The 288,358-nt window shown below is 44.6% G+C and overlaps 2 protein-coding genes across 3 annotated transcripts; one reads left to right on the forward strand and one right to left on the reverse strand.

The window, feature by feature from the left end:
• Positions 1–37,514: 37,514 nt before the first annotated feature.
• mrps18a (mitochondrial ribosomal protein S18A) lies at positions 37,515–120,332 on the forward strand. The gene is made up of 6 exons (XM_041188465.1): positions 37,515–37,691; positions 39,737–39,768; positions 42,985–43,092; positions 51,565–51,688; positions 77,545–77,617; positions 119,987–120,332. The coding sequence occupies exons 1-6, from the start codon at positions 37,538–37,540 to the stop codon at positions 120,129–120,131; spliced, it is 636 nt and encodes a 211-aa protein (XP_041044399.1). The 5' UTR covers positions 37,515–37,537; the 3' UTR covers positions 120,132–120,332.
• A 47-nt stretch (positions 120,333–120,379) lies between these two features.
• rsph9 (radial spoke head component 9) lies at positions 120,380–213,917 on the reverse strand. Of its 2 annotated transcripts, none has more exons than XM_041188765.1 (5): positions 213,691–213,917; positions 201,793–201,943; positions 200,369–200,498; positions 189,536–189,682; positions 120,380–120,540 (listed from the first exon to the last, which is right to left on the reverse strand). In XM_041188765.1, the coding sequence occupies exons 1-5, from the start codon at positions 213,915–213,917 to the stop codon at positions 120,380–120,382; spliced, it is 816 nt and encodes a 271-aa protein (XP_041044699.1). The 2 variants fall into 2 exon arrangements, with proteins under 2 accessions (XP_041044699.1, XP_041044700.1); XM_041188766.1 differs by having other exon boundaries at positions 201,787–201,943.
• Between the last annotated feature and the right edge of the window lie 74,441 nt (positions 213,918–288,358).

The following is a 288,358-nucleotide window of genomic DNA, read 5'->3' on the forward strand; positions in this document are numbered from 1 at the left end:
AGATTTCCTTCCCTAAGGGGGTATTAGTGAACCAGATGGGTTTTTATAACAATCAACAATGGTTTCATGGTCATCATTAGACTTTTAATTCCAGATTTTTATTGGATTCAAATTCCACCATCTGCCGTGGCAGGATTCAAACTCAGGCCTCCAGAGCGTTACGCTGGGTCTCTGCATTACTAGTCCAGTAACAGTGTCACTATACCATCACCTCCCTCTAGATCCACAGCTCTATGGGTGACTCTTTAACTGCCCTCTGAAATGGCCTAACAGGGCAATCAGGGAGGGGCAACAAATGCTCGCAATGCCTGCAACCTATGAAAGAATATTAAAAAAAAAGTATTTTCTTCCTTTCCTTTGTGGATTTTCCCTAAATGTGGTGACTCCAGCCTGGCATGCGGTACTGCGTACCCAGCATGAGCCAGGAAGAGCACTGGGAACGTCGAGGGAAAGAAGGGAAATTTTGAGTTGGTGATCAAAGGGCCTGACATATGGGAGGCAGCCACATGGGTCAAACCTCCCCAGTCAGAGAATGGAGCTCCAGAGTTGAAAAAAACTGTTTCCAAGAGCTGGAGGGTGAATAAACAGGCACAGGTTTAAGATAATCGACAAAAAGAATCAGAGGCAACTTGAGGAAAGACTTTTTGATGCAACAGATGGTTTGGATTTGGAATGCACTGCTTGGCGGGGTGGTGAATACAGATTCAGTCGTAGGTTTCCAAAGGGAATTAGATAAATAAATTACAGAGATATAAGGCAAGAGGGAGGGGATGGTACCAACTCGATTGCTCTTCGAAAGAGCTGGCCATGGACTCGATGGCCTGAAAGGCCTTCTTCTGTGCTACACTTTTCAATAATAAACAAAATGGTAAAATGGTCAAAGTGGACGAGATCTTCAATTTAAAGAAACATATTTGAGATAACAACACCTCTCAGAAATATCTCAAAACGCTTTGCAAATTCTTTTTGTAGTCTAGAAGTTTGTGTAGGAATGTTGGTCAGAACATTAAAGAGCTTAACCTGCTCATCCTGATCACTAACCCAGCTTACAGGTCATTTGAAAGTACAGCACCTTTGACAATGCTACACTCCCCACCCTCACCATTTTACTGGGGCGGGGCTTGAACCAACAACTGAGACATAGGGTGGTATTTTATGGGGCTGTCATGGTGGGGGCAGGGGCCGTAAAATGCAGCGATCCATTCAAAACTCCATCAACTCCTGCGGGACTATAAAATCCTGCCGGCGTAAAATTCCGCCCACAGGAGAGGGTCAGGGTACAAATTCAGCCCCTGACATTCTTTCAGCATCACAGAGCCAGGAAGTGGTGCTACTAGTCTAGATCATAACCAGAGAGTCCTGTTTTTGAATGGGCTGGTACCAACTCTCTCAACCACAAGAGTCTTTAAAATAGAAATCCATTCCCTGCTTCCCTCCACTCCCGCCCCTTCCCCACTACATTTTACTCCTGTATGTGTCTCAGGAGATGGAGGTATTATAGTTATTAAAGGTTTCAATGTCTTTCTGTACCGCTGTGGTTTTTCTCCTGGGTTTGCTTGCAGCAATGTCTATGAGATTACTCTTTAATTTCAGAAACTACAGGATAATCAGATGCTTTAAACCAACTTCCAAACTCAAGCTGTGATCTGCTCCTCCTGTTCTTGGGCTTGGGGAAGCAAGGCAACCTAAAAGGGTATTGGTTCTCCTTCTCACGCTGCATTGTGGGTAGGTTGCTATGGGCGTGGCCATCTTGTATTGTTTTTATTGCAAAGACGAGATGAAAGACCAATGCCTGCAAGACAGGGTGGGCAAGAGTGAAAGGAGCAGAGGAGACAAAACAAATCAAGGTAATGGGTATTAGATGATGCCAACTTTAAAAGATTGTAGGCCAAAGAGGAGGAAGGGACGTCTGATGGAGTCGTTCAAGAATGTATTTACTGCCCATCCCCTGTTATTTTTAAATATGCAATATTACAAATCGTGCTTGTCCACATAATGGGCACAGGGTGGGGGGAGAGCCGTAATTTGGGATTACTGCAATGCACCCTTGCATGTTCTGCACAACCCACTGTTGCTGACATAAAAGCAAAGCGCTGCAGATGCCGGAAATCTGAAATAAAAACAGAAAGTGCCGGAAAAACCCAACCGGTCTGGCAACAACTTTGGAGAGAGAAACAGAGTTAACATTTTTGAGACCAATATGACCCTTCTTCAGAGTTGAAGAAAAGTAGAAATATGATGGGTTTTATGCTATTGAAAAAGAGGAGGAGAACAAAAGAGAAGGTCGGGGATAGGTTGGAGGGTGGGGGAGATTAACTAACAAAGATGTCATGGAACAAAAAGCAAAGGGAATGGTAATAGATAGACAAGAGGGTCAAGTGTTATGGGGGGAAGACAAGAAAATGGAGTTGAGACCACAATCAGATCAGCCATTATCTTACTGAATGGCAGAGTAGGCTAGAAGGGCTGAATGGCCTATTCCTGCTCCTAAATTTTATTCCTGTGTTCCCAATGGTGGTGGAAAAAAACAAAGTATTGGCCCAGAGTGTAAGTTAATAGCAGAATAAAGGTCAGCTGTCTGAAACATGAGAACAAGATGCAGATTGGCACTTGGGTTGAGGGGGGGAATTCAAAATGGAGGACAGATACAGTGGTTGATAGGGCCCTCAACCATGTCCGATCCATTTCCCACACTTCTGCCCTCACCCCTTCCCTTCCCAGAATCACAATAGGGTTCCCCTTGTCCTTACTTTCCACACCACCAGCCTCTGAATTCAAAGGATTATCCTCTGGCATTTCTGCCACCTCCAGCATGATGCCTCCACTGACACATCTTCCCCTCCCTTCCTCTGTCAGCATTCTGAAGGGACTGTTCCCTCCACAACACCCTGATCCACTCCTCTATCACCTCCAACACTTCATCCCTTCCCACGGCACCTTCCCATGTAATCGCAGGAGGTGTACCATTTGCCCCTTTACCCCCTCCCTCCTCACTGTCCAAGACCACTAACACTCCTTCACTTGCACCTCCTTCACTTGCACCTCCTTCAATTTGGTCCACGCATTCGCTGCTCCCAATGCGGTCCCCTCTACACTTGGGGTCAAAACGCAGACTGCATGACCACGTTGCAGAATACATTCAGTCAGTCCACAAGCATGACCCCGACCTCCCTGTGATTTGCCATTTCAATTCACTATTCCTGTCATGCTTACATTTCTGTCCTTGGCAAATGTTTCAGTGAAGCCCAACGCAATCTGGGGGAACAGCACCTTTCCATCTGATTACGCACTTTACAGCCTTCTGGGCTCAACATTGAGTTCAACAACTTTAAACCGTGGACTCTGCTCCCCATTTTGATATTCTCACCCCACAAGTGCCAGTCTCCTGTTCTCATGTTTTTGCTTCCAGACTGAGCTAACTTATATTCTGCTGTTAACACGCGTTCTGGACCAACGCTTTGTTTCTTTACTACTACAATTACCAATCCCTTTGCCTTTTGATCCATGACATCTTTGGTTTTCAATCTCGCGGCCCCCTCTAACCTATCCCTGAAATTCCATTTTGTTCCACCTGAACCCCCTCCTCCCTTTTTCAACAGCGTAAAACTCATCACATTTTTCATCACATCCAAAGAGTCCCATTGGACTCAAACGTTTCCTTTCCAACAGATGCTGCCAAGCCTGCTGAGTTTTTCCAGTACTTTCTGTTTTTATTACTTCTGTTGCTGACCTTCTATTGAGTGGCACACTAGAGATGCAGGTCTTTCTTCTCTCCCAACCAGAGAAAGGAATCTAGGCTTGCGCCTAAAACTTAATATCCTGGACATGCTTTCAGGAAACCTGGGAGTGCCCACGGAATAGATCTGCAAGAGGAATTGGTGCGTTCAGGAAGAAAATAAAGAGAGTGAGGGAGAGCAAAAGAGAAAGAGCTCCCTGACTGCATACTTTCTAGGATTTGAGGCCCAGCGTTACCCTCGGTATGCCAACCCTCCATGTTAGCCCTGGAGTCTCCAAGAATTGAAAATTAATCTGGACTCTGCCACAAGCAAAACCCAGAGCGAAAAATCACCCGAGCATTCATAAAATTATGTGTTTTTTCTTTCATTTTCTTTGAGCAGTTTTATTTATTAGTCATTGGAGATGGCAAGAAAGGCTGTTTTACTGGGCAGGACAGTTAGATGCAGGAGGTCATGTGATGGAGGCTTCAAGGTTGTCAACCCTGCATTACAATGGTAACAAGGCCCGAATTCGCGACCTTTCAACCCCATTGGATGCTGCCATGAGTGGGGCTTATGCTAGGATCTCAGCAGCCGAAAAATCAGTGATGACCCCAGGGTGGGAGGTTAGGGGACAGTCTGATGATTTAAGAAGTCACTTTGGAAATTGCTTTTAAGCCAACTCTTTATTTATTCCCTTTAAATTTCCTTTGAAAGCTTTAATTTATTAGTTATGAAAATATGAAAGGTGGGGAAGAAAGAGAGCAATTAACTGGGCAGGATTGTTGGAGGACGTTTTGATGATATCTCCAAGAATACACAAAGACTAAATGGGCAGCCCGATTGGGGGCCTAGCTTCAATTGGCTCAGTCAGTACAAACGTGACAGAGGGAAAGGTTTCCTTGTCCTGCAGAGAGATTGCTGCCTGCTTCCCAGTGAGGGCCCTGTCTCCATCCACCTGCCATAAATTGCAGCTAATCTGCTAAAGGCGTCGGGACATAAACAGTCGTTGCTTTAACAAAGTACAACTTGACGGGGCGCCGTGAATAACTAGGTGTGGACAGCGTTGACAGTAAGTAAGTAAACAAGTTCAAATATTATCGCCACCCATGCAATGTTTCTGTCACAAGAGCTGGCAGGCAGGCTATGAAACTGAGCAGGTCACAGGGGGGCAGTGGGAGGGGGGTCGGTGGGAGGACACATTGGGGCTGCACAGTGTTAAACCTAAAACCAAGCATAACCTAAAAGCATGTCACCCTTTATCATTGTCTGGGAATGAACTGAGTCGGCACCAGAACGAGCTGGCGTTTCTCTTGTTTTTTGCTGACCTGCACCTGCTCTGGGGTGGGGGTTTGGGTGGGTGGGTGGGTGGGTGGTGGGGTGGGGGGGGGGAGGTGGTGCCACAGGACCTCTTAACTCCAACCCCCACCCCCCCCCATCCAGTCAAAGGATGCTTTCTTCCACCACCACCACCACCAACCCCCCCCACCACCCCCCCAAACCACCACCCCCCCCCCCCCCCCCCACCCACCCACCCACCCACCCACCCAACCATTTTCACTATTTCTATGACCAGTAAATGAAAGCATTCAAAGAAATTGAAACTTTTTTATGCCTCTATGATTTTTCTCCTGTGGTCTTTTTTACTTGCAAAAGTGGCCAGGGGATTAACCTTCAATTCAGGGAGATTACAGGCCAATCCTAAAGAGCTGGAAACCCCACCTGTTGAGAGGGTAACAGTCTTCCCTTGGCGCTTTCACCCATGTGGCCAGTGAGGCCTAGTCAGGGAGTGTGGGTTAGGGTTGCCAACTCTGATTAAATGTATTCCTGGAGGTTTCATCACCTCACTTGCCCCATGCTCCAGCTATTAGTCGGTCAACACATCCATCCTTGTGATGCACTGCCTTCCTACACCAGTTAGAAAGCAAAAACACTCATTATCCGATTGGGATGATGCCTGTCAGCCAAGCAGCCTTTTATCTCCCTCATTTTCAATATTTTTATATCTGGTAAAGAGAAATGTTCAAAGAAAATGACCAAAAAAAAACAATCTTTTTTCTTGTCCCCATGATTTGTCTCCAGGGTTGCACGCGGCAGTGTCCTGGAGATTGATCTTCAATTCCTGGAGACTCCAGACCAATCTGGAAGGTAGACTGTATGGGGTGATTTGCAGCTGAGCCCGGGCCCTGTTCTCATGTGAGGCTGTCGGGATTCCTACCCTTTCTTGTGGGGAGGGGGGTGTGGGGGTTGGGGTAGGGGTACAGGCTGTTTGCAGTTTCCGTCAGTTTTGCATTGGGACTATTTCATCTGGTGGCAGAATCAGGAACTAGAGGTCATAATCTTAAAATTAGAGCCAAGCTATTCAGGAAAGAAGTCAGAAGACACTTTTCAAACCAAGTGCAATAGAGGTGATGGAGTAGTGGTACTGTCGCTGGACTAGTAACAATAGTCGCTGGACTTGAGACCCAGGGTAATGCTCTAGGGACCTGGGTTTGAATACTGCCATGGCAGATGGTGGAATTTGAGTTCAATAAAAATCTGGAATTAAAAGTCTAATGGACATGACACCATTGTTGTAAAAAACCCATCTGGTTCACTAATGTCCTTTAGGGAAGGAAATCTGCTATCCTTACCTGGTCTGGCCTACATGTGACTCCAGACCCACAGCAATGTGGTTAACTCTTAAAATGCCCTCTGAACAAGGACAGTTAGGGATGGGCAATAAATGCTGGCCTGGCCAGCGACGCCTACATCCCATGAATGAGCAAAAAAAAAAATCTGGAACTCTCTCCCACAAAAGGCTGTGGATACTGGAAATGAACTGGAACTTTCAAGACTGAGATCGAATGACTTTTGTTGGATTAGGTGTCAAAGGAAATGGAGCTAAGACAGGGAATAAGAGTTGAGGTACAGATCAATCATGATCTGATTGAATGGCGGAGCAGGCTTAGCTCCTCAGTGATTGTTGGCAAGTCACTGCCCCGCTTCGTTTTAATTAAAAGAAAAATGATTGAATGGTCATTACTCCGAAGAAAGTGAGAGTAAGGAATGTTTTCTGTTTGCCTCTACCGAAGGCAACTGCTGGGCCAGTTGAAACGTTTTAACCGACAAACGGGAAGGATTAACATGTGTCAAAAATTGCTTTGGACAAATTGAATGAACCTTTAAAAAGGTTCAACTGTAAGCTGCTCCAGTGCATAACTGGACCTCCTGACAACACAATATACAAATTAACAGTGGAGGGTTACGCAATTAACCTTCTCAGTTGCCGGGAATTCAAGAGGTTCCCACCTGAAACAGCTCACCATTGACTCTGTAATGTTAAACTGTTTTCTCTTCAGACATTCCTGGTCTGCCCTCCCTTTCTCTTCTCCCCCTCCTCCCACCTCATATTAATCAGATAGTGCATGAAAGCAGCCACCTGTGCCCGACACACAGCCCTCGACATATCACCAAGCCGTATGCTGCGCTGCATTAGGGTAGGATCTCGGATTGCAGAAAGAAACCATTTTAAAGCCTGTTCCAGCTCCTTAATAGAGATGTCTGCTCATTCTCACTCTGTCTATGCCTTCCTTATAGTCTTCACATGTTCTTTTCTTTCTTGGAGTATTTGTCCACTATCCTTTTTAAAGGTTGTTCTGCTTCCAGCACTGTTTCTAGGCTGTGGTGCTCTGGTAGGACAGGGCTTTGCTGCTGGGCTGTCAGTGACAGCTAGCCATGGCATAAGAAGGGTTTCGTATAGGATTTATTAACTGTACCTCCTTCCAGGCAAGGCTGGGAAAATTTAACTTGCCAATGGAGCTCTTTTGCAACCTGATACGAGGGGCTTCACCTACTGGTTGGCACTGGGCAGTACTGTGACGTACCAAGCTTTTGTGGGGCAGACTGGGCACTACCATGCTGTAACAGGCTGCACCGCGCTATACAGAGCAAGTGGTTCACTGTTGCATGCTGAGATAGCCAATTACATCAGAAGCAGGACTAGCGGGGCTACAATCAGCCTCAGTCCCTATGGTCCTGGTTTTCAGCTAACCTGCCTAGCGGGAAGGAGCCTGACACTGGTTTGCACTCTGCTGGGTTTTAATCTCCGATGACTCTGGGTAAGGTGACCGGATATTCTAAAGGCAAAACCGGGACATATTGAAAATTATTCATAAATGTCTCAACTTAGCTACAAGAGTCCACTGTTTGAGTTCTGATATCAACAAATTAAGTCAAGTTCTAGAGCGGAATCGCCCCAGATTTGCACTGTGTGGTAGTGGGCAGGAAAAAGGACATTTTACCTGCTGGCTGTGATGATGGGTGCTCGTGCCATATCGTCCCAACCCCGCCTCATTAATCATGCGCTTCCGGGAAACACGATGTTTTGCTGGCGGGCGGCTTCCAATTCGCCCGCCACGCTGTCACCTCGACGCTTCCTCACGCTGGGCGCCATATCTAAAGCATAGCCACGCACACACCATGCAGTGCTTCCAGCCCCGGACTGCTGCACAGAAGACATGACCCCAAAAGCCAAGACTACCGATTCAGCCCCCGATTCAGTGACGTGTCCCTTGAGCACCTTTTGGACGCTGTGATGGCCCGCCATGATGTCTTCTACCCCAGCTCTGGGCAAACGCCAGCAAGCAAGGTCAGCAATCCTGCATGGGAGGCAGTGGCAGCGCTGGTCAGCGCCAACGCCCTGCAAAAGAGGACAGCTGCCCAGTGCAGAAAGAGGATGAATGGTCTCATCCATTCCGCCAAGGTAAGTCACTCTTCCCATCACTCTCTGCTGACAAGGGGTCCACATCCACAGGGATCTCACACCACTAATTCTCTCACACACCCTCACATCACCATCAGACTCATATCCTCTGGAGCTCGTGCCTTTATCCCATCCATGGCTCCACTCACCACACAAACATTCCACACAGTGCCATGTGTCCTGCTCACACTCTCTCCATGTTTTCATGCAGGAGAAGCTGACTCACAGCAGCAGGGAGAGGTCCCAGACTGGGGGGCGGAGTGGCCCACACTAGGCCCCTCACTCACTTTGAGGAGGGTGCCATGCACTGACTCGTGAGGATATGGCGATGAACATCCACGTGAGGATCCTGTACCGCATCATCTGTCTCTCAACCCAACTGTGAGTGCTCTCTCTCCTGCTTTTGATTCTGCTGGCATATGCTAATTATCTTTACTTTGGTTCACAGGGAGCTTTGCTAAGTGACCAATACCCTCAGCCAGCCAGTCCCTCAGCTCCACCTAGGTCCTCACCTCCAACCAAGAGGATACCCCCTCCGTTGAAGAGCTGGAAGTAAGCAGCCTGTCACAGTGCTTTATCACACCCTCCAGCAGCGCAGCGATGCACATCTCAGTGGGATCTAGATGTAGGACAGGATCGGCTTCACAATCTGGTGATCGCCACACAGACACGTGTCCGCAGCTGGAGAAGGCAGGTTCAGCCGAGCTCCCCGGCACTCGGAGGACTGCTGGGGAAGAGGCATCTGTGAGGGCCAAGTCAGATGATAAACCTCTGGATTCGGCTTTCCAACTCATAGTGGAGAATCAGCAGAAGGTGGGGAATCATCACACGGAGCTGTTGGAACCCCTCAAGAGAGTGATATGTGAGTCGGAGCAGTGCGTCCTCCTGCTCTCTGATAAAGTGGTGCCCACGTGTGCGTGTATGGAGGTCTCCATGGGGAGGAAGGTGGACACCATGGAGACCCTGGTCTAGCAGAACAAAGAGGTGCATACAGACCTACACTCCATTGCAGTTGCCATGGGTGAGTTCCTGCAGTGGCAACGTGAGAGGGAAACGGGGCACCTTGACCAGGTGCTCCTTCCCCTCAAGGAGTCAGGCCTGGGCCCTCAGGCACCCGAGTTTGGAGGAGCAGCAGCTGAACACCCCTGGGCTATCCCCTCTCCCTCAAAGCCCCATTGCCTGTGACCATCTCATCGTTGACCTCTGTCGCTGCGTAGGGAGCACCTGGCCCACAGGAGGACAACCAGAGCAAGCCGTGGTGGGGGGGTGGGGGGGGGGGGGGGGGGGGGGGCCCAAGGCCTCAGCTCTCCAGAGGACCCATGCCAAAGTCATCAGAGAGAACAGGGCCAATAATTGCACAGGCTGTCTCCACCGCTGCCACAGATGTCAGGGCAGCACCTAAAAGGAGTGGCAGGCCTAGAAAATTAAGAATTTCTGATCACAAATGGTTGCATGGGTGAATGCATTTTGTCGCTCTATAATCTGAAAATATATTCGCTTTCACTGAATAACGTGTAATATTGTCTTTCGAGTCCTCTTCCTGCATCCCCCCTGCCCCCGGACAACTAGCAGTTCAGCTGCACACAGCTGGCCCACGAGTGATTCTGGAGGGAGAAGTATGTGTGGGGCAGGGCCTTTCGCAGCCTCATGCAAGCACTCTCCCACACACGTGGATCCTTCCTCCATCACACTCATCTCACTGCTTCAAGCATTATCAGAGATCCACACACACTGCCATGCACCGCCGTATTAACACACTCAACCTCTCCCTCCAGCAGTACCGACTCACCCTATCTCAAAGCTGTCCTTGTCCCCAGTTTCATTTTGTTCTTCATCTCATCTGACGCCTTAACAAGAAACTTTGTCTCTTTCTTTCAGGTGCTAAGGAACGCAAGTTCCAACAACTCATTGATACCAATGCTCATCCAGGACCCTCCACCCCTTCCCGACCCTCTGACCCCATCCTATCTTCTAATCACAGCTCCTGCCGTGTATTCACCATATCTTCTGATCTCCCCCTCTCTGATGCTGAATGTTCAGTGCTCAGCAAAGGGCTCAGTTTCATATCCTTACGCCCTCAACACAATGAATTCTGGGCTCGGTACGATGCTGAACTTTTCTTCTGCCGCCTTCGTCTCCGGGCTCACTTCTATGGGCAGGAGTCCTCCCCCTGTTCAACGAATCTTTTACCCACCTCCAATATTCTCCCTCCACCTGGACCCCTCCCTCTGGATTTTTACCTGCTCTCGATCTTTTCATTGAGAATTGTCAGCGTGACATCTGCCGTCTCAATTTCTCTGCTCCTCTCACCCACTCTAACCCGTCTCCTTCTGAACTTGCCGCACTCCATTCTCTTAGGTCTAACTCTGACTTTGTTATCAAACCTGCTGACAAGGGTAGTGCTGTTGTTGCCTGGCACACTGACCTCTACCTCGCAGAAGCTGAGCGCCAACTCGCAGACACTTTCTCCTACCTCTCCCTGCACCATGACCCCACCACTGAACATCAAGCCATTGTTTCCAGGACTGTTACTGACTTCATCTCCTCTGGAGGTCTTCCCTCCACAGCTTCCAACCTCAGTCTCCCAACCTCAGACAGTCCATTTCTAACCCCTCCCCAAAATCCACAAACAGGACTGTCCTGGTAGACCGATCATGTCAGCCTGTTCCTGCCCAAAAGAACTCATTTCTTTCTATCTTGACTCCATTCTCTCTCCCCTTGTCCAGTCTCTTCCCACTTGCATCGGCGATTCCTCTGATGCCCAACATCATATCAACAATCTCCAGTTCCCTGGCCCTAAACACCGTGGATGTCCAAACCCTCTCTATCTCCATCCCCCACCAGGATGGTCTGAGGGCTCTCCGCTTCTTCCTTGAACAGAGGCCCGAACAATCCCCATCCACCACCACTCTCCTCTGTCTGGCTGAACTTGTTCTCTCACTGAACAATTTCTCCTTAAACTTGTCTCACTTCCTCCAAATAAAAGGTGTGGCTACGGGTACCCGCATGGGTCCCAATTATGCCTGTCTCATCATGGGGTGTCCCAATTATGCCTGTCTCTTCATGGGGTATGTGGAACATTCCTTGTTCCAGTCCTAGTCAGGCCCCCTCCCACAATTTGTTTCTCGGTACATTGATGACTGTTTCGGTGCCACTTCATGTTCTCATCTGGACCTGGAAAAATTTATCAATTTTGCTTCCAATTTCCACCACTCTATCACCTTCACATGGTCCATCTCTGACACTTCCCTTCCCTTCCTTGACTTTTCTGTCTCCATTTCTGGTGATAGACTGTCCAGCAATATTCAGTACAAGCCAACCAACTCCCACAGCTTCATTGACTACAGCTCCTCACACCTTGCATCCTGTGACTCCATCCCATTCTCTCAGTTCCTTTGCCTCCGTCGCATCTGTTCCGATGATGCCACTTTCCAAAACAGTTCTTCTGACATGTTTTCCTTCTTTCTTAACCAAGAATTCACCCCGACTGTGATTGACAGGGCCCTCAGCCATGTCCGACCTATCTCCTGCGCCTCTGCCCTCACACCTTCCTCTCCCTCCCAGAACCATGATAGGGTCGCCCATGTCCTCACTTCTCACCCCGCCAGCCTCCACATTCAAAGGATCATCCGCAGCCATTTCTGTCAACTCCAGCATGGTGCCACCACTAAACATATCTTCCCCTCACTCCACCCTGTCAGCATTCCATAGGAACCATCCCCTCCAGGACACCCTGGTCTACTCCTCCATCGCCCCCAATACCTCATCCCCTTCCCATGCCACCTTGCAGAAGGTGCAACACCTGCTCCTTTACCTCCTCTCTCCACACCATCCAAGGGTCCAAACACTCCTTTCAGAAGCAATACTTCACTTGCACCTCCTTCAATTTGGTTGACTGCATCCACTGCTCCCAATGCGTCTCCTCTACATTGGAGAGGCCAAACGCAGACTGCGTGACTGCTTTGCAGAACACCTTCGGTCTTTCCGCAAGCATGACCCAGAGCTTCCTTCACTTGCCATTTCAACACTCCACCCTGCTCTCATGCCCACATGTCCGTCCTTGGCCTGCTGCATTGTGCCAGTGAAGCTCAACAGCACCTCATCTTCCAGTTAGGCACTTTATAACCTCCTTGACTTAACATTGTGTTCAACAACTTCAGACCATGAACTCTCTTCTCCATCCTCACCCCTTTTTTTGAACCCCTTTTTTCTACATTCATTTTTATCTTTTATCTATCTTTATTTTATTTTTATTCATTCATCTGTGGTTTTATCCCTTTTTTATCCCCTCTTCTATCCCATTTTCTATCCTTTTTTTTCCCCACTACCACCCCCTCCCCCCACCCCATTCCCTACAGGGCCACCTGTTACTTGTTCCATGTTGTTCTTTCACACAATGCTACCCTTGTCTCTGCTATTGTCACATTCTGCTTTCTTACCTTTATGCCACTATCAGCACCTTCTTTTTAGCACTAACCACGACCATTAACACTCCTTGTCCTTTAGCTCATGACAACTTTGTCAATCCCTCCTTTGTCCCCACCTATCGCTGGCCTTCTATCCAGATCTGCCTGCCCCACCCCCTCTTAAACAATATAAAGTTCATCACATTTCCACTTCTCTTCAGCTCTGAAGAAGGGTCGTACAGACTCGAAACGTTAACTCTGTTTCTGTCTCTGCAGATGCTGCCAGACCTGCTGAGTTTTTCCAGCATTTTCTGTTTTTGTTTCACTGCTGCCCGCTGAGTTCTCTTTCAGTTGTCCATCTGCACTGACCTGTATCTCCGTCCACCCACTGACCGCACTCGCGTGCAGCAGCTGTTCCCACCCAACACGAGGCTCCTTTCACCTTCGATTCTGCAAGATGGTACTGGCAAAGTATCTCTTTAGCTCCCCCATCCTCCCCCTCCCCCAGTCACCCATGTTCTTTCCCCCATCACTGCCACCCCTCCTGGTATCACCTTCCACCTTCCCACCATCACCTACCAGCCAGAACCCTTTTCTTCCCAGGATGTCCAGGTGAACGTGTACATTTCCTACTTCCTTGGAAATCCCACACATCCACACTGACCTCCCAAGCCTCCTCCTTCCCATCCCCAGGGCCTGTGTCTGCCTCCGATTCCCCACTAACCATCCTCACCGTCCCTTCTACCACTACCATTGCACCCTCACCCACCCAGCCTACCAGCTCACTCTGCCCTCTCTCATTCTCACCATTCCCGCCGAACACATCCGCCCTCATTTGCTCCCCAGAAGGCAGTCATCGACTCCACAGATCCTTCCCTTGCACTTTCATCTGGATATCCTCCCCCTCCCTTTACTGCTTCCTCCACCCTTACTTCTCCCCCCCCACCCACCCCCCAAACTCCGTCCTTCCCCTGAACTCCTTCCTTCACCTGGATTCCTTCTCCCCTGTGAACTCCTTCTATCCCCTGGACTCCTCCCTCCCCCCAAAGTCCTGCCCCCTCCAAACTCCTTCCCCCCTCTGAACTCCCTTACACCTTCCTTCCCCTTATACCTACCTCCCCAGTTGCTGCATTTTCCCCTGGTGCACCCTCCTCCACCTGTACTCACTCCCTAATCCCCACCTCATTCCCCCGCCCCGACAGCACTGTTGCCCTCTCCCAATCTCACCCTCCAACACCATCGTTTCCCCCAGCCCAACCTCACCCCCCGATACCATTGTTACGCCCCTCCCAACCTCACCCACCAACTCCCTCCCCCAACCCCGACACACCTTCCTCTCCCAGTCAAACCTAGACATTCCTCACCCACCCTGCCCCCACCCCCCAACCCTGGTACACCTTCCTCTCCCACTCACAGCTGGGCCTTCCTCTCCACCCCCTCGATGGTCACCTGTAGCAGAACAATGCCAAGATACTGATGTCCCGAAGCAGATCCTCAATGGTGACCTTCCAACTTCTATGAGCTGCTTCGCTGCAGAGCCATGTCCATCTAAATTCACCCAGCATGCAGTCCTCCAGGGTCTGGCTGCTGGTGGGCTCCAGCATCTTCTGCTCCTCTGATGTCCATGATGTCAGCGAGACCCTGACAGTCAGTCCTGACCTCTGCACGTCACACTTGTCAAGAGGTGTTCTGCACTGGCATGTTTTCCCGCCATCGTGGATGGTAAGCTTGATGTAGGGGGATGATTCCTGCGAGCAGGGCTTATAACGATACGCAGATGTATCACAATGAAGTTCCTGATGTCCGGCGGCAGGAAACACGGCCCGCCATTGATGGGCGGAGCGGACGATTGCAAACTGGTTTCACGACGGCCTGAAACCGATTTTTTGGCCTTCCCGCCATATTGTCTGCTCACGCCCGCCATGAAGACCAGCTCCAATAGGCATGGAAAATTCCGCCCCTAGATTTTCTTAGCACATATTAGAAGAAAGGCATTAACAACATGTTCAGAATTTAATCTCCAACACTTACCATCATGACCCCAAAGCCTGTGTTATAATTAAGTTTTAAAACAAACTGTGATTAATCAAAGTTCATATTTGAATCAAGTTTGTTCAAACAATGGAAATAAAAGTGAAAGAATTGTGCTGCTCGATACGATCTATGACTCTGGGGCCACGGGAGTCACCAGGTCACTGATGCCTGCGTAGAGGACAAAAAAATAAAACTTGTCCCACATAAACAGCAGCATTATCAGCAAATACAAAATCATGCGAACATTTAAAAGCTTTGTTTATTTTCATTTGCGCACAATGGGTTCTAACAATAGACGTTGTCAGCCAAGAGCTGGATTTTAAACTAGTGAATGTACCTCAAGTGTGGGAGATTTTGTCTGTAGCAATCTTTCAATGAAAAGTTTGGTTGAATGTGCTATGACTCAACCAAACTTGCCTGCCACCCACCTCAGTGCTGATTGGTGGTTTACCGAAGGCCGCCGTCCAACTGCCTCTTCAAGTGCGGCTTGCAGTTGGTGGACACGGCTATCAATCTTCTGTCATCACCCAGAGGCTGATTCCCTCCTGGCTCTTTGACTGGGTGGCTTGAAGGGGAAGGGGAGGGAAAGTGAAGAGATGCTGATGCTGTGCAAGGCGCTGTCAAACATCTCTAATGTGATTCACGTAAAGGAAAGACTAAAAACAGGGCATTTGAACAATTTTGAGGAACTAGTTGGGGCACCAGGACATTTAATGAAAATTTGGGAATTTTCCAAACTTTGGGATGAGGGGTTGAACCCAACCCATTTCAGCCAGGTAAGGTTAGACGTCAGGAAATGGGATGGTGGAGAGCAAAATCACCCAGGATTGTTCCTGCAAATTGTTATCCAGTGACCACCACTAGAAGTGTCGGGAAGAAGAGGTCTAGTCTTGGGAATGACTGTCTTGGCTGACACTCACCAGCTTGTTCTTTATGTGTCTTCACCCTAGCATTGGTGGCTGTGCCTTCAGTGCTATTCGTCTCAACCTAATTCCCACAACCTAAGAAAGAATTTTTAAAAATAAATTCCCTCCCTAAACCTCTCTCTCCTTGTTTCAGACACTCTTTAAAGCTTACCTTTTTGGTCATGCATTTTGTCCACCCATTCCAATGAAAGACTTACATTTCTATAGTGCCTGTCGTCATCTCAGGACACCCCAAAGTGCTTTACAGCCAATGAAGAACATTTGAAGTATAGTCACTGTTGTAAGGTGTCGTACCTTGGTTGTGATTGGCTAAGGAACGGTTGCAGAGACATAGGTATATCTGAACGATAACTAGTTAATTGGATGAACAAAACTGTATACAGATATACAATACTGCAGGTGTTACTCAGTCCTAGCCATGAGCTTTCTCCTGTCAGACTCCTAGTCATGTGACTCTCTCTTACATCATCATGTGGGCGGTACTGTTTCTCCAGTCCCATACTTTAACCATTTCAGTCCTGAACACCCTAATGTTGAAAATCCAGCAGATAATTTGTGAACTGCAAGCCCTCATAGGTAGTGAGATAATAACCAGATAATCTGTTTTTTGTGATGTTGACTGAGGGATAAATATTGTCCAGGACACCAGGGGTAAAGTCCCTGTTCTCCTTCAAAATGGTGCCGTTGGAACTTTTACAGCCACCTTAGACAGCAGACTGGGCCTCGGTTTAACATTTCATTTGAAAGTCAGCACCTCCGACAGTGCAGCACTCCCTCAGTACTGCACCACAGTGCCAGTCAGGATTAGGTGCTCAGGGCACAAACTTTTGTCTCGGAGGTGAGAACACTATCTACTGAGCCACAGATGTCCAACTAATGTGTTCATCTTTGCCTGTGTCAACATTTGTCAAGTTTCCACACCTGTGAAGTGCCTGGGGAGGGTTTTCCTATATTAAAAGGCGCTGTATAGCTGCAATTGTTGTTGGTGGTGTCCATCAGAAGAGAATAGGGGTTGGAAAGGTGAATTAAAGCCATAACAAAGATTCATTGCTCCTTTCTTTCCTCAAATAGTTCAAGCCACCCTTGACAAAACAGCTGGCAAAGTCAAGTGGCCCAGGGGCAAGCCCGCGGCCAGACAAAGGGCCTTTGACAACAACCATGTGCCTTCACCACCCCTTTATGATCAAGCCACCAACATCTTTGCAGCAGACGCTTACATTCTGGCTTAATTGCCATTAAATTAAGTAACAATAACAGATGTACAATAAAAAAGTCACTATAAGCAGTGTTTCCCTGCTAATTATCGATGGTTACTGTAGTTTCAAAGAATGGGGTGGAAAATAGAGTTCTTTATTATGACTGCACACATCCAACTCGGCTGACATCCACTTAACCCCTCATACACTAACTGAATTACTGTTCTCTAGCCTTAGTGAGCTTGAAAAGAATCTGGATAATTATTTACCTACCCCCCAGTCATCCCGCCACAGGTCTCGCCAAGAGCTGAGGATGTAGAATAGATTTTCAACAAAAGCTGCAACACTGGGTCAAGTGACTTTCCCAAATGTGATCTGGATAAATATCCAGGCAGAATCTTGTGCCTTCCCCCATGGTGAGATTGGTGGCAGGGGACATTCAATCGGGTGATACAGTGGGAATTCCACTACCACCTGCCTCTAGCCCAATTCAGTCCATGGCAGGAAGGTCTTGCAAGAGTTTTTTTTAGATATATAAAGGGTAAGAGAGAGGCAAAAGTGGACATTAGGCCACTGGAAAATGAAGCTGGAGAAGTAGTAGTGGGGAACAAAAAAATGGTGGAGGAACTGAATAGGTACTTTGCATCAATCTTCACAGTGGAAGACACGAGTAACTTCTCCAAAGTTCAAGAGATTCGGGGGGCAGAGGAGAGTATGGTGGCCATTACCAAGGAGAAGGTGCTAGGAAAACTGGAAGGTCTGAAGGTGGATAAATCACCTGGACCAGATGGATCACACCCCAGAGTTCTGAAGGAGCTAGCTGAAGAGATAGTGGAGGCATTAGTGGTGATCTTTCAGGAATCACTGGAGTCAGGGAGGGTCCCAGAGGACTGGAAAATCGCTGTTCAAGAAGGGAGTGAGGCAAAAGACAGGAAATTAAAGGCCGATTAGCCTGACCTCGGTCGTTGCTAAGATTTTAGAGTCCATTATTAAGGATGAGATTTCAGAATACTTGGAAGTGCATGGTAAAATAGGGCAAAGTCAGCATGGTTTCATCAAAGGGAGGTCATGCCTGACAAATCTGTTAGAATTCTTTGAGGAGGTAATAAGTAGGTTAAACAAAGGAGAGCCAATGGATGTTATCTACTTGGACTTCCAGAAGGCCTTTGACAAGGTGCCGCACAGGAGGCTGCTCAGTAAGATAAGAGCCCATGGTGTTAGAAGCAAGGTACTAGCATGGATGGAAGATTGGCTGTCTGGCAGGAGGCAGAGAGTGGGGATAAGGGAGTCCTTCTCAGGATGGCAGCCGGTGACTAGTGGAGTTCTGCAGGGGTCAGTGTTGGGACCACAACTTTTCACTTTATACATTAATGATCTAGATGAAGGAACTGAGGGCATTCTGGCTAAGTTTGCAGATGATACAAAGATAGGTGGAGGGACAGGTAGTATTGAGAAGGTGGGGAGGCTGCAGAAGGATTTGGACAGATTAGGAGAATGGGCAAAGAAGTGGCAGATGGAATACAACGTGGGGAAGTGTGAGGTCATGCACTTTGGTAGGAAGAATGGAGGCATAGACTATTTTCTAAATGGGGAGAGAATTCAGAAATCTGGAGTGCAAAGGGACTTGGGAGTCTTAGTCCAGAATTCTCTTAAGGTTAACTTGCAGGTTGAGTCGGTAGTTAGGAAGGCAAATGCAATGTTGGCATTTATTTCGAGAGGACTAGAATATAAAAGCAGGGATGTGCTGCTGAGGCTTTATAAGGCTCTGGTCAGACCACATTTAGAATATTGTGAGCAATTTTGGGCCCCATATCTCAGGAAGGATGTGCTGGCCCTGGAGAGGTTCCAGAGGAGGTTCACGAGAATGATCCCAGGAATGAAAGGCTTAACATATGAGGAACGTTTGAGGACTCTGGGTCTATACTCGATGGAGTTTAGAAGGATGAGGGGGGATCTGATTGAAACTTACAGAATACTGAAAGGCCTGGATAGAGTGGACGTGGGGAAGACATTTCCATTAGTAGGAGAGACTAGGACCCGAGGGCACAGCCTCAGAGTAAAGGGAAGACCTTTTAGAACAGAGTTGAGGAGAAACTTCTTTAGCCAGAGAGTGGTGAATCCATGGAATTCATTGCCACAGGAGGCTGTGGAGGCCAGCTCATTGAGTATATGAAACAGATAGGTTCTTGATTGGTAAGAGGATCAAAGGTTATGGGGAGAAAGCAGGAGAATGGGGTTGAGAAACTTATCAGCCATGATTGAATGGCAGAGCAGACTCGATGGGCCGAATGGCCTAATTTCTGCTCCTATGTCTTATGGTCTTATGGTCTGTGGGTGACCCTTGAAGGTCCACAAAACGGCCTCATCCCGCCACCACTGGTATTAACTCAGTGGCGGGTGGGGTGCTTGCCATTCTGGGAATATGAAAAGCAAACCCTGGCGTGTTTACTTGCGGCCTTCCAGGAGGGTGTGTGGGATGAATGGAAGGGGTTCTTGTTCAAAGGCACTCAGTGCTTGACCGAGAGACACAGCATCGAGAAGGGAGTACCCCACAGCAACGTGGCCGACTCTTAACTGCCCTCTGCAATGGCCTAGCAAGCCACTCAGTTCAAGGACAATTAGGGATGGGCAACAACTGCTGACCTTGCCAGCAACGTCCACATACTATGAAAGGATAAAGAAAAAAATATTGACCCAGTATCCATGGTCTTTTTCAGAGGACAGAGTACCCAGGTTTCCATTACTTTCAGTGAAGAAGTAGACAGGAACAGGCTTGACAATGGTTCAATGTTTATATTCTTAAAGGAACAAAAATAGCTTTGTTTCTTCATACAGGTTGAGTTTACTGAGATTATGAATATCCTTTAACTGGTCAACAATTGGTATCAAATTCTGTTTGATAGCGCCCCTGTGAAGTTCTTTGGGATATATTTGTGTGTTAGAGATACTATATAAATGTAAGTTGTTGTTGATAATATATAAATTCCAGTATTAATAATTTATGTTCACCCCTTTCCTTCCCCCATCCCTGAAGGCACTGATCCTCATTAGGGTACATTTTCACGGTACAGCCATGCTGTTAGTCACACGTGAGCCTGGAAGTTGAGTGCCACTTGGCTGCTCTTCTATGGGGGTCATCACAGCCAAACCTAATCCTGTCTAATCAGCTTGCATTTAGGCACAAGCTTTTTTCTCTGCAGTAAGCAGATGAGGGTCAACGGAGAGCGATCAGGATCTGATTCATCCTTCCCCCACTCCTGCTCTGGGGTCGAAAGTGGGGGTGTGCTAACATTGTTACTGTCAGTATGGCACACCGGGTTAAAATCAGCTAACTCAGCATGGGGACTGAACTTGGGATGTCGAATGGGTTTGTATTGGCAATGTGGTATGTATATTTTCACTATGTCTAGACTGAGCTTCTTTGCTGAGCCAGCCCAGAGACTGAGGAGTATTATTAGAACTACCGTTTGGCAATAATGATTTGAAATCTGCTGACACTTTATCACCAAAAAGTATGTTTTTGCTTGTCAGACACATATTGTCCAACACATGAATGCTGGCTAAGAAGTAAACAGGGCTGCAAATATATTTTTCTCTTTCCCTTGTTCTTTTCAATTATATTTGCGAGCTTGGTATGAGTCCTGGGGTTACAAGACCCATGATGTTGTTTGTGCTTACATTATACAGGGAAGCTCTGTTACACTGGCATAGAACACAATTTGAGTACTGCAAACAGTCTGGCCTCCCTATTACAAAAAAAAAGACATAGAGGCACTGGAGAAGGTGATAAAAAGATTTACAAGGATGATGCCAGAACTGAGAGGCTATAACTGATAGAAAATGCTGAACAGGCTATGCTCATTCCTTGAGGGAAGAGAAGGCTGAGAGTGACCTAATAGGAATCTTTCAAATGATGAAAGGGTTTGACATAGAGAAGATGTTTCCACTTGCAGAGAGTCCAAAATAGGGGCTATAAATATAAAGTTGTCATTCATAAATCCAAAAAGCAATTCAGGAGAATGGTTAGAACGTGGAATTTGCTACCACAGGGAGTATTGAGGCAAATAGTATAAAACCATTTTTGGAAAAGCTAGATAAGTATAAGAAGGAAAAAGGAATCCAAGGACCTGCTGATGGGTTTAGCTTAGAATAGGATGAGAGAAGGCTCATGTGGAGCATAAACACAACCATAGAAATGTTGGGCTAAATGCTTCTGTGCTGTAAATTCTGTGTAATTCTACATGAAAGTTAAGCTCCAACATCACTGTTTTATCTGCTGATTTAACTTGGTTCTGTGTACAATTACTTATTGTAACAAAACAACTTGGAGCTTAACCTAAAGGACACAGTCTGTCAGTATAGTGTACTTCTGCCTATCTGTCAGTCCAAGGGAGTACAGTAGATATCCCATGCTATTCCCAGGATGACTGAGTGTTAACTACACAGATTTTGATGCTGGCTCTTTTGCACCCAAATTTCCTTGGTGCCTGTGAGGTTCAGCACCTGAAATGCAGCAGATGATCCTGTTGTGTAAAGCTCACTGCCGCACAAGTGCAGAACTGTGAAGTTACTGAACAAGGTTGGGGTTTGGGTTCATAGAACGTGTGGGTCTGGTTATAGAAGCTGACTCTTGTCATGAGCATGAATAGTATCAGAAAGCGTGTGAATTCATGCACCAACACAGTTCTTGGCTGCCTAACGTTCAATCTTTAACATTAAAGATACTGAGCGCTAAAGAATAGTCAGCAACCACAATTGCCTCTCATCATGGGATCATACAGCACAGAAGGCCATCTGGTCCATTGTGCCTGTGCTGGCTCCCTGAATGAGTTATCCAATTAGTCCCATTTTTCTGGCAGTCCTACAATTTTTTCCCTTTGAAGGATTTATCTAATTCACTTTCAAAATTTACTGTTGGATCGGTTTCTCCACCTTTTCACGCATTTGCATTCCGGATCATTATAGCTCACTGCATAAAAAAATTCTCATCATCTCACTCCTGATTCTTTGGCCACTTCTTTAAATTGGTGTCCTCTCATTAGCATCACTGGAAAGAGGTTCTCCCTATCTGCTTGATCAAAATCTCTTATCATTTTGCAGAGAGTTTTTAATTCTCCTCTTAACCTTCTCTTTTTTTTATTCATTCATGGGATGTGGCTAGCATTTATTGCCCATCCCTAATTGCCCTTGTTCAGAAGGCATTTAAGAGTCAACTACATTGCTGTGGGTCTGGAGTCACATGTAGGCCAGACCAGGTAAGATTTCCTTCCCTAAAGGGCGGAAGTGATCCACATGGGTTTTTACAGCAATCATCATCAACACTCTTAATCCCAGATTTTTATTGAATTCAAATTTCACCATTTAAACCCAGGTCCCCAGAGCATTAACCTGGGTCTCTGGAATACTAGTCAGTGCCAATAACACCAAGCTACTGCCTCCCCATTGGTCTAAGGAGAACAACTCCAGCTTCTCCAATCCCTTCACATAACTGAAGTCCCTCATCCTTGGTACCATTACAGTAAATATAATGGATATGGAGCAGAAGTATTTAGGTCTGATGGTTCAATGAATAAAAGTACAACCCGTTGTAACGCTTACCTATACAGCTTAGTAGCGCCCCAGTTTTTATCCTCTTCGGGTGTTAAAATTCACTATTTTCAGCTGCAATAAGTTTGGGAATGCAGTAATTGCCCGCAGTGTGCCCAGAACTCAGAAGATTAAAAAACTATATCCACCATCCCACTTTAGAAACCAGAAAGGAGCTGGGTTCCATTCTCAGCCTGCACTGAATTAGTTAATTGAGCCAGGATGGTGGTGGGTCACTGTTTAAAAATAAGGGGTCGCCCATCTAAAACAGAGATGAGGTGAAATTTTTTTCGCTCAGAGGGTCGTGAGTCTTTGGAATTCTCTTCCTGAAAAGGGTGGTAGAAGCAGAGTCTTTGAATATTTTTAAGGCAGAGGTGGACAAATTTTTGGTAAGCAAGGGGGTAATAGGCTACCGGGGGTAGGTGGGATGCAGATTTCAGGTTACTATCAGATCAGTCATGATCTTATTAAATGGCGAAGCAGGCTCGAGGGGCTGAATGGCCTACCCCTGCTCCTTGTTCATACGTTCATATGACATTCATAATTGGCCTCAGCGCCAAAGTGGAGAAAGGAAGAATAAGCAATGCTTCCCATTCATGATCAGTGACTCCTATCAGAAAGTGCAATTTTAGATATTGGGTGATTTAAAAAAAAGAAAGAATGTACATTTCTCTGGTGCCTTTCACAACCTCAACATGTCCCAAAACACTTTACAGCCAATTAAGTACTTCTGAAGCGCAGTCATTGTTGTATTGTAGAAAACAGGACAGCCAATTTCCTCACAGCAAGCTCCCACCAGCAGCAATGTGATGGTGACCAAATCATTGGTTTAGTGATGTTAACTGAGAGATAAATATTGGCCTGGACACTGGGGATAACTTCCCGGCTCTTCTTTGAAATAGTGCCATGCACTATTGAAATAGCACTTTGAAATAGTGCTTTACAGACTCCTGAGAGGGCGGAGTGGGCCTTGGTTCACCAGGTCATCCAAAAAAAAAGCACCTCCAGTAGTGCAGCACTCCTTCAGTACTGCACTTGAATGCCAGCTTAGATTCTGTACTCGAATTTCTGGAGTGGGACTTAAAATCACAAGCTTCTGACGTGGAAGCATGAGTGCTACCATCTGAGCTATGGCTTGCCCTGAGGGTAGCAATAATAAACTGACCCAGATGGTCTCCATGAATAACTGTCAACACTCACAGATGAAGAACTGTCACTTGGATGAGGTTCCAGAAGGTAGCGGGCACCCTGTAACCCCACTGATATCTGCCTCTTACATGACTCCATGGGGAAGGGGAGGTGGAGTTTTTGGCGGAGAGGTGGTGATGGGAGGGAGGGAAGAACTGTTCTGTCATGATGCTCCAGCCATCAAGGTGTGCGACAAACCTGATGGAGCATCTGGCCTTTTCTTGCCAGGCAGTTTTGTTTGCTTGTATGTAACCCGAGCAGGAGTCAGTGCCTTTGGGAGAAGGAAAAAGAGGGAGAAAAAAAGTGGCAAATTAAATCAGCAATCTGTAAACACAGCTCTGTATAAAAAAAACCCTTAAAATTTTAATTGCAGGAGGATTTCTTGCCCTGAGAACTTACCACGCAGTGGCTGGTGAATCTCAATTAACCCTGGCCTCAAACAGAAATGGGACACTTCATTACTTAGACCTTCTTTTACAGGACAGACCACTCTGATCCCTCTCCTCAAGCCCCAATGCATTGCTTTTTGCTGGAGGTGGAGAGGGCAGAGAAGAAAGAGTCTAAGTTAAGTGATAAGGGGCTGAAATTGTGCTCTGTAACATTATAACTAACATGTTAAAATGGTGGACAATGTAATGGCATATAAACACACAACCCAGTGACCTGATAAAAATGTTCAGCAAACTAACAATGGTCTCCAATAAGGAGGGGAGGTATCACACGGTGAGTTGCAAGTTCAACTGAAAAGAGTAATAAAGCTCCTTTAGACACAAAAGCCTCAACAATAAGGTGAATGGTAGAGCTTTGCTCTATTATTCCTGTAAGCACATATATGTCCTGACACCTTGATATATTTCCCCCCACTGACTCCCCCATCACAGCCGCCCTGCAATTTGTTAAGTTGTCCAAGTGGGGTCTGGTTCTTACCAAGAAAAGCGACGTGAAGTACTTTCACAGGAATAAATGCTTCGTGTCTGTGGCTTAAGCCAACTTTGATTGCTGGGTAATCCTACACTTTTGTTTCGATCTGTCATCCTGGAAAAGAAGGAAGCCATTGTAGTTTAGGATAACCTTAGACATAAGGTTTAATCCAGCTAAACAGCGCAGTGTCACGGGAACCAAGTCTCTGTGTAATAAAGAACAAAGCTAGAGCCGAAATAGCCTTTTAAAGTTAAAATTTGTTTTCAGTGTCAAGAGAACCAGCCAAGGCAGATTTACTTTTGGCCCTTAACTATTTTTTTTAAAAATGTGACTTTCCCGATCTTGTACCTTTCCTCAGGCTCTCTGGCCCAAATCACTGTTTATCAGGTGCGACTGGACAATGTGTGTTGGCGGGCGGTTTAGTCATGACAAGGTTTTGGAGGGCACTTTACTCTCATGCCTCATTCATACCCCTCCCAATTTCCTGGCTGAACTTCCATCTGCCTGACCAGAGGAACAGGAACCCTCGTCCCTTCACCCATGCCCACATTTGCTGAGGGAAACCTAACGTTGCTGTCACTGCTTCTTTCAGTGGTTTACCTAGTGGAAACAACTGGCCTTTTTTTTGTCAAAATAACAGCGGCAGCAACTGTAAGCTCACTGAAATGTAGGTTGCTGAAACATATATGGTTCCCAAAATAAAACAGTGCCTGCGAGTGGGAGTACGACCCCACACCTGCAATTTTCATTGCTCCATCACGGGCAGTTGTGCCTTTAGGTGCCTAAGCCCAAAGCTCACGAATTAGTTCCCTGAAGCTCTCCACCTTTAAGATTCTCTGTTACATAGCATCTTCCTGGACCTCAGAACATCGCAAAACAATTTAGAGTCAATGTTTTAAGCATAGTCACTGTTGTAATGTAGGAATTAATAAAGCTAATTTGTGCACAGCAAGACGCCATAAAGCAGTAATGCAATAATGACATTTTTCTGAAAGATGATTATTGGCCAGGACACTGGAGATAACTCCCCTGCTCTTTTAAATAGTGCTGCATGATCTTTGACAATCACTCTGACAGAGCAGGCCAGGACCTTGGTTTAACATCCTAGCTGAAAGACAGCACCTTTGACTCACCTCAACACTGTATTAGCGCTTAAGTCCCCGGAATGGGACTTGAATTCACAACCTTCTGACTAAGCAGCTATCCGCTGAGCCGCTGCTGACACGTGGTTCACCTTCCACCATCTTGATAGTGGCATTCTACAACAATTATGGAATTGTTGAAGATTCACACCAACCAATCTTTATCTCCAGTGGTGGAATACGTGAGGTAGTGCCTGCTGCAGCAAAGGCTCTATAACTCTCCTACAGCATTACATACCAGAGAGGATAGAGGGATAGCCAAGTAATCCACACAGTTCAAGGACAGTTAAGTATGGGCAACAAGTGCCAGCCTTGCCAGTGGTGCCCACACCCCATCAAAGAATATTAAAAAATGCAAAGATAAAAGCAAAAATGCATAGTAGTTGTGCTGCATTATGGTCATTCCACAGTGTGAAACAATTTGAGACACAATATAAATGCAAATATTATGAAGCTTGGCATTGTCTTCAATTGGATGCAGCTTCCTTGCTGAGTCCTTTCAAATATTGAGAGATATCAATCATGACCAGGTTAAATAAGTGTTTCCTGCATTTAGGCAGTAGAGCAGCTGACAGATTTAGTAACTGTGAAAGAAAGATTGGTACACACATGGTCATCTTCCTAGTCAATCCTCATGATGACAAATTAATCAGAACAATAGCACTGTTTAACTACATGTGAACGTCATGAGGGCAGGTAATCACAGGCCATTTATTATGCAAAATATGCTAACATTTGGACATGTGGCACTAACATAGGCAACTGCTGTTATTAATTTCCATGAAAAGCATGCAAAACATTCCAGGCACTATTTATTCACATAGTTATCCATCAAGGGCATCCAGATGATTGATACATAAGCAGCTACATGACTAACTCTATTCATCTTCTGGTCATAAACAGAAAAATGGTACATTACATGGAAATAGTTGGCATTATAAAAATAACTTCGACATAGTTAAGGCAAGCTAACTAAAACCATGAGTTGTCAAGAATGCAGATTTGGTGGTGTCATGATTAAGCCACCAGAGAAATTCCACTATGGAATCTAAGAGTGGGCTGGGCGGGAGCAGGTGCAGGTGGGTGCGCAGCCGATCGCCGCCCGCAATCGGCTGCCCACCGCCATTTTACCCAGAAGTACTCAGCGCTCCCTGTGCAGGCAGTGGGAGGAGGGAGATTCGGGACCTGCGCTTTTTCGTACACGTGCGAAAGAGCGCAGGAATCCCCCTGAGGGTCGAAGCTGCCTCAAGGAGATTAATTTCAATCTCAAAAAGGAAAAAAATAATTTTAAAAATTGCTCAGACATATCCCCTCATGTGACAATGTCACATGAGCTGAGACATATTTATGTATTTCAATAAACATTTTTATTTAATTTATAAAGCCTTCTTGAAACCTCATCCTGCTCTTCGCCTGCCCGCCAACCTTAAGGTTGGATGGGCAGCCCTGTTAATGATTTGAATTGGTTTTTAAATGGCCTTAATAGGCCTTTGACAGTTCGGAGGACGCGCAGCCAACTCCAGTGTGTGCCCACCGAATGGAAGATTGGAATGACGCGCATCATTTTACGTGTCGGTGAGCGGGGCCCGCTCCTGCACGCTGACCAGAAGATTCAGGCCATAGATCTCTTAGCAATTTACAGCAAGGAAGGAAGCTATTTGGCCCACCATGCCCACAGCAGCAGATGAGTAGCCAAATCCAGCCTAATCCCACTTTCTGGCTCTTGGTTTGTAATCTTGTAGGTTATGGCACTTCAAGTGTTTAAAAGAAGAATTTTTTAGTGCACTTCAGCTTCTACTGCCCTTTCAGACACAGGAACATAGGAGCAGGAGTAGGCCATTCGGCCCCTCGAGCCTGCTCTGCCATTCAAATATACCATGGCTGATCATCAACCTCAATGCGACTTTCCTACACTACCCCTATATCCGTTGATGTCACTCGTCTCTAGAAATCTATCGATTTCTGTTTTGTACATGCTCAATGATTGAGCTTTCACAGTCCTCTGGGGTAGAGAATTCCAAAGATTCACCACCCTCTGAGTGAAGAAATTCCTCCTCATCTCAGTCTCAAATGGCCTGCCCCTTATTCTGACGCTATGTACCCTAGTTCTAGGCTCACCAGGCAGGGGAAACATCCTAACTACATAGTGAGTTCCACATCCCCATTCACCCTCAGGGTCAAAACATTTCCCCTTGAATCTGCTCTAAACCTCCTACCTCATTTCTTTTTATTCTTTGATGGAATGTGGGCATTGCTGGCAAGGCCAGCATTTGTTACTCATTCCTAATTGCCCTTGAACTGAGTACCTTTCTAAGGCATCTCAGAGGGCAGTTAAGAGTTAGTCACATTGTTGTAGGTCTGGAATCACATATAGGCCAGAGAAGGTAAGGATGGCAGATTTCCTTCCCTAAAGGACATTAGTGAACCAGATGGTTTCATACAATAATTATCTCATGGTCATCATTACTGAGACTAGCTTTCAATTCCAGGTTTTATTAATTGAATTTAAATTTCACCAGCTGCCTTCGTGGGATTTGAACCAATGCCCCCCAGGGTATTAGTCTGGGCCTCTGGGTTATTGGTCCAGTGACATTACCACTATGCCACTGTTTTCCTCACACCCTAAATCTATGGCCACTGGTTGCAGACCCCTCAACCAAGGGGAATAGGGCCTTTCCATCCAGTGTATATAGACCTTTCAATTTTATACACGTCAGTTAGTTCTCTCCTCAGTCTCCTCTTCTAAAGAAAACAACCCTGGTCTATCCAATCTTTCCTCATAACTGAAATTCTCCAGTCCAGGCAACATCCTTGTAAATCTCCCCCCTATCTAGTGCAATCACATCTTTTCTTAGTGTGATGACCAGAACTGCACAAGGTGTTTCAACTGTGGCCTAACTAGTATTTTATACAGTTCCAGCAAAATCTTCCAGTTCTTATATTCTATGCCTTGGTTGATGAAGGCAAATATCCCGTAAACCTTCTTGACCACTTTATACACCTGTCCAGCCACCCTCACGGATCTGTGGATATGCACTCCAAGTTTCCTCTGTTTTTCAATACTTCTCAGTATCCTACCATTTATTGTGTATTCATTTTACCTTGTTATCCTTCCCCAAACGCATGACCTCACACTTCTCCGGATTGTACTCCATTTGCCACATGCTGCCCACCTGACTAGTCCATTGATATCTCCATGCAGTTTACAGCTTTCTTCTTCATTAACAACCACATGGTCAATTTTTGTATCATCTGCGAACTTCTTAAATCATAACCGCTACAACAAATCATGAAATTTAATTCTAAATTTGATAAGCTGGGAATTAGAACAACTCAGATTGACCCGATAGCTGCAGATTAACCTAACTGCTTTATTAATGCCTTCCAGGGGAGGGAACCTGGCTCTCTGATTTCTACCCATCTGGCGCAGAGACCTGAGCATAAATTCTAGGCTAACACTCCAATGCAGTTTTGAGGCAGTGTTGCACAGTCAGAGGTGCTCTACCTCAGGTGAGATATTAAGAACATAAGAATATAGAAATAGGAGGAGGAGTAGATCATACAGCCTGTAGAGCATGCTCTACCATTCAATACGATCATAGCTGATCTTTGGCTTCAACTTCCTGCCCCTTAATTCCTAAAAGAACAAAAATTTGTTTATCCCAGCCTTAAATGTATTCAACAATAGAGCATCCACACCTTCTGAGGTAGAGAATTCCAAAAATTCGCAACCCTTTGAGCAAAGAAATTTCCCCATAACTCAGTCCTAATTGGCCCCTTAGTCTGAGACTGTGCTCCTGTGTTCTAGACTCATTAGACACTGGAAACAACCTTTGTGTTTAGCCAATCCAGCTCCTTCATAATCTTGAATGTTTCAATGAGATTACCTCTCATTTTTCTAAACCCCAGAGAAAATAAGCCCAATTTTGTCAGCCTCTCATCATAGGACAACCCAATCATTCTAGGGACTAATCTAATGAACCTTTGCTGTGCCGTTTCTAATGCTAGTATATCCTTCCTTATGGAGACCAAAACTGCACATATGTTAAACTAAAACCACATCTGCATTCTCAAATGGACGTGTAACATACCGGGGCAGTTCTCTACTGTATGCTGGCCAATATTTATTTTTGAATTACATAGCATTAAACATTCTTTACAGCACAGAAAAATGCCATTTGGTCTAAATGCCAATGTCAGTGTTTATGCTCCACGAGTCTTCTCCCACCTTTCAGCATCAACTCTATCAACATATCCTTTTATTCTTTTTTTTCTCATGTGTTTATCTAGCATCCCTTCTGGTGGCGGGTTCCACATTCTAACCATTTTCTGGGTAAAGATGTTTTTCTGGAATTCCCTATTGGATTTATTAGTGACTAGGTTATATTTATATCCCTTATTTCTGGGCTCCCCTTGCAGTGGAAGTATCTCCTTCACATCCACCCTTTCAAACATTTCCAGAATCTTAAAGAGCTATATCAGGTCACTCCTTGGTCTTCACTCTTCTCAAGAGAAGACCAGAATTTTTCAAAATGTCATAAATGACATCTTATGTGACTGTGACAAAGATAAACTTTCCTTCCTTGTCCTTCTCGACCTGTCTGCAGCTGTTGGCATGTAGCCTCGGTCAAGCAAAGTCTTTACTACAAAATTCTCATCCTTGGGCTGGATTTCATGTTCCCTTGCTGGGTGGCTTGAAGGCAGGGAGCAGATACAACTCTGCCACCTGCCGACATGCCCATCCCCTGCCCCCACCCCAATTCTACCAGTGGTAAGGGTGGCATCAGGTGGCCTGTTTGCCAGTAGGCCAATTGAGGTCCTTAGGTGGTTAGTTAATGTGCACTTAAGAGTCTCGTTCCTCAGCTGCTGGGATTTAACCAGCAGTGGACAAGGACAGAGTCAAGCGCCCAGCTCAGGTTTCCCTGCAAAGGCTGATGGCAGGCAGAGGGTGTCCCTTCTTAGCTCCCTGGGCCCATCGGAGGATCCCCCAAGTCATTACCCCTGTCCCAGGTTCCCCTCCACCCTTGGCCTCTCAAACCTTGCCCCCCACCTCCCCCCCCACCCCCAATCCCCTCCATAGGGCCTGCCAGCAGGGCACCTGACGAGACCCCCAAACACTTAAGTCACGATCCAGCGCTGGTTGCCACCTCAAACCCTGAGCACAGTACGGCATTGGCCACTGAACGCAGTGGCACTGCTGCTACTGGAGAGCTGCTGGCCTCTGGTTGGCTGGCAGCTCTGCAAGGTGATACTTCCTGACCCTGAGGAGCAGAAGTTTTGCCTCCAGTCTATTAACAAATTGGCTGTTAGATAGCTGCAGGGCAGTGTTCTTCATCTGGGTGGGCTCCCCACCCCTGACTTTTTAATCAGATTGGGGGGGGGGCGGTGGTGAAATAATGGGGACCACATTTCCTGATAAAATTCTGCTCCTTGTTTTCAAATCCCTTCATGGCCTATCCCTCACTATTATTGTAACCTCCTCCAACCTCTACCTCTGAGATATCTACACCTCTCTAATTCTGGCGCCTTGTGCACTCCCAATTATAATTGCTGCACCACTGGTGGCTGTGCCTTCAGTTGCCCAGGACCCAAGCTCTGGAATTCTCTCTCTACACTTTTCCACTTCTATATCTCACTTTCCTCCATTAAAACACTCCTTAAAACCTACTTGTTTGACCAAACTTTTGGTCATCTGACATACTATCTCCTTATGTGGCTCAATGTCATATTTTGTTTTATAATGCTCCTATGAAGGGCCTCGGGATGTCTCATTACATTAAAGGTGCTAGATAAATATAAGTTGCTGTTGTTTCCTGATAGGCATAATGACTCAGTTCTGGTACCAATCTAGTTATTCCCTTTCATCCCTTCTCCAGTGCCTCTATATCCTTTTCATAATATGAAGGCCAGAACTATTTAGTGTTCAGAATATGCTCTAACTGATGTTCTATACAAGTGTAACACAACTTCTCAGCTTTTCAATTCAATACCTCTTGAAATGAACCCCAGCACTTTGTTTTGCCTTTTTAATGGTTTTATTAACCCGCATCACTACTTTTAGTAATTTATCCCTCAACTAACATCACCAAACAGATTATCTGGTCATCATCACTATGTTGTTTGTGAGACCTTACTGTGCAAATTGCTGCCTTTCCTACATTACAGAAGTGACAACAATTCAGAAGTACTTCATTGGCTGCAAAAGACTTTGGGACATTTTTAATTTGTGAAAGGTGCAAGTTCTAAGTTTTTTTAATGGGACTCCATTCTCATAATGCTCTTTGAAGTGGTTGTACATTCTCACTCAGCTGCCAAGGGATGCGCGATATCACATCATTGCCAGAGCCACCCACATCCTGAGAATTAAGATAAAGCTGACAGTAACTCTTTGATTTGAAAACATTGCCTGTTTTGACATATGTTATTCTTTGAAAACAATACCATATTTATTACTAACCGTGAAGGAAGGTCAGCACATTTACCTTCTAGTTAATGTTCATGGCAGAAAATGAACACACTACTCAGAACAGTAGTGAAGTTTGACTATGAAATATCTTCCCTCCTCCAATTCTGGCCTTCTTGGTATCATAGATTTTACTCTCTTCACTTTTAGTGGCCATTCCTTCAGCTGCCTAGGCCCTAAGCTCTGGAATTCTCTCTGTAAACCTCTCCAGCTCCCTTTCCTAATTAAAACCTACCTCTTTGACCAAGCTTTCAACCATCTGTCCGAATATCTCATTATAAATCAGTATTAAATTTTGATTGATTACATTTATTTTTTAGAATTCCTTCATGGGGTGTGAGCGTCACTGGCTAGGCCAACATTTATTGTCCATCCCTAATTACCTTTGAGGTGGTGGTGAGCTGCCCCCTTGAATCGCTGCAGCCTGTGGTGTAGGTACACCCACAGTGCTGTTAGGAAGGGAGTTCCAGGATTTTGACCCAGCAACAGTGAAAGAACGGCTTGGATATATTTCCAAGTCAGGATGGTGAGTGGCTAGGAGAACTTGCAGTTGGTGGTGTTCCCATGCATCTGCTGCCCTTGTCCTTCGAGGTGGTAGAGGTCATGTGTTTAGAAGGTGCTGTTGAAGGTGCCTTTGTGAGTTGCTGCAGTGCATCTTGTAGATGGTACATACTGCTGGTGTCCAGCTTCTTGAGTGTCATTGGAGCTGCACTCATCCAGACAAAGTGACGAGTATTCCATCACACTCCTGACTTGTGCCTTGCAGATGGTGCACAGGCTTTGAGGGGTCAAGAGATGAGTTACTGTCCAGAGCATGCTCCTGTGAAGCATCTTAGAATGTTTTATTGTATGAAAGTTGCAGTTACACATACATAATATTCAGGGGAGATGTTGTTGTAGTGATATTGTCATTGGACTAGTGATCCAGAGACCCAGGATAATACTCTGGGGACCCGGGTTCAAACCCCAACACGGCATATGGTGGAATTTGAATTCAATAAAAATCTGGAATTAAAAGCTTAATGATGACCATGAAACCATTGTCAATTGTTGTAAAACTCATATGGTTCACTGATGCCATCCTTACCTGGCCTACAGGTGACTCCAGACCCACAGCAATGTGGTTGACTCTGAAATATGCTAGCGAGCCGCTCAGTTGTATCAACAAGAGTGAAAAACATACTTGAAGTTATCTTCACCAAACTGCCTGCTGCAGATGCATCTGTCCACAACAGCATCTGCAGCAATGACCACCGCATTGTCATTGTGGAGACGAAGGATGTCCTCACATTGAAGATACTCTCCAGTGTGTTGTGCAACCTGTGCTAAGTGGGGATAGATCTAGCAACTCAAAACTGGGTAACCATGAGGTGATGAGGCGCTTTGGGCCATCAGCAACATTGCAGTCAACCACAATCTGTAACCTCATGTTGTTCATCCCTAATTGATTGTTGAGGATGAGGTCAAGTATGTTTTTTCTTTTTGTTGGTGTAGCTGAGTGGTTCGTTAGGCCATTTCAAAGGGGGGCAGTTATGAGTCAACCACATTGTTATGGGGTGTGAAGTCAGACCAGGCTAAGAATGGCAGATTTCCTTCCTTCCCTAAAGGACATTAGTGAACCAGATGGGTTTTTACAATAAACACCATTGCAATGATCACAATTACCAAGAGTAGAACTTTAATTCAGCCAGCTGCCAAAGTGGGATTTGAGCCCATGTCCCAGAGCATTAGCCTGGGCGTCCAGATTATTACTACAGTGATATTATCACTACTCAAGTCTCCCCGGCCCTCAATGTCCTCCCTCCAGTGATGGATTAGGCAACAGGTGAATAAGCCTGTTGCAAACAAAAACAAAAATTGCTGGAAAAACTCAGCAGGTCTGACAGAATCTGTGGAAAGACAGTTAACATTTCGAGTCCATATGACTCTTCTTCAGGACTAAAGAGAAGTAAAAATGTGGTGAAATATATAACTGTTTAAGGGGGGTGGTACAGGTGAAGCTGGAAAGAAGGCCAGTGATAGGTGGAGGCAAAGGAGAGATTGCAAAAGATGTCATAAACAAAAAGTTGAAGGGCTGTTGATGGCGGTGATACTGGCTAAAGGAGGTGCTAATGGTGACATTAAGAGTAGAAAGCAGAATGAACAAGTGACAGATGGCCCTAGTGGGGGTGGGGTGGGGGGAGGGGACGGTGTGGGAGGAAAGATTGAAATAGGCTAAAAGGTGGGGATAAAACAATGAATGGAAATAAATTTTAATAATAATGGAAATAGATGGGAAAAAATTATATATAAAAATTAAAAAATAAATATTTGAAAAAAGGGCATCAAGAAGGGGTGAGGATAGAGGAGAGAGAGTTCATGATCTGAAGTTGTAGAACTCAGGGTTAAATCCGGAAGGCTGTAAAGTGCCTAATTGGAAGATGAGGTGCTGTTCCTCCAGTTTGTGTTGGGCTTCACTGGAACATTGCAGCAGGCCAAGGACAGACATGTGGGCATGAGAGCAGGGTGGTGTGTTGACATGGCAAGTGACAGGAAGGTCTGGGTTATGCTTGTGGACGGACCAAAGGTGTTCTTTTCTTGATCTTGTCATCGAGAACTGTCGGCAAGACATCAGCCGTCTCAATTTCTCTGCTCCTCTCACCCTCTATAACCTGTCCCCTTCTGAACTTGCCGCACTCCATTCTCTTAGGTCCAATCCTGACTTTGTCATCAAACCTGCTGACAAGGACGGTGCTGTTGTTGTCTGGTGTACTGACCTCTACCTCACAGAGACTGAGCGTCAACTCGCAGACACTTCCTCTTACCTCCCCCTGGACCATGACCCCACCACTGAACATCAAGCCATTGTTTCCAGGACTGTCACTGACCTCATCTCCTCTGGAGATCTTCCCTCCACAGCTTCCAACCTCTTAGTCTCTCAAACTCAGACGGCCCGCTTCTACCTCCTCCCCAAAATCCACAAACAGGTCTGTCCCGGTAGACTGATTGTATCAACCTGTTCCTGCCCCACAGAACTCATTTCTTCCTATTTTGATTCTGTTCTCTCTCTCCTTGTCCAGTCTCTTCCCACTTACATCAGCGAGTCCTCTGATGTCCATATCAACAATTTACAGTTCCCTGGCCCCAACTGCCTCCTCTTCACTATGGACGCCCAATCCCTCTAAACCTCCACCCCCACCAGGATGGTCTGAGGGCTCTCCGCTTCTTCCTTGAACAGAGACTCGAACAATCCCCATCCACCACTACTCGCCTGTCTAGCTGAACTTGTTCTGTCACTGAACAATTTCTCCTTAAGCTCGTCTCACTTCATCCAAATAAAAGGTGTGGCTATGGGGACCTGCATAGGCCCCAGTTTTGTCTGTCTCTTTACAGGGTATGTGGAACATTCCTTGTTCCACTGCTACTTAGGCCCTCTCCCACAACACTTTCTCCAGTACATCGATGACTGTTTCAGTTCCGCTTCATGCTCTCGTCAGGACCTGGAAAAATTTATTAATTTTGCTTCCAATTTCCACCCGTCACTTTCACACGGTCCATCTCTGACACTTCCCTTCTTTTCTTTGACCTCTTTGTCTCAATTTCTGGTGATAGACTGTCCACCAGTATTCATTACAAGCCCACCAACTCCCATAGCTACCTTGACTACAGCTCCTCACACCCTACTTCCTGTAAGGACTCCATCCTATTCTCTCAGTTCCTTCGCCTTCGTCGCATCTGTTCTGATGATGCCACTTTCCAAAACAGTGCTTCTGACATGTCTTCCTTCTTCCTTAACTGAGTTTTCCCACCCACATTGGTTGACAGGACCCTCAACTGTGTCCGACCCATCTACCGTGCCTCTTCCCTCACACCTTCCTCTCCCTTCCAGAACAATGAAAGGGTCATCCTTGTCTTCACTTTTCACCCCACCAGCCTCCGCATTCAAAGGAACATCCTCCTCCATTTCCGCCAACTCCAGCATGATGCCACCTTCAAACACATCTTCCCTTCACCTCCCTGTCAGCATTCCGCAGGAATCGTTCCCTCCGCGACACCCTGGTCCACTCCTCCATCAGCCCCTACACCTCAATCCCCTCCCACGGCACCTTCCCATGCAATCGCAGAAGGTGCACCCCTGCCTCTTTACGTCCGAGGGCCCAAACACTCCTTTCGAGTGAAGCAGCATTTCACTTGCACTTTCCTTAATTTAGTCTACTGCATTTGTTGCTCCCAATGTGGTTTCCTCTACACTGGAGAGACCAAACGCAGACTGGGTGACTGCTTTGCAGAACACCATTGGTCTGTACGTAAGCATGACCCAGACCTTCCTGTTGCTTGCCATTTCAACACACCACCCTGCTCTCATGCTCACATGTCCGTCCTTGGCCTGCTGCAATGTTCCAGTGAAGCTCAACACAAACTGGAGGAACAGCACCTCATCTTCCGATTAGGCACTTTACAGCCTTCTGGATTTAGCACTGAGTTCAACAATTTCAGATCATGAGCTCTCTCCTCCATCCTCACCCCTTTTTGATGCCCTTTTTGAAATATTTATATATATATATATTTCCCACCTATTTCTATAATTATTATTTTTAAAATTTATTTCCATTCGTTTTATTCCCACCTTTTAGCCTATTTCAATCTTTTCTCCCACACCGCCCCTCCCCTCACCCACTAGGGCCATCTGTCACTTGTTCATTCTGCTTTCTACTCTTGATGTCACCATTAGCACATCCTTTAGCCAGTATCACCACTATCAACACCCATTTGACCTTTCTTTTATGACATATTTTGCAATCTCTCCTTTGTCTCCACCTATCCCTTGTCCTCTATCCAACTTCATCTGTACCACCCCCCACCCCCCCCTCATACAGTATGTATTTCGCCACATTCCTCTTTAGCTCTGATGAAGACTCATATGGACTCGAAACGTTAACTGTGTTCCTCTCTGCAGATGCTGTCAGACCTGCTGAGTTTTCCCAGCAATTTTTGTTTTTGTTTCTGATTTCCAGCATCCGCAGTATTTTGCTCTTAAGCCTGTTACCAAAGTCTGTTTTATAATTAATATTAAAATTAAAACACAGACCAGTATTTGAAAATGGTACAAGTGTGAATCATGTGAAATTTGACTGCTGTGAACTCCTCTTCTGCTCCTGGGGGTGAGTCTGGGTTTGATTAACAGCCGGAACCGGAAATGGTCCATCATGAGGTCCCTCCCTCCCGCTGCTGGAAGATGGCGGCGATCAGGAGCCTGCGCTCTGTTTGCCGGGCGGCTAAAGCTACTTCCCTCTGGATCTCCGGCCAGCGATTTGCACCAGACGTCGTTAACGGAAAGTGGCGGCAGCTCGCTGCGGCAGGGCTGGTGCCAGCTCGAGGCCTGAGGGAAAGTGAGTGCGGGGGCCTGGCGAGGGCCGGCAGCGACTAGCGCCGGGCGTGAGGGGGCGGGGAGGCCGTCGGGAAGGGGGCGGGGCCAGCGAGAAGGGGGCGGGGTCCTCTTGGACAGCGGATTAGGGAGCATCTCTTGGCTGAGCCATAAGGTTGACAGGTCATGGGGACTCTATAATTGCTGGGTTTGAGAAAGCAGGGCTGCTCTTCCTGTTTTACCCACTCCTCAGACTGTCTGCTGGAAGCAAAATGTGTCATGTAGAATTTGCAGCTCAGAAACGACATTTGGCTCAGATGTTGCATGCAGGTGGTTATACACCGCAGGGACCTCCCCTCACCTTCCCTGTCACAGAATCACACAATTGGTACGGTGCAGAAGGAGGGCATTCGGCCTATCACCGGCTCTCCAAATGAGCAATTCACCTAGTTCCATGCTCTTGCCTTCTCCCCATAACCCTGCACGTTCTTCCTTTTCAGATTACAGTCTTCAATTCCCTTTTGAATGCTTTATGTGAACTTGCCTCCACCACGCTCTTAGGCAGTGCATTCCAAACCCTAACCACTTGCTGCATAAAGAAGTTTTTCCTCCTATCACTATTGCTTTTTAAACTGATTACTTTAAACCTGTGCCCCCTCATTCTCGATCATTTCATGTGTGGGAATGGTTTCTCCCTGTCTGCTCTGTCCAGACCGTCATGATTTTGCATATCTGTAGCAAATCTCCTCTTAGCCGCCTTTTCTTTGAAGGAAAACTGTTTCAATTTCTCCATAACTGAAGTTCCTCATCCCTGCAACCATTCTCATGAATCTTTTCTGCACTCTCCCCAATGCCTTCACATCCTTGTGCGGCGCGCAGAACTGGACACAATACTCTAGCTGAGGCTGAACTAGTGTCTTATACAAGTTCAGCCTAACCTCCTTGCTCTTGTTCTCCAAACTCCTATTAATAAAACCCAGGAAACTGTATGCTTTACTAACTGCGCTATCAGCCTTTCATGTGACCTTCAGTGCCTTACATACACATACGTATTAGTGTACCTTTCTTGAAGGCGAGAGTGCTACCAACTGAGCAATGGTTGGCATTGCTGTACTACTTGTTTGAATTAACCCCTGTAGCAGTAGATTCAACTTTCTAACCACTCCAGGTAAAGAAATTTACAAAACACTAAACTGTTGAAATGTGCCTTAATTCATGCCGCTTGATTGCCAGCCCATTCACCATCTTAAATATCCAACCCGAGGTTAAAGAAAATCCTCAGAAAATGATCAGTTAATGTTTTCACTCATTTTTGGTAAATTTGCGTCATTAGTAAGGTGTCTATTTGGTGTCCATCCTTTAAGAGGATGGATGGTGGTGATTCAACATTAGCATCTGTACCCCTTCAATCATTTTTATGATCAATGTCTTGATGAGGTTTGAACCCAGGATAAGATCATTTTGGTTGTTACAGATCTCGCGCTGGTAGAGAGAAAGGGCGAATAAGTTGAGAACTAGTGAAACAATTAAAAAGGCAAGGCAGGACCAGTTTATGCAGGTTACAACAAGCACATGCATGAGAAAGGAACAGAACAATGTGCTCATAGGGTTAGATGAAGAGGGGTGGGAGGAGGCTCGTGCAGTTGGGCTGAATGGCCTGTTTCAATGTTCGAGACCTACTGTTGGTTGGTTCAAGATTGACATAGCCACCTGAATGAGAGCAGGTTAGCACAAGACTTGAAGAAATGCAGAAAAGAATAGCTAATAAAATTAATCTGATAAATAGAGGGAACATGTCCTCACAGCAAACAATCTTTTGAAAGTTTTTCTTAATGTTGCAATCAATCTCTCGTTTGGACGAGCTTGATGGGTGTAATTGTGATTTCAGCTCATTTTAAAAGAAGTTTAACTGGCAAATATAAAAGCACTGAAGAGATGGTCTTTTGCCTTGGAATTGTATTTCTGATGTATTTTGCGATTAATAGTTCTGTAAAAAGCCTTGGACATATGTGGGTATATGTAGTATAGTAGATATTGGTTTTCAAACAGTGCCTTTTGTTTGCTTTACAGTTGTAAGGGTCCAGGATGGACAGACCATAATGGTGAGTACAGCTGCCTCAGTGCCTCATCCAATCTAAAAATGTGCTATGACTGACCTGTGGGACCAGCAGACTAACAATCGCCGTAGAACTGAACAACCATACGCTCACACACAAAAAAAAAATCATCATCTGAGTATAATGTCCAATTTTAGGAGAGGAGGCCAGCATGTTGTGTTTTTTTTCAATTGAGAAACTTAGGTGAAGGATCAGAGATTTATAACACAGATTGAAATGGGGTGGGGAAAACAAAGGAAGGCTAAAGGGTTGTACTGTTCTGATGTCCTGGATAAGATTGATGGAAACAGTCTTCACTTCAGATCATTAAAGATGCAGGGAACATAAAAATTTAAGAAATTGAAGCAGGAGTATGCCATACAATCTCTCGGGGGTGTTCTGCTATTCAGTAAGATCATCGCTGATCTTCTACCTAAACTCCGTTTTCCTGTCCTATCCCCATTTTGCTGATTCCCTTAGTGTCCAAAAATCCATCTGTCTTGAATTTACTCATTGACTGAGCCCCCACATCCCTCAGGATAAAGAACTCCATAAGTTCACAACCCTTTGAGTGAAGAAATTTCTCCTCCTCTCAGTTTTCTGACCGACCCCTGACCCTGAGATTATGACCCTCAGTCCTGACTGCCTAGCCAGCGGAAACAGCCTCTCAGCCCTGACAAACCCTCCAAGAATTTTATATGTTTCAAAGAGATCAGCTCTCATTCTTCTGAACTCTGGAGAGGAGAGGGCCATTGTACTCAATCGCTCGTCCCTTTCATCCCAGGAATGAATCTAAAGGACCTAAATGTGATCTATGTAAAACTTTGAAGCAATGAGATGGAGAAGCAGTGGCTGCAATGTTGGATTTGGAGAAAATTAAAGGAAAGTGGAAAGAATGTTAGGGTGGAGAAAGAGAGATTGAAGATGAGCACTGAGAGGAGGACTGTCTGACTAATGATCGAAATTTTCTTACATTCTGGCCAGGAGTCCGAGAGGACTGCATGAACCAAGCCTCAGCCACACCTGTCTTAGTATGTTTTTCCCAAGTCCCTCAACCCTTTTTTAAAATTAAGGTGAAAAAGCACTGTCGAGGGAGCGGAGGAGGAGAAACTTGCTCTCAGGCTTCTCCCCCGTCTTTTCCATAGACCCAGAAAGGTTAAGATGAGATTTAATGGAAGTCTTCAAAATTATGAGATGCTTTGATTGATTGTTTCAGCTGGTAGGAGGGGCACTAACCAGAGGACAGATTTAAGAGAATTGGCAAAAGAAGCAGACAGGAGGCGGATAATTTTTTTCTCGCTCTTCTAATCTGGAATGCACTGCCTGAAAGAGTGATGAAAGCAAATTCAGTCGTAGCTTTGAAAAGGAAGTTGGATATTTTCTTGACACCAAAACATTTGTAGGGCTGTGAGGAAAGGTCAGGGGAGTAGGACTCATTAGATAGCCAGCACAGGCACGATGGGCTAAATGGCCTGCTATGCTGCAGTATTTTTGGTGGGGCCTGACTTGCCAGAAGTATTAAAGCTCTGGTCTAAGAGATTAATTGAATTCCAGAAATGATCGGAGAAATGTAGAGGGCTTGTTTGAGGTCTTTCACAATATCCAGGCAGACAGGATTAGCAGCAGGCTGATCAGCACAGGAAGTACTGAAGTGATGCCAAAGGGAAAAGATACAACTGAAGTTACATAGATTTATATAGAATCTATGGTGCAGAAACAGACTATTCAGCCCAGTTGGCTAATATGGATTCTTGTTTCCATCACTTTCTGGCAGGGCACCCTGTGGATGTGGTCTACTTGGATTTCCAAAAGGCATTTGATAAGATACTGCATCAAAGGGTTATAACACAAGATAAGAGAAAATAGTGTAGGGGGTAACATATTCACATGGATAAAAGATTGGTTAAGTGACAAGAAGCACAGAGTAGGGATAAATGGGTCTTTCTGGGGTTGGAAAGCTGTAACTAGTGGAGTGCCACGGAGTGGGGTGGGAGAGTGGTCAATGCTGGGGCCTCAACTATTTACAGTCTATATCAATGATTTGGATGAAGGGAATGAAATGTACAGCAACTAAATTTGCCGATGACACCAAAGATAGGTAGAAAAATAAGTTGTCAAGAGGAGGTACAGAATCTGCAAAATAATATAGATAGATAGCGTGGGCAAAAAGTTGGCAGAGTATAATGTGGAAAAATGTGAACTTGTTCACTTTGACGGGAAAAATAGAGAAGCAGCATATTATTTAATTGAAAAGAGATTGCATAACTCGGTGGTACAGTGGGGTCTGGGTGTCCTGGTACATGAATCACAATAAGTTAGTATGCAGGTACAGCAAGTGATTAGGAAGGAATGTTGACCTTTATTGCAAAGGGAATGGAATATAAAAGTAGGGAAGTTTTACTATAGCTGTACAGGGGGTAGTGTACAGTTTTGGTCTCTTTACTTAAAAATGGGTATAATTGCGTTAGAAGCAGTTCAGAGAAAGTTCAATCGAATCATTCCTGGGATGAAGGGCTTATCCTATGAAAGGTTGAACAAGCCTATACCCATTGGAGTTTAAATGAATGAGATGTCATCTTATTAAAACAAACAAGATCCTGAGGGGAGGTGGTAGGATAGGTACTGGGACGATGTTTCCACTTGTTCCACTGGAGGATACAATTTAAGAATAAGAGGTCTCCATTTTAAGATGGAGATGAGAAGAATTTTTTTCTCTTAAGGGTCTTAGTATGTGGAATTCTCTTCCCCAGAGAGCAGTGGAGGCTGGGTCATTGAATTTATTCAAGGCAGGGTTGGACAGATTTTTGAAAAGCAAGGGAGTCAAAGGTTATGGGGGGGCAGACAGGAAAGTAGAATTGAGACCGCAACCAAATCAGCCATAATCTTGTTGGATGGTGGAGCAGACTCAAAGGGCCGAATGGTTTACTGCTACTCCTAAGTCCTATGTACCTATGTCTTATGTTCCTATACTGGTACGGTAAGTCGGAAGAACCAGCTGTAATTTTCGAGCCTCTTGGACACAAGAAATTGCTGTCAAGTCACATTCAGAACTTTAGGATTGCGGTGACAGACTGTCCTTGGTCCCTGTTGTCCCTCTGCTTTCTTTGCAGCTGGGCGAATTTCAGTTTTGTTGAGGAGGCCTTTGAACTCAGCATTATTGCAGACCAGTGAAGGGGTTATAGTCACCTTCTTAATGGTCACACTTGTTGCTTCTGCTTTCAGATTGAAGGAAAGAAAGTCGAGAATTCTCCAGTGGCATCTGAGCCTCCAAACCCTTCAGGACAGTGTCCAATCTGCAGATGGAACCTGAAGCATAAATATAACTATACAGTAAGTACATTGCATTTAGGAATTATCGGTTTGTGTAATAGGGTATTTTAATGAATGGCTTTCATTTTTACAACCATCCAGAGAGTGATTAGAAGGTAGAGTTCTCTGCATTTTGGAGTATTTGAGAAGAATAGCATAGATGCCTTTAAAGGAAAATTAGATAAGTACATGAGGCAAAAAATATGCACAAAAACATATGAATTAGCAGCAGGAGTAGGTCACTTAGCCCTTTGAGCCAGCTCCGCCATTCAATAAGATTATGGCTGATGGGGTTAGATGAAGTGGGTGGGAGTCTAAACGCCAGCTTAAGCTAGTTGCTGAATGGCCTGTTACTGTGCTGTGAATAATTGTGTGTATACAGTAGTAAGCTCTGATCTGAGGTGATTTTAGGCAGTCTCAAACTATTGAACATGAGCACAGAACAGAACTTCTACTTTGCTCCTAACTTTTTACCTTGGTGGTAAATGGGTGGTGAGAGAATTGGAACAATCAGTTGCTTGGTAGTATAGAACTTGAAAGTTGCTGAAAAGAGAGACACTTTGTGGAAGATTTTTGTCTTGAACTCAACAGGACAAACACAGAATGTCAAATTTCAAATAGTTACAACAACTTACATTACAGGAGAAAAGGGTTCTGATTGGCCAAGGCCTTTTTTTTTTAATTACTTTGGAGCTTGGGATGCCTATCGTTCCCAGCTGCTTTCTCCATGGCAATGCCTCAGCCAATGAGAATCGACTTGCCAACCAATTAGCATCCTTTCCTCCTGTAGTATAAATTGTTGTAATTGTTTTTGAAATTTGGCATTCTTGTGTTTGTCCTGATGAATGCAAGATGAAAAGCTTCAACAACATGGCTCTCTCCAGCAATAATTGGAACATTGTTATCCCAAGGTAAGTGCTCTTTGGAGATTGGGACTGAGGAACATTGTTGAGTCGTGTTGGGTGTGCTTGATCCTGACACTGGGTGCCCACTATAGAAAGCACTGCTATTTCCAAGCACTGACATGTCAGTGTGTGTGTCAGCTTATCTCTCACTTGTCCTTGGGTTTGTGATCCAGCCTACGACTTGAGCACTAGGCTTCCACTCCTTCTTGAATCACTTCGGCAACTTCACTATTATCACCATTTCTTTTCAACAGATTTCACTGTTAGCACCCCCGCCATATTTGCACCCAGAGGCACACCCGACCTCAGCCAAACTAATGATGCAGTTTGAACAAATGCAGAGCTTTTGGCCTACATGACTTATATGTGTAACGTAGCGGGAGGAATACCTTCATCGTGCAGCAACTGGTTAGGATCTAGACTGCAGTGCACGAGTGTGGTGGAGGCTTTCAAAAGGGAATTGGATAAACACTTGAAAAGAGAACTTGCAGGGCTACCGGGAAAGGGTAGGGGAATGAGACTAGCTGAGTTGCTCTTGCAAAGAGACAGGATGGGTGGAATAGCCTCATTCTGTGTTCCAATCCCTTTTATGATTCTGTGGTGCACCCAAATCCACATGATCTTTAACAGCTGATCCCGTCACCAAAAACCCACCTCTACCCTCAAAACTGGTTCCGCCAACCTATAACAGAAGCATGCCTTTTGCATGCTTGACCAGACCCAGCAGAAACTTTGCTGACCAATGGACTTGCAGCATGTCACTGCTGGCCAAGAATGCAGCGTTCACTCAGTGCTGTAGGCAGAAGGCTGCTGCAAATACAGTGAGCCAAAATATAAGTGCTGAATGAATTCTGAGTTAATCCGAGGCCTTGCCCACATGGATGCTGAAAAGTGCTGTGACAGTGGCAAGAGGAACAACAGCATGTTTGCCTGGTGTGCTGGTCAACACTTTTCTCTCAACTATTGACAATAGAAAAAAATAAATCACATTGACTACTCTTTTATCTTGTGTTTGCTTTAAGGAAGCTTAGCTGTTGCATTTGGCTCCATAATGGTCATGGCACTTCAACCATTTATCAACAGTATGAAAACTTTATAAATGCAAGTCAAAGTGCATTGAGCTGCCCTAAGCTCTGGAATTCTCTTCCTAAACCATTCTGCCTCTCCATTTACCTTTTTGCTTTCTATCTCTTTGTCCTTCCTAACAGTACTGTGGGTGTACCCACACCACATGGACTGCAGCGGTTCAAGAAGGCAGCTCACCGCCACCTTCTCAAGGGCAATTAGGGATGGGCAATAAATGCTGGCCCAGCCAGTGATGCCCAAATCCCGTGAATGAATTTAAAAAAAATACCAAGCCTTTGGTCATCTGTCTTAATAAATCCTTATGTGGCTTGCTGTCAAATTTCTCTTGTTAATATTCCTGTGAAGTATCTTGGAAAGCTTGATTTAGTTACTGTGGTTTAATACTTATTAAAAGCTCCCGCAAAAAGATGTGAGTGAGGAATTGGGGAATCTGTAACTTGTGTTTATCCTGCTGGACAGAATGTGAGATTATGTCATACGTATCATCTATATAGCGTTGAACAGAGACTGGAAACAACATTGGGCTGTCGACAGAGTGGCATACTTTAGTAATGGATGAATGAGGAGTGGAAATGACTGGATCTGGTTAATGTGTTCCACCCAGATACGTGCTGTCCTGCACTGCGTTGTCATACAACAGGAAGCTTTTTGTGCATTCCTTTTAGCAAGCACCTGGGTGTGTTGGAAAAGTACACTGAGTACTTTGGAGCAGAATGGTATAATTTGTTTCTCAACTCCAGTTCAGTGACTTATTAGCGGCTGATTTTTCCTATCCAGTGGGTCTACAGCTTTCACTTCGCTGTTGCCTGCTGCATAATGTATCCATCGGAGTATGAGACATGAGTACATAATCTAGGCTGACCTCCCACTGCAGTGCCAGGGGAGTGTGCTGTACTGTTGGAGGTGCCGCCTTTCAATGAGATGAAATTAAAGTGAGGCTGCGTCTGGCTTAGTGGGTGGATGTAAAAGATCCCCTGCCACTATTTGAAGAGCAGGGGAGTTCTCCAGGTGTCCTGACCAATATTTTTCCCTCAATCAAATCCTAAAACTGATGATCATGTCCTTATCATATTGCTGTTTTTTTTGGGACCTTGCCACCATGTTTTGCAAATTTGCGACCACATTTTGAATATTGCTCCTCTGACTACACTTCAAAAATACCTTGGTGGCTGTGAAGTGCTTCGGGTCATCCTGAGGTCACAAAAGTCACTATATAAATACAAGTCGTCTTTACCTTAATGCTAAGGGATAGCTTGAGATGAGCTTCCAGCCCCATATCCTTTCAATCACAAAACACTGGCTGCACCTGCCCCCTCCCCACTGTGTCCCTATTTCAACCTATCTGCCAAATTACCTTCATCTATGCTTTTACCACCTCATGGCCAGTTTGTCATTGAAAGTATTTCATATAGTGAATTATTCTTTAAAAAGCTGCAATTCCTGTTGTGCACAGCTCTACCAACCCACACATAGCCTTGAGAAGAACGGGCAGCCAATCATTTTTTTGTCCGCTTGCGGGTGATATTTTCTGAGGGTGCAGTGCTGACCATGTCATGACAGAGAACTTCCTGCTTAGGAAGCGACCAAGGTTAAAGAGTTTTCCATCTAGATGGTATTTAATATTGTAACCGGAGGGCTGTTGATCTTTGGTGAGGTGAAAAGCCTCTGTCAGGTAGATTGTAAATAGTATGAGGCTATCACACAGCTTTGCTTGAGCCTGGCCCAAACAGCAATGTGATAATGAATAGATATTTTTGTGTGATGTTGGTTGTGGGTTAAGTTTTGGCCAGTTCACCAGGAATAACTCCCCAGCTCCTTTTTTAAAAATAGTGTCATGGGATCTTTAAAATCCACCTGAGAAGGCAACCAGGGCCTTGTTTTTAACAGCACCTCTGACAATACAGTACTCCCTCAGTGTTGCCTCTGGAGTGGGACTTCAGCCCACAACCTTCTGGCTGAGATCTGTGTGCGCTACCAACTGAGCCATAGCTGAGCCAGAGAGTGACCCCCATTGTGACTTTGCCTCAGATCTCAGAGGGGAAGCAGATTAATCCCACTGTGTCTCTTTCGTAGACTTGAGTCAGAGAGCAAAGAGGATCCACTTTGTCTGTGTAATAGACCCTGGGGGAGGGGTGAAAGAACACTGGGCTGAATATTCTCCTGTGCTGTAGACTTCTATGGCCTTATGGTTGTGAGTAGCATAAGAACTTGGGTGTGTGACAGTGGGTGTGTTGAAATAAAGAGCACAGGCTTGGTGGGTCCTTCAAATATCTTTGCTGTTGTAACGGATGGTGGAAATCTTCAAAGGCCAGCTTGGAGGAAAACCATCTTAAACGTGAAACCATGATCAGGAGTTTGTTCAGCTGCTAGATAAAGACCAAAGCAGGATCAATTGTGAAAAGCTCTTTTGCTGACGTAATCAGTCATGTCAAAAAGTTTAAAATGTTTTGATATAAGGGCAAGTATTATTTGAACCTCATATACATTGACACTTGTACCAATTTTTCCCATTTGCCCCAGATCAAGTTCTGACTGGAAACTGGGCTGAGATGGCCCAGAGTCATTTCACTGACAGCCAACTTTCAACCTATGGGACTGGGAAGGAATGGATATCCCAGAGCTGACAGTGTAGCGTGCTAATCTTCTGAGGGGGCTTTTGCCCTATAATATTCACTTTAAGCAGTGGGTTACCTGGTCTCCCACCTGTCAGCTGCTCTGTGTAACAGAAACAAGTCCAGCTCACTTATCTCGACGGCATCATAAATCTGATCCTGCTGTCAGGATATGGCAACATTGGAATAGGAATTCAGTCCCTCTTTTGCTATTTAATTAGATCATGGCTGATCTACCTGCCTTGATTCCATAACCCTTAATACCCTTGCCTAACAAAAATATCAGTCAACTTCTCCTCAACCTCAGCAACCTTTTGGGATGGGGGAAAATATTCCAGAGTTTCACTACCCTCTGTGGGAAACAGTGGTTCCTGACACCAAGCTTGAACAGCCTAGCTCTGATGCTAAGATTTCCACCCCCCACCCCACCCCACCCCACCCCACCCCACCCCATACCCCATCCCATACCCCATCTGGTCCCCAGTCACCAGAAGAAATGGTTTCTCTCCCATCTACTCTATCAGTCTTATTAAACAACTTAATTAGATCACCTCTTAACCTTCTATGGTGAAGGGATTAGGAGCCTAATCTTAACAGTGTAAATAAAAGGAGCTGCCTTGATGTATTTGTGTAAAATCAGAGTGCAACTTGCCTTCAGAAACAGGCTGCCCGAAGTCAGTGCAACACTCATATGGTGTGGTCCTGAAATAAGAACCAGTTAAAGCACCTCGAGTAAGCCAATTGTTGCTTTATTTACAGATTACAGATTCCCCACCCCCCACAAAATTCCCTTCACCTGTTTAAGCTATCATTTCACTTTAAGAAAGGTTTAACTAGATAATCAATATTTACCTCAAATTCTGGAATTTTGGAGTCTTTAGAAATCTCTTGTCCAGCTGAGGTTGGCAAGTTCTCAAGAATGTGGCAGCACTGAGTGCAAAGTAACTGCAGTGAACAATGGGAGCTGTTTCCTCACTCAAATATTGGGTGCTGGACTTCCCTTGGCTTTTAAATTAAATTAGTATTTTACTCGCTGAGCTCTAAAATTGTCTAATTAAAAAAAAAAGAATTTCAGAGCTGGTCAGCTAGCTTGCAGAGTCAGGGTCTGTATATAGCATAAAGTGTGAGGAATTTACTTTGTCAGAAGTCTGCTGAAATTGCTGTGTCACTGAACTCAATGCAGTGGTGGTCTGTAATTGAAGTGGAGCCCAGAAGGTCTGGAATAATGAAGGGGGTCACTTAAGTATATCTAAAGAAAGAAAATTGGCTGGGTTCAAAAAATGTTGAGGGTGTGATTTGCTTATTAAGAATGTTGTGAGCCAGCCTTGGTGGGGAGAGGAAGGTGGTCAAGTGAGTGGGCGGAAGTGTAGTTGAAAAGACCTTGATGATTGTTGTCAAATAAACATTTATTTTAGCCACTGTAAATTAGCTGATTTGGCTAACCACCTTTTTCGGGTTAGCGACTGGTATTTTTCGCTGGGGAATGGAAGTGGCCGGTGCTCTTCTCCCATGCAGGAGGGGAGCTGCCAGTGAACGTACGAATTCGGATCAGGAGTAGGTCATTCAACTTCTCAAGCCTGCTCCACCATTTGGTAAGATCATGGCTGATGTGAATGTGGCCTCAACTCCATTTTCCTGCCTCCCTCCCTCCACCTGCTTCTCCCCCCCCCACCCCCCCCACGCACACACGCATAACATTTGACTCCCTCGTCAATCAAGAATCCAACTCTGCCTTGAATATATTCAGTGACCCAGCCTCCACTGCTGCCCGAGGAAGCAAAGTGACTGTACTCGGTATATGGCTCATATTTTCTACGTGAGCTAGAAAGGGAGTTCAGGCAAGCTATTTTCAATGGATCCAATCCTTTTCTTATCCCTTGTCCGTACACACTGATGCATTTCAGTGACGGTAAATGTTGGGGTGATCCTGAATGGGAAACATGGCTAATTCTTTCTCTTCTGATTTACTCACGTCCCATAGCTGCTGGATATTGATGCCAGTTTTAGTGCCCCTTCTGCTGCCTGGGCTGAGATTTGTTAACCCAATCAACCCGCTTGGTTCAGCTGGTAGCCTCTCCCATTCTGTCCAGTGATCTGGCGGACTATGGGTTGAAGCCACGCTCCAGACCTTGAGTGCATAAGTTAGGCAGACACCAAGATTCTGTACCAAAGGTGGAGGTGGATCCTCTGGCACCATAAGAGGAAGAACAGATTTATTTTGCCCTGAACAAATGGTGCCGGAGATGTGGGACTTCAGTTACCTCAGAGCCTAAAAACTCTTGGATTGCTTTCCTTGAAGTGGGCAGGGTTGAGGGGAGATTTAATCGAGGTGTTCAAATGAGAAGGTGCACGATAGTGTAAATAAGGAGAAGCTGTTTCCACTGGGGAGAGGATCAGTAACCAGAAGATACAAATTTAAGGTAATTGGCAAAAAAAAAAACCAGAAAGGGAGAAAAGAGGGGAATTTATTTTCGCGCAAGTTGTTATGGTCTGGAATGCTCTGCCTAAAAGAGTGGTGGAAGCAGATTCAATAACAACTTTCAAAAGGGAAATGGATAAATATTAAGTTGAAACATTTTCAGGGCCACGGGGAAAGGACAGGGAAGCGGAACTAACTGGATAACTGTCAAGAAGGTACAATGGGCTGAATAGTCTTCACTTGTGCTGTAACATTCTGTAATTCTACATCACTTGTCATTTAATGGATTTAAGTTGCTGGTCACCAAAAATGGTTAATCGAGTTTCAAGCTGAGGGAATTAATCTTAGTGAGGGTAGACTGTGCCTTTTAGATGTACACAGACTCCACAGTTGGAGAGAGCTATAAATCAGTGACAGAGTGCCAAGCTAGGAAGACAAAGTACATCCTGAGTTTGACTTGAGGTTGGATCAACTGAGGAGTCGTGCGCATATCTTTGAAGATTTTCACACACTGGATGAATCCTGTCTTTCGTCTAAAGGAGGGTAGTTGAGGGAAGGAGCTGGGAAAAGGTGGTTGTATCTATGTATCAACATTTTATGAAAATACATGCAAAACTTTCCATTTAAGTCACTCATTTAAATAAGATTTCACAAGGGCATTTTAATTCAAAGTTGCTTCCTCAATTTTCTTCTGCAGTGGAGTGGAACAGAACATTGCAGCACAGTTGTTGATTGCTGTAGAGTTAGATAAATGTTAATTCAATTCCTACTCCACTGAGCTCTAGGTCTAACTTGCAGCAAGGTGGAAAGAAGCAGGCAGAGCAGAGGCTGGGGGGAGTTGGAGAAGGTTTCTCAACAAGGCAGGGAAAGTCCGAAAAGGGAGCAGTGGTTGGCTGCTCCTGGCATGCAGCATTGTTCTGTGAGCAAATGTACGAAACCTGCTTCAAATGTAGGAGACAAGAGTGATTATTTCACAGGCTTCATGGTAAAAACACATGCTGCCTCCATCTTCCTCAAGTCATGTGCTTCAGTTGTGTAACTATAATGAATTGTACCTTGCTTTGAGGCTCAAATTAAATACCTGTTACCCCAGATAACTACCTCCCCAAAACAAGGGGCATAACCTGAAAATTAGAGCCCAGCCGTTCAGGCATGATGTCAGGAAGCACTCTTACCTGCAGTGGATTGTGAAAACCTGGAACGCTTTTCCCTTAAGAGCTGTTGAAAAGGCCAAAACAGATTATTAAATTTTTGTTTGGCAAGGGGTATTACGGGTTACGACACCAAGACAGGTTAAGATCCATGATCAAATTCCATGGTGGAATTGGCTCAAGGGGCTGAATGGCCTATTCTTGTTCCTACGTTAAGTGCCTGCAACCATCCTCCTCCCATCCCCCCAACCCCCTCCTCCTCCTCCACTTTGTGCTAACTGGTTAGGAGTCAGCTGTTTTCTCTTGTTGCTTCCCACTAGGATGTGCTGCTGCTCAATCAGTTCATCCGTTCAGATGGAGGGCTGTTACCACGTCGAATCACAGGACTCTGTTTCGAAGAGCATAAAAAGATTGAAGTCTGTGTGAAGATGGCTCACCGAGCAGGTAAATCCTTTTGAGTTGAATATTGAGTTTTGCCTTACTTTCTTGTTAGCAACTTAACTGTTCCTCCCTGTAGACAATAGGCAGGCCTCTAGTTCCTCTGTAGCTTCTGCTGGCTATTGCACATTATTCTCTGTGGACTGCTGCCTTTTAATTAATTCACTCCCCTCTCCATTGCAAATCCTGTTTTAAGGTTTTTTTCTCACCAGCTCATATGTATCCCAATGCCATGTGCAATTTTCTAATCGAAATGGCACGCTGCTAGCTTACCTTTAGGCCCATGCCAGTGGCATTGTTGCTCCATAAGATCATAAGAAATAGGCTCATCGAGGCTGCTCCGCCATTCGATATAATCATGGCTGATCTGATTGTGTCCTTAATTCCACTTTGCTGCCTGCCCACCATAACCCTTAACTCCATTGTCAATCAAATATCTATCCATTTCCATCTTAATTGGGAGACCCCCTTATTTTTAAACTCTGCCCCCTAGTTCTAGATTCCCCCACAAGGGGAAACATTCTCTCCACATCTATCTGTCATGCCCCTTCAGAATCTTATATGTTTCGATAAGATCACCTCTCATTCTTGTAAACTCCAATGAGTATAGTCCAGTTGCCAGCTCTTCCCCTGTCCCTTGCTCCCCACCCCCCTTCCCCCTCAAAAAAAAAGTGCAAAAACGGGCTGAGGAGAAGAAGCATTTTCTACTGACCTATCTCGATCTACCCCAAAGCTAATGGTTGTACTTTGTCTCATGACTTGACATTGAAAGAAAGGTGACTGCACTTGCTTGCTAGTCATGCTGTCATGGCTGTGAAATGGTTATAATGTGCCAGGGACTTAGCAGAAAGGAAGAAGAAATTACGAAATGCATTTTACAGGAAATAAGCCAATTTCTTTTCGATGGACTGGACAACATCACCCACCCCACCTGCCTTGGTTGTATAACCATTCCACATATCATGACACACTCTCTGTGCAGGACTGTAACAATAAAATTGGCAATGGGTTTAACACCTTCACGTACAGCAGTGCAGCAGCCAAGTTGAAAGCGAGGCAGATGTGTCCAACCAAATGGTAACCACATTGAGCCCTGGTTTTACAGGATAGGAGGTCAGTTCAGTGACAGTTGTTATCAACACCAAGACCATCATGTCTGAATGCTGAAGCTTGTTTATGGTATCATGAACTTATGGTCCTGAACTTGACTTTATTAAGGGCGTTGTAATGTTCATGTTAAATAAAGCAAAGAAAGTCAGTTGTTGAAACTTGTTGAAATGTCACAGGTAGTAAACAGCAGAGTTTCAGACTGTAGAGTGTGGAAGGCTGTTCCACTTTTGCTGCCAATTATTAGTGTCTAGCTTGCCTATGGGACTCTAGATGGATTAATACCAAAGAAGAACTGATATTGCTTAAGGATGTAAATGTGTTAGCTGGATGTATTCGCCAGGGAAACATGCTACCTGTCAAAGGGGGTTCAGCAGCCCACATTAATGACTGATGTAATTTGCGTGGATTTTCTAGACACATTGATAAAACTAAAATCTGTACTGAAGGGATTCTATTCCTGTAGATACCAAGTGAGACTAAAAGCAAATTCTATCAAGTGATAAAAGAAAAGAAAGAACTTACATTTATATAGCGCCTGTCACAACCCCAAGCAATCCCAGAGTGCTTTTCAGCCCATGAAGTATTTTAGAAGTGCAGTCACCGTTGTAATTGAGGAACATGGCAGCCAATCTGCACACAGCAAACTCTCACAAATTGCAATGTGAAAATCACCAGATTTTTTTAGGAGTGAAATTGAACTAAACAGTGATGATACACTTAGCCATTTCAGAGCTGCAATCAATTCATTAGAGTTCAAGTCTGAGTGTGTTGTGCTAAAACTTCAGAACGCTCTGGTCAGCCTTGCCTTAAACGCAGCATTTTGTTCTAGTCACTGAGGCATGAGAAAAATAGCCAAACCCTGGTGTCCGAGCTAGGAAATGGTAGAAAGGCTTGGATTGATCAAGAAAAGGTGAATGAGAGGGGACCTTACAGAGCTAATGCTACTAAATGAAGAAAGAAAATGTCTGTGCTGAGCACTGAAGCTAAACCAGAACCCCACAACCAGAGGTTTGTAAAACTGATAAAGTGTCAAGAAGCACTTTGTCATACGAAAAGTGATCTGTATCTGAATGGTCTTCAAGTAGGGTAGGTAAGGCCCGCTGAAGAGTGGATTGTAGTATCCATGAAAAACTAAACTAGAGTTTTGACTATATTTATCTTTGTGTCAGCTACAGGGTAATGTGCGCCAATAATGTGCCATAATCTCAGCTTGAGGACACTGCACAAATATAATTCCTCACACCAGCCTTTTTATTCCTTTCCTGAGCAAAACTGTCATGTGTTGACCAATACTGTAATAAACCAAAGGAGGGAAACATTCAGTCCATTACAGAGTTTGATTGTAGGTCCCAGAGGTGAATGCCCTCCATTTACCCATTGCACCACACTGCCACACAAAAGCTTGTGCAAGTGATTTAGGTGAATGCTGAAATTCCCCTGGCGCTATTTGTAAAAAAAAACCCCTGAAACTCTCCATCCCGCAGCCTCCTAGCCAACATTCCTCCCTCGACCAGGACTTCCAAAAAGAAAGGTCGGCATGTATGTCATCACTGTTTGTGGGATCTTGCTATGCACAAATGGCTGCTGCGTTAGCCACTGATGCCCTAAGGTATCGTGGTTTGCACAAATCCGAGCCTGCCGTTGTTTTTATATAGTTTCACCTCGATTTGAAATGTACCTTATGAAAAATCTTTCAGTTCAAATCTCTCCCTCCCGCCCAATTTTAGCACAGCATCCCCCTAATCCCTTTAAGCAATTTAACTCGAGACTCATGATCTAGCTGTGCATGGGTAACATTGATGTCCTATGTTTACCAATGTATTAAGATCACAAGAAAGAAATGTTCAGTTCTATACTTACTCTCTTTCACCCCTACCCCTGCACCATTGCCGTGGAAAAGTTACCTGTTAACCAGTGACCGACCATGTTATGTCAGGGTCACACTGTGAACGAAGTATGGCACCACTTGGCTGGGCACGTCGCTGGCAAGTGAAGCACTTTCACAGCCCAAGTGAACAAACAAAGGTCTTTGCCTTGATTTGATATGGTGATACACAAAGACCTGTGGAACATAATGTACAATTCATAAAATTGTACAGTGCCTAGCTGCAGTACAGAAGGTAATTTCCTGTTTCTCTTCTGTTGGCACAAGGCACATCTCATTCTTAGCCACCTGAAGAAGAAGACCAATATAGGTCTGAAAATTTGTGACTATAGTTACTTGGATAAACAGTACTGCCTGCCAGGTCTCAAGATAATGTGTGTTTAGGGCTAAAGTGCTTCCAGAAATATTGTTTGACTTCAAAACAAAGCAGACGTATGTGTGTTTGCTTGTCCCCTTTTGTTTCTTCAATATTGTTATTGCTTTGCTACATGACTTCCTAGCAAATTCTTTAGTTTAAGTGATCATTGAAGCCATGACCTGTAGCACGTCCACATGTTATTTTATTTTCCAAATTATTTTCCCAGCCTTGCGCAGCTGACTCAATAAGCCTGTGGCTTGAGCCTGTGGAGGATAGTTATATGGCTGACTCCATTGTCCAATGACTTGGGTCTGAGGAGACCTATTATATGGCTCAGTTACACATCCCTATGACAGGTTGGGGAATCTGGTCACTACATTTGGGAGAGTTTCATTGGCTCACTTGAGGCTGCAAAGGTTTCATTCTCATACTAACAATGAAGTTTATCAGTATGCTAGAGCATATGACTGGAAACCATGTCTTACAGAAACCAAGATGCTTGATGGCATGGCCCCAATATCCCTAGGCATTACAGATAAAGAGAAAAACTGCTGCAAACCTGAAGTAAAATACTTAAAATATACAGTGGGTCTGTCATAAATCGGTTAAGGTGGCCAAAAGAGTTCTGATGAAGTATTACACCTGAAATATTATCTTTTCCTATTTTAGAAGTAGTCAAGTTGACTCTTTCCAGCAATTTTTGTTTTTATTTTCTGTAGTTCATTACTTTCTATAGTTCATTACTTCCCTGCTGTCTATTGTGTTGCACCATGCAGGAATTTTACTTATTCTAGTTTATTGCAACTTTGTTCTTTCCTGCTTTGAGCTCATTTGCTTAATGAGGTCAGGTATAGAGTAAGTCAGGTATAGAGTAAGTTAAAAACAAAAAAACTGCGGATGCTGGAAATCCAAAACAAAAACAGAATTACCTGGAAAAACTCAGCAGGTCTGGCAGCATCGGCGGAGAAGAAAAGAGTTGACGTTTCGAGTCCTCATGACCCTTCGTTCTGTCGAAGGGTCATGAGGACTCGAAACGTCAACTCTTTTCTTCTCCGCCGATGCTGCCAGACCTGCTGAGTTTTTCCAGGTAATTCTGTTTTTGTTATAGAGTAAGTTAAGCTGTAGCAGCAGTACTCTTAAGGCATTGATGAGAATTAATCCTCTGCAGTTTTGAGTTGATCTATCTAACCACTCAGATGAATGTTAAAGATCCCATACCTCTCTTTCAAAGAAGAGCCGGAAGTTGTCACTAAATGTTCTGGTCAATATTTATCCCTCAAACAATTGATTGAAATGGAAACGAATGATCTGGTCATTATCTGATTGCTGCTTATGGGAGCTTGCTATACTCAATTGGCTGCCACATTTCCTACATTTGAACAGTGATTACACTTGGTTGGCTGTAGAGGACTTTGAGAAATCCTGAGGTGGTGAAAGACGCTCTAGAAATGCAAGTTGTTTCTTTCTTTATATATAGTTATCAACCTTAACGCAGGCTGTCCATAAAATTCTTCAACCCCAGCTCACGTGAAAATAACATTTTGATGTTGCTGAAGCTGAACAATGAACTACCTTCAAAGAAGAAATGGCTTGGGCACAGTCATTCCCTCAAAAGGGAAAGGTAGAGCAATCAAATCCAGAGCGCCCTAGATGAAAAAGGAAATCGATAAAGAAGAAAAAGTGTGCTTATGACAGGTGCCAGGTTGAAAGTACAGTTGAGAACCAAGCAGAATACAGAAGGTTCAGAGGGGTGGTGAAAAAATAAATAAGAAAAGCAAAGAGAGATTATGAGAAAAGACTGGCAGCCAACATAAAGGAGAATTCCAAAGTCTTCTAACGGTACATAAATAGTAAGAGGGTGGTAAAAGGAGGAATAGGGCTGATTAGGGACCAAAAAGGGGATTTACACATGGAGGCAAGGGGCAAGGCTGAGGTGTTAAATGAATACTTTGCATCTGTCTTCCTTTGCATCAAGGAAGCAGATGCTACTGGGGCCACAGTGACAGAGGAGGAAACTCTGTCACTTAAAGGGTTCAAAATTGATAAGGAGGAATTGTTGGATAAACTGTCGATACTTAAAGTTGACGATGTACCAATTTAAAGGCACTGATTTAAAGTGATTTGCAAAAGAAGCAAATGTGATATGGGAAAAAACGTTTTCTCACAGTGAGTGCTCTGCTGGCTAAGTTTGCAGATGATACAAAGATAGGTGGAGGGACAGGTAGTATTGAGGAGGCGGGGAGGCTGCAGAAGGATTTGGACAGATTAGGAGAATGGGCAAAGAAGTGGCAGATGGAATACAACGTGGGGAAGTGTGAGGTCATGCACTTTGGTAGGAAGAATAGAGGCATAGACTGTTTTCTAAATTGAGAGAGAATTCAGAAATCTGGAGTGCAAAGGGACTTGGGAGTCCTAGTCCAGGATTCTCTTAAGGTTAACTTTCAGGTTGAGTCGGTAGTTAGGAAGACAAATGCAATGTTGGCATTTATTTCGAGAGGACTAGAATATGAAAGCAGGGATGTGCTGCTGAGGCTTTATAAGGCTCTGGTCAGATCACATTTAGAATATTGTGAGCAATTTTGGGCCCCGTTTCTCAGGAAGGATGTGCTGGCCCTGGAGAGGGTCCAGAGGAGGTTCACGAGAATGATCTCAGGAATGAAAGGCTTAACATATGAGGAATGTTTGAGGACTCTGGGTCTATACTCGATAGAGTTTAGAAGGATGAGGGGGGATCTGATTGAAACTTACAGAATACTGAAAGGCCTGGATAGAATGGATGTGGGGAAGATGTTTCCATTAGTAGGAGAGACTAGGACCCGAGGGCACAGCCTCAAAGTAAAGGGAAGACCTTTTAGAACAGAGATGAGGAGAAACTTCTTTAGCCAGAGAGTGGTGAACGTATGGAATTCATTGTCACAGAAGGTTGTGGAGGCCAGCTCATTGAGTGTATTTAAGACCGAGATAGATAGGTTCTTGATTGGTAAGGGGATCCAAGGTTACGGGGAGAAGGCGGGAGAATGGGGTTGAGAAACTTATCAGCCATGATTGAATGGCGGAGCAGACTCGATGGGCCGAATGGCCTAATTTCTGCTCCCCTGTCTATGATCTTAATGCATTGCCTGGAAGTGTGGTGAAGACAGGTTCAATTAGGAACTCGGGAGTTAGATGATTATTTAAATAGAAACAATGTGCAAGGGTACGGGGAAAAGGCAGGAGAATGGCACTAAGTCATAATGCTCAGTTGGAGAGCTGGTGCAGACACAATGGGCTGAATGGCCTCCTTCTGCGCTGTAACAGTTCTGTAATTCTGATTCTGAAGCGGGGCAAGGGGTGCAAGTGCGTTTTTTCAAAGCTGTTTCATTTTAAACACCTAATTTATTTTAACACTAGCATTAAAGAACTTTGTCTAAATTTACATAAATGTTACAATTTACTTTTACCTTATCCAGCACTACAGGTTTTATTAATTATAAAAAAGCACCTGAGAAATACAGTAGTTTGGGCTGTTATCTGTGTATCTATGCAAGGTGTGCATAAAAGAAGAGGGAAGAGTATGTAAGAAAGATACCTTTCAGTGCTACTTGAGAGCTGCTAAACCATGCTCAAAGCAGCATACCTGGTAATAGGCCAGAAGTGAAAGAGTTTGTAGCTTGAGAGTATATCAGTGATAGTTTTTTTTCAATTGATACTTAGTGAGGTGGTGCGATGGGGAGGGAGGTGGGGTAGTGCGGTGGGTTAGTATTAGGATGTAAATAGGATGAAGACGTGGTCAGAGAGGGAGCCAGGTAAATCAGTTGAGACTTTGATGACAGGAGAGATGGCAAGGCCAAAGAGATGGCTGGGGATATGGGAAAGATGAGATTGAGTGACGATAGGATAGGACAAGTCAGTGAACGATTAACCATACCGTGGCTTCACTGAATTACTTTAAACTAAGTGAATCAGGAGCAGGCTCAATCCCAAAGCTACCTGAATCATGAAGCTACATGAGCTTTAGAGATGAACTTTGAAAACCTCCAGACCTCAGAATGGGAGTCGTTGGAGTAGCACACTTATACCCACAGGGCAATACAGCTGATGAAGACTAGAAGGATAATGAAGGTCAACTCAGGAGCTGGGAGGGTAGCAGTGAAAAACTAGTATACTCCAGGGAGAAATTTCATAGAGGAGAAAGTTACCTTTTTGATGCATGGAAAGGTGGAGGGGCTGTCCAGGGTGGTAATTCCAAGCCAAAGATGTGATCTGAATTGGGGCAGAGATAAATTTGCGTTGTCTTGAAGATCACGAGGCATAAGATTGCTGTGAAGGTTGGAAGTAGGCCAGTTAGAAAAAGGTGACTCATTTGAACAAATCTGGTCTCCATATTACAAAATTCAGTGTCATCCAAGGTATGGATATAGAGGCACTGGACAAAGTGCAAATGAAGATTCATAAGGATGTTACCAGAATTGAGAGGTACCAACCATCAGGAAACGCTGGTTTCAGGTTGAAGCTATTTTTTCTGGAAAAGTGAAGCCTGAGAGGTGACCTGATAGATGCCTTTAAAATTATGGAGGGATTCAATAAGGTCAATGTAGAGATATTTCCAATTGTAGGGGAGATCAGAAATAGGGGTCACAAATGTAATCTAGTTAGTAATAAATCCAATAGGGAGCTCAGGAAAGACTTCTTTACTCAAAGTGAGAATGTGGAATTCGCTGCCACAGGGAGTAATTGTGAGGAAAGGCAAAGATCTATTTTAGAGAAAACTAAGTAAATATACGAGGGGAGCAAAAAAATAGAAGGTTATGTTGATAGAGTTATATGAATTAAATAGAGTTAGAGGAGGGTTGTGTTACACTTCAACACTGGCATAGATCTTTTAAATCTAATAGCCTGTTTCTCTACTATAAATTCTGCATTCATATGCATGTGGTTAAGTGAAATGTTATATTGTCATCGGCCCTGGTAGAAGCGTGACTTTGTTTAATCTGAAGACCTTGGGGTGCCGTCATTTTCCACACGATCTTGACAGGTTGGTGGTCAGATTTCAGTGACGTGTCCAACCATGATCACTGAACCACCTTACGCTGCAGCTGCCTTCTGCCTTTGCATACAAACATATGAACAAGGAGCAGGGGTAGGCCATTCAGCCCCTTGTGCCTGCTCTGCCATTTAATAAGATCATGGCTGAAGCTGCAACCTGAAATCTGCATCCCACCTACCCCCGATAACCTATCACCTCCTTGCTTACTAAGAATCTACCCACCTCTGCCTTAAAAATACTCAAAGACTCTGCTTCCACCACCTTTTCAGGAAGACAGTTCCAAAGACTCCTGACACTCTGAATGAAAAAGTTTCACCTCATCTCTGTTTTAAATGGGTGACCCCTTATTTTTAAACAGTGACCCCCTAGTTCTAGATTCTTGCCCAAGAGGAAACATCCTCTCCACATTCACCCTGTCAAGAGCCCTCAGGATCTTATGTTTCAATCGTCACCTTTTACTCTTCCAAACTCCAGCGCATACAAGCCGGGTCTGTCCACCTTTCCTCATGAGACAACCCGCCCATCCTGGTAAACCTTCTCGAAACTGCTTCCAACGTATTTACATCCTTCCTTAAACAAGGTGACCTGTAATATATACAGTTCTCCAAATGTGGTCTCACAAGTCCCCTGTACAACTGAAGCATAACCTCCCTATTGTGTATTCAGTTCACCTCGCAGGAAATGATAATTTTCTATTAGCTTTCCTAATTACTTGCTGTATCTGCATACTAGCCTGTTGTGATTCATGCACTAGGACACCCAGATCTTTTTGCATTTCAGAGCTCTGCAATCTCTCACTATTTAAATAATATGCTTCTCTTTTATTCCTCCTGCCAAAAGGGACGATTTCACATTTTCCCGCGTTATCCTCCATTTAGCAGATCTTGGCCCACTCACTTAACCTATCCATGTCTTTTTGTAGCCTCCTTATGTCCTCTTCACAACTGACTTTCCTACCTATCTTTGTGTCATCAGCAAATTTGGCAAACATCCCATCCATCCCTTCATCCAAGTCATTTATATAAATTGTAAACGGTTCAGGTCCCAGCACTGATCCCTGTGGCACACCACTCATTACATCTTGTCAACCTGAGAAAGACCCATTTATGCCTACTCTTTGCTTTCTATTAGTGAGCCAATCGTTTATCCATGCTAATATATTACCCCACTATACCATGGGTTTTTATTTCCCGCAATAACTTTTATCAAATGCCTTCTGGAAATCTAAGGACAGTACGTCCACCGGTTCCCCTTTATCCACAGCACATGTTACTTCCTCAAAGAACTCCAATAAGGTCTCCCTCCACTTTTGAATAATGGAGTTACATTTGCTATCTTCCAATCTAATGGGACCTTCCCCGAATCTATGGAGTTTTGGAAAATTAAAACCAATGCATCAACTATCTCTGTGGCTCCAACAATTTACTCCTTACCACTTCTCTGGTGACTGTAATTTTCCTGACTTCCTCCCTCACTTCCATTTCCTGAGTTATAACTGCTTCTGGGATGTTACTTGTATTCTCTATAGTGAAAATTGATGCAAAATACCTGTTCTATTCATCTGCCATCTCCTTGTTTTCCATTATTAATTTTCCAGACTCACTTTCTATCGGACCAATGCTCACATTGTTAACTCGTTTCTTTTTAAAATATTTATAAAAACTCTTGCTATCTGTTTTTATATTTCTGGCTAGCCTTCTCTCATACACTTAATTTTTCCCTCCTTATTAGCCTCCTAGTCTTTCTATGCTGTTCCTTTATATTTTGTCCAATCTAAGGTCCTTTAGGGAAAGAAATCTGTCATCCTTACCTGGTCTGGCCTACATGTGACTCCGGGCTCACAGCAATGTGGTTGAATCTTAAATGCCGTCTGAAATGGCCTAGCAAGTCACTCAGTTGTATCAAACTGCTACAAAGTCACAAAAAAGGAATTAAACTGGACTGACCACCTGGAACCTAGGCACGGAAACGATAACGGCAATCTTAGCCCTGTTGACTCTGCAAAGTCCTCCTTATTAACATCTGGGGCTAGTGCCAAAATTGGGAGAGCTTTCTCACAGGTTAGTCAAGCAACAGCCTGACATAACCATCCTCACAGAATCATGTCTTACAGCTAATGTCCAAGACACCACCATCACCATCTCTGGGTATGACCGGTCCCACCGGCAGGACAGACCCAGCACAGTGGTAAACAGTCGGGAGGGAGTTGCCCTGGGATCTCAATGTACAGCTACAACACTGGTTTCTACCTGGCTATGTGGAAAATTGCCCAGGTATGTCCTGTACACAGAAAGCAGGACAATACAAACCAGCCAATTACTGCCCCATATGTTTACACTCAATCGTCAGTAAAATAATGGAAGGAGTCATTAACGGTGCTATCAAGTGGCACTTGCTTAGCAATAACCTACTCACTGATGCCCAGTTTGAGTTCTGCCAGATCCATTCAGCTCCTGACCTTATTACAGCCTTGGTTCAAACATGGATAAAAATGAGGTGAGAGTGACTGCCTTTGGCATCAATGCCGCATTTGACTGAGTGTGGCATCAAGGAACCCTAACAAAACTGAAGTCAATGGGAATCGGGGAAAACTCTCCACTGGTTGGAGTCATACTTAGCACAAAAGAAGATGGTTGTGGTTGTTGGAGGTCAGTCATCTCAGCTCCAGGACATCACTGCATGAGTTCTTCAAGGTTGTGTCCTAGGCCCAACCATCTTCAACTGTTTCATCATAAGGTCAGAAGTGGGGATGTTCGCTGATGATTGCACAAATGTTCAGCACCATTTGCGATTCCTTAGATACTGAAGCAGTCCATGTCCAAATATAGCAAGACCTGGACAATATCCAGGCTTGGGCTGACAAGTGGCAAGTAACATTTGCGCCACACAAGTGTCAGGCAATGACCATTTCCAACAAGAGAGAACCTAATCATCATCTCCTGATGTTCAATGGCATTCCCATTACTGAATCCCCCACTATCTACATCCTGGGGGTTACCATTGACCAGAAACAGAACTGGACTAGCGATATAAATACTGTGGCTACTAGAGCAGGTCAAAGGCTAGGAATTCTGCGATGGGAACTCACTTCCTGACTCTCCAAGCCCTGTCCACCATCTACACGGCACAGGTCAGGAGTGTGATGGAACACTTCCCGCTTGTCTGGATGAATGCAGACCCCACAACACTCAAGAAGCTTGACATCATCCAGGACATAGCAACCCGCTTGATTGGGACCACATCCAAAAACATTCACTCCCTCCACCAGCAACGCACAGTAGCAGCAGTGTGTACCATCTACAAGATGTACTGCAGGAATTCACCAAGGCTCCTTCGACAACACTTTCCAAACTCACGACCACTACCATCTAGAAGGACAAGGGCAGCAGATAGATGGGAGCACCACCACCTGGAATCTCCCCTCCAAGTCACTCACCATCCTGACTTGGAAATATATCACTGTTCCTTCACTGTCGCTGGGTCAGAATCCTGGAACTCCCTAACAGCACTGTGGGTGTACCTACACCACATGGACTGCAGTGGTTCAAGAAGGCAGATTACACCACTTTCTCAAGGGCAACTAGGGATGCTGGCCCAGCCAGCAAAGCCCACATACCATGAATGAATTGACCTGACACTTCTCTTTGCACAATTATATGCCTTTTTAAGTTTGATACTATTTTTACCTTTTTTTGTTAACCATGGATGGTGTGTCCATCCTTTGGACTTTTTCTTACTTGTTGGAATGTATCTATTCTGTGTATTCTGAAATAACCCCTTAAATATTAGCCACTACATCTCTATTGACCTAACCGTTACCCGAATTTGCCGATTCATTTTAGCCAGCTTTGCTTTCTTGCCCTCATAATTGTACTTATTTAAGTTTAAAAACATAGCCCCGCACCCACTCCTTTCTCTCTCAAACTGAATGTAAAATTCAATCATATTGTGATTGCTGTTACCTAGGGAAGCCTTCACTATGAGATTATTAATTACTCCCATCTTACTGAACAATACCAGGTCTAGTATAGCTGCTCTCTGGTTGGCTCCAGAACATGCTGTTCTAAGAAACTATCTTGAAAGCATTGAATGGACTCCTGATCTAGGCTATCTTTGTCCATCTGACTTTTCCAGTCTATATGTAAATTAAAATCTCCCATCATTATCGCTGTGCTTTCCTGATGTGCTCCAATTATTTCATCTTTATGCTGCACCCTTCCATGTGATTACTGTTAGGAAGCCTGTAAACAACTCCCACAAGTGACTTCTCGCCTTTACTATTTCTGCCCTCTATCCAAACCATTTCCACATCCTGGTTTCCTGACCTTAGGTTATCCTTTCTACTGTGCTAATACCATCATTAACTAACAGAGCCATCCCTCCAACTTTTCCTCGCTTCCTGTCCTTCCTAGACACCCTATACTCTTCAATATTCAGGTCCCAATCCATGTCCTCCTGCAGCCATGCCTCTGTAATGACTATCAAATCGTACTTATTAATTTGATGCGTGCGTTCAGTTCAACTGTTCTGTGTTGAATGCCTTGTGCATTCAGATACAGCTTTTAGCTTTCTCCTTTTTTTAATTTTTAACCTCTAGTTTCATCTGTTGATTTATTGTTGGATTTGCACTCTCTATCCGCTCCTCTCACAGACTGTTTTTCATTTCCAGTAATATTGCCTTTTTCTTTTGCCTTATCTCTGCTCTTGGAATTACCACATCTTTCCAAATTTGACCCCTTGCCCCCACTATTTAGTTTAAAACCCTCCCAGTTATGCGGCTCAATCCTAGCACGGTCGGGTGTAGACCATCCCAATGGTACAGATCCCTCTTTCCGTAGGATTGGTGCCTGTGCCCCACAATCCGGAACCCACTTCTTCCATACCAGCCTTTGAGCCACATATTCATCTCGCTAATTTGATTTGTTTTATGTCAATTTGCGTGTGGCTCAGGTAATAATCCAGAGATTATGATCTTTGAGGTTCTGCTTCTTAATTTGGTGCCTAGGTTCTCATACTGACTATGCAGAATCCCCTCCTTTGTCCTATGTCGTTAACACCTACAAGGACCATGACAACTGGGTCTCCCCATCCCACTGCAAGTTCCTCTCCAGCTCTGATCACATGCCCCGAACCCTGCTACCAGGTAGTCAACACGGCCGTCTGGACTTGTGCTCTTTGTTGTAGAGAATGGTGTCAATCCCTCTGATTATACTGCCCCCTGCTACCACCACATTCCATTTTGCTCCCCCCACTTGAATGGCTTCCTGTACCACGGTGCCATGGTCAGTTTGCTCATCCACCTGAAGCCTCCACTCTCATCCAAACAAGCTAAGAGACGCACAGTCCTCTTTTGCCTGTTCTGCCATTGAGGACTTTTTATATCAATAGTATATCAAAAGTCTTGCATATAACAGACATTTTCTGTAACTGTTACACTAGCTTCCTGTCACGCTTTGATAACTTCGAAAGAATGTAGCTTCCGACTCACTGAGCTATGCCATGGGAAATCTTGTATACTTATTAAAATATTGCCGCTCCCTGGCCCTTACTCGGCCCAGCATACAACTGAAATAATAGGTGTATTTGCTTTTAAACATGGTGACTTTTCCCTGAAAGGAATGGATCAAAGAAAGAGAGTGGCAGCTTGGCAGTTACTGTTCTAGACCAGCAACCCTGAAGCCTTGAGTTTAAATCCTACCATGGCATATTGTAAATTTAGTAAATCTAATAATTTATAGGCACCAAAAAATTGACCCCCCATGAGAGTTTTCAGCTGGTTCATTAGTGTCTTAGAAGGAAGGGAACCTGCCACCCCCTACCTAGTTATGTAAATTTGTAACTTATTACCCAGGCTTCACGGTTAACTTTTCATTTCCCCTGAACTGGCATAGCCAGCAACCATTGCAAAGACAATTACTATGAATCAAGAAGGAGCTGCCCACCACCAACATTTTAAGGGTAACTCGGGATGGGCAAAGCTTGAAGCCTTGTCAGCATCACTCATATTCCAAATAAAGAACAGAGAGCTTTTAAGGAACATTCATCTAGAAAGGGTTACTATGGAAAAATAAATCCGCATTTGGCACAAGTTAAAAATAAATGTATTACATTGTTTAAGGTCTAAATTTTAATTTCTTCACATTGTTTAAACAAGTGCAATGAGTTAATTTTCCATGAGATAGGACTGACCTAGGTTTCTACAGGGTGTCATGACAACTGGCTTGGCATCCAGTGCTAAATGAAAGATAGTTGAGAGTAAATTGGCACTGCCATGCCAACGTGGTTCAGTATTTTCCCATGCCTGTATCATTTTACATCCATACCTATTTGTAGTCCTTAGTGGACATTTTTGTTCCTTTTGTAATTGGATATTAGTGTGCAATTTGTGCTGTAGACCCCCTTCATCCACAAAGGGCAGAGCATCTGTTGTGGAGTAGTTTTTGCACCTGGCAGAAGGGCCATAAATATTGGATGTTGTAGCTGCGATGGTCCAAAACTTAAACTCACCAATGAGCAACTTGTATCATCTAGATGCAGGAATTCATGGAGAGACTCCAATCTTTTTGAGGCAGCAAGGGAAAATGTCAAATATTTAACAGGAGAGTTGCCTAATTAAGAACATAAGAAATAGTAGCCAGAGAGGCCATTCAGCCCCTTGAATTTGCTCCACCTCAACTCAACTCTTTCTCCCCCCCTCCTCTCCCCATCACTCTTAGAATCAAAAATTTTTTTGACCTCTGCCTTGAATATTCTCAAATACTGAGCATCCATAGAGAATTCCAAAGATTCTCAATCCTGAGAGTCAAACAATTTATATCAGTCCTAAATGGCCGATTGTGACTTCTGGTTCTAGACTGTCTGATCAGGGAAATGGTGCGATGTCAGGCACACTCATTTTTTTTGTTACAATGAGATTACCTCTTACTCTTCTAATCTCTAGAGAATATAGGCTGTCTCTACTCAATCTCTCCACATAGGGCAACCTTCTTGTTCCACGAATTAATCTTGTATATGTTGATTGCACTCCCTCTAAGGCAAATATAATCATTTTTGCGTATGGAGATCAAAACTGTGCACAGTACTCCAGATGTGGTCTCACGAAAACCTTGCACTATTGCAGCAAGACTTCTTTACTCTCATCCCCAGCATACCATTTGCCTCCCTCATTGCTTGTTGTACCTGCATGTTAATGTTCTGTGATTTTGCACAAGGCCACTTAAATCCCTTTGAACATCAATGTTTCTCACCATTTAAATTATATTCTGTTTTTCTATTCTACCTACCAAAGTGAATAGACTCGCCTGTCCCTACATTGTTCTCCACCTGCTGCATTCTTGGCCACTCACTTAACCTGTCCTCTGCACAGCTTACTTTCCCACCTAGCTTTGATCGGCAGCAATCTTGGATACCTTATGTTTGGTGCCTTCATCTGAGTCATTAATATTAGATTGTAAATAGCTGAGGCCACACTCCTGATCCTTGTAGCATCCCTTGTTGCCTGCCAAACTGAAAATGATTCCTTTCATATTCTGTTTTGTATCCTTTAACTAATCTTCTGTTCCTGCTGATATATTACCCCCAACCCCACGAGCCCTTACTTCTCTGTCAATCTTGTGTGTGGCACATTATATGTTGAAAAGATAAGATTCCACACAATAGGTTGTTACACAAAATTTTGAAAAGCCTTTTGAAAATTTGGTATACAAGTTATATCCGTGGGTTCCCTTTATCTATCCTGCTAGTTACACCCTCATAAATCTCTAATAACTTTTCAAACACTATTTCTCTTTTGTAAAACCATGTTGACTCTGCCTAATAATATTATGATTTTCTAAGTGTCCCGTTACCACTTTCAAATATAATAGGTTTTCCTGATGACTGATGCCTGATTAACTGGCTTGTAGTTCTGTTTTCTGCCCCCCTCCTTTCTTAAACAGTGGTGCTATAATTGTTCAAGTCTTAGATCGAGTTCATATGGAGTTAAACTATTGAGGGGATGGAAAGCAAAATAAAGTTTCTTTGAGATGGCTCTCCCAAGGCGGATGTAAGATTTCAGAATGTCAAAGAATTGATAAGGGTGGAGAAATCAAAGGCGTTATCAGCTGGATTTGTGAAAGACGTGAGGAAACTACCTTTCAGGAAACCAAACGCGATTTTTAATATATCGCTGAAAGGATGTATTAAGATGTGGATCACCACTCCCAATACAAGAGGACCCCATTCCCTCCACTGCATCATTGGTGGCCGTGTCTGTAGTCTTCTAAGTCTTTAATCTCTGCAACTCCCATCTCTTCCTAAACTTCTTTACCTCCCCACTTGCTTTCCTCTTCTCTACATTTCTCTTTTCCCCTGTTTCCCTATTAAGAATGATGCCAAGGCCGTGGAGAGGAACCAAAAACGATTCACTAAGGTGGTCCTAAGGGCGAGACTTCAATTATGAGGGGGGACTAGGGAAATTTTGGATCTTCATTAGAACAAAGAAGGTTAAGATCAAGGCATTCAAAGCCGACAGGTTTTGCTGGAGTAAATTGGGTAATGCTATTTTTACTGGTCACTGAATCAGTGGCTAAAGGCAGTAAATTTAAGATTGTCATCAAAATTGACAGAGACAGGCTAGGAGTTGTTTTAGAAAATAGTGATACTCCAGACATGGAATGCCTTACCAGAAATGGTGGAAACAAAGTCCATGTTAGCTTTTAAAACTGGGAAATGAAGGATCTTTTTGGGAGCTGGAACAGGCACAATGGTTGAATGACTGCTTCCTGTGCTGTAACATTCTATGAAAACATCAAAAGGGCTTGTGCCATAGTGTACAGAACTTTGAGTATTTAGAAAGAAGCATCTTTACTGCATATAATGTTGTCCACCTTTACAACTTGGCTCCAATATTACACTCCTGCAAATCAAGTAAGGGAACTGAAACAAATTTTAAGGATTAGATCTGTGACTATCTTCCATCCTGTGGACGTACCGGAGCCAGCAAAATTTGATGAGTGCCAACAAATTTGGAACTCTGACTTTGAGAGCATGGTGTGCAGTGAGGTGACCGGCCTACAAGTAGGATGCCAAAGCGCCACTTCAAGGATGCTTGTAAGCGTGACATGAAGGCCCTAAATGATTTCCCATCGATTAACACACCTGGGAGACCCTAGCCGACGACAGAGCAAAATGTTGGCACATCTTGTGGGCTGGTGTGTACCACCACCACAACCAGTGGTTGCAGCGGCTTGGCAACAGAACGCCAGTGCCGGAAATAACATGTCACAATGACGCTTTGTAGTTTCATGTGCAGCACTTGAGGCAGAACCTGCCTCTCAATGTTTGGCCTTTTCAGCCATCAGCAAAGGTGCGGCACGTGAAGTCACCCCATTGGAAATGGATTTGTTTGCAATGTGCCATCGTCTTTCATGGATGAAAGAATGCTGTCCCGCCGGCCAGAAAAGTGTTAGAAATTGAATGCTGAAAATTTGAGAGTAGAGCGAGGGGAAGGAAGGACAAGGTCAGCAGACGCAGAGGAACACCACCAGCTGCAAGTTCCCTTTCAAACCACACACCATCCTGACTTGGAACTATATCGTTGTTCCTTCATTGTCGCTGGGTCAAAGCCCTGGAACATCCCTCTCTAACAGCACTGTTGGTGTACCTCCACTACATGGACTGCAGTGGTTCAAGAAGGCAGCTCACTATCAATCTCTAAAGGGCAACTAGCAAAGGACAATGCCCAAATCCCATGAAAGAGAAAAAACCTGAAAATGGTGTAAGTACGGAATAGGTTTGTTTGCATTATTTAGTCAAAGTGTGTTTTCATGATCTCTGCTTAGAATTGGGCGGGTGTTATGCAACCCAAACCCCTTGGAGAGCTCTTCAACTCTTAGAGCATGCTGCACACTCCTATAGAGGGAGGATGGATGCATCCTAAGGAAAGCACACATGACCACAGGTCCCTAGTTGTACAGAAAAGTGATATAACCAAGAACCGCTTCTTTAACTCCAACTGGCTTTGACACCCCCACCCGTATTTATCCTGAATCTGGATCGGCTAGGCACAAGTAGCCTGTCTTTGTGCTATCCTGTGCATTCTGTGCTGAGGGTGTGTACCAAGACTGTATCCGTATGAAAACGTGAATGCTTTTTATTGGCATGGAAAGGGGAGTTTTTGTAAATGTTTAATGCACAAAGCATATTATGCTTTGAGTGTTCATTGTTACGTGCTTGCCAATTTTTCTGTTTCAACTTGCAAACTGTTGCTAATTTTTCCTTTCTTGAAATAAGATGAGGCAAGGGAAACGAGAGAGAAAGTTAACTTTTTAAACTGAAACTTTGATGAAGGGACTTGCAGGCACCGCTGTCCAGTTTTTTCCTTCCAAGATCTACCAGCATTTTATGTTTCGATTCCTAATTTGAGAATTGGGTGGTTGGGAGGTGGGGATGAGAAGGGGAGGGGTGCAGAGATGATAGAAAGCTTTTTAAAACTCTGACCTCTGCACCTATTCTGCCAATCGAGGGGATGACTGAAACCCCCAGCCCGCATCTCACCCAAACCAGAAAAGAACCTGCTGAGCCAGTTCTCTTGCTAAGTAAATGTGCACAATTGATTCAAAAACAGGTGAAACATGCCCTCTAGAGGAAGCTCTTATGACTGTGATTAGGTTTAAAATTGCAGATTTCCTTGTCAAGAGAGTCCACCACTGTTGTAATGTATTGGAATTCGCTCTGCTATCTGAATACAGCTTCTAAATCTTCCTGGTTATTTGTGGCTAACGTCAAAACCTTAACTATAGGAAGAAAAAGAGTAGTGTTTGCATGGTGCCTTTCATATGCTCTGGATGTCTCAAAGCGCTTCACAGCCAGTGAAGTACTTTTAAAATGTCGTCACTGCTGTAATATAGGGAAGTACAGCAGGCAATTTGCACCCAGCAACTGCCTTGAGATAAATGACAGGTAAACTTTTTTTAGTCATGTTAGTTGAGGGGTAAACATTGCCCAAGACATAGGGGAAAAGTCCCCATCTCCTCAAAATAGTGCCGTGGGGTCTTTTACATTCACCTGAGGGTTGAATATCTCATTATCATCATTAGGAAGGTAATAGTGCCGCCTTCCCACAATGCCGCACTAGCATGTTGTCCTGGATCATGTGTTCAATTCATGGCACAGGACTTTCATGGGATGGGCAATAATTGCTGGCCTAGCCATCGACGCCCACATCCCATGAAAGAGTAAAAAAAATCTTGAGATTGTTAAATCTTGGTATTCTCTATCCTGGATGGTTTTGGGTATTCAGCTATTGAAAGTATTCAAGACTGAGATTGATAGATTTTTGAGCACTAAGGGAATCTAGGGATATGGAGATAGGGCAAGAAAGTGGATTGAAGAACATCAACCATGATTTTATTGAATGGCAAAATAGGCTTGAGGGGCTGAATGACCAACTTCTGTACCTAGTTCAATGTTCTTAAGAACTACTGACCATCTGACTCAGGGGTGACTGTGTTATTGGCTAAACCATGGCTAACATGTAGAAAAATACAACGTATGAGGAGATTGAAAGCGTGACACAGGGCAGTGGAGTGACAAATGGTCATTATAATAATACAAGGGGAGGAAATTAGGATAAAGGATACTCCATGCAGATCACTGAGATGATCCCTGTGATCTCTGAGAGTAAATCTCAAAGAATCATCTGAACTTCCTGTTGTAAACTCACAGCTCTATATTATCCATTGCAAACATAACCAAGAGACAATTAAATTTGAGTGGTCAAGGGAGCAAGGAGAAAGTAAGGTAGAGTGGAGTAGTGTACTTGTTAGAATTTTTCGAGATGTGATCTGGGAAATAAAGATTATTTACACCATGGGATATTGCATGAAAATACTTCCACCATTACTATTATTAGGGAAAAATTCAATACAGCATGTTTTATGGAATCCTGTCTTGATTCATTCTCTACTTCATGTCATGAGGTGCAAGTATGTGCTTATGTAATGTTTTTTAGAAATACATAGTTTTCAGCAAAACACTTGCTTTCTCTATCTATTAAGTTGTAACTGTCTGCCTGTGACCAATAACTGGGAGACTAAACCCCATGTTCTTTGTAGAGACCAGATGTTAATTTGGTTCCTACTATCACCCTTTCTGAAAGTGGCTTAACACCCAGTTGAGGATGACCTTGGACCTTCCTGATGTGTCTGCCATGGCTCAATAGGTTCACTCTAACCTCAGAGTCAAAAGATCCAGAGACTTGAGCACAACAATCTAGGCTGACACTCCAGTGCAGTATGGAGGGAGGGCGGCACTGCTGGAGGTGCTGTCTTTTGGATAACATGTCAAACTGAGGTACTTCTGTATCAAGCAATGTGAAAGATCCCACAGCACTATTTTGAAGAAGAGTTTGAGTACCCCTCTGGTGTTGAGACCAATATTTATCTCAGCCAGCTTCACTAAACCAACTATCTGGTCATTTATTTCATTGTTTGTCATACTATACTGTGTACTAGCTAGCTGCAGCATTTCCTGATTATAGCAGTGATGACACTTCAGAAGACTTAATTAGCTATATGGGACGCTCGAAGACCATGGAAAATGCTATTGTAATACTGTGCAAGTCTATCTTTCCTGGACTGTCTGGCTTACAACCATATTACATGGTGCCTCTTACATTCTTCACTTCCATTTTGTAACCGCGGATTAACTTATGCTCTACGCAAGTCAAATCCATAGGATGTAGGAGCAGAAGTAATCCATTTGGCCCATCGAGTCTGCTCCACCATTCAGTGAGATCATGGCTGATTTTTATAAATTCATTCATGGGATGTGGGCTTCGCTGGCTGGGCCAGCATTTTTTGTCCATCCCTAATTGCCCTTGAGAAGGTGGTGGTGAGATGCCTTCTTGAACCGCAGTCCATGTGCTGTAGGTACACCCACAGTGCTGTTAAGGAGAGGGTTCCAGGATTTTGACCCAGCGACAGTGAAGGAGCGGCGATCCCACTTCAGACCCCAGCACTTAGATTTAAGATGGCTGGTAGAAGGTTCAGAGGGGACATGAGGAAAACCTTTTCACTCAGAGGGTGATAGGTGTCGGGAATTCACTGCCTAAGCTGGTGGTTGAGGCAGAACAGTTTAACTCATTCAAAAGCTCTCTGGATCTGCATCTGAAATGCTGTAACCTGCATGGCCATAGACCAGGTGCCAGAAAAGTGGGATTAAAATGAGCGGCTAGTTTCTTTTTTTCTCTTTTTATGGCCGGTGCAGACACAATGAACTGAATGGCCTCTTTCTGCACTGTAACTTTTCTATGGTTCTATATATTTCCAAGTCAGGATGGTAAGTGACTTGGAGGGGAACTTCCAGCTGGTAGTGTTCCCATCTACCTGCAGCCCTTCTTCTAGATGGTAGTGGTCGTGGGTTAGGAAGGTGCTGTCGAAGGAGCTTTGGTGAATTCCTGCAGTACATCTTGTAGATGGTACACACTGCTGCTACTGTGCGTCGGTGGTGGAGGGAGTGAATGTTTATGGATGGGGTGCCAATCAAACAGGCTGCTTTGTCCTGGGTGATGTGGAGCTTCTTGAGTAATTTGGGAGCTGCACTCATCCAGGCAAGTGGGGAGTATTCAATCACAGTCCTGACGTGCGCCTTGTAGATGGTGAACAGGCTTTGGGGAGTCAGGAGGTGAGTTATTTGCTGCAGGATTCCTAGTCTCTGATCTGCTCTTGTAGGCACAGTGTTTATATGGCTCGCCCAGATCAGTTTCTGGTCAGTGGTAACCCCCAGGATATTGCTAGTTGAGGATTCAGTGATGGTAATGCCATTGAACGTCAGAGAGCTATGGTTAGATTCTCTCTACTTGAAGATGGTCATTGCCTGACATTTGTGTGGCGTGAATGTACTTGACTCTTGTCAGTCCAAGCCTGGATATTGTCCAAGTCTTGCTGCATTTGGGCATAGACTGCTTGAGTATCTGAGGAGTCACGAATGGTGCTGGATATTGTGCAATCATCAGCAAACATCCCCACTTCAGTCCTTATGTTGGAAGGAAGGTCATTGATGAAGCAGCTGGAGATGGTTGGGCCAAGGACACTACCCTGAGGAACTCCTGCAGTGATGTCTTGGAGCTGAGATGACTGACCTCCAACAACCACAGCCACCTTTCTTTGTGCTAGGTTTTCCCCCTGATTCCCATTGACTTCAGTTTTGCTAGGGTTCCTTGATGCCCCACTCGTAAAATGCTGCCTTGATGTCAAGCGCATTCACTGTCACCTCACCTCGGGAGTTCAGCTCTTTTGTCCATGTTTGAACCAAGGCTGTAATGAGGTCAGGAGCTGAGTGGCCCTGGCAGAACCCAAACTGGGCTTCAGTGAGCAGGTTATTGCTAAGTAAATGCCGCTTGATAGCACTGCTGATGACGCCCTCTATTACTGATGATGGAGGGTAGACCAGGTCAGGTTGGATTTGTCCTGCTTGTTGTGTACAGGACATACCTGGGCAATTTTCCACATAGCCGAGTAGATGCCAGTGTTGTAGCTGTATCGGAACAGCTTGGCTAGGGGCGTAGCAGGTTCTGGAGCACAATTCTTCGGTACCATTGCCAGAATATTGTCAGGGCCCATAGCCTTTGCAGTATCCAGTGCCTTCAGCTGTTTCTCGATAACATGCAAAGTGAATTGAATTGGTTGAAGTCTTGCATCTGTGATGCTGGGGACCTCCTGAGGAGGCCGAGGTGGAGCATCCACTTGGCATTTCTGGCTGAAGATTGATGAAAAATACATCAGCCTTATCTTTTGTATTGATGTGCTGGGCTCCCCCATCATTGAGGATGGGGATATTTGTGGAGCCGCCCCCTCCGATGAGTTGTTTAGTTGTCCACCGCCATTCATGACTGGATAAGGCAGGACTGCAGAGCTGAGATCTGATCCGTTGATTGTGGGATTGCTTAGCTCTGTCTATCACTTGTTGCTTATGCCTTTTGGCATGCAGATAGCTTCATCAGGTATGCCAAGTACTGCTCCTGGCATGCCCTCCTGCACTCTTCTTTGAACCAGGGTTTATCCGCTGGCTTGAGGGTAATGGTAGAGTGGAGGATATGCTGAACCATAGTTACAGATTGTGTTCGGGTGCAAATCTGCTGCTGCTGATGGCCCACAATGCCTCATAGATGCTCAGCCTTGTGTTGCTAGATTTGTTCGAAATCTATCCCATTTAACATGGTGGTAGTGCCACACAACACGATGGAGGTTCTCCTCAATGTGAATAGGGGACTTCGTCTCTACAAGGGCTGTGGTCACTCTTACTGCTGCTATCATGGACAGATGCACCTGTGGCAGGCAGGTTGGTGAGGATGAGGCATGTTTTTCCCTCTTGTTGGTTCCCTCACCACCTGCCGCAGACTCAGTCTAGCAGCTATGTCATTTAGGACTCGGCCAGCTTGGTCAGTAATGGTGCTGCCGAGCCACTCTTGATGATGGACGTCGATGTCCCCCACCCAGAGTACATTCTGAGCTCTTGCCACCCTCAGTGCCTCCTCCAAGTGGTGTTCAACATGGAGGAGCACTGATTCATCAGCTGAGGGAGGGTGGTGCGTGGTAATCAGCAGCAGGTTTCCTTGCCCATGTTTGACCTGATGCCATGAGACTTCACGGGGCCCGGAGTCAATGCTTCCAGCTGTATAACATTGTGCCGCCACCTCTGCTGGGCCTGTCCTGCTGGTGGGACAGGATATACCCAGGGATGGTGATGGTGGTGTCTGGGATATTACCTGTAAGGTATGATTCCATGTGGATGGCTGTGTCAGGCTGTTGCTTGACTAGCCTGTGAGGCAGCTCTCCCAATTTTGGTACGAGCCCCCAGATGTTAGGAAGGAGGACTTTGCAGGGTCAACGGGGCTGATTTTGTCATTGGCGTTTCTGGTGCCTATGTCGGTGACGGTTGGGACTGTCCGGTTTCATTCCTTTTTTTCAGACTTTGTAGCAGTTTGATACAACTGAGTGGCTTGCCAGGCCATTTCAGAGGGCATTTAAGAGTCAACCACATTCCTGTGGGACTGGAGTCACATGTAGGCCAGATCAGGTAGGGACGGCAGATTTCCTTCCTTAAAGGACATTAGTGACCCAGATGGATTTTAGAAAAATCGTCAATCATTAGACTTTTAATTCCAGATTTTTATTGAATTCAAATTTCATCATCTGCCGTGGTGGGATTTGAATCCGTGTCTCCAGAGCATTCCCTTGGGTCTCTGGATTACTAGTCTAGTTGATCTGATAATCCTCAACACCACTTTCTGCCTTTTCCCATAACCCTTGATTCCCTTACTTATTAAAAATCTATCTATCTCAGCCTTGGACATACTTAATGACCCAGCCTCTACAGCCCTCTGCGGTAGAGAATTCCACAGGTTCACTCCTCTCTGAGAGAAGAATTTCCTACTCATTTCTTTCTTAAATGGGCGACCCCTTTCTCTGAGATTATGCCCTCTGGTCCTAGACTCTCCCACAGGGGGAAACAACCTTTCAGCTTCTACCCTGTCAAGCCCCCTAAGAATTTATATGTTTCAATAAGGTCACCTCTCATTCTTCTAAACTCCAATGAGTACAGGCCCAACCTACTCAACCTCTCCTCATAAGAAAATCCCTCCATATCCGGGATCAACCTGGTGAACCTTCTCTGTACTGCCTCCAATGCCAGTATATCATTCCTTAGATAAGGCGGTCAAAACAGTTCACAACATTCTAGGCGTGGCCTAACAACAGTTTTAGCAAGACTTCCCTATTTTTATACTCCATTCCCTTTGAAATAAAGGCCAACATTCCATTTGCCTTCCCTATTACCTGCTTGAACTTGAATGCTAGCTTTCTGTGATTCATGCACAAGGACCCCAAAATCCCTCTGTGCTGCAGCTTTCTGCAGTCTTTCTCCATGTAAATAATGCTCAGTTCCTCTATTCTTCCTGCTAAGTGCATAACCTCACACTTCCCCACATTATATTCCATCTGCCAAGTTGTTGCCCACTTACTTAACCTGTCTATGTCAGCATCCTCTACATCTTATAATTGTGCATGTTTGTGTGTGTGTGAGAGAGAGAAAGACACGGACACGCAAAGTGTTAAGTTTTCAGAGTCTTTGGCTTGTGATTTACATGTGCAAGTGTGTTACACCGTAACACAAACGCTAACTGCTGTAGTATTGCCAGTGATTTCAAGGGAGGAAGAGGCAAGAGCACTGAGTGACTAGAGCCAAGATTCAAATCATGATCACCCAAAATTATGATTAAAGTTAGCTTAAGAACCAATTGTCACTGATGTTAAAATGATTGCTTTTGAAAAAAGGAAGATGCTGGCAGGAGTGTTTGGATATGTTGGTGGCTGGTTTTACAGCTGTGTTTTGAGCTTTGTGTGTGTGGGAACTTTACTAGTATATGAACATATAACTGTTACAGTCTATAAAAGACAGCTGCTGCTATAGTTACCAGTGTGTCACTAATTGCTTTTTTTTAGGCTTGCTGCCAGACCACAAACCTGCCCTGCCAGAAGGTCATGTTCCAAAAAAACAGAAGCCCCACTTAAACAGGTAAGTGTTTTTATTTGAGATGCAAAGCAAAAGGATTGCTTAGGTTAAAAGAAAGCACAAAAAACAACACTGTCAAGACCCATGGAATTCTCTTATTGAGCAATTATTTGGGGATGCAGATGGAAAGAAATCATATTCCCTTGAAAACCTAAACACTGTACAGGGCTCTGTCTCTGTAATAGGTCCGTAGTTTTTTAACATACCTATCTGTGAATGGTGTTTGGATGGATGTAACCAGAAGACTGTAGAACCAGGATACTGGACAGTAAATAGTAGTATGAATAGTTTAACCATTTGGCTGAAGAATCTAGGGTACACTGTTCAGCAAATGGTTGCCTGAAACTCGTAACCATTAGTTTGTAGAGCCAAGAGGTGTTCCTGATCAGAAAGTGGAGGTTGACCCGAGGAAGACCAATGATTTTGTACTTCATAGGAATATAAGAAATAGAAGTGGGAGTAGGCCATTCGGCCCATCAAACCAGCTCTGCCGTTTGATAAGATGATGGCTGATCTAATTGTGGCCTTAACTCCACTTTCCTGTCTGCCCCCCATAACCCTTGACTCCCTTGTAGACCAAGAATCTGTCCAGAAGAAACCAAGCTGATTTGTAAAGTTGTAGCTATGAAGTGTTCCAGCCATGCTGGCATGTGGATATTTCAGTGTGAACATATTTATTGGAGCAAGAGGAGCTAATGAATTGGAAATCTTAGATGCTTTTCTGGAGGACATTGTCCTCCCCAGCCCCTAACCCAGACATGCAGGATAAATTGCATGTCAAGGTACAGGAATGATTTTGTCCCCAGCATCAGCATCACCTGTTCTCTGGTCAAGAGTGGCATGAAGTAAAATTCCCTCTCATCTGTGCTTTTTCATTGCCCCACATCCTGCTAAGACTATTCTGCTCTATTTCCACCTTCTCACATAAGTTATCCTTGTGGCCTCTAACGGCCAGTTGAGTAGCACGTTGATAACTGGGTTGAAATGATTATAGATTGTTTCAGGAAAAATTCTTACAGTCTTTAGGGGATGGAAGCTTTCTAATTGGAATGAGGTAGCTTTGATTCAGCTCCTGGAGTTGCTGGGACACTTATTACCCAGCCAAAAGAGAACTTAAGTGGGCTGTACTCCACTTCCATGCCTATTCCCTGCCGTTATATTTTCCAGAGTTATAATGTCAGACTGTTTTTTTTAATGATTTTTTAAGTGTTTGGAATGTGGAACTTGCTATCACGTGAAGTATTTGAGGGAAATTGCATAGATGCCTTTAAAGGAAAGCTAGCTAAGTGCACAAGGGAGAAAGGAAAGGCAAAGTTGGGGTGGGGGAAGCTCATGTGGAGCAGAAATACGAGTGTAGACCAGCTAGACTGAATGGCCTATGTGTGTGCTGTAAATGCTAAATCGTTCTAAATGAGATGAGAAAATCTCAAACATTTATAGTGCATTTTTTTTGCTGATACCTTGTCTCCAGTTTAATCTGGCTCGTAGGATATTGAAGATGCTGGACGGTTAATGCGTATGTGACCTCTTCCCATCCTCTGTGCTCGCTTCTGCAGGCAATTTTCCACTTTTGTATTGTTGAATTCCTCGATTGAACAACAAAATGTATTTTGGCCTCCGAGAGACTGCACTGTTAAAAGCACAGCAGGAGGAAGTATTCCCAGGTGCTTTGGGTAGTTGTCCAAGTCAAATGGCAAAGAACATAAGAGACATAAGAAATAGGAACAAGAGTAGACCGTTTGGCCCCTCAATCCTGCTCCGCCATTCAATAAGATCATGGCTTATCTGTTTGTGTTTCAAACTCCACATTCCCATCTACCCCCGATAACCTTAGATTTTTGTTAGGCAAGGGAATCAATCTACCTCTGCCTTAAAAATATTCAGTGACCGCGCCTGCTGAGGCAGAGCGTTCCAAAGTCTCACAACCCTCTGAGAGAAAATATTTCTCCTCATCTTTGTCCTAAAAGGATGATCCATAATATTAAAACAGTGCCCCCTGCACCTGGACTCACCCACAAGAGGAACATTCCTTTCCATGTCCACCTTGTCAAGGCCGTTCAGGATCTTGTATACTTAAATCAAATCACCCCTCACTCTTCTAAACTCCAGTGGAAACAAGCTCAGTCTGTCCAATCTTTCCTCATAAGACAACCTGCTCATTCCAGGAATCAATCTAGTAAACCTCTTCTGAACCGTATCTAACGCATTTACATCCTTCCTTAAGTAAGGAGACCAAAACTGCACACAGTAATCGAGATGTGGTCTCACCAATGCCCTGTATAACTGAAGTGTAACATCCTTATTTTAATGTTCAGTTCCTCTCATAATAAAGGATAACATTCCATTAGCCTTAATTACTTGCTGTACCTGCATACTAACTATTTGTGACTCATATACTAGAACACCTAGATCCCTCTGCATTTTGGAATTATACTGCTGCTCTCCATTTAAGTAATACTCTTGCTTTTTTTTATTCTTCCTGTCAAAGTGAACTTCACATTTTCTCACATCAAATTTCATTTGCCACATCTTTGCCCACTCACTCAGCCTATCTATATCCATCTGAAATGTCCTCATTGCAACATACTTTCCTACCTACCTTTGTGTCATCTGCAAATTTAGCTACCATGCCATCACTCTACTCATCTAACTCATTGATGTAAATTATAAAAAGTTGAGGCCCCGGCACAGTCTCCTGTGGGACTCCACTTGTTACATCCTGCCAATCAGAAAAAGACCCATTTATGCCTGCTCTGTTTTCAGTCAGCCAGCTAATCTTCTATCCAGGCTAATACGTTACCCCCCTATACCATGAGCTTTTATTTTCTGCAATAACCTTTAACGTGGCACCTTAACAAATGCCTTCTGGAAATCCAATTACAGTATATCTACAGGCTCCCCTTTATCCATAGCGCATGTTCCTTCTTCAAAAAAAACTCCAATAATTTGGTTAAACACGATTCCCCTTTCACAAAACCATGCTGACTCTTCCCGATTGCCTTGAGCCCAGCTATCACATCCTTAATGATCGATTCTAACAACTTCCCCACGACAGACGTCAAGCTAACTGGCTATAGTTTCCTGTTTTCTGCCTAACCTCCTTCTTGAATAGAGTGGTTATATTTGCTACTTTCCAGTCTGATGCAACCTTTCCAGCCCTCAGGGATATCAATATGCATTGTTTCTGCCACTCTCCTTCCCCACACACTTTCAGCTGCTAAATGATAACATACATTGTACACGCGTCTCTGGGCTGACAGATACATTTCATAACATGCTTTTCGTAATCTGCTGGAGGTAGCACTTGGGTGGTATGTAGTTATCCATTTGGCGCATTTGTTGTGGGCTGCATCATTTTTTCTCATCTATATGCTATGGGTAGTGATTTTTCTTGGTAACCGCCTTGCATTTCCCCTGCTTTAACCAGACTTTTTCTCTGGCTGTTGTAACTTAGAATTTAAATTGAAACTGAAGTTACATGAGACAGATGTGTTTTTTTTCTGCCAAGGCCAAGTCTTGCATTCATTTTTCATGCGCTGTAGATTAGCCCTTCCGTGGATTTTCATGTCTGTATCTCTGAAATTGGCCAGCGGGCAGTACAAGAGCAGCCGAGCTTTATTATCCCCCATATCTATCTTTTCCTACTCTCCTCCCCATGTAAAGAAGCATGAAAGGGGTCGTGGAAAGAGGAGGCATGTTGCAAATTTTATTATTTTCACTTAATCTAGTGATAGAGTGAGAAGCATTCAGCACAGATGGAGGCCATTTGATTCCTCTTTTTCACGTTAACCTAATGTCAGAATTATGATCTGTTTCCTTGTGACCTTTAGTATTTTTCTTCTTGTTTTTTTAATTCCCTCAAGTGATTGGCTCCACTTCAATAGCCATTCATAGTAAAGCATTTCATGCCAACCATTGTATGTATGTGTTTTGGGGTGGGGGCGGGGGGGGGATGCAGGGTTAGGGAATAATTCCTTCTAACCTCCATCCCTGATATGTGGGTAATGGGAATAAGAGATATTGGCAATGCCTATGGGGTCTACTGACTGCTGAAACAGAAAAGGCAGCTCAGTGCCCAGAGTTCACTTCACTGTCCTTAGTGTTTCAGAGGCTGATGAACTTGCTGCAATTGTTATCTCCAAATCAATTTTCTGATGACTTTGAAGTTTTCTCCTTTATCTCCGCTGGTGACAGGATAACCTGAAGTTTATTTTATTCATTCGCAGGATGCAATTGTCACTGGCAGGGCTGCCCATCCCCAGTTGCCCTTGAGAAGTTGGTGATGAGCACCTCCTTGTCGTATTCGTGTGGTGCCTATTATACTTTGTTGTAGTTTGAGTGGTATGCGAGGAGATTTCAGAGTCAGTCACAGCACTGTGGGTCTGGGCTCACATGTAGGCCTGACTGGGTAAGGATGGCAGATTTCCTTCCTTGAAGGACATTAGTGAATCAAATGGGTTTGTATGACAATTGATAGTTTCATGGTCACCATTACTGATACTAGCTTTTATTCCAAATTTATTTGATTAACTGAATTTTAAATTTCCCCAGCTGCCATGGTAGGATATTGAACTCATGGCCAGAATTTTACCAGCCTTGTGGGGTGGTGAGGCTGTGGGGAGCATGGAAATTTGGAACACAGCAGGTAGGGTGGGCTTCCTGATGTGTTCCTGCCTCCGGGCGAACTGCACAGGAACAAGCTGTGAGTGGAACCGGCCGCTTGCCTGCAGGAGGCTGCCTGGCGATCAAGCAAGTTAAGGCTTCAATTAACAGTCATTTTCATTGAGGGAGGCAAACTTCCAGACATCGCACAGGCCACCCGCTGTGTCAGGAGCTCAGCGGTGCATCGGAGGCAGCTTCACAGCGAGTGGTCTGAGCTGCAGACCATTGTATCAGGACAGCTGATACACTGGTAGCTGATACACTGCCCTTCTCCCACTGAAAGCATCTCCATTGTACAGTTGCTGCCTTTGCTGTTGGCCCCTCGGCAGTGCCCACACTGTGAAGATGGCCATTGGCTATATTCATGGGCTGGGCTGAATGGACCCCCTGACTTTGAACCTGGGCCATCATTCCTAATTGAATGAGGCTCCAGGAGGCAGCCTGTTAACTGACCACCTGCTGTAAGATCACATCGGGGCTGGGGGCCCGGGGGTTGGGGGGGGTGGCGAGGGGTGCAGGGTGGGTGAAGTGCGAAGGGAGGAGGATCTCGGACAACCGCAGGGTCGGATCCTGGAAATAACATGGACACCAAGATTTTTATAAGTTTGAAAGCTTCTGGCCCAAGTCTCCATGTCAGTCGTCCGTACCTCGATATTAATTTTAATAACCTAATTTATGGGGTTTCTCTCCTATAGTTCTGTTAGAATGTTTATAACCTTTTTTGGCACTGGCTTAGAAAGTATCAAACCAGCATTTTTATATAGAATGTAACCAGACTTTATACCAAACTCCACTTTTATTGAAGGTATAACTTTATAATTGGTTTGTTTATTCTTAGATGGAAACATTTATTTTGATGCAACTTCTATATGAAGATCATCAGAACTTAAGAGACACATTTTTGATCAGCTTCTGCCTTGTATAAAGTGAGTGAAACAGTCTAGAGCACTTCAGAACATAAAACTGACAGCAAACTGGAATTAGGAGTGGAACTAAGTTGGGGAAGTGATAAGAGGGATGGCCAGAGAGTGACATTGAGGAAGATTTGAATGATTGGAGAGAGATGTGAGATGGAATTCAGGAAAGAAACAGAATCCTAGGCTGACATGACTCAGGCTCAGATGTCTGAATAGTCTGATGGGAACAGACATAATGTGGAACAGGTTTCTTCCATTTCCATTCGCCTCGGTTTTAGTTAGTAAATCTGCCTTGTGTCCTATTGTATTAAATTCCTTCTGAAATTCTCTGCATGCGATGTTCTTTCTGTTCTTCACTTTAGTAATACCATTGGAAAACTGTTGATTTAGTTTGGATATGACCAATCTTTTACCAGCATGCAAACTCCCCTAACCAATTGTTCTAAATTCTTACTTGATATGTCCCTGAAAATGGATTTGAGCAATTTTCCCACCACTGCTGTTAAACACAGTGACTTGCATTTACACAGTTTGTCCATCTTCTGTTATTGGAGAGATAAAACTTACCCAGCTTCCAAACCTCTGCTATAGTCCACACATCAAGTGAACTTTGGCAGATTATAATTAATGCACAGTCAATTTCCTCACCTATTTCTTTAGTACCTGGATTGAAGCTGTCAGCACCTGGAAATTTCCCTGATTTCAATCGCATGTTTTATTTCTTTTTATACTGCTCGCGATTGAATCTCCCTTTCACTGATATGGAAGCTTTACGTTTCTTTTTCAGTGTGAATACTAAAATAAAATATTGATTCAACACTTCTGACATTTCCTGATCCTCCACAGTGGTAGCATAATCTGTTTATAATGGGTTCACCTTCTCCTTTACCACTTTTACTTGATGTATTAAGCTTGTGACTATCTGCAAAGATTTTATTTCATCATGTTCCCTTTTTTGCCCTCACTATTAGTTCTTGGTCTTATTCTCCCTTGTCTTCTAATCTGATACTGGCCCTATTTGCTTTTGTAAATGGTGGCTGCAGTGTTGTTTTTTAATCTTCTAATTAACTTCTTCAGCAGTTTCACCGGTGCCAACCAATGACTTACAACAGCAAACTCCACAAGAAGAACTTGCAGTACTTGGAATATAGAAATTCATCCCCAGGTGCTTCAGAGGCATAAACAAAAAAACAATGTTGAAGGGAGTATTGGGAGAGATGGCATAAATTGCGGTAGAAGAGATGGTTTCTAAAGTGATTGTAGAAGGGATGAGGGAGCATTTGAGGAAAAGGGAGTGGAGGAGCTGGAGGATGGAGCGAATGAATTCCAGAGCGTGGGGCAGCTGAAGGCACGACTGGCAGTGGTGGGGTGAAGTGGAGGTTGAATGCATAAGAATCCAAGGAGTAGATCGTTTAGGGGGTTGTAGAGATGGAAGAGATTATGGAGATAGAGTGAAGTGAGCCCATGCAGGAACTTGAACTTGAGGATGAGAATTTGAAATTTGAGGTTTTTGATGTACTGGAAGCCTATGTAGGTCACGCGTACATGGGTCATGGGTGAGTATGGGCAGCAGAGTTTTCTATGAGCTGAAGTATATGGGGAGTGAAGGATGGGAGGCCAACCAGGGGAGCCTGGAGGTGACGGAAATGTTGAAGGTTTCAGTAGATGAGCCAAGGTAGGAGTGGAGGCAGGGAATGTTAGGGAGAGGGAAGTAGGCAATTTTAGTGATAGAGAGGGAGTCTCATCTCCAGACTAAATAGGATGCTGTGGTTGTGAACAGCCTGGTTCAGCCTGAGATGGTATCTAGAGAAAAGAGATGGAATTGGCAGTGAGGATACAAAGTTTGTAGCAGATGGCAAGGTCTGCCCAATGTTTGTGAAGGAAATTGCAACACATCCAAGACAAGTAGATGGACAGCACAGATGCACATTGGTCTGGATAAATCAAGCACTAACTGAACTCAGACCTTTTTTTAATTCATTCATGGCATGTTGGCATTGCTGGCTAGACCAGCATTAATTGTCTATCCCTAATTGCCCTTGAGAAGGGGCTGATGAGCTCCCTTGAGCTGCAGTCCATGTGGTATAGGTACACCCCCAGTGCTGTTAGGGAGGGAGTTCCAGGATTTTGACCCAGTGACAGTGAAGAAACAACAATATATTTCCAAGTCAGGATGGTGAGTGGCTTGGGTGAGAATTTCCAGGTGGTGGTGTTCCCATGTGTCTGCCAGCCTTTCATTCCTTCACTTCAGGCCTCCACTGTACACCTCACGATCTTTGTTAGTGGTAAGACAAGTAGGGACAAGTGAGAGGTTTAATAATTGACTGGTAGTTGAGAGTTATTGTTGCTCTCCAAGGTGATCTTTGGCTGGCATCTGTGGACATGTTTTTGCTAACACTGCATCTATAAGTAAAGTCACCAAAGTGTAACACATAAATGGGGAAGAGCAGAGGGCCATGGATCTTTTAGAGCCTCATGAAGTGATGGTGCAGTGTTGCATAGAGAAGCCAGTGAAAAACTGCTTAGTCTCCAATTGAATTGGCAAGAGTAGGAGTAGATGAGGGCCATCCAAACAAGCTGGACAACAAAGGAGAAGCTTGGAGGACGATGGTGGGGTTAACAAAGATGTCAAGGTGATAGTGCACCATGGTCATAGTCAGGGAATGGCTGTTTATGACTTTAGATAGGGCTGATTTGGAAGGGATAGTATTTGTGAATGGAGGGATTCCAACAGGTTGCATGAGAAATGGCCATATAACGAGGGTAATGCCACAATTGAGGACTTTGGACAGGAAAAGAGGGTTTTGAAATGGACCAATAGTCTGCAAGGACATGGAAATTAAATGTGGGTTTTTTCAGGAGGTGGGTGTTATGGCACAGCCGATGGGAAACGCTGAGCTGCTCAGACCCCAAAGGGAACCTTGAAACAACTGCCACAACTGTTTTGCAATTTGTATAAATTTCAAGATGCGTGCCTTGAATTCAGTAGTAATAAGACCACTGAGTCTTATAGGTTTCTTACGAAACTAAATTAAACCTTTATTGGTAGAAGAAATGATTTTAAGTATGTACATATATCTACAAATTACTACTATGATAACCTCTAAAACCCCAAGTTAATCTAACTCCCAGTTACATTTCCTGTTAAGGATAAGATTTTAAAAGACCCAGGTAAAGAAACACGATACCCTGATACCAGTTCAAAGTGGGTTTTCTTAACTTCAGCTCTTTGTAGACAGCAGCTTGAGGCTTAGATGCTGGAGACTTTTCACACTTGTTCGAACTTAGAATGCCTACGCTTCACACAGCTTTCTCTCCTTTACACATGTTTTCTCCTTTGAATGCAAATTCCCATTGTTTCGCTATGTCTTTGGACTTTACCTCTCTGATAATAAAAATCTCTCAGTACCAATTTTACCAATAATCTTTGGGAAAAATAAGCACACTATTTCTTAACTCCTGGCTAGGTGAAATATTTCACACCTCTTTTGAATTCAAGGTGGTCTGGTTTATTTAAAAATGCAAATGTTCCCTTTGCACCTATGTGTACGTACTTAACATTTCAAACCTAGCTTATCTCCTGATACATCAAAACCTTCAGACCAGCTGCTTTTAATTCAATTATGTCACACACACACACACACACACACACACACACACACACACACACACACACATAGACAGACACACCACAGAGCCAGACAACACACACACAGACACAGACCCCACTATTACTGTACAATAAATTCGAATAGCATTATGAAAATGACACTGGGGAAGGTGATAGTGCCTGAGCATGGAGAACCTTTTACAACCTTAACTTTTACAACCTTACCAATCATGGGGGCCCCAAAAATGAGGTTGGATTATCAGCAATTTAGTGGGAATAGAATCAAGCGTGGAAGGGGTGTAGGTCCCTGGATGAGATAAGTTCAGAAAGGGCATGAGGGGAGATAGGATGCAAGACTAGACAATGAGACAAAGCCAGGGCTGGGGTAATTTACCTATTCTGACTTTTCTAGCATTAAAGTTAACTTCAACACCATTTTCACCCCAGCCATGTTTTGAAACCAACAATTTAATTTTAAAAATAGTGTGTTTCCATTGGCTGAGAAGTAGCTGTAGGATTTGCCTTTGAAGTCAATCCAAAACCAAACAGTACTGATGGGTTTGGCCATGAGAGTTACCATCTGATCAACCCTCGGCATTGATTTTACGCATCAAATCTGGAAGGAAGGGACCGGAACAACTATCTGCTTTGGTGCATATTCACCAAGTGTCACACTACGGGTTAAAACTTCAAACATTATCTTGTATTCAGCTGCTTTGCCACTACAAGGCCAATCTGCTTTAAAATAAGATCTGTGTTTTTTTTTGATAACTATCGCATTCTTTGCCTTAACTTGCAACATTGCCTCTAGCCATAGTTCCAAACAATCAGATTTGCTTATTAGTAAATGGGTGCTGCCCTGTGTGTGTATGTATTATGTATGTACATTTTTGAGTTAGTTTTATGTCTCAATAAGTTAACTGAAATTTGCCCATAGCATCCACAGTATGCAGTTTAATGTTGAAGTCTAATTAATTACGCTAAAGCACACAAGTCTTAAGTTATATATTTGCTTCAAATGAGCCACAAAGATGCCATAAGGGAGAGATTTTTAAACGTGCAACAGCAATAGTGAGATGTTGGAAGGAAAATGTTCCCTCCCTGCGGGAGCAATCCCAAGCACCATTAACCATCAAACCTTGTGTGTAGGTTATTTCCTCATTTGGACCTGTCTTGGTCTGTGCACAGAAATCCGACAAGATGATTTTTGGGAGGATTAATAAAAGCACAGAGAAGGGGATGTGTTCAATGCAGGTCACTTTCAGTGCATACGGCTTAGAACAGTCAGGAGCTCAGCCAAACGATTATTAATCACTGTTGTTTAAACTTCATGCTCTTTAAGACTCCAGTACGAAGAGCTAGGATATGGATCTGCATCAGCAATTCCCAGTGTGCAGCTCCTGACTTCAGCCCGTGCCACTGTGGGTAGTTACCAGTTACACTTTACACTGGGTGGGGTGGGAAGATGGTGATGTTGGGGAGGTGAGTTTTTCGATAGGAAGAGGTCCATAGGACTAGGAGGTCCCCTCACCTTGCTGAAGGCAAACTGGGAAAATCCTGCAACTCCGAGCATTTCTTTTCCTAGAGAGCAAGGAAATGACAGTGCTGAGCCTCTGTTTAGGAATAAAAACAGAAAATGCTGGAAAAACTCAGCAGGTCTAACAGCATCTGTGGACAGAAAGAAAACAAGAATTGACGTTTTAAGTCCTTATAGCTGAAGAAGAGTCATAGGACTCAAAAGGTTAACACTTTTTTTTTCTCTCCACAGATGCTGTCACACCTGCTGAGTTTTTCCAGCATTTTCTGTTATTGTTTCAGATTTCCAGCATCTGCGGTATTTTGCATTTATCTCTGTTTAGGAATGATTGCTTGTGTTGTATATTGTGCACTCCTTCCTGTTGTCAGCATAAATGTGCATTTATTTGTGCCATCACTTAACTTACAGCTTGGTTCATGTGACAAACATTTTTGCTTCTGAGTCAGAAGATTGTGGGCTCAGGTTCCACTCTAGGGTCCTGAGCATAGACAGAAATCAGTCAACAGGTCTGACAGCATCTGTGGAGAGAGAAACAGAGTTAATGTTTCAAGCCCTTATGACTCTTCAGATGTCAGATGCAGTCACACCTGCTGAGTGTTTCCAGCATTTTATGTTTTTATTTCAGATTTTCAGCATCTGCAGTATTTTGCTTTTATGTAAGAAATCAGTCCTTTGATTACAATGTTAAACAAGGCCCTGCCTGGCACTTTCAATGCTTCAAGTGGGTGTTAAAGATCCCATGGTGCTATTTGAAGAGAAAATGAGAGTTCTACTTGTCTTGCTCAACATTCTTCACTCAACTACACTACAGGCTTAATTATTCATCTAATTGGGATCTTGCTGTGTACAACATAGCTACAGCATTTGTTCAGTCTACTCCAGTGTAGTTCATTGTGAAGAGTTTTGGGATGTACTGTAGCAGGATGCGAAAGCAGGACTTTTTTTTTTGCCCTGTAACTTGAATTTGTAAACGTCATGGGCCACAGTGGGTGTTCTGAACTTTTCTCTCAAGTATAATGTTTTTTCCCACATACTCGCAGTGCGTTAAAATTGTGGTTCATTGCACAAGTCTCTAATTCTAAATCATTTTTTTCCAGGATCACAAAACTGTGGAATTCCTCAACCCGTTCCTGCAGTTTGCAGTCTTTAAAATTGAATTGACCTGTCCTCATTTCCTTTTCAGGCTAACTGGTGCCCTGCACCATGAGCCTTTGCCTAGCTTTCTTGACTTGAAAAGAGCAAGAAACAAACTTTCATAGACGTCAGTTCTTTTGAAAAGCGACCAATTTCCTGTTTGCTGTTTATAAGCTGAATTATGTGTCTGTGTGAAAATGGCCAGCAGCGTAATCTCTTATATCCCTTGGCATCAGTTTAACACTGGTGCTTCTTTTTATTAAGTTGTTCATCTCCCTCTGCATAGTTTTAAGGGTGAATCCTCTATGCCTCCACCTACTGATGTTTATTTTCAATGCCAGCAGCAATTAATATTAACAGAAACAACTTTTTCTTTCCCTTGCTTTTCTTTTGAAGTAAAATTATATTTGCTTGCTGTTTTTGTACTACTGGACCACATGTTGCTATTTTGTGCATAGAAAACAGCTTGTTGATGCAATCAGGTGCCTGTCGATGTTTATATAAACACAAGGTTCTTTGTTTCAGTGCAGTATTCCTGTTTTGAAAAACAAATCAAATAGACTTCAAACTAAACTGGGACAGAAACTGCTGATTATTTCACTGCTTCAGATGATTTCAACTGATGGTTCATTTTGTAGGTTGGACTGTTGGAGTGCATTTTTAATGGAGAACATGGCCTTTCTCTCCTCTATATCCCTCCCCCATGTCCACACTCCCCACCCCGTCTTGGGAAAAAATGACTTTGGGAAGATATTTTTGTGCTAACAGTTAGAATGGGTTTGAAAAGATGAGAAAATTCAGCCAACGAGAAGGCCATTCAGCCCATCAGGCACTCCTAGGTTGGGTGTCACACTGCTCCCAACTTCAGAAGAGCATCTCTGTGATTCCATTTCCCACCGCATCCCATCACTTGTTTTTAAAACTGCGATGGAGCACTTGTTCGTTTTTATTAACATACAATGTATTTCCCCTGAGACATGGTGAGATACACCTGACAGTCATTTTACATACAAGGTACTACAAACAACAGTGAGCTGAATAACCAGATACTAGTTTTGATAGTTTTGTTTGAGGGTGACATGTTACCGGAACACCAAGAGAAATTCTCTCTCCTCTTACCATGAGATGCAGCTAATTAGGGCATGGGCTTAATATCTCACCTGAGGGACTGCACCTCCAGCAATACAGCATTTTCTCAGTAGTGCACTGGAATTTCATCCTTCTATTATAACACAGGTGCCAGAGTGGGTCTTGAACCCACTCTCTTCTGACGAGAATGCCACTAATTTTCAGTCCTGACTTTTAAGGATAGGACCAAGCCGAGAGACTATCCCAGAGAGGCTAGATCAGCAGTTGCCTCAATTGGATGGCTTTCAGTGAATTTCTCAGTGGGCGACTTTCGTAAGAAAGGTGAAGATTAATGGGGAGGAAAGAGAGAAAAAAAGGCAGGCTGTTCCAAGAGAAAGGCAAAAAATGCATTTTTATGTCACACTTTGGTGCCAGTACATTAGCCTGATAATGCTGTAATGTGATTATTCAATTCTCCAATGTATTTTTATCTTTGTACAATGGTTCAATCCTGCCTCTTTCTGTAGTGCGGCTGAGGAGAGATGAATATTTGAAGGAAACATGTTCCCAAAGTTTATTCCTGTGGCTCAATCTACCTGCTTCCATTTTTAACTCTGCAATCGATTTTGACCCAGTTATCTGGCTCATTGCTGCTGTGACAAGAAAAATGACAGACTTCTAAGGAACAGTCTTGTCATGTCTTATGATATATGGTTTGCGTCAGCTCAGTGGTTCCAAGGTGCCTGTTGACACAGAGAGTTGCATTGTTGCAGGCTCTAAACATGTCCAATTAATAGCAATATTAGTGCGGATTAGGTCCAGCTTGTACAAAGTACTGCCTTCATGTTGAATGACATTGTTGTGTACATATATCATTCCTTTGCTAACTTAAGTGTTTTTAATCTTATCGCAATATCTCAGACCTTGGTTGTCTGTGTAATGATTTTTCAAGTTTAGATTTACTTGGCATTGCAGAGCTCTTGTTGCAGAGGACAAAAGACTCATTCTGTGTGGAGCAAAATTTAGCGTTGAAGTGAGAATCTTTACACAACCCAATACAACTTTTCCTTTCTTCAAAAGGTATTTTTTCCCTGTGCCCATTTTCCCATTGTTATTATCCAGGTAAGGAGTGCTGGCTCTGAGCATTGCAAAGCTTCTCCTTCATGTATCCAATGATAAGGTCAAGTATTACCAGGTTGGATGTATGCAGATTATAGATACATGCAAAATAAAGCTTCCTCTTTCTGACCAACATGCACTAAACCTAAACTCGTAAAATTACCATCTGCTGTACCAGTGTGTTACATTCATACCTGAATCCTAGCCACATTGTGATATCTCTGAAGGAAAGGAATTTGCTCCAGTAGAAACTTGCTTGGAGCTGCCTTATCTCACTTGGTTTATGTCCCTGGAATTTTCTAGCAATGCAGAGCACTATAGAGGTTTGTAACTTGCTTGAGTATAACGGAACATCCATCTGGCGAAGGTCCATTTGGGTGAGGTGTAAGAATCTCTGTAAGGGGAGAACATTAGAGAAAAACATAAAAGGCTGCTAATTAATTCAAAAACAAAAACAGAAAATGTTGGAAAAACTCAACAGGTCTAACAGCATCTGTGGAGAGAAAAAAAAGAGTTAACGTTTCGAGTCCGTATGACTTCTTCAGAGCTAAGGAGAAGTAAAATGTGATGAAATTTATACTGTTTAAGGGGGGGTGGAGCAGGTGAAGCTGGATAGAAGGCCAGTGATAGGTGGAGGCAAAGGAGAGATTGACAAAGATGTCATGGACAAAAGGACATCTCTGGCAATCTCTCCTTTGCCTCCGCCTTTTGCTGGCCTTCTATCCAGCTTCACCTGCTCCACCCCCTTTAAACAGTATAAATTTCATCACATTTTATTTCTCTAGCTCTGAAGAAGAGTCATACAGACTTGAAATGTTAACTTTTTTTTTCTCTCCACAGATGCTGTTAGACTTGCTGAGTTTTTCCAGCATTTTCTGTTTTTGTTTCAGATTTCCAGTATCCACAGTGTTTTATTTTTATCTTAGTGCTGCTAATTAATTACCTTGACTTCAGTTATTTAAAATCCCCAAGATCCTCCATGACTTGATGCTCATTTATTGTAGTCTGTACAAGGTTTTCCGGTTGTCAGTGTTTACACATCCTTTGCTTTCACCTGCTCTTGCATTGTTGGTTAGTCCATATAGCTTGGATTTATTACCATTACTCCCAGTGGATATCCATCAGTTTCACACTTTGCAGTACTTGCCCTCCTGATGGCAAATATCAGGTTAACAGGCTTGTCATTTCACACTTCTATGCTTTCGAACTTTGCCAAAAGCTGAAATCACATCTGCTGTTTTCTGTTTTGCTGATAATGAACTCTTGTATTGAATAGTCTGTGAAAAATTCAGCAACAGCCCCTCTTTCCCCAAGCCCAATTTCCATCCAAATTTATGCAGTGCTCTCCAGTTTCCACCTGGTTTGAATTTCTGAATGTTCAAGTACTTCACTTTTTATTTACTGTTCCTTTCTGGGAGTGTTCTCTGTTATTCTCCTATCCTCATTGGGGTGTAGATCCTCAGAAATGAATTGTTCGTGCGTGAGCCTTGACCATGACTGCCAGCATGCTATTGAGGCCTAACTCGCCCAAAGCTGGACTCTGCATAGTAAACAGAGCCTTGGCAATTTTTCCTCTCTAATGACTTTGACATTGAGGCTAGTTAAAATGCACTAATATCCAAGCTAAAGCCAGCAGAAAATATAGATCAAACGTGGGCCTTTTCAATTCTGTCTGGACCTCACTGGAGTAGGGGATGATGGAGGAGTGGACCAGGTGTCCCGGAGGGAACGATCCCTACGGAATGCCGCCGGGGGTGGTGGGGGGGTGTGGGGAGGGCGGGGCGGGGTGTGAAGGGAAGATATGTTTGGTGGTGGCATCATACTGGAGTTGGCGGCAATGGCGGAGGATGATCCTTTGAATGCGGAGGCTGGTGGGGTGATAAGTGAGGACATGGGGGATCCTATCATGTTTCTGGGAGGGAGGAGAAGGCGTGAGGGCGAATGCGTGGGAGATGGGCCGGACACGGTTGAGGGCCCTGTCAACGACCGTGGGTGGAAAACCTTGGTTAAGGAAGAAGGAGGACATGTCAGAGCAACTGTTTTTGAATGTAGCATCATCGGAACAGATGCGACGGAGGCGAAGGAACTGAGAGAATGGGGTGGAGTCCTTACAGGAAGTGGGATGTGAGGAGCTGTAGTTGAGGTAGCTGTGGGAGTCGGTAGGCTTGTAATGAATATTGGTGGACACACTAGACTGTCCCAAAGCAGACTCTCAAAGGAGTACTGTCCAAAGGGAATCAGAGCAGGTGGCCAGGAGGCAAACTCCTGGAATATTCCAAGGATCTGAAAGCAATGCTGCAAGAAGTTCAATGACCTCACAAGGATGGTCTAGGTCAGTGAATGCATCTTCAAATGACATCTCATGCCAACCACACTGCCGACCTCTTATGCTGCTCAATGCACCATACACCCGTCACTCATCAAGCAGCAGTCCCTAGCAAGTCAGGACTTAGGCCTGACATTTAGATACCCCACCCCACTCCCACACACCTTACAATGCTGCCAATCTCACAGTCGCTTCTCGCTGCCTCTACATACCTCCAGCTGTTCAGCTACGGTGGGGACAACAACCAAACACAGTGCAATGCAATCACTGAAATTCTAACCCCTCTCTTGCAAGGTAAAGTTGTACGAAATGCAGAGCAGCAGCAAACAGCTGACAGGGACAGGCACACCTTCATCCCCTGAACCAGACAGAGAAGATATTAACTCCAGCATGATGCCACCACCAAACACATCTTCCCTTCACCCCCCCGGTGGCATTCCATAGGGATCGTTCCCTCCGGGACACCCTGGTCCACTCCTCTATCACCCCCTACTCCTCAACCCCTACCTTTGGCACCTCCCCATGCCCACGCAAAAGATGCAACACCTGCCCCTTCACTTCCTCTCTCCTCACCGTCCAAGGGCCCAAACACTCCTTTCAAGTAAAGCAGCATTTCACTTGCATTTCCCTCAGCTTAGTCTACTGCATTCGTTGCTCCCAATGCGGTCTCCCCTACATTGGAGAGACCAAATGTAAACTGGGCGACCGCTTTGCAGAACACCTGCGGTCTGTCCGCAACAATGACCAAAACCTCCCTGTCGCTTGCCATTTCAACACTCCACCCTGCTCTCTTGCCCACATGTCTGTCCTTGGCTTGCTGCATTGTTCCAGTGAAGCCCAATGCAAACTGGAGGAACAGCACCTCATCTTCCGACTTTACAGCCTTCCGGACTGAATACTGAATTCAACAACTTTAGATCTTGAACTCCCTCCTCCATCCCCACCCCTTTTCTGTTTCTTCCCCCTTCCTTTTGTTTTTTCCAATAATTTATATAGATTTTTCTTTTCGCACCTATTTCCATTATTTTAAAATCTTTTATGCCCTGCTAGTCTTTCCACCCCACCCCCACTAGAGCTGTACCTTGAGTGCCCTACCATCCATTCTTAATTAGCACATTCGTTTAGATAATATCACTACCTTCAACACCTCTGTGTTCTTTTGTCTGTGACATTTTTTGATTATCTGCTCCTATCACTGCTTGCTTGCCCCTACAACCACACCACCCCCCACAACTTCTCTCCCACTGCCCCCCCCACCTTAAACCAACTTATATTTCACCCCTCTCCTTATATTTGCTCAGGTCTGTGGAAGGGTCATGAGGACTCGAAACGTCAACTCTTTTCTTCTCTGCCGATGCTGCCAGGTTTTTCCAGGTAATTCTGTTTTTGTTTTGGTTTTAACATGAGTTTAGTAAGTAATGGTGGAATATACCCATTCGCCTATTTGATCCACTCCTTTGTGATGCTTTCTCATTACTACTTTTTAACATCTGTCTGAATAGGCAGATTTCCAACAGTTGTCTCAACTGGTATCTTAACAGCACTGTGCTCCCTTAGAGCTGCACTCCCTTAGCATTGAACTCTTGCAGTTTCAATTTTCAGTGTAGGGCTCCAAATCACACACTTATTGTGGATAATTGCATTTTGATCATGGTTTAACAGGAACCTGGTTGATTGGTGAAGAAGCACCCACAGGCTATATCTTCAACCATGACTCCTGTCAAGATCATCGCCATGGTGGTGTGTCGCTTATCACTAGATCACACCTTGGCCTAACCCCTTACTCCTCTGGCACTTTCTCATCCTTTGAGCATCTCACCTTGTTCCATCCCTTTAACCTCTCTTTCATAATCATTGTTCTGTGCCACCCTTTCTAGTATGATAAAAGGTTTTCTGTCTGAGATATCTTCACTGCTTTCCTCCCTCACCCTCTATACCAAATGACTTTTCAATGTCAGTGATTTCAACTTCCATCTCAACTCAAGTTCTCTCTCCTCTGAGTTCACTGCCCCCGAATACTCCCTAAATCTCTCTTTTCATGTAAGCTCCCCAATCCATATTCACAGCCACCCCCTTGACCGTGCCATCTCATGTGGTTTTGCTTGTCCCATTGCATCAATCATAGATAAGGCTATCTCTGATCACTACCTTGTATCACTTATCATGCACACCCCCTCCCATGCCAACCCCTACCTCAACCTGTATCCATCCTTGGAAAAACTATCCCTCAATTCACTTGCAACTGCATTTTTATCCCACCTATCTAGATTTACTCAACTGCACCCTCACCTCCACCTTTGATCCAAATAAAACCATTACTCTCCCACCATGACCGTTTTGCCCTGGTACAGCCCTTATCTCCATTTCCTTAAACCCAAGTGGTGCAAGCTTGAAAGACGTGATAAGACACTACTTGGGAGCCTTCCACTGCAATATCTGGCAGGACCACGCTATTGGTACTGCTGCCTTCTGATAAAAGTGCTCACTCTTCCAAGATTATCCTGGAATGCAAAGATAAATCTCTAGCTTCTTTTCTCTGCTGCATATCATCTCCTGAAACCCTGCTCCTCTGTTTCCTCTACTCTCACCTCCAACAAGTGCGAGGAGCTCATTTGTCACCAAAATCAAGGTCATTTGCTCAGCTGCCTCTTCCTCATCCCTCTCTCCAACTAGCCCACCTGGCCAAAGTTCCCCGGTACCCTCGCCCTGAACTTGCATCTTTCTCCAGTTTCTCACCTCTCTTGCCTCATGTGCTGTCTGAGCTCAGCTTGACCATGAGATCCACCTCCTGTTCCCCTTGGCTTAATTCCCAGTAAACTGCTGATCACCCAGCTTCCCCTCCTGGCCCCCATGTTAGCCAATACTGTAAATGGTTCTTCTCTCTTCTGGTGTTGTCCCTTTAAATCTGCTATTATCGTCCCTCCCTAAAATAAACAACCCTTGACCTCACCTTCCTTGCAAGCTATCGTCCGATCCCCGACCTCACGTTCTTCTCCAAAGTCCTTTAGCTTGAGGCCGCCTCCCAAATTCCTGCTCGTCTTTCCCAGGACCCAGTTTTTGAAATCTCCAATCAGGTTTTTGCCCTGCCATAGTACTGAAACTGGTCTTATCATAGTTATGAATGGCATCCTGTGTGACTGTGACAAAGGCACACTATCCCTTCTCAATCTGTCTTCAGTGTTTGACACGGTTCACCATCCCATCCTCCTACAGCACCTCTCCCCTTTCATTCAGCTCACGTGGTTCTTATCTATCTAATCCTAACCAGAGAATACTCACAATGGCTTCTCTTCCTGTTCTCCTGTTCTTGCACCTTTCGCTCTGGTGTCCCCCAAGAATCTATCCTTGCCCCCCCCCCCCAACCATCTACAAGCTGCACCTTGGTGACATCATGCAAAAATACATTAGTTTTCATCTGACAACCAGTTCTACCTCACCACCAGCTCTCGACTTCTCCAGCATGGCTAAGTTATCAGGCTGTTTATCCAATATCCAGTACTAGATGAGCAGAAATTCCCTCTGATTAAATATTGGGAAGATTGATCACCCAATTTCCCCTCCTGGCCTCCATGTTAGCTGATATTGCAAAACGGTTCTCTCTCTTCTAGTGTTGTTCCTCTCTCCTTTAAATGCCCGCCCCAAACTCTGTTCCCTAGTTATTGACTCCATCCCACTTCCTATCACCAGACTGTTCGCAATCTTGGTTTCATATTTGACTCCACGATGAGCTTCTGAGCACACATTTATGCTGTTACTAAGACCACCTTTTCTCACCTCCATAACATCATCTGACTTGCTTCTGCCTGAGCTGATCCGCTGCTGAACCCCTCATCCATACCTTTGTTATTGCCAGATTCGACTATTCCAACACACTCCTGGCTGGTGTCTCAGATTCTGCCCTGCATAAACTTGAGGTCATCCAAAACCACGCTGCCTGTGTTCCAATTTGCACCATGTCTTGTTCACCTATCACTCCTGTGCTTGCTGACCTATATGGGCTCCAAATCAAACAACATCTTGATGTTAAAATTCTCATCCTTGTTTTCAAACCCCACCCTGGCTTACCCCTCCCTATTCTGTAATCTCCCCCCTCACGACCCTCTGAGATATCTGCACTCCTCTAATTCTGGCCTCTTGAGCATCCCCAGTTTTAATTGCTCCATCATTGGTGGCCATGCCTTCAGTTGCCAAAGGCCCCAAGCTCTGGAATTCCCTCCCTACATCTCTTTGCCTCCCTACCTCTCTTTCCTCCTTTAAGACATTCCTTAAAATTTACCTCTTCAACCAAGCTTTTTGTCATCTGTCCTAATATCTCCTTATGTGACTCGATGTCTTACTTTGTTTTATTGTGCTTTCTGAAGCAGCTTGGGGCATCTTATTAGGTTAAAGATGCCAAATAAATTGTTGTTCACGCTTACAGGCATCAGAACAGAGGGTTTTGCTTCTCAAAGCATACCTCTTTGACCACCTAATATTTGCTTATGTGGCCCAGTGTCAAGTTTTGATAATGCATCCATGAGGCACCTTAGGACATTGTTGCCACGTTAAAGATGCCGCATAAATGCAATTTGTTGTTGATTTATAAGGATGATTGTAGTGCTGTGTGGAACATGATGACTGTCGAGTTGTTGACACCAACAAAATGTCATGCCAAAGGAGGCAGCTGCTGAAAGATGAGCTGCAAGTTTGACAGGAGATTTATTGATTCGTCTTTTGAGAGGTAGGGTGCAGGGCTGCCAAACCTTGAGTTGAGCCAATGATGATCGTGGAAGGAATGGGATCAATTTGTCTGCAAGGCCTTTTTCCCATTCCGTGTTTGTTGATGATGTAACATGAAACAGGCAACATACCGGTGCCTTAACCAGCATCACGAGAAGCTGTTGAAGGAAGGTCAAATAATTCGCTTACTTCTCTGCCATACGCACATATAAGGAAAATTTTACCCAGCTTCTCCTACACAGCTTAATTACAGAGCTTCAATGATGGCTGTAGTTTAGAGAGAACTCAGCCATTGATAATATGTTTATTTGGCATACAAGGATATGGGCCTGGTGCTGGAAAATAAAATTAAAATAGTCAGGTACTTCTTTGACCGGTGCAGACTTGACAGGCCGAAGGGCCTTTTTCTGTGCTGTAGACCTCTATGACTCTGACTCTCGATAACAAAGGATAAGGATCCCCAAGAAAGAATTGATGGACTTACACTTATTGTACCTTGGATGTTCCCAAACATTTCACAGCCAGTGAAATAATTTTGAAGCGCAGTCACTGTTACAGTGTAGGAGACATGGCAGCAAATTTGTACACAGCAAACTCCCACAAACATGAGTGAGCTAATCTGTTTTCGTGATCTTGGCTGAGGGATGAATATTAGCTGGGACAGTGGAGTGAGCGTTCCAACCATTTCAGAGGGCAAGCAAAACTTTGGTTTAGAATCTTATCTAAAAGACGGTACCTCCAACAGTACAGTATTCCCTCAATACTGTATTGGGTTGTTAGCCTGGATTAAGGGCTCAAATCTCTCAAATGGGAATTTAACCCACAACCTTCTGACTCAGACGAGCATCACCACTGAGTCACAGCTGACACCTAAGATGAATTTTGTTTTCTTTAAAGCTAGTTTGTTATTGATAAGCAGATGATCTTGATTACATGATGTCTGCTTGCATTCTATCCCTCTCTTCCAGCTAAGATAAATGCATTGTATATAGAATAAGAATCAAAAGAGCATGTTTTAAAAGATTGACCCAAGGAGATGGTGATAGCTACTTACATTCTATTACATAGCATTTGCAGCCCAGAAGCAGGCCATTTGGCCAAACAAATTCATGCTGGTGTTGACGAGCCTCTCCCACCCCTCTTCTTCTAACCTTATCAGCATAGCCTTCTATTCCTTTCTTACTGAAGTGCTCATCTAGCTTGTCCCTTAATGCCTCTGTGCTTAATCATCTCAACTGCTCCTTATGGCATTGAGTTCCACATTCCCACCACTCTAGGTGAAGAAGGTTCTCTTGAATTCCTCATTCGGATTTATTATGGACTAATCTTATTCTTATAATATCTAGTTCTGGTTTCACTAGCAAGTAGAAACGTCTTCACTATGTCTGCCTTTTCAAATCCTTTCATAATCTATAAGACGGGTCACCCCTCAGTCTTCTCTTTTCTAGAGAAAAGATCCCCAGGCTAATCAATCTGTCCTGATAGTATAACCTCTCAGTTCTGGTATCATCCTAACAAATCTTTTTTTTTCACTTTCTCCAGGCCTCTATATCCTTTTTCTAATATGGGAGTCTGAACTGTTCACAGTGCTCCCACATTTTTATACAAATCAAAAGCTTAAGTATTTTTCAATTCTTTTCCTCTGAAAGTGAGCCCCAGTGTTTTGTTTGCTTGTTTCTTTTTAACGTCTTTTTAAGCTCAGTCATTAGAAGACCTTTCAAGCTTGTATGTGGCCTCCTGATTCACTTGACTGCAATATATCACCTCACAGTTAGAGATAATGAGGAAGGAAGCTGTAAACTGCAGGAAGATGTCAATTGACTAGTCAGGTGGGCAAAACAGTGGCAAAAAATGTTCAATTCGGAGAAGTGTGAGGTAATGCACTTGGTGAAAGTAAGGGAATACACCATAAATGGCAGGATACTGAGAAGCACCGAGGAACAGAGGGACCTTAAAGTGCATGTCTGCAGATCCCTGAAGGTGGCTGCATAGGTGTATAAGGTGGTCAAGATGGCTTACAGGATACTTGGCTTTGTTAGCTGAGGCACAGAATATAAGAGCTGGGAGGTTGCACTGGAACTGTATAAAACACTAGTTAAGACCACAGCTGGAAAACCATGTGTAGTTCTGGTCACCGCGCTAGAGGAAAGATGTGATTACATCAGAGAGGGTACAGAGGATATTTATTAGGATGTTCAGAAAGAGGAGAATTTTAGTTATGAGGAACGATTGGATAGGCCAGGGTTGTTTTCTTTAGAACAGAGGCAGTTGAGTGGAGTCCTGATTGGAATGTATAAAATTGTAAGAGGTCAAGATAGAGTGGATAGAAAGTCCCTATTCCTCTTGGTTGAGGGGCCCATAACCAGTGGGTACAGATTTAGGATGAGAGGTAGGAGCTTTAGAGGGGATTTAAGGGGGAATTCTTATGCCCAGAGAGTGATGGGGATCTGGCACTCACTGCCTGACAAGGGGGTAGAGGCAGAAACCCTCAAAACATTTCTAAAGTACTTAGATGTGCACTTGAAGTGCTGGAACCTACATGGCTACGGACTAGGAACTGGAAAGGGGGATTAGGCTGGATGGCTGAAATATAATTTGAAAGTGCTGGAAATACACAGCAGGTCTGGCAGCAGCTTCATGAAGAGTCATGTTCAACTTGGAACGTTAACTCTATTTCTCTCTCCACAGATGCTGCCAAGCCTGCTGGGTATTTGCAGCACTTTGTTTTTATTTCAGATTCCCACCATCCGCAGTATTTTGATTTTATTTTGGGTTGGATAGCTAATTGCTGACCAACTCGAATGGCCTCCTTCCATGGTGTAAATTCAAGCTTTTTTTACTCCCTGATATTTTGTAATATTGAAGTTCATTTGCTAAATTACGCACTCATTCTGCAAGTCTACTAATGCCTTCCTGTGTTTTGTCACAGTCTTCCTACACGCCTCCAGTAATTATTTTATTCATAGACTTGGAGAAATGTCAAACTCCCACTAGGGCGTATGAACAAAGGGATTCTGATCCAACATAGGCGCATTTTATTAATGATTCTTTTTGCTGTATTGCAGAGCCTACAAGTTATAACCCCCACACACTCCACCCAACAGCTACCCCAACAAGCAAAATGACCAGCTGTTGATCTGCTCAGAACCCTTTGCTGTTGTTTTTCTGTGGCCACTGAGAGGTTTAAACGTGTAGCTTCATTATCTCTCTCAGCCCCTTCAAGCTTGGCAAATCTTCCTTTCTGCACTGGGCCTTTTAATCGATTAGCCAACCAAGGCGCCTCGTGGCTAACTGTAAAGGTAGATATCCCTGCCCTCACTGTAGCACAGCACACTGTTCTGTTATGTAGTTGGTCACACCCCAAAAGGCGAATAATTACCATTTTATTTCCCTGCAGCATAGTATTACACAAATAGTCTCTGTGCAAAACCCTGAGCACTCTGTAGATACTGATCCCCTATTGTGTTTGAGAAATAGACATGCCAACCATCCTTCATTTAATCTAGGCTGAGGATTAAAATGATTTACAGTATACATGAGGTGAAATATGTCTCTTGTATTTTTGACCTTGAGCTGCCTATAAAATGAGTCAGCACACGCCTTTTGACGCTTTAACGCATTGAAATCCAGCATGGTATTTTACCAGATGCACTAAGTCAATATATCTGGACATTTCAATACAGATTGTTCTGATTTTGAAAAAGGGAGCGTATGGCATATGCACCTGACATTATCTGATAACATGGAACACGCTGTGTAGCTTTTTTCTTGTGGGGCACCTTGTACTCATTATCTTTTGGCTTGGCTTAAGGTTTTATTTGGGCCAGACCCATCTGTTCCGCTGTGATTCTGCAACCCTCAATCCATCATTTGTCTGCGTTTCCAGTGAACACGTCTTGTCTGAGTGACTGAGCATCATCCCTGCCAGGAATGTACAGGTGAACTACTCTGCTATCAGCGCATAAGGAAAAGGGATTTGCTTCACACCTGACTGGGTGGCTTAGCACACTTTTGTCTCTGGTACCTGGGTTTGAACCCAGCCCAAAAACATCTTCAGTGGGATGCAAATCTTCATGGTGTGGTGGTGCTAATGGTCCTACATGCAATGTAGAAGAAACTGTTTACCTTGCAAGTAGATAAAATGCAGAACTCACTATCACCTGGAACAGTTCAGTTGAATAGTATTGCTGTATTTAAGGGGAAGCTAGCTTAGTACATGAGAGAGAGAAAGAAATACAAGGATTTTTTTATTCATTCATGGGATGTGGGCATCGCTGGCTGGGCCAGCATTTATTGCCAATCCCTAATTGCCATTGAGAAGGTGATGGTGCCTTCTTGAACCACTGCAGTCCATTTGGTATAGATACACCCATAGTGCTGTTAGGGAGGGGATTCCAGGATTTTGATCCAGCGACAGTAAAGGAACGGTGATATATTTCCAAGTCAGGTTGGTGAGTGGCTTAGAGGGAATCTTGCAAGTGGTGGTGTTCCCATGTGTCTGCTGCCCTTGACTCTCTATAGGTGAGATTAGATGAAGTTGAGGAGGTCGTATGAAACACAAATCACAGAATAGAATAAAATGATGCAGCATAGAAAGCGACCTTTCAGCCCATCGTTCCTGTGCTGGCTCTTTGCAAGAATATCAAATTAGACTCAGTTTCCTGCTCTTGCCCTGTCATCTAGTAAATGATTCTTTTTCATGCAGCGCGTCCCATATCATTACTACTTGCCTTGCAAAAACTATTTCCATGGTGTCGATTCTAGCTCTTCTGCTTTAATTTTGTGCCCTCTAGTTACTGAGCCTTCAATCATTGGAAAGAGTTTCTCCTCATTTACTCTACCCTTCAAGGTTTTGAACGCCTCAGTGAATCTTCTCTGCTTTAAGGAGAACAACCCCGGTTTCTCTAGTTTTTCCACTAAAGGCTTTCATTCCTAGTACAGCTCTAGTAAAACTCTTCTCCAACCTCTCTAAAACCTTTATATTCTTCTGAAATTGTCCATGATACTCAAGCTACAGCATAATCTATGTTTTATAACTTACTTGTTTGTACCCTATTCTTCTACTAATAGAGCCAAGGATGCCATTTGTCTTTTTAACAGACTTATCATACTGTCCTGCCACCTTCAAAGATTTATATGCTATCCCATCCCCTTTAGAATTGGTTAACCATGGAAGTTAATGATAGTATAAAATTGAAAGAAAAAATATACAATGTAGCAAAGGTTAGTGGTAAGCCAGAGGATTGAGAAAGTTTTAAAAACCAACAAAGGATAACCAAAAAAATAATGAGGGAGAAAATAAACTTTGAGGGTAAATTATCAAGTAATTTAAAAAAGGACAGTAAGAGCTTCTTTAAGTATATAAAAATGAAGAGAGAGGCCAGAGTGAACATAGGCCCCTAGAGAATGAGGCTGAGGAATTAATAATGGGAAACCAGGAAATGGCAGAGAAGTTGAATAAATACTTTGCATCAGATTTTACAGTAGAGGACACTAATGACATTCCAAACTACTAAATATTCAAGGGGAAAAGGGTGGAGGAAATAAATCCAATAACAATCACTAGAGAAAAGGCACTAGGGAAACTAATGGGGCTAAAGGCTGATAAGTCCCCAGGACCTGATGGGTTGCATCCTAGGATATTAAAGGAAATAGCTACAGAGATAGTGGCTGCATTGTTAGCAATCTTCCAAAAATCTTTGGATTCTGGAACAGTCCTAGAGGGTTGGAAAACTGTCAATGTAACACCCTTATTCAAAAAGGAAGGGAGACAAAAAACAGGTAACGATAGGCCAGTTAACTTAACATCACATCTGTCGTTGGTTAAATGGGAGAGTCTATTATATAAGATGTAAAAGCAGAACATTTAGAAATACATAATCTAATCAAGCAGAGTCAGCATGGCTTCATGAAGGGAAAATCATGCCTAACAAATTTATTAGAATTCTTTGAGGAGATAACAAGCAGGATAGATAAATGAGAACCAGTAGATGTAATATATTTGGATTTCCAAAAGGCGTTCGATAAGGTACTGCACATAAGGATACTTAATAAGGTAAGAACCCATGGTGTTGGGGGCAGTATATTAGTGTGGATAGGGGATTAGCTAACTAATAGAAGACAGAGAGTTGTGATAAGGGGGGCATTTTCAGGATGGCTACCTGTGGAGTGCCACAGGGATCAGTGCTGGGGCCACAATTATTTACAATATATATTAATGATCTGGATGAGGGAAGTGAATGTACTATCACCAAGTTTGCATATAACACAAAAATAGGTGGGAGCCAAGTGGTGAGGATGACACAAAGCGCCTACAGAGGGATAAAGACAGGTTAATTGAGTGGGCAAAAACTTAGCAGATGGAATATAATGTGGGAAGATGTGAGGCAATGCCTTTTGGCAGGAAGAATAGAGAAGCTGAATAGTATTTACATGGAGAAAGACTACAGAAAGCTGCATCACAGAGGGATATGTGGGTCCTCGTGCATGAACCACAGAAAGCTGACATACAGGTTCAGCAGTTAATAGGGAAGGCAAATGGAAAGTTGGCCTTTATTTCAAAGGGAATGGTGTATAAAAATAGCGAAATCTTGGTAAAACCAAACCAGGCACTAGTTAGACCACGCCTAGGACACTGTAAACAGTTTTGTTCCCCGTGTCTAAAGAAAAAAAACTGGCATTGGAAGCAGTCCAGAGAAGGTTCGCTAGATTTATCCCACGTATGGAGGGATTTTCTTATGAGGAGAGGGTGAGTAGATTGGGCCTGTACTCATTGGAGTATAGAAGAATGAGTGGTGACTTATTGAAACATATAAGATTCTTAGAGGGCTTCACAGGATAGATGCTGAGAGGTTGTTCCCCCCTGTGGGAGAGTCTAGGACCAGAGGGCATAATCTCAGTGTAAGGGGTCACCTATTTAAAACAGCTGAGGAGGAATTTCTTCTCTCAGAGGGGAGTGAAGCTGTGGAATTCTCTACTGCAGAGGGCTGTAGAGGCTGGGTCATTAAGTATATTCAAGGCTGAGATAGACAGTTTTTTAATTGGTGGGGGAATCAAGGGTTATGGGAAAAGGCAGGAAAGTGGAGTTGAGGATTATCAGATCAGCCATGATCTCACTGAATGGCAGAGTAGACTCGATGGGCCAAATGGCCTACTTCTGCTCCCAAGTCTTATGGTCTTATATTGCTTATCTTAATTCTTCCTACCAAAATTAATCAGTTCACACTTCCAGGCATTGAATTTCATCTAAGTCTGCCCATTTCACCAGTCTGCATATGCCCTCCTCAAGTTTGTCATTGACTTCCTCAATGTTTACTACATTTCTGATTCTTATGTCATCAGCAATCGAAATTATGCACTGTACAGCTAAGTCCAGGTCATAACACCAGCATGGACCACTTGGGCTGAATGGTCTGTTGCTGTAAGATTCCATGCTATAAGCTTGGGAGAAAATCTTAAGCCAGTGGATGTGAGCCATGAAACAGAACTATCCCAACAGCGAATTGACAGCCTCGTTCATGCAATACAGGTGGCTGCGAAATAGGAGTGTCATACTTTTAGTACAGTAAGAAGTTTTCTTTTAAGATCGGGAAGGAACAGAGGGATTATCAAATTTATGCTGTCCCCGGTCTGGGACTTGGACACTGGGTAGAGCAGAATCAGGAAAAATGCCCATCAAAGTCTGTACTGTACCAACTTGCTCTGCTGCAGTGCAAATGGCTATTTGACATTTTCCTATCATTTGCAGGAAGACTTTTTAAAGCACCTTACCACCTCATCTCAAGTAGCATCATATAAAAAAAACCCTCCAACTGTTGTCATGTAAGTCTGCATGTGTGGAAGGCATATGGTGATAATCTAGACATGAACGACTAATTGATTAGTTTATGGTGGTATAATTGAGAGAACTTTGATGGCCGGTACATCTGCTTAATCAATGACTCACTCCCTTGTCAGGAAGGCAGTGGTGTAGTGGTTATGTCGCTGGACTAGTTATCCAGAGGCCCAGGCTAATGCTCTGGGTTCAAATCCCACCATGGCAGCTGGTGGAATTTAAGTTTAACTAATAAATCTGGTCCAATAATGAATGTGAAACCTTTGTTGTAAAAACCCATCTGGTTCACTAATGTCCTTTGGGGAAGCAAATCTTCACCAGATCTGAAGTAATGTGGTTGACTCTGAAATGGCCTAGTGAGCCACTCAATCTTATCAAACCTCTACAAAGTTAAACGGGATGGATTTTGAACAAATCTAGCAACTCAAAACGGGGCATCCATGAGGCACTGTGGGCCATCAGCAGCAGCAGAATTGTACTCGAACAAATCTGTAGCCTCATGGCCCAGCATATCCTCCACTCTACCGTTACCATCAAGCCAGGGGATCAACCCTGGTTCAAAGATGAGTTCAGGAGGGCATGCCAGGAGCAGCACCGGGCATACCTAAAAATGAGGTGTCAACCTGATGAGGCTACAACACAGGACTACTTGAATGCTAAAAAGCAAGTGATGGACAGAGCTAAGCAATCCCATAACCAATAGGTTAGATTTAAGCTTTGCAGTCCTTTTGTGATTTCCTGTTCCTGTCTACAACCGTCTCTCCCAATGCCATCTCGATGTACAACGTTCTACTCCTATATCCAAGTCATTGATGTATATGGTGAAAAGCAAAGGCTCCAGTAAGATCCCTGGGCAATTGATCAGGAGAGATGTATAGCGGGTCAATAGCATTCAAGTCACAATTACTCACATAGAGTTTATATATATTTCTGTAAATGTCTGGAAGGGGGTGGGGGCCATGTAAATTTATAGATGTGGTGATGAATTGCTCACCCTCCCCAAGTTAATGGAGGCTTTTGTGAACAGGGTGAGACATTTTGCAGGGAATGAGATAGGGCTGTGTGTGAAGATGGTTTGTTTATTTGCTCTGGAAGGCATTTTGGGGAGTGTGGGAGGGAGAGAAATCAAGAATGGTTCCGTGCACCTGAAATGAGCTCTCTCACTCTGGAAATGAGCCTGGCCACCTCCAGGCTGAAATGAATGAATGTGGCTGATGTTCTGAAGCTGTAAATCGTTGATCTGTTGAGCGAAGACAGGTAGGAAGTTGAGGTAGTGAAGTTTCTTTCAGTGTCTGACTTTAGTCTAATTGGGAGCTCTGAAACGCAGGGGTCAGCTCAGTGCCAGGAGATTGCCTGTAATCTTATGGTGTGAAATTCATTCAACACACTTGCATGGAGAAGAACCTGACAGAAGAACGGGGAGCAGGTTGTTTATCTTCCTCTACCTCCCCCCACACACAGCAAATCCTCTTTCCCCTGACCTGAAGGCACTGTAGCCTTGCTGAAGTACTGTTTCAGAGGCATTTGGGCAGTTTGCAATCCCAGGATCTCAATTCACAGGACCCAGGCAGTTCCAGGATTGCAGTGTCGAAATTATTACTGTGTGACTAGGTCAAGGGACCACGGCTTCAAAGTAGGAAATAGAGGAGCGTTATCCGGAAATGCTTCATACAGAATGACCAACACCGAGAATGCATTTATTTGAAGCAAGAAAAGCAGCTTGCTGAATGAACCTTCCTCATCTCTAGGTATCTTGTGAAGTTAACCCAGACACTCAGAAGAACCATTTGTTTAAAACTGATTACATTGCTAACTTTTCCCAATTCTGAAGAAAGAACATTAACCTGAAACGTGAACTCTTTTTCCTCTCTCCACAGATGCTGTCAGACTTGCTGAGTCTTTCCCGCGCTCTCGGTTTTTATTTTCAATTTCCAGCACCTGCAGTATTTTGCTTTTGACTCACAGCCTGTTTTTTTTTCTGTTCTCGTGATTGTGGTTATTACTAAATGTCACTTGCTTTAATTTAGTGACCAGAGAGATGCACCTTTAAAATTGCACCTCTTTCCACACTGTCCCAGCTATGTGCAATTTAACACGCGATATTATTTTAGCCCAGTTTTTACTTGTAGTTCACAATATGTTCTTAAGACTGCAGAAAGATGCACTTAGCAACTGTGCCAGTCCAGGTACGAGATTTAACATTGGCACATAGCTGGCTTCAGGCACCAACAGTACCAAACAGTGTTGATCTTAAGTTGCGTCTGCCACGAGCATAGTTTACAGACATTATAAAATTGCAGTTGCCTCTTGCTGTTTCAGTGCAGATTCACTGCTGTATTAGACTAGCATTACCAAAGCCTGAAAAGTCAGACACTTACTCCAGAGTTCACTCTTCATTTCAACCGATCTGTCTCCCAGCCTTCATCTGCTATCATAAGGATGCCACTTTGAATGGTGAGCTGAACTTTACTGTCAAGAGATGTTACTGACTGTAGATCCTGGGCTCCTCCAAAGTGAAATCCTGTTTGCTGTATGGAAAGTAATAGTTAAACAATCTACCTTAGAATTTGAAGCTGAAATCCCTGAGTATGGCATCTAGGATTGCAGACCATAGGCACTAACAATCCTCTGGAACCTCAATCAGTTGAAGCAATTTTTAATGTGTGTATGTGGACCACTTGGTGGTCCACACATCAAGGCTGCTTGGTCGGGGACATTTGATCCTGATCCTGCCGTCATCTGACCTTCACGTCCGGATTTTGTAGCAAGGATTGCTAGTTAATGATCAAGAGTAGGAACGCTAACTGACTCATTATTCCCTTCCTTCTGCTCCTTCTTTCCCATTCCACAAAAATAAGGCTATTAGTAGCATCACAACTGCTGGCTTTTCTAAAATGTGTTGAGTTTACTGAGTTTTATGAGTAAGTTCCACTGCAGGTCATAGATACTGCACAGAAGGAGGCCATTCAGCCTATCGAGCCTGCACTGGTAGATGGAAAGGTGTTTCACATTAATCGTTTGGAGGGTTCCTCCATGAAGCTCTATTGCTGTCCATTCAGGCCATTTGACTTTGACATGGAGGTACAGTGAGGAACTGATGTTTGAACATGGGAGTTCCATCGATGGGCTCACAGGGACCCATCTGGAAGATTCCATCCAGATTGCTCTCCTCCTCCTCCTCCTCCTCTCATCTCTGCATGGCGTATTCGCTTTGAAACACAGCTATGTTCCAGCATTTGCGGCAGTGGTTTAGAGAAATATGTCAGCTGCCACTGCAAGTGTGAGCCCTATGTCATAACTCTAAAAGAGGTAGGTAAAGGATGTGCATTCTTAAACACGTTTTTGTAGCATGTTCTAGGCTTTTACTTAAGCACTGAACCTTCACTTTTGCTGTTTGACGTCAACCTGATCCCCTCGTGCGCGCTGCAGGCCGAAGCAGACTCTCAGCCCTTGGCATTCTTTGCAGCTGGAGTGCTTTAGAGCTTAAAAGCCATCAGTGATTAGAACCCAAATCGCTGACCCAACCATTTTGCAGTGCTGGAAGTAGAAACAAGTGACGTGAATTGGTATGTCAGTAACTAGTCGCAGTGACCACCCTTACTTTGCCAAAGTGTGACAGGAACACCCCGGAGTAGGCAAAGACCTGGCAGATGGAGTATGATGTGGGAAAATGTGAAATTGTCAATTTTGCCAGGAAGAATTAAAGAGAGGCGTATTATTCTAAATGGTGAGAGGATGCAGAGGGATCTGGGTGTCTTAGTGCATGAATTGCAAAAGGCTAGTGTACAGTTATAGCAAGTAATTAGGAAAGCTGATAGAATGTTATCATTAATTGCGAGGGGATTTGAGTACAGAAGTAGGAGGTTATGCTTCAATTATACAGAGCACTAGTGAGGCCACATCTGGAGTACTGTGTACAGTATTGGTCTCCTTATTTAGGGAAGGATGTGGATGCGTTGGAAGCAGTTCGAAGAGGGTTTACTGGCCTGGTGTCCGGAATGGGCGGGTTGTCTTGTGGCGGGGTTTGGACAGGCTGGCCTTGTATCCACTGGGGTTTGGAGGAGTAGGAAGTGACTTGATTGAAGCATGTAGGGGTAGTTGTGGAGGAGATATTTCCTGTTTTGGAGGATTTGGAACTAGGGGTCACTGCTCAAAGGTAGCAGGCTGCCCGTTTGCAGCCGAGATGAGGCGAAGTTTTTCTCTCAGAGTCAGGAGTCTTTGGAATTCTCTTCTTGAAAAGGAGGTGGAAACAGAGTTTTTGAATATTTTTAAGGCAGAAGTGGATAGATTCTTGATAAGCAAGGGGGTAATAAGTTAGCGGGGGTGGGCAGGATGCAGGTTAGAGGTTGCTATCAGATCAGCCATGATCTTATTGAATGGCGGAGCAGGCTTGAGGGGCCTAATGGTCTACTCCTCTTTCTATTTCTTACGTTGTTATGTCCGTATGAGATCGTTGAATACAGGACGCATTCACACATGGAAGTTTAGAAACATTGGACAGCTGCATTTCCAGTTTCAGGCTTGTCATTTCCATCTTTGCAAGATGTGTATAAACTGTATTCTGTTGCTTGTGTATATTCAGTGTTCTTCCGCCCTGGTTTAGTGGTTGTGCCCTTGCCTCTGAACAACATCTTAAATTTAAAATTCTCATTCTTAGGTTCTGATCTTGTCATGGCCCAACCCTATCCTATCTCTGTAACCTTGTCCAGCCTACAACCATTCCCAAATTCTGCAATTCTGACCTCTTGTGCACCTCCCATTTTCTTCGCTCCACCATCGCTAAGGCTTTTAAGCCCTGGAATTCTCCTCCTAAACTTCATGCCCTCTCTCACTTTCTCTCATCCTTTAAGATGCTTCTAAAAACCTGTCCCACTATCTTGTTATGTGGCTTGATCATAGAATCATAAAACGTTTATGGCACAGAAAGAGGCCACTTGGCCCATACTGCCTGCGCCAGCAGAAAAACGAGCCACCCAGTCTAATCCCGCTTTCCAGTGTTTGGTCTGTAGCCCAAAAGGTTGCAGCACTTGAGGGGCATATCCAGACACCTTTTAAATGAGTCGAGGGTTTCTGCCTCGATTACACTTTCAGGCAGTGAGTTCCAGAGCCCCTCAACCCTCTGGGTGAAAAGATTTTCCTCATCTCCCCTCTAATCTTTCCACCAATCGCTTTAAATCTATGCCCCCTGGTCACTGACCTCTCTGCTAATGTAAATAGGCTCTTCCCATCTACTCTATCCAGGCCTCTCACAATTTTGTATATCTCAATCAAATCTCCCCTCAGCCTCCTCTCTTCCATAGAGAACAACCCCAGCCTACCCAATCTTTCCTCATAGCTGCAATTTTCCAGTCCTGGCAACATCCTCGTAAAACTCCTCTGTACCCTCTCTAATGCAATTACATCCTTCCTGTAAGGAGGTGACCAGAACTGCATTCAGTACTCAAGCTGTCACCTAACTAACTGTTTTATATAGTTCCAGCATAACTTCCCTGCTCTTATATTCTATTCCTTGCTAATAAATGAAAGGATTGTATATGCCTTCTTAACCGCCTTATCAACCTTTCCTGCTACCTTCTGGAATTTGTGGACATTCATTCTAAGATCTCCCACTTCCTCTACACCTCTCAGAATCCTTTGCCTTGTGTGACCTCCCCAAATGCATCACCTCACACTTCTCTGGGTTGAATTCCATTTGCCTCCTTTTTCTGCCCACCGGACAAGTCAGGTGTTGTTTGATGTTTTACAATCGATGTTTTCTAATTGTTCCTGTGGGGCCCCTTGGGATGTTTTTTTATGATGTTGAACGTGTTATATAAATGCAAGTTGTTGCTGAGCCATAAGATGGTGAGTTTAAACCGCACAGCAGGACATGCCCATGATCTGGGCTGACAGTTTGGTGCAATACCAAGTGAGTGTTGAATTTGCCCAAGGATGTGTCAGATGAAACACGAAAGTAAGGCTTTGTTTGCCTGTTCATACGAACATGGAGCAGGAGTAGGCCACTCTGCCCCTCAAGCTTGCTTCGCCATTCACTAAGATCATGGCTGATCTGATTATAACCTCCAGCCTAACCCCCAGAACCTTTCACCCCCTTGTTAATCAAGAATCTATCCAGTTCTGCCTTAAAAATATTCAAAGACCCGGCTTCCACCGCCTTTTGAGGAAGAGTTCCAAAGACTCATGACCCTGAGAGAGAAAAAAAATTCTCCTCATCTGTCTTAAATGAGTGACCTCTTATTTTTAAACTCTAGTTCTAGATTCTCCCACAAGAGGAAGCATCCTCTCCACATCCACCCTGTCAAGACCCCTCACGATCTTAGAGCCCATGGCTAACATCCCTATTGATTTTAAAATCTGGGTACCGCAGACTCTGAATTCCACTTCTCATAGTAGCCCCATTGAGTAAAGCTACCAGCCAATATGGAACTGAGAGCCAGGGACCCTGCAGATTCAATCTGTACTGAGCAAACTGACCTTCCAAGGGCCAACAGTAGGGACAATACATTTAGTCTCTGTGCACCTAGGTTAGGGTGGACAGACATTAACCCGGGCTCCCATTGCTGATTATGACAGATGCCTCCCCTCTGGAATAGGCACGTGTGGGTATTGGGGGTGGAGAGCAAGATCACACTCCATTGCTGCCACACTCACGACAGCCACATAATCTGTTGATACACAGGGCATTATAAATGATATTTGGATAAGAGGATGGCTGGTGACTGGAACTGTACTACCTCATAAGTCATTACCTTTAAGAGATGATAAGAACAAAGGCTTCTTCAGCGACACCTCTCAAACCCATGACTTCTGCCACCTAGAATGACATGGGCAGCAGGTGCATGGGAACAGTCCACAGCCCTGCCAAGTCACACTCCATCCTGACTTGGCCATGTATCACCATTCTTTCATTGTTGCTGGTCAAAATCCTGGAACACTCTACCTAACAGTACTCTGGGAGCACGTTCACAGCACACAGGCAGCAATGGTTCCTTCATCACACAGACAACAGTGGTCCGAGAAGAAGGCACCTCACCTCTTCTCAAGGGTTACTAGGGCAGTGCTTCCCAAACTTGTTTCTGCTGTGACCCCATTTTAATGCTTCACACTTTGTGCGGCCCCAGAGTGAAAATTATGTGGATTGGGGCGGGTGCAGGTGGAGAGTTGTTGAACAGAGTGGTGGTTCAGACAGCTGAGATACAGGCACAAAAATAATTAAGACGCCTACCATTTTGCAGGCTTGTTGGTGTCAGTAAACGGGCTTCAGAATACATTGGATTTAGCCGCACCCGCAGGCAAAAAAAAATTGTGCAAATTTAAAGGGGGCCATGCAGCCAACCTCAGCACTGTTGATTTTCTGCTTGTTATAGCACAGCCGATGGTAAATGCTGAATTGTTCAAATCTCAAAGGGAAACTTGAAACAACTGCCACAGCTTGTTTTGCAATTTGTATAAATTTCGAGTGTGTGCCTTGAATTCAGTAGTAATAAGACCATCAAGTCTTATAGGTTTTTCCAAAACTAGATTAAGCATGTATTAATAAGAGAAATGATTTTAAATACATACATAGATCTACAAATTACTAAATACCCTAATCAATCTGACTCCCAGTTACACTTTTGTTAAGGAAACAGTAAGACACACAGATTTTAAAAGCTCCAGGCAAAGTAAGACACAATACCCTGAACCAGTCAAATTCAAAGTTAGTTTCTTTAACATCAGTTCTTTGAAAACAGCAGCTTGAGGCATAGATGCTGAAAGTCTTTTCACACTTGTTAGATCTTAAAAATGCCTACCTACCCTTACACACAGCCTTCGCTCCTTTACACATATTTTCCCCTTTGCAAATTCCCATTGTTTCACTTTACCTTCCTGATCATAACAATTTATCATAGCATTAATTTTACCAGTAATCTTTGGGAAAAATAAATACACTGTTTCTAAACTTCACCTGGTTAGGTGACACATTTCACTTCTCCTTCTTGAAAACAATCTAGTTTGATTTATGTAAAAATGCAAATGTCCTTTTACCTTACATTCTAAACTTCCTCCATGTTTACATCAAAGCCTTCAGACCAGCTGCCTTTAATCCAATTAAGTCTCACGCAGATAGACACAGATACCACTATTTTACAATATATTCCAATAACATTATGAGAATATTATATCTTCCTGACACTGCTCCACATGCTGCCTGGGAGCTTACGACCCTAGTTGCTCTTTCCTAGTTGCAATTCCCTAGTCGCAATCCACAGCTTGGAAACCCCTGAACTAGGGAATTGGCAATAAACACTGTCCTTGCCATCTGAGAATAATTTATTTCTTTCAAAAGAAAATCTCTAATTTTCAGTTTCAAATGAATTCTGAGAGACGGTATGGGATTAGACAGGATTTAAGTACCTCGCCTAGCCAGAATCCGTTTAAGAACAACTAAGCTCAGCGAAGTGGAAAGGTTGCTGTTTCCAGAAGCAAATGATTTGAAAAAGTGTTTTCCAGTACATTTAACACAGCGACTAAACATACTATCAATTCATTTGGGGGAAAATGGCTGTTGAGCTTTGATAACATTATGAGAAAGGGAATGCAAAGTTGTTTATTGTTCTATGAAGTCTTTCTTCCTTCAGAGTCTTAACTTCAGTGCAATCTCAAAATGCTTCCAGCAGCTTCCGGTTCTTGTTAAGGGGAAAGGACCATTCAGTCTCCTGGAGGAATGTGTCTGTTAAGAAGTCAGTCACATGTATAAAAAAAAGAGTTCAGCCCCTCCTGTCAGCTGTGTATCATATTATTTCCTCACTGCTACCAGCTCCATGGGCTACTTTCAGATCAAACACAGTTACCTTGCTTGCCATAGGATAGAAAAGACAAACAGAAAAGAGAAAGCTCATAACTATACACAGTGAGTTTGAGTGTTGCTGTCGTGACCTGCTGATCTGTGAGGGATACTGATAAATAGAACACTTCCTCATTTCGAGCCCCCAGTGCCACCATTAAACATTTTCTATAACATGGTCAACTGTGGTGTGGGGGGAGGGGAAAGCCTGCTCTGTTCCCTGTAATGTGCTTAACATGAACTTTGAAAGAGCCTCACCCTGCTGCCCTAGTGTGATCCTTCCATTTCTCACATCAGTCACCTGTTTATGTGCTGTCGGCCCAGTCTCATGATGAAACTGACTGCCCACAGTATTGCACGTGGGACTTTCAGTAAAGAGCGAGGCCTTCCATGCCATTGTCTTGCACAAGACTTTTAATCCAGTCCTAGAGTTGAAATGCAATGGTGAAGTTGAACTGTCCAACCTGACCTCCCCACTCTCACCCCCACTGAGGTGATGTAAATTAGTGGTTCTCGAACTGGGATCTGTAGAGGCTTGCTGGGGGTCGTTGATTGTGGCCATGTGCACAGCGCAGAGGCTGGCTATCTCACATAGGAGGGGAATGCACATGTATGAGTGTTAAGTGGTGAGAAGATCGCTATATATGTAAGTAAATATCTAAGGAACGACTGATTTTCTTAAAACACTGATTAAAGGTGGCACTTTCTTGTATTATATATTATCATTTAGACCCTGATGTAAATGGTATTTGTGAATACAGATGCACTCCCACAGCCTAGGTGCACAGAGATTAAATATAGTGTCCCTACTGCCAGCCCATGGGAGATCACTTGGTTCAGTACAGGTTGAAACTGCAGGTTTCCTGGCTCTCAGATCCACATTGGCTGGAATATTTCCGATTTACGAGGATTTTGCATGGACTGGAGAATTTTAGTTATGAGGAAAGACTGGATAGGCCAGGGTTGTTTTCTTTAGAACAGAGGAAGCTGAGGGGAGACCTGATTGAAATGTATACATTTATGAGGGGTAAGAAGGCCCTATTCCCCTTGGTGGAGGAGTCCATAACCAGTGGGTACAGATTTAGGGTGAGAGGAAGGTTGTTTAGAGGGGTTTTGAGAGGGAACTTATTTTCACCCAGAGGGTGGTAGGGACGTAGAACTCACTGCCTGAAAGGGTGGTGGAGTTGGAAAGCTTGTAACATGAAGTACTTGGATATGCACTTGAAATGTTGGAACCTACAAAGCTACGGACATAAGAGCTGGAAAGTGGGTTCAGCCTGGATGGCTCCTTGTTGGCCACTGCAGATACAATGGCCTCCTTCTGTGCTGTAAATTTCTGTGATTTGTTTGAAGATTGCAGGACATGTTAAGAAGGCTGTAAAAAAAAAAAAGAAATAGCAAATTCTTGGCTTTGTAAACATAAGCATAGAGGAAAAGGCAAAAAAATTATGCTTGACCTTTATAAGACACTGGTTAGGCCCCAGCTGGAGTATTGTGTTCAGTTCCGGGCACCATACTTTAGGAAGAATTGCCCAGACCTTGAAGGGGATGCGGAGAATTTATTCAGATGGTGCCAGAGATAAGGGACTTTAGTTATATAAAGAAAATGGAGAGGCATTTTTAGCTCTCTTTAGAGCAGATACGTTTAGAAGATTCAACGCAGGTGTTCGGATTCATGAGTGGTTTTGATAGAGCGCATCTGTTCCCACTGGTAGCAGGGATGGTAAACAGAGGACACTAATTTAAGATAATTGTCAAAGGAAATCCAGGGAGAAAATGAGAACTTTTTTGACACACTAGATTGTTGTGACCTAAAATGCACTGCTTGATGAAGCAGATCAAATAATTTTCAAAAGGGAATTGGATAAATACTTCAAAAGATGAAATTTGCAGTACCATAGGAAAAGGGCTGGGATGTAGGACTAATTGGGCAGCTCTTTCAAAGAAAGCGCTTTGGCCTATATCATTCTATGGTTCTAATACTAACTTAGGAGGAATGAGAGGAACATATAAAGATTTGGGCTGGGTCTACAATGTGGGAAAGGGTTTGGATAAAACACTCTTTCCTCTGTTCTCCCTAGGATTTTAATGAAGTGCTAATGAAGGCATGTAGAATATTCACATCATCTGCTTAAATGAAAAATGCTTTGCTGATACAATTATAGGCTGCTCACTTCCAGCTTTAGGTCATGCTGGGAGAGATCAGTTTGAATCATACAACACTAGGCTGAAGTACCATTGGTTGCAATGATGCCATACAAGTCGGCTGAGAATGCTTCTTTTCTCATACATAGATGCAGATGTTCCTCCATCAGCATTTAACCCAATTTTATTAAATTTGCAATGACTGGTGCTGTGTGTGTTGTAAAAGATGTACATAAACAGTGTAGGAAAGTAAATGACATTCTGATTCGCAATGCTGCAGACTCCTTCCTCAGTATGGGGTCAGCTCGTTGAAGTCTTGTTCCACTTTAGTGGGGTGTATTTTGTGAGGTGAACAATTGGAATTTAATTGGTCAAGGGCCCAAAGATCCAGGGTCAGATGCACAGGAAGAGATATGGGTTTTAAATATTTGATGAGGTAGACTGGAGATGTTTTAATTATGGATATTTGGGACTGTGCGTTCTGGGCATTTATACAGCTAAATCCCGTTCCTTTATCCTGGTGGCAGACTCCTAGACCACAAAACACCAAGTCTAGGAGTCTGCCCCCAGGATAAGAGAAGAGGATTTATATGGGCGAGACATCAAGACCCAGCTCACAGAATCCAAACAAGACCAGAACAGTACAAAAGCACCTGTAAGTGTTGTTGACCACTGTTGCATGTTCAATGAAATCCTGTCCAGACACATGACTTAACTGTACGTGTCTTTTAAAAATAAAGACTTGCTTTCACACAGCGATTAACACACCTTTCAACGTCTTAAACTGCTTAACATACAGTGGTGATATTTTGAGCATGATGACTTGTTATGTGGGCAGTATTTACAAGCCAAGATTCCACAAACAGAAATCAATGACCAAATGAATCATTGCTGATGGAATTTTTTTTATTTTTTCACGGAATGTGGGGTCGCTGGCTGGTCCAGCATTTTTGTTGCCCATCCCTAATTGCCCTTGAGATGGAGGTGGTGAGCCGCCGCCCTGAACTGCTGTTGACCATGTGGTAGGGGGGGAGCATGCTGGATAAGATAACAATTACTTTCCTTCTAAATGAAATGAAACATCTCATGGTGCATCACACAAGCAAGTTTTAGGACCAGTAAGAGGAGGAGAAACAGAGGTTTATAGAGGAAATTCTACAATTTCAGGAGAACTGATTGATAATGTGGCTTGAATTTTGTGAACTGAAGACAGACACTTCCAAAACTGTAGAGCCTTCCACTGGATTGCTAACCTAGAGTAGGGTTTAAATATACAGCCTCTTGACTCAGGCAGGAGTGCTATCAGCTGAGGATAGATAGATGTCAGTCTCATTTACTCAAGCAGACAGCAGCTAATTGCAAAAGGAACATGTCTTAACATGAAGAAGCATCATTAAAATTGTAGACATGGATATTTTTATGTTTTTAAGAAATTGTAGCAATTATTTTTGACGTGATATATTTTTCCTCTCCCTTTGCAATATTAGACTAGTTGCATCAAGCATCGGTTAAGTGTATTAAAAGTACTTTACTGCAGACTGGGAGAATTAACCAGCTGCTCTCATGTTATTCTTAACTTTTTAAAAAAAATCTTTTATAAGCTGCAGTAATGAACTCCTAAAGGTTATCCACTTTTTAAAAAGGAAAGGAAGTTACTTTCACAGCGGTCATTAATGACTATAATTTAACTGCAGTGTATTGTGCCATTGTGTGACTTGTTGATTTATCAGCCATTCAGACATTAATCGCCTGGTACTCAATAAAACTCATGGGATAGCTCTCCCCTGCTGCCTCAACTGGTCATCTGGCCAGGAGTGTTCAGGGTTTACTTCCTGGTTATTCTCATCTGCAGCAGCAATTGAGGCAGTAAATTTGGCCATGTTTCCTTTGATTAGGGAGGATGACACATATCAGGGTCCTGTTCTTGCTCACTCCCTGCTGACTCCTGCACAAAAATGTACGTGTGGACATCACCTGAGGACAAGGTTACACTTGACTGCATTTCCTCCATCCCCAATTTGCCATACAACTGGCTGGTTTTTCAAGTCTTCACTAACTTTTATCTTCTTGCCTCATTGTTCCTTACTGTTTTCCAGTTCCAGAGGTAGCAGGTGCCAGCCCCATACAGGCTGGAACAGTGGTTATTCATCTGTAACCTTTGACCATGAGTGGCATTCGGCTTTAGTCATCTACTCAGTGCTATCCTGTCTGAGAGGAGCTAACACAGCATAGACCTTGAACCAAGCCTGATCTCTGTACAGCTCAGCAGTTCCTCAATCTTTAAGCTTGCTGAGTCATCAGGGTATCTCTAGGTTGCTGATGTAACCAAAAATTGTCTGTGTATTTATGATGTGTTGCTTGTAATGTGCACTTCCTGTAAGTGTCACACCAAAAGCGTCACTCTTCATAGTATTCACTGCTTCACTCTTTGCAATATAAATGAAAAAACTCATTTATGTTTTTTTTTTACATAGATACCTCACAAGATGGTCAGTTGATTCGGTGAAGCCCATCTGGAAGAAAGGCCTCAAGTGGTGCAAGGTTCGCATGCCTGTGGGAGATCCAATACTGAAGAATAATATTGTCTATGGGAAAAAACCCTGTTATATCAAACACTGATAATGACTCTGGTGTGGGCTGATTGACTGACTGAAGTTCCAAAATACTTCTACACATTTTACAAACAACCAACTCATTTGCAGCACATGGAGGTGTTTTTGAATAACATTTATTAAAATATAGAGAAATTTCATGAATTGCCAGTAATGTTTAAGTGTAAGTACAGCAAATGTAATTTGAAGTAAATCAATTAAAATGAGAGCGATGATTTGACCTTGTTTCATTTTGTTTTGGGATTGATAGAAGTTTCATATCATGAATGGAAAGTCAATGTTCCTCTCGCCCAGGCCCATGTAGATGTAGCCATACTGAGCAGTCTCTGGCATGTGGAAGAAGGTGAAGCCGAGCCACAGGAGGTTTCGAAGAATGACCAACTTGCTGCCCTTTTCATACTGCAGACTCCAGAACACTGCAAGCCCAAAGACACACAACGTTTATTAATCTCCTGTCTAGTCCGAGATTTCAAACACCTGAACAAGTGATGATGCCTTGTCCTGAACCGAAGTGTCAGCAACTCAAAGCGAACAGGCACAACAATTAGTACAAAGCAACAGAAGCAAGATTCTGAGCAGTCAAAAATACATAATTCAATGGGACTGTATCAGTACACATTCTTCAGATAATACTTGGCTGTGGCTGACAGCTTGTACTTATATGGTGCTTCTTCTGTAGCAAAATTCTTTGAGGGGCTTTACAGGAGGAGACTCGGGCACCAAGCTGTTAGGACTTGTGATGGAGGAGGTTTTCAAAAGGTTTACTGTGCCTGTGTGAAAACGAGTGAAGTTGCAGGTGCAAATACCAAAATGGAAATATGATGTAACTCCCTTCCTAACAGCACTGTGGGTGTACCAATTCCACATGGACTGCAGCGGTTCAAGAAAGCAGTTCACCACCACCTTCTCAAGGGCAATTAGGGATGAGCAATAAATGCTGGCCTTGCCAGCGATGCCCATATCCCATAAAAAATGAATTTAAAAAAAAAACAAAGACGGCTCAAAAAAGTTAGGACCAATATTCCCGTTACACAACGTCCAGGAAAAATAGGTGGCTGTAGTGAATAAGAAAAATATTAGATTGCTGGAGGGGCCAGGACTGAATCTGTTTGGTGATAGTTAGGAAACAACAGAGTAGCATTACACTACTGCGTGTATTCTATCAGGCATCAACTAGTGGGCAAGATATCAAAAGAAGAGCAAATTTGTAGGGAAATTAGTGAGAGGTGCAAAGATGATAGGTTAGTGATAAAGTGGGGCTTAATTATCCTAATATAAACTGGGATAGTAATAGCGTACAGGGCAAAGAAGGGAAAGAGATTCTGAGGTGTGTTCATAGGAATTTTCTAGATTAGTATGCTTCCAACCGAATGAGGAAGTTAATGACTTGGATGAAGGGACGGCTGTATTGCAGCCAAATTTGCGAACTGTACAAGATTAGTAGGAAATTAAGTTGTGAAGAATATACAAAGGGTCTGCAAAGTGATGTAGATAGGTTAAGTAAGTGGTCAAAAGTTTGGCACATGGAGTGTAATGTGGAAAAAATGAGGTTTTTAAAATTATTTTTATCTTTATTCTTTCATGCGACATGGGTGTCACTGGCAAGGTTAACATTTGTTGCCTATCCTCAATTGCCTTGAATTAAGTGGTTTGTTAGGTTGTTTCAGAGGGCAGTAAAGAATCAACCACATTGCTGTGGGTCTGGAGTCACATGTAGGCCAGACTGGGTAAGGACGGCAGATTTCCTTCCCTAAAGGGCACAGTTTCAAAATAAAGGGTTGTCCCATTTAAGGCAGAAATGAGGAGGAATTTTTTCTCTGAGGGTCTTGAGTTTGTGGAATTCTCTTACTGAGAGAGCAGGAATATTGGGACTTAGCTTTGTATATGTTCAGAGTAAGATTTTTGATCTACAGGGGAGTCGAGTTATGGGATGGCAGGCAGGAAAGTCAAGTTAAGGCCACAACTGGATAAGCTATGATTTTATTAAATGGCACAGTAGGCTCGCAGGCCCGATAGGCCTAATCCGCCCATTACTTAAGATCTAGAGGCATTGCTGGATCATGTTCCAGGGAATGATGTGGGTGAGTGTCAATTGGGAACTTTTAGGGGATGCTGAGCATAGAATCATAAGCACTAGGTTAACAATGGAAACAGTCAAGGAGCAATCTAAAGTAAAATTATTTAATTGGAAGAGAGTCAAAGCTGAGGTTTAAGTAGAGTGGGAGCAAAGAGAGCAGGAATGTACAAAAAGCAAGAGCGGAGAGTCAGAGTAGAGATTTAAAAAGAGCAGAGATTTAACAAGAGCCAGAGCAGAGAGTCAGAGCGGAGATTTAAAAAGAGCGAAAGCTGAGGGCCAGAGCGGTGATTTAAAAAGAGCGAAAGCTGAGGGCCAGAGCGGAGATTTAAAAAGAGCGAAAGCTGAGGGTCAGAGCGGAGAACTAACAAGAGCGAGAACAGAGAGAGCGGAGATTTAAAAATAGCAAGGGTAGAGAGACAGAGCAGAGGGTTAAACAGAGTGAGAGCTGTGAGCCGGAGCACAGATTTAAAAAGTGCAAGAGCAGATAGTCAAGAGTGGACATTTAACAAGACCGAGAGCAGAGAGCCAGAGCAGAGATTTGAAAAGTGAGAGAGAGCTGAGAATCGGAGCAGAGATTTAAAAGCAACAAGAGCTGAGAGTCAGAGCGGAGATTTAAAAACAGCGACAGCAATGAGTCAGAGCGGAGATTTAAAAAGGGCGAGAGCCAAGGGAGCAGAGATCTACAAGGAGCCGGAGCTGAGAGTCAGAGTGGAGATGTAAAAAGAGCGAGAGCACAGAGATTGAAAAAGTGCAAGATCAGAGAATCAGCGGAGATTTAAAAAACGCAAGAGCTGAGAGTCAAAGCGGAGATTTAAAAAGAGCAAGTGGAGAGAGAGCAGAGATTTAACAAGAGCAAGAGCTGACAAGAGTGGAGGTTCAAAAAGAGCGAGAGCTGAGAGTCAGAGCGGTGATTGAAAATGAGTGAGAGCTGAGAGAGCGGAGATTTAAAAAGAATGAGAGCTGACAGAGCAGAGATTAAAAAAGAGCAAATGCGAAGAGTCAGGGCGAAGTTTTAAAAAGCATGAGAGCTGAGAGTTAGAGCAGAGGCTTAAAAAGCATAAGCTGAGAGTCAGAGCGGAGACATTGGAAAAGAGCGAGAGCTGAGAATCTGAGGAGAGATTTAATAAGAGCGAAAACAGAGAGTGGAGGTTTAAAAGGAGCAGATTGTTACAGTGGAGATTTAAAAGCGCAAGAGCTAAGAGTCAGAGCAGAGATTTAAAAAGTGTGAGGGCAGAGAGTCAGAGTGGTGATTTAAAAAGAGTGACAGATGATGTAAAAAGAGTGAAAGCTGAGAATCACTGGCGATTTAAAAAGCACGAGAGCAGAGGATCAGCGAGGGGATTTAAAAAGAGCGAGAACACAGAATCAGAGCAGAGAATTAAAAAGTGCACGAATTGATAGAGCGGAGCTTTAAAAAGAGCAACAACTGAGAGTCAGAGTGGAGGTTTAAAAAGGGCAGAGAGTCAGTGGAGATGTAAACAAAGCGAGAGCTGACAGAGCAGAGATTTAAAAAGAGCAAGAGCAGAGAATCAGTGGAGATTTAAAAAAGCAAGAGCTGAGTGTCAGAGCGAATGTTTAAAAAGCACAAGAGCTGAGAGTGAGAGTGTAGGCTTAAAAAGAGTGTCAGCTGAGAGTCAGCGCAGAGACTTGAAAAGCATCAGGGCAGAGAATCACAGCGAGGATTTAAAAAGGGCAGGAGCTGAGGTTCAGAGCGGAGGTTTAAAAATAATAGGAGCTGAGAGTCAGAACGGAGATTTAAAAACAGTGACAGCAATAAGTCAAAACAGAGATTTGAAAAGGGCAAGAGCCAAGAGAGCAGAGATCTACAAGGAGCCGGAGCTGAGAGTCAGAGCAGAGAAGTAAAAAGAGCGAGAGCACAGAGATTGAAAAAGTGCAAGATCAGAGAATCAGTGGAGTTTTAAAAACTGCAAGAGCTGAGAGTCAAAGCAGAGATGTAAAAAGAGCAAGAGCTCAGAGAGCAGAGAGCTGAGAGTCAGAGTGAAGATCTACAAAGGCCGAAAGTAGAGAGTCAGAGCTTTCATTTCAAAAACGCAAGAGGTGACTGTCAGAGTGAAGATTCATAAAGAGCGAGAGCAGAGTGTCAGAGGGAAGATTCAAAAAGTGCAAGAGCAGACAGTCAGAGCGGAAATTTAAAAAGAGCGAGAACTGAGAGTGAGAGCGGAGATTTAACGAGCGAGAGCAGAGAGTCAGAGTCAGATTTCAAAATAGCGAGAGCAGAGAACGCAGCTTTAAAAAGAGTCAGAGCTAAAAGTCAAAACAGAGATTTAAGAAGAGTGAAAGCTGAGAGTCAGCGAAGATTTAAAAAGTGCAAGAGCAGAGAGTCAGAATGGAGATTTAACAAGAGCAAGAGCAGAGAGTCAGAGCGGAGATTTAAAAAGAACGAGAACTGATAGAGCGGAGATTTAACAAGATTGAGAACAGAGTGGAGATTTAAAAATAGCAAGAGCTGAGGGTCAGAGCAGAGATTTAAGAAAAGTGAGAGCAGTGAGTCAGAGCACAGGTTTAAAAAATGCAATAGCAGAGAGTCAGAGCGGAGATTGAACAAGAGTGAGAGCTGAGAGTCAGAGCGGAGATTCGAAAAGAACGAGAGCTGATAGAGCGGAGATTTAACGAGTGAGAACAGAGAGAGTGGAGATTTAAAAATAGCAAGAGCTGAGAGTGAGAGCAGAGATTTAAGAAAAATGAGAGCAGTGAGTCAGAGGACAGGTTTAAAAAGTGCAAGAGCAGAGAGTCAGAATGGAGATTTAACAAGAGCGAGAGCAGAGAGTCAGAACGGAGATTGAACAAGAGTGAGAGCTGAGAGTCAGAGCGGAGATTTTAAAATAGGAGCTTAGGGTCAGAGCAGAGATTGAACAAGAGCGAGAGCAGAGAGTCAGAACGGAGATTTAAAAAGATAGCAGAGAATCAGAGTGGAGATTTAAAAAGAGAGAGATCTGAGAGTTAGAGCGGAGATTTGAAAAGAGCAAGAGCTAAAAGTCAAAGCGGAGATTTAAGAAGAGTGAGAGCAGAGAGAGTGGAGATTTAAAAAGAACGAGAGCTGATAGAGCGGAGATTTAACAAGAGTGAGAACAGAGAGAGTGGAGATTTTCAAACAGCAAGAGCTGAGAGTGAGAGCAGAGGGTTAAACAGAGAGAGCTGAGAGTCAGAGCGGAGATTTAAGAAAAGTGAGAGCAGAGAGTCAGAGCACAAGTTTAAAAAGTGCAAGAGCAGAGAGTCAGAATGGAGATTTAACAAGAGCGAGAGCAGAGGGTCAGAACGGAGATTTAACAAGAGCGAGAGCAGAGAGAACAGAGATTTAACAAGAGTGAGAGCAGAGAGTCAGAGCGGAGATTTAACAAGAGCGAGAGTCAGAGCGGAGATTCAAAAAGAGCGAGAGCTGAGAGTCAGAGCAGAGCTTTAAGAGAAAGAACTGAGAGTGCGAGTGGATATTTAACAAGAGCGAGAGCAGAGAACGCAGAGATTTAAAAAGATCCAGAGCTAAAAGTCAAAGCAGAGATGTAAAGAGAGTGAAAGCTGAGAGTCAGAGCAGAGGTTTAAACAGTGTGAGAGCAGGGAATCAGAGGAGAGATTTAAAAAGCTTAAGAGCTGAGAGTCAGAATGGAGATGTAAAACGAGTGAATGCTGAGGGTCAGAGAGGAGGTGTAAAAAGAGCGAGACCGGAGAGTCAGAGTGGAGATTTAAAAGGAGCAAAAGGAGTGAGCCAGAGCGGAAATTTGAAAGGAGTGAGAGCTGAGACTCAGAGCAGAGATTTAAAATGAGCGAGAGCAGTAAGTCAGAGTGAAGATGTAAAAAGAACAAAAGCTGAGGGAGCAGAAATTTAAAAAGCACGAGAGCAGAGAGTCAGAGCAGAGATTTTAAAAGAGTGGGAGCAGAGAATCTGAGCAGAGATTTAAAAAGAGTGAATGCTGAGAGTAAAAGTGGCGATTTAAAAAGAAAAAAAGCTGAGAGCCAAAGTGGATATTAAAAAAGTGCAAGAGCAGAGAATCAGAGCGGAGATTTAAAAAGAACGACGGCTGAGAATCAGAGCAGAGCTTTTAAAAGAGCGAGAGCAGTGAGTCACAGCTGAGATTCAAAAACAACGAAAGCTGAGAATCAGAGCAGAGAATTAAAAAGAGCGAGAGCTAAGAGTCAAAGTGGTCTTTAAAAAGGAGCGACAGATGAGAATCAGAGCGGAGATTTAAAAAGAGCGAGAGCAGAAAATCAGAGCGGAGATTAAAAAAGAGCGAGAGCAGAAAATCAGAGCGGAGATTTAAAAAGAGCGAGAGCAGAAAATCAGAGCGGAGATTTAAAAAGAGCAAGAGCAGAAAATCAGAGCGAAGATTTAAAAAGAGCAAGAGCAGAAAATCAGAGCGGAGATTTAAAAAGAGCGAGAGCAGAAAATCAGAGCGGAGATTTAAAAAGAATGCTAGCTGAGAGACAGAGTGGAGATTTAAAAAGCGATAGTTTAGAGTCAGAGCGGAGGTTTAAAGAATTGAGAGCTGAGAGTCTGATCGGAGTTTTAAAAACAGGAACAGCAATGTGTCAGAGCGGAGAATTGAAAAGAGCGAGAGCAGAGAGTCAGAAAAAAGATCTAAGAGGAGCCAGAGCTGAGAGTCAGAGCGGAGATGTCAAAAGAACGAGAGCAGACAGTCAAAGCGCAGATTTAAAAAGAGCGACAGCTGAGCCTCAGTACAGGGATTGTAAAAGCACAACAGCAGAGAGTCAGAGCGGACGTTTGGAAAGCTCAAGAGCTGAGAGTCAAAGTGGAGATGTTTAAAGCACGAAAGCAGTGGATCAGACAGGCGATTTAAAAAGTGCAAGAACACAGAATGAGAGCGGAGATCTAAAAAATGCAAGAGCTGAGAGTCAGAGCAGGTGTTTAAAAATCACAAATGCTGAGAGTAAGAATGGAGGTTTAAAAAGAGCAAGAGCTGAGAGTCGGAGCAAAGATTTAAAAAGAGCGAGTGCTGAGAGATGGGAGAGATTTAAAGGAGCGAGAGCTTAGAGTCAGAGGGGATATTTAAAAACAGGAACGGCAGTGAGTCAGAGTAGAAACCTAAAAGGAGCCAGAGCTCAGAGTCAGAGCGGAGGTTTAAAAAGAGAGCAGAGAATCAGAGCGGTGCTTTTAAAAGTGCAGGGGCTGAGAGTCAGAGCAGAAATTTAATAAGAGCGAGCACAGTGAGTAAGAGCGGAGATTTAAAAAGAGTGAATACTGAGAGTAAAAGCGACAATTTAAAAAGAACGAAAGCTGAAAGCCAGAGAAGATATTAAAAAAGTGCAAGAGCAGAGAATCAGAGCGGAGATTTAAAAAGAACGACGGCTGAGAGTCAGAGCAGAGCTTTTAAAAGAGCGAGAGCAGTGAGTCACAGCTGAGATTTAAAAAGAACGAAAGCTGAGAGTCAGAGTGGAGACTTAAAAAGCAGCAAGAGCAGAGAATCAGAGTGGAGCTTTTAAAAGCTCAACAGCTGAGAATCAGAGCCATGATTTATAAAGCATAAGCGATGAGAGTCAGAGTGGAAGTTTTAAAAGCACAAGAGCTGAGAGTCAGAGCAGAGATGTAAAAAGAGCGAAAGCTGAGAGTGAGAGCAGAGATTTAAGATGCACGAGAACAGAGAATCAGGGAGGTGATTTTTTAAAATCGAGAGCTGAGAGTCAGAGCAAAAATTTAATAATGCGAACACTGAGAGTCAGAGCAGAGATTTAAAAAGAATGAGGTCAGAGAGTCGAGCGGAGATTTAAAAAGAATGAGCAGTGAGTCAAGCGCATATTTAAAAAGAGCGAAAGCAGAGAATCAGAGCAGACATTTAAAGCGTGCATTAGCTGAGAGTCAGAGCAGAGGTTTTAAAAGCGCAAGAGCTGAGAGTCGGAGTGGAGATTTAAAAAGAGTGAGGGCTGAGAGTCAGAGCGGAGGTTTAAAAAGAGCGAGAGCAGAGAATCAGAGCTGAGATTTAAAAAGAGCGGGAGCAGAGAATCAGAGCAGAGATTTAAAAAGAGCGGGAGCAGAGAATCAGAGCAGAGCTTTAAAAAGAGTGCTAGCTTAGAATCAGAGCAAAGGTTTAAAAAGAGCGGGAGCAGAGAAACAGAGCAGAGATTAAAAAGGAGCGTTAGCTAAGAGACAGAGCGGAGATTTAAAAAGAGTGATTGGTTAGGATCAGAGTGGGGATTTGAAAAGAATGAGAGAAGTGAATAAGAGTGGAGATTTTAAAATAGCGGGAGCTGAGAGTCAGACCTGGAGATTTAAAAAGAGCGATAGCTTAGAGTCAGAGCGTAGATTTGAAAACAGTGAGAGCTGAGAGTCAGAGCAAAGATCTAAAAGGAGCCAGAGCTGAGAGTCAGAGCAGAGACGTCAAAAGAGCGAGAGCAGATAGTCAGAGCGGAGATTTAAAAAGAGCGATAGCGGAGAATCAGAGTGGTCATTTCAAAAGACCGAGACCTGAGAGTCACAGGGGAGATTTAAAAAGAGTGGGAGTAGAGAATCAGAGCGGAAATTTAAAAAGAGTGAGAATGTGAGTCACAGCTGAGATTTAAAACCCGCACTAGCTGAGAGTCAGAGCGGAGGTTTTAAAAGAGCGACAACTGAGATCCAGAGCAGGGATCTACAAAGAGCAAGAGCTGAGAATCAGAGCGGAGATTTAAAAAGAGCGATAGCTTAGAGTCAGAGCGGAGATTTAAAAGAACGAGAGCTGAGAGTCAGAGCAAAGATCTAAAAGGAGCCAGAGCTGAGAGTCAGAGCAGAGACGTCAAAAGAGCGAGAGCAGATAGTCAGAGCGGTGATTTAAAAAGAGCGACAGCGGAGAATCAGAGTGGTCATTTCAAAAGAGCGAGACCTGAGAGTCACAGGGGAGATTTAAAAAGAGTGGGAGTAGAGAGTCAGAGCGGAGATTTAAAAGGAGCAAGAGCTGAGAGTCAGAGCAGAAATTTAATAAGAGCGAGCACTGAGAGTCAGAGCAGAGATTTAAAAAACACGAGAGCAGACAGTCAGGGTGGAGTTTTAAAAACAGGGAGAGCTGAGAATCAGAGGGGAGATTTATAAAGTGCAAGAGCTGAGAGTCAGAGCAGAGATTTAAAAATGTGAGAGCACTCAGAGTGGAGATTTAAAAGCAGCAAGAGCAGAGAATCAGAGCGGAGCTTTTAAAAGCGCAAGAGCTGAGAGTCAGGGCGGAGATTTAAAAACAGGAACTGCTGTGAGTCAGAGCAGAGATTTGAAAAGGGCCAGAGCTGAGAGTCAGAACAGAGATCAAAAAGGAGCCAGGACTTGGATAGGCAGGGATTAATCAAGGACAGTCAGCATGGTTTTGTTAAGAGGAGGTCATGTCTGACCAATTTGATTGAATTTTTTGAAGAGTTGACCAGGTGTGTAGATGAGGGCAATGCATTTAACGTTGTCTACTTGGACTTCAGCAAGGCTTTTGATAAGGTCCCGCATGGGACTGTTAACAAAGGTAACAACCCATGGGATCTAAGGCAATTTGCCAAATTGGATCCAGAATTGGCTGAGTGGCAGGAAGCAGAGGGTGATGATGGAGGGGTATTTTTGTGACTGGATGCCTGTGTCCAGTGGGGTTCCACAGGGATCGGTGTTGGGACCCTTGCTGTTTGTGGTATATATAAATGATTTAAACTTGAATGTAGGAGAGTTGATCAGTGAGTTCGCGGATGACATGAAAATTTGTGAGGTGATAGACAGTGAGGAGGCTAGCCTTAGATTACAGAAGGATATAGACGGGTTGGTCAGATGGGCTGATCAGTGGCAAATGGAATTTAATTCTGATAAGAGTGAGATGATGCACTTGGGCAGGACAAACAAGGCACGGGAAACATGATGAATGGTAAGACCCTGGGAAGTACCGTGGATCAGAGGGACATTGGTGTGCATGTCCACCGATCCCTTAAGGTAGCAGGACAGGTAGATAAGGTAGTTAAAAAGGCATATGGGATACTTGCCTTTATTAGACGAGGCATAGAATATTAGAGCAGGGAGGTTATGATGGAACTGTATAAAATGCTGGTTAGGCCACAACTAGAGTATTGCATGCAGTTCTGGAATCCAAATTATAGGAAGGATGTGATTGCACTAGAGGGAGTACAGAGGAGATTTACCAGGACGTTGCCTGGGCTACAGAGTTTTAGTTATGAGGAGAGATTGGATAGACTGGGGTTATTTTCCCTGGAGCAGAGGAGATTGAGAGGGGACATGATTGATGTGTATAAATTATGAAGGGCATAGATAGGGTAAACAGGAAGGAACTTTTCCCCTTGGTGGAGGCATCAATAACCAGGGGGCATAGATTTAAGGTAAGGGGCAGGAGGCTTAGAGGGGATGTGAGGGAGAATTTTTTCACCCAAAGGTTGGTGGGAATCTGGAACTCACTGCCTGAAAGGGGCAGAAACTCTCATAACATTTGAGAAGTATTTGGATGTGCACTCGCGATGCCATGGCATACAAGGCTATGGACCTAGCACTAGAAAACGGGATTAAAAGAGTTAGGTACTTGCTTGACCGGCACAGACTCGATGGGCCGAAGGGCCTTTTTCTGTGCTGTAGACCTCTATGACTCTATAGCTCTAGCTGAGAGTCAGAGCAGAGATTTAACAAGACCGTGAGCTGAGAGTCACAGCAGAGATTTAAAAAGAGAGAGAGCAGAGAATCAAAGCAGAGGTTTTAAAAGCACAAGAGCTGAGAGTTGGAGCAGAAATTTAATAAGAGCGAGAACTGAGAATCAGAGTGGAGATTTAAAAACAGCGAGAGCTGAGAGTCAGAGATGAGATTTTTAAAGCGCAAGAGGTGAGAGTCAGAGCAGAGATGTAAAAAGCGTGAGAGCAGAGTCAGAGCGGAGATTCAAAAAGAGCGCGAAAAGAGAATTAGAGCGGAGATTTAAATAGAGCTGGAGCAGTGAGTCACAGCGGAGATTTAAAAAAAGTGAGAGCTGAGAGTCAGAGCGGAGATTTAAAATGAGCGAGAGCTGAGAGTCAGAGCGGACCTTAAAAAAGAACGAAGCTGAGAGTCAGAGCAGAGATTTAAAAAGCCTGAAAGCAGAGAATCAGAGCCGGGATTTAAAAAGCGCAAGAGGGAACAAACAAGAGGGAAAAACATACTTGACCTCATCCTCACCAATCTGCCTGCCGCAGATACAGCTGTCCATGACAGCATCAGTAAGAGTGACCACCACACAGTCATTGAGGAGACAGTCCTGCCTTCACATTGAGGATACCCTCCATCGTGTTGTGTGGCACTACCACCGTGCTAAATGGGATAGATTTCGAACAGATCTAGTAACTCAAGACTGGGCATCCACAGGGTGCTGTGGGTCATCAGTAACAGCAGGATTGTACTCAAACACAATCTGTAACCTCATGGCCCAGCATATCCCCCAATCTACCATTACCATCAAGCCAGGGGATCAACTCTTGTTCAATGAATACTGCAGGAGGGCATGCAAGGAGAAGCACCAGACATACCTAAAAATGAGGTGTCAACCTGGTGAAGCTATAACACCGGACTGCTTGTGTGCCAAACAGCCATAAGCAGCAAGTGATATACAGAGCTAAGTGATCCCACAACCACTGGATCAGATCTAAGCTTTGCAGTTCTGCCACATCCAGTCGTGAACGGTGGTGGACAATTCAACAACTTGCTGGAGGAGGAGGCTCCACAAATATCTCCATCCTCAATGATGGAGGAGCTCAGCACATCAGTGCAAAAGATAAGGCTGAAGCATTCGCAACAATCTGCAGCCAGAAGTGCTGAGTGGATGATCCATCTTGGCCTCTTCCGCAGGTCCCCAGCATCACAGATGCCAACCTTCAGCCATTCGATTCACTCCACGTGATATCAAGAAACGGCTGAAGGCACTGGATACTGCAAAGGCCATGGGCCCTGGCAATATTCCGGCAATGGTGCTGAAGGCTTGTACTCCAGAGCTTACCATGCCCCTAGCTAAGCTGTTCCAGTACAGCTACAACACTGGCATCTACCTGGTTATGTGGAAAATTGCCTGGGTATGTCCTGTGCACAAAAAGCAGGACAAATCCAACCTGGCTAATTACCGTTCCAGCAGTCTACTCTCGATAATCAGTAAAGTGATGGAAGGGGTCATTAACAGTGATATCAAGCAGCACTTGCTTAGCAATAACCTGCTCACTGATGCCCAGTTTGGGTTCTGCCAGAGCCACTCAGCTCCAGACCTCATTACAATCTTGGTTCAAACATGGACAAAAGAGCTGAACTCCAGAGGTGAGGTGAAACCGACCACCCTTGACATCAAAGCAGCATTTGACCGAATGTGCCATCAAGGAGCCCTAGCAAAACTGGAGTCAATGTGCATCAGGGGGAAAACTCTCCACTGTTTGGAGTCATACGTAGCACAAAGGAAGATGGTTGTGTTTGTTGGAGGTTAGTCATCTCAGCTCCAGGACATCACTGCAGGAGTTCCTCAGGGTAGTGTCCTAGGCTCAACCATCTTCAGCTGCTTCATCAAGGACCTTCCTTCCATCATAAGGTCAGAAGGGGATGTTCGCTGATGATTGCATAATGTTCAGCACCATTTGCAACTCCTCAGATATTCAAGCAGTCCATGTCCAAATGCAACAAGACCTGGACAATATCCAGGTTTGGGCTGACAAGTGGCAAGTAACATTTGTTCCACACTATTGTCAGGCAATGACCATCTCCAACAAGAGAGAATCCAGCCATCGACTCTTGATGTTCAACAGCATTACCATCACTGAGTCCTCCACTATCAACATCCTGGGGGTTGCCATTGACCAGGAACTGAACTGGACTAGCTATTTAAATGTTGTGGCTACAAGAGCAGGTCAGAGGCTAGGAATCGTGTGACGAGAAACTCACCTCCTGACTCCCCAAAGCCTGTCCACAAGGCACAAGTCAGGAGTGTAATGGAATACACCCCACTTGTGTGATGAGTGCAGCTCTCACAATGCTCAAAAAGCTGGACACCATCCAGGACAAAGCAATCCGCTTGATTAGCACCACATTCGCAAACATTCACTCCCTCCACCACCGACACACAGTAGCAGCAGTGTGTACTATCTACAAAATGCACTGCAGGAATTCACCGAGGCTCCTCAGACAGCACCTTCCAAACCCATGACCACTACCACCTAGAAGGACAAGGGCAGCAGATAGATGGGAACACCACCATCTGGAAGTTCCCCTCCAAGTCATTCACCATCCTGGCTTGGAAATATATCACCGTTCCCTCACTGTCACTGGGTCAAAATCCTGGAACTCCCTTCTTAACAGCTCTATGGGTATACCTACACCACATGGACTGCAGCAGTTCAAGAAGGCAGCTCACCACCACCTTCTCAAGGGCAACTAGGGATGGGCAATAAATGCTGGCCCAGCCAGCAAAGCCCACATTCCATGAATGAATAAAAAAAAAGCAAGACCATAAAGGTAGTAATCTCCGTGTTACTCCTTGTATCACACGTAAGTGGGTATAGAAATAAGCGGAAAGAGCAGATGAATGTGTGGCAAGGAAAGTGCTGCAGGAGGGAGGGCTTTAGATTTGTGGGACACTGGGGCCATTTCTAGGAGATTTGAGACCTATACTGGGTGGATGGGTTGCACCTGAACAGAGCCGGAACCAAAATCTTTACGGGTGATTTGCTAGTGTTGTTGCGAGGAATTTAAATTAACTTGGCAGATGTGTGGGAACCAGAATTGTTGGCAAGGAAAAACAAGATGCACAGAGAATTGGGAGTGACAGATAGCACTAGAGTAAGAAATAATATGCTATTAGGTGGGGTGAGAGCAAGAGGGAATGAAATAAGGTCTAAATCCAGCTTGCTGTGCATACATGTGGATGTGCATTGTGTGGTAAATAAGATTGGTGAGTTGTAGGTGCAGATAACTACGTGGCAATATGATGTTGCGGCTCAGAAGTGGTCAGAACTGGATTCTGGTTACAAGGTGTTCAGGAAAGAGGGAAGGAAAGAAAGAAAGAGGGTACCAGTACTGATTAAGGAGCTCATTATGGTGCTGCAGAGACAGGATGTCCTATAGAAGTCAAGGACAGAATTAATTTGGTTAGAGCTAAAAAAGTAAGTGCCACTACATTACTGGGTATATTTTATTGGCTACCTTCTAATGGGAAAGATACAGAGAAAAACATTGCTAGGAAATTACAGAGGGGTGCAAGAAGCAAATGGTCATTATAATGGGAGACTGCAATTATCTGAATATAGACTGGGATAGTAATACTGTAAAGGGCAGAGAAGCAGAAGTGTTTATGAAGTGTAACCAGGGGAATTTTCTAAGTCAATAGGCGCATTGAACAAGGAGGCACTGCTGGATCAGGGTCGGGGTGATAAGGTGGTCAAGTGGATCAAGTGTTAACTGGGGAACTTTTAGGGGAAGTGATCATAGTATCATAAGGCTTAGGTTGGCTTTGTAAAAGGATAAGGAGAAATCCAGAGTAAAAATAATTTAAAATAATTAACTGAGGGAGGTCAAACTTCAGTGCGATGAGAACAGCTGTCCAGACCCCTCATCAATTTGAATACTTCTATCAGACCTCTTCACAGTCTTCTTTTCTCCAAGGAAAACCATATTAATGTTTTGCTGCATTGTCCAGCTTTGAACTGGCAGCTAGTGCACAGTCATCGGCAAACAGGGAATCACAATGTATGAACTTGGAGACATTGGTTTTGCTTGCAGTGGTCCATGCAAAATCTGATTTCGATGCCAGCGTAAGCATCATGGCAGGCAAAGGAGAGCATGGTGGACAAAAGCATGCTGAAGGAGGTTTTAGCTAGCACGCACGCAGCCCTGTTTAACTCCATTAGTGACTGAGAATGGGTCAGAAGATTCACCATCACTCAAGAAACGCGCAAGCATGCCATCATGGAATTGTTGAACCATTGTGCTGAATTCCTCAGGGAAGTCGAATTGTTCCATTACCTTCCAAAGGCCCTCATGGTTGACTGTGTCAAAAGCTTTGGTCAGGTCAACAAACATGGTGTTGAGGTCCATGTTCTGTTCTTGGCATAATACATTTGAGACTGAATATAGGAAGTTTGGAGGAGAAGTGAAAAAAGAGAAATAAGAGGAGCAAGAGAAAGTATGAGAAGAGACTGGCAGCTAATGTAAAAGGGATTCCAAAAGTCTTCTACACACCTATAAAAAGTAAAAAGGTGGTAAAAGGAGGAGTGGGGAAAATTAGGGACCAAAAAGATTTATTCTTTGAGGCAGGTGCATGGTTGAGATACTAAATGAGTACTTGCATCTGTTTTACATAGGAAGAAGATGCTGCCTAATTCATAGTGAAAGAGGAGATAGTTGAAACCTAAAAATGGGCTAAAAATGGATTCAGAGGCTGGCGCCACTAAAGTTGATAAATTGCCAGCACCAGGTGGAAGGCACCTGAGGATATTAAGGAAAGTAAAGGTAAACATTTTGGGGGCATGAGGCACTGGCCGTAATCTTCCAATCCCCTTAGATATAGGGGTGATAGCAGAAGACTGGAGAATGGTAAATTTTACACCTTGTTCAGAAAAGTGTGTAAGGATAAGCCCAGCAACTACAGGTAAGTCAGTTTAACTTTGGTTGTGGGAAAGCCTTTAGAAATGATAATTGGGACAAAATTAACAGTTACTTGGACAAATGTGGATTAATTAAGGGAAGTCAGCATGGATCTGTTAAGGAAAAATCATGGCCAGGATTTCGTCCTCGTCGGGCAGGCTCGGCGGGGGTGAGCGGGAGCAGCCGCCAAAGCGCCTGCCACCTGTGATCGGGCCCTGACTGTGACTTCACGCTGGAGGGTCAATAAGGCCCGCCCAGCGTGAAACGTGTGCTGCAGTGCTGCCTGGGTTGGGGCGGGAGGAGGGCGAGTGTGTGAGTGCGCGCAATGAAAGCTCCCTGAAGCACAGGGCTGCCTCAGGGAGCTGAAGATTTAAAAAATGAAAAATAAAGAATTTTAAAACGTTAAAAAAAAGTCCCCTTATGTGATTCTGTCATTGCTGTTGGAAACCTCATCCTGTCCAAGGGTGAGGTTTCCTAAAAAATCCAAAGGCCACTTGGCCTTTTCACCTGCCACCAACTGTAAGGTTGGGTGGGCGGTGAAAAAATTAATTCTAGTGGCACTTTAATGGCCTTAATAGGCCTGCTAATTGTCAGCGAGCACGCTACCGACTCCCGCACCCGCCCGTCAAAATGGGTCATTTTGTGCTTGTTCGGGTCGGACGTGCGCCTGACCAACAAGCGCAGTATTCCGCCCCATCTATTTAACTAACTTCCTTGAATTTTGATGAGGTAACAAAGAGAATTGATAAAGGTAATGCAATTGATGTGATGTACATGGACTTCCAAAAGACATTCGATAAAGTGTCACATAGGCGGCTTGTCAGCAAAGAGAAAGCTCATGGAATAAAGAGGACAGTGGCAGCATGGATATGAAGTTAGTTGGAAACAGAGTAGTGAATGGCTGATTTTTGGGCTGAAGGAAGATACATATTGGGATTCCCCAGGGATTGGTACACAGCTTCTCTTGACCTATATGAATGACCTAGACTTTGGTATACAGGGCACAATTTCAAAACTTGCAGCTTACACAAGATTTCAAAATATTGTAAATTTTAAAAGGACATAGACAGGCTGGTGAAATGGGCAGGCAAATGGCAGATGAAATTTAACGTAGAGAAATGTGAAGTATTCATTTTGGTAGGAAGAATGAGGAGAGGAGATATAAACTAAAGGGTACCATTCTATTCCTATCCCTTTGAGAAAGTGGTTATAATGGCATACTGGGTGTACAAAATTATGAGGGGAATAGATAGAGTAGACAGGATAAAATTTTTTCCCTTGATGGAGAATTCTAGAACCAGGGGACATAGATTCAAGATAAGTGCAGAAGTTGTAGGGGAGACATGAGGAAGAACTGTTTTTTATGCAGAGGGTAGTGGGTGTCTGGAATTCGCTGCCCAAGTTGGTGGTAGAGGCAGAAACTTTAAACGCTTTAAAAAGTACTTGGATCTGCACCTAAAGTGCTGTAAGCTGCAGGGCTATGGGCCAGGAGCAGGAAGGTGGGATTAGAAAGGGCACCTGGGTGTCCTTGGGCTGGCATGGACAAGATGGGTTGAATGATCTTCTGTGCTGTAACTTTTCTATGGTCCTTATAGAGGCATAGAATACAAAAGCAAGGGACCTATGATGAACCTTTATAAAAATGCTTTGATGTCAACTGGAGTATTGTGTCCAATTCTGTGTACCACACTTTTAGAAAGGATATTAGAGAGGTTCTGAAAAGATTTACAACAACGGAGAAGACTTCTTTACTCTTATACTCAAATCTCCTTACAATAAAGGCTAACATACCATTTGCCTTCTTACTTGCTTGTTGCATCTGCATGTTAGCTTTCAGTGACTTATGAACAAGAACTCCCAGGGCCCTTTGGACATCAGCTCTTCCCATTTGAGAATTAGTCTGCATTTCTATTTTTCCTAACAAAGTGGATAACTTCATATTTTCCCACATTATATTCCATCTGCCATGTTCTTGCCCACTCACTGTCTAAATCTCCTTGAAGCCTCTTTGCATCCTCCTCATAACCCACATTCCCACCAAGTTTTGTGTCATCACCAAACTTGGAAATATTACATTTGGTCCCCACATCAAAATCATTGATTTAAATTGTGAATAGCTGGGGCCCAAGAACTGATCCCTGTGGTACCCCACTATTCACAGCCTTCCAACCTGAGAATGGCCTGTTTACCCCTACTCTCTGTTTTCTATCTGTTAACCATTCCTCAATCCATGCCAGTATATTACCCCCAAACCCATGAGCTTTAATTTTGCTTAACAACCTTTGTGTGGGACTTTATTGAAAGCCTTCTGAAAATCCAAATGCACCAGATCCACTGGTTCTCCCTTATCTTCCCTGTTAGTGACATTCTCAAAAACTCCCAACAGGTTTGTCAAACATCATTTCCCTTTCATAAATCTATGTTGACTCTGCCCAATTTCACCATTATAAGGGCTGCATCCCGCCACCGCTGGAATTAACCCAGCAGGGCAGGCCAGTCACCCCTTGGGAGCACGATTGTCAAACCTGTATGAGCTGGTTGTGGTCTGATCGAGAGACCCAGCATCAGGAAATAGAAGATCCAGTTGAGAGACATCTCCCTGTGAGACCACACCTGGAATATTGTGTGCGGTTTTGGTCTCCTTACCTAAAGAAGGATATACTGACCATAGAAGGAGTGCAACCTGGGATGGCGGGATTGTCCAATGAGGAAAGATTGAGGAGACTGGGCCTGTATTCTGTAGAGTTTAGAAGAATGGGAGCTGATCTCATTGGAATGTACAAAAATCTTACAGGCTCGACAGGCTGGATACAGGAAGGATGTTTCCCCTGGTTGGCTGTACAAGAGCAAGGAGTTATGCTACATCGTTATGATACACAGGTTAGGCTCCAGTTATTGTGGCTAATTCTGGGCATCACACTTTAGGAATAATGTTAAGGCCTTTAAGAGGATGCAGAGGAGATTTACTAATTTACTAGAACCAAGGGAACACAGTCTTCATTTAGGACCGAGATGAGGAGAGATTTCTTCAGTCAGGGGGTGGTGAATCTTTGGAATTCTGTACTCCAGGGGGCTGAAGAGGCTCAGACATTGAGTATTTTCAAAGCAGAGGTTGATATATTTCTAGATATCAATGAAATCAAGGGGATAGTTTGGGGAAGATGGCATTGAAGTAGAAGGTCAGCCATGATCTAGTTCAATGGCCCACTCCTGATCCTATGTTCATTAAGTGGTCACTAATTGCCCGGTTAAGAGCCTCAGTTGGTAGTGATGCTGGAATGTCGTACATGGGCCTTGCCGTCCTGGACTTAACTTTGGCAGAGGCTGTAAGTGGTAGGATGCTCGCATGTCACCCTCCCACCTGATTGAATGTCCTCCCCACCTTCAAACACCACAAAATAGGGCATGGAACTCTCAGCACAGAGTACAAGAGCAAGGAGTTATGCTACATCGTTATGATACACAGGTTAGGCTCCAGTTATTGTGGCTAATTCTGGGCATCACACTTTAGGAATAATGTTAAGGCCTTCAAGAGGATGCAGAGGAGATTTACTAATTTACTAGAATAATAAGAAGGGACTTTAGTTACCTGGAGAGGCTAGAGAAACCATGTTCATTCACCTTAGTGGGGGGAAGGTTAAGAGATTTGATAGAGGCTTTCAAAATCTTGAAGGCATTGATAGAGTAAATGAGGAAAAACTATTTCCAGTGACAGAAGTGTTGGTAACTGAAGGATTCAGATTTAAGGTGATTGACAAAAGAACCAGAGGTGACATACTGGAATAGTTGCTTAAGAAGCTAGTTATTATGATCTGAAATGCATATCTGGGAGGGTGTTGGAAGCAGATTCAATAGTAACGTTCAAAAGAAAATTGGATAAATACTTGAAAAACAAAAAAATCTGCTCGGCCATGGGAAACAGTGTGGGACAATTTGAATAGCTTTTTCAAGTGGCCAAGTGGCCTCCTGTGCTGTATCATTCAATTTGGGCATTCATTATTTACAGAGCAAGATCCCACAACTATAATGAGGCAAGTGATTGGTCAACCTGTTTTTTTGCCAGGGGTTGAGGGAAGAATGGCCAGATAACAGGGCAGGGCCCAAGGTTTAGTTCTTTTTATCCAAATTGTGTGCTGCTGCCTATGATGCCCTAATGGGTGATACTCCCTAGCAGCGCTGGTGCAGAGAACTGAACCTGTTTGAGAGCTGACCTGGGGCATGGTGGCTGGAAACCAGGCCACCTGACTTTAGAGAGTCAAATGCTACCAACTGCTGCTTAAGAAGCCATTTGATCAAAATGGCCAGCATTTGTAATTTCTTGTGATGCTGAGAGCCTGACCTTTCTGAAATGAGAATTACTGCTCTTTTTGTGCTTCGTTTAAAAGAAGACTTTAAAAGATGAAACCATCAAAGTTGCACCTGTTGATTTATATAGTAAAACCCTAGCAATACAAGCTCTTAATTGGACTGAAAAACACTCAATCTCTGGAGAGAGAAATTGTCTGAAACATGTCCTTACTCTAAAATTGATACATTGGTCAAATTGTGCGGATGATCATAAAATATATACTTCTCACAAATCAATGACCTCTGCCACTAGCTTGCACATTAAGAGTTTTATTTTTCTCTGGGAGGGATGAGGTGCACCTGAGTACATTGTGCACAGGATATTTATTGTGCTGCTGTAAACCAGAGCATTGATTGAAGAGTGAGGCACTGGCAAGGGATTTATTTAATCAGCTCAAGGTCTCTATTCCAGTCTCAAACATAATGGATTATTGCCATTAGCAGATGTACATGTTGATAATAAGCCTTTTATACGGAAATTGTTCAACAAAATTCTCCTTTCTTGGAGCAACCTGACATTTAAAGTTGAAATAAAAGCACCAACACATTTTTATTGGACAGGCCCTATGGACCTTTAATTGAAATTATTGGTGAGGCAACAAATCGAGAAGTTGCAACTGACTTTTACAATGTGTTAAAGTTCACTGCATCAATTTGTCTGGTGAGATTATTAATATGGATCCCCAAAGGTGTGTATGTGTGTGAGAGGGGTGGGAGGAGGAGGGGGGAGATCAGGGGAGAGGTGTTCAGATGTGCCACCATTTTATAAACTCTGGCTTAAAGGAAACAAGCCAAATCTTATTGGGCAATGAGAAGGTATGGATTCAGAAAAGACCATTGGTCAGGTACATAATGTGACCCTGCTGTCTCTGTCAATAGGGGGTGACTTTTCTCTGGAATGTTAGAGTGATGGTCACTTATTCTGACTGCAGTTTTCACACTGGGCCTGCAGCTGACAATTCTGAATCATATGAACTTATCTAAGCAATTATCTAACCATCGCTGGTGCATGTATATGGGGCACTGGCACCAATACTGGGACAGGAGAAGCTATACCATGTTGTCCTACATAATAACAATGACTACATTTCAAAAAGTAATTCAATGTGAATGAAGCTTTTGGGACATCTGAACGATATGCTTATGAATGCAGCATTCTTATCTCTTTCACTCATGCAGTTTGGTGCTGCTGTCATGGTGAGGTGGGAGGTGGGGTGTCTGAAAGTTATGGACCCATATTCTCCCATCCATGGAAAAACAGGGCAGCCAAAATTGTAAGGTCCCTCAAATGACAACAAAATAAATGGCAAGTCAACCTGTTGTTCGAGGAGGGAATATGCTGGCCAGGATATTAAGAGAGTTTCTCTGCTCTGCTTCCTGCCACCAATGTTCTCAGGAAAAGAGAGCTTTATTGTGATGACAAACAAAAGCCTACCACATTATACACCCAAACAAAACTATTGAGGGTTATTACCAAACAACAGTGATTGATGAGTGGATGATACTGGTGTGGCCTCTGGGTCTATAATTAAACAGTGCACACTGTCCACATGTACAGTGCTCGAGTTTCAAAATAGCCTGCAGCTGAATGGCTGATACAGAATTCTTTCTGTGCTTATTTTGAAAGAGAAATGATGCAAGTTTATGTGGAATAATGGTTCTGTCCTCCTTCACATACTGTGGATAGATTAGAAAGTGCCTGTTCTCATTCAGTGAATTCTGTGCTTATCAAGAGGTGAGGGATGGGGAATGGAACACTGTAAATTATTCTTACCCTCTCTTGATTTTTTCATTGAGAACTGTCGGCGTGATATTAGTCGTCTCAATTTCTCTGCTCCTCTCACCCATTCTAACCTGTCTCTCTCTGAACTTGCTGCACTCCATTCTCTCAGGTCCAACCCTGACATTGTCATCAAACCCGCTGACAAGGGTGGTGCTGTTGTTGTCTGGCGCACTGACCTCTATCTTGCAGAGGCTGAGCGTCAACTCGCAGACACTTCCTCCTACCTCTCCCTGGACCATGACCCCACCACTGAACATCAAGCCATTGTTTCAAGGACTGTTACTGAGCTCATCTCCTCTGCAGATATTCCTTCCACAGCTTCCAACCTGATAGTCTCCCAACCTCAGATGGCCCGCTTCTACCTCCTATCCAAAATCCACAAACAAGACTGTCCCAGCAGACCGATCGTGTCAGCCTGTTCCTGTCCCACAGAACTCATTTCTTGCTATCTTGACGCCATTCTCTCTCCCCTAGTCCAGTCCCTTCCCACCTACATCCGTGATTCCTCTGACACCCTACATCATATCAACAATTTCCTGGCCCCAACCGCTTCCTCTTCATCATGGACATCCAATCCCTCTACACCTCCATCCCCCACCAGGATGGTCTGAGGGCTCTCCGCTTCTTCCTCGAACAGCGGCCCAAACAATCCCCATCCACCACTATCGTCTGGCTGAACTTGTTCTCACACTGAACAATTTCTCCTTCAACTCCTCTCACTTCCTCTAAATAAAAGGTGTGGCAATGGGTACCCGCATGGGCCCCAGCTATGCCTGTCTCTTTATGGGGTATGTGGAACATTCCTTGTTCCAGTCCTACTCCAGCCCCCTCCCACAACTCTTTCTCCGGTACATCGATGATTACTTCGGTGCTGCTTTATGCTCTCGTCTGGACTTGGAAAAATTTATTAATTTTGCTTCCAATTTCCAATCCTCTTTCATTTTCACATGGTCCATCTCTGACACTTCCTTTCCCTTCCTTGACCTCGCTGTCTCAATTTCTGGTGATAGACTGTCCACCAATATCTATTACAAGCAAACTGACTCCCACAGCTACCTCCACTACAGCTCCTCACACCCCGCTTCCTGTAAGGACTCCATCCCATTCTCTCAGTTCCTTCACCTCCATCGCATCTGTTTCTGATGATGCCACTTTCAAAAACAGTTCCTCTGACATGTCCTCCTTCTTCCTTAACCGAGGTTTTCCACCCATGGTGGGTGACAGAGCCCTCAACTGTGTCCGGCCTATCTCCCGTGCATCCGCCCTCACACCTTCTTCTCCCTCCCAGAAACATGATAGGGTCCCCCTTGTCCTCACTTATCACCCCACCAGCCTCCGCATTCAAAGGATCATCCTCCAACATTTCCGCCAAATCCAGCATGATGCCACCACTAAACACATCTTCCCTTCACCCCCCCGGTGGCATTCCGTAGAGATCGTTCCCTCCGTGACACCCTGGTCCACTCCTCCATCACTCCCTACACCTCAACCTCCTCCTACGGCACCTTCCCATGCAACCGCAGAAGATGCAACACCTGCCTCTTTACTTCCCCTCTCCTCACCGTCCAAAGGCCCAAACACTCCTTTCAAGTGAAGCAGCATTTCACTTGCACTTCCCTCAACTTAGTCTATCGCATTCATTGCTCCCAATGCGGTTTCCTCTACATCGGAGAGACCAAACGCGACTGGGTGACCGCTTTGCAGAACACCTTCGGTCTGTCCGTAAACAATACCCAGACCTCCCTGTCGCTTGCCATTTCAACACTCCACCCTGCTCTCATGCCCACATGTCTGTCCTTGGCTTGCTGCATTGCTCCAGTGAAGCTCAACGCAAACTGGAGGAACAGCACCTCATTTTCGGACTAGGCACTTTACAGCCTTCCAGACTGAATATTGAGTTCAACAATTTTAGATCATGAACTCTCTCCTCCATTCCCACCCCTTTTCCATTTATTCCCCCTCCTTTTTGTTTTTTCCAATAATTTATATAGATTTTTCTTTTCCCATCTATTTCCATTATTTTTAAATGTATTTCCATCCAATGTTTTATCTCTACCTTTTAGCCTTTTTCGATTCCTTCACCCCACCCACCCCCACTAGTGCTATCTGTACCTTGTTCGTCCTGCTTTCTATCCTTAATTAGCACATTCTTTAGATAATATCACCACCTTCAACACCTCTTTGTCCTTTTGTCTGTGATATCTTTTGGTTATCTCCACCTATCACTGGCCCTCTATCCAGCTCTACTTGTCCCCCCCCCCCCTTAAACCAGTTTATATTTCACTTCTTTTCTATTTTTCCTTAGTTCTGTTGAAGAATCATGTGGACTCAAAACGTTAACTGTGCTTCTCTCCACAGATGCTGCCAGACCTGCTGAGTTTTTCCAGGTATTTTTGTTTTTGTTACGGTATATTTGTCACCTGTTTGCAGCATTACGAACACCTAAGTCATGTATGGCACACGTGGGGTTGAATATTTTGCTTGGCGGGCAGGCACACGCCCAACCGGCTCGAGCATGAAATGACGTGCGTTGACATCGGTCGAGCATGCCAACGTCAACGCGCAGTTGTGCATTGGTTTGGTCGGCAGTCTGTTAAGACCATTAAATTATCAATTAATGTAAAGTTTTTGCTGCCCATCCATCCTAACGGTTGGCGGGCAGGCGAAAAGGCCAAGCGGCCTTTGTATTTTTTTGGAAACCTCATCCATGGGTGGGATGAGGTTTCCAGAAGCAAATAAAAGCTTTAGTTTTTCATTAATAACCTGCCCCTGCTCAAGTAACAGAATCATGAGGGGACATGTTTTATTACATTTCTATTTTAAAATTTCTTTTTAGCAGCTCTGTGCCTCAGGGAGATTATGCAGCGTGCATGTGCGAAGTTCACGCTCAGCCAGCTTGTGCTCCCCCTCCCCCCCCTGTTGAACAGGCAACGCTCAGCACTGCTGCTTGCGTTTCATGCTGTGTGGGCCTTAATTGGCCCACCAGTGTGAAATTGCAGTGCAATGCCGATTGTGGGCGGCTTCCAGACCGCCCCCTCCCGCCCCTGCTGAGCCAGCCTGCCAGGGGCAAAATTCTGCCCATGATGTTAAGTGTCCTCTAACCAGCCCCAACCACCAAACAGCACTACCTTTATTGAACCCATGTCCAATTTAATCCTAACACACATACCCCCACCACTCCCCGCACACACCCACACACCCACACACCTTCATCCTTGTAGTAACTAATCTTGTGGCAAATAAAGATGTGTTGTGATCCTTTGCCAATTAAGACATACATATATAAACAGAATTTACCGCACAGAAAAGGCCATTCGGCCACCAAAAATCTATACTAATGCTTTTGCTTCATTTGAGCCTCCTTCCTTTCTCCCTCATGTATTTATCTATCATCCTTAAAGGCAGCTATATGCTTCAACTACTCATTATTTATTTAGTGAATGCAAACCCCCAAAGCCAATGATAGTCTCCTCATTTGCTGACACTGCCACTTAGGCCGTAGAGGGGACACTCCTCGGTAATGTGCAGCATTGTTTGTGTCTTGTGCGTAAGTGGCTTGTACTAAGGCCCCAGCAGTGGAGGTTGACTGCACAGGGGCCCTAGCATGTCCTGACCTGTTTAACAAGGACCACTGTCATCATGGTCAAATCCTGTCATTTGACAGTCTATTTTTGATGTACGTGGTGAGTACCAGAACTCGATCACATCACATGTGTTGCATCCCTTACGGTAGATTTCCTTCCCTAAAGAGGATTAGTGAAGCAGATGGGTTTTTACAACAATTGATGATAGTTTCTTGGTCACCGTTACTGAGACTTGCTTTCATTTCCAGATTGATTAATTGAAGTTAAATTTCACCAGCTGCCATGATGGGATTTGAACCCACGTCTCCAGAGCATTAGCCTGGACCTCTGGATTACCAGTCCAGTGACATTACCACTATAACACCATCTGATGCGATGTTGTTATAACCCACTGCTTTGCCACATTTCAGGCTCTTAATGCATTCTCCAGTTCTATAATCTTGAAGGGATCAGGACTACTGTGTTCTGCATGTTGCTGGCATTGTTTTTTCAGTTTGTTAGAAGTAATGTGCATGAGTCACAAAAAGTTAGTATGCAGGTACGGCATGTAGTCAAGAAAGTTCATGGAAAGCTATCCTTTATTATGAGAGGAATTGAACATAAAAAGGATGTTATGCTTCAGTTATACAGGGCATTGGTGAGGTCGCATCTCGAATACTGAGTGCAGTTTTGGTCTCATTTAAGGATTAATATAAATGCATTGGAAGCCTTCTTATTGGGCTGATACTTGGATTGAGTGGGTTGCCTTATGAGGATAGGTTGGACAGGCTGGGCTTGTGTGCACTGGAGTTTAGAAGAGTGGTGGGTGACTTAATTGAAGTATATAAGATCCTGAATGGTCTTGACAAGGTGGACATGGAAATAAAAACAAAAAACTGCGGATGCTGGAAATCCAAAACAAAAACAGAATTATCTGGAAAAACTCAGCAGGTCTGGCAGCTGTTTCTTCTTGTAGGTGAGTCCAGAACCAGGGGGCACCGTTTTAAAATTAAGGTCTGCCCTTTTAGGACAGAGGTGAGGAGAAATTTGCTCTCCGAGGGTTGTGCGACTTTGGAACTCTCCGCCTCAGAAGGCAGTGGAAGCAGGGTCACTGAATATTTTTAAGGCAGAGGTAGATAGAATCAAAGGTTGTCAGGAGTAGATGGGAATGTAGAACTCGAAATACAAACAGATCAGCCATGATCTTATTGAATGGTGGAGCAGGTTTGAGGGGCCACATTGCCTACTTCTGCTCCTATTTTGTATGTTTGTAATACGCTTTATTTTCTTTTCCAGTGGTGTCCTCGCTACATGCAGCAGGTGACTGGCAAATTGGTTTGGGGTGACTGATGGGTGATTTAGTACAAGTGGGCTGCTCCAAGGCAGTGAATCAGGCTCTAGCACTTCTGACTGGAATAAGTGAAATTGAGGCCTGCTATAGTTTCCTTTCATCTGGCATGATGTACAGCATTGAGAGATTCGATTAGGTAGTCCGCTATATTGGGGTCACCAGATAATTCATACTCCTTTAGGAGTGCTGCGTGCTCTCCATCAAGACAGGGGACAGAGATGGGTCGACAACCACAAGGCATGGCTGTGCAAGCAACTTTGTGAATGGCACCATAAAAGTGCTTATATCAATCTTCCACAGGTATATTCTGAATAGGTAAGGGGTGGAATCATCCCAGATTTGCACAAAGTGTGGTAGTGGACGGGAAAAAGGAAGTTTTACTTGCTGGCCACAATGGTGGCTTTTCACACTGTATTGTCTCATTCATGGCCTCATTAAAAATGCATTCACAGGAAACAGGCTGGATTGCTGATGGACAGGCTTAGATCTGCCCACCCCCAACGTGACCTCAGCTTCCTCACTTCGGGCACCATATTTAAAGTGCAATTTAGCTGCAGGCAACTGGACCACGAGTGATTCAGGAGGGAGAAGTGTGTGCATGGCAGGAGCTTTCAGAGCCTTGCGCGAGCATTTTCCCCCGTACGGGGAGCCTTCATCCATCACACTCAACTCATTGCCCTGAGCATTTTCAATGCTGACTGCTGGGGTTCTCTTTCAGTTGTCCATCTGACCTGCATCTCTGCCCCCCCACTGATTGCAGGACCTGTGCCCATCCAACACAAGGCTCTGCTCGCTTTCGATTTCGAGAGCCATGGTAGTCATTCTGATGGGGGAGTCCTCTCCCCTCCCCCAGTAACCCATGTACTTTCCCCTATCACTGACCCTCCTGTAATCACCTTCCACCTCCCCAGTGTCACCTAGAAAACTGAACCCTTTTCTCTCCAGGATGCCCAGGTGAACGTGCATGATCCCTACCTTCCTGAGAAATCCACCCCATTCACACTGACCTCCCAACTTCCTCCTTCCCACCCCAGGGTCCGTGTCTGCCTCAAAGGCCCCAACAACCACCCTCACTGTCCATTGTACTGTTACCGTCACACCCTCACCCTCCTACTTTTCCAGCTCAGTCTGTCCCCTCTCATACTCACCATTCCCTCCCACCATGCGCACCCTCAGTTCGCTCCTCAAGAGGCAGTCATTGACTCCACAGACCCCTCCCTTGCACGTTCATCTGGACATTCACCTGGCTTCAGCCGTACAGGGCATGAGACCATGTTTGGAGTATTGTGTACAGGACTTGTCTCATTATTTGAGGAAAGATGTAAATACATTAGAAGCAGTTCAGAGAAGGTTTATTAGACTAATACCAGGAATAGGCGGGTTGTCTTATGAGGAAAGGTTGGACGGGTTAGGCTTGTAGCCACTGGAATTTAGAAGAGTAAGAGGCGATATGATTGAAACCTTTAAGATCCTGAGGGGTCTTGACAGGTTGGACGTGGTGAGGATGTTTCCTCTTGTGGAAGAATCTAGAAGTAGGGGCAAGTGTTTAAAAATAATGGGTGGTTCATTTAAGACTGGGAGGGGGAGAAATTTTTTCTCTCAGAGGGTGGAGAGTCTTTGGAACTCTCTTGCTGAAAAGGCGGTGGAAGCAGAGTCTTTGAATATTTTTAAGACAGACCTAGATAGGCCATAAGATCATAAGACATAGGAGCAGAAATTAGGCCATTTGGCCCATCGAGTCTGCTCCGCCATTCAATCATGGCTGATAAGTTTCTCAAACCCATTCTCCCGCCTTCTCCCCGTAACCTTTGATCCCCTTACCAATCAAGAACCTATCTATCTCGGTCTTAAATACACTCAATAATCTGGCCTCCACAGCCTTCTGTGGCAATAAATTCCATAGATTCACCACTCTCTGGCTAAAGAAGTTTCTCCTCATCTCTGTTCTAAAAGGTCTTCCCTTTACTCTGAGGCTGTGCCCTCGGGTCCTAGTCTCTCCTACTAATGGAAACATCTTCCCCACATCCACTCTATCCAGGCCTTTCAGTATTCTGTAAGTTTCAATCAGATCCCCCCTCATCCTTCTAAACTCCATCGAGTATAGACCCAGAGTCCTCAAATGTTCCTCATATGTTAAGCCTTTCATTCCTGGGATCATTCTCGTGAACCTCCTCTGGACCCTCTCCAGGACCAGCACATCCTTCCTGAGATACGGGGCCTAAAATTCCTCACAATATTCTAAACGTGGTCTGACCAGAGCCTTATAAAGCCTTAGCAGCACATACCTGCTTTTATATTCTAGTCCTCTCGAAATAAATGCCAACATTGCATTTGCCTTCCTAACTACCAACTCAACCTACAAGCTAATCTTAAGAGAATCCTGGACCAGGACTCCCAAGTCCCTTTGCACTCCAGATTTCTGAATTTTCTCCCCATTTAGAAAATAGTCTATGCCTCTATTCTTTCTACCAAGGTGCATGACCTCACACTATCCCACGTGTATTCCATCTGCCACTTCTTTGCCCATTCTCCTAATCTGTCCAAATCCTTCTGCAGCCTCCCCGCCTCCTCAATACTACCTGTCCTTCCACCTATCTTTGTATCATCTGCAAATTTAGCCAGAATGCCCTCAGTTCCTTCATCTAGATCATTAATGTATAAAGTGAAAAGTTGTGGTCCCAACACTGACCCCTCCGGAACTCTACTAGTCACCGGCCGCCATCCTGAGAAGGACCCCCTTATCCCCACTCTCTGCCTCCTGCCAGACAGACAATCTTCTATCCATGCTAGTACCTTGCCTCTAACACCATGGGCTCTTATCTTACTGAGCAGCCTCCGGTGCGGCACCTTGTCAAAGGCCTTCTGGAAGCCCAAGTAGATAACATCCATTGGCTCTCCTGTGTCTAACCTACTCGTTACCTCCTCAAAGAATTCTAACAGACTTGTCAGGCATGACCTCCCCTTGATGAAACCATGCTGACTTTGCCCTATTTTACCATGCACTTCCAAGTATTCTGAAATCTCATCCTTAATAATGGACTCTAAAATCTTACCAACCGAGGTCAGGCTAATCTCATCTTTTGTCTCACTCCCTTCTTAAACAGAGGGGTTACATTAGCAGTTTTCCAGTCCTCTGGGACCCTCCCTAACTCCAGTGATTCCTGAAAGAAGGCACTAATGCCTTCACTATCTCTTCAGCTATCACCTTCAGAACTCTGGGGTGTAATTCATCTGGTCCAGGTGATAATCCACCTTCAAACCTTTCAGTTTTCCTAGCACCTTCTCCTTGGTAATGGCCACCATAATCACCTCTGTCCCATGACTCTCTTGAACTTTGGAGATGTTACTCGTGTCTTCCACCATACAGACTGATGCAAAGTACCTATTCAGTTCCTCCGCCATTTCTTTGTTCCCCACTACTTCTTCTCCAGCGTTATTTTCCAGCGGCCCAATGTCTGCTTTTGCCTCTCTCTTACCCTTTGTATTTCTAAAAAAACTCTTGGAATCTTCTTTTATATTACTGGCTAGTTTACCCTCATATTTAATCTTCTCCCTCCTTATTTCTTTTTTAGTTGTCCTCTGTTGGTCTTTGTAGGCTTCCCAATCCCCTCATTTCCCACTGCTGTTTGCCGCATTGTATGCTTTCTCTTTAGCTTTTATGCTGTCCCTGACTTCCCTTGTTAGCCATAGTTGCCCCTTCCTCCCTTAAGTATGCTTCTTCTTCCTAGGGATGAATTTTTGCTGTGTCTCCCAAATTACTCCCAGAAACTCCTGCCATTGCTGTTCCACTGTATTTCCTGCTAGGCTCATCTCCCAGTCAATTCTGGCCAGCTCCTCCCTGATGCCTCTGTAGTTGCCTTTATTCAACTGTAATACCGTTACATCTGATTCCAGCTTTTTCCTCTCAAATTGCAGGGTAAATTTATATTTTATGGTCACTTCCTCCGAAGGGTTCCTTCACCTTAAGCTCCCTTATCAAATCTGCCTCATTACACATCACTAAATCTAGAATTGCCTGTTCCCTAGTGGGCTCCACCACAAGCTGCTCCAAAAAGCCATCTCATAGACATTCCACAAATTCCTTTTCTTGGGATCCACTACCAACCTGATTTTCCGAGTCTACCTGCATATTGAAATCCCCCATGATCACTGTAACCTTGCCTTTCTTACCCACCTTTTCTATCTCCTGGTGTATCTTGTGCCCCACATCCTGACTACTGTTCGGAGGCCTGCACATAACTCCTATTATGGTTTTTTAACCTTTGCGGTTCCTCAACTCTACCCACACAGATCCTACATCATCTGACCCTACGTCATTTCTTGCTATCGTTTTAATTTCATTTCTTACTAACAAAGCAACCCCACCCCCTCTGCCAACCTGCCTATCTTTTCGATAGGATGTATATCCTTGGATATTGATCCCCTTGCAGCCATGTCTCTTATTGCCCGCCACATCATACCTGCCAATTTAAATCTGCGCCACAAGCTCATTTACCTTCTTTCGTATACTAAGTGCATTCAGATACAACACCTTCAATCCGGTATTTCCTGTCCCCTTTCTCATTGTCGTCCCTTTATTTGATGTGCTTGAAGTTAGATGCCTAGCCCTTTCCAAACACTCTGTTCTATTTTGTGTTCTGGGGACTTTAATAGTCTCTCCTGGGCTCTCCTTTCTTTTCAATTTTTTCATAATTTTCCATGAAGTTAAATCCACCCCCCCGACATGCTAACCTGCTGCTTTGTTTCCCATTAGATAGATTCTTGATTAACAAGGGGGTGAAAGATTATTGGGGGTAGGCAGGAATACGGGGTTGAGGTTATCATCAGATCAGCAATGATCTTATTGAATGGCGGAGCAGGCTCAAGGAGCCGAGTGGCCTGCTCTTGCTCCTAATTCGTATGTTTGTATGAACTCCTTCCCCCCCTCCGAACTCCTTCTCTTACACCTCCCCACTTTCCACATTGTCCACCATTACACACCACCACCACCCCCACCCCCACACCATTACCTTTGATTCCCTTACTCCCAACCTCATCCCTCCCTGACATCTTCGTCCCCTCCCTCCGAACCTCACCGCTGCCGGTACACCTTCCTCTCCTCACCTTTGCTGATCACCTGAAGCAGCCCATGTCCAAGACTGTGATATTCAGAGGCAGACCCGAGACATCAGTGGAGACCTCCCACCTTCCGTGAGCTGCTTTGTGGCAGAGCCACGTCCATGAGAAATGCCCCAGCATGGATTGCACATGTTCCTTCATGGTCCTGTAGCTGTAGGGCTCCAGCAACTTCTGCTCCTCGGATGTCCACAATCTGGGAGAGGCCCTAACGGCAAGTCCTGAAGTCTTCACCTCAGGCTTGTCCAGACATATTCTGGGCTAGCATGTTTTCCTGCCGGTGTGACGGTAAATCTAGCATGGGGTGGGCAGCGGGGGGGTGATGATTCTGGTCAGACCTTACTTTTCATCCCAATAGCAGGATCAAGCCAGCCTCCAGTGGGATTAGCATTCTGTTATGGCGGTCCCCATCAGATGATCCCGCTGTGCTTTCACGTCAATGTGAAACTGTGATTTTGGCCATCTTGGCATATTGTTCCCCACCAGCTCTCCCCCAATCCCACCCATGGCACCTGACGCCAACAGGGCTGGAAAATTCCATTCATAGTTACAATTTTGCTGTTTTTGGCCAATCTGCTTAATGAAAGTTTCAGCATACCAAAGGGGAGGTGGTGGAGTATGGTAATGTCACTGGACCAGTAATCCAGAGGCCTAGGCTAATGCCTTGGAGAAATGGTTTGAATCCCAGCATGGCAACTGGTGGAATTTAAATTTAATTAATAAACCTGGAATTTAAAGATAGTCTCGGTAAAGGTGACGATGAAATGATTGTTGTAAAAATTTATCTGGTTCACTAATGCCCTTTAGGGAAGGAAATTTGCCATCCTTACCTGGTCTGGCCTACATGTGCTTCCAAACCCACAGCAATGCGGTTGACTCTCAGCTGGCCTCTGAATTGGCCTAGCAAGCCACTCAGTTGTGTTCACCCACTACAAAGCCTAAAAGGAATGAAACTGTTTGGGCCACCAGTCATCCACCTAAAAACTCACCTCCTGACTCCCCAAAGCCTTTCCACCATCTACAAGGCACAAGTCAAGAATGTGATGGAATACTCTCCACTTGCCTAGATGAGTGCAGCTGCAACAACACTTAAGAATCTCAACAACATCCAGGACAATGCACCCCATCCACCACAATAAAGATTCGCTCTCTCCACCACCAACACAGTAGCAGCAGTGTGTACCATTTACAAAATGAACTGTGGCAACTCACCAAGGCTCCTTCAACAGAACCTTCAAACCTGCAACCTCTACCACCTAGAAGGACAAGGTCAGCAGATGCATGGAAACATCACCACCTGGTAGTACCCCTCCAAGTCACACACCATCCTGATTTGGAACCATATCATCGTTCCTTCACGATCGCTGGGTCAAACTCTAGGAACTCCCTTCCTAACAGCACTATGGGTGTATCTACATCGTATGAACTGGAGTGGTTCTAGAAGGTGGCTCACCACCAGATTCTCAAGGGCAATTAGCGATGGGCAATAAGTGCTGACCTAGCAGCGACATTGATGACCGGAAAGCAAGCACCATTGTGGATGAGTGATGGCCTGTGTTGACCATGTGGGAAGTTGTCCAGGACTAAGCACTGTGCTGGTTGGAGCTGACCAAAGGAACTGAACCAGCACAGGTCAGGTGAGTATTTCCAACCTCATCTGGCGAAATGGATAATTCCTCACTGCATGAGGTCGTTTATCAGGGTGAGGTCATTTCTCAAGGCCCACTCTATGAGCTGTTCACCATCATTTTCTGGTGCTGAGTAAAACTGTCAGTGAGGTGGATGTTGAAGTCTCTCAAGTAGGTGGCTGGACGGGGCAGTATTGGCAGGATTTGCTATTCCTGGCTGGCACTTAGGAGGCATGTGCACTTTTACAATATGGAAACTGCTACCCGAATTGTGACACAATGTGTTTAATGACAGGACAGCTGCATCTGCAATGTCAGATCAGACATAGGTGGCACGACCATGTTTAGCATGAGGGGAGAAGCACAATAGGTCAAAGCCTTTGATGTCACAGCAACTTGTTTCTTCAGTTCCAATGTGGATTCTTCTTGGTAAATGATGTTGATGAGTGTTGGGTGGCAAGACATCCAGTGAGGTTTCTTTTGGTGGCTGATAGTTCCTCAACATTGAGTTGTATGATTCAGAAAGCATGACATATTGCCATTAAGTCAGAGAGCCACTCAGTGTTGAGACTGGTGGTTCTGGGGGGGATTGGGATTCCGTAAGGGGGCTTTTTCAGAGTGCTTTAATTTTCTCTTGGAATTCAGTCTGCTGGTAGGATCATTAGCTTCCCTCTTGGTGTCTGGTACTACTGAGGGGGCACGATATGAATGCTGATCGAATTGTCCCAATTGTAGTAGCACGTCTACATTCTTGTTCCCTGGGTAAAGAGCTGGCCAAATTCAATTCATGGAGAAGCTCAAGAATACAAGAAATCAGAGCAAGAATAGACCATATGGCCCATCAAGCCTGCTCCACCATTCAATACGTCACTCTTCAGCTTCAACTTCACTTTCCTGAGACACCAAACAGTTGTCTATCCCAACCTTAATGTATTCGGCGATGGGGCATCTGAAACTCTCTGGGGTAGAGAGTTCCAAAGATTCACAACCCTTTGAGTGAAATAATTTCCTCTCGTTTCAGTCCTAAATGATCAGCCCCTTATCCTAAGACTGTGCCCCCGTGTTTTAGATTCTCCGACCAGTAGATGTCTCAGCGTATACCCTATCAAGTCCCTTCAGAATTTTTTTATGTTTCAGTGAGATCGCTTCTCATTCTGATAAACTCCAGAGAATATAGGCCCAGTTTACTCAGCCCTTCATCACAGGATAACCCCTTCATCCCAAAGGCCAGCAGAAAGTAAGTCCTCTCTCTGATCTGGGCAGGATTTGAACCCAGGTCACAACTGCTAATCCAGTGTATTTTTACATTCTATTTTAACATTTTAGGTGAAGGTGCTTTTAAACATCTTATTTCTTTTCATCACTTCTTCTCCTCTATTATTTTCGTCCCTCTCAGGCTCGTTTTCCCTCCTCCTCTCCCCAAGGTGCTGAGAGGCACCGGTTGCCATCTGGAATCTGTTGTGAGCAGCCTGTTACTTGTCTGTCACCATTGACAGCAAGCACCAAGATTTGACCATGGACAGCAGCCTAGCAGGAGGCTCCCCTCACGCAATAGGATCATCAGAAAATAATAAAAAGGAGCAGGAGTAGGCCATTTGGCCCCTTGAGCCTGCTACACCATTCAATAAGATAATGGCTGATCGGATTGTGACCTTAACCCCACTTTCCTGCCTGTCCCCATAACATTTGACTCCCTTGTAGATCAAAATATATTCAGTGGCCCAGCCTCCACTGCTCTCTAGGGCACAGAAGTCTAATGATTAATGACCCTCTGAGAAAAGAAATTCCTCCTCATCATAAATGGGAGATCCCTTACTTTGAAACTGTACCCTCTAGTTCTAGATTCCCCTACAAGGTGAAACATCCTCTCAGCATCTACCCCCTCAGAGTCTTTGTTTCAATAAGATTACCTCTCATTCTTCTAATCTCCAATGAGTATAGGCCTAACTTGCTCAGCCTTTCCTCATAAGACAAGCCCTTCATTCCAGGAATCAACCTAGTGAACTTTCTCTGAACTACCTCTAGTGCAAGTATACCCATCCTTAAAAAAAGGAGACTAAACTGCAGTCCTCTGGGTGTGACCCTGTACAGTTGCAACAAGACTTCTCTACTTTTATACTCCATTTCCCTGCAATAAAGACCATCAGTGTCCACACTAGCAGTAAGTTGCAAAATCACAGCTAGGAGCTGGAATCTTACTTGATCTTTCTCCTTCCTGAGCCCAGGGGCATCGAGGCTGTTTGCTGGTTTCCATACTACCATCTGCTTGTGGGCTATTAGCAACTGACACACTAAGGCAATCATATCAAATCAATATATGTGGTGTTAGCAGCTGAAACGTTAACACATTCATGTAACAAAAAGTCCTGGGGAGAAACAAGGAGAATGTTTTTTATAATTAGTGTGTTATGATGATTTGGGACACATGGCTGAAAGGGTAATGGAAGCAGACTCAATCGTAACTTTCAAAAGGGAATTTGATAAATATTTAAAAAGAAAAAAATGCAGGGTTATAGGAAAAAGCAAGTTAATGAGATGAATTGGTAGCTCATTCAGAAAGCTGGCAGAGGCATGATGGGCTGAACAGCCTCCTTCTGTACTGTAAGGTTCTACGATTCGATCAAATGCCACCAGCATTAACTTAAAACGGTTAAAATTTCACCCAAATAGCAGAAAGCATCTTGTATTAACTGTTTTTAACACATTGGTAACTAATATTGTTCTGTATCATTTCAAATGTAAAGTGTGCAAATCAGCCTGCCATAAACATTCTGATTTTATAGTGTTCTTTTAAGGAATTCCTTTCTTTCGATTTGCTTATCTTCCATAATGGCCTGTCCTGAACTTTCTCTTTCATAGATGAATAGATCCAGTTGCTTCAGAAGTTCAAATTCAGAATTTTTCAGAAACCCCTGCAATTTTACACCTACATTTATCCTGGTAAGTCAGCATGTAGTGTTTTGCCAAAAATAATCAAGGCATTATGCTTGGAGAATGTGTGTTCTGCCATTCAAAACAGACTACTTAAAAATGAAAAATATCCCACATCTCGCCAAGAAAGGGTTCCCGGCACCGTTAGTATATCTCTTGTTCCAGTCAGATACAGCCTCTTAAATCCAGTAAATCCCACAGTAAGATAGCAATGTACAATTTTTGATAACAAGGGTAATTAATGATGAATAAAGGCCCATTTTAATTAATTCATCCAGAGAAGCCCTTAAATTGCCCCATTTCATCATCCAACTGTATCTTACAAGATTCCAGAGTTTGCTTCCACTACTCAGGAAACTGGGACTAGACTGAATGGCTTTTTGTCGACCAGCGGGGACACAATGGGCTTTTTGCCATACAGTAAGAATGGAACTATTTAAGGTTGCATATTTAATGGATATGTTCTTAGATTCAGAACAAAGTGAATGCCAGAGCATTCATTCCCATTGGATGAGAAACACTTGGGTGAAACGTGTCTGGATCAGATGTGTTCTGGTATCCACACTATCCTGATGAAAGCACTGACTCCTGAGACGGTCCTAGTCACCTCTCTGCACAGCACGGTCACCTGCACAGCATATTCCTCCTCCTCTTCACCATCCTCCTCATCCTCCAATGAATTGTGGCGATCTAGCACTTCTCCCTCTTCAATGTCCCCACCTCTCAGGAGGGCCAAGCAATGGAGATCATTGAAGATCAGCACCATAAGCGAGACCATTGCAGGAGCATATTGCATAATATCACCCATCTGGTCCAGGAACCAGAACCACATCTTCAGATGCCTGATGGCCTACCCGATGATGGTCCTTATGAACAGATGACTTCAATTGTAGCACCTCTGTGCTTCCATCTCAAGTCTTACATAAAGCATAGCGAATGCACATGCATAAAGCACTTGTTATGGTTGTAGACAGTTGAGCATTAAGGGATTAGAAGCCCTTCCTGTCGACGTATTTCTCTAACTGTTCACTCGGCACTTTGATGGCCATATTGTGGAATTGATCCCCCATTCCCCTGCAGCTGGGGGGATCCAGTGATAGAGACAAATCCCACTTCCATTTGTACCTGCCAGGCTCCATTTGTTTGAATTGTATGTACTGCCCAACTTTCACAAATAGGGTATCAGTGGCCTAGGGATGATGTGGTGTGCTTTCACTCTTGAGGTGCCACCACTGCTGATCCTTGGAACAATCAGACATGAAGAAATTCAAGGACACAGTGACTTTAACAGTTACTGGCAGGACATGGCAACTAATATAGTGAGGGCTGAGGTCTTCCTCAGCAAGGACACAACTCTCCGTTACCATCTGCCTGGATAGGTGCTGTCTCATGCAGCAGTAATTTTTGACTTGTCCAGCTAGCTCCTTCTTTGGTAGTACACTTGATAGTGAGGGTATGGTCTTGTTCCTTCCTGCCCATTTCCTTTGCCCTCCTCATGCCCAGGGCTCTGCATCTGTTCCTGAGAATGCTGATCCTCATCACTACTTGTCTGAGTACCTTAATCCCATGTCCAGCTGTTGTCTTGCTTGCATTCAGCTACACTCATAAAGCATAATGGACACCTCCCCTTATGACCCCGCAATCTCTGGAGTGTAATGAACCCTTCAACTGACCGAGCACACACACATTACTTGTTTTGCTAATTCTGCTCACCCAATGGCAACTATGTGCCAAAGGATGAGTGCTCCCTCTGCCATGCACCCTTTTATGAACCCATCTGATTGAATGACATGGCCATGACTGGCTCTCCACTGCGTTGTTGCCTCCTCCTACTTGGCCTGTTCCAGATCCAGTGTGAAGCAATGCCTCCCCACAACAATTGCAGATTAGCCCTTAATGAGCTGACAAGCTCATTAACTGGCTTAAGTGGTCATTGCTCAGAATCGGGTGGGCTGCCAGGTCTCACCTTCACCCCACTGCTGCAAAATCGCTGACCATTGGAACAGCATCAGGAAACCAGCATCAGGAAATTACATGCCAACCCACCTTTCCCCATTTGGCCACAAAATCCTCCCCATATCTCAAATGCCATCCTGGCTGACATCAGCTAGGGGCTACTGATGGGGAGGTGAAAATAATCAGGCTGAGTTCCTGCCTCAATCCCTGTTCAGTGACTTCTGCTGGAACAGTGTCCATGTGTGATGTCCAATGTGATACCGCTAAGTCACCTACAAGCAATTGTGAAGGATGACTTCTTCTGTGAGGTACAGTTGGATTACTGGCATCAACTTGGACTCAACCCAGAAGGGTCTGGAGAGGGGAGCAGTATTTCCAACCCTCCAAGAATTAAAGATTAATCTCAAGGACACTGTTGCAATCAACCCAGGAGAAAAATCATAGCAGCATTGAAAACAGGGTGTGTTTCTTTTTTCATTAAGCACTTTTTTTTCAGTTATACAAATATATGGGTTGGGGGGAAAACAGGTAAGAGTCATCCAATTAAGTCGTGAACAGTTTGATCACTTTCCAAATGTCATGGGAGCCATGAGGACGCTGAGAGGATGTTTCCCTTTGTGGGGGGAATCTACAACTAGGGTGCACAGTTTAAAAATAGGGGATCTCCCATTTAAGACAGAGGTTAGAAGGAATTCCTTCCCTCAGAGTCATCAATCATTGGAATCCTCTTCCACAGATATCAGTACAGACTGGGATATTGAATATATTCAAGGCTGTATTCGACAGCATTTGACCTATGAGGGAGTCAAGGGTTATGGGGGACAGGTAGGAAAGTGATCTTAAGGCCACAGTCAAATCAGCCATGATCTTACTGAATGGTGCAGCATGCTCAAGGAGCTCAATGGCCTACTCCTGCTCCTATTCCCTATGGTCATATGAGGATGGATTTGTTAGGTGACTATTGTTGGGATAGCAAGGACAGGGTAATGGGGGCAGGGATTATCTATTGAAACCTCTAGGGACACAACCAACTACAGTCGACTACCCTAGGGAGGAGTAAAGCAGGATAAAGTATTTAAAAGTAAACCAAACAACAAAATATAAGGTGATCTCATTGAAACATACAAAATTCTTCCAGGGTTTAACAAGGTAGATGCAGGAAGGATGTTTCCCTTGGCTAGGGCTCTAGTACTGGGGACACAGTCTTAAAATAAGGTGTAGGCCATTTAGGACTGAGGGGAGGAGGAATTTCTTCACTCAGAGGGTGATGAATCTTTGGAATTCTCTATGTCAGAGGGCTTTTGAGGCTCAATCATTGAGTATGTTCAAGGCAGGGATTGATAGATTTCTAGAAAGTAAATACATCAAAGGAAAATGGCGTTAAGGTAGAGGATCAGCCATGATCTAGCTGAATGGCGGAGAAGGCTCAAGGGATTGAATGGCCTATTCCTGCTCCTATTTCCCATGTTCCTACAGGACAGAACAAGGCGCATTGTCACAAGTCAGTAACATTAAACTGCCTTCCTCTTTGAAATGCTGACTGACCTGCTGTGCATTTCCAGCATTATCAGTGGTTTGTTTCATTTCAAAGCAGAGTGCATTCCACCAAATGTTAACAGCAGTGTTGTAAAATGCTGGGCTCAGACACTTCCCTATCTCCCTGCTCTGCAAAACATCAATGACCTACATTCTAAAATCAACAACACTGGAAAGACGCAGGAACCATGAGGGTCAAAACGAGCCCAAAGCTTTTTTGTTGTTGAATTATTGCGCTCTGGGATTGCTGCAGATCAGTAGTGGGGTAGTGAAGAAAGGAAAGTCAGCCCCTGAATGCTGTTATTGCTAGCGTCAACAGAGAGAGAGAAAGAGAGAGACAATTAAAGATAACAAAAATCTTGAGCCCAAGGACTACAGTAATTAAAATTAAACATGGAAGGGTCACCACAGTCCAATTCACACATTACTGTATAAATAAAAACAAGGAGGTAATGAGAGTTCAGAGGGTCATAGTTAAAGGATAAAGGAAAGTTCAAAGGGAGTTATTCTTGCTCAAAGTGCTCCCAGCTGTTAGGCCTTCTGATTTGGGGTTTACACATAATTTGCAGCCCCCACCATCACTTCACCACCTTTCCCCAACTCTCAGAGATGGATTTCCAGCAGCCCAGTAAAACCTGCAAAGGTCACATGCTGCCACTGCAGTGATAAACACACAGCCATCTTCCCCCATTTGGTTCAAGAGACCACAATCACATCTCTGAGGCAAAAGTAGAGTTGCCAACCCTCTAGAATTAACCCAGAGTCTCTACAAGTTGAAGATTATTCTCCAGGACACGGCTTTAGTGATCTGGGATAAACTTCATTGGGTCGTTAAAAAGAAAATTATGTTTGACCATTTTTATTTACTATTTGTAAAAATATGTCAGAGATGTAGGGGAAAAAGACTTGTTTGAATCATGGTTAATGTGAATATATTCCATTCCCTTTCCAATTAACAGGAGACCAACCAGTGAGGAATGGGTGTGGCCAGGGTGGGAGGTAGTATGATGAGTCCTTCAAGAATACACCAGGCCAGATTTGGCAACAGGTAGCAGAGAGTCTCTTGAACCAAATGGGGGAAGATGGCTGTGTGTTTCTCAGTCACATTGACTTGACCCAATATCTTTATCCAATTCAAGAAACAATAAAAAGCCTAATCTTAACAGAGCTACATCCCAAAATTGGAAAAAGATTAAAAATATTCTATTTCCCCCACCCTCTCAAAAGATTAATTTTAGTAAGGCTGGTGTGCACCACATTACCGGAACATCCTTAAGTGCTTTATGCATTGATTGCTTCTTTATAGAATGACACTGCAGAAGGGAAACTCCAATTAATCTCATGTCTCCAGGAAAGAACCCTGTTCTTTCCATGCAGGCCTCCTGCATTTTTTCCCCCTTGAAGTATTTATCCAACTCCCTTTTGAAAATCATTATTGAATCTGTTTCCACCATCCTTTCAGGCAGAACATTCCAGCTGACAATAACTCACTGAGTAAAAAGAAATTCTCCATATCTCATCTCTGGTTCTTTTGCCAATTATCTTAAATCTATGATAGGACTGGTTTAAAGCAAAATAAAGGGCAAAAAGGGACTACTAAAATCTAAAATATACCTTGATCAGCCGAAGGATCATTTTGTTTGTGAATAACAAAACAATGTTGTTCATGTTAAAAGCTTCATGAAGCCACAAAATGACAATGTTGGAGCCAGAAATTTCTCCTGTCACTGATTTTCATAAAAACGTTTTTTCATTTCAACTTCACAAAAACTATTGAAAACATCATTAACAAGAGTTCATTTTAGCCCTAAGGCTGGCATTGCTTATGTTGGCAAACCTGGGCATCACTGAAGGGAGGTGTCTCAAGGTAGCTTCACTGGATACAGTAGCAGTGACTTTGGACAAGGCTGAGGGTCATTTTGGAGACATCCACTTGGAGCGAGTTATTTCCCTTCCATATACTTATAATGCAAATGGAGGGTAGTGGGGAGAGCAGGGGTTAAGGAGGAAATACTTTGCACATAAAATGCTCCCTTGGGCTTCCCTATTACAACTTTTCTGAAACTGGACATGATCCAATATTCCCAATCCTTTGAGGGTATTTTTAAGCACTAATTAAGATTTATGTTTCATTAGCAATGGTATCAGATGTATTAGAGTGTAAACATCAGAAAAACTGTGCCAAATTACTCTCAGGGGAAATGTAAGGGGGTGGGGGGGAGGGGGCGGTGGTGGGGGAGGTGCCAAATGATAGCCAGGAATGGAGGAGAGGGAAGAGTGTCCCTTGTCTACCTCAGGCAGCCTGATTACAAAGAAGGTTTGAGAGAGTTCTGACAATTAGGTACAGTGGACAGTGCATGGGTCACCCGGAAGAGAAAGACAGCTGTCTGTCACAGACAAGAGGGAAATGCAATCTAACGTGACTAGAAGTGAATGCAATTTGGAAGACCAGGAACAAGAGTGAACAGTTAATGGAAAGATACTGAAGAGTGTGGATGAACAGATACTTAGGGCAGAATTGTCCCAGGTTTACACTAAGTGAGGTAGCCGGCAGGTAAAACAGCGTTTTATCCATCGGCTGCAAAGGTGGCTTTTCACACTGTATCATCCTAAACCCCGGCATTATTTATGCACTCCCAGGAAATGCGCTGTTTTCATGGCGGGCTGGCTCTCATTCGCCCACCACGACATCATCTCGCCGCTTAATCACAGGTGCCATATTTAAAATGCACCCACGTGCACAGCTCACTGTGCTTCCAGCCCACGACTGTTGCAAAGAAGACATGGCCCTGAAATGCAAAAAGATTGCAGCCCCCAGATTCAATTACACATCCCTCAAACACCTTTTGGATATCGTGGACACCCGCTGTGATGTCCTCTACCCCTGCTGTGGCCCAGAATGGGCAGCAATGTCACCAATCTGGCGTGGGAGGTGGTGGCAGTGGTGGTCAGCACCAACGCCCTGCAAAAGAGGACAGCCACCTAGTGCCACAAGAGGAGGAATTATCTCCTCCATTCCACCAAGAGAAGTCACTCACTCATCACTGTCAAACCACACACTTACAAACCTATCACACATCCACAGGGCCATCACTCACCGTGCCAGTTCAAGGGACATCTCCATTCACTCTCTCACATACACCTTCAGTGTCCTCATCCCATCCATGGGACCAATTACCACCTACACATGCCAGGCACACTAATCACCTGGCCTGGCAGGCATCCTGCTTACACCCTCTCCATCTCTATTCATGCAGGACAAGCTTACTGGTGGAGGAATGCCCGAAATCAAGGTCCTCACAGGCTTTGAAAACCATCCAGCTGTCGGTGAGGGTCTGGGCTGTTCCTGTGCTGACAGTGAGGTTGGTGATGCTCTATCAAGTGAGGGTCCAGCAGTGCAACATCCGTCAGACAACCATGCAGTGAGTGATGTGTTCTGTTTCACTGCTGTGCACTAATTATCTCAGGCACATCTGCCAAGCAGCCGAAGGAGTTCACAACCCAGAGTCTCCAATCAAGCCCCGGGGAACCTCTAAAGAGGAGTCTGGAGGCACCTTCCTTGAAATCCCGTCGCATCGGTCACCCACACCCTCCACCAGTGCAGAGACACATGCCTAGTTTTAGAACAGCCTCAAGGTCACAAGCTGGTGAACACATCCCAATTTCTGATCTACAGCATATGGCGGCAGGGGCTTCCCAGATGTCTGGCACTCAGAGGACTGCTGGAGGCCAGAAATTTGCTGAGACTGAGTCAAGTGACGAGTCTCTGGACTCGGTCATGTCACGGTTGCTAGAGCTGCAAAGGCACGCTCAGAAATATCAGGAAGGGATGTCTGCTGCACTCCTCAGATTGCAAGGCACGATGGAGGATTCTGTCCGTCTTCAGTCTGAGGTGATACAGCCAGCATGCCAATATACTGAGATCAGCACTGGTAGAATGGCAGCCGCTGTGGAGACTTTGGTCCGGGTCTTCGCTCCTGCCCTGCTGTGCGGGCTGAGCTCCATCACTGACGCCATAGTTGGTCTCTAACAATATGTATGCAAGAGGGGTGTGATCTCACTCCAGCTATCCCTTCTCCTCAAGGAGTCAGCCAGGGGCCCTTGGGCACCCATAGGAAGGAAGATCAGCAGGTGCATACTCCGGGGCCATCCACCTAGGTGATTCCAGAAATATCCAGCCCATCCGAATCCCCTCTTCCTGTGACCCCAGCTCCACAGCTCGAGGAGGGTGCCACTGCCATGCAGCAGGTCTCCTAAAGCACCTGGGGCCCTCCAGAGGATGCCTGTCAAGTCTATCACAGACAGGGTGTAGCAGTCAGCAGGCTGCCTCCACCTCCGCTGTGGAGGTCTGGGAAGCACCAAGACATAGTGGTAGGCTTAGGAGGATTAAGATGATGTTACTCTTTTGAGACAAACAATTAAACTAAATGAACAAAATCAGGGATAAAGTAAAGTAGCCCCTTAAAGGGAAATTACAATAACAAAGACAAGATTCAAAGGAAACTTACCAACATGAAATCAAAATGTGATCAAAAGGGTCTATAAAGCACCTCAGTCCCCGCGATGCCCACCGAGCATGGAAGGCCTCGATGGTGCCAGCAGACACCACATGCTCCCTCTCCAAGGACATCCGGCCACGGAAGAGGGGCAGATAGTTGGGTCAGACGACCCCCTCAATTGCCTGCTGCCTGGACCTGTTAAAGGCCAACATGGCTAGGCCCAGGAGCAGGTTCACGAGGATGTCCTCCGCCTTCTAGGCCCCTTCCGCACCGGCTGCTTGTAGATCAGGAGTGTGGGACTGAAGTGCAAACAAAACAGAAGCAAAAGGTTTTTCAAGTAACTAAAAATGGGGTGCAGCCTACAACAACTTACATACACGTGGTCCACAGATTCCACAAGGCCGCAAAAAACACAAGCATCTTGGGAGTTTGTGAACTGACACATCCTACTGTTGTCTGGGATTGCTGTGTGCAACACCCTCCACCCCAGGATCCTGATTAAAAAAAGTGGGAGGACACCCCCCAAACAGGGCCTCCCACTGCTGGATGGCAACAAAGCACGCCAGGGCATGTCCAGGTGGCAGACAAGGGACAAGGGAAAGGAAATGAAGGGTTTGCAAGCAGCCCATACAGGAAATCATGCTAAAGGGCACAGAGGGCATTTCTGCGAGGTGACTCAGGTTGCGGGGTACCTGTTCCCGAGGGAGGGTTTGGGGCTTGGGGCCAGTGTGGAATTCCGTCCGAACAGGGGAACGCACAGGCGCCAGCTCGAGACCCAGAATGACGGCAGGGCCAAGCACGACCACCCTAAGGTCTTGGATGGCACTGGCCATGAGCCGAACATCCACCGGTGCATGCTGCGCCAACTCCTGCGGAATCATCCAGCCCACTCCTCCGCCTCCCAGCACGTCCCCAGTCCTGGTCACCCTGGCAGCCACAGCCCTCCTCTCCGCCACCCACTGAAAAGGGCGGAGGGGCAGATTCCTGAGCAGCAGCTCTCTGACGATAGCCACTACTCCTGATGGTGGAAAGCTGCATCGCGAGGCGACCAGGTTCCAGACTTTGATCAGGTCCTGGTAAAAGACGGGCAATGCCTGCAAGGAGCCATGTAGGCCCCTCACATTCACGAACAGGAGTTGCATGTCATAATTCAGGCAAGTGCACCTGGCAGGAGACATGTGTCACCAGGGCACACCATCTCGGAGGGGGCTCGGTGTAAAGGTATTGCTGCAGGGCCTGAAGGCAGAAAGTCGCCACCTGGGTGCGTAGGCACACCAATGCCTGACCGTCTTCCCTAAGCGGGAGACTCAGAACCTCAGCAGCAACCCAGTGCAGTCTGTTGTCCCAGAAGAAGTCGATGAGCATTCTCTGGATTTTTGTGACAAAGTCTGGGGGAGGGTCAAAGTGACCAGCCGGTACCACAACATGGCGGCAATCAGCTGGTTTATGACCAGCACTTGACCCGGGTAGACAGCACTCGGAGCAGTCCTGTGTCCAGCACCGCAGGTGAGCTGTGACTTTGGCCTCCAGCTCCTGCCAGTTCGCCGAGCAGGGTTCCTCAGCAGGGCAGAGATGGATCCCCAGGTGGAGGAAGCTGGTCCTGCTCCAGGTGAAAGGCTTGTGCTCCTCGAGTAGGGGATCCATCTGCCACTGATTGACCAGGAGTCCAGAACATTTGCCTCAGTTGATCGTGACAGAGGACACAGCAGAGTAGACCTCCTGGCACTCACACATCCTCCACAGGTCAGCTGGGACGATGAATATGAGGAGCGCGTCACCGGCGTAAGCCGAGAGGATCGCCCCAATGCCCAGCCCACGCAGAACCAATCCCGACAACCTCCTCCACAAGAGGCATAGGAAAGGCTCCACGCAGAAAGAATACAATTGGCCAGACAGGGGGCGCTGACGCACTCCTCTCCCAAAGCAAAAGGGGCGCCATCAGGGACCCGTTAACCTTAAATAGACACTCTACAGCAGCGTACAGAGGTCAGATCTGGGTGACAAAGTGCATCCCGAACCCGAATGCTCGCAAAGTCCCAAATAAATATTTGTGATCCACCCTGTCAAACGCTTTCTCCTGGTCAAGAGACAGGAAGGTGCTCGTCAGACCAGTTCTCGGAGAGAAGTGGATGATGTCCTGGACCATTTGGATGTTATCAAAGATGGTACAGCCCAGGATCGTGTAGATCATGTGGTCCAGCGCAGTACCAAGGTGAGAAGACATTGCCCTAGCAAAGATCTTGCAATCCGTGCTGAGGAGGGAGACAGGGCGCCAGTTCTTATGGTGGTGGAGGTCCCCCTCCTTTGGCAGCAGGGCAACGCGTAGTCGTTCCCCAGGATGGTCCCAGAACATCCTGAAGAACTCCACGGTCAGCCTGTCCATCCCCGGGGACTTGCCCCTGGACAGGCTGTCGAGGGCGCCGGTCAGCTCCCCCAGGCTTATAGGGGAGTCAAGCTTCCCGGCGCCCTCTGGGCCGACCTGCAGCAGGTCCTCCCACAAAATTCTGCAAGCATCCTCACTGGACAGATCCGAAGAGATCAGGGAAGTGTAGTAGGATTCGGCAATGGCCCTGATGCCCTCCAGATCTGAGACAAGGGATCCATCGTCGGCTAGCAGCATAAGGATACTGAGGACCCCATGCCTTTTTCCCAGCAAGCAGAAGAAGGGGGTGTTGTGGTCCAGGTCCTTGAGGAACTGGACCTGACGAGCTGCAGGCCTCGCAGTGCACCCTTCTTCTCTTCGTATGCCAGATGCAGGGCCAGATCCGAATTGGGCTGATGGAGACGCGCCTCCAGGTCGAGCACCTCCTTCTCCAACTCCTCGACCTTGGTTTCCCACTTTGTTAACCCCCTCGCATACTCCTGGCAGAAGATGCAGACATGAGCCTTGCCCATGTCCCAACAGAGCCTCAAGGAAGGGAAGCCTCCCCAATTCCTTCTCCAGCTGCCCCAGAAATGACGGAACGAGTCCAGGAGCGGCTCATCCTCCAGCAGTAGGTAGTTAAAGTGCCAGTACGCGGATCCGGTATGAGCACAGAAGGAACAAGTTCCGCCCACACCAGACGGTGGGCCAAGTGCTGTACAGAAGCCAATGGAGCACAGGACACAATCACTTTGGAAGTGTAAAAGTTATCGACTCCAGGCAACACAAAAGTGAAAACACTGGAGTCAGGATGGAGATGTTGCCAGACGTCCACCAAATCGAAGGACCCGACCAGGTCCCTCAACTTAATCACACCTAGCATGCAGTACTGGGCACTGAGACGGTCCCTGGCCTCGAGGGTATTCTGCCCCCCCACCCATGTTGATGGAGCCAAGATGAGTGGACACTTCATCAAAGAAGCTCGCTTGCTACTGCATGCCCAGCGGAATGGACACATTCACAAAATTAAGCGCCGCACCTCCTAGGCACAAGTAAGGTGCAGTAACCAGCTCCTTGAACCCCAAGATCTCCGGCTGAAATTGTGGGGCCAACAAGATAGCCACCCCACCAAAATTGGAAGCTAGGTGATTGATGTGGACCCCCACTGCCACTCCAGGAGCCACGTAGCTTTTTGTCCCAGAACAGTATGGGTTTCCTGCAGGAAGCACACCATATACTTCCCATCCCTGAGGACCGAAGTTCTGGAAACTGCGTTGTGCGTCCCTGCTGCTGGTGATGTTGAGGCTGCTATGGTAGTCTTCATTGCCAGAGCATGTGTTACCATCACCTAACGCAAATTGCAAGAAGGAGAGGAATATTTTAAGTCTTCCTCCCCCTTCAGGAGCCCAGCAAGAAACGTGTGGAACCTCCATTCCAGTCCAGCTTAGGGGCTTTTAGGGCCACCTGGGTGGACCAGAACACCAGTGGATAAGAATGCCACCGGTCCAAGGCCATTGCTCACCAAAACGTCCTGGAGTTCCCCAATGGGGATGAGCGGGGAGTCAACAGCAGGCACCAAAGTCCCCATCGCCTCACCTGGCTCCAACGACCCAAGGTCATCGGCAGTACTTGCTATCAACATCCTATCCTCCTCTGGGTCGTCGCCTCCAGCTTCCGACCCCTCCACTGCAGTGACTGCGGGGGCTGATCCGGAAATGCCACCTAGCTCTACCTCTGCCTCGATCCCACCCCCAGGGTCAAGGCCTCCTCTGGTCTCCTCTTGGGACTCTGGGTCAGAGCGTGGCAGCGGCTCAGAGGCCTACTCCACCTCAAACACCGGGGTGCCCGACAAATCTGGAAAAAGTTCTGGACCCAAAAACGGTAGCGCTTGGCGCCAAAGGCTGAGACAGAGCGGGGAGGCCCTCTTCGCCACCGCCACCCAATAACCCAGCAATTGGGGAATCACCGCGGTCCCCCAGTGGGGCAGATGGCATCACGGTGGTATAGGGTGGGGCGTCGCTGCAAGGGGACAGCAACAAGGCACAATCATCCCTGATCTCCCCCAAAGGATTTTGAGGGCGTAGACGCCACATCCTCTTCATCCGAGGAGGAAACAACTTTGACTCCAGAAGTTGTGAATCCCTCCCCATCCAAGGAGTGGCATCTCTTCTGGGAGGCAAGGAGCTGGGGAAACTTCCATGTGCGAGACCCCCACTACCTCATCTCCCTGCCCCAGTTCCGCCCTCTGGGGTTTTAGCAAGGGCATCCTTTTTTAGCAATAACACCAGCTTGAGGTCCCACGTCCCAACGTCACTGGACATGGAAGCCCACGCAGAGACAACGCCAGGCTCAGCAGTAGACACTGAGGCACCAACGGGTTCACATGCCACCTTGACGCCGGGTCCGGATCTTTCGATTTCCCCCGAGCCAGTGTCTTGGGGGGGCCTGGAGTTTGGGCTGGGGTTGGGTTTGGACCTGTGGGACTGCCTCAGTGTGCTTTCCCTTCCTTCGCGTTTTTTTACAGCTTGGGGTCTCCCCCACCACCTCGCAGGCAGCCAAGATGACGGTGGCTGCTGGTGATTCCCCCTCACCGTTGCGGGGAGAAAGATGGAGTGGCGGCTGGGGGAGGAGCAGCGGTGCCAGCCACGGCCTCCTGGGTGACGCTGGTGATCCTGGAGGTGGGGCAGTTCTTTTGGACATACCCCACCTCCTTGCAGGCATGGCATCACACTCCATCCGCAGTCCAAAAGACCCTGTAGGCGGCCCTCTCATGCACCCTCTACCATGAAACCCCCTTCCACGCACTGCTCCCAGGCCAGACGTACGAATACCTGGCACCGAAAGGGGTATACATGGTGGAGGCTTGCACCCGAGGCCGAACAGGTTCAGCACAATCTCGGACCTGACCTCCCCCAGTAGATCGAGGTGGGAGAGAAGGAGCCCACTGGTTCAAAGGGCAGGACGTTTGACAATATGAGTCTCTGGATTCAAGGGGGTCCACTTCCAGAAAGGTCCCGTCCACAGTGGGCCCCTTTTCCAGAGGCAGGCACACCACCCGCTTGGTCCTCAGGAAAAATACAGCTTTGCCATACATTTTAGAGACCGAGACCCCGGCCAAGGGGCCGACGACCCCGGCCACTGCCTTGATGCAGGCCTTACAGGCTCTGAAGAAGGGTCATAAGGACTCAAAACATTAACTTTGTTTCTCTCTCCACAGATGCTGCCGGACCTGCTGAGTTTTTCCAGCATTTTCTGTTTTTGTTTCAGATTTCCAGCGTCCACAGTATTTTGCTTTTACCTGGACGGTCATGTCGGAGTGGGAGTAGATTTTCACCCCGAGTTGTTTTGTCAGCAGCTGAAAGGGTGACGGGGCCGCAGAGCAGCAGCAGGAGCTGAGGAGTCCACTGCCCCTGCGTAATTGGCTTTGGAATGCCCCGCCATCGGTGACAAAGGTGCTGCCATGGGGCAGTCAAGCCACACCCAACCCGAGAAAAGCATCTTGGCAAAGGGAGGCGGGGGGAGATAAAGGGACTGAAATGATCTCCGCCCACTAGGTATTTAGAGAGGGAGAGAGAGAGAGAGGCAGACAGAGAGGTGGACACAGGAGGAGGTCAACAAAGCACAGGGTGAATAAGTGTCAGAGGTGGGAAAGGGGGGGTGGGGATGGTTGACAAGGGGTCAGGTTGCTCTTCTGATAGGGGAGGGCAACACCTTCACCAGGCAGCCTGGCACACAGAAGCTGGTAAATTCGCTCTTCACCAAGCAGCCCCAACTAGCCTAGACTCCGAAAACAGGCAAGAGGAGGGGGTGGGGTGGATACCAGATGACGAAAGGGTAAGTCACAGTCCAAACACACCCACACCCCTCTGCCGTTGTTCCTCTACTTCTCGCTCCCCTATCGAAACACAGTCCAATACAAACCCCACCTCCCTCAAGTCTCAAAACACACACCTCTGGATGCCAAGGGTGGAAAGTTTTCTCCCTCCTGGTCCACTCCTCTTGCTTCAATGTAGGTCTGAAAATGTAGTACCTTGATGGTGCTTGTCATTGCTGCCAGAATGTCATGGGTAGGCATCAAAGAGTTCCATCATTCTCTCTGTGTGCTCTCAGCAGCTTTAAGGCCCCCATCTCTCCAGTATCTGTGACCAATGATGTTATGTTCCTGAAGGGCTCAGGTGCTGAAGGCGGACAAATGATCAGATCTTTTAAAGTTTCATGGTTGTGTCTCTTATGATATGAACCTGATCATAGAACACAAGCAAGCTGCCCTCGGTCAGACAGGAGTCAGGCATTCTCAGAGGCTATGTGAAGATCTATGGAGTGTCCTCATTGCATGTTGTCATCATCCTCCTGCATTGAGGCGATTATTAGGGCCTCCACTGCATCTCCATGACAGGAGCATTATCACATAGAGTATGTTCGCTCCCATAAGCCAGACTGGAGTCAAGCATGCACAGGTGCGATGTGAGGAACTATGGGGTCACCACAGTGCATTTCGCCATCATCCTCCACAAATCCAGGAGCTATAAGGACTTCCCGAGCACGCCTGCCTCATCTGTCGAGTACGAAGGCCTCATCGCCATCATAGTCACCTTCAAGGACCTCCTCACCATCTACATCCCCCTCATTGGAGGAGCCTCCAGCTCCTGCACGTCGTCCTCAGCCAGCTCCTCTCCTCTTTGCAGCGCTAGGTTGTAAAGGACGCAGCAGGCAATGACAATGAGTGACACCCTCTGTAGACTGTATTGCAGGGCTGCTCCGGAATGGTCCAGGCACTGGAACCTCCTTTTCAGCATCCCGATGGTTTGCTTCACCAAGTGGTGAGCTGCAGCCTGAGCCTCTTTATACCTTCGCTTTGCTGCAGTCTAAGGCCGCCACACGGGTGTCATCAGCCACGTCTTCTGTGGGTAGCCCTTGTCCCCGAGGAGCCATTCCTGTAGGCTCTGAGGACCCTTGAGGAAATCAGGGATCTGTGACCAACTGAGAACATAGGACACTCCCTGGAAACGGTGTACAGACCTGCAGGATGCATTTGTGGTGGTTGCACACCAGCTGCACATTCGGCAAATGGCGTCCCTTGCTATTGACATAGCTAACCGTGTGTTGCGACGGAGACCTGAGCACCACGAGTGCAGTCGATGGCACCCTGCACCTGTGGGAAACCCGAGATCTGGGCAAATCCAATTGCTCTTGTATCCTGGCTTTCCTGGTCCCGGGCGAAATGCACAAAGTTTTGTGCCCTCACGAAGATGCCATCCGCGGATGCATTTGTGGGTGAAGGTTTGTGATATCCCACAGAGAACACCAGTGGAGCCCTGAATGAAGCCACTGGTGTAGAAATTGAGCGCCCCTATCACTTGCACGACCATGGGCAGTGGATGCCCTCCATGTCCACGTGGCGCCAAATCCTGCAGTTGCTGGCAGATGTGACTGAGCAGTTCTCTAGACATGCGGAGTCTTCGGCGACACTGGTTCTCAGTCATCTGTAGGAATGAAAGGTGGTATCTATAGACTACGCGTCAAGCTAGGCACTGAGCAGCAATGGTTAGCTGTGGCTCTTTGGCAGCATGTGTGAGAGCCCCAGCAGCCTCTTCTTCCAGAGGGAGTTGCTCCTCCCTCTGCACAGCCAGGTGCCTCAGTCGCTCTTTTCTCTGTCGCCTTTGCTCTCTGTATGCCATGAGGCATACAGCTAGTTCACCAAACTCCATGATCCTGATGTACTCCTCCTGCAAGATGAAAGAAAGTGACTACTTGGGTGGCCAGAGAAAAGTGCTGCCCAAAACCCCAACTTCCTCCGCTCCGTTCCACCTGACCAATCGGCGGCAGCTTTGCCCATTGGACTGCATGCTGTGCTCTCAGCTCAAGCACAGGCATTCTCCTAATCCACACTATAAGGCTGCACTGTTAGCTTGAACCATGGGGAAGACTGATCCAAACTGGGATGATGCATCCACTGTGAGTGGCAGAGAGGGCGGGGCTGTGAGGAGAGTGGGAGAGGGGGCGTGGAGATTGTATAACTTGCCCAGTCGCTCGACTGCTCTGCAGTCCACTAAAACACTCAATAATTCACCCTGTGCCCAAGGGGTGAAAAGCTCTGGGGCACTTGGTGGCACTTTGATGCCTCTGCGTTGCTTGAATGGGCAGATAAGCTAGAGGCCCGATTCCAATCATATCAATGTGGCTGCGCCTGAACTGTCTCAGCCACAGAGGAATAGTCACTTTATACAATGTTTCCCTAATATTTGGCCACTTCCCTCGCCCATCCCCCTCACCCTGCATGTGCTTGTGCGCTACCTTCAACCGCAGGGCAATCTTTCCACACCACCCCCCCCAACCAAACAACGCGCCTCAGCCTCGAAGTCCAACAGGCATCCCTCATGAGTGCTGCGCGACGTTACTGTGTACTCACCTCCGAGTTCCCCTCAAAGTGCAGCCCGCCAAGTGCCTTTTATACGCTGTTGTGAAACAAGTCAACATGATTGGGGTAGATGATCCAGCAGAGGGGTGGGATGAGTCCGGCAGACTAGCCTTACGATGATATGCAGATGTATTACAATGAAGTTCCCCCGTCTGATGGTGGGAAATGCAGCCCGCCAAGAACGAGCTGAGTGGACGATCACAAACTGGTTTCACAACGTCATGAAACTAATTTTTGGCCTTCTCGCTATATTGTCTGCTCACACCACCAAACATGCCCTACACCAGCAGGCTCAGGCAATTTCGCCCTTAATTTTACCAGCCCTTCATCTAAGCCACTTCCATATCCCGAACTATTTGTTTCTTGTTTGCCAATTAACTTTCTACCCCAGCTGCTACATTTCCTCTTTTACCAAAACCAATATTTTTGTAATGCAACTTATTAGCTGTCTTCTGAAAATCAAGATAAACTACATCCTCTGCCTTCCCTTTATGAACATACGAATTAGGAGCAGGAGTAGGCCATTTGGCCCCTCGAGCCTGCTCCGCCATTCAATAAGATCATGGCTGATCTTTATCAATCCAATCAGTTGCTTTTTCAGAAAGCTTCATTAAATTAGTCAAACCATGTTTCTTTTGACAAAGTTGCACCACAAGTACTGTGTTAAGTTCCGATCACTTCAGCACAAGAAAAACACCTAAGAGCTGGAACTGGTATCAGGAGGACTATGAAGGTAATCTTTATCAAGAGAGGAATGAGTTACAACAAAAAAGATTTGAAAAACTCAGGCTTTTCAGCCCCAAGAGGAGGTAAATAAACAAAGATGTTTTAGAAGTTTAAAAGTTAATGGGAAAAAGTGGAATGGAAATTCTGCAGCACCACTTTGTTAAAACGAGAGTGCAGGCAAGGGCATGGGTACAAAGTAGTTCAGGGCTAACAATCTGAAGCACATTTTCAGACATGGTGTCAACACCTGCTATGGTGTGCCAGGTAAGATACTAGAGACAAGGTACTGGAGTTACTCAAAGGACACTTGGATATTTGCTGAGGGATTGAGCTAGACAGCCCAGGCCGCCTCCCTCAGCTGTATTTAACCTTTTTTTTTGATTCACTCTGGGATGTGGTTGTTGCTGGTAAAGCTTGAATGAACTGTCCACCCCATCGCCCTTGAGAAGGTGGCAGTGAACTGCTTTCTTGACAATTGAATGGCTTGCTAAGCCATTTCAAAGGACAGTTAAATTCTTGTGGTTCTGGAGTCACATAGATTAGACTGTGGGGATGGCAAATAACCTTCCTTCCTTCCCTGAAGGACAGTGGTGAACCAGATGGGTTTTTACAATAATCCATAGTTACCTCATGGCCACCATTACAGATACTGGCTTTTTAATTCCAGATTTTTAAATTAATTGGATTTAAATTCCCCAGCTGCCATGGTGGGATTTGAGTCGGATCATTAGTCCAGGCTTCTGGATTACTCAGATAATCACCATAAGACCGTTATCTTTGTGAACCTTGATGGTGCTTCACAGGTTAGATCTTGACCTTTTCCCTAGGTTTCTCAATTTCAGAAATAGTTATAGCAAAGGTAAGTAATGAAGATAATCCTGAGCATCAGGAACTTGTTATAAAGAAGGCTGAAAAGGAATGACTAGGAAACAGTGGGGTCCACCTCTGAACCACCCTAGAATTGATGATCATAGGAAATTTATTTTGAGGCTAGTAAAGCTTTTAGGAAATGGAAGAGAACTTCGAATAAAAACAAAAACAAAAATACCTGGAAAAACTCAGCAGGTCTGGCAGCATCTGCGGAGAGGAACACAGTTAACGTTTCGAGTCCGAATGACCCTTCAACAGAACTGTTGAAGTTCTGTTGAAGGGTCTTTCGGACTCGAAACGTTAACTGTGCTCCTCTCTGCAGATGCTGCCAGACCTGCTGAGTTTTTCCAGGTATTTTTGTTTTTGTTTTGGATTTCCAGCATCTGCAGTTTTTTGCTTTTAGCTGAGAAGTTTGAATAAACTTCCCATTCCCTTTAAGCAACTTGGACTTTCTTTGGAAACGAGACTTTGAGATGATATAGTTAAATTTCAAGATTATGAAAGGAGTCAACAAAGTTAACACAGGGAAATCATTTGTTACAGGGGATGACTCAAATACCAACATCCAGGTTAAGAATGAGGAAATTAGGAGTAAAACAGGAAATGAGACAGAACGTTTTCACCTATAGATGAATAGAATTACGGAATAAATTATCTGGGAAGGTCACTGAAGCAGAGAAAGAAGTTTAAGGTTGTTACTGCTTTGAAATTACTGTAGATATAATTCGCGAACAATGCTCAATGTGTTTGTAAGAAATTCCTGTCTGTGAAGGTAACACAAATATTAACCATTGTCGTTTGGTGTTTTCCCCTTATATTGGTATTCTTGCAAAATGTCCTGATGAGTGCAAGACGAAAAGCTTCACCATGTCTTTTTTTTCAGTAATAATTAACTATTGTATTAAATAGTCTAATTTCTCTAACGAAATAGGGGACAAGTGTGCAATGCTCAGTATCAGCTTGGCTCAATTGGCAGCATTTTTGTCCCCGAGTCAGCAGGGCATGCGTTCAAGCTTTATTCGGGACTTCTGTGCACAATCTAAGATGACACTTTGCAAGGCGACTGAGGAAATTGTATTAAAAACAAAAAACACTGCGGGTACTGGAAATCCAAAACAAAAACAGAATTACCTGGAAAAACTCAGCAGGTCTGGCAGCATCGGCGGAAAAGAAAAGAGTTGACGTTTCGAGACCTCATGACCCTTTGAAAGAACTTGAGTGAATCCAAGAAAGTGGTTTAAGGTGTGTGTGCGGGGAGAGAGAGAGAGAGAGAGAGAGAGAGAAGTGGAGGGGGGTGGTGTGGTTGTAGGGACAAACAAGCAGTGATAGAAGCAGATCATCAAAAGATGTCATAGACAACAGAACAAAAGAACACATAGGTGTTAAAGTTGGTGATATTATCTAAATGAATGTGCTAGTTAAGAATGGATGGTAGGGCACTCAAGGTATAGCTCTAGTAGGGGTGGGGGGAGCATAAAAGATTTTAAAATATTTAAAAATAATGGAAATAGGTGGGAAAAGAAAAATCTATATAAATTATTGGAAAAAACAAAAGGAAGGGGGAAGAAACAGAAAGGGAGTGGGGATGGAGGAGGGAGCTCAAGACCTAAAGTTGTTGAATTCAATATTCAGTCCGGAAGGCTGTAAAGTGCCTAGTCGGAAGATGAGGTGTTGTTCCTCCAGTTTGCGTTGGGCTTCACTGGAACAATGCAGCAAGCCAAGGTCAGACATGTGGGCAAGACAGCAGGGTGGAATATTAAAATGGCAAGCGACAGGGAGGTTTGGGTCATTCTTGCGGACAGACTGCAGGTGTTCTGCAAAGCGGTCGCCCTGTTTACGTTTGGTCTCTCCAATGTAGAGGAGACCACATTGGGAGCAACGAATGCAGTAGAATAAGTTGGAGGAAATGCAAGTGAAATGCTGCTTCACTTGAAAGGAGTGTTTGGGCCCTTGGATGGTGAGGAGAGAGGAAGTGAAGGGGCAGGTGTTACATCTTTTGCGTGGGCATGGGGTGGTGCCATAGGAGGGGGTTGAGGAGTAGGGGGTGATGGAGGAGTGGACCAGGGTGTCCCGGAGGGAACGATCCCTACGGAATGCCGATGGGGGGGTGAAGGGAAGATGTGTTTGGTGGTGGCATCATGCTGGAGTTGGCGGAAATGGCGGAGGATAATCCTTTGAATGTGGAGGCTGGTGGGGTGATAAGTGAGGACAAGGGGGACCCTATCATGTTTCTGGGAGGGAGGACATGTCTGTCCTTGGCTTGCTGCATTGTTCCAGTGAAGCCCAACGCAAACTGGAGGAACAACACCTCATCTTCCGACTAGGCACTTTACAGCCTTCCGGACTGAATATTGAATTCAACAACTTTAGGTCTTGAGCTCCCTCCTCCATCCCCACCCCCTTTCTGTTTCTTCCCCTTTCCTTTTGTTTTTTCCAATAATTTATATAGATTTTTCTTTTCCCACCTATTTCCATTATTTTTAAATATTTTTAAATCTTTTATGTTCCCCCACCCCGACTAGAGCTGTACCTTGAGTGCCCTACCATCCATTCTTAACTAGCACATTCATTTAGATAATATCACCAACTTTAACACCTATGTGTTCTTTTGTTCTGTTGTCTATGACATCTTTTGATGATCTGCTTCTATTACTGCTTGTTTGTCCCTACAACCACACCAACCCCCTCCACTTCTCTCCCCTCACCCAAACCATCTCCCCCCACACACCTTAAACCAGCTTATATTTCACCCCTTTCTTGGATTCACTCAAGTTCTGTCGAAGGGTCATGAGGACTCGAAACGTCAACTCTTTTCTTCTCCGCCGATGCTGCCAGACCTGCTGAGTTTTTCGAGGAAATTGTATTGTCAGAGATGCTGCCTTTGGAGGAAACGTCAAACCTATCTGCCTGCTCCCACAGTTCAGATGGATACTTGAAACCCCCAGGGTTTCTGGCCAATATTCCTCTCTCGACCCAAGACCAACAGAAACAAAAAAACCTGCTGGGCCTCTTGCTATTGACCGTAACATTCCACCACCACCTCCAGCCCACCATTACATCAACAACCCCAAGGAATTTCAGGGCTTGTTAACTTGAAGTAGTATTGTCATTAATCATTATTAGCAATGTCCTCGATCATGCAGTTTAAACTGTATGTCTTCTGATTAATGTTAAAATTCTTCAAATTCAAGCCTGTTCTTGGGCCCAGTAACAGGGACTAGGAGAGGGAGTACATAAAAGCGATAGTAAAGTTCAATACCCTGCTGTCCTGACACTTTCCTGTAAACAGTTCCCCTGTGACCGAGTTGACCCCCTTCCCCACCCACCAACCCCAATAAAGCTGAGATTGGAGCAAAAAACATGCAGTGATTAATGAACACTTGCAATTTAAATTGACAATTCAAATAGGCTCTGCTAGTGAATTATGTTAAATCCTTTCCCTGTCACTGACCAGCCCTCATACACATCCCATGAGATGGTTCACTTTTTAAGTAGGAAATTGTGAAAGAAATGAAATTATGAAATGGCAACGGGGAGTTGTAAAAATGTTGATTTTCGTCTTAGGCTCTGTTACAGTAAATGTGAACATTACTGTAAAGGGGATAGTGCAAATAATGTAGTGGCCCCTGCTTAGAAATGGGTGCACATGACAGTGAACACACCACAATTCTCCACTGTCTCATTACCCGAAACTTCAACAACAACAAATTGCATTAATATCGTAAACGTTAAAGGGAGTTTCATGTGAAACTCCTGTGAGAATTGGAGCAGAAAGCCTGGAGAATTCAAAAGCCACACAGTGACTGTAGCAACAGAACAGCAATTTCCAGTCCTTATGCAGAATGGCTCAGGTCAACTATACATGGAGGAAGCCAGGGTGTAAAGTAGGAGCAGGAAAGTTTCAGGGAAAGGGGACAATGAACAAGCGAAAGAAGGATTTTGAAGCCAGGGAATGGGATGAAATGGTTTAGGAAAAGTGATTCAGCTTTAACGGGTGAGATATCAGCCCTACCTCCCTATGCTGCGAGCAGTGTGAGAAGACCAGCGGCGGCTGCATCGGGCAATGATGGACAAGCAAAAACCACCAATGAGCCTGCCAGCCAATAAATGAGGGATGACATTAAATAAATGGAGTAAAATCAGAGATGTGGGTTGAGATGGAGCACTTCTTGGGCACCCAATGCCCACCTGATATGGTTTTCAGCTGGCCATATAAACAGGTGCACAGCATACATAGAGTCATAGAGATCTACAGCACAGAAAAAGGCTCTTCGGCCCATTGAGTCTGTGCCAGTCAAACAAGTACCTAACTATTCTAATCCCATTTTCCAGCACTAGGCCTATATCCTTATATGTCATGGCAGCGCAAGTACACTTCCAAATACTTCTTAAAAGTTATGAGGGTTTCTGCCTCTACCACCCTTTCAGGCAGTGAGTTCCAGATTCCCACCACCCTCTGGGTGAAAAAATTCTTCCTCACATCCCCTCTAAACCTTCTGCCCCTTACCTTAAATCTATGCCCCCTGGTTATTGATCCCTTCACCAAGGGGAAAAGTTCCTTCCTGTCCACCCTATCTATGCCCCTCATAATTTTATACACCTCAATCATGTCCCCCCTCAATCTCCTCTGCTCCAGGGAAAATAATCCCAGTCTATCCAATCTCTCCTCATAAGTAAAACTCTCCAGCCCAGGCAACATCCTGGTAAATCTCCTCTGTACTGTCTCTAGTGCAATCATATCCTTCCTATAATGTGAATTCCAGAACTGCACACAATACTCTAGCTGTGGCCTAACCAGCGTTTTTTACAGTTCCAGCATAACCTCCCTGCTCTTATATTCTATGCCTCAGCTAATAAAGGCAAGTATCCCATGCGCCTTCTTAACCACCTTATCTACCTGTCCCGTTACCTTAAGGGACCGGTGGACATACACACCAAGGTCCCTCTGATCCTCCGTACTTCCCAGGGTCCTACTATTCATCGTGTATCCCCATGCCTTGTTTGTCCTGCCCAAGTGCATCACCTCACACTTATCCGGATTAAATTCCGTTTGCCACTGATCAGCCCATCTGACCAGCCAATCTATATCCTCCTGTAATCTAAGGCTATCCTCCTCAGTATTTACCACCACAAATTTTCGTGTCATCCACGAACTTACTAATCAACCTCCTACATTCATGTCTAAATCATTTTTATATAACACAAACAGCAAGGGACCCAACACTGATTCCTGTAAAACCCCACTGGACACAGGTATCCAGTCACAAAAACACATCTTGACCATCATCCTCTGCATTTCTGCCGCTTAGCCAATTCTGGATCCAATTTGTCAAATTGCCTTGGATCCCATGGGCTCTTACTTTCATTATTAGTCTCCCATGCGGGACCTTATCAAAAGCCTTGCTGAAGTCCAAGCAGACCCCATCAAATGCATTGCCCTCATCTACACACCTGGTCACCTCTTCGAAAATTTCAATCAAATTGGTCAGACATGACCTCCTCTTAACAAAACTAGGCTGACTGTCCTTGATTAATCCCTGTCTCTCCAAGTGTAGATTAATTCATTCCCTCAGAATTGCTTCCAATAATCTTCCCACCACTGAGGTTAGACCGACCTGTATTAGGGCAGGAGGCTGTCTAACTATGTAAATTTGGATACTAAACTGTTTTAAGACTCTGATTGTAATGTTGAAGCACAGATAGGCAAAGCCCATTTTTAACTGAGCAGAGAATGGCCTATCCAGCATTCTTCAAACAGGCTCTTGGTGTCCACTCTTCAGGAAACTCCTAACACCACCAAAACACTACTATCTGTCTGTGCTTACCCTTTTCGGGATCAGCTATGTCCTCTCAAGTCCAACCTTACAGCTAGCACAGCCTAGGTGCAGACCAGATCTGTCTGGCTCCCTACGACCAACTTGTACCCATCTGGCATACACTGCTCAGCGGCTGCATTTAAACCTGAAAGTGCTTCAGGCCTCCTGATGCAGATTTCAGGCATAAGCTGTAAAAATCTGCCCACTCCCCACCCCTACCCCGCTATGAGTTTCAGTGACTTAAACTAGCCGCACTACAAGCTGAAGAAGCTCAACTTATAGTTTAAAGAAGATAAGGAGGGCAGCAAAGGATAAATCCTTGGAGGGAACAAAATTGCAGGGCTGTGGTGAAAGAGCAGGGAAGTGGGTCTAACTGAACAGATCTATGAATGAGCTGACACAGGCATAATGGGCTGATTAGGCTTTTTCTGTCAGGTGGCCTTGTCAGGCATTACATTCTGTTTGGAAAACTGTAAAACGTTGGAAACATACGGCAACCTCTGTCAGCATCTGAAAAGGCAGGTTAATGTTCCAAGTGGGGCCCTTCTTCGAAGCTATTCTGACAGAGTCCTGCTTGAAGCATTAAGCTGTCTGTTATTCTTCAGATGTTGGCTGACCTATGGGACATTTTCTGTTTTGTTTGCTGATTTGCAGCATTTGGAGTTGCCTTGCTATCTCTGGAGACCTGTTCTGTCGCACTGCCTGCATTAGTCCGTTATTTTTAATAGCTGGCCTTCAAGTCAGCCCACAGAGCTTTCAGCATTTGTGAATTAAATTAGATCATTTATGCAAGAAAGCTCTGATGGCTCATAGAATGCCCAGAAACAACAAATGAGTTGGAAAAAAATTGGGGCTGCATTTACTGGAGTACAAAGGGGTAAAGGGAGAGATCTAAAAGAATCATTTGAAATCTTAGGCCAGAATTTCTCACAGTTGTTCCCTTCAAGGAACTTCTGGGCATATGAAATGGTTTGGAAGGGTAAATAATGAAAGAGTATTTCCATTAGTCAGTCAGTCTATCAGTAACAAGGGGACATAAATGTAAGCGTATTACCTGTGGTATAAAGAGGTAAAATTAGAAGAAATTTCATTTATTAGAATACTGGAACATAGGAGGAGGAGTAGGCCATTCAGCCCACTGAGCCTGCTCAATATGATCATGACTGATCATCCACTTCAATGTCTTTTTCCCACACTTTCCCCATATCCCTTTGTGTCATTGGTATTTAAAAATCTGTCAATCTCTGTTTTAATCATACTCAATGAATGAGCTTCATGGCCCTCTGGGGTAGAGAATTCCAAAGATTCACAGCCCTCTGAGTAAAAGAGTTTCTCCCCATCTTGTTTCTAAGTGGCTTCCCTCTTACTTTGGAATTGTGTCCCCTGATTCTAGACTCCCAAACAGAGGAAACATCTTACCTGCGTCTATCCTGTCTGTCCCTTTTAGTATTTTGTAGGTTTCAATTAGATCACCTCTCATTCTTCAAGATTCTAGAGAATACAGGCCCAGTTTCCCAATCTCTCTTCAGAGAACAGTCCTGCCATGCCAGAACAAGTCTGGTGAACCTTTGTTGCACTCCGTCTACAGCAATAATATCTTTCCTAAGGTAAGGGGGCCAAAACTGCACACGGTACTCCCGATGCAGTCTAACCAAGGTTCTATAAAATTGAAGTAAGACTTTGCTTCTGCTGTACTCAAATCCTCTTGCGATAAAGGCTAACATATCATTAGCCTTCCTAACATATAGAATATGGAATGTTTGACTACATGTGTCTATTGAAGGCAAGTTGAGGACGATCAGATAAACATAGAGGGGAGAAAAGTATTAACAGATGCAGGAATCGTTCAGGGAAATTAGCTTTTCTAGTTCTTGAGTTTAGCCAGCACCAGCACAGGTAGAATGGCTGATATAGTCTCGTTCAAAGCTGAAATGGCTATGATCCTACTAAAGGCCCACTACACTGGCAGGATTTCTTGCACTGGCACTGTAACATTCTGATATTTTTTTGAATTAAGTGTTAAACCAAGTAATGTCCACAACAGCAGGCAAACTGTCAATGGACAGGAACTAGCACTGTCAATGCTTGGTTCAAATCTGCTGGGAGATGAGCTAGATTACCTCTCATTCTGGATTTCTTGTGAGAAAGACCAGCCTGACCTTGCTCAGCTTTGGAAACTGAGGTCTTTTCAACAACTCTCGACTTTTTCAAGGAAGCTTTACAAGGAGGTTCTAGGTCTCCAAGGGCCCAAACACTCATTTCAAGTGAAGCAGCATTTCACTTGCATTTCCTTCAACTTAGTCTACTGCATTCGTTGCTCACAATGCGGTTTCCTCTACATTGGAGCGACCAAAAGCAGACTGGGTGACCGCTTTGCAGAACACCTTCGGTCTGTCCGCAAGCATCACCCAGACCTCCCTGTCGCTTGCCATTTTAACACTCCACCCTGCTCTCTTGCCCACATGTCTGTCCTTGGCTTGCTGCATTGTTCCAGTGAAGCTCAACGCAAACTGGAGGAACAGCACCTCATCTTCCGACTAGGCACTTTACAGCCTTCCAGACTGAATATTGAGTTCAACAATTTTAGATCTTAAACTCCCTTCTCCATCCCCACCCCCTTTCCATTTCTTCCCCCTCCTTTTTGTTTTTCCAATAATTTGTATCGATTTTTCTTTTCCCACCTATTTCCATTATTTTTAATGTATTCCACCAATCATTTATCTATACCTTTTATGCCCTTTTAGTCTTATTTCACCCCACCCCCACTAGATCTATCTGTACCTTGCTTGTCCTGCTATCCATTCTTAATTAGCACATTCGTTTAGATAATATCACCACCTTCAACACCTCTTCGTTCTTTTGTCTGTGACATCTTTTGGTTATCTTCTCCTATCACTGCTTGCTTGTCCCAACAAACCCCGCCCCGCTTCACTCCCCACCCCCTCCCCCTTAAACCAGCTTATATTTCACCCCTGTCCTATTTTTACTTAGTTCTGTTGAAGGGTCATGAGGACTCGAAACGTCAACTTTGCTCTTCTCCGGCGATGTTGCCAGACCTGCTGAGTTTTTCTAGGTATTTCTGTTTTTGTTTTGGATTTCCGGCATCCGCAGTTTTTTATTTTTATAGTTTTATATTTTTGTTTTTATTTCAAGGTTTCCAATACCCTTTGTGTGAAGAAATGCTTCATAACTTTATGTTTGAAAGAATAAAAGCATAAAAGATGTCAGAGATCTGAAATAAAAACAGAAAGTGCTGGAAAAACTCAGAAGGTTTGGCAGCATCTGTGGAGAGGGAAACACAGTTAACATTTATAGTCCCATATGACTTTTCTTTGGAACTTTGGATGCTGCCAGAGTTTTTCCAGCACTCTCTGTTCTTATTTTACATTTGAAAGGCCTAGCTTAATTTTAAGGGTATCTCCCCTTGTTCTGGACTCCCATAGACTCATTGACGTCTACAGCACAGGAGGAGGCCATTCTGCCCATTGTGTCCGCACCAATTAACAAAGATCTCACTACACTAATCCCATTTTCCAGCTCTTGGCCCATAGCCCTGGAGGCTATGGCAACGTAAGTGAATATCTAAATACTTCTTAAATGTTATGAGAGTTTCTGACTCAACCACCCTTTCAGGCAGTGAGTTCCAGACTCCCACCACCCTCTGAGTGAAAAAATTTCTCTTCAAATAGCCTCTTAGCCTTCGACCTCTTATATTGATTTTATGCCCCCTGACTATTGACCCCTCTACTAATGGAATAATTGTCTTCCTTTCCACCCTGTCTATGCCTCTCATAACCTTATACACCTCCATCAGGTCCCATCTCAACCTTCGTTGCTCCAAGGAAAACAACTCCATCCTATCCATTATTTCCTCATAGCTCAGACCCTCCAGCCCAGACAGCATCCTGGTAAATCTCCTCTGCACCCTCTCCAGTCCAATCACATCCTTCCTATAATATGGTGACCAGAACTGCACTCAGTACTCCAGTTGTGGCCTAACCAGCGTTTTATACAGTTCCAGAACAACCTCCCTTCTCTTGTATTCTATGCCTCGGCTAATAAAGGCAAGTATCCCATTTGCCTTCTTAACCACCTTATCTACCTGCCCTGCTACCTTCAGGGATCTATGGATTTGCACACCAAGGTCCCTCTAATCTTCAGTACTTTTCAGGGTCCTACCATTCATAGTGCAATCCCTTGCCTTGTTCGCCCACCCCAAGTGCAATACCTTACACTTTTCCAGGTTGAATTCCATTTGCCACTGCTCTGCTCACCTGACCAATCCGTTGATGTCCTCCTGCAGTTTATGGCTATACTCCACACTATTTGCGACCCTACCAATTTTCATGTCATCCACGAATTTCTTGATCATACCCCGTACATTTAAGTCTAAATCATCCAAGTACACCACAAACAGCAAGGGCCCCAGCATTGAGCCCTGCGGAACCCCACGGGAAACAGACTTCCAGTCACAGAAACATCCCTCTGCTTCCTGCTTCTTGGCCAATTTTGGATCCAATCTGCCATTTTGCCTTGGATCCCGTGGGCTCTTACTTTCTCGACCAGTCTGCCATGAGGGACCTTGTCAAAACCCTTACTAAAGTCCATGTAGGCCACATCAAATGCATTACCCTCATCAACACTCCTGATTACCTCCTCAAAAATTTCGATCAAATTTGTCAAACACGACCTTCCCTTAACAAATCCATGCTGACTATCCCTAATTAATCTGTGTTGACGTTTCGAGTCCTCATGACCCTTCGACAGAACTTGAGTTCGAGTCCAGGAAAGAGCTGAAATATAAGCTGGTTTAAGGTGTGTGTGTGGGGGGCGGAGAGATAGAGAGACAGAGAGGTGGAGGGGGTTGGTGTGGTTGTAGGGACAAACAAGCAGTGATAGAAGCAGATCATCAAAAGATGTCAACGACAATAGTACAATAGAACACATAGGTGTTAAAGTTAAAGTTGGTGATATTATCTAAACGAATGTGCTAATTAAGAATGGATGGTAGGGCACTCAAGGTATAGCTCTAGTGGGTTTTTTTTTAATAATGGAAATAGGTGGGAAAAGGAAAATCTTTATAATTTATTGGAAAAAAAAGAAGGGGGAAACAGAAAGGGGGTGGGGATGGGGGAGGGAGCTCACGACCTAAAGTTGTTGAATTCAATATTCAGTCCGGAAGGCTGTAAAGTCCCTAGTCGGAAGATGAGGTGTTGTTCCTCCAGTTTGCGTTGGGCTTCACTGGAACAATGCAGCAAGCCAAGGACAGACATGTGGGCAAGAGAGCAGGGTGGAGTGTTAAAATGGCAAGCGACAGGGAGGTTTGGGTCATTCTTGCGGACAGACCGCAGGTGTTCTGCAAAGCGGTCGCCCAGCTTACGTTTGGTCTCTCCAATGTAGAGGAGACCACATTGGGAGCAACGAATGCAGTAGACTAAGTTGGGGGAAATGCAAGTGAAATGCTGCTTCACTTGAAAGGAGTGTTTGGGTCCTTGGACGGTGAGGAGAGAGGAAGTGAAGGGGCAGGTGTTGCATCTTTTGCGTGGGCATGGGGTTGTGCCATAGGAGGGGGTTGAGGAGTAGGGGGTGATGGAGGAGTGGACCAGGGTGTCCCGGAGGGAGCGATCCCTACGGAATGCCGATAAGGGGGGTGAAGGGAAGATGTGTTTGGTGGTGGCATCATGCTGGAGTTGGCGGAAATGGCGGAGGATGATCCTTTGAATGCGGAGGCTGGTGGGGTGATAAGTGAGGACAAGGGGGACCCTATCATGTTTCTGGGAGGGAGGAGAAGGAGTGAGGGCGGATGCGCGGGAGATGGGCCGGACACGGTTGAGGGCCCTGTCAACGACCGTGGGTGGAAAACCTCGGTTAAGGAAGAAGGAGGACATGTCAGAGGACATGCTACATTCAAAAACAGTTCCTCTGACATGTCCTCCTTCTTCCTTAACCGAGGTTTTCTACCCCTGATATCTCTTCCTTTGCCTTCCTCAATAGCCTGGGATACATCTCATCCAGGCCTGTGGTTTATCCACTTTTAAGGCTGCTAAACCTGCTAGTTCCTCCTCTCTCAATGTTGATTTCCTCTACTATTTCACGTTCCTCCACCCTGATGTCTATGTGTGCGTCATCCTTTTCCATTGTGAAGACTGACGCAAAGTACTCACTGAGGACTGCACCCACGTCTTCCAGGTCAACACACAGGTTACCTCTATGGTCCCTAATTGGCCCTACTCTTTCCCTACTTATTCTCTTGCTCTTTATATATTTAAAAAACCACTCTGGATTTACCTTTATTCTACCCACCAATGCTTTCTCATGCAGTCTCTTAGCTTTCCTAACTTCCTTTTTAAGTTCCCCTCTGCACTTTTTATACTCCTCCAGGGACTCTGTTGTATTGAGCCTTCAGTGTCTGCCATAAGCTTCTCTTTTTCCCTTTCTCCTAACCTTTATGTCCCTTGACATCCAGGGTTCTCCAGAATTGGTCCCCACTTTGTCTTTACAGGAACATATTTGCCCTGTATTCTCAATATTCTCCTTGAATGCCTCCCACTGCTCTGACACAGTTTTATCTGCAAGTAGCTGCTCCCAGTCTACCTGGATCAAATCGCATCTCATCTTAGTAAAATTAGCCTTTCCCTAGTTTGGAACTTTTATTCCCAGCCCAATCTTATTGTTTTCCATAACTATCCTAAATCTAACTGAGTTATGGTCACTATCTCCAAAATGCTCCCCTTCTGATACACTTTCCAACTGCTCGGGCTCATTTCCGAATATTAGGTCCAGAACTGCCTCCTGCCTTGTTGGGCTTCCTATGTACTTGCTAAAAATGTTCTCCTGGGTGCAACTTAAAAATTTTCCTCCCTCCCTACCTTGCATACTAAACCATCCTAGTTAATATTTGGGCAGTTAAAATCCCCTACTATTACTGCCCTATTATTCTTACACTTCTCTGAAATTTGATTACATATTTGATCCTCTATCTCTCCCTGACTGTTTGGGGGCCGAAAGTACACACCCAACAGTGTGTTTTCCCCTTTTGTGTTTTTTACGGCTTAATTTGATGATCCTTCCAAGATATCATCCATCCTCACTGCTATAATTGATTCCTTGATCAATATTGCAACCCTCCCTCCTCTTCTGTTCCCCTTTCTATCTAGACTGAATACCCTATAACCAGGAATGTTGAGCTGCCAACCCTGCCCTTCTCTTAGCCAAGTCTCGATCATAGCTATGATATCATACTCCCATGTGCTTACCTGTGCCCTCAGCCCGTTTGTCTTATTCCTCAGGTTCCTTGCATTAAAATATATTCCATTTAGCCTTACTAAACTAACTTCTTTGTTATCTAGTCTATGTTTCCTCTGCCTTCCAGACTCACTTACTAGCGTTTTAACTTCTAATTCCATCTCAGCTTCTCTCCCCCTCTGAACTATTTTTCAGGATCCCATCCCCCTGCCAATTTAGTTTAAATCTGCCCCATCAGCATTGGCAAACCTCCCCGCGAGGATGTTGGTCCCATTCCTGTTCAGATGTAACCCGTCCAGATTGTACAGGTCCTACCTCCCCCAAAATGGTCCCAATGCCCCAGGAATCTAAAGCCCTCCCTCCTGCACCATCTCTCCATCCACAAATTCATCTGCTCTATCCTTCTGTTCCTATACTCACTACTTGGTGGCACCGGGAGCAATCTGGAGATTACTACCTTTGAAGTCCTGCTTTTCAATTTCCTACCTAACTCCCTAAAGTCTGCTTGCAGGACCTCATTTCTCTTTCTTTCTATGTTCTTGGTCCCAATATGGAACATGGCCTCTGGCTGTTCACCTTTCTCCTTCAGAATGTCCTGCAGCCGTTCTGTAACATCCTTGTCCCTGGGACCATACCATCCTAGAGTCACATCTATGGCCACAGAAGTGCCTGTCTACTCCCCTCACTAATGAATCCACTGCCACTATTGCCCTTCCACACTTCTTCCTCCCTCCGGGAACAACTGGACCACCCACAGTGCCATGGCTTTGGTTCTGGTTGCCCCCCACAGAGGAACCTTCACTCTCACCGTTTTCCAAGACCAAAAAATGATTTGCGAGCAAGATGTACTCGGGGGAATCCTTCACTACCTGCCTGGTCCCCTTCTTCTGTCTGGTGGTCACTCATTTCCTCTCTGCTTGCACTTCCTTAAGCTGAGGGGTGACCATGTCCTGAAACGTGCTATCCACAAACTTCTCAGCCTCATGAATGCACCGTAGTGCCTCCAGCTGTCGCTCAAGGTCCAAAACCTGAAGCTCGAGTTGCTCCAGTTGGAGGGACCTCCTGCACACATGGTCATCCAGGCCGCCAGCAGCGCCTGGGGATTTCCCACATAGCGCAGGATGTGCAAATCATGGGACTGAGCTCCCCAGACATCTTAACTAAATAGAATACGGACCCTTGCTTTTATTTTACACTTACTCCTACTTGTGTATAGACTAGATGATAGATCCTTCTCTCACACTCTCCTCTAGGTGCTGCTGATGGCCTGTCCCAGGATCCTCCTCCTGCATTCTCCTCTAAGGGCTGTTGACTGTTTGGCTCGGGATCCTCCTCTTGCACTCTTCTGTAGGTACTGCTGACTACCTGTCTCATGGTCCTCCTCTCACACTCTCCTCTAGGTGCTGCTGACTGCCTGTCTCAGGGTCCTGCTCACGCACTCTCCTCTAGGAGAACCTCCAATCCCTAACCCGACAAATTAGTTTCTATTTATCTACCCTAGCAAATGCTTTGATCATTTTAAACATTCTGTTAGATTGCCCCTTGATCTTTTATCAAGAGACTGCAAACCTAGTCTATAAAACCTCTGCCCATAATTTTAACTTTTGGCTCCATAGTTCTGGAAAAAATTTCAGTGACTTACCTTTCAACTCATCATCATCAAGAGAATTGAGAAAATCAATGGATTCCTCCAAATTGGCTTGTAAAAGCAGTGACTTCTTCTTCAGTATTAATGGTGTGGTGAAGTGAAGATAGGATTGTAACTTCCCAGCCTCGATTATTGACAAACCTGAAGCCAAATGCAGGGTGGAGAATGTTATTAAACTGAGTGTGCCTCCATGAAGCGTTCAACTGTCTAAAGAATCACAGTACTGTAATCATCGAATAACTCACCAAACAAGGAGTATTGTAAAAATAAAACTTGCATTTCTAATGCACCTTTCACAACTTCTGGATGTTCGAAAGCACTTTACAGCCAATAAAGTGCTTTTTTGAAGCGTAGTCACTTGTAATATAGTTAACATCACAGCCAATTTGCACACAAGCTCCCACAAACAAAACTGATATAAAAAGCCAGATCATCTGTTTTTGCTATTGGCTGAGGGATAAATATTGATTAGTAGAGTAAGGAGAAGTCCTTGCCTCTTCATTGAACTAGTGCCATGGGATCTTTTATTTCCGCATGAGAGAACAAACGGACTTCACTTTAACATCACATCCAAAAGTCTACACTGGAGTGTCAGGCTGTATTATGTGCTGCAGCATCTGAAAACCATGATTTCCTAACTCAGAGGTGAGAATCTGAACACTAAATCACAGTTAACATATATATGTCACTGGCTCAGAAGCCAGGCTGCACTGGATAGATGCTAAGGCGGATGATGCCTCCTCTGGATTAGAACTGCATTTATCTCCCTCTGTCAATCCTGTGCCTGACTCTCATCAAAATACCCACCAGCCCCACACTTAGGAATCACCAAATCAAATTACCGAGGATTCCTCATAAGTACTGTTTTAGTTTGTTTGATCTCGGGATGCACAAATCCCAGGAGGTGACAATGAGTCAGTGCAAGACATTTTCACAGTCACACCTGGAATACCATGTACAATTCTGACTGCTGTAGTCCGAAGAAGATATGAAGGCCTTGGAGGCACTGCAGAGAACAGCAACCAAACTGATGGCTGGCTTAAGACATCTGAGCTACGAAAAGAGTTTAAAGAGTCTGGGACTGTTTGAAGGGAAGGTGTTAGCTAGAGATTATTCAAGTATCCTTTCAAATTCCTCAAGGGAACAGATGGACTGAGTACCGTTAATATGTTTGATTCTCACAAACTCCAAAACTATGTTCATGCTTAGAAGAGGGACAGTACGAAAACAAGTTAAATGAAACTATTTCGTGCAGACAATGAGGAAACATGTGGCTCAGGAAGTGGGAACATGTAAGATGAACTAGGAAGCTGGACTAAAAGCAAAATACTGTAGAAGCTGGAAATCTGAAACAAAAACAAAAATTGCTGGAAAAACTCAGCAAGTCTGACAGCATCTGTGGAGAGGAAGACAGAGTTAACGTTTCGAGTCCGTATGACTCTTCTTCAGAACGGAAAGCTGGACTGCCTCATGCTGATCAAGGAGGTGCATTAGTGCGAGTTACCTAGAGGTATGTTTTTAATGGATCTTTAAGGAAGACAAATAAAAACTTATGGAAATTTTGCTTGGAGGTTGGGGGGCAATTCATTTGTGTGACGCTGCTTCCAGCTTCTGGTGGTGCTATGCAGACTTATGGTGATTCCACAGAGACAGACAGATAGCAATATTTTCCATTGACATCACTGAACTAACCGATATGGGTCACACAGGCAGCATCGGCAGAGCTGCCTGTCCCCTGGAATTGACTTAGTTGGCGTAATGCTGCCAGAGGCGGAGCCGCACAAACAAATTTCACCCCCAGTTGCCTTAACTTGAGAGGGTTGAAAGATGGTGGCAGTGGTGAGAATTCTTGATTGCATAATCAGATATGGGATGTGGCTAGAATAGGTTTCATGGGTTAAATGGCTGTTTCTCTACTTATTTAACTTTTGAAACCTTTTCTCAGGAGATGAAATAGGCATCTCTAAGGGACTAGGTTGTACTAGGAAGCAACATTAAAGGACAATACAATATTCAATAATAAATACTCCCTGCCTTCCTCCTGGGTTTATGAAATTTTGAATCTTTATAAACATTTTGTATAGTAAAACACCTCCCATAATTTCAAAGTCTCCTTCAACTGCACCTCCCAAACCATGACCTCTACCACTTAGAAGGACAAGGGCAACAGGTGCAAGGGAACACTGACAAGTACAAGTTCTCTCTTAATCACAACCATCCTGACTTGGAAATATATCACTGTTCCTTTACTGTTGTTGGATCAAAATCCTGGGACTCCCTCCCTAACAGGGAGTACCTTCACCTCATGGACTGTATCGGTTCAAGAAGGGTTTTTTGATGAGAGTCAGACACAGGGCTGACACAAAGATAAATGTAGTTCTAATCATCTAATCACCATCCACCTTAGCATCTATCCAGTGCAACCTGGCTTCTGAGCCATCTACACACACATGCTAGCTATGATTCAGTGTTCGGACTCTTGCCTCAAAGTTCAAAACCATGGCTTTAAGTCCTACCCCAGCACATAATCTAGGCTGACACTCCAGTGCAGTCTTTTTCCTGAAATTAGTAAATACAAAAATATTAAATTAAAACAATTCGGAGCTGAAAATAGCAATAGATGAAGAATGAGAGCATGTGACAACGACATAACTGAAGACTTAGCATCTGGGAAGGCTTTTGAGGACAGGGAATGTTAGTTCCTTCTGTCAGCTCATGGTAGCACGCCTATCTACTGGTGTGTGAGTTGGTAAACAAGATATTGCAGACACAGAGACCAATGTAAGATGAAGCACACACTGTTTATTAACACAAGTAACAGAGCACCAACACAATGTGTGCTTCTCCAACCAGGCCCTGTCTAAACTACTGATTAACATTGCAACCCGCGCTACGCAGCCATTGGGTAATACAATCACATGGTCAATCTGCTTACATTCTCTTAAAGGTGTATTGCACCTCAGATTACCACATCCTTCCCCCTTTATTAGATACTTCCAAACCAATGGGAGTTCCTTCTACATGTGGTGTAGACTCCAACGGGAATGCTTGGCGCATCCTTTCTTGTAGATCTGTTTCCCTTTCCCTGAGGTGATCTACATGTCTCATAATTATCTGGCCTTCGACTGACATGTGATAGGAAAGGGGTCCTGTCGCAGCACTAACTTCACCTGATAGCCATTTGGGCCCATCTCCAAAGTTCTTTGCAAAAACTGTCTCCAACAGTGAAGTTTCTTTCACGAGTGTGGTAATCGTGTCCATTTCTCTGGGCCTCCTGACATCTCTCTACCCTCCCCCATAAATTCAGCCTTGAGACTGAAACATGTCTCTTCATCAATAACTCTGCAGGGACAGTACCGGTCGTTGTATGTAGCGTAGTCCTATAGCTGAATAGGAAATGTGACGATCTAGTTACAATAGAGTCTCCTTCCAGTTTTTTCATTCAGACTTGAAGGTCTGGACTGCCCTCTCGGCCAAACCATTGGATGCAGGATGGTATGGCAAGGTCTTAACATGGTGAATATCAGATACTATTATCTCTGGTAACCCGTGTATTGAAAAACTATGATGCAACCTGTCTATGGTGGCAGCAGATGTGGGTGATCTCACCTCGTATCCATCCATCCACTTCAAGTGAGTGTCTATAAATCAAAAGGAACATTGTGCCCAAAAAAAGACCTCACATAGTCAATGTGGAGGAGGACCCATGGCCTTCCTGGCCATTCCCAGGGGTGCAATGGAGCAGAAGGGGGTAATTTCTGTACCCTTTGGCACTGGATGCAGCTATTGACTAAGTTTTCGATTTCTGAATCCATCCCTGGCCACCATAAGTAGCTGCATGCCAACATTTTCATTCTGGAGATACCGGGGTGAGCAGTATGCAATTTGGTCAATAATGGCTCTCCACCTCTCAGAGGCACAATGACTCTCGCTCCCCACAGCAAGATGCCATCCTGGCAGGTGAGTTCGTATCGCCTATTAAATAGGGCTTCATTTTGTTAGACTTTGGCTCGTCAGACCATCCCTGCAAGATTTGTTCCCTGACATGAGACAAAACTGGATCACGGTCTGTCCACTCTCTTATTTGTTTGGCATGTACTGGTGATGAATCCAGAAAGTTTAATAACAAGACAAGTTCTTGAGGAATTGGGACATTCACATTGCTATCTTATAGAGGCCATCAGCTCAGTGCATCAGGATTTGCAATCTGATTTCCCAGCCAGTGGATAAAAGTTTATTCGTAAGCAGCTAGAATCAGTGCTCACCTCTGGATGTGTGCCAAGGCAATTGGGAGTATTGCCTTATCTTCTGCGAAGAAGCCTAATAGTGGCTTGTGATCGGGTACAAAGGTAAAGTGGCGACCATGGATGTATTGGTGGAACTTCTTAATGCCAAATACTATGGATAAGCCTTCTTTCTCTATTTGTGAGTATCTTCGTTCTGCAACACTGAGTGTTCTTGAGAAGTAACCAATGGGCCGTTCAGAACCATCTGGTGGGAGAGTAACTGCCCCTACTCTGTAAGGGAACACTTTGCAGGTCAAAATTAATTCTTTCTTTGGGTCGAAATGTACCAACAAGGCCAATGAACATAGCAACTGCTTTACTGTCGTAAAAGCCTGTTGTTGTGGAGCTTGCCAAGTTCACCTGTGGTTTTTCTTGAGTAAACCGTATAATGGAGCCAGTACTGTTGACAAATTTGTGAGGAAATGGCCATAAGTTAACCATTCCCAAGAATGACTTGAGTTCTATGGCATATTTTGGTGCTGGCACCTCATGACTAGCTCTCACCCTGTTTTCTACTGGGTGAAGGTCCTGCGAGTCGACCTTTTGGCCCAGGTAAACTACTCCTTTTGCTTGGAACTTTTGCTTTTGCTTTTCAAACATATTCCGGCTTGTGAGAAATGCTTTACTACCTCCTTAAGGTTAGCCAGGTGTTCTTCATCAGTTTGTCCTGTTACTAGGACACCATTGAGATAAACCACCACATGGGGCAGACCTTGAAGTAAATTTTCCATAGTCCTTTGGAAAATGGCACAAGCCGATGAGACTCCGAAGGGTAACTGGGTAAACTGGTAACACCCCTAACGTGTGTTGATAGTCACAAAATCCTGAGAGGCCTTTTCTAGCTCGATTTGCTGGTTAGTGTGGCTCATGTCGAGCTTTGTATATGCGGTTTCTCCTGCCAGCTTGGAGTACAATTCATCAATTTTTGGTATAGGATGCCTGTCAAGTCTGGCCACTTTATTAACAGTCAACTTGTAATTTCCGAATATTCACACACTCTGGTCAGGTTTTAGTACTGGAACTATGGGTGCTGCCCATTCGGAAAATTGTAGTGGCTGTAAGACTCCCAATCTTTCCAGCCTGTCTATTTCGACATCAACTTTTTCTCATAATGCATAGGCGACTGGCCTCACCTTCAAGTATCTGGGGCTTGCTCCAGGATCCACTTGGATTTTAGCTTGCAGCCCCTGAATCTTCCCAAGCTCTTCCCTGAAAACAGAGGTGTATTTCTATAGTAATTCTTGCAGACTCAGTCCACTACAGCTTTACTTCCTCAAGCCGGTTCCGACCAAGTAGGCTTGGACCCTCCCCTGCTACCACTATTAGGGATAAATTAACAGACTGATTTTCATCCTGTACTGGAACCTTGCATATACCTCTTATTCGCATGCCTTCACGAGTATATGTCTTTCATTTAGCATCTGAATTTTCCAGATTTAATGAGTGGTCTTCTCCATTCAGATATTTAAAGGTATTATCCCCTATAACTGTTGTGGATGCTCCTGTATCCCTCTCCATTCGGATGGGTTTCCTGTAAACTTCCACCATGATTAGCTCTCATTTACCCATTTCGAAGTTTTGTAGTGAGTAATAATCTGACTCTGTTTCTTTTGGTTCCTCTATTATGTGGATTTCACCATTTCTACATTTTTGCTTAAAGTTTTGCCTTGATCTGTCTTTACAATATTACATAATGTGCCCATTATGATGACAGTAGAAACAGTTGAATCTTTTAAATTGTCATTTGTTTGCAGGCTGTCTGGTTCCATTTCTGCTGTTATTATTGTGGGTTTTCTCTGTTAAACTATTTTGCTGGTCTGTTAATGGTGGCTGTTTCCTGCCCTTTCAGGGAGCCTTGCGCTTACACACTATTTCCAATCGGTGCTTCCATCCCGATGCGAAGGATGGCGCCATTTTGTGCTCCCTTGATTTCTCCTGAGTTCCTGACTGCGCTTTCCATTGCGAGCGCCAACTCCAGTGCCTTGCTGAAGTCTAAATTCATTTCTGACAACAACCTTTTTTGAATGTCGTCTTCATTAATCCCACATACTAATCAGCCTCTTAACATGTCTTTTATCAACGTTCCGAACTCATAGTGCTCTGTCAGTTGTTTAAAGGCTGCTACATAGCAAACGACTGTCTCTCCAGGGGCGTGACACCTCAAATTAAATTTAAAATTCTACATTGTTACTGAGGATTTTGGCTGAAAGTGGCTTTTCACAAGATTTACCAACTCATCAAAGCTCATGGAATCTGGGGCGTTGGGTGCCGTTGGACTACAAATTAGGCTGTATGTTTTACTGCCATATGTTGATAAGAGGATCGCTCGATTCTTCTCCTCCTGCAATATGTCATTGGCCAACAAGAAGAATATAATGTGACCAGTCGTCAGTGGTCTGATCAAACGGTTCGATACAGCCAAACTGTGGCGTACTGGAGGAAGATAACTTTGACGACTATGATGAAGGCTGTACTTACAATCACCTGCAAGGTCCGGCTGATTTACCTCTATTGACCTTCTGCGGCTTTCTTTGGTGTTGTTGACTGGTCTTGATTTGCCTTGTCGGCAATTATTATGTTCCTTCTGTCGGGTCGTTTTGCTCAGCGAACATGGTTGCATGCCTATCTACTGGTGTGTGAGCTGGTGAGCAAGATACTGCAGACGCGAGACCAATGTAAGCTGCTGTTTATTAACACAATTAGCAGAGCACTAACACAATGTGTGCTTCTCAAACCAGACCCCATTCTAAACTACTGATTAATATTGTAGCCACGCTACACAGCCATTGGGTAATACAATCACGTGGTCAACCTGCTCACATTCTCTTAAAGGTGTATTGCACTTCAGATTACACCAGGGAGAAAGGTAGCAAGGGAGAGGAGTGTTTAGGGATAGAGTTCCAAAATGTGGGTTGAAACATCTGCCATCAGGGATGGAGTGGAGAGAGAAAGAGGGAAAATGAGCAGGAGGAAAGGATGGAAAGGAGGCCAGAATTGAATGGTTGCAGCATAGAGCTGCAGAGGTAAGGCATGGCCAGTCTGGGGCTAGGTCAATGGATCTGGAGGTCAGTGAGCAGAAGCAGGCAGGTTTGGTGTTTGGATGGGATGCAGCCTGGAGAACCTGAGAAGGTAATAGAGGAAGAGGATGAAGCGAAGCACAACAAAAAAGACTTAATGAGAAAAGTGGATATTTGTACATTTTGTCCTTATCATTTTTGTAGCTACCAATTAATTCAGAACAGTCCTTCCTGGAGTGAGCTGCTCCAGTGACATGAAGCATAGAAATTTGAACAAGAGGCTGCACAGGGACCAGCAGATTGGCATCCAATCTGGTCCTGGTTTCCAACCTGGAGAATTCCTTTAAGTTCGTTCACTGGTCGCTTCTCTATCTGATCTCAATAGGTTGTTAGCATGTGGTTAATCCTCAGTGACATTTTGAGCTGTCCAAGGCATTGCTTCAAGCTAAAACACAGAAGTGGTAAAAAGTGGCATGGCATTTCTCACATGTGTTATGGCCATGTGAGAAAGGGATAAAAATGATCCCCAAGTTTGACCGTAACAGGGCTTTTTTTGTGAATTTGGCGAGGAAGTGCTTTGCCAATACTGCAAAAGTCCCACTATGTACACTTTCAGATATAAAGAATTAGATAGGGTTTCTGAGTTTAAACACAGAACATGATAAGATTATTGACACTACTTCCCAAATTATTAAAAAAAGTAAATCACAACCACCATTTATATGCCACACACACTAGTACAGATGGTAAGATAAAAGGCTATCTTAAAGATGTTTTACAGTTTGTGTAGAAGGTAAACAATCAAAAGAATATCCTCTTAACTGTCCTTTGTACGGTCTTGACGCAGTGATTCCAAGGTGCGGCCGTTTTGTTCAGATGTCTTCCTGGGTGTAGTTGTTTGGAGTAGATTTCCCCTTTAAAAGCCCTGCTGGCTGTATGTTCCAGAGGAATTTGATTATCAGGTCTGTTGTAGTCATTGTGTTGTCAAGCAGAAAATTGCATTCTGATATGCCATCTTAGAAACTTTTGAAGAGTTTCAAGATAGTATGAAATCAAAGTTGGAGTCATACCCAGCACAAAGGGTTGTGTTGTTGGAGGTCAGTCATCTCAGCTCCAGGTCACCATTGCAGGAGTTCCTCAGGGTCGTGTCCTAGGCCCAACCATCTTCAACTGCTTCATCAATGACCTTCGTCCAATCCTAAGGTCAGAAGTGGGATGTTCACTGATGATTGCACAATGTTCAGCACCATTCGCGATTCCTCAAATACTGAAGCAGTCCATGTCCAAATGCAGCAAGCCCTGGACAATATCCAGACTTGGGCTCACAAGTGGCAAGGAACATTTGTGCCACACAAGTGTCAGGCAGTGACCATCTCCAACAAGAGAGAATCCAATCATCCCCCCTTGATATTCAAAGGCATTACCATCACTGAATCCCCCACTATCAACATCCTGGAGGTTACCATTGACAAGAAACTGAACTGGACTAGCCATATAAATACTGTGGCTACAAGAGCAGGTCAGAGGCTAGGAATAGTGTGACGAGTAACTCGCCTCCTGACTCCCCAAAGCCTGTCCACCATCTACAAGGCACAAGTCAGGAGTGTGATAGAATACTCCCCACGTGCCTGGATGAGTGCAGCTCCTACAACACTGAAGAAGCTGGACACAGTCCAGGACAAAGCAGTCCGCTTGATTGGCACCACATCGACAAACATTCATTCCCTCCACCACCAACGCACAGTAGCAGCAGTGTGTACCATCTACAAGATGCATTGCAGGAATTCACCAAGGCTCCTAAGACGGCACATTCCAAATCCACGACCACTACCACCTAGAAGGGCAAGGGCAGCAGATAGATGGCAACACCACCACCTGAAAGTTCCCCTCCAAGTCACTCACCACCCTGACTTGGAAATATATCACCTTCACTGTTGCTGGGTCAAAATCCTGGCACTCCCTTCCTAACAACAGTGTGGGTGTACCTACGCCACATGGACTGCAGTGGTTCAAGAAGGCAGCTCAGCACCAGCTTCTCAAGGGCAACTAGAGACGGGCAATAAATTCACATCCCGTGAATGAATTTAAAAAAAACAGGAGATGGGGTCTTTCACACTTCTCAGGCAGGGTTAGGGCATCTGTTCCCTTTTTATCCCACTTGGGTGGAATGCATGTTATATATTCTGGTTGGCTAGCAGTCCTCCATTGTCTTAATAGGATTACAGTTTATTATTTTTTCAAAAAAAGTCCAGCCAGAAAAAGGAGAATTAAAAATGTTTTTTTTAAATAGCACATCATCATAACACATGGGGGTCAGGCCTGGGTTACCTCTTTAATGTTTCTCCCACAGCCTTTTGCTTTCTTTCATACAGTTTACTTCTTTTTCCATTCCTCTTGCCATAGCTGACCTTTGGGGTTGATGAGAATATTCTCTTGCATTTTCTCACAGAACTGAGGTGAAGGAATAATTAGTCCTAGTTTTGGTGGTGTTGGTTGAGGGAGTTGACCAGGACATTCCAAACGCTTCTTCAAATAGTGCCGGCTCACCAAGAAGACGTTCCGAAATCTTGGAAAGCACCTCCAACAATGCAGCACTCCTTCAAAATGACACTGAAGGGTCAGCATTGATTGTGTACTTAAATCTTGAGTGGGCCTTGAACCAAAACCTTTCTGACTTAGAGGCAAGCGCTCTAACCGAGACAATGAGATAAATTTTCTGATCAGTGATGTTCACGTACAAGTGCTTAATGCACTCATGTAACATTCCTTTGTGTGCTACTTTTAGTCAAGGCTTAACTGGCTGATGAAATATAATGTAATGTGGCCATGTTTAACATTTTTAAGGTGAGAATTCACCGATCAGGAACATACCCTAATTCGGCGAAGATTCACAAGAATGACATGAAGCCTGGGCGGTTATGGTTTAGAAGAAAGGTTTGAAAAAGCACTGCCATTTTTCACTGGAGCAGAGAAGATTAAGGAGAGATGTAACAGTAAGTTCCCAGAATGATATTAGATTTTAAAAGGATGAATTGTAAAATATTGTTTCTTTTAGTTTAAACGGTCAACAAAGGGGCACAAACTGACAACTGTCACGAGAAGAATGAAGGGGCAGGTTGGAAAGAATATGTTTTAAGCTAGAAGGTTATTCGAACATGGAATGCTTTATCACAGGTGCCTTTGAGGAGGGGTCTATCTCTTGGGAATTTTACACGCATTAACACGATTTCAGTGATGTGGTAGCAGTAGAATAGAAGCAGCTCTGAGGAAATTCTGAGACTAATTTGAAAGGAAAATGGATAAGCTTTTGAAAAGGAGAACAATTAAAGGATACGGGAGAGGACAGAGAAACAGGATTATAGTTCCTGTTATTGACTATTATTGACTGTCATAGATATAATGAGCCGAGTGGCCTCCTTCTGTGCTCCAATTTTTAGGGGCCAATTGCAGAAATATTAAGCAATAACCTGCAGATGTTTGACTTCATTCCAGGAAGTGAAACCTGAAATTTATGGACTGTTTACCTTCAAAACTCCTATTCCTGTGGACCTGTTCAAGAGGTGTCTTGATAAAAGCACCCCTGGGAATTATTGCAGCTTCTTTGTTTATTAGTTCAATCGTAGCCGTCAGGCGTTCTTCCTCCTTTATCTTCAACTGAAACAAATATACATGTATATTGTCAAAAACCACTGATGACCATCAATTGTAACTTTTGTTCATCTATCACTTCCGTCCTGCCTGACATCTGCCTGCACCCTGTCTCCTAGCGATTTAATTGTCCTCAATTACCAATCTCTCCAAGGCCCCCGCCCTGACTGTACCTCTGAGCTCCATGCCTGAGCTCAGTGCCTGCCATTCATCAGACTCTGGATGTTATGTGTTCTCAAGTAACTCAACACATTCCACCACCATTCTACCACCCCTTCGCTCTCTGATTTTACGATTGGTGGCAGACACTTTGACATTATGGTCCTACACTCTGGAATTGTCTTCTTCAACCTCTTTGCTTTGCTACCTCTCCCTGTGTGTTCCTGCAGAAACTACCTATCTGACCACACTTGTGGTCATGTCCCCGCCTCCCTTTTGTGAAGCACCTGAGAAAATTTTGCTGTGTTAGAGCTGTTGCATGAGTAAAAGGCTCCTCTTTATAATCCTCCAATTTTTCTTTCCATTTTTCCCTAAGTGCAAGAGTTAATGGGTGATGGCTGTCCTCAAGAGCATGGGCCAAGTATATCTTATTTATCGATGTGCCCAGAAACTGTTAGCAGGCTATTTAACTGTGGAAAGCATCACAACTAAGTTAGATTGAGTTTTCTACCAACCTCCACACAGGAGAAATCTCCACCAAGAATAGGAATCAAATCAGAAAGCTGATTTTAGGCTCTACGTCCTAGCTCTTACAGCTCCTCTCAAATTCCCCCTATAGTTAGAAACAAGGTGCCAGAGAATGTATCCCTGACTACATTTCGGGGCATCTGGTTGTGAGGGTGGTGGGAGTGGGGCAGGCAGCGAGCAATGGCAAAATTCAATCAGGACCCAATCACACTGGCTCTCCACCACCCTCACAAAAATCCCTCCCCCCCACACTGTTAACCATTAATCCTACATGAGGGCTATCCTCAGGCAAAAGTGATGGGTAGGTCTTGTGTCCACCTGAACCCTCAGCACTTGTTTCAACGTCAGCACGAACCCATTTTTGTGGGTCTCCCAACACCTAGTGAGTATCCTGGCTTAAATAACGTGATAGGCAAATTCCCAATCGCTTCACGGAAATAGCTCGACTGTGGACTTCCAACAGGGTTGAGTTTGTCACATGAAGCAGGAAACCTATGCAGCATTCTGAGGCCTCCTCCTATCACTACCATCCTTGTAACTGTTTAAGGCTGATTTGCAACCGTTTTCAGTGTTTCTAAACGCTGCTCATTCCTGTCTAAGTTCTTACACTAACCTCCTCAATTGTTTCCACGTCGGTTTTCTTAACTGTTATGCTCTCGTACTCATGAGAAGGGTCACCCATGAAACGACCTTTAACCATCATGGACCTCTCTATCATCTTGTCTGTTGCTGGGGGTAGCAATTTCCAATCCATGCAGTTGAAACTGTACAAAAAGGAAAACAGACAGTATTTTTATATTTTTGGGTGGGGTTAATATAATTAAAGGGAATGCCACTCTAACCACCATTGGACTAGTAGTTGTCACAAAGTAGCGTTACTCAAGACATTATTAACCTTTTCTCACTTTGGGTGATCACAGACCTGTCATGTATTTCCAGAATTCTGTTTTTGTACAAAACTAGGGTATCTCCAATGGCATTACTCACAGCTAGATTGCTTACAACTGTGTTGTTTCAGGTGGTAAAATAAAGCTGTGTTTAACCTTGCCTGTTCCTTTAAGACCACTTCTCAAAACTCCCCATACAGAAGTGATCTCAATCGATGTGGTTGACTCTCAATTGCCCTCTGAAATGGCCTAGCCATTTGAGCAGTTTGAGGGCAATTAGGGACGGGCAATAAAAACTGGCCTTTCCAGTGATATCCACATCCCATGAACGAATAATAAAAAGATATTTCCTGAGCTCAATTAAAAGTCAATTGTTCAGGGACTTTTTAAAATTTATTCTTCAGGTGTAGCCATCGCTTGCAAGGTCAGCAATCAATACCCATTCTAAGTTCCTTTTAATATCTGAGTTTCTTGCTAGAAAGTCATGGCCACTTCAGAGTGCAGCTGAGTCAACCATGGTGCAGAATGGGGTCATATATAGGCCAGACCAGGTCAGGATGATAGGTTTCTGTTTTATTTGCTTTTGCTCCTGTGAAGTGTCTTAGTATGTTTTACCTGGTAAAAGGCACTGTTTAAATGCAATGTGTTGTTGTTAAGGGCATTTGTGAACCAATTGGATTTTTAAGACAATCAGACAGTTTCATAGGCAGTTTTCAAATTTGTTTAAACTGATTTAAAATGGTCAAAACTGTCATGGGTGGGATTTAAATTGATGCTCCCTGGATTACTAGTCCAGTAAAATAACCAAATACAACATTGTACCCAGACGTTAATACAGATTAACAACTGGTTGAAATTCCCTTCCCTTGAGGAAAGGCTTCGTTAACAAGATCAGAAAAAATAGCGGCAAATCGCTACCTATATTCTCTTATCTACATATTTTGACATTTGAAGTGTGGCAGTAACATACTGGGCTGGAAGAGTTATATTGTTAAGAGTTGTATTATTACCCATGGTTCTCTCAGCCCAAAAGGTAATAGTATCACCAGCAAAGAGGCATATTACATTGGGTCTCCCGGAAATATGGTGGTGCTGGATGAGCGTCTGCATTCCATTAGGCCATCAAGTTTAGTTATAAGGTCCCTGAGATCATTAGCTAAAAGGAAATACTGGAAGGTCTCCGAACAGTACACATGGCTATTGTTCTACAGCTTGCCATGTTTAAGCAGGATACTTTCAGACATTTATTTAAATCACTGGGTGGTACACATGCAGGTTTCTTTCTTCCTGTTACAAAACTTAATTGCTCCCAATGAGTTAAGCTAATGTGATGCATTGATGTATTCATTTGTTGGCAGGGTGCAAATTCTATATGGTGATGCTGCCATGACCTTTAATGTGCTCTCGCTGATACACCTTCCAAAAAGTGTAGAGTTGTGGGGTCCCTTGTGGACTCAATCATGCTTCCCCTTCTAGACATGCAATTGCCGGGAGAAGCAACAATTCAAAGGGCATAGTGGGATTATCACCCAAGCGGTACATAAGTCTCTCCTTATGCAAAATCTGGGTGAGTTTGCAAGCTCACCATTAAATAGAAGATTCTGTCATGCAATGATAAGCCCAAAGGAGAGGACAATGCCCATAAAACCCTCGGATAAGTAGAACTTTTCAGCAAATGTGACATGCAGGCCTTCAATCCTCAAGAAGTAACAGCTTTAGCTAGAAGGGGTTATAACATTTTTGGAGATGAAAGGACTCTTAGATATCACAGAATGAGCAAGGATGGGGTGTTCTTTAGTATACTGCGATACAGAGCTGAAACTATGTAAAGAAATAACTCTCTTGTTTTAATTGGCACCCAACTAATTGGACAGCTACAAATCATCTTGGCACTTCAAGGTAATTGTCCAGTGATTCTTTTATTCATTCATGGGGTGTGGGCATTGCCTGTCCCTAATTGCCCTTGAGAAGGTGGTGGTGAGCCGCCTTCTTGAACCACTGCAGTTCCTGCAGTGTAGGTACACCCACAAGGTACTGTTAGGGAGCAAGCTCTGGGATTTTGACCCAGTGACAGTGAAGGAATGGCGATATATTTCCACGTCAGGATGGTGAGTGGCTTGGAGGGGAATTTTCAAGTGGTGGTGTTGACATGCATCTACTGCCCTTGTCCTTCTAGATGGTAGTGGCTGTGGGTTTGGAAGGTGCTGTCTAACTGCATCTTGTAGGTGGTGCACACTGCTGCCACTGTGCGTCAGTTGTGGAGGGGGTGAATGTTTGTGGATGATTATCAAAGGACATTGCCCCATTCCAGGATCCGGAAACAGGATGCATTGCACATCTGAGGATCTGCACAGGCATATGTCCTGTCATCCAAGCTATGCCAGATTAAGAAGCAGTGGCCGCCTGTGTTAAAATGGAGTTCGGTGATGTATGCTACGTTGCATATTATCCAAATTACGTGGCTCCGAACTAGACCTCTGCTCATTTGAATATTTTGGAACTGGGACCTAGCTGCTCTATGCTGTGGGGGCCAGTAATCCGTGCTTATAATCATGGGAGAGAACTGTATTCATTAGTGTGGCCAAGATATACAACCCCATATTTGCAAAACGCCTGGTGGGTGGAAGGGTAAATGCAATCCCAAGGATATGTAATGGAATAAAAGCAAAGTATGTGACTAATGTCATAGAACAATCTGTTTATTGTCTTTGTGATGGAATCCTGCCAATAAAACAGTAATTCATCATGTCACATATATAGAGTCTGCATATAAATTTACAAAAATAGAAAGATATGAATGTACAAATATATTTCCGCACATGCAAATCTCCATTAAAATTATGACACTTAATTTTTGTAACTTTCCTTCTGCAACAGAAATAAGAAAAAGGGACAATCGACATGCCCCTCGGACGGATCTTCATTAAGACAACACGCCAATCACAAGACAAGATAAAGGTTGGGGGATATGAGAACAGGGTGGGGAAAGACTGCAAGACAGAGACATAGCAGTGGGGAGAGACAGCTGGAGCTGGGGGACAGAGAGAGAGAAACAGTGGCAAGTTGCTACATTGTGCGGCAAGGAAATTCACCTGGTGGGTGCAAGGGTAAACACAGACCTGAAGATTAATGGTATTAAAATGAATAACATAGGCAGTGATTGAGAACATGACATAATCAGAAAGGAATGAGAGACAGGCATTCACTGGTGTTTGGTTCAGTAAAATTGACAGTTGGTGCCATTTGGTGGTCCCAGTTCAAGAGAGCTGAGAAGTACTTGTGCTTACTGGTGACTACTCAGAAACTGGGAGTCTCTATTGGATTTCCGATGAGTCCAGTAGAATTACCAGTTCATCGGTCGCTTTCAGTAAAATCCAACCAAGGCTTGTTCAAACTAGTTCTTGCCAGTTCAGGCCAGTTCTGGCTTGAACTGATCCGAACTGTCTTTTCTTGCTGGGAGGAAGTTGGAGCAAATTGTGCCTTACAAAGGAAGTGGAAATGATGTGGTGTTGTTGGCAGTAAATGAAAGGACATGGTGTTAGGAATAGAATGTTGGTTTGAAAAGCTTTGTGAGTTGCTCAGGGCAGTGGGGAGGTAAAGTGTCATACAGGCTAGGGAATGGTTGGTGTAGATAGCAGTTGGCAGAGGGAAAAAATGAGGATATAGAAGAGGATGGATAATTGATTAGTGAGTGATGAAGTGATCAAGAGGGACAGTGAGTAGTGTGAGGAGAGGTTCATTGGTATGAGCTGTATAATCTTGGTTTGAGACTGAACTATTATCCTGGAGCTTTATTCCTTAAGGAGTTTGATGTTTTCCCTGGTGTTCATTGCCTCCCTCAAGTGATTAAACCTTTGCTGTAAGTGAACAATTTGCCCAAGACCATGGCCAGGATTTTCCATGCCTGCCATCGTCGGGCGTGTTCAGTGGCATGAGCGGACAATATGGCGAGAAGGCCAAAAATCGGTTTCACAATGGCGTGAAACCAGTTTGCGATCATCCGCTCCGCCCGCTGATGGTGGGCCATATTTCCCGCCATTGTATTTCGAAAACCTTATTGTAACACATCAGCATATCATTATAAGACCAGCCCACCGGACTCATCCCCCCCGCCCGACTGGATTGTACTTTAATGTGTTTCACAACAGCACACAAGCGAAGTACATCTGATGGGCTGCACTTCATTTAGAGCTTCAAGCTTTGTTTGCTTACCTTATTTCGGTCAGCACTCACAGTCATCAGTGCCAGGCTTCACAGGGAGCACCACATCACTTCTACGGGAGCTCACGGGTAGGTCTCTACCTACCAGTTCAGCCATATATGGGTAGCTTTTCAATGGCTGGAGGACAAGGTCTTTTTTGGGGAATGGGGAGAAGTGGCCTCAGGCAAGTGAAGAGGCTGCGGGACGAAGGCTGTACTGAGGAAGGAGGGTATCCCAGGGTGTGTGTGAGGGCACATGTTGATCGGTGCAAGTGGCCTCAAGGTGGTGAGGGCTGAGGAGGCAGTCTCCAGAGATGAGGCTAGATGGACATGCGAGGGTATGTGTGTGAGGATGGACAATGATATCCCTTGAGCTGGCGGTGAGTGAGATGCCAGTGAATGTGTGATGGGCTTGTGAGTTTAGAGTGAAGAGATGGCAGGACGGGTGAATGAGAGCCCGCCGTCATGGAAATGGCATGTTTCCCGGGCCTGCATAAATAACGTAGTGGGTTTGGGACGATACGCGCCACCGCTACCACACTTATTGCAAGTCTGGGGCGATTCCCCCCCCCCAGGTTTACCAATTCCCTTCATAAACTCAGAAACATCAATCATATCACGTCAAAGTCTCCTGTTTGTTTCTAAGAAAGCTAACTAACTTTAACTTTTCCTGACAAGTTAAATCACTGATAGCCAGAAACTGTAACTCTATTCTGCAGCACCATCTGTTCTTGGTTTTTCAAAGAGCTATACCAATGCATATCTCTGCACAAATACCCACCACTCACCTCCCCTCTCCCAATTCCCATTTCCCATTTCAAAAGTTTGCTCCAGGCATCATGATACTGCTGATTTGAAAACGCTTGCTCTTTATAGTTTCTGAAAGATGTGCATTGAACCTAAAATTATTGTAGATTGTGCCAGAATCAGACAGCCATGTCATGGGGCTAGACAGGCTGAGCTTTATTCCACTGCGGTAAGTTGACTGGTGCAATGAAAATAATCATCATATATAATGGTTCTAAATCGTTCTAATCTGGGAAATGTAATCAAGTAAACACAAGTGATTGTGTTTGACACTACAATTAAAAAATGGTATTTTCACAGGACCTTCTTGAACTGGGGTGATATGCATTATTTTGGCACTGTTTTACTGAAAGCATTGGGCCCAACCATCTTCAGCTGCTTCATCACAAAGTCAGAAGCAGGGATGTTCTCTGAAGATTGCAGTGTACAGTGCCATTCGTGACACCTCAGATACTGAAGCAGTTTGTGTGGCCAGATCTGTACAATATTACGCTTGGGATGATAAGTGACAAGTAACATTCGTGCCAGACAAGGGACAGCCAATAACTATCTCCAACAAGAGAGAATCTAACAATGTCCCCTTGATATTCAATGGCATTACCATCGCTCAATCCCCCACTATCAACCCTGGGAGTTACCATTGACCAGAAACTGAACTGGGCTAGCCATATACATACTGTGGCTGCAAGACAGGTTAGAGGCTGGAAATTCTGAGGGAAGTAACTCACCTCCTGACTCCCCAAATGGACAAATGTCTTCCTTCTATGGTCTATTATTTTGTGATTCTATGAATCTCAGAAAAATAAGCCATCACAACAGGTGATTTTATTATCACATTATTTCTCAGTTTTATGCTATTGTAACAAGATAATTTCATTGTAATCTTTGTCACATTTTTTACTTATGTTAGACTGTAATATTATATTTGAAATATTTATATTGTGTTGATATATTTCCCAAATACACATATTCAAATTTTAACGGTTATATTATTACTCCTGCCCCTCTTCTACTATCAGTACCCCATTCATCTCCACATTTTCTAAGATCACATTAGATATAAAGTGACTAATGGGACTGCACAATTTAGAATTTGGGGATTTTTTTTTGTTCACTCGTGGGATGTGGGCATCGCTGGCCAAGCCAGCACTTATTGCTCATCCCTAATTGCACTTGAGAAGATGGTGGTGAGCTGCCTTCTTGAACTGCTGCAGTCCCTGAGTTGTAGGTACACCCATATTTGGGGAGGGGGGTAAATTCCTGGATTTTGACCTAGTGATAGTGAAGGAACGGCAATGTATTTCCAAGTCAAGATGGTGTGTAGCTTGGAGGGGAACTTCCAAGTGGTGGTGTTCCCATGCATCTGATACCCTTGTCCTTCTAGATGGTATTGGCTGTTGAGTTGGAAGGTGCTAAGGAGCCTTGGTGAGTTCCGCAGTCCATTTTGTAAATGGTACACACTGCTGCCACTGTCCGGCGATGGTGAAGGGAGTAAATGTTTGTGGAAGGGGTGCCAATCAAGCAGACTGCTTTGTCCTGGAGAGTGTCAAGTTTCTTGAGTGTTGTTGGAGCTGCACTCATCCAGGCAAGTGGAGCGTTTCCACCACACTCCTGGCTTGTGCCTTGTAGGTGATGTACAGGTTTCAGGTAGTCAGGAGATGAGCTACACTCACAGGATTCCTAGTTTCTGACCTGATCTTGCAGCCACAGTATTTATATGGTTAGTCCAGTTCAGTCTCTGATAAATGGTGACCCTCAGGATGTTGATATTGGGGGATTGAGCAATGGTAATGCCATTGAGTGTCAAGAGGCGATTGTCATAAAGATATAATAATTCTCATAATGTTATTGGGATTTATTGTGCAGTAGAGTAATAGTGAGGTCTGCGTCTACAGATCTATGTGTGCATGTGCGTGTAGGTGTAGGTGTGCATGTGCAAAAGGCTTAATTGAATTAAAAGCAGCTGCTCTGAAGGCTTTGATGTATTAGAAGATAAGCTAAGATTGAAATGTTAAATAGGTACACATAGATGTAAAGGGAACATTTGCATTTTTAAATAAACCAGACTAGATTGATTTCAAAGAAGGGGTGAAATGTGTCACTAGCCAGGTGATGTTCAGGAACAGTGTGTTTATTTTTCTTAAAGATTACTGGTAAAATTGATACTATGAGAGATGTTAATTATCAAAGAGGTAAAGTTCAAAGACATAATGAAACAATGGGAATATGCATCCAAAGGGGAAAATATGTGTAAAGGAGCAAAGGTAGTGTGTAAGGGCGGGCATTCTAAGATTTAAACAAGTGTGAAAAGCCTTCAGCATCTAAGCCTCAAGCTACTGTCTACAAAGAAGTGAATTTAAGAAAACCTCACTTTGAATTGGATTGTTCAGGATATCATGTTTCTTTGCCTGGGTCTTTTAAAGTCTATTGTGTCTTACTGCTGCCTTAACGAAAGTGTAACTGGGAATTAGATTAACTAGGGGATTTAGAAGTTATCATGGTAGTAATTACTACTGAATTTAAGGCAAGCATCTCTAAATTTCTACAAATCGCAAAACAGTTGTGGCAGTTGTTTCAAGTTTCCCTCTGGGATTTGAGCAGCTCAGCATTTACCATCGGCTATGCCATAACAGCGATGGTTAGATTTTCTCTTGTTGCAGATGGTCATTGCCTGGTATTTGTGTGGTGCAAATGTTACCTGCCATTTGTCTTCCCAAGGCTGGATACTGTCCATATCTTGCTGCTTTTGAACATGGACTGCTTCAGTGTCTGAGGAGTTGCAAATGGTGCTGAACATTATGCAATCATCAGCGAGCATCCCCACTTCTGACCTTATGATGGAAGGAAGGTTATTGATGAAGTAGCTGAAGATGGTTAGGCTGAGGATACTACCCTTAGGAACTCCTGAAGGTGATGGCCTGGAACTGAGATGACTGACCTCCAATAATCACAACCATCTTCCTTTGTGCTAGGTATGATTCCAATCAGCAAAGAATTTTATCCTGATCCCCATTGACTCCAGGTTTTGCTAGGACTCCTTGATGCCACACTCTGTCAAATTCTGCCTTGATGTCAAGGGCAGTCACTCTCACTTCACCTCTGGAGTTCAGCCCTTTTGTCCATGTTTAAACCGAGGCTGTAATGAGTGGCCCTGGCGGAACTCAAGTGCAGTGAGCAGGTAATTGCTATGCAAGTGCTGCTTGATAGCACTGTTGATGACCCCTTCCATTACTTTACTGATGATCAAGAGTAGACTGATGGGGTGGTAACTGACCAGGTTGGACTTGTCCTACTTTCTCTGGACAGGACGTACCTGGGCAATTTTTCACATTGCCGGGTAGATGCAGTGTTGTAGCTGTACTAGAACAGCTTGGCTAAGGGCGCGGCAAATTCCGGAGCACAAGTCTTCAGTGCTATTGCCAGAATATTGTCAGGGTCCATAACCTTTGAGTTAATCACTGCCTTCAGATGTCTCTTGCTATCCTGTGGAGCAAATTGTATTGGCTGAAGACTGACATCTGTGATCTCCAGAGGAGGCCGAGATCAATCATCCACTCAACACTTCTAGCTGAAGACTGTTGCAAATGCTTCAGCCTTATCTTTTGCACTGATGTGCTGGGCTCCCCCATCATTGAGGATGAGGACATTTGTGGAGCCTCCTCCTCCAGTGAGTTGTTTAATTATTCACCACCCTTCATGACAGGATGTGGCAAGACTTAGCTCTGATGCATTGGTTGTGGGATCACATAGCTCTATCTACCACTTGCTGCTTATGCTGTTTGGAGCGCAAGTAGTCCTGTGTCCAGCTTCACCAGGTTGACACCTCATTTTTAGATATGCGTGGTGCTGCTCCTGGCATGCCCTCCTGCACTCTTCATTGAACCAGGGTTGATCCCCTGGCTTGATGGTAATGGTAGAGTGGGAGATATGCTGGGCCATGAGGTTACAGATTGTGGTTGAGCACAATTCTGCTGCTACTGACAGCCAACAGCATTTCATGGATGTCCAATCCTCGAGTTGCTAGATCTGTTTGAAGTCTATCCCATTTAGCATGGTGGTAGTGCCACACAACACAATGGAGGGTGTCCTCAATGTGAAGATGGGACTTTGTCTCCTCAAGGGCTGTGCGGTGGTCACTCTTACTGATGCTGTCATGGACAGATGCATCTGCAGCAGGCAGATTGGTGAGTTTGAGGTCCAAGTATGTTTTTCCTTCTTGTTGGCTCCCTCACCACCTGCCACAGACCCAGTCTTGCTGATGGATATTGAGGTCCCCAACATGAGTTTATTCTGCACCCTAGCCACCTTCCATGCGCCCTCCAGATGGTGTTCAACATGGAAGAGTACTGATTTACCAGTTTAGAGAGGGAGAGGGAAGGGGTGGGTGGGTGGTATGTGGTAATCAGCAGGAGGTTTCTTTGCCCATGTTTGACCTGATGCCATGAGGCTTCACAGGGTCCGGAGTCGATGTCGAGGACTCCCAGGGCAATTCCCTCCTGACTGTATACCACTGTGCCACCACCTCTGCTGGGTCTGGTAATAGTGTTAATGGACAGATGTTGTCTGGACATTATCTGTAAAGTACTATTCCATGAGTATGACTATGGCAGGAGGAGTCTGCAGGGTAGACAGGGCTGAGTTTGCCGTTGTCATTTCTGGTGCCAAAGTCAATGCAGAGTGCTCCATCTGGTTTTATTCCCATACCTTATAGGCTTTGTAGTGGTTTATTCAAGTAAGTGGCAATTTACGAGTCAACCACATGCTGTGGTAAGGACGGCAGAATTCCTCCCCTAAAGGGCAGATGGTTTTTTGATCGATTCTAGGTCAGCCGTGGTGAAAGTAGAACTCCAGTTCCCTGGATTAGTAGTCACGTGACAACACCACTATGCACTGTCTCCCTCCTAATGGCTAGGGTTAGGTCATGGGGGTTTTAGAGTTGTTGCCGTTTTTTGGGGTTAGTGTATGGGTTTAGAGTGAGTATTTAGTGTGTAGGGCTAGGCTTTGACGTTTATGGCTTGGAGTTGGCGCTTCAGGTTAAGTTTAAATATTTGAGATTTAGAATTAATATTTAGAGTTTGGAGTTAGTGTTTAGGGTTTAGAGTTGTTGTTTAATGTTGGGGGTTTCAGGTTTAGAATTGTTGTTTAATGTTTTGGGTTTAGAGTTAGTGTTTAGAGCTAGTGGCCGGGACTTTCTGGTCCTGCCCACAGTGCAAATCATTGTGGGCGGGACAGAAAATTTAACGGACTTGCCAAAGGTCTGTTGACTTTGAGCGAGAATTTTTGGTCCCACAGTGAGCAAGATTGGAAAATCTCAGTCTGTGTTTAGGATTTAGAGTTAGTGTCTAATGTTTAGGTTTTAGAGTCAGTATTTAGGGTTTAGAGTTAATGTTTAGTGTTTAGGGTTTAGAGTTAGTGTTTAGGATTTAGAGTTAATGCTTAGGGTTTAGGGTTTAGAGTTAGTATTTTGGGTTTAGAGTTAGTATTTAATGTTTAGGGTTTAGAGTTAATGTTTAAAGTTAGAGTTTAGTGTTTAGGGTTAGTGTTTAGGGTTTGGATTTAATGTTTAAGGTTTACTGTTAGTGTGTAGCATTTAGAATTTAGAGCTAGTGTTCATGGTGGCATTGTGGTATTGTCACTGGACTAGTAATCCAGAGGCCAAAGGTAGTGCTCAGAGGCTTGGGTTTGAATCCTACCACAGCAGATGGTGGAATTTGATTTCAATAAAAATCTGGAATTACAAGTCTAATGAAACCATTGTCGTAAAAATCCATCTGGTTCACTAACGTCCTTTAGGAATATTGTCCAGGTCTTGCTGCATTTGGCCATGGACTGGTGCAGCGAGTTATCATTTATTACAAGGGGAATGGAATATAAGAGTATGGAGGTTATGCTTCATAGGGCATTGGTGAGACTATATCTCTCTATTTAAGGAAAGATGTAAATGCATTGGAAGCAGTTCAGAGAAGCTTTACTAGACTGGAATCGGCAGGTTGTTTTGGGAGTTAATTCTGGACAGGCCAGCCTTGTATCCACTGGAGCTTAGAAGAGTAAAAGGCAACTTGATTGAAACATATAAGATCCTGAGGGGTAAAACAGGAAAGAATGTTTCCTGTTGTAGGAGAATCCAGAACTGGGGGCAACTGTTTAAAAATAAGGGGTCACCCAATTAAGGCATGAGAAAAAAAATTTCTTGGAGGGATTCTCTTCCTCAAAAGACGTTTGAAGCAGAGTCTTTGAATATCTTTAAGGCAGAAGATAGATATTCTTGCTAAGCAAGGGGTGAAAGGTTATTGGGGAAGACAGGAATGTGAAGTTGAGGTTAAAATTAGATCAGCCATGATCTTATTGAATGGCTGAACAGGCTTGAGGGCCCAACTGGCTCCCAATTCGCATGTTGTTATGTTTAGGGTTTACAGTTAGCGTTTAGTGCTTAGAATTTAGAGTTAGTCTTTAGCGTTTAGGATTTAGAGTTAGCGTTTAGTCTTTAAAGTTTACATTTATTGTTTAGAGTTGGTGTTTAGGGTTTACAGTTGGTGTTTAATGTTTAGGATTTAGAGTTGGTGTTTAATATTTAGGGTTAGAAACTGCAGTTGGCTCTGCTCCCCCAGCCCATTTACCTGTACAGGCTCTTCTTGTCTTTCAGCTCGTCTGTCTCGACACCCTGCACGATGAAGTAGTCGGTGGTCAGCCCCATGATCTTGCCCCAGAAATAGACCCGGCTGAACTTGTAGTTCTTCTTGACGATCTCCAGGGAGACCTGCAGCGCGACCTTTTGTTCGGGGCTCAGCACCAGGCCATTACTGGCCACATAATCCAGGTACTGATGCAGGTAGTCGGCCTGCATGCTGCCGAGTCTGCCCGGGGCCTGGCTGCCGGTTGCTACGGGAAACCCTCCCCCCACCCGCCCCCTTTCTCCTTAGCGTCGCGTCGCGTCGCTTCCCTGGTTACTGCTGCTAGGCGACGCGAGGTGAGAGGTCACAGGGCAACCCATTTCCCCCTCCCCCCCTCTCTCTCACTCATCTCTTCCAGCAACAGCTGACACTCATTTTCTCTCCGGAGTTAAAGCGTTATAAATGGTATAATATACACTGTATATTTATATATATGTAGGTAATAGGGTTGCCAATTCTCTAGGACTGACCTGGAATCTCCAGGACACAGCCCTTTGCAACCCTGAAGAAAAATCATCAGGATATTATTTTTTTGTCGTTTTCTATTGACCAGGTATAAAAATATTGAAAATGGGGGCGAGGGGGGGGGGGGGGAGAACAGGCTGTTTGGCTGAAAGTCAAGCATCCTCCAATTGGGTAATGAGTCTTTTTGCTGTCCAATTGGTGTAGGAAGGTAGCGCGTCACAAGGATGGATGTGTTGGTCGACTAATGGCTGGAGTGTGGGGGCAAGTCATGCGATGAAACATCCAGGAATACATTTAAACTCTGAAGAAGGGGCGTACCGACTCAAAATGTTAACTGTTTCTCTCTCCGCAGGTGCTGCTGGATCTGCTGAGTTTTTCCAGCACTTTCTGTTTTCGTTTCAGATTTCCAGCATTCGCAGCATTTTGCTTTTATACATTTAATCATTTTTGGCAAACCTTGTTATAAATACTTGCATTGTTGGGAATCTGAGGATCTGAATTCCCACTGGAGGTGGTTAGCAAACAATGGTGGGTTCATGGTGACAATCTGTCTCCATGTGAAAAAAGCAACTTCCACCTTTGGCTGACTCACACAGGGTGACCGTCCCGTATTTTAAGGGATTGTCCCTTATTCTGATTGTTTGTTTTGAGTCCCTTAAGGGATGCCTTTTTCTCAGACAGCCTGAAGGAGACTGAGCCCGAGAGTTTCAGCTGAGTGATTTCAGTGGGACTGCAAGTCAGTGAGTCGGCCAGCAGAGATGATAATAAAAGCAAAATACTGCGGATGCTGGAAATCTGAAATAAAAACAAGCACTGGAAATACACAGGTCTGACAGCAGCTGTGGAGCAGGAAACAAAGCTAACGTTTCGAGTCAAATATCACTTCTTCAGAACAGAGTGACCACACATGGTAAGTTATAAGCTTTGGTTGCTTTAAACTACCCCCCCAGCCAGCCCCACCCTGGTTCTTATGGTCACCAGAAAACCCCTGTTCCCCCAAGCCACGACTCAATTACTAGCAACACTGCCTCCCACCCCACCCCTCTCCCCGTTGGTTCCATAGTCGAAGTGTCCCTTATTTTATTTCATAAGAGTTGATCACCCTGGTCTCAACAAAACATGCATGGAATAACATCAAGCTGATTTTTAAGACCAAGATGCTGGTTTATGAGGCATGCGTGTTCTCAGCACCTTGTTGTAGGACTATAAAATCAAGAAAGGAAACTCAACAATTTTCATATTTGCTGTTTGTGGCGTATTCTGGGCATCTCATGGAAAACAAAGTCATGAATATGGCAATCCCCTCACAGGGAAATCTCCCAAGTATGTTTGCACTTATCAAGCTGAGACAACATCGCTGGCTCGGGCACATTCGCAGGATAGAAGACAGATGCGTTCCCAAAAATTTTCTGTATGACGAGATAGCCAGAGCCAGAAGAACAGTAGGGCACCCAAAGCCCTGCTTCAAGAATGCTTGCAAGGGTGACATGAAGGCCCTAGACATTGATTTTCACACCTGGCAGACACTAGCTGACGACAGAGAAAAATATGATATCACCTGTGACCTGGCAATCAACATGCGCCAATGCCAAAAATAACAACCCACAACGACACCTGATAACTATTTCATTTGCGGCACCCATGTTAGAACCTGTCTCTCATGGATTGGTCTTTTCACCCATTAACAAAAGGGCACCGTAAGAAGCTACCCATCCCCAACCAATTTACATAAATGGAAGGATGCCGCGATGAGAATTTGAGACTTGCTGCCAACAAAATGTTAGCCGTGGTGCAATTGGCTGAATGTTTCCGGTTAAAGAAACTAGCCAAGGGTTGATTACTTGGTGCAAAGGAATGATCACACTGTTGTAAAATGTGTCTTTTTAATTTGTTCATGGGACGTGGGCATCATTGGTTAGGCCAGCATTTATTGCCATTCCCTAATTGCTCTAAAAGACATTAGTGAATCAGATGGATTTTTATGACAATCAGCAATGGTTTCATGATCATCATCAGACTTTTAATTTCAGATTTTTTATTACTGAATTCAAAACTTCACCATCTGCCTATGCTGGGATTTCAACCTGGGTCTCCTGTGTCTCTGGAATACTAGCCCAGTGACAATGCCACTATAACACCACTTCCCCCAATGAATAATAATGTTGAATAAATCCCACCAAAGGGAAAAAAGCAAAACTTGTGACTCTGGGTCAGAAGGTCCTGCATTTGAGTCCCATTCCAGAGACTGGGGCACAAAATCGAGACTGAGGCTCCAGTGCAGTACTAAGGAGAGTGCAGTGCTGTTGGTGGATGCGTCTTTTGGTTGATATGCTCAACCAAGGCCCTGTTAACTATCTCAGGTGGATGTAAAAGACCCCACAGCACTAATCTGAAGACGAGAAAGGTCTTCTTAGTGTCCTGGCCAATATTGATCCCCCAAAGATCATCACAAAACAGGTTAAAATTTAGAAGAGTAAGAGGTGACTTGATTGAGGGGTCTTGACAGGGTGGATGTGGAGAGGATGTTTTCTCTTGTGGGAGAATCTAGAACTAGGGGTCCCTGTTTAAAAATAAAGGGTCGCTCATTTAATACAGAGACGAGGAGAATTTTTCCCCCAGAGGGTTGTGAGTCTTTGAAACTCTCTTCCTCAAAAGGGTGGAAGCAAAGTCTTTGAATATTTTCAAGACAGAGCTAGATAGATTCTTCATAAACAAGAGGGTGAAAATATATCAGGGATAGGCAGGGATGTGGATTTGACATGACAGTCAGATCAGCCATGATCTTGTTGAATGGTGGAGCAAGCTTGAGGGGCTAAGTGGCCTATTCCTGTTCCTAATCCGTGTGCTCTTAAGAAAGCGGCGAGCGTTCCATCACATTATTGACTTGTGCCTTGTAGGTGGTGGACAGGCTTTGGGGAGTCAGGAGGTGAGTTACTCGCCGCGTGCTTCCTAGCCTCTGACCTGTTCTTGTAGCCACAGTATTTATATGGCTAGTCCAGCTCAGTTTCTGGTCAAAGGTAACCCCCAGGATGTTGATAGTGGGGGATTCAGCAATGGTATTGCCACTGAATGTCAAGGGTGAAGGCTAGATTCTGTCTTGTTGGAGATGGTCATTGCCTGATACTTGTGTGGAACAAATATTATTTGGCACTTGTCACCCCAAGCCTGGACATTGTCCACTATTGCTGCATTTGAATATGAATTGCTTCAGTATCTGAGGAGTTATGAATGGTGCTGAACATTGTTCAATGATCAGCAAACATCCTCTCTTCTGATCTTATGATGGAAGGTAGGTCATTGAAGAAGCAGCTGAAGCTGGTTGGGCCGAGGACACTACCCTGAGGAACTCCTGCAGTGATGTCCTGGAACTGAGATGATTGACCTCCAATAACCACAATCATCTTCCTTTATGTTAGGTATGACTCCAACCAGCAGAGAGTTTTCCCCCTGATTCCCATTGTCTTAAGTTTTACCAGGGCTCTTTGATGCTACACTCGGTCAGATGCTCCTTTAATGTCAAGGACAGTCACTCACACTTCACCTCGGGAGTTCAGCTCTTTTATCCATGTTTGAACCAAATCTGTAATGAGATCAGGAGCTGAGTGGCCCTGGCGGCACCCAATTGAGGGTCAGTGAGCAGGTTATTGCTAAGCAAGTGCCTCTTGATAGCCCTGTTGATGACCCCTTCCATTACGTTTCTGATGATTGCGAGTAGACTGATGGGGCTGTAATTGGCTGGGCTGGATTTGTCCGGCTTTCTCTGGACAGGACATATCTGGACAATTTTTCACATTGCCAGGTAGATGCCAGTTTGTAGCTGTACTGGAACAGCTTGACTAGAGGTGCAGCACAAGACTTCAGTACTATTCCTGGAATTTGTCAGGGCCCATAGCCTTCGCAATTTCCAGTGCAGTGCCCTCAGCTATCTGTTAATACCACATGGAGTGAATTGAATTGGCTGAAGGCTGGTATTTATGATGCTGGAGACCTCTAAAGGATCATCCACTCAGCACTTCTGGCTGAAGATTGTTGCAAATGCTTCAGCCTTATCTTTTGCACTGATGTGTTGGGCTCCCCCATCATTAAGGATGGGAGATTTGTGGAGCCACTTCCTCCAGTGAGTTGGTTAACTGTTCAACACTATTCACGACAGCATGTGGCAGGACTGGAGAGCTTAGATCTAATCGATTGGTTGCGGAATTGCTTAGTTCTGTCTATCACTTGCTGCTTATGCTGTTTGGCACACAAATAGTCCTGTGTTATAGCTTCACCAGGTTGAAACCTCATTATTAGGTATGCCTGGTGTTGCTCCTGGCAAGCCCTCCGGTACTCTTCATTGAACCAGGGTTGACTTGGTGGTAATAGTAGAGTGGGGGATTTGCCAGACCATGAGTTTGTGGTTGAGTAAAATTCTGCTGCCTGTTTATGGTTGCCTATTTAGCATAATGGTTATGCCACACAACATGATGGAGGGTATCCTCAATGTGAAGACAGGACTTTGGCATCACAAGGACTGTGCAGTGGTCAATCCCACCGACACTGTTGTGGATAGATGCATCTGCAGCAGGCAGGTTGGTGAGAACGAGGTCAAGTATGTTTTTCCCTCTAGTTCATTCCCACACCACCACCACAAACCAAACCTAGCAGCTATGTCATTTAGGACTCTGCCTGCTCAGTCTGTAGTGGTGCTACCAAGCCACTCTTGGTGATGGATATTGAAGTCCCCCAACAAGAGTACATTCTGTGCCCTAGCCACCCGCAGTACTCCCTCTAAGTGATGTTCAACATGAAGGAGCACTGATTTATCAGCTTAGGGTTTGTGTGGTACATGGTAGTCAACAGTGTAGCCTGACTGTGAATATGATTCTGTGAGTATGACTGTGTCAGGCTGTTGCTTGACAAGTTTGTGAGACAGCTCTCCCAATTTTGGCACAAGACCCCAGGTATTTGTAAGGAGGATGTTGCAGGGTCAGCTGAGTTTGCCATTGTCATATCCAGTGCCTGGCTCAATGTAGGTGATCCGTCCGGTTCCATTCTTATTATGAACAATTCCTTTTGTCTATAACTTATAACAGTGCACTATTTCCTTTAACATTGCTCTTTGTTTCCCTGTAGGAGTAGCTTGCCTCCTCCAGCCAGGAGAGCAGTATGGGTCATGGACACCTCCATGACCACTGTCGGGCTGCTTCGTTATTGGTCAACAAGAGGTATGCATGTAGCAGGGCAAGAGAAAGTATACTTGTTTTAATAGTTTATGCCAACTGTTTATTCCCATTGCTTATTTTTAAGGGCATACCTGTAAATTGAAATTCTAAATTATAGTCATTAGATTTCTGGATCACAGAACATTTTTATTATTGTGTGCCACCCTAGCTCAGCTGGTAGCAATTTTGCCTCGTGAGTCAGAAGGTTGTACTTCAGCACATTTCTACAGAGCAGTTTTTCATTTAGAGGTGGTATCTTTCAGTTGAGGCCTCTCTGCCTAGTCTCATGGACATAAAAAGTACCAGGGTTGTTCTTTCAAATGGTAGGGAGTTCTTCTGGTCATCTGACTAACATTCATTGTCCCAGAACACCACCAAAAGCAGATGATCTTGTGGTTTATCTCATTGTTGTTTGTGGGATCTTGTGCACAATTTGGTTGCTGTGCTCCTCCTGCAAAATGACAGTGACTACCCTTCGGAAGGGAATTGGCTGTGGGCTACTTTGGGATATCATGAGGGTGTGAAAGGTGCCAAGTAAAGACAACGTCTTTCATTCTGATCTTAATAATTCATGTTAAATCTTTATGTCTCCCCTCTCTTCCTATCTCCTCCCAAAGAAGGTTGCAACATTTAGTCTCTATCTCAGTATAAAATGGAGGGATACACTCGAAAGGAGGTGCAGGAACAGAGGGACCTTGGTGTATATGTACATAAGTCATTGAAGATGGCAGGGCATGTTGAGAGAACAGTTAATAAAGCATATAGTATCTTAGGCTTTATTAATAGGAGCATTGAGTACAAGAGTAAGGAAGTCATGTTGAACAAAAGACACTAGTTAGGTCTCGTCTGGAGTACGGTGTCCAGCCCTGGCCGCCATACTTGAGGAAGGATGTGAAGGCATTGGAGAAAGTGCAGAGAATATTCACAAGAATGATACCAGGGAAAAAGAACTTTAGCTGTAGGGCTAGATTGGAGAAGTTGGGGCTGTTTTCCTTGGAGAAAAGAAGGCTGAGAGGAGACTTGATAAAGGTATTCAAGATCCTGAGGAGTATGGACAGGGTAACTAGTGAGAAACTGTTCGCACTCAAGAGAGCATCGCGAACTAGAAGGCGTAGATTCAAAATAATTGGCAAAAGGAGTAAATGCAATGTGAGGAAAAAAATGTTCACCCAGAGGGTGGTTGGAGTCTAGAACGAACTTCCCGAAAGGGTAGTGGAGGCAGGTTCGATCGAGATATTCAAAATTGCTACCTGAAAAGAGAGAATGTGCAAGATTACTGGGATAAGGCAGGGGAGTGGGATGAGGTAAAACACTCTTTCAGAGTGCTAGTGCAGACTGGAAGGCCGGATTGCTTCCTTCTGCACTGTAAAGATTCTGTGATCTCTGTGCTTTCCTTGAACGTGTTTTTGTATGTGACTAGGTGAGTGACAAAGTGTTAGATTTTCTGGGTAAACATGCGAATATATAATCCTCTTTATTTAAACTCATGAGAAGCTTGCTGCTGGTTATTCAAATTGTCCACACTGCCAGGGGTTAAGAAACACACACCATCCCTTTTACAGGCAGCCGAGAAAGGACTAGGGATTTCAGTAATTTTCTCACACTCTCTCCGTAATACAATATATGAACCATCTGAACCCCTCGATTAGATTCCAGGCTGCAATCACTCCCAGGTATCCATTATTCTATACATAAGCCATCTGAAGCCCTCGATTAGATTCCAGTCTGTAATCATCCCCAGGTATCCATTATTCTATATATAAACCATCTGAACCCCTCAATTAGATTCCAGTTTGCAATCACTCCCAGGTATCCATTATTCTATATATAAACAATCTGAACCCCTCAATTAGATTCCAGTCTGTAATCAGTTCCAGGTGTCCATTATTCTATATATAAACCATCTGAACCCCTCGATTCGATTCCAGTCTGTAATCAGTTCCAGGTGTCCATTATTCTATATATAAACTATATGAACACCTTGATTAGATTCCAGTCTATAATCACTGCCAGGTATCCATTATTCCATGTGTAAACCATCTGAACCTCTCGAATAGATTCCAGTCTGTAATCACTCCCAGGTATCCATTATTTTATATGTAAACCATCTGAACCTCTCGAATAGATTCCAGTCCTAATCACTCCCAGGTATCCATTATTCTCAATGCAAAACATCCGAACCCTAGTTAACCTGTTGTTTTTATGCTCAATGGTTAATACTTTTCAGGCCTTTGTAAAGTCAATAAAACAATTCATGCTTCAAAGATGAGGGGACAGATATTGCATTTATGTATATATATTGTATATATATATATATATATATATGGGCAAATTTGCTTATCAGAGCCCACCTGATTTTTCTCCAAGAATCTAACCCTGACAATGGTTTATGCTGTAAGGCAATGAAGAAAATTCTCCCAAGTTCATTGTAAGAAAGCTTGGACTGCTGAGCCACAAGGAATAATCATTCTTCCCCTCATTGTTTCCAACCACAGAGTCTGTAACTTAAATCCTGAACCATCCTTCACCTCAGGCCATTATAATCTTGTTATAAACACGTCGCAATGTCTGTGTTTGTGGAACCTGCATGTTGTTTTCTCTTTTTATTAAAAAAAGTGTGCTTCCCCTATATCTCTGGGTTCCTAATTCCACATGTTGCTTTCTCAGTGTATCGGATGTCTGAGCTCCGTAATTCCTGTCTTTGATCCCTTTATGGATGGTCAGTGCACCAAATCAACACCTACCATCTTGATGCCCATCACTTACCCGCATCATGCCCCTGCCATCAAAAGGCCTCATTTACTTTCTTGCTCAAATTAATAGCATCTGTTCTACAATTACCACTTCAAACAGAGAGCAGTCAGCTGCTCCTCCTTCTCTTTAGTACTCTTTCTCTCTCCTACCATATCTATCCCTTGATCTGAATGGTTGTGAATACCCTTGCCTCTGCTGCTCGTCAACAAGCTGACTACCAGTAGGTTCCTCTGGTATTTTGATTATTATCACCTCTTGGGCCCACTTAATTTGTGTTCAAAATGTCTCCAAAACAAAAATATAAGCCTTTCAACCTACACAATGCCATGCAAAAAAAAGAACAGTCTCAACTATCTTTTTGTTGCATCGAACGAGTTTATATCTGCAACCAAACCGCAGACTTTCAGATGGTGAGGATTGCGTGTACACTTTAAGATCTGATTCAGCCATTCCAAAGGTTTAGTGGACCGGGTGTCTTGTTTCACACGATGGCTGACTCCACGTAGTTCAGTGCACTGCAATACTGGATTCCTGCTGTTTAATTAAAGGGATATGAGTTTATGACCATTCTTCAGCAGGTTCTATGATAGCCTAATAAGATATCCAGCTTATAATCCCCAAGAGGTTCCTTTCTTTAACTTGTTAACAACTAAAGACACTATTTAGACTCATTACTATTGCAACCTCTGATTCAAAAGAAGATTCCAGATGGTGCATTTGTGCAGCTAACATGTGGCATGTACGCAGCACATTTTCTCCACATCTCTTTTGTTTCTGAAGTTGCCTCCAAGAATCTCAGTTTGTTCTCCTATGCCATGTGTTTCTCTTACCCTCAATAACTCAAGAAGCAGCATAGACTTGATGGGTGTAATTGCCTGTTTTGGTGCTGTTGCTATGAAAGCCGATCCAAGACCTGAATACTGCTCGACCACTTCAGAGATATTAAGAATCAGCCACATACCACACTGTGGATGTACCTACAACCACATATACTCCAGCAATTCAAGTAAAATGGCTCACCACCATCTCCTCAAGGACTATTGGGGATGGGCAATAAATATTGGCCTTGTCAGCGATGCCCACAGCCCATCATCAAATAAACAAAACCATCTTGCAGAATTGGAATCGTATGGAGGCCAAAACAGGAAAGGGTAACAAGTTTCCTCTTGATCGAACCTGTTGGGTTTTTATGACAATCCAGCATCTTTCAAGTTCATTGCTTCTGTTTCTAGCTCACAATTTACTAGAATTAATGAATTCATAACAAAGGGATTTGAACTCATAACATCTGGGCTACTAGTCATGTGTCATATCTGCACAGGTACAGTAGCGTTACAGTTATTTTAGTAGAGTAATAATCCAGAGGGATGAGTTCAAATCCCCACATGAGAGTTGCAGAATTTATATTCAGTTGGTGGAATGAATCTGGAATTTTCTTAAAAACCTAGGATTAGTAATAGCGATTATTAACTACGGGATTGTTGCAACAACACGATTGGTTCACTCATGTCCCTTAGGAAGGGAAATCTGTCATTCTTACAGTCTGGCCTACATGTGGCTCCAGACCCACAGCAATGTGGTTGACTCTTAACTGCCCTCTGAAATGACCTAGCAAGCCACTCAGTTTTACTTTCAAAAAATGACCCCCGTGCATAATGTCAGAAACAAGAAAAGCACAGTCATAAATTGCATTTTAGTAGAGTAAATCGGTTGAAATGATATTCGGTGGCAACATTTATTTACACAAGAAATAATTCTTGTTGAGAGTGTGACATTATCATAGCCACCATGATACCTGAGGGAATCCCATTGTTTCCTGTATCACAACAGTGACTACACTTCAAAAAAAAGTACTTCATTGCCTGTAAAGCACTTTGAGACATCCAGTGGTCATGAAGGTGTGATATAAATGCAAGAATTTCTTATTGTATCTGAAGGAACCTCCTTGTACTCATGGAAATCCCATGACTGAATCATGTTCTACCTGAGAAAATGCTGTTTTACCTCAAAAAATCCCGTTCTTCCTCATGAAATCCTGTTCTTCCTGAGTGAATCCCAATGCATCTGAGAAAATTCCATTCTCCCTGAGGGGATCCCATTCTACCTGATCAGTGCAAGAGAGGCTATCTCTATCTGAGGGTGTCCGATTCCATGCAGGGAAATCCCGGTCTACCTTAAAGAATATTGCCAAGAAATCTCACTCTACCCGAAGGAATTCCATTCTACTTGGAGCAATCTCACTTAATGGTCAATGCTTTTTTACACTTAAATAGGGAATTGACCCAGGAAATCCTGAGTCTCCATCACCATTAAAAGAACAAAGGTCAAGCTCTTTATATAAACACGGCAACTGAAGGGTAGTGGAAGGGAATGGCCAAAATTGGTGCAAAATCGTGTTTAGAATTGCTGGATGAAGTCGGCAGACAAAGTTCTGTAAAGCCTCATTACCTGTGAGGTCAGATGGAGGTTCGGATTATAATTTTTGTTCACCTATCCTGTGACTTCCACTTGTATCTACCAACAATAAGACCTCACCATACCATATCAGGGAGATATAAGCCTAAAGGGTTAAATTTATGAGGACATGTTGCATAGGCCTGGCTTGTATTCCCTTGAGTAAAGGAGATTGAGGGCCGATGTGATTGAAGCGTTTAAAATATCAAAAAAGATAGAGAAGGATAGAGGCTCCTTAGACAGCACCTTCCTAACCCATGACCATTACCATCTAGAAAGACAAGGGCCAGCAGATAGATAGAAATGCTATCACCTGGAAGTTCCCCTCCAAGCCACTCACTATCCTGACTTGAAAATATATCACTGTTCCTTCACTGTGTCTGGGTCAAAATCCTGGAACTCCCTAATAGCACTGTGAGTGCACCTACACCACATGGACTGCAGCGGTTCAAAAAGGCAGCTCACTACCATCTTCTCAAGGGCAATTAGGGATAGGCAATGAATGCTGGCCAAGCCAGCGACACCCACAACCCAGGAATGAATAAAAAAATATATATGGTGAAACTTTTTCCTCTGGTTGGAGGTTTTCAAATGGGATGGGGATGGAATTGAGAATGAGGGGGTCATGATTGGAAAAATTGACCAAGGCCATTTAGGGAAAGCAGAAGGCACGTTTCCACATAAAGGGCAGAATTTAATTTGACCCCACCCTCCACAGTCCTTGGAGCAGGACTGGAGCTGTATAATCAGATGAGAAAGTAGGGATGGAGTGCCTGTCACCTTCCCACCTCCCCTCATTAAAGTCAGGGTAGGGAAGGTTGATGATGGCCAATTGAGGCCCTTAAGTGGCCAATTAAGAGCCACCATTGGAGTTCCAGCATCTGCAGTGATAGAACAGTATACCTCATAGGGCATTCCTTTGGGCTTGGAGGTTGCCAGTGACAAGGGCTGCGCCTGCTGAAAGTTTCCCCTCTGCCCTCCACGTCAATCCCCCACTCACCCCTCGCCGGGACCTGCCTTACTGTCCCTCGGAGAACCTGTTGCACTTACCTATCTTCTGAGGTTCCTTTCTGCTGCCTGCTGCAGTCCCAGGAGTGGCCATCAATTCCAGGAACGAAGAGCTGGAATGAGGATTGGCCGACTGCTCTTGGATGCGTGCCCTTCATCTTTAAAGGCAAAGAAGCCCTGATGACAAGCAACTAACTATTGATTTACTTTTAATCCCCTTGGAACTGCCATTGACTTTCCAGCCGGCGAAACTGTGTGGATGCTGGGGAACAATTTGCTGAGTACGGCAGCTTAACAGTTATGTTGCTGGACTAATTACCCAGAGGCATGGACTAAAACTCCAGAGATATGAGTTCAAATCCCACTAAAGCAGCTAGAGGAGCTGAATTCAGTTAATTAAATAAATCTGGAATATGAAGCCAGCGGTGACCATGGAAATATCAAATTGTCCTAAAAACCCACCTGGTTCATTAATGCCCTACAGGGGGGAAAATCTACCATCCTTGCTCAGTCTGGCTGATATCTGACTCCAGATTAGCAGCAATGCGGTTGACTCTTAACTGAAATGGGCTAGTAAGACACACAGTTGGATCCAACTGCTACACTTGCATGACTGCAAGAAGGTAGCTCACCACCAGCTTCTGCATGGCAGTTAAGGATGGGCAATAAATGCTGGACTGGTCAGCGATGCTCACATCCCATGAATGAATTATGAAATATCTTTGCACAGACCAGCCATAATTTTTTAAAAATTCATTCATGGGATGTGGACATCGCTGGCTAGGCCAGCATTTATTGCCCATCGCTGATTGCCCTTGAGAAGGTGGTGGTGAGCTGCTTTCTTGAACCGCTGCAGTCTAATTGAATGGTGGTACATGCCTGATGGTTGAACTTCCCTTTGTCCCAAAGGACATTCAGTTGGCACTGTGTTACACAACCATACAGAACCAGATATCTCAGGTTCAGTCCATGGTCTGTGCTCATTAGTCCATTGCAGGAGGGAGACACAACAATTTGCCTTAATACTGCCATGCATCAAGGAGAGGAAAGAAATATGACAGAAACATGACTGAAGGCTCTGTATCTGAGTGAATGTAGCATTCATAACAAAGTAAATGAATTGATGGCCCATATTGAAGTAAATAAATATGATCTGATAGCAATTATGGAGACGTGGCTGCAGGATGACAAGGACTGGGCCCTGAATATTGAGGGGTGCATGACTTTCAAGAAGAACAGGAAGCTAGGTAAATGTGGAGGGGTAGCACTGTTAATCAAAGAGGGCGTTGGTGCAATAGTTAGAGATGACCTTGGTTCAGGAGATCAGGGTGTAGAATCGGGTCTGGGTGGAGTTGAGGAATAGTAGGGAAGAAGTTACTAATGGGAGTGGTCGACTGGCCCCCTAACAGTAACCACAGTGTAAGACAAAATATTTTCAAGAGGAAATATTGTGTGCTGTGAGAAAGGGACAACAACATTTATGGGTGATTTTAGTCCACATATAAGCTGAAAAAATCAGATTCGTGGTAGTAGCCTGAATGAGCAGCTCTTAGAATGCTTTTGAGATAGTTTCTTAGAGCAGCACATTTTGGAACCAACCAGAAAGCAGGTTATATTAGACTTGGCATTGTGTAATGTGACAGGATTAAGTAATGACCTCAGAGTAAAGGCACCCCTAGATAGAAGTGATTGAGTTCAACATCCAGTTTGAAAGGAAGGAGAGTGGGTCTAACACTGGTATCTTAAACTGAAATGAAGGCAACTATGTAGGCATGAAAGCTGAGCTAGCTGAAGTGAACTGGGATACTAGGCTAGAGGATAGATCAAAAGAGAAGCAGTAGCAGACATTTAAGGGGACATTTCAGAGTATTCAGAACAAATACATTCCTACATAAAGAATAATTCTAAGGAGAGGACCCACACAATATTACAGCCACACATATACACACACAAACACTTAGACGAAACAAATACAGACACGCAAGCAGGCATACACACACACATAGGGCAGAATTTATGGCCCCATTTCAGTGGGGACTGGGCCGTAAAATGCGGCAAGACATTCTAAACCCCATTGACTTCAGCAGGAACGTAAAATCCGTAGTTAACTAAAGGAGTTAAAGAAAACATCAAACTTAAGGAAAATGCACATAACTGTACAAAGGTGAGTGGCAAGACAGATGATTGGTCAGAATAGTGAATGACTAAAAGGTTAATCAGGAGAAATAAATAAGAGTATGAGAGGAAGCTAGCTAGAAATGTAAAACGGATAGCAAGAGTTTCTACAGGTATTTAAAAAGGAAAAGAGTAAGTAAAATGAGTGTTAGTCCTTTAGAGAGTGACAGTGGGGAGTTAATAGTAGACAATAAGGAAATGGTGGAAGAAATGAAGAAATATTTTGCTTCTGTGTTCACTATTAAGGATACAAAAAACATTCCAGTAATAGCTGCAAATCAGGAGGTGGGAGGAACTTGAAATTGAAATCACTAGGGAAATAGTACTGAGCAAACTGATGGAGCTGCGGACTAACAAATCTGTGGGTCCTGATGGACTACATCCTAGGGCCTTAAAAGAGGTGGCTAATGAGGTAGTTGATGCCCTGGTGTTAATTTTCCAAAATTCACTAGATTCTGGAAAGGTTCCATCAGACTGGAAAGTAGAATATATAACCCCTCTATTCAAGAAGGGAGGGAGGCAGAAAACAGGAAACTATAGGCCAGTTAGCTTGACGTATGTCATGGGGAAGTTGCTAGAATTGATCATTAAGGAGGTTACAGCTGGGCGCTTAGAAAAGCTCAAGGTAATCTGAAAGAGCCATGATTTTGTGAAAGGGAAACCATGTTTAACCAATTTATTAGAGTTTTTTTGAAGGAGTAACATGCGCAGTGGATAAAGGGGAGCCTGTAGATATACTGTACTTGTATTTCCAGAAGGCATTTGATAAGGTGCCACATCAAAGGTTATTGCAGAAATAAAAGCTCATGGTGTAGGGGGTAAAAATTAGCATGGATAGAATATTGGCTGGCTGGCAGAAAAGAAAGAGTATGCATAAATGGTCTTTTTTGGATTGGCAGGATGTGACAAGGTTGTGACCCCATGGAGGTCTGTGCTGGGGCCTCAGCTTTTTACAACTTATATCAATGACTTAATGAGGGGAGCAAAGACATGGTAGCTAAATTTGGAGATGGCACAAAGATAGGTCAGAAAGTATGTTGTGAAGAGGACATGAGGAAGTTGCAAATAGATATAGATAGGTTGAGTGAGTGGGCAAAGATCTGGCAAATGGATACTGATGTGGGAAAATATGAAATTATTCACTTTGGCAGGAAGAATCAAAAAGTAGAGTATTAATTAAATGGAGAATGGCTGCATAATTCTGAGGTGCAGAGGGATCTAGATGTTCTAGTACATGAGTCACAGAAAGTTAGTATGCAGGTACAGCAAGCAATTAAGAAGGCTAATAGAATGCTATTCTTTATTCCGAGAGGAATTGAACATGAAAGTAAGGATGTTATACTTCAATTATACAGGGCATTGGTAAGACTGCACCTTGAATACTGTGTGCTGTTTTGGTCTCCTCATTTAAAGAAGAATGTAAATGCGTTTGAGGCGGTTCAGAGGAGGTTCAATAGCTTGATACCTGAAATGAGTGGGTTGCCTTATGGTGAAAGGCTGGACTTACTGGGCTTGTTTCCACTGGAGTTTAGAAGAGTGAGGGGTGATTTGATTGAAGTATACAAGACCCTGAATGGTCTTAACAAAGTGGATGCAGAAAGAATGTTTCCTCTTGTGGGCAAGTCCAGAACCAGGGGGCACTGTTTTAAAATTAGGGCTTGCCCTTTTAGGACAAAGACGGGGAGAATTTTTTTCTCTCAGAGGGCTATGCGTCTTTGGAACTCATGACCCTTCGACAGAACGGTTCTGTCGAAGGGTCATGAGGACTCGAAACGTCAACTCTTTTCTTCTCCGCCGATGCTGCCAGACCTGCTGAGTTTTTCCAGGTAATTCTGTTTTTGTTTTGGATTTCCAGCATCCGCAGTTTTTTTGTTTTTATCGTCTTTGGAACTGTCTGCCTAAGAAGGTGGTGGAGGTGGGGTTGTTGAATATTTTTAAGGCAGAGGTAGGTAGATTCTTGTTAGGTAAGGGAATCATAGAATATTGGGGGGGTAGATGGGAATGTGGAATTCAAAACACAAGCAGATCAACTATGATCATGTGGAATGGCAGAGCAGGCTCAAGGGGCCGAATGGTCTATTCCTGTTCCTATTTCTTATGTTTCTTATGACCCCTACCAATCGATTCCTGCTGGAAAATGTGCAGGCGAAAACAGGATCAGGACAGGCTGGCCAAGGCAACTTTCTGACTCTCCTCTCCTTCTGTCTAGCCTCGCTGGTGAAGAATGTAGGTGCAATATTGGACAGACTGGTACCTTTGGCACTAAGTAAGATGCAGGCAAGATGGAAGGTGAGAAGGAAGCAATGGAAGTTTATCCTCAAAGGGAAATAAAAATACACACAACATTACAGCCACACATATACATACACAAACACTTGGAAGAAACAAACACAGACACGCAAGCAGGCATACACACACACACACACATAGGGCAGAATTTTATGGCCCCATTTCAGTGGGGACGGGGCCGTAAAATGCGGTGAGACATTCTAAACCCCATTGACTTCAGCAGGAACGTAAAATCCCACTGCCGTAAAATTTCACCCACACAAACACAAACGCATACATGCATACACAAAGACACATAATTAGACACCGATACAGACAAATGTACATACATAGATACACATAGGCATACACACAAACGCATACACAGATACCCACGCACAGACACACACACGCACACACACAGTCATGCACACATACCCACAGAACTACACACATACACACACCTCAAAGGGGTGCTTCTCTGGAATGCTTCTAAACTGACTTGACTCTGTGCAATGCTCAGCATGTAATAAAGGTTTTCATTAACCAACGGTTTAAGTCTTTTCTTCTCGCAATAGAAAGACAGGCACAGGGTCATCCACAGAAGAATTAAACGGCCCTATAAAGGTTATGAAAATCCTTGTGGTATTTCTAGATTTCTTGTTTCAGACATTTCTTAATGTAATCCATGAGTTTATACCCCCCAAGGGCCTCCCCTACAGGCTCCTCCCTGACTTTGCAACAAACCAGCCGAATGAACAACTTTTGTTTAGACTGCGTGCAAACTTTCCTTCTAGACGCTCTGTTTGCAGAGAGTGCCACTGCTATTTGGAGGGAATTTGATGGGGTGAAGACAGAGAATTCTTTAATAAATTCCATTCAACTCATAATCTCCAGAGTATTTCTGCAGGGGTTAATGTTTGAACAAGTTCTAAACCAGTCTAAGCAGTGAACGAGGTGCAATAGTAGACAATCATCAATTTTAAAATAAAATCATTATCACTATGCTTGAAAAAGAGGTAACAGTGTAGAAGTTGCTGACTGTGATATTAGTTTAATATATTTTTGTGGTCGGACAAATGTCAGCCATGTGGTAGCATGCATGCCTCTGAGTCTCACTCCAGCACTCGAGTACACAGCCAGGTACTGTCTTTTGGATGAGATATGAAACCTCTCTGCCCTCTCAGGTCATTGTAAAAGGCACTGTTTGAATAGAAATGGGACAGGTATCCTGGCCAATGTTTATCTGCCAACCAAAACAATACCATTTCACTGGTCCCTTCTCACTTTGCTGTTTTGTGGGACTCTTGCTGTTGGCAAATGTGCTGTTGTGTTCTTAACTTACATAAATGTAATTGCTACACTTCAAAAGTACTTCATTGACTGTTAATGCTTCATGGACTTCCTGAGGACGTCAAAGACACTGTGTAAATGAAGCCAGTACAGCAGTTGGCCCCCTCAGCACCACAGGTTAAAGGCAGCCAGGCGGGGAGGGGGAGGGGAGTGGTGGCAGAGACAGCAAGCCTGCTCAGTAACCCTCGGTGATGTGTGTGTCTCTATGGGTGTGAGAGGGGTTTAAGCTTACTGTGATGCAGCTGCACAGTTGAATAGCTTGCTGACAGCCATAACCTATAGACCTGCACATGAAAAATAGCCCTTCTAGGTACCAGAGGAGACAGATACACCGAGTGTACATCCTCATTCTTCAGATATCGTACACTAGATGTGACATTCAGTGTTACATTTAAAATGTATACTTCAGATACCAACAATTTGTATTTATTTAGCACCTTTAATATATTAAAACACTCAAGGGAGCTTCAGCAGTATGTTCTTCCAAAAATAGACATCCCGCCACTAGATATTGTTTAAAATATAATTTAAATACTGTTTAAAAATAAGGGGTCATCCATTTAGGAAAGAGATGAGGAGAGATTTTTCTCTCTCAGAGGTTTGTGAGTCTTTGGAACTCTCTTCCTCAAAAGGCAGTGGAAACAGAGTCGTTGAACATTTTTAAGGCAGAGCTAGATAGATTCTTGATAAACAAGGGGGTGAAAGGTTATCGGGGGTAGGCAGGAATGTGGAGTTGAGGTTACAATCAGATCAGCCATGATCTTATTGAATGGCAGAGCAGGCTCGAGGGGCCGAGTGGCCTACTTCCTGCTCTTAGTTCGTACGTTTGTATTTGAGCAGACGACCGAAAGCTTGGCTAATGAGGCAGGTTTTAAGTTTACAGATGATATGAATCTTGGCAAAGCAGCAAATAGTGCTGAAGATAGTTACAGGCTTCAGGAAAACATGGAATGGTGAAATGAATGGCAAGTGGAGTTCAGTGTGAACATGTGTGAGGTGATACACTTTGGGCAGACTAATAGGGAAAGAGAGCGTAGTATAAATGGCACCATTTTGAACAGTATGAATGAACAGCGAGGCCTTGGTATCCAGACACACAGATCCCTAAAGGAGGCAGGGCACATTGATAAGGTGGTTAAAAAAAGCAGATGGGCTAGTCAGCTTTATAAATAGAGGAATAGAATAGAAAAGAAAAGACATCATGCTAAAACTTTATAAATAAGTGGTCAGGCTTCAGCTGGAATATTATGGATAATTCTGGGCAACCACTCTTTAGGAACTCCACATGATATTAAGAAACAACTGAGGGCACTGGATACTGCAAAGGCTGTGGGCCCTGACAATATTCCAACAATAGTCCTGAAGACTTGTGCTGACATAGAAAATAGGAGCAGGAGTAGGCCATTCGGCCCTTGGAGCCTGCTCTGCCATTCATTATGATCATGGCCTGCTCCCGCTTTCTCCCCATACCCTTTGATCCCTTTCACCCCAAGAGCTATATCTAACTCCCTCTTGAAAACGTACAATGTTTTGGCCTCAACTACTTTCTGTGGTAGCGAATTCCACAGGCTCACCGCTCTCTGGGTGAAGAGATTTCTCCTCATCTCAGTCCTAAATGGTCTACCCCATATCCTCAGACTGTGACCGCTGGTTCTGGACTCCCCCCACCATCGGGAACATCTTTCCTGCATCTACCCTGTCTAGTCCTGTTAGAAGTTTATAGGTTTCTATGTGATCCCCCCTCATTCTTCTGAACTCCAGCGAATATAATCCTAACCAACTCAATCTCTCCTCATATGTCAGTCCCGCCATCCCAGGAATCAGTTTGGTAAACCTGCGCTGCACTCCCTCTATAGCAAGAACATCCTTCCTCAGATAAGGAAACCAAAACTGAACACAATATTCCAGGTGTGGTCTCACCAAGGCCCTGTATAATTGCAGCAAGACATCCCTGCTCCTGTACTCGAATCCTCTGGCTATGAAGGCCAACATACCATTTGTCTTCTTTACCGCCTGCTGCACTTGCATGCTTACCTTCAGTGACTGGTGTACAAGGACACCCAGGTCTCATTGCACATTCCACTCTCTCAATTTATAGCCATTCAGATAATAATCTTCCTTTTTGTTTTTGCTACCAAGTGTATAACCTCACATTTATCCACATTATACTGCATCTGCCATGCATTTGCCCACTCACTCAGCTTGTCCAAATCACACTGAAGCATCTCAGCATCCTCCTCACAGCTCACCCTCCCACCCACCTTTGTATCAACTGCAAATTTGGAGATATTACATTTAGTTCCCTCATCTAAATCATTAATATATATTGTGAATAGCTGGGGTCCCAGCACCGCTCCCTGCGGTACCCCACTAGTCACTACCTGCCATTCAGAAAAACACCCATTTATTCCTACTCTTCACTTCCTGCCTTCCGACCAGTTTTCCCTCCATCTCAGTACACTACCCCCAATCCCATGTGCTTTAATTTTACTCGCTTATGTGGTACTTTGTCGAAAGCCTTCTGAAAGTCCAAGTAAACCATATCCACTGGCTCCCCCTCATCAACTCTACTCGTTACATTCTCAAAAAATTCCAGTAGATTTGTCAAGCATAATTTCCCTTTCGTAAATCCATGCTGACTCAGTCCGATTCTGCCACTGTTTTCCAAGTGCTCAGCTATTAAATCTTTTATAATAGAATTTTCCCCACTACTGATATCAGGCTGACTGGTCTATAATTCCCTGTTTTCTCTCTACCTCCCTTTTCAAATAGTGGGATTACATTAGCTACCCTCCAATCTGTAGGAACTGTTCCAGAGTCTATAGAATCTCAGAAGATGACCACCAATGCATCCACTATTTCTGGGGCCACTTCCTTAAGTACTCTGGGATGTAGATTATCAGGCCCTGGGGATTTATCGGCCTTCAATCCCATCAATTTCTCCAACACCATTTCCCTACTAATACTGATTCCTTTCAGCTCCTCCCTCTCATTAAACCCTGTGTTCCCCAACATTTCTGGTATGTTACTTGTGCCCTCCTTTGTGAAGACAGAACCAAAGTATGTATTTAGTTGGTCAGCCATTTCTTTGTTCCCCGTTATAAATTCCCCTGTTTCTGCCTGTAAGGGACCTACATTTGTCTTCACCAATCTTTTCCTCTTCACATACCTATAGAAACCTTTAAGTGCCCCGCAAGCTTACTCTCATACTCTATTTTCCCCTTCTTAATCAATCCCTTGGTCCTTCTTTGCTGAATTCTAAAGTTCTCCCAATCCTCATGCCTGTTGTTTTTTCTGACCAATTTGTATGCCTCTTCCTTGCATCTAATACCATCTCTAATTTCCCTTGTAAGCCAATGTTTTGGCCACCTTTCCTGTTTTACTCTTGCGCCAGACAGGAATAAACAATTGCTGCAGAACTTGCCATGCCCCTAGCCAATCTGTTCCAGTACAACTATAACACTAGCATCTCCCTGGCAATGTGGAAAATTGCCCAGGTATGTCCTGTATACAAAAAAACAGGACAAATCCAACTCAGCCAATTACTGCCCCATCTGTCAACTCTCAATTATCAGTAAATTGATGGAAAGTGTCATCAACAGTGCTATCAAGTGGCACTTTAACAATAACCTGCTCACTAACACTCAGTTTGGGTTCCACCAGGGCCACTTAGCTCCTGATCTCATTACAGTCTTGGTTCAAACATGGACAAAAGAACTAAACTCCAGAGGTGATGTGAGAGCAAACACTCTTGACATCAAGGCAGCATTTGACCCAATATGGCATCAAGGAGCCCTAGCAAAACTGGAGTCAATGGGAATCGGGGAAAACTGTCCGCTGGTTGGAGTCATACCTGGCACAATGGAAGATGTTTGCGTTGTTGGAGTCCAATCCTCTCAATTCCAGGACATCACTGCAGGAGTTCCTCAGGGTAGTGTCCTCAGCCCAACCATCTTCGGCTGCTTCGTCAATGGCCTTCCTTCCATCATTATGTCAGACATGGGGATGTTCGTTGATGGTTGCACAATGTTCAGCACCTTTCATGACTCCTCAGATACTGAAGCAGTCCTTGTCCAAATGCAACAAGACCTGGACAATATCGAGGCTTGGGCTGAGAAGTGGCACGTAACATTCACGCCATACAAGTGCCAGGCAATGACCATCTTCAACAATAGAGAATCTAACCATAGCCCCTTGACATTCAATAGCATTATCATCACTGAATCCCCCACTATCAACATCCGGGGGGTTACCATTGACCAGAAACTGAACTGGACTACCTATAAGGGCAGGTCAGAGGCTAGGAATCCTAAGGCAAGTAACTCACTGCTTGACTCCTGGAATTGAGAGGATTGATCTCCAACAACGCAAACATCTTCCATTGTGCCAGGTATGACTCCAACCAGCGGACAGTTTTCCCCGATTCCCATTGACTCCAGTTTTGCTAGGGCTCCTTGATGCCATATTGGGTCAAATGCTGCCTTGATGTCAAGAGTGTTTGCTCTCACATCACCTCTGGAGTTTAGTTCTTTTGTCCATGTTTGAACCAAGACTGTAATGAGATCAGGAGCTAAGTGGCCCTGGTGGAACCCAAACTGAGTGTTAGTGAGCAGGTTATTGTTAAAGTGCCACTTGATAGCACTGTTGATGACACTTTCCATCAATTTACTGATAATTGAGAGTCGACAGATGGGGCAGTAATTGGCTGAGTTGGATTTGTCCTGTTTTTTTGTATACAGGACATACCTGGGCAATTTTCCACATTGCCAGGGAGATGCTAGTGTTATAGTTGTACTGGAACAGATTGGCTAGGGGCATGGCAAGTTCTGCAGCAATTGTTTATTCCTGTCTGGCGCAAGAGTAAAATAGGAAAGGTGGCCAAAACATTGGCTTACAAGGGAAATTAGAGATGGTATTAGATGCAAGGAAGAGGCATACAAATTGGTCAGAAAAAACAACAGGCATGAGGATTGGGAGAACTTTAGAATTCAGCAAAGAAGGACCAATTGACTCCACAATTTACAAGGCACAAGTCAGGAGTGGAATGGGATACTTTCCACTTGCCCGGATGAGTGCATCTCCAACAACACTCAAGAAGTTTGAAAGCATTCAGGACAAAGCAGCCTACTTGTTGGTACCCCATCTACAAACGTTCATCCCTTCCACCACCAACAAACAGTGGCAGCAGTGTGTACCTTCTACAAGACGCACTGTAGGAACTCACCAAGGCTCCTTAGACAGCACCTTCCAAACCCATGACCACTATCATCTAGAAGCATAAGGGCAGCAGACACATGGGAGCACCGCTACCCTGGAAGTTCCCCTCCAAGCCACTCACCATCCTGACTTGGAAATATATCGCCGTTCCTTCACTGTTGCTGGGTCAAAATCCTGGAACTCTCTCCCTAACAGCACTGTAAGTGTACCTACACCACATGGACTGCAGCAGTTCAAGAAGGCAGCTCATCACCACCTTCTCAAAGGCAATTAGAGATGGACAATAAATGCTGGCCTAGCCAGCAATGCCCACATCCCATGAATGAATAAAAAAAGAAAGATGTAATGGCATTAGAAAGGTTACAGAGGAGGCTTACCAGGTTATTAGCAGTTATGAGAAGTTTCAGGCATGAGGAGAGTTTGGAAAAGTTAGGGTCTCCTTGGAATAGAGAAGGTTAGGAGGTGACTTAATAGAGATTCTAAAGATGATGAGAGGTTTTGATTGAACAGTTAGAGAAAATCTCTTCCATCTAGGGAGTGGATCAATATAGGGATGTCATAGATTTAAAATCATCGGAAAATGATCTACACAGGAGATAAAGAGAATTGTCTTCACTCAGAGTTGTCAGGACTTGGAATGCTCGACTCGAAAAGATGATGGAAGCTGATCCCATAAACAGTTTCAAAAGGGAATTGGACAGGTGGTTGAGGGTGAGGAACTTACAGGGTTATGGACAAAAAGTGGGAGTATAGGACTAAATACAACTGTTCTTTCAAAGAGCCAGAATATGCACAATGGACCAAATGGCCTCCTGATGTGCTGTAAATTTCTATGATTTCATGATTGAACAGCAACTTAAAGGAGGAAAGAGAGGTAGAGAGAGACAGATAGGAACAAAGGAGGAAACTCCAGAGCTAGGGCCTTGGCAGCCGAAAGCACAGCCGCCGATGATGGAGCAACTGAAATCAGGGATGCCAGAGTTCGAGCTGTGTAGAAATCTTGACGGGTGCAGGGCTCGGGAACATTACAGAGGTCGGGAGTGGTAAGGTCACGGAGGGGATTTATAAACAAGGACGTGAGTTTTAAAAGTAAAGCTTAGCTTAACTGGGAGCTAATATAGGTCAACGAGCTATTGGGTCAGTGATACTTGGGTCTTAATGTATCACACTCCACATGTCAGACATCAGGCCCCAGATGTTACACTTTGCTACAAATGCAAATCTATCTTACAGAATGAGTAAGAAACCTATTAATGCCATCCTGCGTTGTTCGAACTTGAAGCTGAAAGGCCAAGCAATTAATTGATCTGCAGTGGTCTCAAAGGGAACACACCATGTTAGCAGCTAAACAGTACAACTTCAGGCTACCTGTGAGAGTGCTTTATTAGAATCAAAAGAAATCAGTGTCAATCCAAATGTGTTGGTGCTAGTACGGTGTGTAGAAAGAAAAGTATTGCACAGTAACTCAATAGTGTCAGTACAAGGCCACAGCCAGAGTGAGAACACAAAATATTCATTTGGGAATTCAGGTGGGGACAGGATGGTCAGTTAGACCAAGTGCCTTCTTGGTTGAAGCTGAGGGTTAAAAGAGGTGCCAGATAATTCCAGTTGTCATTGTTTTAATCTAATAGAGGAACTTGGGGTACCATGAAAGAGGAGGAGAAGTAGACCATTCGGCCCCTTGAGCCTGCCCCACTGTTCAATAAGATCAGGGCTGATCTTCAGCTTCAACTCCACTTTCCCAAATTGTCTCTATATGCCTTGATTTCCGGAGACACCAAAAATCTGTCTATCTCAGCCTTACATATAGTCAATGTGGAGCCTCTGGGGTGGAAAATTTCAAAGATTCATAAACCTCTCAGTCCTAAACGATCAGCCCTTATCCTGAGACTGTGCCCCCGTGTTCCAGATTCTTGAGCCAGCGATGGCAACAGGAGATTCTCCCTCCTATCCTGAGCATTTTTGATCAATGGGGAACCCTATACTTACCATCAGCTAAATCTGGTCTCCATCCACCCCAGCATGGTCAACTCCATCTCAGTATCCACCCTATCAAGCCCCTTCAGAATCTTGAATGTTTCAATGAGATCAGCTCTTATTCTTCTAAAATCCAGAAAATATAAGCCCAATTTTTGCAGCTTCTCATCACAAGACAAATCTGTCACCCCAAGAATCAAGCTAGTGAACTTTCACTGTACCGCTTCCAAGGCCAGCATCTGTTGTCCATTCTTAATTACCCTTGAACTGAGAGGCTTGCTAGGCCATTTCAGAGGGCAGTTAAGAGTCAACTACATTGCTGTGGATCTGGAGTCACAAATAGGCCAGACCAGGTAAGGACAGCAGATTTCCTTCCCTAAAGGCCATTAGTGAATCTGATGGGTTTTTAAGAAAATCAATGATGATTGGATTTGAACCCATTGTCCCTGGAAAATTAGCTTGGGCCCCTGGATTACTAGTCCAGTGACATTACCACTACGCTACCATCTCCCTCTGCATTACTCCCCAAAGCCCTGTACAATTGTAGCAAGACTTCCTTATTCTTATACTCCAATTTTTTCACTTTAATATTGGCCTGGACACCAGCGAGAACTCAAAAGCAAAAGGCTGCGATGCTGGGAGTCTGAAATTAAAGCAGGAAATGCTGGAAATAGTCAGCAGGCCTGGCAACATTTGTGGAGAGAGGGTAGAGTTAACATTTCTGATGAAGGGTCATCAACCTGAAATGTTAATTCTGTTTCCCTCTCCAAGGATACTTGGAGACATGAAAGAACTCCCCTGATCCACTTCAAAATAGTGCCACGTGATTTTTTTTTACATCCACCTGTGAAGGCAAATAGGGCCTTGGTTTAACATTTCATCCAAAAGACCATCTCTGGCAGCGTAGCACTCGCTCAGTACTGCACTAGAGTGTCAGCTTGGGTTTTTTCAGTGCACCAGTGAAATGGAATATTCAGGGTCATGGAGGGAGTGGAGATTTACCAGATTGGTGGCAGGGATGAGGGGGCGATATTGAAAGAGGGACAACCGAGCCAGCTGGAGAGCCAGCGAGAGTCCTGCATCACCTCCTTTGGGAAGACCTGCTGAATTAAGTGCCAATCAGGCACTTAACTCAGCAGCAGCGGGCCTTTCCTGGCATGAAGGAACCAGGAGATGGAAATCCCACCCCACTGAGAGCTGCCAGCCATTCAGAGGCTGGTAGCTGTGCATTGCTTGGCAGTGCCAACAGAGGCAGTGGCTGCTGCTGGCAATGCACCCATTCAAGGCCCAAGATTGCTGAGTGACCCCAGGCCACAGGTGTGTGATGGCAGGAAGGTGTTACAGGGCAGGGGTTGTTGGGGAATGATGGACGGAGGATCAGCAGCAATGCTAGTGGGGAGGGTGGCTCTCAGCGGTAACCCCCTTCCTGATGCCGGTTGCCTCAATCAGGCTTTCAATGAATGACCCCCACTGAATACCAGCAGAGATGGGATAAGACTCTTAAGTGGGCAATTAACGGACATTAATTGCCCACTTAAGGGCTTCAAATGGTCTTCCTGCTCCAGACTTAGTCAGGGCAGAGGCACCCCACCCATCACCCTTCTACCTGATTGAATGGTCCCGCAGCCATGAAACATGCCTTGGGGATGGGCATTAAATTCACCCCCATGGACTTCATTTCTGTGGAGAAACTGCTAATGATCAGGCTGTTCTCCCTAGAGCAGAGAAGGTTAAGGGGAGATTTAAATGGGGTGTTCATGGGATTTTGATAAAGTAAATGAAGAGTAACTGTTTCCACTGGCAGGAGGATCAGTAACCATTGGAGACACATTTAAGATTGTTATCAAGCTGAACCAGAATTGTTATGATTTGATCTGCACTTCCTGAAAATGTGATGGAAGCAAATTCAGGATTAATTTTACAGGAGAATTGGATGAATATTTGAAAGACAAAAATTTACAGGGTAATTTGGAAACGGCAGGCGGTTTGTGACTAATTGGATTGTTATTGTAGCGGGCTGGCACAGGCATGATGAGCTGAATGGCCTTCTGTAGTGCTGTATGATTTTATGATCATTTCAAATGCTGTATTTGTGCAGTGTCTCAGATCCGGCTATTCAAAAACCAGGATGTCCCAAAAAACGGACATTTTTATAAGCTGCCTTGCATGAATATTAATTCTTACTAAATGAGTAAAATAACTCACCAGCTTGTTTAGCTAGGTGCTGCATTGGCGCGGTAGCATGCAGTCCAGTTATCGCCTTCACGCACTGGTCTTTTCCTACGCTGTGTGTGGTGTGAGCGACACTTGACCCCACCCAACCAGGTTCGGCCTGAACCAGCCGAACTGACCCAGCCCAAACTGCCTGAGCTGAAAACTGATAAGGTCCGAAATGTGATGCGGACTTGGTCCTGTGGTGACCGGTTTTGAGACACTGTACTTCTATATGCTTTCAGCAATAGTCTCTTGTGTATCTGACTCATCACTGATGATATAATCTGCAGTGTCTTTCCAGTCAGCAAAGTGTAAGAACGTATTAAAATAAAATGGCATGTACATATAAAATTCCCTATTGTGCCTGTTACCAATTCTTTTGCCAGACTGATGAAGAACATGTTGGAACAGTTACCACTTCAGAGCTAATATTGAAGGATTATAAATAAAAGCATCGCTAACCGAGTGGTTTTTAGTGAGTGAAGGTGTCATCTGATATGCACTGAGTCATGGAAACCATGCGGATCCAAGGTTTGTTCAGCAGCTAGTGCTGAGTTCACTGAACTCCATAAGGAAGCCTTTTCAGACTTGTCCCAAGTCCTGACCATGCAGCACACTTGTGCAAAGAGCTTCAGTCAGCCAAAAAGCCTGTCCTAGTCCTAAATTGTTACTACATTTCTCAGATGAGACATTAAACCAAAGCCACAACTACCCTTTCAGGCGGATGCAAAATATCCCATGGCACCATTTGAAGAAGAATGGGAGAGTTCTCCTGGGTGTTTTGGCCAACATTTATACCTCAACCAACATCACCAAACCAGATTATCTGGACAATATCTTATTGCTGCTTGTGGGATATTACTATGTTCAATTTGGCTGCCACATTTCCTACAGTAGAAAAGTGACTGTTCTTAAAAGTACTTCATTGGCTGTAAAGCACTTTTGGACATACTGAGCTTGTGAATTTACAAGTATCTACTTCTTTTCATGCAGGGAAACATCCCAACACATCAAGAAAAACCAATGTTACAATCCCCATAGAGATCAATATTTTAAAAAGATATTTGAGTTCCCAGTGACTGACTGAAAGGACCGCACAAGATTTCAAGTTTGAAGACTTTTATTGTAGCAAACAAACTAAATGCAGCATTGACTAAACACTATTCAGTATGCCACCAATATCCTAAACTACAGAAAAGTTATCCTTGTTAATTTAACTCGACTGATAACACTATGCCAGATCCATAAATGTTACAACATGTTCTCCACAGAATTACAGTCTGTATGGGAAGCAGCCTACAGTCACTCCCAGCTTTCAATGGGATCACATCTCCTGCATTTGGCTATGTTGCAATATTGAGTTACTGTCAAAAGGTGCTCCCCCTAGTTTTCAGAGAGTTTCAAAATTAATTACTAGCAGTAAAATCCAGTCCATCGATTTCTCCTCCTGGCCTTACCAGGAAAACTCTTCCAGATCCTTTAGAAGGCCACAGGATGTATCTCTTCGACCAGTGAGAGCACCTGCCCTCCTGAATCCTGATTGTTAGTTTAATGAAAGGCCACATGGTTCTCTCTGCTGACCACACTAACTTCAGTCCTTTATCTTTCTTTGTCGGATCTCTCTCTGTCTCTCTCCGTTTTTGTCCAAAAGCTTGGAGACTGAAAGCCTAACCACTGTCAGCACAGCCGCCCTCGCCTTTGTTTTCAGGTGTGAGCATCTTGTACCTTCTTCCCAATAAGTCAACCTGGGTCCATAGTAACTAAGTCACCCAGGCTTATTAGTCAGGCAGAAATCGAAACAAGTCACATGACCCACTTCAGTCCAGCATTTTACCTGTAATTAAAGAAACATCATCATCTTAAAAAAACGCACATTCATAACATCAGACAGGAGTTGTGAGATGAGATGAAGACACAGTCAAAGTTAAGATTTATAGAGCCCTTTCAAGGTAGGGAGAGATGTAGAAAGGCAAAGGACTTCAGGAAGAGTGTAAGGATATGATGTTAAAGGCTTTGCCGCCATGATGAAGGGGAGGGAGGTTTACATGAAAATGTAACGGTGAGGGCCAGAAGGGAGGTGCTCTTCCCTGTCGATGGTGGGGGAAGAGGCCAGCCACCCAAACTAAGAAGGAGTGACTGGAAGTAGTGCAGGTTGTGAGCAGCAGGAATGCAATTCCCAGCACCTGGATTCAGTGTCAGAGAAGGTTTAATTTCTATAATTTTATTCTTTCATGTAATATGACCGACGCTGGCTAGGCCAGCATTTATTTTCCGTCCTTGAGATGGTGATGGTGAGCAGCTTTCTTGAATGCAAGAAGTAGGAGGAGTAGACCCACAGGGCCCATTGAGCCTGCTCTGCCATTCAATATGATCATGGCTGATCTTGGGCTTCAACTCCATTTTCCTGCCCGCTCCCTATATCCCTTAATTCCCTGTTACCAAAAATCTGTCCATCTCAGCCTTAAATATATTCAGTGATGAAGCATCCACAAATCTCTGGGGATAGAGAATTCCAATGGTTCACAACTCTTTGAGTGAAGAAATTTCTCCCCATCTCAAAATGATCTGCCCCTTATCCTGAGACTGTGCCCCTGTTTTTTTAGATTCCCCGACCAGCAGAAACAAGCTCTGTGTCCGGTCTATCAAGCCTCTTCAGAACTTTGTGGGTTTCAATGAGGTCGCCTCTCATTCTTCTAAGCTCTAGAAACTACAAGCCCAATTTACTTAGCCTCTCATCATAGGGCAACCTCCTCATCCCATACACCAATTTAGCGAACCTTCGCTGTACCGCTTCCAATGCAAGCATATCCTTCCTGAAATATAGAGACCAAAACTGCACACAATACTCCAGATGTGGTCTCACTAAAACCCTGTACAATTGTAACAAGACTTCTTTATTCTTGTACTCCAGTTGCCTTGCAATAAAGGCCAAACCTCTGCAGTCCAGTTCTGTTAGGAAGGGAGTTCCAGGATTTTGGCCCAGCAACACTGAGGGAATGGTGACATAGTTCCAAGTCAGGATGGTGTGTGGCTTGGAGGGGTACTTGCAAGATGGTGGTGTTCCCATGCATCTACTGCCCTTGCCCTTCTAGGTGTTATCACTTGTACTACTTATCAGCTGAAGCCTGCATATTTTCCAGGTCTTACTTCATATCGGCAAGGACTGCTTCAGTATCTGAGGAGTCATGAATGGTGCTGAACATCGTGCAATCAGCAGCGAACATCTCCACTTCTGACCTTACAATGGAGGGAAGGTCATTGATGAAGTAGTTGAAGATGGTTAGACCTAGCACACTACCCTGAGGAACTCCTGCAGTGATGTCCTGGGATTAAGATGATTGACCTCCAACAACCACAACCATCTTTCTTTGTGCTAGGTATGACCAGTGGAGAGTTTCCTCCCCACTGATTCCTACTGACTCCAGTATTGCTAGGGCTCCTTGATGCCACACTCAGTTAAGAGCTGCCTTAACGTCAAGAGCAGTCACTCTCACCTCACCTCTTGAGTTCAGCTCTTTTGTCCATGTTTGGATCAAGGCTATAATGAGGTCAAGAGCTGAGTGGCCCTGGTGGAACTCAAACTGGGCATCAGTGAGCAGGTTATTGCTAAGTAAGTGCCACTTGATAGAACTGTCAACGACACTTTCTATCACTTTGCTGATGATTGAGAGTTGACTGATTGGGCAGTAATTGGTCAGATTGGATTTGTCCTATCTTTTATGTACAGGACACACCTGAACAACTTCCCACATTGTCAGATAAATGCCTGTGCCTAAGCTGCACTGGAACAGCTTGGTTAGCGGCCCAAGTCTTCAATACTAGAGCCAGGATCTTGTCAGAGCCCATAACATTTGCAGTATCCAGTGCCTTCAGCCAATTCTTGATATAAAGTGTAGTGAATTAAACTGGCAGAAGACTGGCATCTGTGATGTCGGGACCTCACGAGGAGGCCGGATGGATCATCCACCGAGCACTTCTGGAGAAGCTGGTTGCAAATGTTTCAGCCCTATCTTTTGCACTGAACTGTTGAGCTCTCTCGCCTTTAAGGATAGGGGTAATTATGAAGCCATCTCCTCCTTTTATTTGTTTAATTGTCCACTACCATCCATGACCGGATGTGGAAGAACTGCAGATTTTGATCTGATCTGTCAGTTGTGGCATCGCTTAGCTATGTCTATCACATGTTGCTTCCACTGTTTGGCATGTGTGTAATTCTGTGTTTTAACTTCACCAGGTTCACAGCTCATATTTAGATTTGCCTGGTGCTGCACCTGGCATGTCCTCCTACGCTCCACATTGAATCATTGAATGAAGTTTGGCTTGATGGTAATGTTAGAGTGAGGGATATGCTGGGCCATGAGGTTATAGGTGGTGGTTGAATACAATTTTACCGATTCCCCTCAACATCTCATTGGACGCTACTTTTGAGTTACTAGAGTTCTTCTGAATCCATTCCATTTGGCATGGTGACAATGCCACACAACACAATGGTTGTTATGTATAGGAACATAGGAAGATAAGACTTAGCAGCAGGATTAGGCCATTTGGCCCTTTGAGCCTTCTCCTTTATTTATTATGACCATGGTTGATCTGGTTGTGGTCCCAACTCCACTTCCCTGTCTGCACGCATAATTCTTGTCACCCTTGTCTATTGAAAATATATCTAACTCAGCCTCAATAAATTCAATGACCCAGCATCCTCTGCTTTCTGGGGAAGAGAATTTCTGAGAGAAAAAAAATTCTCCTCATCTCCATCTTAAAAGGGAGACCTCTTATCCTTAAACTGTGTCCTCTAGTTCTAGATATCCCCCACAAGAGAAAACATCCTCCTGGTATCTTCTTCCTTTCCTTATGCTGTCCCTTGGAGTCGAGGATGACTTGCTTCCACACTAAAAATGAGTTCTCAGGTGACTGAAAAGTCCAATGCGCAGCCTACAGTCTCTGTCACAGATGGGACATATGGTGGTAGGGGCAATGGGTGGCTGGGATGCCTGAGCTGCTGTGTGCTCCTTTCGCTGTCAACGCTTGGCTTAACTAGCCTCAGGCAATGAGAAACTCACTTCGGGATCTTATATGTTTCGATAAGATCATCTCTCATTCTTCTAATCTCCAGTGGGTACAGGCCCAACCTGTTAAACCTTTCTTCACAACATAAGTCCTTCACCCCAGGAATGAGTCAAGCGAACCATCTCTGAACTGCTTCTAATGCAATTATACCATTTTTCAAATAAGGAGATCAAAACTATACACAGTAATTCAGACGTGCACCGGAATGTTCCTCTCCCACCAGCGGTGGTGTTCATGGCAGGCCGGGGTGGATAATACGAGAGGATGAAAATATCGGGTTCCCGATGGTGAGAAATGCCGGCTGGCACTTGTGGTCCCGGCTGTCCTGCTGGGCCAAGGGCGGGTCGCCATTCCCGCTGAAGGTTGTTGGGAACCCAATTAGCATATCGTTAAAGGAATTCAAATAAGCAGCCGACCGGAATGTTCCCTCCCAGCAGGTCACCCGCTCCGTCAACGGGAAACCACATCAGTCCGAACCACGACTGGACCAACCTGGCTTTGAGATGATGAGTTAGGACTTACTGGAAAGCCGTGGCCTGGTCCACACAGAGGTAAGGTGCACGATGACTGGGGAGTTGGTGGGGTTGGAGTGGGGGGGTGGGGGTGTGGGTGGTGTGGATACTGGGGGGGAGCGCGTTTGTGCTGGAACACAAGGTGGGGTGGTGGGAAGACAAAATGGGGGGGGTGTGGTGCTGGAACAAAATAGGGGTGCTGGGAAGACAAAGCTGCAGTGGTGGTGATAGTGCTGGAACACAAGGTGAGGGGAGACAAAATGGGGGGGTGCTGGAACACAGCGGGAGATGGGAAAGGAAAAGCGGGCGGAAGAAACCAGGGAGCATTGAAAGAGGGGGAAGGCTCAAAGGGAGGGGGGTCTGTGGTATCGATGGTGGAATCTTGTGGGGGGTGCAAACCGAGGGGTACTGGTGATGGAAGGGCACTGTAAGTGTTAGAGGGTGCAGTGGAATGCGGTAGGGTGGGAGGGTGAGGGTCCGTCTGTGGCAGACGTAGGGCCAGTCTGGGTAGGGACACAGATCTTAGGAGTGGGCAGGCTTAGGGTGGGCATGGGGACTGTGACATATGTGGGCTCATTGAGGCAGAAGCCAGTTGAATGTTGACGGTGATGGGCTGAAGGATGATGGGGGCTTCAAGCTTGATTGGAGAGATGGGAGAGTGAAGGTAACACCAGGGTGGCCAATGGTAATGTGGGGAGGGGGTGGCTTACAGGAGGAGAGTAGAAGGTATTAGATATCATTTCCAAAGTCATGCGCACCATCCTCATGCGAAGCCAGAGTACTGAGTCTACACCCTCGATGTCCAGCTGAAGAAATGCTATTTGGGAGGAAGGTCATCGGGCGGGCAGAGCTGAAGGCCAGCTCAACTGGACAACTGAAGGAGAACCATGATAATCTATCCTGGCGAGATAAAGGTCTCTCTATAGACTCACAAAGGCAGTGGAGGGAAAGGGAACAGTGTGCATGGGAGGCTTCTCGCACATGGCTCGCAAGAGCCTTGGCAAAGAGTGATGCCTCCATGTGTAGAGATGATTCGGCGGGACCTTGACCCAGGCTGGCTCAGCTCCAAGAAAGGGCTGGTGGGGACGTGGCAGTGCTACTGGCAATAACACAAGCAGCAACCAGAAAAACCCAGGAGATCTCTGCCAAGTGTAATGATTAATATATTTATAAAGGCGCAACAACTATTTACAATGGTCCTACATCCGCGCATGGGTGAACTTAATACTTCTTAATTTTCCTTACCCTACCACTACATCTAGATGCTTCCCCGACATCCGCAGCAGAGGTGAAGGCAGCCTGCTGACCATTATGCCCTCTTGTCTCTGATGACTTTGCTGGGTGCCTTCTGGAAGCCTGAGGCCTGGAGGGCCCTGATCTGTTTTGTGTCTCCTGTTCTCTAGGGGCAGTCCTCAAGAGGTTGGAACTGATGTGGTCACAGGCACAGGCGAGTTCGAAGGCCTGGGCACCATTGGAGAGCCCCGTGTGGAAGCCCCAGGCGTATCTGCCTTATGCTCCTCCTCGCTTTGGGTGCCTGAGGGTCCCTCCCTGACTTCTTGAGGAAAAGGGGCACCTGGAGGGAGTTTGAGGTGCCCCATCCCCTCTCATGTAGCCACTGCAAAAGCTCACACTTGGCCACAGCAATGAAGCATAGGTCTGAGCGCATCTCTGGCAGAAACCGGGCGTTCTGCTGGACAAAGGTGTCCAAGGCATCCACCATCCTCCCCATGGAGACCCCCATGTTGTCACATGTTGGTGCCACTTGATCAGAGAGCATGTGGATTGACTCCTGCCTCGTGTGCCACACTGTTGAGAGTCTCTGCCACGTCTACCTGAAGTTCTCCAGTGTCTCGCTGATGCCCCAGCATCTTCTCCATGACCTCTCCTGGAGGCTCAGACTTAGCAGGGGCCTCTTCTCCAGCAGCCCTCCGAGTGCCAAAGGCCTTGCCTGTCACTGCCTCTTCCCGCTGTGGACACGTGTCTGTGAGGTGACCAGCAGAGTGTGAGTCCCAGCCTAAGCTTGATCTAAGAGCCCCCGAGGTGTGAGCCCCTGGGCTGGTGGAGGGTGCAGGTGAATGCTGTGATGGCTGTACAGATAAGAAATCGCCCTCTTCCAAGGTCTGCTGCGAGTGAGGGCAGAGTTCAGGTGCAGAGGCTGGCCTCACCTTCTTCCTGCTGGCACCTATAATGGAAAGAGGAGAGAATGTGTGACTGTCGAGGCTGCCTCCTACATTGCATAAAGCCTCAACCTCGGGCTCTGACTTGCAGACCGATTCTCACTGGATTGCTGGGGGAGGCCAGTCTCATCATTGCCACACCCTCCCCTGGCAGCTTGGCAGCTCGGCAGCCCGCTGTTCATATAGGGTGAGAACGTGGATGTCGGACATGCCTCCTCCCCGCTTCTTCCTCTCATGTCTGTTGAGTGCTGTCTTCTCCTGCATTAAGATAGAAGATGGTGTGTTAGCACTTCTGATGCAGGAGCAGATTGAATGCTGCTAACTCTGTGTCTAATAAGTGACCTTGTGAATCTCCAACGTCCACCATGTGCAAGGCACAATTGAGGAATTTGAGGGAATACTATCCATAAGTGTGGCTCCAACAGCACTCAGGAAGCTGGAGACCATGCAAGACTATGCTGGTTGCTTGATTGACACCCCATCCAGCACCATCAACATTCAGTCCCTCCACCACTGACCCATTGGCAGCAGTCTGTGCCATACGACAGATGCACTGTTGCTAGTCCCCAAGGGTACTTTGGCAGCACTCTCTAGACACGTGAGGTCGAGCAGCTAGAAGGACAATGGAAAGAAATCTACCGTCCTTACCTGGTCTGGCCTGTATGTGGCTTCACACCCACAGCAGTGTGGTTGACTCTTAAATGCCCTCTGAACAAGGGCAATTAGGGATGGGCAATAAATGCTGGCCTAGCCAGTGACACCCAGATCCTAAGAACGAATAATAAAAAAAAAGCAGAAGCATGGCATCAGCATCATCTGCAAGCTGCCCTCTACTCCCCAACCCTCCCACCCCCCCACCCCCCGCCCCCCTCAACCACCACCACCACCAACCCCCCCAACCTACCAAATGGCTGTGCCTTCAGTAGGGCTGGGTCAGCATCCTGCAGTTATCTCTCTACCAGCAGACCACATGGACTGTGTTGGGGCAATGAGACAGCACCCCAGCATCTAGTGAAGTGCTTTTAGGAATAGGCAGCACATCAAGGCCACAGCTAGCCTTGAAACTGATGCACACATCCCAGGACCGATTCGGAGAATGGTGAGGTGAATACGGGGAGTAGATGGTTCACTGACCCTGGCAGCGTAGGTTAAGTCATTCATGCATTTCCTCCTCTGTACAGATCTGGAATTGACCACCCTGGCAACCTCCTCCCAGGCAGCTGTGGTTAGTCAGTTGGGCCTGCTCCTCCCATCTCTGGAGAAGGGGATGTCCTTCCTGTCCTCCAGGGCCTTGAGGAGAGCTTCCAAGGAAGCATCATTGAAGCATGGGGCTGGCATTTGCTGTTTCCTAGCAGCCATGTCCAGGTCCTGGACTCCTGGTGTGATGAATGAAAGGCTCTCCGGGTGCCTTTTAAGTGTGGTGTCTGGACGTTACAGCGGGGGGCGCTTGACTTCCTGTCTTCCCTGCCACCCATTTTCACAAACTACCCCCAGCTGCATAATTAATTAGGTGAGCAGTGCATGATTCAGCCTGCTCACCCTATTTGGCCAGTTCAGTCAGTAATGGTGTTAGTGAGCCACTCTTGGTGATTGACATCCCACCAAGACTACATTCTGTGAAGTGCTTCTTCCAAGTGGGGTTAAACAGGGAGGAGCACTGATTTTTTAAAAATTCTTTTATGGGATGTGGGCTTCACTAGCTAAGCAAACATTTGTTGCCCATCCCTAATTGCCCTTGAGAAGGTGGCGGTGAGCTGCCTTCTTGAACTGTGGCAGTCCATGTGATGTGAGTACACCCAAAGTGTTGTAGGGAGGGAGTTCCAGGATTTTGACTCAGCGAAAGTGAAGGAACGGTGATATATTTCCAAGTCAGGATGGTGAGTGACTTGGAGGGGAACTTGCAGGTGGTGGTTTTCGCATCTATCTGCTGCCCTTGTCCTTCTAGGTGGTAGTGGTCGTGGGTTTGGAAGGTGCTGTCTAAGAAGCTGTGGTAAGTTTCTGCACTGCATCTTGTAGATGGTCCACACTGCTGCTACTGTGCATCAGCGGTGGAGGGAATGAATATTTGTGGATGTGGTGCCAATCAAGTGAGCTGCTTTGTCCTGGACTGCGTCAAGCTTCTTGAGTGTTGTTGGAGCTGCACTCATCCAGGCAAGTGGAGAGTATTCCATCATACTCCTGACTTGTGCCTTGTAGATGGTAGAAGGATTTAGGGAGTCAGGAGGTGAGTTACTCAACACAGGATTCCTAGACTCTGACCTGCTCTTGTAGCCACAGTATTTACATGGCTAGTCCAATTCACTTTCTGGTCAATGGTAACCCCCAGGATGTTGATAGTGGGGGATCCAGTGGTGGTAATGCCATTGAATGTTCTGCAGCGATGGTTAGGTTCTCTCTTGTTGGAGATGGTTATTGCCTGGAACTTGTGTGGTGTGAATGTTACTTACCATTTGTCAGCCGCAGCCTGGATATTGTCCAGGTCTTGCTGCATTTGGACATGGACTGCTTCAGTATCTGAGGAGTCGCAAATAATGCTGAACATTGTGCAATCATCAGCGAACATCCCCACTTCTGAGGTCATTGAAGAAGCAGCTGAAGATGGTTGGGCCTAGGACACTATCCTGAAGAACTCCTGCAGTGATATCATGAAACTGAGATGATTGACCTCCAACAATCACAACCATCTTCTTTTGTACTAGGTATGACTCCAACCAATGGAGAATTTTTTCCTTGATTCCCTGTGACTTCAGTTTTCCTAAGACTCCTTGTTGCAACACTCGGTCAAATGCTGCCTTGATATCAAGGGCAGTCACTCTCACCTCACCTCAGGAGTTCAGCTCTTTTGTCCATGTTTGAACCAAGGCTGTAATGAGGTTAGGAGCTGAGTGAAACAAAAACAGAATTACCTGGAAAAACTCAGCAGGTCTGACAGCATCAGCGGAGAAGAAAAGAGTTGACATTTCGAGTCCTCATGACCCTTCAACAGAACTTCAGGGGGCTTCTCCACTATCCCTCCCCCTTTGCTATTCTGCTGTAACAACTTATACTTCCTCTCGTCCCACCTTTTATTCAGTTACTTGTTCCATTATTGCCCTGATTTGCATTGCACCCTCATCCCATTTGTCATTCAATCTCTCCTACCATTCACCCTATCAGAGATATTCCCTTTTGTTCTTTCCTTCCATCACCACTGCCCCTGCCTTGGTACTTGACTATGACATGTTAAACCTTCAACATCATCTACTGCTGATGAGGAGGCCTGAAATGTTGAGATGGATTTTCCTGCAGGCTTTAGGACTCTGACATCAACGCTGGAGTGAAGGAAGTGGGGAGTATGAAAGTGCCCAGAAGAATGAGGAGACCTCAAAGAGTTGGAGGGGTGGAGGAGGTTACAAATATAGGGAAGGCTGAGGCTATGGAGGTAGGTGAATATGACACATCAGCAATTAAGGAATTGGGCAGATATGTGACAAATGCGCTTCAAAGTAGGTGCCTATAAAGGAACAGATTTTTGTCGATTAGTTCAGAGCACAGACATGAACCTTGACAGTAAAAGTACTCAATGGAGAAGCAGAGCCATCTAGGGATAGAAACACTTAAGAGCAAGCATACAGGTGGAAAAAGACTTTAAAAGTGCCAATTGAGAATTTACAGTTTTTATGAAAAAAATACAGCAAGGTGATTATGAATCAATGGAAGATATTAGGTGGACCACAGTTAGAATATCCCAACATCCCTTCTCGCAAGGATGTGGAATAGGGATAATCTAGGTTCGCTGGGATAATGCCAAATATGAGAGGATAGAGCTACGAGGAGAGATTTGAAAAAAAAAAGTTTGGGCTGTATTTACTGCAACACAGAGGGTTAGGGGGAACCTAACAGATAATGTTCAAAAGCAGTGAATTGTTAACAAGGGGCAACAGACCTTAAATGTAAAAGGGAATGTTAGAAGCACATTGTCAGAATATGGACAACACTGCCACAAGTGGCGATCAAAGGCAAAGCATTAGGGCATTTAAGAGAGAATAGTTCACATTTGGAGATTTTATGAAGTCAGTTGCTCTTGAGCCCAATATTTTCTTCTATGCCAATATTTGTCTGATTTACACCCCTGTGAAGCGCCTTGGGGTGTTTTACAATGTAGAAGGGAAATGTTGCTAAACACTGAAATTTCCTCCCTTCCACCTCTCCAATTCTCTAACTCCCTTTCCTCCTTTAAGACTCTCCTTGAACTCAGTTTTAGGTCGTCTGGTCTAATAGCTCCATATATGACTCAGTATCAAATTTTGCATGGTAATGCACCTTTGAAACACCTTGGGATGCTTTCCGATGTTAATGGTGCTGTTTATGTGCAAGCTGTTGTTTTTGCAGTTCTATGGATGAAGTTATGCATACTGGGAGGCTCAGTCCAGCAGTGCATTGGTGCAATGACTGGGAAGGATTGTAAATCCCTTGGCCCATCATCAAGGCTCCCGCCTGGACTCTCCTCCCCTCCCCTGCGCTGAGCATTGTGAGAGTTGGCATCATTGCCGTTTTGTGGGATTATGGTAGTTGAGGGGAGGGAGGGAAATAACAAATTAAAAATGGTTCTGTTGGGGGAAGAGAGGAATCTAAGTATAAGTTGTCAGCAGTGTTCGCACTCTAGCCTCTGAGTCAGAAGGTCATGAGCTCAAGCCCCACTCCAGAGACTTGAGTACATAATCCATGTTGACACTCACAGTGCAGTACTGAAGGATTGCTGTGCTGTCAAAGGTGATGTTTTTAAAATAGCACAGCTCTCCCTCAAAGCAGACGTAAAGGGTTCATTGGCACTATTTTGAAGAAGAGCAGGGGAGCTCCCCCTGAAGTCCAAGTCAATATTTATCCCTCAGTCAACATCACTAGAGCATATAATTTGGTCAACTATCACATTCCTGTTCAGGAGATTTTGTTTTGCGCAAATGGGCCATGGTGGCTAGATTTGAGAAGTACTTCATTGGCTGAGAAGTGCTTTTTGTGACGTCGTTGAGATCGTGAAAGATTCTATGGGCAGATTTTTCAGGTCGGTAGGCGGGGTTGGCTGGTCCGGGAGCGGCCGAGGAACGGACCGCTGACCGGCCGACTGTGATTTCACACTGGCTGGCTGGCCAGTTAACAGCCAGACAGCGTGAAACGCGCGTACTGAATTTTAAAATATTTAATAACGCAAACCTCACCCTGATGTTGGATAAGGTTTCATGAAAAATGCAAAGGCCGATTCGCCTCTCCGCTAACTGTGGGGTTGGATGGACCACGAAAAAATCGGGGACAGTTACAGCTTTAATGGGCTTAATTACCCTCTTAATTGTTGGCGGGCGCACTTCCGACTTATGCGCGTGTCCGCCGACTGGAATATCATGTGAGCGCGGGATGGCATCAGGACGCTCGTCCGCATGCCAACCTGAAAATTCTGCCCTATTGAAATGTAAGTTCCTTCCTCAGAAGAACTTTTTGGTTGGATGTTTTTATAGAATTTATTGCTCGTTTGGTGCAGCGAATTTAATCCAGATAAGAAACTTGTGCATTTGTAGAGGTCAGACAAGACCTCAAGGTTTTGAAATGAGGGCAAAAAAAAAACATGGTTAATGTCGCCCTCTCTCGTCAACAATGAGGCACTGCATCTCACCGCTCGATTAAGCAGTTTTGTTTTCTCTCTATATAGAACGGTCCAGTGTTTGCAGCCAGTGGTAAAGCAAGACCACTCATTGTTAACCTCAAAGAGAGTCTTGCTAAGAGACCAGAGAATCACACAATCACAGAATTACAAAGCACAGAAGGAGGCCACTTGGTCCATCATGTCTGCATCAGCATACATACAGACAACAATTTAATCTAGCAATCTTTGTGGTGAGAACTTTAACTCTCTTAGTGTGTGATTGTTTGTGGCGTTTTCTTTAATGGGGATTCCCAGAGTTTTGCTGCAGTGATGTCATCAAGATGTCCCAGCAGCCAATCACATTAAAGAATTCTCTCAGACAGCCAAACTGAAAATGAGAAGCAATAAAATCAAATCACTTTTTAAAAATTTGGCAGCCAGGTGAAGATTAGGACATACCCCTGGTGTAAAGGTAGAAGCTGAAATGCCATGAACAAACTTTTAATTTAAAAAAAATTGTTTTTACATATCTAGTAATTATTTGGGGTTTACGGGGGATTTCTGTGAGGGGACTACTACCTCTGAGTCATTGCTAGCTGCACACTCTAGTTTCACATTTGGGTAAGGCTCATTGGTGTCCCATAGCATCCTCAGCTCACCCTTATGCTTCCCAGTAGCTGGTAACGCATGCCAACTGGCACAACCTGGTGCCTCGCCTCGTCTCACAAGCTAAACTGCATGAGCGTATCAGTTGTTTTACCAGGTGTAGAGAGGGGATGTCACCCTTCCAAGCGCGTGATGTCTGGAACAACGGAAGAGGCAGATGACATTAGCAAGGGGACAACACCCATGAAGGAGGACTACAGCAAGATGTGTGACACATTCAGGGCACTCGCCTGACAAAGCGGACTTGCAGCCAGTCACTTCAGAAAAGATTGGGACCTCACTGAGGATCATCCCATTGTTAGCAATGCAAGCTAGTCGCAAAAAACGTTATTGCTTACGGTAGAAGCAGCTGGCACAACATTGTATCTAATCGTCAACAAGAGGAAGGAACCTGAAGACGAAGAAAAATTAATCCTAATGGAGTAAGTTAACAACATTCCACATACGTCAGATCAGTTGTTCAGCAATCACCCAAATCTCTGAAAAACCCAGTGAGACCTCCTGGAACCAGGCTTAACTCTTTATAGGATTTCTAACAGCGATATGAGAGTGGAAAAGGGCGAGGTTTTTTTTTGCCAGGTCAGTTGATTTAACTCAAAAACAGAAACAGAAATACCTGGAAAAACTCAGCAGGTCTGGCAGCATCAGAACTGTTGAAGGGTTAATGAGGACTCGAAACGTCAACTGTGTTCTTCTCCGCCGATGCTGCCAGACCTGCTGAGTTTTTCCGGGTATTTCTGTTTCTGTTTTTGTTTTGGATTTCCAGCATCCGCAGTTTTTTGTTTTTATCAGTTGATTTAACTGATTGCTGTGACTGAGGGTGGAGGAATAGTGGGGTTCACAGCACAACCAGGGGCGGAGCAGTGGACAATACACCACAGATTCAGAATCTCCACGTTAATCTGCGCTTGCCCTGAACCCCGAAGTTGTAATCAGATTCAGAGGGATAATGAAGATGATCACTGATAGCTTGTCATCAAAAACTTCAAAAACCTTTTGTTTGTTCGTGGCCGTTGCTGGCAAAGTCAGCATTTGTTACCCATCCTTAATTACCCTTGAGAAGGTGGCAGTGAGCCACCTTCTTGAACCGTTGCAGTCCATGTGGTGTAGGTACACTCACAGTGCTGTTAGGGAGGGGGCTCCAGCAACAGTGAAGCTTCCTAACCAGTCCGCCTCGGTGTCCACCTGCTTCCATTCCTGCCTTGGGGTTGCCTCCAGAGTTGGTGGCCCTGACTGCAGCCCTTCCCCATCACCCTGCCATGAAAATAGCATGAACGGGCACTGCCAGGTAGGAGGCGGGATCGCAACATTGGGAAATTTCCTGACTCACGCTTCCTGCCTCAAACAGGAAAATCTGGCCCATTGATTGCAAGAGCAAGGAAATCAAGTATTGAAAAACACTGTCATAGAGTCATAGAGGCGTTATGGCACCACAGGAGGCCATTTGGCCCATCAAGTCTATGCCAGCTCTCTGTACAGCAGTCCTATCAGTAGCCCTGCAAGTCTATTTCCCTCAAGCACCCATCCGATTTCCTTTCGAAATCTAAACTTGAGTTCTAAACTGCATCCTGAAGGTGACAGAGTACAGAGAGGTTGGAAGGGAATTCCAGAGCTTAGGGTCTAGATGAGTGACAGCACAGCAGCTAGTGGGGTGAAGGAAGTCGAAGAGGCTCAAAGACCCAGAGTTGAAGGAACACAAAGTTCTCAGAGGGATGCAGGACTGGAGGTAGTTGCAAAGGTAGAGAGCTGTGAGACCCTGGAGGAATTTGAACACAAAGGCATGAATATTAAAATCAAGCACTGCAATATAATTTAACCTCTTCCTCCTATAACACTTTCATGAAGCAATCATTTTTTGAATGGCCTGCCTTAAATGTTGCTGTTAATTAAGTCATTGGGGTGCATTTTTATTACTTATCATCAATAAACAATGAATTTTCCTTATATTTGACGAAATAATTAAGAGAGATAAGAGAAGATGGGATGAAGATCTTCAGCAGTGGTCATGTTGGAGTTGTATTTTACCTTGGTGAGGCCACTGCTGGAGTACTGTGTGCAGTTCTGGTCGCCTCACTATAGGAAGGATCTGACTGCACTGGAGGGGGGTGCCGAGGAGACTCACCAGGATGTTGCCTGGGATGAAACATTTACGTTATGGAGAGAGGTTGGATAGACTTGGGTTGTTTTCATTGGAGCAGAGAAGACTGAGGGTCTTGATCTTGTACATCTGATTGAGGTGTACAAGATTATGAGGGGCATGGACAGGGTGGATAGGGAGCAGCTGTTCCCCTTAGTTGAAGGGTCAGTCTCAAGGGGGCATAAGTTCAAGGTGAGGGGCAGGAGGTTTAGGAGGGATGTGAGGAAAAACTTATTTACCTAGAAGGTAATGACGGTCTGGAATGCGCTGCCTGGGAGTGTGGTGGAGGCAGGTTGCCTCACATCCTTTAAAAAGTACCTGGATGAGCACTTGGCACCTCATAACATTCAAGGCTACAAGGCTATGGGCCAAGTGCTGGTAAATGGGATTAGGTAGGTAGGTCAGGTGTTTCTCACATGTCGGTGCAGACTCGATGGGCCAAAGGGCCTCTTCTGCTCTGTGATTCTGTGAACAGAGATTTAAAATAACTGGAAAAAGAATTGAGGGAAAATAGGGAGAGAGCTTTTTTACAGTGAGTTGTGATCTGAAAAAAATACTGCCTGAAAAGATGGTGGAAACAGATTCAATAAGGACTTGCAAAGGGAATTGGATAAATACTGGAAAAAGGAACAAAAGCAGGTTTATGTGGAAAGAGCAGGGTTGAGTACAACTACTTGGATAATTCTTTCAAAAAACAATAGCATGAGCATGATGGATCAAATGGCCTGCTACTGTGCTGCACAATTTCATGAAAGTGGTGGGTGGACATAAACATTCTTTATTCATTTATGGGATGTGGGCTTCGCTGGCTGGGCCAGCATTTGTTGCCCATCCCTAGCTGCCCTTGAGAAGGTGGTGGTGAGCTGCCTTCTTGAACCGCTGCAGTCCATGTGGTACATCCACAGTGCTGTTAGAAAGGGATTTTGACCCAGTGACAGTGAAGGAAGGGTGATACATTTCAAAGTCAGGATGGTGAGTGGCTTGATGGGGAACTTCCAGGTGGTGGTGTTCCCATCCATCTGCTGCCCTTGCCCTTGCCCTTCTAGATGATAGAGATCATGAGTTTGGAAGGTGCTGTCTAAGGAGCCTTGATGAATTTCTACAGTGCATCTTGTAGATGGTGCACACTGGTGCTACTGTGTGTCCGTGGTGGAGGGAGTGAATGTTTGTGGATGGGATGCCAATCAAGCGAGCTGCTTTGCTCTGGATAGTGACAAGTTTCTTGAGTGTTATTGGAGTGGCACTCATCCAGGCAAGTGGAGGGTATTCCACCACATTCCTGACTTGTGCAGTTCTGGTCGCCACATTATAGGAAGGATGTGATTGCAGTGGAGGGGGTGCAGAGGATGTTGCCTGGGATGAAACATTTAAGTTATGAAGAGAGCTTGGATAGACTTGAGTTGTTTTCGTTGGAGCAGAGAAGACTGAGGGGCGACCTGATCAAGGTGTACAAGATTATGAGGGGCATGGACAGGGTGAATAGGGAGCAGCTGTTCCCCTTAGTTGAAAGGTCAGTCACAAGGGGGCATAAGTTCAAGGTGAGGGACAGGAGGTTTAGGAGGGATGTGAGGAAAAACTTATTTACCCAGAGGGTAGTGTCAGTCTGGAATGCATTGCCAATAGAGGCTAGTCTTTGGGGAATCAGGAGGTGAGTTACTGTCCGCAGAATTCCCAGCCTCTGGTCCCCAGGATGTTGATAGTGGGGGAATTCAGTGATGGTAATGTTGTTGAATGTCATGGTGAGATGGTTGGATTCTCTCTTGTTGGAGATGGTTATTGCCTGGCACTTGTGTGGCATGAATGTTACTTACCACTTGTCAGCCCAAGCCTGGATATTGTCCAGGTCTTGCTGCATTTGGACATGGACTGCTTCAGTATCTGAGGAGTCGCGGATGGTGCTGAACATTGTGCAATCATCAGCGAACATCCCCACTTCTGACCTTATGATGGAGGGAAGGCCATTGATGAAGCAGCCAAAGATGGTTGGGCCTAGGACATTATCCTGAGGAACTCCTGCAGCGATGTCCCAGGACTGAGATGATTGACCTTAACAACCACAACCATTTGGTATGACTTCAACCAATGGAGAGTTTTCCCCTTGCTTCCCTTTGACTCCAGTTTTACTAGGGCTCCTTGATGCCACACTCAATCAATGCTGCCTTGGTGTCAAGGGCAGTCACTCTCACCTCACCTCTTGAGTTCAGCTTTTTTGCCCATAATTGAACCAATGCTGTAATGAGGTCAGGAGCTGAGTGACCCTGGTAGAATCCAAACTGAGCATCAATGAGCAGGTTATTGCTGAGTAAGTGCTGCTTGATAGCACTGTTGATGACCCCTTCCATTAATTTTCTGATGATCGAGAGTATACTGGTGGGGTGGTAATTGGCCAATGGGACTTCAGTATTATGACCCCAGTTGATGTTAAAAAAATTGATCTTATCCTCTAATGCTCACAGTAAGCATACTGTCCATGTAAACTAATAGGCGACCTGTGGTCAGACACACCACACTCCAAAATCAAGTGACAGATGCCACCTAAAGCAGATGCTATGGATCTCTCATCAAGTCCCCCAGATGCTCATCACACTATGAGACAACCGGTCTTACGGAAACTCTGTCTTTCACATAGGAGTTTCCAATCTCCACCCTTGAAGAACCCATCTTGGAATCTTCTCCCAAGTGATGTTTTCTCTCAGGCATCTTCAGCAAGGGTCTACCTCCAGTCTTCAGTGTCTCCCTCCTTTCCCTGGATCTTCACATGCATTTAAGCTTCACCTTCCATGCACTCTTTCTCAGATACTCAGCTGTGACGACAGAAACCCACTGCTTCACAGGCCTATAGTAAGGAGTCACCAACCTTTGGCAGTCTCTTTGGATTTTCTGGCTTCTCACAAGCCTACTTTGCCTTGATTCTGCTTCCTGCGGCTTTCTCTCTTTAATTCAGAGCCTTTTCCTCTGCTCCTTACTTTAACTTCACTGAACGGACCTTTGTTCTGATTCCTGTTCTTTTCTCTTGATTTCACTGTCTTCCTGGGACCTTTCATCCCACTTCCTGGTTTCTGGGACTTCCTTCTGTTTTTCTGGGAACTCTGCTCTCTGCAGTTCTCTTCCTGTCTCTTCTGTGCCTTTATGGAGAATAGTGTTTCTCTTCTGGGTCATCCGATCTTCTTCTTAGTCCCTTTCACTTTTGCTTTTGTTTCTTCTTCTGCACAGGTGAAGGGCTCCCTTTAAATAAAAAAAAACACAGAAAAATAACCAACGATGCATGTGTGCAGGGCCGTTTACTGGCTTGAAGGTGTGAATCTCGACCAGCTGTGCATGTGCGACTATTCCATAGTGGAGGCGGGTTGCCTCACATCCTTTAAAAAGTACCTGGATGAGCACTTGGCACATCATAACATTCAAGGCTATGGGCCACGTGCTGGTAAATGGGATTAGGTAGGTAGGTCAGGTGTTTCTCACGTGTCGGTGCAGACTCGATGGGCTGAAGGGCCTCTTCTGCACTATCTGATTCTGTGATTCTGTGATTCTGTTTCCTCAGATCCCCGGATGTCTCTTTCCCAAAACCTTAAATCTTTGACCTCTAGTCCTTGTACGATCAGTTGATGGGAACAGCTTTTCTTTATCCACCTTATCTAAACCTGCCACACACTTCTCTCAAATCTCCCCTCAATTTCCTTTGCTCCAAGGAGAACAGCACTAGTTTCCCCAGCCTAACTTTGTAATTAAAATTGCTCATTGCTACAACCAGCCTGGGGAATCTCCTCTGCAGCGCCTCATGTACCCTCTCAGCCACCCTAAAATATGGTGACCAGAACTGGACATAATTCTCTAGCTGTGCCCTAACCAGAGCTTTATAAAGGCCAGAACATTCTCTTTCCAGATGCTAAAGGATGTGTTGTTCCAGCATTTTCTCTTTTTTATTTCCCATTTCCTGCATTTTTGTTTGTCTATTCGTCTAGCTATACCTTTCAAGGATTTTTTTTTGTCTGTCTTGCTTGCCAACCATCAAGAGCGTCTCAATCAAATCTGTAATCTTATCTCAAGAGGTCCCAGACTTGGCCGAGGAGGAAGAGTCTACTCACTGGCTCTGTAGCCTGACTATATTGTGGGAAAGTACATATCTAAATCCTGGCGTAGGAGGCAACTCCAGACTCAGGCCTTTTGTAAAAGAAAATTGCTTGAATGTTTGTTTATTACTTAAAGATGGAATGATAGGTGAGCATACAGTGGGCATGAGCCAAAGTCAGGCCAAGACTTTACCAGATGTGGTTACGCTGGTAGGATATCGAAAGAAAAGAAATGATTCATAATTTAATACATACTGTGTTTCACAACATTTTGCTCACAGCATAGTCCCGCAAACAGCAATGAGATAAATAACCAGATAATCTGTTTTTAGTGATGTGGGCTGACAACCTTGTTAGTAATACTGCCTTTGGAAATATATTGCTTTAACTTGGTGCATTAGTTTTGTGCTGAAGTCCAGGAGATTATGTTGATACCGATGGGAATAAAGGGGCTCCAATGACACCTCAAAATGAGAATGTGCTCCGTGATGTGCAATGCAGAAATCTAGCTTCGGCCTTGTCCTACCACCCATCCCCCACCAAATCAGGTCGCAGCCAAGCAAATGCGGTAGCCATTATACTTGGCTTTGATGTTTCTGACACCACAGAAAATTAGATCATGGCATGCCCAATTGTGTCAGCCTAGAATTGATGGTGCTTAAGTTTCCAGAATTGGATTTGAACGTACAACCTTTTGGATCAGAAGCATGAGTGTTAACAACACAGCCAGGGTAACCACCTGCTCCTGAAGCTTCCTCTTTCAAAGGGGTATTCTTGATGACCCTTCCTCTTTCCAAAGAGTCCCAATGGCAAGACTCTCTCTTTGTAAAGGCAAATTACTGCGGATGCTGGAAATCTGAAACAAAAATAAAAAATGCTGGAAAAACTCAGCAGGTCCGACAGCATCTGTGGAGAGAAAGACAGAGTTAACGTTTTGAGTCCGTACAACTTCTTCAGAGCTAAAGGGAGGTAGCTAAACTCACCGCATTTCTACCTTCCTTTAGCTCTGAAGAAGGGTCATACGGACTTGAAACGTTAACTCTGTCTTTCTCTCCACAGATGCTGTCAGACCTGCTGAGTTTTTCCAGCATTTTCTGTTTTTCTCTCACTTTGTAGAGCCCTGTTGACAGCCCTTACATCTTTGGTCAGCCTTCGCCTTTCCTAGTGTTTTGTGAACGGGGTGAAAATTCAGAAAGGACAAGTGTGGAAGAAGCAAAACTGGGATTTGGAGAGGTGGTGACATAGTGGTATTGTCACTAGACTGGTATTCCAGAGCCCTGCGTAATGTTCTGGGGACCTGGGTTCGATTTGCACCATAGCAGATGGTGAAATTTGAATTGAATAAAAAAATCTGGAATTAAAAGTCTAATTGCTGATTGTTGTAAAAACCCATCTGGTTCTCTAATGCCCCTTAGAAAGGAAATCTGTTGTCCTTACCTGGTCAGGTTGACTCTTAAATGACTCTGAACAAGGGCAATTAGGGATGGTCTAGCTTGCGATACCCACATCCCAGAAACAAATTTTAAAAAATGCCAGCTCTAGTTGAATATATCCTGACTCCCTGCCCCACATTATTGGCCAACTAACATGTTCAACTTCCCAAGGCCAACCTTAAAAGTGGTTTGACTCTGAGTCATACTGCTTTTTGTTATTCCCATCTCCAATATGTTTATAACCAATAAACAGAAGTGTTCAAAGGCAATGAAAGAAAATAAGCATTTTTTTTTAATGGGCCCTATGAGCTGCTTGTGGCAGTGTCCTAGAGTTTAATTCAGGCCAATCCTGGCCAATGTTATTACAATGTTAGCCGTTGGGAAGGGGTTTCGAAGGCAATACTGCCTCTTTGATTGGGAGGGATCCTAGTGATGCTGCTGTCTCTTTAAAGCATCAACAACAGTGGACTTCTCTATTCTGGACCGAACTCCTTCAGATTACGCAACGGAAGAGGTTTAGAATCCAAATAGTTTATTATAAAAGGAATTCAACAGAATCAAATTTGGCAAAGCAGAGGAGTGATTTTATCCATGACGCCAATACAAAAGGAGACTATAGACCATATGTTGGACCAGGAATCTCCTTAAGAGTCCATCACAAACAACACTGTGAGTAAGACAACAAATGAAGGTTGGCTTTTCTTGGAATTGGAAACGGTTCATATTTTTATGAAACATTCATGGAAGTTTAGTAAAATAAACAGACACCAGGTGTGATGTTTCTCAAACGTGGACCTCCATCCAGGCGCATAGGTTGAGGTTTGCTTTGCCAAACATTGTTGCGCATTTGAGTCATGTTCCATATCTGCCAGGATTGAACACCTCTAGAACTGTGCTGTCGGGTGACTGGGAGTGTACTTGATTAGAGCAGATTTTGCTTTCATGTCCGGCTCAAACCTTTAATGGATTTTACCATTCTTTTGCTATTATCCTACTCTCTCTAAAGTATTGGCTTGAGACCAGTGGAAATCTAAACCATTCCCCCCACCGTGTTCCATTCCCCTTCAGTTGACTCGCACCAGCCCCTGTTATCTGTTTCACTTGAAAGACTCCAGAGCTGCTTTGAGCTAACACAGGATGCCATAGAACTGGCATGTTTCATTGGCTGTGCCCAGCAGGACCACTGGAACAATTTGGATCACAAACTTTGGATTGGAATGCTGTATGTTACCGTGCTGCAATTCTATGCTAGCTGTGGCTCAGTGGTAGCACCATGGCAGTGTAGCTCCAAACTTGTCAACAACTGCTGGGCCCCAGGCTTTGTGGTGCTGTATTTTAATGATGTGAAGGTCTGATGACTCCTTCCCGCCATGGACTCAAATAATGCCAAGAAAGGGATGGGCATGTCTAGTTGGAGCCTGTGCCTTTACTATGACTCGCAACCAGTTCTGTTCACCCATCACCCCCTGTGCTTGCTACATTGGCTCCCATTCCAGCAACACTTCGATTTTAACATTTTCATCTTCAGTTTCACATCTTCTGTGACCGCGCCCTTCCCTGTCTCTGTAATCTCCTCCAGCTTTGCAATCCTTCAAGATAGCTCGGCTCTGCCAATTTTAGCCTCTTAACATTCCTAAGTTTCTTCACTCCACAGGTCATGCCTTTTTCTACCTAGGCCCTAAACTCTGAAATTCCCTCCTTGAACCTCTCCATTTCTTTATCTCTCTCCCCTCCTTTAAGATGCTCCTTAAAACCAACTCTTTGACCAAGTTTTTGGTCATCTATGCGAATAAGTCCTTGTGTGGCTCAGTGTCAAATTTTGTTGGATAACACTCCTGTAAAACAACTTAGAATGTTTTGATGTTTTAATAGTGTTATATAAATGCAAGTTGTTGGTGCTGTTTACAGCCAATGAGGTACTTTTTAAAGTCCAGTCACTGTTGTAGTTTAGGAAATGTGGTAAACAATTTGTGCAAGGTCCAACAAAAGATAATGAGATAAGTAACCAGATAACTTAATTTGGTGTTGGTTGAGGGTTAAATGTTGGCCAGGACACTGGGGATAACTCCCTTGCTCTTCTTTGAATAATGACATGGGATTTTGTATATCAACCTGAGAGGGTAGATGAGTTTAAACACTTACCTGAGAAATGGCACCACCAACAGCATGGAGCTCCCTTGTTACTGCATTGTGAGTGTCAGCCGTGATACTGAGTGCCTGAAATGCAGCTTGCACCGAAGATTACTACCACCGAGGCAAGCCACCTCTCATAACAGGCATTCTGAAGCCGGCTATTGCCGGGATGGTTTTGGTTGAAGAATATCAAAGAAGCCTTTGTAGTCTCCAAATGTTAATGGCAAATCTTTATTAACTAACAACTATATACAAATATACAGTAAAGAGTACAGGCATGGAGCTCTCTCCACCCTAGGTCTAAACATGTCTCTCGCCAACACCATACTGAGCCTAGCTCTAAGTCATGTGCCTTCTTACATCACTATGTGGGTGGTACTGTACTCAGTCCCATGTTAACCCTGTATGCGCCAGACCCTTCTACTAATCTCCCCCAAGCCTTTATCCCACGGATATAGAGTTACGTTAGTTTACTTCAAGTCTTACATCATTATGAGCCTTATGCATTTACCTTATTGTTATGACCCTACATTATTGCTATGACAGTGTTAGCATTAATAACATTCTCACTGCCCCATCTCCCCACTTCAAGTTCTTGAAGTTAGAGCTTCAGGCGGTCTGGAGTCCTTAAAGACCTTCCACATCTCGTTCGCCATTCTGTTGGGAGAGTGATATGTTCTGTTGGTTCAGGTTTTTGTTGTTGGCTTGGAGGTTGGGTTGGCATTTAGGTATGCTTTCATTCTTTTCTTCCATCACTCTGTGTTGAACCAGGCCTGATCAGTCCAGCTGTTGTGTTGATGCATGGTTGCTGTTACTCTCGATCGTTTCTTCAGAGGTGGAAGAAGAAGGTATTCGTCTCCTTGGTGCTGATTTTTCATCTTTTTCTATGTGGGCCATCTAAAAGTCTTCTGAGGCTGAGGAAGAGTGTTCCTGTGGTGAGAAGAAGGTTTTGTGGGATGCTCACCCCTGCTTTCTGTTCTTGATGGTGATAAACTGCTACCCGGTTGCAGCATCCCATGTGGTTGTGGCATGCTGGCTGGAAGTTGCAGCGTGTGCACAGTGGCTGAGGTGTCGACCAGCTGTAGTTGGAATTCGAGGCTTCTCGGACTGCTGATCATTCTCTGGTACCGCTTCCACTGAAGGTGCTACGGTAATCTCGTGGGCGGCGGGTTGGTCTGATCATTGAGGGCTTTCCGGATCCTGGAATGATAATGGAGAAACCTGCTCCGCAAAGAGAGAAGAGAGATCGAAGGTGAAATCTGAGTCTGAACACTCTTTCGTGATTGAGCAGTCAGGACCGTGCTTGTCCTGGCTGGCTAACGGCAGTGGTAATCTTTACGTCATCTGGATGCATTGACCTGTACTTGCAGGACACTGACCTCCCCTGTGAGGGTGCTCTGCACCGCAGCCCTGGCCAGGTCGCTTGGCTGGGTGGCAGGGCCCAGGAGATGTGGATGCCGAACACCGGGGCCCGCGGGCTTGGGAGGTCCTGAGCTCGGTGTTGTAACAGCATCCAGAGTGAGGAGACAGACCTGAAAGGCTGTTCTTAAAAAAAAATCAGAACCATCAGCCTGGGAATTTAGATTTTTTAAAAGCCAGTTTTTCAGCTTAGTTTTGGTGAGCTGCTAAGTTGCTGCTTCTGACCTTCGGGCACTTGGTGTTTTTTTTTGGCTGGCTTTTCAAAACCAGAACCACGAAGCCTCCTGAAGGTGAGAAGCAGCAACTAAGAGTGTTCTTCATTGAAGATCTGTTCAAATTCTGGTAAGTGCCTGAATCATTTAGAGCTTATGGGGGTGGGAAGGGGGGGAGGGCTGTTGGTCTTTAGATTTATGGGGTTAAGGTGACAGTGGGGGAGTGGTGGGGGGTGGTCTATGGGGGTGGGTGGGGTGAGCTGAGGGGTGAGGAGGTGTGGGGGTGGGGGGGATGAGGTGAGGAAGTGAGGTGGTAGGGTGGGGGTGTGAGGTGAGGCGATATGGGGTGGGAGTGGGGTTTGAGTCAGGGCATGTGGGGATGAGGATGAGGGGTGGTGGCATGTAGGGGTGAGGGGATGGGGTGAGGAGGTGGGGGTGTGTGTGTGTGGGTGGTTGGGTGGGTGGAGGTGTGAGGTGATGGGGTGGGGTGTGTGTGTGGGTGGGTGGGTGGGTGTGAGGGTGAGATGATGGTGTGAGGAGGTGGGGGTTTGTGTGTGTGGGTGGTTGGGTGGGTGGAGGTGTGAGGTGATGGGGTGGGGTGTGTGTGTGGGTGGGTGGGTGTGAGGGTGAGGTGATAGGTTGAGGAGGTGGGGGTGTGTGTGTGTGGGTGGTTGGGTGGGTGGAGGTGTGAGGTGATGGGGTGGGGTGTGTGTGGGGGTGGGTGGGTGGGTGTGAGGGTGAGATGATGGTGTGAGGAGGTGGGGGTGTGTGTGTCGGTGGTTGGGTGGGTGGGGGTGTGAGTTAATGGGGTGGGGTGTGTGTGTGGGTCGGTAGGTGGGGGTGTGAGGTGATGGGGTGGGGTGTGTGTGTGGGTGGGTGGGTGCGGGGGTGAGGTGATGGGATGGAGTGTGTGGGTGGTTGGGTGGGTGGAGGTGTGAGGTGATGGGGTGGGGTGTGTGTGTGGGTGGGCAGCTGGGGGGGGGGTGAGGTGATGGGGTGGAGTGTGTGGAGGTGGGGGGTTGAGGTGAAGGGTGGGCAGTGAGGTGAGCTGGTGAGGTGTGTGGGGAGGGGTTGAGGTGAAGAGTGGTGGAGTATGGGGATGAAGAGATGAGGTGAGGAGATGGGTGTGGGTGGGGGATAAGGTGATGAGCTGGGGGTGTTATGACTGATGCAGTTGGTAAAGCTGGGTTATTTTTAAAATCCCAGAGGGAAACTTTAAACAACTGACATAACCTATAATTTTAAGTGTTATGTTTGAGATGCAACTCTAAATTCAGGGATCAGATCGCCAGTTCTTGAGAGGCTTTATATTAAATTAGATTAAACATTTTATTACGTTACAACACATTAAATAAAGATACATGATTACAAATTACTATGATCATAACTTTTAACAAATTCCCCAACTAATCTCCATTAAGGCAACAGCAACCCATAGACTAAACCAAACACCAGGCAAAGCATTTTCACCTTACAAATTCAAAATGAGGTTCTTTTCAAAACTCTGCACATGATTCTCAAGAGTCTTCTCCATTGATTTTAATATTGTCCTTTTGTCCATTTACCTACTATCCCACTCTATCTTGGTGCGTCTATGGGTTTTTTGAGGTATTGAAATATTAAGATAAAGTTGTGCTGCATAGTAGATATTGAAAATATATTGCAGTGAGAAGCAGCAATCAGCAGTCTTCAGACTTGCTGATTAAGAAAACACAGATACAAATGTGAACCATTCAGTCTTTGTCCTCTGGCCTCTTAAAATTTGTGTCACACAGAGACATTTGTGGGCTTCAACGCTTCTCAGTTACTGTGAAGACCTATGTTGTTCAATCGTTCTACCTATTTGCTCAGAAGTCATTTAACTTTCTCCTCTGTGAGATTACCGATAAAATAGAATCAAATTACACGCCTTGTATGAAACAGTTATGTTGAATAATATCATGCACCCAGGCAGGAGAAGGTCTTCTACTTCTTCTACAGAACAAAAAATATCTTGGACAGATTATCTAGGTTTCAAATCTTAATCATCCCCACAAATATGAATTTACTGTCACTGTATCTATATGGTGCAATGTGCTGAATATGTTGATGAGTACTGAGGCAGTCACCGAAATCAATGTTATGGTCTACACAGTGTTATAAATAACCAATGGGATATTTTCCTGTCAAATTAATAATATTGCACGATGCTGTGAAAGTAAAATTTGCACTCTCCAGTTTGTTTAATAGTCATGGTGGGATCACCTAAAGGGTACACGCAAACTAACACTACATTATATTATTGCTGCTCTTAATATTAAAGACCCATGCTGCATAAATATCAGATGATATTTGTAACCAGATGCTGACAATGGGTGTTATTAGGGGGAAAATACTCCGCTGGTTGGAGTCATACCCAGCACAATAGAGGAAGATGGTTGTGGTTGTTGGAGTTCAGTCATCTCAGCTCCAGGACATCACTGTAGGAGTTCCTCAGGGTAGTGCCCTAGGCCCAACCATCTTCAGCTGCTTCATCATTGACCTTCCTTCCATCATAAGGTCAGAAGTGGGGATGTTTGCTGATGATTGCATAATGTTCAGCACCATTAGTGGCTCCTCAGATACTGAAGCAGTCCATGCCCAAATGCAGCAAGACCTGGACAACATCCAGGCTTGGGCTGACAAATGGCAAGTAGCATTCGGGCCACACAAGTGTCAGGCAATGACCATCACCAACTAGAGAGAATCCAACCACGTCCCTTAATATTCAATGGCATTACTATCACTGAATCCCCCACTATCAACATCCTGGGGGTTATCATTGACCAGAAACTGAACTGGACTAGCCATATAAACTCTGTGGCTACAAGAGCAGGTCAGAGGCTAGGAATCGTGTGATGAGTAACTCGCCTCCTGACTCCTCAGAGCCTGTTTACCATCTACAAGGCACAAGTCAGGAGTGTAATGGAATACTCTCCACTTGCCTGGATAAGGGCAGCTCCCACAACATTCAAGAAGCTGGACACCATCCAGGACAAAGTAGTCCATTTGATTGGCAACACATGCACAAAAATTCACTCCCTCCACCACCGAAGCACAGTGGCAGCAGTATGTACCATCTACAAGATGCACTGTAGGAATTCACCAAGGCTCCTTCAACAGCACTTTCCAAACACACGACCATTACCACCTAGAAGGACAAGGGCAACAGATAGATGGCAACCCCACCACCTGGAAGTTCCCCTCCCAGTCACTCACCATCCTGACTTGGAAACATCCTTCACTGTCACTGGGTCAAAATCCTGGAACTCCCTTCCTAACAGCACTGTGGGTGTACCTACACCACATTGACTGCAGCGATTCAAGAAGGCAGCTCACCACCACTTTCTCAAGAGCAACTGGGATGGACAATAAATGCTGGCCTAGCCAGTGAAGCCCACATCCCATGAATGAATAAAAAAAAATCAAGGACCTTTCTGTGATTGGTGAATCAGGAAAGGAGAAAAGATATCATTCACGATTGAAGGGGAGCGTTAAAGGGGCTGTGGTGGGAGGGAGGGGATTAGCAAGTAAAGTGGCTGGGAACAGGAGAAACACCAGGGCCCATGATTTCTCTCCCTGGCCTTGCTGGACAGTTCGGGAATTTCTTTCCCTGACTTATATTGCTCCTGTGTCTTTGTGACCTGATTGGCTGGACTGACCATTGGCTTCTGCCCCATGTTGTATTCTCTCTACTTAGGATTGTCCTGTGTTGTGAATGTAACTCAGACAATCTAACTAGCTGGATTGCATAGTCTAGGGCAAGATAACCCCTAGCTTGCAGGTCCACAGACGTTTTGCTGAAGTCTGGAGCAATGCTGTTCCATAAAAATATTTCCCTCCAAAGACTCCAATTTTGTCACTGGGCTGGGCCTTGGGTGAATCCCAGTGGGGTTGCAAGTGTGGAATTGTGATCCATGTTGAAGATTTTAAAGTTGTGGCTACAGTTTTAAGAGCTTACAGGCTTCCAAGATAGCCATTCACTGCAGAACAAAGTATTTCCCGTTCTTGCTGGTTTTGGCAGGCTTCATAAAATGGCAGCAGCGCACTTTGGAAAGAAGAATTTTCAACAATCATTGCGAGGGTGGCGGTTTGCCGACTCCACTTAATCAGCGATGTAGCTAGTAGCGAGATGTTTGAATGAACCACAGGCTTGTTGTTTAAGGATTTGGACGGTCGTGAGGTTCCCGAGAGTTGAGTAAGTTAATTATTAATTTGTTTTTTCTCCTGGTCAACTCGGAGGCCATGTGTTGAGACTCAGAGCCAGAGAACTGGGATTAGCAAAGGATTTCATTCAAATGGCGCTTGTGGACTGAATAAGTAAAAGTGGCTTCTCGGGACGAGCTGCAGCCTGGAAGTGAAAAGGATTTAGCTCACCCTTGCAGGCTATGAACTCTGCGTGCTGAAGCTGGAGTTTGTGTGTAGTTTTCTGATGCAGCAAAATCCATAACTTCCAGGATCATTTCTGCTGTTTTTTCTCTGCCTGTCCCTTCAGCTAGGAGCTTTCAGTTCAGAATTCATTGAAAATGTATTTTTTCTTAGCCTTTCAGCATTCCTGTGTGGAAGTGGATTTTTGATCGGGGGCTGCCACTATGTTGGAATGGTGTTGTTTGCAAAACATATTTGTTAAAGAAGTCTTCGTAGTTTTCTGTATGTTAAGAGCAAGTCTTTATTAATTACTCATAGCTATATACAAACATGCAGTAAAGGGTACAGGCATGGAGTTATCCCCATTCGAGGTCCTAACACATCGCTGGCCAACATCACACTGACTCTAGGTCTAGGTCATGTTCCTTCTTACATCACTGTACGGTACTCAGTCACACATTAACCCTGTATGTGCCAGACCCTTCTAATACAGCTATAAAGTAATGCCGCCAATACCTCTGATACCTATGGGAAAATGACAGGTCAATGTGTCCCTGCATTTTTCAATGTTCATTCCCAGTGGACATGACTCCCTGTCAAAAGCATGAACACATTGCATTTCAGCCCCACACCCCACAGAGTTAACACCCCCTTTAAAGGCAGAATTTGCGATGTGAGGCGTTACAGCCTGAGTTAGCTGTTATTATAGATTTCCAGCATTTGTATTGGTTTCCTTTGTGTCTTAATATAAACCTTGCCCTGAATGCCTCTTGCTGGGATTCCCACCCATTTCTCACCCACCACACCATCACTACACAACACTTCACAGGAAATGTTGCAAATTTCCTTGCCTGAATTGACATGTAAACCTCTGTTTACGAGATCACTAGATGTTTACCCAACCATAGGTTAACTGTTAGCCCACCTCCTGACCGCTTCTCATCATTGTGCCAGATCCCCCCACCCTGAAACGCTCCTGTAAATCGGAGCTCAGGACAGCCACGCACTGACTTTCTTCCTTTGCACTCAGGTGAAGGTATGGTTGCAGTGGTGCGGTGCCATAGAAATATCAGACACATTTGCTGCTGAGTGGATGGAGGCGCTTGAAGTCCTCTGTGAAGGCTTGGACTTTGACTGTTTAGCTGGGCATTGAATACCACTCCTGAAGGCTGGGTCCAAGCAGCAGAGGAATGCCTGAGCGAGGAGCCTACTACTCCTCGGCTGTCACATCCACTTGTTCTTCTTTGCTTCGGGGGTGGTGTCGCCCTCATCAGATGGAAAGCTCCAAACTCCTTATGCTTGAGATTTTCCGAAAGCCATAGGAGGCAATGCTTTCCAGTGTCCATATAGTGACACCATACATGTCACTCTCTGGGTGGCCCAGGATAGTCAGGTTTACTTGGGCCAGTGCTGGCATTTGGAATCGAGGGAGTAACGGAAGAGAATGTTCGAGAAAGGCTGCTCAGCATTGAAAAGAGGAACCTGAGCAGTCCTTATCTGTCAGGATAGTCCTGCAGCTCTGGGAGGATGTTAGTGAGGGAATTGGAGAGGAAGAATTGAGTTAGGTGATCAATCAGGCCAGTTGTACTCTGCATACGAACATATGAATTAGGAGCAGGAGTAGACCATTCAGATCCTTGAACATGGTCCGCCATTTATAAGATCATGGCTGCCCTAATTGTGGTCTCAACTCCACCTTCCTATCTACCCCCTATCTTTGACTCCCTTGTTGAACAAGAATCTATCTAACTCAGCCTTAAAAATATTCAATGACCCTGCTTCCATCTTGCTCTGGGAAAGAGAATTCCACAGACTCACACTCTTCTGAGCGAAAAAAAATTCTCCTCATCTTCATCTTAAATGAGCACCCCTCATTTTTAAACTTTGTCCCCTAGTTCTAGTCTCTCCCACAGGGGGAAACATCCTCTCAACATCCACCCTGTTAGGTCCCCTCACGATCTTTAATGTTTCAATAAGATCATTTCTCATTCCTCTAAACTCCAGTGGATGCAGGCCCAACCTGTCCAATCTTTCCTCATAAAATAACCCTCCCTTCCCAGGAATCAGTCTTGTGAACCTTCTCTGAACTGCTATTAATGCTAGCTGACCTGCAGCTACACTTGCAATGCTAACATACCCATTTCTCTTCCCTGATGTTGACAACCTTTTGGTTTATTGGCAGCACTTAGCTGGTTTATTTATGTTGTCCTGGAGTGCCTCCAACTCTCATGTCCTTACCCAACCTCAAATCACTCACCAGTTTTGCCCACGTCTCCACATGCCGCTTCCTCAACTCAATCCTTAACTAGCTGATCATCCCCCTTGAGACTCTGCTCCTCTTGCTGGGACCAAACATTGTTATTTTCAACTCTCTAGTACCACTGGGTTTGTTTCATCTAGTTTTTGTTTTCTTTCATGGGATGTGGGCTTCGCTGGCTGAGCCAGCATTTATTGCCCATCCCTAATTGCCCTGGAGAAGATGATGGTGAGCTGCTTCCTTGAACTGCTGCAGTCCCTGTGGTGTAGGTACACCCACAGTGCTGTTAGGGAGGGAGTTCCAGGATTTTGACCCAGTGAGAATGAAGGAACGGTGATATATTCCCAAGTCAGGATTGCATGTGGCTTGGAAGGGAGCTTGCAGGTTGTGGTATTCCCTTGTGTCTGTTGGCCTTGTCGCTCTAGGCGGTAGAGTTCATGGGTTTTAAGGTGCTGTCTAAGGAGCCTAAGAACTAATAGAATGTTATTGTTTATTGTGAGGGGAATTGAATACAAAACTAGGCGGGGTTATGCTTCAGTTATACAGGGCATTGGTGAGAGTATTCAATCATACTTCTGACTTGTGCCTTGTAGATGATGGACAGGTTTTGGGGAGGCAGGAGATGAGTTACTCACTGCAGAATTCCCAGTCTCTGACCTGCACTTGTAGCCACAGTATTTGTATGGCTAGTCCAGTTCAATTTCTGGTCGTGTTTCTCACGTGTTTGTGCAGACTTGATGGGCCGAAGGGCCTCTTCTGCCACTGTGTGATTCTGTGATTCTGTGAATAGTAATCCCCAGGATGTTGATAGTGGGGGATTCAGTGGTGGCAATGCCATTGAATGTCAAGGGGAGATGGTTGGATTCTCTCTTACTGGAGATGGCCATTGCCTGGCACTTGTGTGGTGTGTACATTACTGGCCACTTGTCAGCATAAGCCAGAATGTCGTCCAGGTCTTGCTGCATATGGGCACGCACTGGTTCAGTATCTCAGGAGTTTTGAGTGGTGTTGAACATTGTGCAATCATCAGCGAACATCCCCACTTCTGAACCTTTGATGGAGGGAAAGGTCATTGATGAAGCAGCTGAAGATGGTTGGGCATTAGGCAGTACTCTGAGGAACTTCTGCAGTGATGTCCTGGGACTGAAATGATTCCAACAGCTGCAACCATCCTCCTTTGTGCTCAGTATGTCTCCGACCAGCAGAGAGTTTTCCCCCTGATTCTCATTGACTCCGGTTTTGCTCGGGCTCCTTGGTGCCACACTCGGTTAAATGCGGCCTTGATGTCAAGGGCAGTCATTCATACTTCACCTCTTGAGTTCAGTTCTTTTATCCATGTTTGGACCAAGGTTGTATCGAGGTCAGGAGTTGAGTGGTCCTGGCAGATTAACAAAAAGATGGTGCTACAGAGATTGAAGGAAATTTGCAATGACAGAAAGAGAATAAAAGGTTTGCATTTCTATATCACCTTTCATGATTTCAGGACATTCCAAAGCAGTTTACAGCCAATAGAAAGAATTATCCCCCCGTCGGGTTGGAAGTGCAGGAGTGGGTGTGGGTGGCTGCGCCTCCGAATGGCGCCCCCGATCGGGGGTGTGCAGCCATTTTACGTGGGCGGGCCAGTTAAGGCCCGCCCAGCGTGACATCCACCAGGAAGCGCTATGCGCTCCCTGTGCGGGCAGGGTGGGGGGAGGGATTCCCTCAGCTGGCAGTGCGCTCCTTTGGGCATGTGCGCAAAAGAGCGCACTGATCTCCCTGAGGCTAAGTGCTGCCTCAGGGAGATCGGCTTAGGATTAAAACTTTTAACGTAAATGTTTAAAAAATTTCCCTGACATGTCCCCTCATGTGACACTGTCACATGAGTTGGGACATGTCCACCACTTAAACTCAAACCTTTATTAAAACTTTAAAAACCGTCATGGAACCTCACCCCGCCCTTGAATGATGTTTCTGAAGCCCGCCAGGGCTCCTGGCCTGCCCGCCAACCCTAAGCTTGGACGGGCAGGTCCATTAATGAGGTTAATGTCTTTTTAAATGTCCTCAATAGGCCGTTGGCAAGTAGGCGGGTGCACAGCTGATTTGGCTGTGCCTCCGTTTACCTGAAAATAGAGATGATGCGTTGGGAGTTCCGCCTGACGTCATCCTGCATCATTTTAAATGTCAGCGAGCGGGCCCCACCCCCCGCTCGCTGACCTAAAGATCCTGCCCAACGAAGTACACTTGAAAGGTAGCATCACTGTGTAATGTTGGAAACTTGGCAGCCAGTTGGTGCACAACCAGCAATGTGACAATGAACCTTTTTTTTTCCCCAGTGATGTTGCTTCAGGGATAAGTATCGGGCCAAGACACAGAGGAGAATTCCCCGGCTCTTTTTTGTGATGGTGCCATGGAATCTTTCGCATTCACCTGAGTGGGCAGACAGAGCGCAATGCCTAAGACACTGCAATCCTCCATCAGAGCTGCTCTGGAGTGTCAGCCTGGATTATGTGTTCAAATCTCTGGAGTAGGGTTTGAAGGCAAGAACACGGAACTGAGAGTGCTGACCACAGAGCCAAGGCTGACAATATGAGCTCCGGGGCCGAGTTGTAATTAGTTAATTAAGTAAACCCTTGCAGCAATTATTTCTTGACCTCTGCGAAATTCAGGCAGCTGTTTACTGAGGTCTTGTTCGTACACTTTCCTCTGTGCTACTCTCCTGCCAACTTGACTCTTGTTAAACACTTGGGCATTTTGATCCACATGGGATGGCATCAGCCAACTTGGCACATGTTTCCAGCAGGCAAAATGACATGTCTTCATATGTTTCCCAGCTGTTTTTCTCATCCATGGGAAAATCTTGATAGACACTGTTTGGCAAAGGAACTAAGGGTCAAATGTTTTGACCTCGCCCACTCAGGCCTTAATTTTTTTTTTTCCCTCAGGCAGAACTTTAAATAACTGCTTTATTTATTTGCCTTTTGCATGATTACATAATTTATTTCAGGTACTTGAGGCAGATCTCGCCCCACCCTCCAACCCCCACCCCCATCCCCTCATCCTTTAAACTTTAGATTGAAACAGGGAACATTCTCCAGTTCTGGTCACTACACTTTAGGAAGGATGTTAAAGTCTTAGAGATGGTGCAGATGAGATTTACAGAATGGCACCCTTACGGATGAGGGACTTCAGTCACGTAGAGAGACTGGAGAAGCAGTGTTTGTTCTTTCTCCTTAGAGTTGAGAAGATTAAGGGATGTGGGCATCACTGGCAAAGCCAGCATTTGTTGCCCATTCCTAATTGAACTGAGAGGTTTGCTTGGCCATTTCAAAAGGCTGTTACGTTATCAGTTATCAACCACATTGCTGTGGGTCTGGTGTCACATGTAGGCCAGAGCAGGTAAGGATGGCAGACTTCCTTCCGTAAAGGATACTAGGTTTTTACAACAATCAATGATAGTTTCATGGTCACCATTAACTGAGACTAGCTTTCAATTCCAGACTTCTTAAAAAATTAATTATATTAAAATTCCACCAGGTGCCACAGGATTTCCTTGGGCATCTAGGTTACTAGCGTAGTGACTGTACCATTACATCAATATCTCCACATCCCTATTTAATTGGAAGCAGTTGGAAAGGGGTTTTGATAGGATAAGTAAAGAGAAGGGAGTGTCAGTGAGCAGAGGACACAGATTTAATGCAATTGGAAAAAGAGCCAAAGGGGGAGATGAGAAGAATATTGTTTAATATGGCGAGCGATTATGATCTAGAAAGTACTTCCTGAAAAGGTAATGGAATCAGATTCAATAGCAACCTTGAAAATGAAAAGGACAACATTTATATATGGCTATGGGGTAAGGAGTGCCATGTGGAATTAATTGGGTCACTCTTTCAAAGAGCTGGCACAGGCATGATGGACTGAATGGCCTCCTGTGCAGTTTGATTCTATAAGTAATGAAAAGGTGTGTTTATCTGCCTCTCTTTCCCTGTGTTGGGAACAATTACAATAGTGGCTTAGCTGCATGGAGGGAAGTAAACAAAGAGCTGGAGCTTGCTGGAGTGCACCACTAGATATTGTTTCTGCACTCTACAACTGAAATATTTATGTGGTGTAACTTGCTGGGAATGCAGCTGATAACAAGTTTGATGGGAGCAACAGATATCTGGTACCTTAGTATAAAAAACTGTAATAACAATTTACAGCATGCAGGAACAGTTCAGACTGTTCGATTGCAGAGAGGTTGAGACCATCAATATGAAATAGTTACCAAGAAATCTAATTGGGAATTCAGAAGAAGCTACTTCATTCAAAGAGTGAAAGGGAGTGGCTGAAGCAAATTGTATAAATGCATTTAAGGTGAAGTTCAACAAGTATTTGAGGGAGAAGGGAATAGATGGTTAAAATGATAAATTTATTTAGATGAGGAAAAATGGGAGGAGGCTCGAGTGGAACACAAACATCAGCGTGTACTAGTTCGGCCTAATGGCCTGTTTGTGTGCCATATATCCTATTGTAAGCCTATGCATTAACAATGACCACATTGTTAAAAATGGTACTTATGCTACTAATTACTGGGCTTAACTATCAACAGCAAGTTTCTTAATCTACAAATCCAGCAAGTTCATAAAATAAGAGGGAGGCTTTGGGCCAGAGGCTGTTTTTTGGGACGCCAATGATGAGTGGCATAATCAATCAGCGAGGCCTGGAGATTTGCAGCTTGCCACATTTCTTGTAATCTCCTGGACCTGCTTGCTAATTTGCATGCCGATTATGGCATGTGTCATTAACACTGTCATTAAACTGTGGCCCTGTCTGCTCCCTCAGGTGAACGTTAAGGATTCCATGGCACTATTTGGAAGATGAGCTGGGGAGTTATTTAGTATATTTCAAGTTCAACCTTAATCTCATGTGTACGTTCCAATCACTTATTTCACTCTCTAAAATTTAATTAGTACATTTTAGTTCCGGGTTTGCTGTCTGCGTGAATACTTCAGTATAGTTTGCTGATTACCCTACTTCAGGCTTGTCCGACCTTTTCACATGGAGGAGGGGCCACATTTCAATTTTTCTCACACTCGCGGAGGGGAGTGGCGATGGGCAAATTTCAAAGAGATGAGGTTTGGCACAACATTAAACATGATTTTAAAATAAAAGAGCTGACATATGAAAAGAAACGACTTGCTGAGCAAAAGAAAATTATAACAATAAATTGGTTATTTACTACTCTTTTTTTAAAAATTAAGAAGACCATTCAAGTGTGAAAGGATGAGAGTCTGTGTGTCCAGCTCATTCCCAGTCTCAGGGTGCTCAATTACTCACCCTCACCCCCTGTGAGAATGGGTGAGAGTGCCTGTTGGTGTGTTGGTATGAGTACGAATGAGAACCCTGAAACTGGAAGTGAGCCAGACACACTCTTCCCTCCCTTTTAAACCTCCCCCTCTCTCTCTCTCTCACACATACAAACTCTCATCCGCTCGGTCACACACACTCCCACACATACACACACACACTCACCCTCACACATACTCACCCTCTCTCTCACACACACACACACACACACACAAACACACACACACTTTCTCTGTGTCTCTTTCTCACTGGCTGACCCTCTCTCACACATATAGACACGCTCACCATTTCTCTCTCACTCTGACACAAACACACTCACCCTCTCTCATACACATACACCCACCCTCCCTCTCATGCACACACACTCACCCTCTCTCTTTCATGTACACACACAATCAACTTCTCTTTCTCACATACACACAAACACACATGCACATTCTCTTACACATTTTCACCCTCTCTCTCACACACACACTCACCCTCTCTCACATACTACTCACTCTCTATCTCTCACTCACTCACACACACACTCACCCCCCCTCTCTCTCTCTCACTTATAGAAATGTGGAAGAGAAACAAGCTGTGATTGGAGGAGCAGTCCCTGTGTAAATCTTCAAATTCACTGACCCAAGCTACTGGCATTTTCAACAAATGCTCTGGGGGCCACATGGAAGGGTTTCATGGGATGCAGGCTGTGGGTTGGACAGGCCTGTCCTGCTTGATGACATCACTATTGCAGAATGCCTGTGGAGCTCCTTTGCTTGGCACCAGATTCAAACTGACATTTGGGAAGGGAAATCCATGCCATAAAGATTAATAGATTTTTGGTAGGCAGCTTTCTTGGAGGTAAGCAGCAAATGCTTTTGCTTCATCGCTAATTCTGAAATCTGGGCCATTATCCCACTGCTGTTTGTAGGAGTTTGCTATTTGCAATTTGGCTGCTGTGTTTCCTACTTTACAACAATGACTACATTTCAAAAGTACTTCACAGGGTGGAAAGCACTTTGGGATGTCCTGAGCTCTTTTTAAGAGAATGCTAGATACCAATTGGAAGAAAGCAGTTGTAATTGAATCACAAACTTCTGAATTTTTTTGTACCACAGTACTACCGGCAGGGCATCAGCTGGAAAGGGCCAAAAATCCAAGCCTAAAGAGACTTATGATAGGGTTCGAATGAGAGAAAAATTTCTGAAGATGAACCAGAAGATTAAGGTGAAATAATATCATCATAAGTGATTGAACTGGTCATCAGGAAGAGTTGTGAAAACATGTGGTCCTCACAAATATTTGTTCAAGATGTTTAGTAGTTGGGTTTGTACAAATTTAACATTTTTTACCTTAAGAGGTTCATGAAGAAGGAGGAAGTCGGGAAGAATCAATTGAGTCTGATGAATTGGTTAGCTGGGATATGAGTGGAGTACCAATGGCTACTCCAACACAAGCTCAGATCCGAGTCACAGTCAGACAGACATATCTGCTGAAGTGGAAATTTCAATTGAAGGTCAAGGGGAAGAATCAGTCCTTGTTGCAGAAAACTTCTCCTCAGACTCAGGTTCACATGGGTCAAGGCCCTTTCCCAAGTTCTGAAAGCCTGGGTCAAGAAAGGAAGTATTCGCCTAAGAAAAGTTGAGTTGGAATGGTAAATAATTGAAAACAAGAAATGTGTATGAGCTGCCTGGATTTTGAACATTGTTCAGGAGGGAGGATTGCAATAGCACCCTCTTGGAGCAATTCTTGTATGTAGTGTATATAGTCAAACCCGAATAACCCAGTTTAGTTGGGTACTTGAGCTGCATGTGCATGCACCAGTCTCTTTTTGCACTGCAAAGATGCCATAAGCATTATGCACAGTTTGGTCTCTATACCTAAGAAAGGAAGTTCTTTTCTTGGAGGTGGTACAATGATTAGCTCCTGGCATAAGAGAGTTGTCCTATGCTGAGGATATTGTCTGGGGCTTAGAAAAATGAGAATTGATCTTATTGAAACGTAAACGATTTTGTAGGTATTTGACAGGTACACTGCGTTGTTTCCCATGGCTGGGAATCTAGAACCCAGGGGCACAGCCTCAGAGTAAACGGTCAATCATTTAGGACTAAGATGAAGAGAACTTTCTGCATTCAAAGGGTTATGAATCTTTAGTATAGTTAAAGCTGAGATAGACAGATTTTTGTTCTCCCAGAAAATCAAGGGAAGTGGGGAGTGGGCGGAAAAATGGAATCGTAACCAAAGATCAGCCATGGTCATATTGAATGGCAGAACAGGCTGGAAGGGCCATTTGGTCTACTACTTATTCTTCTTATGTTCTTCAGTTATTATTACACTATAGACATTTAAGGCCCATGCTTGGAGACTTACCTAGGGTTGCAAGTAAACATGTCCTCACACACATGGCCTGCCCTCCACCAAAAGCAGCAGGCCACCCACTGGTCATGAAGGATGATGACTCCAAATAACATGCAAATTTGTATGCAGAGCTTTTCTTGCCCTTTTGTCTTCCCTCCCCCCCATCTCCCTTTTAATCCCAGGCCTAACTGATCCCTGGACTTTACTGCTCCACAGGCTTACCTGATTCCCTGGCTCAGAAGATGTGGGCTCCAGCCTGTTTCCAGCCAATGACCTTCCAAATACCAGACCCTCAACAAATAGCACCCCTTTCAACCTATAATGGCTGAGATGTTATCAGCCTGGAACACAAAGCCAATTTCCAGACACAGGATAAGCATCCCTTGTTAAAGACATGACCTAAGACTCTGCCTTCCTGGCCTTCAAGCCCAGTCTGCTGTTTTAATACCTGACTAGCAGGCCACACAGATGATGCTCTGGCTAGGTTAGACACCTGGCCCCCATCTACCCTTCCTCTGCTGAAAATTCTGTACTATCGCCTACAAACTGATTCACCTCTGCATGCCTATTTCATCTTGTGAAGTTGCCACCACCTGAAAAGCGAATCTTACACCACCGGTTTTCAGCCCACCAACCCCCATAAAGGAATTTCTCATGGGACTTTGATTCTGGACTCTGGACCTCACGTGAACCAATATCTATTTTCTCTGCATTCTCTGTAGTGTAAAACCTCCTTTCCTCTGTCCCTATCTTCACTGTCTGAGTTGCGGTGGGGGGGAGGGGCGGACGCTCCTTTTCACGGCTGTTGACTGTGCAATAAACTAACCTTCAAAGTTCATCCTACCTCGAGTTTGCTACAGTGTTATTAGTAGGAATTGGATCACACAAAAACTGAGGGGCTGGGAAATACACCACCACTCATTAAAGAGGAAACAAATTAAAACACCTTTCTGTTTACGGATGGGTGGTGAGAGGGAAAATTAGTGCTGTTTGAATGGACCCCCCCGCCTCCCCCTGTCCGTAAGTTTACCATAACTTTTCTGCTTTTCAACCTTATCCCTCTAGCAATAAGTCCACTGTTCAGTTTGCTTTAATTATTGCCTTAGTAACCTGCTTTTGGTGATCTCTGAATCTTTAGCCCATATCAGCTTGTTCCTCTACCTTATCAAAACTCTTAATTTCCAAGGGTATGTGACCTCCCAAATTCTTCCTACCAAAATATGTTATTCACACTTATCCACACTGAAGTTCATTTCCAACTACAGGTCCATTCTGTAAGTTTATCAATGTTTTCCTGTTTACTCACATTGTGGCATTCAGGTAATGGTTCTGAACAATTGAGATTGGCATCAGCTTTGGGGGGAATCACAGGTCAGTCCAACCTTATTCTCACTTCACCTATAAACACACATGCACTTCCCAGTTGGAGTCACTGAGCCAGACAGCGAACCTTCCTCAGCTTTTTGCTCCCTACCCCAGTGGCACTGAGGCCAACTGTACCTGATCGTGCCACACAGCTAACTCGGCACAGATCTAGGGATCAAACCTTAAAAAGAATTTTATCTTTATAGCAAGAAATCCAAGAGCTAATCTTACAGAGCCATTGGCCCCACCTAACTTCAGACCAGCTGGAGCCACACTCTGAATGGAAAGGCCCCTGTGTCTGTCATAATACCGTGCATTGCCTAGGAAACTGGATCAGGCTGCAGTCTGCACATTATGTACTTGAGCAGTTGACATCAGTCTAAATATATTTCTAGGAAAACAAATTGATATCTAGAAAAAATGAATGAAAATATACCAGACTGCTGACCCAGGAAAAATATGCTGGCAAACCATACAGTTTAACAGATCTTTGAGACAGTGGTAATAATCACAGAATCACAGAGTCACACAGTGCAGAACAGGCCATTCGGCCCATTGAGTCTGCACCGACAAGTGAGAAACACCTGACCTACCTACCTAATCCCATTTACCAGCACTTGGCCCATAGCCTTGAATGTTATGACATGCCAAGTGCTCATCCAGGTACTTTTTAAAGGATGTGAGGCAACCCACCTCCACCACCCTCCCAGGCAGTGCATTCCAGACCGTCACTACCCTTTGGGTAAAAAAGTTTTTCCTCGCATCCCTCCTAAATCTCCTGCCCCTCACCTTGAATTTATGCCCCCTTGTGACTGACCCTTCAACTAAGGGGAACAGCTGCTCCCTATCCACCCTGTCCACGTCCCTCATAATCTTGTACACCTCGATCAGGTTGCCCCTCAGTCTTCTCTGCTCCAATGAAAACAATCCAAATCTATCCAACCTCTCTTCATAACTTAAATGTTTCATCCCAGGCAACATCCTGGTGAATCTCCTCTGCACCCCCTCCGGTGCAATCACATCCTTCCTATAATGTGGCGACCAGAACTGCATGCAGTACTCCAGCTGTGGCCTCACCAAGGTTCTATACAACTCCAATATGATCTCCCTACTTTTGTAATCTATGCCTCGATTGATAAAGGCAATTATCCCATATGCCTTTGTCACCACCCACTAACATGCCCCTCTGCCTTCAGAGATCTATGGACACACATGCCAAGGTCCCTTTGTTCCTCAGAATTTCCTAGTGTCATGCCATTCATTGAATACTCCTTTGTCAAATTACTCCTTCCAAAGTGTATCACCTCACACTTTTCACGGTTAAATTCCATCTGCCACTTATATGCCCATTTGACCATCCCATCTATATCTTCCTGTAGCTGAAGCTACACTCAACCTCACTGCCAACCACCCAGCCAATCTTTGTGTCATCCGCAAACTTACTAATCCTACCCCCCACATAGTCATCTATGTTGTTTATATAAATGACAAATAATAGAGGACCCAGCACAGATCCTTGTGGTTCGCCACGGGACACTGGCTTCTAGTCACTAAAGCATCCTCCTGTCATCACTCTCAGCCTGCTACAACTAAGCTAATTTTGAATCCACCTTATCAAATTACCCTGTCTCCCATGTGCATTTGCCTTGTTTATAAATCTCCCATGTGGGACCTTGTCAAAGGCTTTGCTGAAATCCATATAAACTACATCAACTACACTACCCTTATCTACATACCTGGTCACCTCCTCAAAAAACTCATTCGAATTTGTTAGGCATGACCTCCCTCTTACAAAGCCATGCTGACTATCCCTGATCAAACCTTGCCTCTCCGAGTGGAGATAGAATCTTTCCTTCAGAATTTTCTCCAATAGTTTCTCTACCATTGATGTGAGACTCACTGGTCTGTAGTTCCCTGGCTTTTCTCTACCACCTTTCTTAAATAGCGGAACCACATTAGCGTTCTCCACTCCTATGGCACCTCCCCCGTGGCCAGAGAGGAGTTAAAAATTCGGGTCAAAGCCCCTGCGATCTCCTCCCTTGCCTCCCTCAGCAGTCTGGGACACAAATCATCCGGACCTGGAGATTTGTCCACTTTTAAGCCTGCCAACACCTCCAATACCTTGTCACTCCCTATATCAATTTGCTCAAAAACCTCGCAGTCTCTCTCCCCAAGTTCCATGCCTTCATCCTCATTCTCTTGGGTGAAGACAGATGTGAAGTATGTGTTCAACACTCTACCGATGTCCTCTGGCTCCACCCAAAGATTGTCCCCTTGGTCCCTAATGGGCCCTACTGTTTCCCTGGTTATCCTCTTCCCATTGATATACTTATAGAATATCTTGGGATCTTCCCTACTTTTACCTGCCAGAGCTTTCTCATATCCCCTCTTTGCTCTCCTAATTGCTTTCTTAAGCTCCACCCTGCACTTTCTGCACTCCGCTGATTTGCTTCCCTTGTACCTGCTAAAAGCCTCTTTTCCTTCTCATCGTATCCTGAATATCTCTGATCATCCATGGTTCTTTGAGCTTGTTACTCCTTCCTATCACCCTAGAGGGAACATGTTGAGCCTGTACCCTCCCCATTTCCTTTTTGAATGCCCTCCACTGCTCCTCTGTAGATTTCCTTGCATGGGGAAATTATTATTTTTTTACAATGGCTCCCCAAATGACTTACTGCGTTTACCTCTTGAGTGAATGAATGACTCAGATCACAAAAGTCCCAAGGTTTGATCTCCATTCTAGCTGATCCAGCAAGCACCTAACTTAGGTTGGGAAAGATTTAGTGTTCCCAACCCTCCAGGATTGGTCTGGAGTTTCCAGGAACTGAAGATCAACTTCCTGGACACTGATATGTGCGACCCTGAAAACAAATCATCGGGACATTGAAAAAGATTGGGTTATTTTTTGGAATTCTCTTTGAACGTTTCTTTTTGCCAGTTATCAAAATATTGAAAATTGGAAAAATAGGTTGTATGGCTGATAGTCAAGCATCACCCAATTGTGCTATGAGTCTTTTGGCTTTCCAGTTGGCGTCGGAAGGCAGTGCAACACAAGGAAGGATGTGTTGGCGACTGATAGCTGGAGCGTGGGGGAAGTCATGTGATGAAACTTCCATGATTACATTTGGTTGTAGTTGGCAACCCCAGAAGGATTCATCGGGACATAACATGATGCAGCATAGAAGAAGGCTATTTGGCCTGTCATGCCTGTGCTGACTCTTTGGAAGAACTATTCAATTAGCCTCTCTCCTCTGCTCTTTCCCCATAGATCTGCAAATTTTTCCCCTTTAAGTATTTATCCAGATCCCTCCTGAAAGTTATGATTGAATCTGCTTCCACCACACTTTCCAGCAGAGCATTTCCAGAGTGCGACAACCCACTCAGTTATTAAAAAAAAAGATAAAAACAAAAAAACTGCAGATGCTGGAAATCCAAAACAAAAACAAAAACAGAATTACCTGGAAAAACTCAGCAGGTCTGACAGCATCGGCGGAGAAGAAAAGAGTTGACGTTTCGAGTCCTCATGACCCTTCGACAGTTCTGTCGAAGGGTCATGAGGACTCGAAACGTCAACTCTTTTCTTCTCCGCCGATGCTGCCAGACCTGCTGAGTTTTTCCAGGTAATTCTATTAAAAAAAAAGTCCTGACAGGATTTATCCCACAATGGCTTCCTCATCTCAGCCATGGAGGCCAGGCACTTCCTGCATCAGGAGGAAGAGAGGATCAGAATCAAGGCCCAATTCTGGAAAGGCTCGTACCGTTTTACTGAGAGAATAGAGAGGCGGCAAAAGTTGGAGTTGTCATGCTTGCAGCTGAGAAGGTTGACTGGAGATTCAATAGAGGCGTTCAAAATCATGACTGTATTAAATAGAGTGAATACAGAGGAACTGTTTTCATTAGCTGAAGTGTTGATAGCCAGATGGCACAACTTCAAGGCCAAAGGAGCAGAGGTGACATGAGGAAAGCTTTTGTTATGTAACGAGTAGTTAGTCAGGATTTGGAACCCACTGGGGTGGTTGAATCTAATTCAACAGTATCTTTCAAAAAGGGCTTTATTTTGTTTTTTTTTCCCATCACGCTCCTGTCTTAGAGTCACAGGGCAGAAGCGTCCTAGATTTGCACTAAGTGCAGGCGCTGGTGGGAAAAAAATGTTTTACCCGTTAGCTGCAATGGTCGCTTTTCGCGTTGTATCATCTCATTCTTGCCTCATTAATGATGCAGCCACAGGAAACATGCCGTCTCGCTGTTGGCAGCCTCTGATTTGCCTGTCACGCCGTTACCTCACCACTTCCTCACACAGGGCGTCATATTTAAACTGCAGCCACAGGCACACTTCTCAATGCTTGCAGCCCAGGAGGGCACCGGTGGAAACATGGCCCCAAGAGCAAAAAAGAGTGCAGCCCCCCCGATTCAGTGACACATCCCTGGGATACCTACTGAGCCACATCAGGAGGTAGTAGGGCAGATAGCCAAAATCTTTGAAAAAGAGGTAGGTTTTAAGTAGTGTCTTAAAAGAGGAAAGCAAGGTAGAGAGGCAGACGGATTTAGGGAGTGTATCCCAGATCTTAGGGCCTAGGCAACTAACATATAAGATTCTTAGGGGCCTTGACAGGGTGGATGCTGAGAGGTTGTTTTCCCTTGTGGGAGAGTCTAGGACCGGAGGACATAATCTCAGAGTAAGGGGTTGCCCGTTTAAAACAGAGATGAGGAGGCATTTCTTCTCTCAGAGGTTCACAGAATCTGTGGAATTCTTTACCGCAGAGGGCTGTAGAGAGTGAGTTATTAAGTATTTTCAAGGTTGAGATAGATAGATTTTTAATCAGTAAGGGAATCAAGGATTATGGGGAAAAGGCAGGAAAGTGGAGTTGAAGATTATCAGATCAGCCAATATCTCATTGAATGGCGGAGCAGACTTGATGGGCCGAATGGCCTACTTCTGCTCCTATGTCTTATGGTCTTATGGTCTTATGGACACGGTTGGAGCCCACTGTGATGTCCTCTAACCCAGCTCAGGCCGCAGGGGGGCCATAGGTTTCACCACTCCGGCTTGGGAGGCAGGGACGGAGGTATCAGTGCCAATGCTGCACACAAGAGGTCGGCCATCCAGTGCAGAAAACAGATGAATGAGCTTGTCCGTGCTGCCAGGGTAAGGCAACCACCTTATCGCTCTAAACTCACACACTCACACACTCACATGGCATTCAGTGGCATCTCACTCACTGCCAGTTCAAGGGACACTACCACTCACTCTCTCACGTATCTATCTGGCTTCATCTCCTTTGGGGGCTGCTCCTCAGCCCTCACTATCTTGAGGCCATTTGCACAGATGAACATGTGCCTCCACACAGACCATGGGATACCCTCTTCCTCAGTACAGCTCTCGCCCTGCAGCCTCTTCCCTGGCCTGAGGCCATTTCTCCCCCTTCCCCAAGCAAGCCCTAGCCCTGCAGCCGTTGAAAAGCCAACCCCATCTTACGACTGGCAGCATTGGCAGAGAAGAAAAGAGTTGACGTTTCGAGTCCTCATGACCCTTCAACAGAACTGAGTGAATCCAAGGAAGGGGTGAAATATAAGTTAGTTTAAGGTGTGTGTGTGTGTGGGTGGGGGGTGGGGGGGTGCGGGGGGAGAAATTGAGGGCGTTGGGGTGGTTGTAGGGACAAACAAGCAGTGATAGAAGCAGATCATCAAAAGATGTCACAGACAACAGAACAAAAGAACACATAGGTGTTAAAGTTGGTGATATTATCTAAACGAATGTGCTAATTAAGAATGGATGGTAGGGCACTCAAGGTATAGCTCTAGTGGGGGTGGGGGGAGCATAAAAGATTTAAAAAATATTTAAAAATAATGGAAATCGGTGGGAAAAGAAAAATCTATATAACTTATTGGAAAAAACAAAAGGAGGGGGAAGAAACAGAAAGGGGGTGGGGATGGAGGAGGGAGCTCAAGACCTAAAGTTGTTGAATTCAATATTCAGTCCGGAAGGCTGTAAAGTGCCTAGTCAGAAGATGAGGTGTTGTTCCTCCAATTTGCGTTGGGTTTCACTGGAACAATGCAGCAAGCCAAGGACAGACTTATTTATTTTCCAATAAATTATATAGATTTTTCTTTTCCCACCGATTTCCATTATTTTTAAATATTTTTAAATGTTTTATGCTCCCCCCACCCCCACTAGAGCTATACCTTGAGTGCCCTACCATCCATTCTTAATTAGCACATTCGTTTAGACAATATCACCAACTTTAACACCTATGTGTTCTTTTGTTCTGTTGTCTGTGACATCTTTTGATGATCTGCTTCTATCACTGCTTGTTTGTCCCTACAACCACACCAACGCCCTCCACTTCTCTCCCCCCACCCAAACCACCCCCCACCCCACACACACACCTTAAACCAGCTTATATTTCAC

This window comes from Carcharodon carcharias, chromosome 5, assembly GCF_017639515.1.
Source record: "Carcharodon carcharias isolate sCarCar2 chromosome 5, sCarCar2.pri, whole genome shotgun sequence".
In the NCBI taxonomy this organism is placed as follows: Eukaryota; Metazoa; Chordata; class Chondrichthyes; order Lamniformes; family Lamnidae; genus Carcharodon; species Carcharodon carcharias.

Bases quoted from the DNA above. Each gene is read 5' to 3' on its own strand.
- mrps18a (XM_041188465.1), top strand. From the start codon at position 37,538: ATGGCGGCGATCAGGAGCCTGCGCTCTGTTTGCCGGGCGGCTAAAGCT. The intron at 39,769-42,984 runs GTGAGTACAGCT...TTCTGCTTTCAG, and splicing joins AGGATGGACAGACCATAATG to ATTGAAGGAAAGAAAGTCGA. The intron at 43,093-51,564 runs GTAAGTACATTG...GCTTCCCACTAG, and splicing joins AGCATAAATATAACTATACA to GATGTGCTGCTGCTCAATCA.
- rsph9 (XM_041188766.1), bottom strand. From the start codon at position 213,917: ATGCAGGCCGACTACCTGCATCAGTACCTGGATTATGTGGCCAGTAAT. The intron at 201,944-213,690 runs GTAAATGGGCTG...CTTTTTGTACAG, and splicing joins GACAAGAAGAGCCTGTACAG to TTTCAACTGCATGGATTGGA. The intron at 189,683-200,368 runs GTAAACAGTCCA...ATTTGGCTTCAG, and splicing joins CAGGAATAGGAGTTTTGAAG to GTTTGTCAATAATCGAGGCT.